Here is a 288,358-nt window from a genome sequence, read left to right as displayed (position 1 = left end):
AATCATTTTGGAGTATAACAAATTTATTGAATTCTTGGTTAAAAATATGAAATACTCTTAGACAAATGCAGACTATCCATAAAGTTCAAAGACCCCCTAGTGGTAGACAGCACATGTTCTCTGATTCTCAGGGCTGGCTTAGATTTGCTAAGCAAAACAAGCCTCTTTGTAGTAATCAGCTAAAATTGGAGAAGGTGCAGATTATTTTTGAAAAATATGGAGTGAAAACAGGTTTCTGATCACACACCTCTTTGGGGTTTTCATTTCATCCTTGAGATTGCATTTCTGCCCCCAAAACAATTAAATATGGTGGTAAAGTTCATCTTGTGAAGGACCAAGCTTTGAAATACTTCATCCCCCCCTCCACAATTTCTTCTTTAAGTGTTGTCTCTCATTGAAACTTTCATTTTCACTGGTTTTTTGAAGTGCATTTTTATATTTGAAACAGTTTAAGACAGTTTTCTGTCCCCCACCCCATACCACCCACTTTACTCCCATATTCTTCTTTTATTCTCTTGTCCTTTTCATATTCTATAACACCTGTTATTCAGTTAAGGGTCGAATTGAAGCATCAGAGAAGGACTCTAGGCATATCAATATTTTGAGGCTGCTTGTCACTCAACTATTTTTTTCTTTGCTCTGCCATGCTTCAGCTAACATTTGACATCAATCAATGACCAAGTTCTAAAATGAAAATATCCTTGAAGTCAAAACTAACAGGTTCTTCTGGCTCTGATGCCATATTTTAGCTCTACTCTCTCTAATGCATGGTTTCTCAACAGTGCCATTTTGGACCTGTTAATTCTTTGTTGTGGAGGGCTGTCCTGTGCATTAGAGGATGTTTACCAGCGTCCTGGGCCTCAACACATTAAATGCTACTAGCACCCTGTTCCAGTGACAATGAAAGGTCTATTCCGTTTATGGCCATACCACCCTAAACATGTCCAATCTTGTGTAATCTCAGAAGCTTAGCAGGGTTGAACCTGGTTAATACTTGGATGGGAAAAGTCTATCCAGACATTGCTAATCGTCACCACAGGAGTTGAAATTGTCCCTACTTGAGAATCACTGCTATAATGAACCAGAGCCTAGGGAACACACCTGCATGTGGCATATCAGGGCAAGACAGATAGTCATTCTTTTTTCTTTTAACCAGTCTTCATTATTTTTGCATTATAGTTAATAACACACAGACTAGCTCAATCCTGGGAAAAAGAGAAAAATTCTATCACTTAAGCTTTTCAGACTTGTTTCAGAAAATGAGATCTTTAAGAGAATGCAAAAATGAAGCCTTCCTGCTTTATTATATGTAGGGATGTATTATATTTTCATAAATCTAGCCAGTAGACATACCCCAGGCAGAGGGAAAGTAATAATATGCTTATGATTTTAGATATTATCAGTGCTTCATTTGTGCCATTTTTACCTGTCTGGCAGTAAACTATAGTCCTTATCTCTCAGAATTCACTGCCAGAACTTCTCCAGGCTTTTAACTCCTCTTTCCCATCAAAACTGAAGCTGCAAAGAAGAGTGGGAGCTGGCTCATTAACTGGGAATGTCGCCCAAGTGGAAGGGGAGGGGAGAGGCACTGGTACACATGTGTGTCTGACATGTATCTACATGACCATGTCAGACTAGCAGGGACAGAAGAGATGGCTCCAGATGCCAAGGAAGCAGTCTTGCGTCAGAAGGCCAGGCTTTAAAGGATTGGCTACTGTTACTTGAGCTCCTGCAAATGCATACCTCCCTGCAGAGGTTACAGTTGAATTGCCATGTTTTAAAGTCAACCATATTCCTTGAGCAGGTATGTATCCCACACCTTCCTGGCATAGAGGTTCAGGAATGGGTGGAGAAAAGGAGGGAAGAAATATAACTAATTGAGCACTGATCTGTAATAAATCAATTACCTATTTGATGAAAGAACGAATGAAGGAACAGATGAATGAATGAGGCTTTAGGAAAAAGAAGAACAACATTAACTCTGATGCTAAGTATAATGCTGACAGGACAAAGCACTGTCACTTTAGCTGAGAAGATTGTCATAACTGCCCTAACTTGTGAAGTTTTAGCCTCATGCTGGGCCACTTACAGTCATGCAGTGGGTTTGAGGAGTTGATTGATGGTCTTTCAGCCATGCTTGGCTGTCTGCTTCTCTAAAAGTAGCTAATAATCAGTGGTGGACTTATGTGTGGAGGCCCACTACTCCACCAGAAGCACAAATGAGCCCCGCTCAGCCCAGGCAAGAACGCAGGCCCTGTTCTTGGCACTGGTCCTGGAGACGCAGAACAGGCTTCTTTATTCCCGTCTCCAGGCTTCTGGCTAGCGAGGAACACTGCCCAGCTATGAAGCGGTTTATAGGATTATAATGGGTTGTGCCAAAGGCAAGTTCTGAAAGGCACTTTGTGCTGTTGCGTTGAGTGAAGCTGTTAGAGCAGCGCTATTCCTAAACCCATAAACACGCACACACACAGTCAGGATGGGGAATGCTGGGCTCCTGGGACCCACTCAGCTGGGCAGCATTGCAGAGCTGGGCCAACTTCCCTCAACTGTGACACCAGCCTCAGGAGTGTTCTTGGAAACCCTTCTATAGAGCAGCCTGACAGTCTTTGGTCACAGATACCCCAGGTTGGAATCTTTGGCAGATTGCCCAAACTCCAAATCTGCTAATTTGAGAGCAGCATATCACACATTAGGAAGATTCTGAAGGCAGAGCAAAAGGTGGAAGTTGCATAAGGTTAAAAATAGCCTAGAAAATTCTTTAACTGTCTCAAGGACCACATTCATGGTTTGTGTGTACCTAAAACTGCCAGCTTTGGTTTATAGGCCTTATTGTACAAAAAATATATGAGTACATGTCTTTAAATGCCAGCATTCTGTCCATGTGCTCTGAGAAGCTTGGAAGCCTCAGATCTTCCAAGGAGACTCCAGATTCCCATCTTTCCTTTCACACTCGTTTTGGGGCTTATGTTTGTTTTGTTTTTGTTTTTTGGGTTTTTTTGCAGCACTATTTAAATTTTTACTGGCCATTAGCTATAGATCAATCTCTCTCCCTCCCTCCCTCTCTCTCTCTTGTTGTTCTCCCTCTCCCCCTTTTCCTTCTCCCCTTCTCTTCCCACCTTCCTCCCTAGCACGTATAGTGGAAAAGATGTAATTTTGCACATATGTTGTGTGGTCATGCATATTGATTGATTTTTATGGGTTCAAATCTTTTAAGGAGTGGCAAATGGAAAATGTATAAGAGAAAGTGTATTTGGAAGCATTTTCATCAAACAATATGACTATTCTTTGCTCTATAATACAGTGTGTCCGTAAAGTCATGGTGCACTTTTGACCAGTCACAGGAAAGCAACAAAAGACGATAGAAATGTGAAATCTGCACCAAATAAAAGGAAAACCTTCCCAGTTTCTGTAGGATGATGTGGCAGCATGTGCACATGCACAGATGATGATGTAGCACCGTATATACAGCGGAGCAGCCCACGGCCATGCCAGTCGAGATGTGGATGGTACAGAGGAAAGTTCAGTGTGTTCTGTGGCTTGCTAAATTCGAATCCATGACCAAAGTGCAACATGAATATCGGCGCGTTTATAACGAAGCGCCACCATATAGGAATAACATTACTTGGTGGGCTAAGCAGTTGAAGGAAACTGGCAGTTTGGTGGAGAAACTGATAAGCTATCAGTCAGTGATGAGTCTGTAGAGGCTATTCGGGATAGCTACCTAAGAAGCCCTAAAAAAATCTATGCGTGTGTGTGCTCGACAATTACACCTAAGCAAGACTACACAGTTCATAAGGTATTAGAGAAACGTCTCTGTTTTACGGGGTACAAATTGCAGCTGTTACACGCTATCAAACTGGTGGATAGACTCACACAATGCACGTTTGCTACAGATATGCTTCATGAGATCAACAGTGATGCAAGATTTTTGCAGAAGATTGTGTTTAGCAATGAGGTGACCTTCCATATCTGTGGACATATTCATCGGCATAACGTCCGAATATGGGCTGCTGAACATCCTCATGCCTACGTTGAGTACGAACATAACACCCCTAAAGTGAACCTGTGGTGTGGCCTAATGCATGATAAGGTGATAGGCTCGTTTTTTTTTCGCGGAGCAGTCTGTGATGGCAAAGTCCTATCTTGACATGTTGGAATTGTATGCAGTGCCACAATTTCCAGAGGTGTCATCTTTCAACAGGACAACACTCCTCCACACTACGCCACCATTGTTCGTGATTTCTGGATAGAACATTCCTTCGGTGGTGGATAGGCAGGGGTTCTGTCAAACCATGGCCACCATGATCCCCAGATCTGACGCCCTTAAACTTTTACTTTTGGGGTTATGTTAAGCAACATGTGTACATTGAACGTATCAACGACATTAATCACTTAAAACAGAGAATCACAGACGTTATTCACTCTGTTATACCAGACGTCCTTACCTGTGTGTGGCAAGAACTTCACTATCATTTGGATGTGTGTAGGGCAACAAATGGAGCCCACATCAAACTGCACTGAATAGGTATGAAACTGGGAGAGTTTTCCTTTTATTTGGTGCAAATTTCACATTTCTATTGTCTTTTGTTGCTTTCCTGTGACCGGTCAAAAGTGCACCATGACTTTATGGACACACTGTAATTGTACTTAAACTTGAGGTTAAAGTGCCCTCCTTCCTTAGGATTAATTTATTACTACACTGGCCTTACAGTGTGCCAAACTTCCTGTTTGGCCCTGAGGATCCTGCAGTGAGTAGTCCAGCCCCAGGGCTGTCATAGTTTGCTAGGTCACTCTTCTTCACCATGTTCTGGAAACACACCTCCCAACTGGAGGACAAGGCCCAGCAAGCTGCACCAGGGATCAAAGCCCAACTCTGAGAGGTTGTGGCCAGCAGAGTCCTGTAGTTGGGATACTGGGTCTGTGAAAGCCAGAGAGCAGGGAGGGAATGAGGAGCAGTTGCAGGTGCTGCAGGTCTTATCCTTGGCAGCTAGAGCAGCATTAAGTAAGGCATCTTCTCTCTTCTGGCCCTGCTTTGGCTGCAGAATTAACCAGGGGCTGCTTTGATTGGATGTCCTTGGAGATAGGGTTCCCCTCACTCTCCCACCAAGCTTGTGGGGAGCACCTGTGTAAGCACGCATCAGCACAGCTCAGGGTAAAAGGATAAAGTTGTGTTCGACAATACAAGTAGGAAAAAATCAGTGATCCTGAGGCACTCTTTCCCACCCAAACCTCTTCTTTGACCACTTCCTTATCAATACTTTATGGTCCATGTTTGAGAGAAAAAATTCAGGTGCTCTCTTCAATCTCAGTTGGAACCCACTCACTTAGGAGCCTTCTTCACATCTGTGGCAATAGTGAGGCTGGCAAAACGGGGACAGATTCTCCCTGCTTCTGAAGGTAGTTTGTCTACATTAGTCGGGAAGGGAAGTGGGTGAATTTAGTGCTAGGGCGTGGATTTGGTACTTGAGATGAAAGAGTTGTGCATCATGAGGTTTCCTGTCTGGAAGGTGGGAATGGCTGCACTCTGGCCTCAGCTAGAAGCCAGGAACACTGAGAAGAGACTGGATATTGCCATCCCCACTACCTCCTGCACACCGAAGCGGCCAATACAACAGACACCGTCTCCCCAAACCACCACCTGCTGTGGCCATGATTTTGATAAGGAGGGTGAAAAGTTCAACAGTGTAGTCTACAAAATAACTTTTGAAGGAATGCTCATTTTACTATTTTAAAAACTAATTTCTAATTTCCCAAGTAAAATGTTCTTGTAAAAAAAATTTAAGAGCATGAACTGTAAATGTAAACTCTTCTTTGTCTGTTACCTTTAATCTTGTAATGCCAGGTCCCCTCTAATACTGATTGCCTCCCCCTTAACCCCCCGGAACTCATAAGTTTGTTATGGATCCTTCTGGATGGTTTTCAATGATATTTACCTACATGTCTCTATAGAAAATATATGGTATTCTTTTGTAGATGTGTTTTTAATACATATGGTATTATATGGTGCTTACTCTGTAATTAATTTTTAACTGAGCCTCATACATTGGAGATCTTTCCATTCCAGACCCATAGACCCGTCTTCTTTTTTACTGCTGCTGAGCAGTGTTCCATAATGAACAGAATTTATTTGTGTTGTTCCCTGTTGATAGATACTACCTGTGTCCAGTTGCTGTTTGGTTTTTAGTGCCCAGAGGGGGCTGCAGCAAATGATGTAATTGCCTAATGGGCATTTGCAATGTGTTTTTTCCAGTAAGGTGAGGTAGAGCCGGGTCATTGACTGCCCTGAGTAGCAGGCAGCCTCCTCCCGGGCTGTTATTTTAAAATGGCTGCAGAGGAAAGGGCTTGGGGAACTCTGAAAGTGGTGCAAATGTTTTGCGTCCTGATCGTCGGGGTGATTACAAGTGTTAACATTTGTCAACACACAACTTAATTGTACACTTAAAATGGGTGCATTTTACGGTTTGTAAATTTTGTTCTAAATGGCGTTCATGAAAAAAAAAATGCGTGTATGGTGGGGGAGACTAGCTGGGAATAAGAAAGGTATAGGCTTTTAAAACGCTTGCTTTCCCCCAGGCCTTTTCCTCCGCCCGGCTTTTTCCCGGGCCTCCTGCCTACCCGCTGCCTCTTCCACCCAGCGGCCAGCAGAAGGGCCCCTAGCGCTTCACCGCCCTAAGGGGTTTCCACTCGGCAGCACCTGGGCGCTTTGGAGACACGCTTCCCGCCCCGCCCAGGTGGGCGGGCCCATCTGTGGCCCCGCCCCTCTCAGCCTTTGCGCCGAAGTTGGGTGCCTTCAGGCTAGAAGCCGGCTGTCAGTCTTCGTGTTGCCGCTGCCGCCAGGCACCGTGGAGCTGGGGCCCCCTTTCGCTTGGGCGTTTTGTGGTCGCATCGGGTCAGCAGTGACATCCCAAAGGGCAGGCCCGGCAGCTGCCATGGTGGCCAAGGATTATCCCTTCTACCTCACAGTCAAGAGGGCGAACTGCAGCCTGGAGGTACCCCCGGCCAGCAGTCTGGCCAAGGACGCTGAGGTAGGGACCTCTGCTGGGACTTCTTCGGATCTGTGTCACTGCCCCTGTTTCCACCTCTCACCCTGTATGTTCTCGCCTTCTCTCCGTCTCACACATACTCCCCGTGTCTGTCTCCATCTCTCACTCTGTCTCTGGAGATCAAGAATGAGTCACCTTCTCTCTGTCCCTATCTCTTTCTCCTGGCCAGGGAGCGACAGCCTCTTGCCCTGCCCCACCCCCCACCCCCGCCCACCTTGCATCCTGCAAGGCTCTCACTCAGACTGTCAATCTTCTGTCTAGACCCGGCAGAGGGACTTTCTACTGTATCAGCAGGCTCAGTCATCAGGAAAGAACTGCCCTTTAATGTCCCTTTCCTTTTGCCTGGGTTGAGGGAGCAGAAGGGGCTTTGGGGGATCCTTCGGGGTATCTCATCTGTCAGACTTGGCCTTGCAGCTGTTTGGTGACAAAGGCCACGGCACTTCTGCTTGTCACCTGTGGCTGGTGGGGTTATTCAGCTAGTGGTCTGGGGGCTAAATGATAATTTGAGTGCCTCCCGCATGAATTCTGAAAATGAATTAAACTCCCGGAGCAGTGGAAAGCTGTCTGGGAACATTGGAAATACATCTCTTTCTGGGAACTTTCCGTCTTGAGGGTGCTTTGAGGGAGTCCTCCTGGCTTGTGTTCAGTCAGCCTTTCCACTTGTGTTACACAATAGCTCTGGCAAAGAGCTCACAGGGTTGGGTTCAGCTGGAGGAGAAAGTGCCCCTCTCTTTTTTTGAGGGTTGTAAGGAATACGGTTGCTTTCATTAGACTGCAGCTTTGCTGTGGCCAAGCTATAGTGGAACACACGGAACCCAGCTCATCATTGTTACTCGTGTGTCCGCAAGATCGCCAGTCTCCCCAGCCTCAGACTGGGGAAAGTATGGTGTGCACCAGCCTTGTGGCAGCATACTTGGGGGTTCCGCCCACCCGGCACCCTTGAGTCTGCACTTAGCTCACTGAATTATGTATATTCAGGAGGACAGCATCAGAGATTCATTACCTCTAACAAGAATTTCCCCAAGCTGACAGGATTCCAGTCTCCAGTTGTAATCAGGGTTCTTTCTGTAAGCTGAGTGCAAACTAACTTCTCACCCCCACCCCACACCCCACCTCAGTTCTATATCTTAACAAAGAGTTTTTTGTTCCCAGCAGCTATGGAAGTGTTATGGCCCTGGTGGTGTTTGGACTCTTAAGTTTTGACAGGATAGCACCTGCATAGGATTCAGGTTGCCCAGGTTTGGAATGTATATAATGGTTTTTCAATGAGAACATCATAATTTAATGAATGTAGGAGCAATGAAGCTAGTGCCCCTCAAACTCCTTTTGGAAGTAAACAAAGTACAACTAAGTTTAAGTAATAAATTGAACTGGATAAAAAAATATATAATAGTGAAAATAGCTCTGGGCTCTCACTAGTCCTTTCTTGCTATCACTTAGACCTGTGTTTTTGAGTGGTTTGTCGAAAGACTTAGATAAAACTTATCTGCTTATTCTTTTCTTATTCTCATACTTAGAATATAAATATAACTATGTATCACAAATGTGATGAAAGAAGTATATCACCAAATGTCAAATATTAATTTCTTCATGGTAGCTAGACCCAGATTATATAATGTAACTTACTTTCATTTTATGATGTCTTAGTGTGGGAGTAAGAATGAGGGAGGAACTTTTATTTCTAAAATAGCTGGCAAATATTTTTCAAGTATCACCAATGAGGACATTTTTTGTGTTTAAATCCGAATGGAAGTGTCTTGTGCTGTGTACACCTTGAGACAGGTGTCCAGTCCAGTATATCTCTAAGCTTCATTGATCTGGTATATCACTTCCTGATAATAGCAATAAGCAAAGTGGGAAAAAGAAACCTTTGGGGGACTAGTTTTCTGGTTTCATTATCAGTGAAAAATACAGCTAACCCCTCTAGGGCTCACTTCTCTATAAGCAGTTAACTAAAATATATTTTCTACCAGCAGGTGTCATCAGTCTTTGTGTATAAAAAACCAGCATATACTAGTCGGCCTTTTGAAAACATGATTATACACTTGTTTATAAACTGGGCATTGACTGCTAGTTCTATGAACGTAATTTTTTAAGATTGATTATTCTCTTTGCAGAATGTGATTATTAAAAAAATTAAAACTGGCCTATCCAAAATCGATTTGGACCTTCAGAGGCAGTAACAGCAAAACACCTGTGGCCTTTAGACGTATAATGGTTGTTCCCTCAGCCTTTGTTATTGGGAAGACAGTGGGCACAAGGCTGTATGGGCAAGTGCCTTCTAGTGTTTGTTTTTGTCGTTGCAGCCAGTGTGCAAGGGAAAGGCTTGTGGGGAAGGGGCAGGTTTCATTGATGTGTATTTGATACCATACTTCTGAATAAAAACATCCAACAATAAGCGTTCTTTTAAAAGCAAATCATTAACAAATTTCTACTCAAGATTTAGGTGCTTTGTAACTTTTTTTATTTCAATTATGGTTTCTAGTGAAAGAAAAAATAATATATTTAAAAATTTTATTTCCTTTAAAATATCTATTTTAAACAAATATTTTACATGAATTATTATATTATTATAATACTGCTTTTTAACCTAGTATTTCTTATGACATGGGTTTATGAGTTGGGTTGCAAATGTTCAATTTTAATACCCATAACCACCAGCTAGATCCTTCTGGCTCTAATCATTAACCGTCAAATTTAAGGAGCTTAGTTCGTGGCTGTAAACTTTCACAGAGAAACGTCGTCATCACGTGAGCATCGCTAAGCTTATTTCTTCTGATCATTGATGAAGCTTTGCTCAATTGATCTCTGTTTTTATATTTATTGGGTGCTCCTCATGCCAGGAGGGACTGATTCTTCTAGCATGTTAGATGCTCTGAACACCTGATCAAGTCACTAAAAGGAAACCTGTTAGCGTTCATGAACTGTACTAATTGTGAGTTAAAAGTCACTGTTTATTTGCTCTTAAAGAAAGAAGTTTTAAATGAGTGGATGTGTTGGCTAAGGATGCTGGAGCCTTGTGTAAGGTCTAAGTGTTTGGGGGTTCATTTCATTTTTAATGAAATTACAGAGAGGTATTTCTGTTTTTTTCTTTCTAAGACTATATCTGACAATTTCATGGACAGCTTACTTTTGGTTTTAACATTCACTATCTCATATGTTGGTCAGGATTAAGCCACATTTAGTTAGTAATGTTTGTAGCCATTGCCTTTATCTCTTATATGTTCTGATTTTGACTCCGCATGCACCCAGACAGGGACCTACCCAGCAACCCCTGACTAGGGCTGATGCTTGAATCACCCAAGCTATCCTCAGCACCTGGGGTCTATGCTCGAAACAATTGAGCCACTGGCTGTGAGAGGGAAAGAGAGAGAAAAGGGGAACAGGGAAGGGAAGAGAAATAGATGGTCGCTTCTCATTTGTGCCATGACTGGGGATGAGATCCAAGACATCCACACACTGGACGGACACTCTATCCACTGTGCAAACCAGCCAGGGCCTAGTCCTTTACTAAGTACCTAACCATGTTGTAAGGTTCATATAAATCACATGTTATTCTCTCTGTGAATAAAGATGCTGAGGGGACATGACTTGCAGAGAATCACAAAGAAAATCAGCAGCTGAATCAATCCAACACCTGGTTTCCTGATGGATTGAGCCCAGTATTTAACACCCATGTACTTAGTGGCATCTAAGGGTGTTTATCTTAGTGAAGAAAAAAAAGTGGGTCCTAGCCTGTTGACTCAGTGGTAGAGTGTCCACCCAGCATGTGGAAGTCCTGAGTTTGATTCCCAGTCAGGGCACACAGGAGAAGCACCCATCTGCTTCTCCACCTTCACCCTCGCTTCTCTCTCTCTCCCTCCCTCTTTCTATCTCTTTCTCTTCCTCCCCTCCTGCAGCCATGGCTCAATTAGAGCGAGATGGCAATAGGTGCTGAGGATGGCTCCATGGCTTCCACCTCAGGTGCTAAAAAAGACTCTGGTTGCAACAGAGCAACAGCCCCAGATAGGCAGAGCATCGCCCCCTAGGGGCCTGCCTGGTAGATCCCAGTCGGGGAGCATGTGGGAGTCTGTCTCTGCCTCCCCTCTTCTCACTAAAAAATATAAATAAATAAATAAATAAATAAATAAATAGGGAAGGGATATAAAACTGGACAGACGTAAAATGCTTTCAAATATTTTCTTTTAAATATGTAACTGAGAAGTTACCCTTAAGCTTTACCTTTAAAGAGCAAAATGAACCCTATGCCTGTTCCATGATTTATGCCTCAGTCAGTCCGCACGTGTATTTGAACATTATATGCACCTGGGGCTGTATTCTGTGCATGCCAGCTGGTGAGCTGAAAGGGTCAACTGGTTTCTAGGAATTTATACATTTCTTGGAATCTGTATCGTGTAGTGTTGAACTTATGGTATGTATAGCCATTTGCATGGAAATAGTTCCAAGCAGTTATTGCACTTAGAATCCTAAGATTTCTTCAAATGACTACATAAATAGATTCCATGGATCATATGACCTCAGATCTTGCTGGGTGAGGGGTCACATGGAGTTACCCAGGTAGAGGCCATCCCTTGCTGATAGGATCTGGTTCTGGTCATCCAGCTATGATTCTAAGTCTTGTTCAGGTGGAAAAATATCTTGGACCTTTAGGATGCACATGAACTAGAAATAGGTTTATTAGAGGAAAATATGTTGACTTTACACATGTAAATTTGAGGTTGTTCAGGGCATCTACTCTGGAATAAGACTACCTGGGTCCCAAAGCCATCTCTGCCTCTTGCTAGTGGTGTGCCTTGCCAGGTTACTGTGCCTCTCTAAGCTCCTGTTTCCTCAGTGAAAATTGGATAAAATAGTTTTTCTTACTAGGACTAGAGCGAGGTTTAGTGATTCATGTACAGGGCTTAGCACAGTGCTCGACACATAGTAGGTGCTCAATAAATATGATCATCAAGATTTCTGCTCCTCAAAAAGATTCCTAAAACAATTTTAAGACACATGATCACCATCTCAGTTTCCTGATGCTGTTTCAAGCACAGCAGTGCATTAGGGGCCCTATTGTAGGTCTTCTAAATTGTCCTCACAATTCTCTGAGGTTAGTATAATTACCCCTTTTTGTAGAAGAATCTTAGGTTCAGAGCTGTATAAGTGGCCTTTCTAGGGTGGCTGAGCTAGTAGGTGGGGAAACCAATACTCACACCCTAGTCTGACACTGAAGTCTGTACTTTCCCAACCATAGCACGTGACTTCTAAATGACTAAATCACTGGTCTCCTCACTGCATAACACATGAAGGATGAACCCTCCTGCTGGACCAAATTGCCTCACAGTCAGAGGCCCATTTTTTCCTGGGTGTCTGCATGGGAGACCTCACCATATTAGTCAGTGCTTCTGGCTGGAACCCACAGGAGTGGGGTTTGCAAGCCTCTGTTGGGGAGGGTTTTGGTAATTTCCGTTTCATATTTCTCAAGAGCAGGGAGCTGGTCTTTGGCAAAATTCCGCATGCTCAGCTCTGTGAAAGTGACGCAGTTAGTTCTGCAATTACTCATTTTGCTTATCTACATTAACCACTAGCCTTCCAAGTAAACCAATAACTGGAAGGCCCTGACTGCCATCTGGATATTTGCAAATTGTGTCATTTTCTCAAGACACTCCAAGAGTGCCTGTAAAATCCTGGACCAGTGCCACTGTTTTCATAACAACTGAATGAAAATAAATTACTGATCATATCCTAATTTCACAAAACCCGGTGCACATATAATAGTTACTAATGGCATGTGTGTATCTGAAAGGGCGATTTCACTTGTGATGTATGCATGCAGTTGCCTTCCATAATTTGTCAGTGCTGGTAAGAGGTGCAGGTCACACACAAAATGAGGAAATTGCTGCAATTGCACTGCTGCTTATTCTTGTCATGTTTGCTGATGGACCATGAGGAGTGAAGGTCAGTGATTTCTAATGCCTTCCATTTTTTATGAATCGACATCAGTTATTAGCTTAGAAGAGGCTATGTCATAAATTAAGAAAGGCTTCTGAACCTTTTGCTGGAATAGGAGTGGGTCTTTTTAAGTCTAGAAACACTTGTGACTGGACTTTCTGTGTTTAGTCCTTTTGCAAGAAGGCAGCTCAATTATTAGTAAAGATCCATACATTGAAGCCAAACCAGAAACTTTACGGTAAACTTACTGGATTCTTTTCTTTCTGGCCCTTAAGATGAGGAGGAAAGGAGTAACAAAACTGGCCTTTTTTTCCGGGGATTTATGAAACAAGCAAACAAAACTAGACTCCAGGAAATGACCCAGGGTCATTGCATTAGAGAACCTCAGAGTGGTAAGTCCTATTGAGAATATGAGCCCACTTCTTAACCGCTACTGGATCCACTCAATCTCTGCTTAAACACCTGCAGGGACAGAGAGCTCATTACCTCCTAAGGCTATTCATTCTGTGTTTGTTCAGTGTGGATCATGAGAAAATTCTTTTAGTTATAAGTTTTAATGTTGCTTTCTGGAGCTGAATATTATAGTTCCACTTTCTCAGGAGTTATCCCCTTAAATATTTGAAAACTTCCATCCCTTTGTGTGCTTTTTGGCCCCTTCACAAGGCCAGGGCAAGCTCCCTACTCAAGTATGTTATTTCATATTGAAATGCTAAAATTTCATAATCCCCACCTGATGTAGGCATGTCAAGAACAACCCCAAGCACATACAGAGAGGGTAATTAAAGGTCACTGGTGAATACTATTCTTATTTTTTACTTCACACTGATGGGGGAAGGGTGTGGGTGGCTCATCAATATCCTGTTAGGTGTTGGCAGTCATGGTTCATTTTCACACACCTCTTCAGCTGTCCTCCTTGCTGATTGGTAATTGCCTTGGGTGCTTCTTGCAGGAGGGGCCTGAAACTGCTGTGAAGAAGGAAATAGACTGAAGAGGAAAAAATTGATGATAGCTTAACTGTCAACCACAGACAAGTGGTGAAGAGCCACCTCCTACCTCAGCTATTTCATGGTGCCTTGTTAGAGAGTTCTGAAGTAGAGAGCATCATTAAGGACACCCGGTTTTTTCTTGCTAGTCTCTGAATGCTTTATGAGTCCAGGCTTTAGAGTCTAGGAGAGTGAGCTTTGTTCTGGCTCAACATCGAATGATGAGAGCTCACTTGGAGGATTCTTAAATGCTCATCTAAGTTTCTTTAGCTGCATTTATTTCTAAGCTGGTTTGTATGATATAAGAGTTTCCCTACAGAGCAAATAGGCTCAGCTTCTTGGAACCTCAGAGTCTTTGTTTCTGAAATGAGTGACTAGGTTATATCATTGTTTCCTAGTGTAATGCCGGTGGCCAAGGCCAGGCAGGTCCACACTGGATTCCGGCAGACGGTAGAAAAATTGCAGAGCTGGAAAGCGTTGGGCCATTACTGTTGAATAAAGTCTAGCGATGGCAGATGAGCAAACAGGCAGGGGGAAACCTCTTCTCAGGCAAATAAACAGGAAAAACGACCCCTCACAGTGGCGGGCAGGCAGCCCGCAATCTGCCACCCTTCAGGCAAGCACCTGTAGCCTTACATAGGCTATGTACGTGTGCCTCTGCCATGTGCTCACACGCTAAACAAGCAAAGTACAAGCAAGCAAGCCTAACAGCTGTTTCCCAACACCCTGAAAGTGGACTTCATACCACTTGTAATATAGTTCAAATGATACAGGACAAGGTGATGCAGAGACAAGAAACAAAATGATTTTGAATCACTTGTTCTTTCCAATTCTATACCGGTCCTTCTGATTTTGTCAAAGAGACAGTCTTCAGTTTGTGGCTACCGTATCTTTAACACCTCTCCATCACTTGCTTATTTCCTTTTAAAGCATAGGCTTCAGGCTCCAAAGCTTCAGGAAGATAGAAGTACTTGCTAGGAAAACAGCTGTATTAGGCTTGCTTGCTTATACTTTGCCTGATCAATGCGTGAGCATGAGGCAGCACCTCATTTGTGTAGTCTGTGAGAGACTACGGGTGCTTGCCCTCAGGGCAGATTGTGAATTGCCTGCCCGCCACTGTGAGAGGCTGTTTTTTTGTTTATTCACCTGCTGCCATGAGAAGACGTTTTGCCCTGCTTGTTTGCTCATCCGCCATTGCACAACTATATTACATGGGAATGACCCAGTGCTTTCTGGCTTCTCAGTTTCTCTGCCATATGCCCAAATCCAATGTGAACCTGCCTGGCCTCAGCCACCAGCATTACAGTACCTAACAAGAATTTAACAATTAAAAACAATTTTAATAATAGGGTTCATTTTTAAAAGTTGGTTTTGGCTCTGGCCGGTTGGCTCAGTGGTAGAGCATCAGCCCGGTGTGTGGAAGTCCTGGGTTCGATTCCCAGTCAGGGCACACAGTGACCATCTGCTTCTCCACTTCTCCCCTTTTTCTCTTCTTTCTCTCTCTCTTCCCCTCCTGTTGTCATGGCTCAAATGGTTAGAGCAAATTGGCCCTGGGTGCTGAGGATAGCTCCATGGCCTCGCCTCAGGCACTTAAAATACTCGGTTGCTAGCAATGGATCACTGGCCCCAGATGGACTGAGCATTGCCCTGTAGGGGGCTTGCCAGATGGATCCCAGCCAGGGCGCATGCAGGAGTCTATCTCTCAGCCTCCCCACCTCTCACTTAATAAAAACAAACAAACAAATAAATAAATGTTAGTTTCTATTTATAACAAGTATAATAATTTTCCTTTTATGATAGTGATATTGTTTATCTTTACAATAAGTTTACTTAAGTATGAGTAATTTAAGAAAACAGTAAGCACATAATAGTTCAGGTGATATATACATTTTGCAAAAAATTGACATGATGATACCAAGAGTTTAAAAACAGTGTCTTAAGAGTGTTTTGAGGCCATTCTAGGATTAGAACTCTGCAACAATCCCTGGCCGGTTAGCTCAGTTGGTTAGAGTATTGTCCTGGTACATCAGGATTGTGGGTTCAATCCCTGGTCAAGACACATGCAAGACTCAACCAATGAATGCTTAAATAAGTGGAATAACAAATTGATGCTTCTCTTTCTCCCCTACTCTTGCTCTCTAAAATCAATTTTTAAAAAAGCCTCTGCAACAATAAGTTCCCAGGTTTGGGAATAGCCACTTACAGACTAAACTTGAAATTTGGACTTTGAGCATAGGACCCAGATTCAAATAAAATAAAGATTTTATTTTTATTTTTTTATTTTAGCAAGAGAGACAGACAGGCGGCAGATAGGAAGGGAGAGAGATGAGAAGCATCAATTCGTAGTTATGACACTTGAGTTATTCATTGCTTCTTTCTCAAATGTGCCTTGACCAGGTAGCTCCAGCCAAGCCACTGATCCCTTGCTCAAGCCAGCAACCTTGAACTCCCAGCAACCATAGGATCATGTCGATGATCCTACACTCAAGCCTGATTAGCCCACCCTCAAGTCAGGCCAGTGACCTCAGGGTTTTGAACCTAGGACTTCAGCATCCCAGGTCAACGCTCTATCCACTGCACCTCCACTGGTCAGGCCAAATAATAAATATTTTTAAATGGGCTTAATATTGTAGAAAATTATTCAGGACTAAATGTTGGCCAATTAAAAATAAGTAAAACTAGATTTCTGTTCTAAAAACAAAAATTTCTTTTTTTTTCAATGCTTCTTAGTTCCAAAGTTCCAGCTAAAATCATTTAACCCAGGGATTGGGAACGTTTTTGGCTGAGAGAGCCATGAACACATATTTTAAAATGTAATTCTGTGAGAGCCATACAATGACCCGTGTATGTTATGCATTATCCAATAAAAATTTGGTGTTGTACCGGAGGACAGCTGTGATTGGCTCCAGCCACCCGCAACCATGAACATGAGTAGTAGAAAATGAATGGATTGTAATACATGAGAATGTTTTAATATTTTTAACATTATTTTTTTTTTGTTAAAGATTTGTCTGCGAGCCAGATGCAGCTATCAAAAGAGCCACATCTGGCTCACGAGCCATAGGTTCCCAACCCCTGATTTAACTCATCTTCTTTCTTTTGCCCTTTACCCTGAAGAAAGGATTGAGCAATATTGCACTAATTTGGGGGCATCATTGAGTGTAATGGTTAGGAACTTAGATTTGAGGGTCAGGCTGGCTGTCTTTGAATCCCAGTTTGGTCACTTGTGAGCCAGGAGACCTTGGGCCAGTGACTCATCCTCTAAGCCTCTACCTTCTGAGGGAATCCTGGGGACAAAATGGGCATGCAGAGGGCTCCCACAGAGCAAGTGCTCCAAGCTCATGAGCAGCAGCAGCATCTATTTTGCATGTATACCAGTTGAGTGGAGGGCTGCTGGGAGGTCCCTCTTTCCTTTTAGGAAACACTCACCCTGTTTCCCAGGGATTTGAATTGGCACTGGGCATGTTTTTAAAAGAACAAAAGATGTTCCAAGCACACTGGTACACTTCACGTTCACTCCTGCCAGGTAGGACAAAAAACATCTAGTGTGGTATGCTACTGTTCTCATGATGACTTTCACACGGGGTGGGGCTTGGACTCTGGGTAGAAAGGCATCCTGGTCACAGGAGATAAGGAGCAGGCCATCTGTCCTCAAGGCCAGCTCCCACCTGAAAGGCTTCATCAGGGAATCTTAACCAAGTTCCTACCTAGGACACAGACCCAGGGAAGGTGGGGAGGATTATGTTGCTTTGGGAGTTCTTCTTGCCTTGTTGATTAGCAAGGCATTTTAATTATAAATAGATCCTTTGTTAGAAATGTGGGGAGCCCTGGCTGGAAAGCTCAGTTGGTTAGAGCATAATCCTGTAGCGCAGAGGTTACCAGTTCCATCCCTGGTCAGGATACATACAAGGAGAGACTGATGTTCCTGTCTTTCTCTCCCTTCTTCTCTCTCTAAAGTCAATAAAATAAACATTTTTTTTTAAAAAAAGAAAGAAATGTGGGCAAACTCCATAGTGTGATGGATATGAGTTGGTGAAGTAAAGTTAGACCCTAAAGATGACCCTAATGCTCTTTGATTGTCAGTAAGTATTTATTGAGACTAGACTCCAGTTAGCATTTTTCCCCCTTGGGTTTAAAAAAAAAAAAAAAAGAGAAAGGCATGTAAGAAACTTCTAATTGAGTTTAACTAAGTCATTTACAATCCTAACATACAGGCAGTGATTGTCAATCAGAAGAAAGGGGCGCAGGGAAGCAGGCCATCTCATTGGGGAGTTTGGCAGACTGGGAGGAGGCTAGTACTGGGAGGTGGTCATCCAATGAGCCCCTGATGCTGCATGATAACACACCATTCCCCAGTTGTGCCTGTAACAGAGAGCTTTGACTGCTGGCGGCACCTGTGCACTTGGTTGGCTACTTGAAGATGCTGGGGGAGCAGACAAGAGGGGCTGTGGATTCCAGAGTGACAGGGCTTGAATGTTGAAAGAACAGCGTCTATTTTTCCACACCCTGTCTCAGTCTCCATTGTCCTTTGCCTCTACAGTCTGTTTCCTTTGGGGTTCCAACCTGGCTTAGGAAATGAGCAGTGGTGTGGTTAAGAATGGAGGCCTTGCTGAGTAGCAGCCTTGGACTCAGTCCTGGCTCTGCCACTCACTGTACTGGCTGTATGACCTTAGGCAAGGTTCTTGACCCCTCTGAGCCTCAGTTACCTGCTTTGTGAAATGGGTATATTAATAGTACTAACTTAAGAGAAGTCAGGGAAATCAGGCACAGAAAGCACTTTGGCACAGCCTGGCATGAAGTCATCCTCAGCATTATTGCTATTATGTTATTTATGTTATAAAAGGAAGTTGTATATCCTGGGAAGCCAGTGTGGGGGTGGTGGGGAGGGCTTTCAATTCAGGTAGCTTTGAATTTGAATTTCAGCTCTGTCAATTAATTACTGGGTATGACTTGGCACAATCGCTTCACTTCTCTAAACATCTGCTTCCTTTTCTATAAGATGGGGTACAGGGGTTCCTGTATGAAACAGATGAATGGGTGAGAGTGTGTGTGTGTATTTTCCCACTGTGTGTGCATGTGCCAGCACCTGGTATGGGTAACTCCATGGCTCCTGGTGCTTCCTCCTTCACACCCAGTGGTTCCCGTTGTCTCAGAGCACTTCCTTCTCTACTTGTCAGGCAGAGTCAGAAGTCACACCTGTGACAGATGTGGGACGACATCTGTTTCTAGAAAATTGCTAGAATCTGTGAGTAGGAAGGGGCCCTGGAAGCATGTAATTTATTGAGTAGCAATTCAGGAGGCTTTGCAGGCTCAGGCAGCCTCTGGTACTCCACTTCACAGCCTGCTCTGTGAATTCAGGAGCAGCCTCGAGCCTGACTTCTAAGTGGTGGAGCAGAAGGAAGTGCCTGCCAGGTAAATGAGTCTTTCCCTCCATCCCTGGGGTCCTTAGGAAACCTTTTCCAGGGAAATCTTTGCCAAATTAGACCCCTCTATAGTCTCCTAAAGGAACCCTCTCTATAGACGGCCTGTGCTAGAAAACCCATGGGGACTCTGCCCCTTTCCACCCCCAGAGTTCCTTACTCCAGGAATAAATAACATTTTTCTTTTACCACAAAACTGCCTTTGTTGCTTCTGGAAACTTTTATTGGCACCCCTTAGCACTGACTCTCCAATGGCTAAACCAACATTTTTTACAAAACAAAGCAGTGAAATCAGAGGTTTGTATTTCTTTTAAGTCAAGGTCCATTGTCGATTCATTTTCTCTCTCTGTCTTTGTAATTGAAATGAGCTGCAAGTGAAGGGAAGAGCAGAGTTGGGTCTCTGAAGCTTCTGCCTTCAAATTCACAGGTTTCTGAATTTTAATAGACTATAAATCAGTGGTAGTCAACCTGGTCCCTACTGCCCACTAGTGGGCATTCCAGCTTTCATGGTGGGCAGTAACGGAGCAACCAGAGTATAAATAAAAAGATAGATTTAACTATAGTAAGTTGTTTTATAAAGATATATTCTGCCAAACTTAGCGAAAATCCGATATAAAGTACTTGGTAAGTAATTATTATTATATCCTTTAACTTGCTGTAACTGTTTTATAAATTTTATAAAGTAAAGTTATCTTATAAATCACCATTACTGTGGAACCAGTGGGCAGTTAGAAAATTTTACTACTAACAGAGATACAAAAGTGGGCGGTAGGTATAAAAAGGTTGACTACCCCTGCTAGAGATAATGATACAAATGGTTGCATATTAATTGCTGAGATTTAGAAATAACACGTAATCACTGTTTCAAGGTTGCAAATGCACAGCGCTGAGAGCCAGTGTTTGTTATGAGCCTTTGGAAAAATCCATTTTTAGTGGGCAGTTTTTAATTCCTGTGATTAAAAATGTGCTACGGAATGAAAACTGTCTCAACTAAAGTCAATGTTGTGTTCTGCATGTGTTCAGTTTCCTGCACAGCATGCTTTGTACCTTGTTTTTCTACATACTGTTGTTCAGTGGGTGGTAAGATAGCAGCTGAAATCTGAAAACAGGATAGTTAAGATTTTTTCTTTTATTCCCAATTCCATCAATCCCTTGTGGCTGTGTGATTTTCATTTTGAATCAATCAGTTTCGTTCTCAGCTGAGCGCAGACTGATCTAAAACACCCAGTGCGGTGTTCTGGGTTCTAAGTGCAGACATGTGCTGCTGGGGATGCACGGGGACCAAATGATCTGCAGGAATAAGTGGTGCCGAGAGAGACAGCGGGGGTTACCAAGGAGCATGGCAAATACATTTTCTGTTTCATCTCTGCAAGGCGTGTCTGCTCAAGGTCATAGTTCTCAAAAACAGAAGCTGACCGGGCAACCCAGGATGGAATCGACACCTCCTGCCACAGAGCCAGTGCTCTTGGTCAGTTGTCCCCGATGGTTTTACCCAGCAGCTGAATGTGGGGTCCTTGGTCCTATCCTAGTCCTCAGTCAGGTGGCACACCTGGCTGTCAGCTTTGCTTGCCTGAGATGTGTTTGATCACACCAGATTCAGCTGGAATGGTCTGTCCTTCTTTTGGGACATTGAGATTAAAAGCTAGGCATCCTTTTTCATCTCTGTACTCCCTGCCCCCCTTCTGGGAAGTTAAGATAATGCTGAACTTCAAGGGATGACAAGTAGATGAGAGAGAGAGAACATGTCAGTGGATCTGTGTGGTCCTTTCTGGAAGCTGAAGATTACATGTTATTTGGGGGAGAAATTCCACCTTGAATATCTGACATGGGTTGTATGCCTACCATTGAGTCAAATCAGCATCAATGAATTCCTGACATTGCATAATCCCAGATAGTAATGGGATCTGGCAAGACTGGAGACCAATTTTTCTAGCCCATTATTCAGTAATGTGGATACAGTGGGAAGGGTTGGAAGCAGACCTCAAGATCCACCTACTTGGGTTCCTTTCCCCCACTCGGGTTCTTATCCTAGGATTTCAAGGCTGAAGTTTTTATTTTCTCAGGACATAGCCTTGGATCCTGCCAAACCACTCCCAGTTTTGCTCTATTTAGTCAGAGCTTGACTAAACAGATGATAAAGGTACAAGAAGAAATGGAAGGCAGGAATGTGAACTCAAAATACTGGTCTCATAGCCACTGAGGCCTCAGTGTCTTTGAGCATATTTTTAGTGACAGGTGACAGGTGTCATGGAGCTCCAGCTTTGTTCCTGGGAGGCCCAGGGAAAAATCCAGTGCAGAATGGACAAGGGCAGGAGAGAAGGCTGGGAGCAACTTATGGGGCAGGTTTAAACCAAGCACATTACAGACATGATTTCATCGTCCAACAACATTGTGAGGGAGTAAGAGAGTTACCCCCACTTCACAGGGCAGACAAAGTCTGTGGAGGTTACATTGTTAGCCCAAAGTCACAGGGTATTGAAATGACAGGGTATTGTGCTCAGAAAGGTTGTTATCCTTAGGCCCTTTGCAAAGAATCAACATTCATTGAGCCAGAGTAATAAGAACTTTGTCACTTGTTCCAGAGGCTTGTCTTATTCCTAAACTCTAGTGAATCCTCAGCAAATGTGCTTAAGGTATCCTTGGTGTCTGTACACAGTTCCCAAAACCTGAGCAGCGGTGGAGTCCCTAGGGACGTTGTTCTCTCCCTTCCCCTCCAACTCAGCTCAAGGGGAAGGCAGGGAATACCTTTTACCAAGATAAACAAGTACAGCCTGACTAGGTGGTGGCGCAGTGGATAGAGCATCGGGCTGGGATGCGGAGGACCCAGGTTCGAGACCCCAAGCTTGAGCGCGGGCTCATCTGGTTTGAGCAAAGCTCACCAGCTTGGACCCAAGGTCGCTGACTTGAGCAAGGAGTTACTTGGTCTGCTGAAGGCCCACGGTCAAGGCACATATGAGAGAACAATCAATGAACAACTAAGGTTTCGCAACGAAAAACTAATGATTGATGCTTCTTATCTCTCTCCATTCCTGTCTGTCTGTCCCTCTCTCTGACTCTCTCTCTGTCTCTGTATTAAAAAAAAAAAAAAAAGAAAGATAAACAAGTACAGAATATATCCCACCTAATGGTTTCCAAGAAGTCAGTAGGAAATGACCAACTGTGAAACCCCAGAACCACAGAGGCCTTCCTCTGGGCCCTGTGGCTGTGATTGGGCCACCACTGCCACCTCCAGGTGCCTTGTTGGCATCCTCCAATCAGGAATGTGCAGCTTTGACCCCATTTTCCAGACCTGGGGATGGTTGTGGCATAGTGGGCACATCACTTTTGTGGCATTCTTGCCAAAAATGAATAACCTCAATCTAACCATGAGAAAACATCTGTGCCCAACTTTGGCCTTCCTGTAAGGGCCACAGAGGCACCACTCTGCTGGCAGCCCTCACGCTTCTCAGGAGGTATTTCAAGTATTCTCTTGAAATACTTCAGCTCTGATCATCTGGCTCTTGCTGCCTTGACAGAGTAAGAGCTTTGCTTGACTTTCAGGAGCTGATGTGAAGCCAGGGACCAGAGAAAGAGCTAAATATTTGCCTGCCTTTTTCTCTGAAGGTCTGTAGTGCCATGTCTGGGCATGACCGAAATGAGTTTCAGGCAGTGGGCTGGCTTTTGCTAAAAGGAACTTGTTGGGGTGTGGGTGTGCATTTCTCTTTCTGCCCAAAGTTAAGTAATAGTAACATCCTGTGTAAGAGAACCTGAATGTGGTTTTCTACTAAACTCCAGTATTTTAGGGCTATTTATTAGATGTGTTTAATCTTGGGCCAATTTAACCAGTAGCAGACTAATAAAATAACACATTTGGGCTAGCTGCCAGGACAAATGTTGACTTACCCTTATAATGTTGACTGAAACAAGTAACTTCGAAAGTAATTGAGGAGTGAAACCTTAGCCAAAAATAGTGTCTGAAACAGTGGTTCTGTTTTATTTTACTGGCAGTGCTGAGAGGTATGGTCCGTGAGCGAGGCTGCTCCTGCTGCCTGCCTCAGCTCTCAGAGATCCCTACATTTTACTGAATTATTTCCCAAGGTTCCTTTTTCTTCCCAACCCATAAACCATCATTCAGCAAAAACGAATTTCCTTGTGGCAGACAAGTAGAACAGGTTACTTTTCCTTTTTTTTTTCCTTCTTCTTTTTCCAAATGAGAGGAGGGGAGATAGACAGATTCCCACATGCGCCCTACCAGGATACACCTGGCAGCCCCCATCTGGGCTGATGCTCTACCCATCTGGGGCCATGCTCACAACCGAGCTACAGTATTTTTAGCACCTGAGGCAGAGGCTCCACAGAGCCATCCTCAATGCTCAGGCTGATGCGCTCTAACCAATTAAGCCATAGTTGTGGGAGGAGAAGAAAGAGAGAAGGGAGAAGGAAGGAGGAGGGGTAGAGAAGCAAATGGTCACTTCTTTGATGTGCACTGACTGGGAATTGAACCCTGGGACATCCACATGCTGAGCTAATGCTCTACCACTGAGCCAACAGCCAGCGCCAACAGTATACTTTTCTAATGGGGGGGGGGGGGAATTCAATGATAATGAGAAGAATAAAGATAATAAGTTGCTTGATGTCTTCCCTCAGAAACAAAAATGGTGTGACTCTCAGGGTTTGTAGTAAAATTAATTGCTTCTCCAAGGTATGTATCCTGGATGAAATCCGTCTCGCTCACTTCACAGCCCGCCTTTCCTCCATTTTGCCGTCCAGTCTGTATGAACATCAGAGAGCTATGATGTTTTGCTAGCATGTTTTGTACTTGAAGGAAGCAGGGAAGGCCTGGGGGAATTGAAGCCAGAATGACCCCAGGAGTTGTCATAAAGAGTGATTTCTTTCAGTCTTCATTTTTTATTTGCACTATATGGGAAGCTGTATTTGGGGCAGGGACTGAGCAAGTTTTCATCGGCTCGTGCCGGCATTGAGTTCAGTCAGATATCCCCCTGATGTCTCTCCCTTAACCAATGCTACCCTAAAAACAACCACCACACAGACTGACCTCGGCCAGATGTTATAGATGCTAACTGGACTTGGGTGCTGACTGACAGGCTCAAAGACAAACTTGATATGCAGAGAATAAATATAACTTCTCCAACCTTCATGTGTTCAGTGGTATGGCCCTGTGAATGGATGGTTTGATTTGTGGATTTGCCCAGACCATCTTGTGATGTCTCCATCAAATGCTTTTTAGCATTTCCATGGGGGGTGGGGGGGCGGTAATGGGGGATGGGACTAGAGAAATTGTTGAATCTTCAGCATAGCAATCTGACAACACCCTGTCTATGGCATGGCCATGAGAATGAACTAATTCAGACTGTTCTGTGGATTTTATTTATTCAGGCTCTCTTTATACCTCATTGGCAAAAAAAAAAAAAAAAAAATTCCCCAACCCCAAAAGAAAAAAATACCCAGCACTTTTTTTTTTCTTTTCTTTTAAAGAAGGAAATTGGGATATTTTCCTCATGGCTTCTGATAGGACAGAGGTGAGCCATTTTATCAGAGGAAATTAGATCTCCCTTGGATGCTGGTGTGAGGCAACCTGACTCTTGGAGAAAATAAAGAGGGTGTGGCCTTCATCTTTGAGTGTAGCTAAGACAAAGGTATCAGGCTCCCTCCCAGAGCTGTACCTGGTGGTTTAACAAAGTCCACAAAGCCTGTAGTCCCTTTGTTGAAATCACTGATAAGCATCTCTAGGGGAAAATTATAGTTCTGAGTTTGAAGATCATTAGTTCAATTTACCAGTTAGAAACCAATAATCCTGAAATGCATTTGGCCTAATCAATGAAGCCAGGTTTCTGTTGAAATTTGGGCCTCATTATATGCCTTTTTATTTTTGGTAACAGATGACACTAGGTCAATTAGCTTTATACCAGAGAAAAGAGAATAGGAAAAATATTTTCAATGGAAATTTTGGAGTTAGAAACCATTATTTCATTATTGTCTTTTTCTGTTTCCAAAAATAAGGTGAAGAATAACTTTCAGACTCCAAAGACACCCCCCTTCCTGTGTCTGCAGCCCCATTCCTCCCGCTCAGAGCTCCTCCTTGCTGCCTCCATCCTGCAGCCACCTGTGATGCCCTGCATGCTGCCACCTGCCCCACTCCCTGCCCGCTCTGCCTCGGCCAACACCGACTCTCTTAGGCACTCCACCTAGTCAAGCTTCTGGTTTTCCCTGTTCAGCTAGGAGATATTCCTCCTCAGGTGACACCTGTACCTGTCAGTGAAGCCCACTTTGCAGGCGCTGGATAAACACAGAATTGGATTTAAAAGGATGCACATAATCACAAAATATCTCTTCCAATACATGTATTAATTACAAAGGGAGTGAAGCCCCCCACACACACACACATCCATCCAAGGTTTTGCTTTCTGTAATATCAGTTACCTGCTATCTACCATAGTCCAAAATATTGAATGGAAAATTTCAGAAATAAACAGTTCATAAGTTTTAAATTGCACACTGTTCTGACTAGCTTAATGAAATCTTGTGCTGTCCTGCTCCATCCTGCCCAGGGCATGAATCATCCCTTTGTCTAACAAATCCATGCTGTACACACTCCCTGCCCATTAGTCAATTAGTAGCATCTCAGTTATCAAATCAGCCGTCGTGGTATTGCAGTGCTTATGTTCAAGTCACCCTTATTGTACTTAATAATGGCCTCAAAGCACAAAAATAGTGATACTGGCAATTCGGATTCAACAAAGAGAAGCAATAAAATGCTTCCTTTAAGTGAAGAGGTGAAAGAAAATAATTATATGCTGAGAATGCTAAGCTCTATAGTAAGAATAAATCTGTGAAATCGTGAAGAAGGAAAAGGAAATAAAAAAGACATTTGTGCTAGTTTTGCTATTGTACCACAAACTGCAAAAGTTATGACCATAGTACATGGTAAGTACTTAGTTAAGATGGAAAAAGCATAAAACTTTATCACAGTTATGCATGTATGGGGGGTGGAAAGCATATATATGTTGTTCAGTACAGTCCATTTCAGGTACCCACTGGAGATCTTGGAACATATCCCTTGCAGATAAGGGGAGGACTAGATAAGGGGAGGACTAGCAGCTTCCTCAGGCTGCTTGCTGGCTTAGAATAACAGAAATATATTTCTCACTGCTCAGGGGACTGGAAGTCCAAAATTAAAATCTCGGCATAGCCATGATTCCTTTGAAACCTGTAGGAGGATCCTTTCTTGCCATTTCTTAGCTTCTGGTGTTTGCTGTCAATCTTTGCTATTCTTTGTGTTATAGATAATTCACTCCAGGTGCTGTCTTTGTCATCACATGGCATTCTCCCTATGTGTCTGTGTCTAATTTTCCCTTCTTGTAAGGGCACCAGGGATTGGATATAAGTCCCAGAATAATCTAGTATGACCCCATTCTAACTTGATTACCTCTGCAAAGACCCTATTTCCATATAAGGTTACATTTACAGGTTCAGGGGTAGAACTTTAGCATATCTTTTTGGGAGGACACTGTTCAGCCCATAACGCCACCTTATCCAACAGGTCAAAGTTAACATCAGCAGTAATAAGATACAGTGACATACTATACCCCCAATATGATGTATCAAGAAGGGCATATCTCTTCTGTTGTATTCTTGCCAAAAGTGCATTATCTGAATCTAATCGTGAGAAAACATCCAACAAATCTAAATTGAGAGATATTCTACAAAAAACAGACCAGTACTCTTCAAAAGCATCAATGTCATGAAAGACAAACTGATCCTGAAACAGAATATGAACATTAGTGGGATAACTGATGGATTCCTCTAAGAAATTCAGTTAAAAATTTTTTAGCAATGTTAATATCTTAGTTTTGATAAATGTACCATGGTTACGTAAGATTTTAACATTAGAGCAAATGAGGTAAAGAGTGCATCCAGAAGTACTCTGTATGCAACTCTTCTGAAAATCAAATTTTTAATAACAAAGAATGCATACATTGAGTAATGAGACAAATTCACTTGTTCTTAGAGGCAAAGAGGAAGAGGAAGAGAAATAATCTAGTGAAAACATACCAACTTTGTGTCCCATTTTAGGCTCTGTTAATTGAGAGCTTGCTTTTCACAAAGCATGGTGCTATGTGTTCATTGTATCTCTTGGGCAAAATAGTTTAGCCGAGGTGTATGGTCCAGTGTGCGATCCAATGTCTTGCCTCTGTAACTTGAGATATGTGACCTGTGTAAGTACTTATGCTGTTTGAACCTTGGCTTCCTCATCTATAAAATGGGGCTCTCTCATAGAATGATCTGATGATGCCATAAGCAAACCCATGGAAAATTCTTAGCCCAGTGCCTGGCACAGATTAAAGGTCCCAATAATAGCTCTGGCCCACAGAATTCTCACTACTGCATTATGGGAGGATTATTTACCCATTTTTAAATTGAAGAAACTGTAGACAAGTAACTTGTCCAAGATCATCCAGCTAGTAAGTATGAAAGCCAGACTGATATAGTTAGATTGATAGATAGAAAGATGGATAGGATAGATAGAGACAGATGATTATATAGATATATATTATATATATAAATATTACATATATAAATATATATTTCTCCATCATTAAGTTAGAGGAGCCATTAACCAGGAAGGAGAGTCTGCAGGACTTCTTTGAGGGGCAAGACAGAAAACAAGCTGTCAAATCCCCTAAAATGTCAGGAGTGGGGTCATTTGGAGTAAAGCTTATGGCTTGGAAGGATGCAGAGGCAGCAGTAGAAGAATTGGCCATTGAGTCAGTAAAAGACCATGAAAGGGTGGGAAGGCTTTGGCAATAGGAGGTGTCAAAGGAAGTGAAAACACCAGAATATTTGTGTTGACCTAGGAGTTTTGAAGGGTGAGAATCTTGGGCATAAATTGTAAAACAATATGAACTGCCCTTTGGCACTGAGGAAGAGGGTGGTAATATTGAGGTCATTGTAATGAGCTTTACATTATTTGACTGGAGAGAGGCAGAGCAGGAGTGAGGATCTGGCAAGGACGGATGGCTTAGCTTTCTTAGTAGAAGGTGGTGCTGTTTTGGGAATGGAGAGACAGGCTTGAATTTGGGAGGCATTCGTGGAGAAAGCAAAGCACGTTGACAAATTAAATACAGCAGAACAGGTCTGCTATCTATGCACAATCCAAACTTGAGTGGCCCCTGTTTTCTCTATATGTTTCTAAAATAAATTAGAGTTGAATTCCACCAGATTGGTGTATGTTGTGGAGTTCAGTGATTGGGAGCCTGTTATTAGGTTTCTTAATGAAAACAAATTTTTTAAAAAAGAAAAACAAGTCAGTAGACTAAAGCAGACTGCTGGGAGCCAGGTGGCAGGTGAGGCCTCTCCCTGGGGATGCCCATCTTCAAGTTTAAATGTTTCAAGGTAACTCCTAGCTTTTGATTTTCCAGCTACATGGACCTTTCCCTATTTTTGTCTGTGTTAGTTGAGAATTACTGAAATTCAGTAGTAAGATTTCTTTTTCATTTTACCAGGTTTCTTCTAATTACATTCAGTATCTGTCTCCTAGTACCCTTTCTTACTAGGCCCTTAAAAACAACTGACGTAAAGATTTGTCAAAACTAATCTCAGCTTGCCCCTGTCTGCTCCAGTTCAGCCTTCACTGGTACATTTGGGAAAAACAGTTTTCTGCTCATTACAATAGGTCTTTTTATTATGGAGAATTTGACTACATACCATAGGCAGAACTACAAACTGAGTCCCTGTGCCCCCAACTTTATCATCCTGTGATTGATCCTGCTTCCTACCCATCCCCTTTCTCCAATCTCAAGTTATTTTTTTCTATTTTATTTATTTATTGTGTTTACATAGATTCTAGTGGCTCCCCGAATACATCCCCCCTCCCCCATATTCCCCTCAACATATCCCTTCTCCCCCTCCCAACAGCTCCCTCCCCCCTTTCCTTCAGGTTTAATTGCATTCCTCAGTTCACTTTGTTCCTTGGATTCCTCAAATGAATGAGGTCATATGATATTTTTCTTTCTCTGCCTGGCTTATTTCACTTAACATAATAGTTTCCATGTCCATCCATGTTGTTGGAAAAGGTAATATTTCCTTCTTTTTCATGGCCCCATAGTATTCCATAGTATATATGTACCAAAGCTTTTTTTTTTTAATTTTTATTTATTTATTTTAGGGGGGGGAGAGAGAGAGAAAGAGAGAGAGAGAGAAGGGGGAGGAGCAGGAAGCACCAACTCCCATATGTGCCTTGACCAGGCAAGCCAGGGTTTTGAACCGGCAACCTCAGTGTTTCCAGGTTGATGCTTTATCCACTGTGCCACCACAGGTCAGGCTATGTACCAAAGCTTTTTAATCCACTTGTCCACTGACGAACACTTGGGCTGTTTCCAGATCTTCGCTATTGTGAACAATGCTGCCATAAACATGGGGGTGCATTTCTTTTTTTGAGTCAGTGATATGGTGTTCTTGGGATATATTACTAAAAGTGGGATGGCTGGGGCAAAAGGAAGTTCCATTTTTAATTTATTGAGGAATCTCCATACTGTTTTCCACAGTGGCTGCACCAGTCTGCATTCCCACCAGCTTTGCAGGAGGGTTCCCCTTTCTCCACATCCTCGCCAGCACTTATTATGTGTTGTTTTGTTGATGAGCACCATTCTGACTGGTGTGAGGTGGTATCTCATAGTGATTTTAATTTGCATTTCTCTAATGATTAGTGATGTTGAACATTTTTTCATATGCCTATTGGCCATCTGTATGTCCTCTTTGGAGAAGTGTCTATTCATTTCTTTTGCCCATTTTTTGATTGGATTGTTTGTCTTCCTGTTGTTGAGTTTTACAAGTTCTTTGTAAATTTTGGTTATTAACTCCTTATCGGATGTATTGTCGAATATGTTCTCCCATTGTGTGGTTTGTCTTTTTATTCTGTTCTTGTTGTCTTTAGCTGTACAAAAGCTTTTTAGTTTGATATAGTCCCATTTGTTTATCCTGTCTTTTATTTCACTTCCCCATGGAGATAAATCAGCAAATATATTGCTGCGAGAAATATCGGTGAGCTTATTGCCTATGTTTTCTTTTAAGATGTTTATCGTTTCACGGCTTATATTTAAGTCTTTTATCCATTTTGAGTTTATTTTTGTGAACGGTATAAGTTGGTGGTCTAGTTTCATTTTTTTGCAGGTAGCTGTCCAATTTTTCCAACACCATTTGTTAAAGAGACTGTCTTTACTCCATTGTATGCTCTTATCTCCTTTGTCAAATATCAGTTGTCCATAAAGGTGTGGGTTTATTTCTGAGTTCTCTGTGCTTTTCCATTGATCTATTGTATATGCCTCTTATGCCAGTACCAAGCTGTTTTGAGTACAATGGCCTTGTAATATAACTTGATATCACGAAGTGTAATACCTCCCACTTTATTCTTCTTTTTTAAGATTGCTGAGGCTATTCATGTTCTTTTTGATTCCATATAAATTTTTGAAATTTGTGTTCTGTAACTTTGAAATATGTCATTGGTATTTTAATTAGTACTGCATTGAATTTATATATTTGCTTTGGGTATTATAGACATTTTAATGATGTTTATTCTTCCTAACCATGAGCACGGTATATGCTTCCACTTGTTTGTATCTTCCTTGATTTCTTTTATCAGTGTTTTATAATTTTCCAAGTACAAGTCTTTAACCTCCTTGGTTAAATTTACTCCTAGGTACTTAATTTTTTTGGTTGCAATAGTGAAGGTGATTGTTTCCTTAATTTCTCTTTCTGACAGTTCATTGTTGTTGTATAAAAATGCCTCTGATTTCTGTGTATTAATTTTGTACTCTGCCACCTTGCTGAATTCATTTATCAGGTCCAGTAGTTTTTTGACTGAGATTTTAGGGTTTTCTATATACAGTATCATATCATCTGCAAGTAATGATAGTTTTACTTCTTTTCCAATTTGGATGCCTTTTATTTCTTCTTCTTGTCAGATTGCTGTAGCTAGGACTTCCAGGACTATGTTGAATAAGAGTGGTGAAAGGAGGCACCCCTGCCTTGTTCCTGATCTTAAGGAGATTGCTTTTAATTTTTGCCCATTGAGTATGATGTTGGCTATGGGCTTGTCATAGATGGCTTTTATCATGTTGAGGTATGTTCCCTGTATTCCCACTTTGCTGAGTGTTTTGATCATAAATGGGTGCTGGGTTTTATCAAATGGTTTTTCTGCATCTATTGAAATTATCGTGTGGTTTTTCTCCTTCCTTTTGTTTATGTGATGAATCACATTGATTGATTTACAAATATTGTACCATCCTTGCCTCCCCAGAATAAATCCCACTTGATCATGATGTATGATTTTTTTTATGTATTGCTGGATCCTGTTTGCAAATATTTTGTTGAGGATTTCAGCATCTAAATTCTTCAGGGATAATTTTTTTTCTTTGTGTTGTCTTTGCCTGGTTTTGGAATCAGAATTATGCTCGCCTCATAAAAGGAGCTTGGAAGTCTTCCTTCCTCTTGAATTTTTTGAAATACAGTGTGTTTGTCAAGTCATGGTGCACTTTTGACCGGTCACAGGAAAACAGCAAAAGATAATAGATATATGAAATCTGCACCAAATAAAAGGAAAACCCTCCCAGTTTCTGTAGGATGATATAGCATGTGCGCATGCACAGATGATGATGTAACACCATGTATAGAGTGGAGCAGCCCACAGACATGCCAGTCGAGATGTGGATGGTACATAGGAAAGTTCAGTGTGTTCTGTGGCTCGTTAAATTCGAATCCGTAACCCAAGTGCAGCGTGAATATCGGCGCGTTTATAACGAAGCGCCACCACATAGGAATAACATTACTCGGTGGGATAAGCAGTTGAAGGAAACCGGCAGTTTGGTGGAGAAACCCCGTTCTGGTAGGTCATCAGTCAGTGACAAGTCTGTAGAGGCTATACAGGATAGCTACCTAAGGAGCCCTAAAAAATCTGTGTGTGAGCCCTGGCCAGTTGGCTCAGCAGTAGAGTATTGGCCTGGCGTGCGGGGGGACCCGGGTTCAATTCCTGGCCAGGGCACATAGGAGAAGCGCCCATTTGCTTCTCCACCCCCCACCCCCGCTCCTTCCTCTCTGTCTCTCTCTTCCCCTCCCTCAGCCAAGGCTCCATTGGAGCAAGGATGGCCCGGGCGCTGGGGATGGCTCCTTGGCCTCTGCCCCAGGCGCTAGAGTGGCTCTGGTCGCAGCAGAGCGATGCCCCAGAGGGAGAGAGCATCGCCCCCTGGTGGGCAGAGCGTTGCCCCTGGTGGGCGCGCCGGGTGGATCCTGGTCGGGCGCATGCGGGAGTCTGTCTGTCTCTCCCCGTTTCCAGCTTCAGAAAAATACAAAAAAAAATAAAAAATAAAAAAAAAATCTGTGTGTGAGCCCACATCAAACTGTACTGAATAGGTATGAAACTGGGAGAGTTTTCCTTTTATTTAGTGCAGATTTCACATTTCTATTGTCTTTTGTTGATTTCCCCTGTGACCGGTCAAAAGTGCACCATGACTTTACGGACACACTGTAGCTTGAGAAGGATAGGAGTTAGTTCTTCTTTGAGTATTTGGTAGAATTCACCAGTGAAACTATCTGGCCCAGGGCTTTTGTTTGTTGGGAGTTTTTTGATAACTGTTTCGATCTCATTTATTGTAATCAGTCTGTTTAGATTTTCTGATTCTTCCAGATTGATTTTTGGAAGATTATATGTTTCAAGGAATTTGTCCATTTCACCTAGGTTGTTTAATTTTTTGACATATAGGTCTTCATAGTATTGTCTTACAATATTTTGTATTTCTGTTGTGTCGGTTGTTATTTCTCCACTCTCATTTTAAATTTTATTTATTTGAGTCCTCTCTTTTTTTCTTGGTAAGTCTGGTTAAAGGTTCATCAATCTTGTTTACCCTTTCAAATAACCATCTCTTGGTTTCATGAATCCTCTGTATTGTTTTTTTAGCCTCTATGTCATTTATTTCTGCTCTAATCTTTATTATTTTCTTCTTCTACTACCTCTGTGGGCTTTACTTGATGTTCTTTTTCTGGTTCTTTTAGATGCAGGGTTAGGTTGTTTTTTGAGCTTTTTCAAGCTTCTTAAGGTGTGCCTGTAGTGTTAGGAACTTCCCTCTCAATACTGCTTTTGCTGTGTCCCATAAATTTTGAGTTGTTATATGCTCATTATCATTCGTTTCTAGGAATTTTTTATTTCTTCTTTGATCTCATTGTTAACCCATTCATTATTTAATAACATGCCATTTAGTTTCCATGTGTTTGAGTATTTTTTAGTTTTTCTGTTGTGGTTGATTTCTAGTTTCATGCCATTGTGATCAGAGAAAATGCTTGATATGATTTCAAGCTTCTTAAATTTGTTGAGACCGCTTTTGTGCCCTAACATGTGGTCTATCCTAGAGAATGTACCATGAGCACTTGAAAAGAATGTATATTCTGCTGCTTTAGGGTAAAAGGTTCTGAAGATATCTATTAAATCGAGTTGATCTAGTATGTTCTTTAAGTCTGCTGTTTCTTTGTTAATTTTCTTTCTTGAGGTTCTATCTAGTGATGTTAGTGGGGTATTGAAATCCCTTACTATTATAGTATTGCTGTTGATCTCGCCCTTTATATCCATCAAAGTCTGCTTTATATATTTAGGTGCTTCTATATTAGGTGCGTAGATATTTATAATGGTTATCTCTTCCTGTTGGATTGCTCCCTTTATCATTTTGTAGTGACCTTCTTTATCTCTTACTATAGCCTTTGTTTTAAAGTCCATTTTGTCTCATATAAGTATTGCTACTCCAGCTTTTTTTCATTTCCATTTGCATGAAATATTTTTTTCCATTCTTTTACCTTTAGTCTATGTGTATCTTTTGTTTTCAAGTGTGTCTCTTATAGACAGCATATGTATGGGTCCTGTTTTCTTATCCATGCAGCTACCCTATGTCCTTTGATTGGATTATTTAAGCCATTTACATTTAAGGTTATTATTGATATGTAGTTGTTTATTGCCATTTTATTCTTTAAAGCTATATTCCTCTTTTACTATATTCTTTTCCCCCTTCGTTCTGTTTACAACAGGCCCCTTAACATTTCTTGCAGCATTGGTTTGATTGTAATGAATTCCTTGAGTTTTTTTGGGTTTTTTTAATCTGGGAAGCTTTTTATTTTTCCTTCAATTTAAACAATAGCCTTGCTGGATAAAGTAGTCTTGGTTGTAGGCATTACTTTGAATATTTCTTGCCATTCCCTTCTGGCCTCAAGTGTTTCTGTTGAGAAGTCAGATGTCATCCTTATGGGGGCTCCTTTGTAGGTGATCACCTTTTTTCCTCTAGTAGCTTTTAATATTTTCTCTTTATCTCTTAGCTTTGGTATTTTAATTATAATGTGTCTTGTTGTGGATTTCTTTGGTTTTCTCTTTAATAAAATTCTCTGTGCTTCTTGAACCTGTGTGACTTTTTCCTGCATTAATTTAGGGAAGTTTTCAGCTATGATTTGATTGAACAAGGTCTCTATTCCTTGTTCTTTCTCTTCTTCTTCAGGAACTCCTATGATGCGGATGTTGTTTCTCTTTAGGTTGTCACAGAGCTCTCTCAGAGTTTCTTCAGATTTTTTCAGTCTCTTTTCTTTTTGCTGCTCCGCTTCCATGTTTTTGTTTATCTTATCTTCTAAATAGTTGATTCGATCCTTTGCTTCATCCAGCCTGCTTGTAATTGCTTCTAGTGTAGTCTTCATTTCTGATATTGTATTTGTCATTTCTGACTGGTTCTTCTTTATTATTTCAATGTCCTCTTTTTTTTTTTTTTTTGTATTTTTTTGAAGCTGGAAACGGGGAGAGACAGTCAGACAGACTCCCGCATGCGCCCGACCAGGATCCACCCGGCATGCCCACCAGGGGCGACGCTCTGCCCACCAGGGGGCGATGCTCTGCCCCTCCGGGGTGTCACTCTGCCGCGACCAGAGCCACTCTAGCGCCTGGGGCAGAGGCCAAGGAGCCATCCCCAGTGCCCGGGCCATCTTTGCTCCAGTGGAGCCTTGGCTGCGGGAGGGGAAGAGAGAGACAGAGAGGAAGGAGGGGGTGGGGGTGGAGAAGCAAATGGGCGCTTCTTCTATGTGACCTGGCCGGGAATCGAACCCGGGTCCCCCGCACTCCAGGCCGATGCTCTACCGCTGAGCTAACCGGCCAGAGCCAATGTCCTTTTTTATGCTTGTTATCTCTTTATTTATATGCTCACTGTGACCATCTATTGTTGTTCTAAGATCTTTCAGCATTCTAATCATCATTATTTTAAACTCTGCATCCGGTAGTTTGCTTATTTCCATCTCACTCAGTTCATTTTCAGGGGTTTCTCTTGTTGATTCATTTGGATTACATTTCTTTGTCTTCCTATTTTGTCTGTGTTGCCCTGGACTTCCCTGGCCGGGACCTGGTGCAGATCAGTGGGGGTCACTGCCTATGACTGGTTGTTATCCACCTTTTGGGAGCTGCAGGTTATCCAGGTCTTGTGGCTGCCTCTGCTGGGTCCAGGTGCTGTTGTAAATATCAGCTGCACTCCTAGGCTTGCTTTTATCTACTCTTGGCCTGGGAGAAGTTCTTTTTTTTTTGTATTTTTCTGAAGCTGGAAACGGGGAGAGACCGTCAGATAGACTCTTGCATGCGCCCGACCGGGATCCACCCGGCATGCCCACCAGGGGCGACGCTCTGCCCACCAGGGGGCAATGCTCTGCCCCTCTGGGGCCTCGCTCTGCCGCGACCAGAGCCACTCTAGCGCATGGGGCAGAGGCCAAGGAGCCATCCCCAGCGCCTGGGCCATCTTTGCTCCAATGGAGCCTTGGCTGCGGGAGGGGAAGAGAGAGACAGAGAGGAAGGAGGGGGGGGTAGAGAAGCAAATGGGCGCTTCTCCTATGTGCCCTGGCCGGGAATCGAACCCGGGTCCCCCGCACGCCAGGCCGACGCTCTACCGCTGAGCCAACTGGCCAGGGCCGGGAGAAGTTCTTTTAAAAGTTCAAGGTCCCCTAATATCTGCTTTCTGTTGCCTCATTGCTGGCTACTTGTTGGTCTCAGTACTGTAATTCAGTGATTAGGTACAATATTAGATGTGGCCGGCTCCTTAGTCTCAGGTGTCATTCTATCCAGACATTTTATTTACATATTTTATTTTTTTGTTCTTTTTCAGCACTCAGTGGGGTGTAGTTTCACAGGTCCCGTTAGTGTGGCTCCTGTACTCCCGTTGTTTGGTCTGTCTACCAGACCGCCTCTGCTGTTGCTGCCTTGGGCTTTTTGGCTCTAGTGTTGCTGGCTCTAGCCCGCCTCTGTGACTAAGGCTGCCCTGGTCTGCCACACGCCCGTTTGGACTGCTTCCAGGGCTGCCTTCTTCAGCTCAGATCTCAGCAGCCCCGTGGGGTGGGGGCTCCTCGTGCCCTCTCAGATCTCCGCAATATCGTCAATGCTTTCGCTGCCACTGAGGGCCCGCCTGCACCCCAAGCAGGTTTGTGCGCCAGCCGGGATCCCTGTAGCAGCTGGGCAACTTCCGCCATAGCTGGTGGGCTCCCACACACCTGCGCGTTCCCCCTCTGTTGACTCTTGGGCCTCCACACCCACCAGGGGGGAGCCACTCAGCGAGCAGGACTGTGTGTGCACCCGGGCTTCCCCAGCGGCAGTTCCCAGCTCCACTGGCGGGCTTGCGCATGCTCGCTCAAACCTCTGCTGCCGCACCCTGCTGCCTTTAGCCTGCCTGCCCCAAGCACTCAGCATTGCGGAGGGTGGTGTAGCTTAGCCCTCTGCACTCCCTAGTTGTGTCCCTAACATAGCGCCTGGCTTTAAGCACCTTCGTTGTAGCTAGGGTAGTGGAGTGCATCGGTGGATGGGGCACTTTCTTTCCTTTGCTGTTGATGCTGTTCCCAGGAAAAATGTTTACTTTAAATTTGGGGAGTGACTCAGCCCAGGGGTTAGGGCAGGCATGGCCAACATACAGCCCGTGGGCCAGATCCGGCCCAAGTGATGAGTTTATGCGGCCGCAATTAAATTTTTAATATTCTCCGCACAACACACTGTGGAAATGAAATAAGTGGTACTTTTAAATCGTTATACATAAACTACAATATCTTCAATAATCTTCAACTCAACCTATATTTGTGAACAAACTTTTTCTTTAATGAATCTAAATAAAAGTACAAGATCAAGATTGAATGATTTACATTTAGAGGCTGTGTTAAGTATAGAGCCAGATATTAAAAAAAAATAGGCCATGCAAAGCGCCTCAACATGTCACATTAGTTTTTTTGTTAATTTGTTGTACTAAGTTACTTACATTTATTCATAAACAAATTATATAATAAAATTTTACTTAAATAAATCATTTTTGTATTTAACATTTTTTCATTTTAATATTTCGTCCGGCCTGTGAAAAAAGTTTTCTTTCTAATCTGGCCCGAGGGCAAAAACTGTGGCCACAGCTGGGTTAAGGTGACCTCCTGGAGCTCTGGGAAAGTGGCTATGAGGGAGGCTCTCTGTGCAGTTCCTTTAATAGGGAGCCTGGGTCTGAGAGTCCTGCCTCCTTCTCTCAAACCGGGTCTACGCTTTTTTCTCAGCCAAATATAGTCCGTAAACCCCTTCTGGGCTCCAGGGCTCTAGGCTATTCTGGTTTTTGGGATAGGGACCTACCACTCGCTGGATAGCCTTCCCCATCAGGAAAGTCCCTCCTGGGCGCGGCTTGCTCCCGGGAGCGAGCAGCCTTTCCCGCGTCTCCGCCTTTCCTACGAGACTCAGTGTGGGTTCTTTGATGGTCCTTGGCTGTAGAATTCTCTTAGTTTAGTCCAAAGTTCGTCTTTCACATGAGTGTACTCAGATTTAAGTTGTAATCCACCTTGGTTCTAGGAAGTGGGAGTTGGAGCATCTGCTTACTCTGTGGCCATCTTGGATCTCAATTAAAACTTAAAAAAAAAAGATCCAACTTCAAGTTATTTTGAAGCAGATCCTAGGAATCATACTTTTTATGTCCCTTATTTGTGCATATTATGGTCAAGGAAAGTTTGTGTTCCCTTTTGGCTGATTTGTTTGGAAAGTTAAGAGAGTGAAATGCAGGAGAATGGGGTTACTCCCATAAAGGGTAAATCAGATACATCTCTGGCTCACCAACGGGGGACCAGCATGTCTGGCTGCAGGGAGAAGATATGAATCCAGCCAGTGCTTTCTGCTGGGACTGGAGGCTGTCTGAGTGTGCTTGTGGGAGGGTGCCATGCCTGCAAGTGTCGGCTATGGGTGTATTATAGCAGAAAGCTGAGGCTGATGACCTCCATTGCAGGAGATGATTCCTGTGCTGCCAACAGCAGTATATGGAAGAGTGGTTAGCAAACTATGACCCGTCTGCCAAATATAGCCCACTTCCTTCGGCCTACAAGCTAAAAATTGTTTCTATATGTTTTTAATGATTGAGAAAAGCAAAAGAATAATATTTTGTGACATGTGAAAATTCTATGAAATTTGAATTTTAGTGTCTAAAAATAAAGTTTTAATGGGATATAACTGCACTAATTTATTTACTTACTGTTTATAGGTGATGGGGGAAATGAGTAGGCCTGACAGAAACTGAATGGTCCACAAAGCCTAAAATATTTACCATCTTGCCCCTTGCAGAAAATGTTAGCCAAGCCCTGGTGTAGGGCGTGGGCTATGGAGCTAGCCTGTCTAGTTTGAAATTCTGGCTACCTTTTTGAGCTGAGTGACTTTATGCAAGTTGCTCAGTTTGTGCCTCAGTTTCCCCATCTTTATTTTTATTTATTCTTTAAAGATATTATTTATTGATTTTAGAAAGAGGAGAGAGAGAGAAGGGGGGAGAACGGGAAGCATCAGCTCATAGTAGTTGCTTCTTGTATGTGCTTTGATGGACAAGCCCGGGGTTTCGTACTGGCAAGCTCAGCATTCCAGGTTGGCTCGCTGTCGACTGCGCCACCACAGGTCAGGAGTTCGTTTCCCCATCTTTAACCTTTGAGTAGTGAGTCTTTCTCATGCTCACTGACCCCCAGGAATGAAGTGATTTTTTTCAAAAATGAAATTAGTTCCAGTTACTCTGGATGGTCAGGAGGCATGAGGACGTACATGAACGTTTGTATTACTCAAAGGTTAAAATGAGGATTATAATAGTAGCTGCCTTGCAGGGATGTTCAGAAGAATAAATTAGTAAATATCTATAAAGCGCTAAAAATCCCTACAAGAAATGTGAGCTCATTATTATTTAATAATGCTAGAACTTCTGAATCACTCTGAGATTGTAATTTCCTTTTTAACGTGAAGATGATGAGAAAAGCATCCTAGAGGGTTACTGGGTGGGTGAAACCTGACCCTTAGGTGCGCAGTGCCCAGCACATCTTCCATTACACAGATGGAGTGCTGCAGATCACTTCCATAATGTTCCCAAGCATTGGTAAGACATGTTTTATGACTCCAGCAACTCATGGGCAAAAGTATCGGCTGGCACAATTGAGTCTCCTCTCCCTTCTGGCCAGGTGTAGAGCAGCCAGGAGTGGTGCTTGCCCCTATAGCTTTGTTTCTAGCCCCTCCTGGGGCTCAGTGAAATAGGAAACCTAGTTCCTGGGGTTAGCCCCTCCTGGGGCTCAGTGAAGGTAGTCTCTGCAGCTACGCACATGATATGGAAGACCCCCCTACTGCTCCCAACCCCACTCTGGCTGCAAAAGTGAAGTACAGGGAGAAAGAGAGGTTTCCTTATTTTTGAAGGAATAAAAAATTGAACTAGCTCATGTTGCTATGATAAGCAGTTTCTAACATTGCATATAATCTGCTTTGGTTTGTATCTCTTGGGAGGAAGAATGAGAAGAAGATAAAAATTACTGTATCCCCTAGGAAAGGAATATTAAAATCTATTTAATTAAAGCCCACATTAAAAATAAAATTGCATGAAGTGCTTTATTCCCCTTTGTAATTCATGCACAAGAGATATTTTAAATTGCTAAATCAATTCCTTTATGAAAAAATATGATCTCTATGCCTTTCTTCATTCTCACCTTCCTCTCATCTCTCCTTTTTCTTTCCTTTTCTCCCCTTTTTCCTCCCTTCCTTGTCCACTGAAAAGATGAAGAAAAACATTTGATAAAAGTTAATCCTGATTCATGATAAAAATTCACAGCAAACTTAGCATACAAGGGGACTTTCTCTACTTGAAAAAAGGTATCTTGTTCATGCGCTCAAGAAACATAATACTTACGGATGAAAACTTCATAATAATCACTTTAGATTCAGGAATTAGAGTAGTGTACCCATTATCACAGTTTATAATCAACAATGTACAGGTGGTCCTAGCTAGCACAATAAGACAAAAAACAAAACAAAACTGTAAGCCCTGGAAAAGATGCATTCAGAATATGCTGCCTACACAGAACATACAATGCCTTTTACTTTTCTTTTTTTAACTTCTTTAGTGAGATTCCCTCATGCTCTGTCTTAAAATTGCATGGTAGGAGTGGGTCTGTACTTGAAATAGGACACCTTGTTCCTGGGTTTAGCATTGACCTTGCCCAGCCTGGTCTGGCAGCTGAGTTGTTAGAGTAGGAAGCATCTGAAGGTTGTCTAGTGTCATCTCTGTAAAGCCCAGAAGCAACCCTGGTATTGCATTTGCTAGTTGTGGGTATAGCTATTTAACTAGAATCTGGAAACATTTTCTCTGAGGGCTCTTTTTAGACAGCAGTAAAATGTAGCTGGAGACATGCTGAGTAAATGGAAAAGAAAAATCAAATTAGGCTAAAAATTTTTTTTAATCTCATTCTCACTGAAGCCTCAAGGAGAACACTGTAATTCATACTTCACTCATGTGGGTCAGGCATAAAACCTCCTCCATATATCCAGTAACCTGTAAATGTTCTGGTTTTGAAATTGCACCTGCCTGCTTTGCTGGATCACAGCACAAAATCATGCAACACTAGTTTCTGATTCAATTTTTTGTTATTTGGAAATATCAGGTTGCCAGAGAGAAGCCTGATGTTTACTTCCAAATGGTCAATGCCTTGGGAAAGAAATTTTTTGTTTGTTTGTTTTTTGTTTTTTTAAATTAAGTGAGAGGCAGGGAGGCAGAGACAGACTCCTGCATGCGCCGTGACCGGGATCCACCCAGCAAGCCCCCTCCCAGGCCATGCTCTGCCCATCTGGGGCCGCTGTTCCATTGCTTACCAACCAAGCTATTTTAGTGCTTGAGGCAAGGCCAGGGAGCCATCTTCAGTGCCCGGGGCCAATGTGCTTGAACTATTCAAGCCATGGCTGTAGGAGGGAGAGAGAGAGAGAGAGAGAGAGAGAAAGAGGAGGGGTGGAGAAGCAGATGATTGCTTTTACTGTGTGCCCTGACTGGGAATCGAACCTGAGACTTCCACATGCCGAGCTGACTCTACTGCTGAGTCAACTGGCCAGGGCCAGAAAGTAGTTTTAATTATGATCTCATGTAGCAGCACTGCACAACCTGCAGAGGAGCTGGCGTTAGCATCATGCATATATTTTGTAGCTGTGCAGAAAGCGCCCATCTGACTGGGTCAATGGACAGCAAAGTCAGCAGAACCTTAGAAAAGATGACACAGCAGGTGGAACAGAACTGATAGGTGAATCTTCTCCTATCCTACTAAGTATGCAATTCTTCCTGCCTCTTTTTAGAGCAAGAGAACTCATTTGGCATTTGCTCTTCAATCTCCCCACTCTGATGCAGACTCTGTGACCTAGCAGCTGTACTCATTAAAGAAATAGAGATTCAGGAGTGTCTAGGTTCTGAGGTGTGTGAAGGATTATCTAAGACTATGTCCTGCCCTCCCCCCAGAAATCTCATATCTCATTTGCTGCAGTGCAGTTAGTTCATGCTATCAAAGATGATGAAATCATATGCTAGAATTTCCATCCCAAGGCAGGAATCATTTAGAGAAATTTAGGGGATGTTCAAGAGTGTGTGTGTGTACTCATTATGACAGTGATGCAATGCTGACGTAAAACATATTTTTAAAATCCTCCTGTGGGGACAGATTCTCAGGAGCCAGGAATTGGACAGAGAGCATCCTGAAGGGCACTGTCACCTGGAGGCAGCAGGACTATTGGATCTTTCTCTCAGGCACTTGAAGAATTAGAATGTGATGCCTCTCATGTTGAGAGATTCATCCAGTGCGTTTTGGAACTGAGCCTTCCCAGTGTTTAGAGTTTTCCTGCTGTCTGTTCAGCTCAGCAAGCCGAGATGCTGGAGAGGTAGCCGGCAGCCTGGATTCATTCTCTGTCTTGGGGAAGATATTTTACGCTTAGAGAAATCATAACTCACTCCTGGCCACATTGTGGAATTGTTTTTACACTTTTTTATTTTTTAATTTTTTTTTAGTCTTTAAATCTTTCTAATTAAATGCCAGAAACATTGGGTCTATTTCAAAGAAAGCTTCTGATTTCTGGGGCTGGCAAGGACATAAAATGACATGAGAGTGTCTTGGCAGAATTCCAAATCCAAGCAAGATTTTCCCAAGTACCTACTATGCTCAGAACATCCTGCAAGGTTGTTCCAGAGGATCTGAAGTTCTGGCTTAACCCTTGAAACTCTGAAAGAAAGCAATGGCTGAAAAGGAAAGATGAGCATCTTGAGACTCCCTCTGGAAATGATTGAGATTTGCCACAACATTTGTCACATTTGGCTTTATCCATTAAAATTGGGTGTCTTCATGTGCTGTCCAGCATCTGCGGCAGGTCAGATGGAGCTTAGGAAGACAAGGGTAATGTTCTCTTTGTCCTTGTAAGACGTTTTGTCTGTCATCTCTGTCTTTCAGCCTGTTGTTTTATTTATGTAATTCTTGACTGCAAAGTCACTGGAATGGATAGCCTCCCTCTCACCCTTCAGCTTGGTTTGGGGTAACTGGCAAATTTGCAAATATTTTCTGTGGAGGTGATTTTCAAAACTTGTGGCTATATGTATTACAAAAACCAATGCCCATGGTAAGCTTTTCTCTTGATGCATTTTCTTTTGCTGTCTGGTTGTTCTTTATAAGTATTTTTTTTTCTTTTTCTTTTTCTTTTTTCTTTATAAGTATTAATATGTACATTTCAAATATACTGAAATGCAAATAGTTTTCTTAAGAGTTCAGTAGTAGAACTTCTTTAAATTTTTTTTAATTTAGTTAGCAAAGTTTTCTTGTGTTTTAAAAAATCCATTGCATAAAAGAAATTTGGAGGATGGCTTTAGGCAATGTAGAGAAAAGGTTTTTCAAAAGAAGAATTCAGAATTTTCAAAGACAGCTACCTGACAATGTCATTGCATGGGAAATCTGAGGCAGATTTTCTCTACAGGAGGCGTTGGGGAGAATGATCTTACTGAGTGGAAGCTTCTGAGTTAAAAGCAGGCAGGTGTTGGGAGTGAGAGTAGGGAGTAGATCTGGCCCATTTGCTGGGTGCTCAGAGCTGCTTCTGTTGACATTTCCCTGCCATTTCTCCTTCCCTGGCTCCTAAGCCAGGTCATCTCCGCGCAGCTGGAGTGAGATAGGGCACTGTTTACATTTCCCAGGTCGGTGTGCAGCCAGCAGCTCATGAAGTGGGGCACGACTTTGTGGTAGAGTTATGTTGTCTTTGTAACTGCCCTTGACATTTTCCTTTCTCTTTTTTTAATCTTACAGGAGCCTAGTAATAAACGGGTCAAACCCCTTTCCAGAGTCACATCACTAGCAAACCTCATCCCGCCTGTGAAGGCTACACCATTAAAGCGCTTCAGCCAAACCCTGCAGGTAAGAAGGGCATGGTGGCTCCTGTTTACAAAAAACCATGTTGTGCAGGAGGAGACATTTGTGTTTTACTGAGAATCTGCCCTGGTTTTAGATTGACCCGAATCAAGGTTTATTTCAATAGAAGGGAGCAAGGGAGGGGACTGAAAGAAAGAAAGAGGTATTTTCAAGTTGTAAACTGGGGTCAGGCAGTGTCCTTTGAGAAAAGTAACTTGAGTCATCTCTGTCTGGTCAGCCCTCACAATTGTATTTCCAAATTGTGTGTCCCATTCAGACACACTCTTACAAGTTTTGTGTTAAAATGTCCAATGGGCCTTCTAAGGAAACCAGCACACGATGTGAGCCAGAGGGCAAGAGCCTTGGGACTTAGATTGGGACCTGCAAATTATAGCTCATGGAAAAAAATTTAGCCCACCTTATGTCTTCTTATGGCTCATGAGCTAGGAATGATTTTTACTTTTTTGAATGGCTCTGAAAAAATAAAAAAAGGAATGATGGTCCACATATGAAAATTATATGAAACTCATATTTCAGTGTCCATAAATAAAGTTTATTGGAACACAGGCATGCCCAAATGTTTATGGGTTGTCTAATGGCTGCTTTTGTATTATAGTGACAAAGTCGAATAGTTGTTACAAAGACCATATTGCCCCCAAGGCCAAAAATATGTACTATCTTGTCCTTTGCAGAAAGTGTTTGCTGACCCCTGGCTTAGAACAGAGGCCCTGGAAATGAAGTATCTCAGTTCTGACCTCAGCTCTGTCACTCAAAGACTTTGTCACCTTGGGCAGATGACTTAACATCTCTAGGTCTTGCTTTTATTCCTAATAGGTAAACTGGGGGTTATGCCACCAGCTCCTTTATAGAATCATTAAAGATTTACAAGGTAGTGCATTTAAAGGACTTAGTATATAGTGCTTTGATCCTTAATTAGCAATCACTAGTCTACTAATTAGTTAGCTAAGTAGTAAATACTATTATCTACTGTAGTAATTAGTAAGTGATGGTTGTTGTTCTTGTTCTTAAACTCCTGATAAAGTTTATCTTTTAAAGTAGAAGTTGAGATTTGCCCAAGGTCTGTACCCAGTTTGATAATCATGAAAGTCCTCTTGTAAACTGAAGGCCACAGAAGTCATGCCATGAAAAGCTCACCTTGTTTGGCTGAGAAGTAGACTTGCATCTGCCATTTCTCACTTACCCTGAATACTTTTCTTTGTAATATTTATATCTTGACTTTGTGAGTCATTAAGAAAGCTGTGGACTAGAACCCAAGGCTTGTCTTACGCTATGACAATCTATGACTTGAGAACTGTTTTAGTCTCCCTCATCCCCTCCTGTTGTTGCTTGCTTCTACACCATTCAGTCGATGTGCTGTGACTCTGCTTAGCCCAAGCTGTTCTTGCCTCTTTCCTGTAGATGCCAACCCTCTCCAGTGCTTACTGCCTGCCCTGCCATTCCTCTGTTAACTCTACTAACAGTTTCTTTTGAATGAATACCTCATCACATAATTAGCTGTAGGTTTGACTCTTTCTCTTGGTACTTGGGCCTCTGGGACCTTCAGTATCCCCTGATAACCTTTGTGAGAGAACAGGAGAAAAAAAATAAGGTTGTCTGGGGGAGCCAGATGAAGGACTTTGAAGCTAGTAGATAAAAATGTGTTTACCTTCTCCCTCCTGTGACCAGTCCTGCAGACCTCTGGCCAAGTTCATTGCAGGCTTACTCTGGAAGATTCATCACCTCTCTAGTCATGAACATCTGGTCTTTTGCTGAGTTCTGCTTTTTGAAAATTCTTTAACCCGTATACTGCTATTTCACCCTTTCCTTTCCATCCCAGTGACTGTGGCTCAAGTTCATGCCCTCTGTAGTTATTTCCCCCCTTGATTATAAGACCTTCATGTTGCCAGCCATCTCTTCCCATTGTCTGTCCTAGGACAGTCCACCCTCTGCCCCAGGAAGGGCTTTACTCATCCCACAAGTATTGAGTGGGCCTTCTTCGTGCACCAGGCTTTATGTCCTGCCCTCATGTTGCTTTCATTCTAGAGCAGCGGTTCTCAACCTGTGGGTCGCGACCCCGGCGGGGGTCGAACGACCAAAACACAGGGGTCGCCTAAAGTCATCGGAAAATACATATTTATTATACAATACATTTTAAAATAAAATATGTATTTCCAATGGCTTTAGGCGACCCCTGTGTTTTGGTCGTTCGACCCCCGCCTGCGTCACGACCCACAGGTTGAGAATCGCAGTTCTAGATAGAGTTGCTTTCTGGAAACTTTATGGCCACATCTGGCTCTCAAGTTGTGTTTTTTTTGGCTGCACAGTATTTTGAGTTAATGTTTAAAAATCAAAACAGTCTATATAAGAATGAGGAAGTGGAATGCCGGGTGGTGCTGGGCCTCTGTTCCCCTGTGGCAGTAATGAGCTGGACCTGAGTAACCAGCCAGCTGTCACCTACAAATGCCCCCATTGTCATACCTTCAAAATCTTTTCTTTGGCTTCCCAAGCAACCTTTATTTCTTTTCTCCTGTTTCTTTCCTACACAGATCTTACACAGGAAACACTGCAGGAAATATTTGTCCACCTTGAAAATTTACATTGACCTAGAGAACGAGGGCAGAAAGAAATCAAGCTATGTCTGAAATCCAGCAGACTGAGGCCAAGCAAGAGTGAGAAAGCCAGACCCGAGGGAGGAATCTGACATGTAGAGATTAGTTTCTAAAACCTCAAAGATTTTTTTGTAGCATAATAATTTTTTATTTACTTTTTTCAAATGCCATGATAACTAGCTAACTATAGGCTCCATTTATGGACAGAAACAACCCAGGCAGTTATTCATAATAGTTGTGCACGTAGACAAAGAGAGAACTTGAGCAATGTGCTTATGTTGTGAGTCTGTCCTTGGGTGGGGTGGGGGGTGGTCAGCAAATGGAATTATGCCCCTGTGGTTGTATGCAGAGTTAGACAGCCATGTTTACAGGGGATCTACAAAACATGAAAAATGCCCCCCACCCTCGCTGATATTTCCAACAGTCACCTTGGTGCATGCAGTGTAAGTTCTGCAGAATTACTCCGGTTAGCATCTCAATACCAATCTCATGACCTGATTGCTTCCCTCACTAGCTAGAATGGGACAAGATGCTGATGTAGCCTGAGGAGCAGGGAGGCTGAGGGGTAAGGGGCAATCCCAAAGGGGTACTCAGTTTGCCAGCCTAACCTCCTTTCCCATTTTGTGTACTGTGCTGAGCCCTTTCTGGAAGGAGAGGAACAGAACAAGGAGCGAGGGGTGCAGCATGCCCCTCAGCATTAATTTCTTACCCGTATTTTTATATATTTATACCTTTTCTACTTCCAAAAACACTCAAGGCTCTGACTTAGCAGCCTAGCTATCTGCTGCCATCCCCATTTCCTTGGCTTCTGACACCTTAGAGTCATATATGTCCCTTTGGATATCTAGTGTGTTTCTCAGGTTGGGCTGCTTTTATTATAGGAGAGGAATGACTGAGGCCCAAACCCCCAAACCCGATGCTTTAATCAATAACGGAGCACTTAGCAGTCCTTCCTCTGGCTCCTCAGGAGGATATCAGGAGAGTGCGATGCTGGCAGCCTCTTCCAAAAAGGTCAAAAACTCAGTCACAGATGGAGTGGTGCTCGCAGCAGCTCAGCTGGCCACTGCAGGACTTGCTCTCTCTTGCCTCCCTTGTGCCCCATATGGACGAGGGCCCAGGCCTCAGCACAAAGGTGGCATTTGTGGAAGTCAGAGAGGGACAGCCTTCTGCATGGCTCTTCGTCTGCTTCTGTCCAGGGAAGTTAGCGTTGCAGGTGGATGGAGCACAGATGTCTGGGTCCCTCTGGACCCATAAATCCCTCCCACAGCCCGCCCCCGCTTGCCTGCTCTGGAGGAAAATCAGCCCAGCTCTGAGAGAGGTCTGCATGCACTCCTCCTGTGGAACGAGGAAGGCAGGCTCGCCTTCCGCCCATTGGCCAGGCACCTCCCGTCACAGTTGTGCGCGCCTGGCGCACCCATCTGCATCCAGTGCATGCTGTGGAATGCTGTGTTCATTACACTGTGATTGAGCCCACCCTCCTCTTTGAACATGAACTTAATTTTTTTCCTTTGTTAAAGTGTATGTTCAAGGTGGAAAAATACAGAAAAGGAAAAAGAGGAAACAACATGTATCACCTTCCACTGTGAAACAACCCCTGTTAATATTTTAATAATTCCCTTCCAATGTTGTTCTAAGTATAACTACATACAGTACACACTCTGAGACTAATTTGGGGTTACTCTCAGTCTGTCCAGACTTATCTTTGTGTGATCTGTTCCCTTTTGGATGAAACCTCCCACGATGATCAGTTTCTCTTTTGCCTCTCTTGGTCTTGGCCTCACATATTTTCAATCTCTGCAGTTATGTATGTAAAGGTTCCATTTCATCATTGTTGTAACCTACTGGGGGAATTGTACCTTTTGTTAAAGTTAAATAATTTTCTTTATTTCTCTTTGTTCCTTTTGGTTTTATTTATTTACTTATTTTGCATTTTGCCTGATCTGCTTTGTTTCATCTTTCATTTTTATTTTCCCGTTATCATTTAGCTGCATTGAGAATTTTGTTACGGTGTAAGGGATGGGGTAAAAAAAGGGTGGAAGGATTTGTGCTAGGCCTGGAACCTTGGCGTATCAGGACAATGTCTAACCACCTGACATACCTGGCCAGGGTGCTTTGGTCTTAACAATATAAAATAACCTTATAGTTTGAGAACATATTTTTATGTCATTAAATATTTTTCACAGACTCTATCCTTAATGGATATATATAATGTTTGATCAAAAGAATATACCAATTTATTTAATCATTCTTCTAGTAATGAATATTTAAGTTGTTTCCACTCTTCCATCATGATAGATGACACTGCTTCAAACATCCTGATCACAAGTCGTGTGTGTCTGTATTTCTATCCTTCCTTAGATTATGTTCCCAGAAGTGGAATTCTGGTCAAAGGGTGCAAATACTAAAGACATTTGATAGCGTGAGAGCTCCAAGAGATGTCGGAGAGCTTACTGCCTATGTTTTCTTCTAAGATGCTTATGGTTTCACGGCCTACATTTAAGTCTTTTATCCATTTTGAGTTTATTTTTGTGATCTAGTTTCATTTTTTTGCAGGTAGCTGTCCAATTTTCCCAACACCATTTGTTAAAGAGGCTGTCTTTACTCCATTGTATTTCCTTACCACCTTTGTCAAATATCAGTTGTCCATAGAGCTATGGGTTTATTTCTGGGTTCTCTGTTCTGTTCCATTGATCTATATGCCTTTTCTTATGCCAGTACCAGGCTGTTTTGAGTACAATGGCCTTGTAGTATAACCTGATATCAGGAAGTGTGATACCTCCCACTTTATTCTTCTTTTTTAAGATTGCTGAGGCTATTTCTGTTCTTTTTTGGTTCCATATAAATTTTTGTAATATGTGATCTATATCTTTGAAGTATGTCATTGGTATTTTAATTGATATTGTGTTGAATTTATAGATTGCTTTGGGTAATATAGACATTTTAATGATGTTTATTCTTCCTAACCATGTGCACGGTATATGCTTCCACTTGTTTGTATCTTCCTTGATTTCTTTTATCAATGCTTTGTAATTTTCTGAGTACAAGTCTTTAGTCTCCTTGGTTAAGTTTACTCCAAGGTACTTTATTTTTTTGGTTGTAATAGTGAAGGGGATTGTTTCCTTAATTTCTCTTTCTGACTGTTCATTGTTGGCGTATAAAAATGCCTCTGATTTCTGAGTATTGATTTTATATCCTGCCACTTTGCTGAATTCATTTATCAGGTCCTGTAGTTTTTTGACTGAGACTTTAGGGTTTTCTATATACAATATCATATCATCTGCAAATAATGATAGTTTTACTTCTTCTTTTCCAACTTGAATACCTTTTATTTCTTCTTCTTGTCTGATTGCTGTGGCTAGGACTTTCAGGACTATGTTAAATAAGAGTGGTGAAAGGGGGCACCCCTGCCTTGTTCCTGATCTTAATGGGATTGCTTTTAACTTTTGCCCATTGAGTATGATGTTGGCTGTGGGTTTGTCATAGATGGCTTTTATCATGTTGAGGTATGATCCCTGTATTCCCACCTTGCTGAGAGTTTTGATTATGAATGGGTGCTGGATTTTATCAAATGCTTTTTCTGCATCTATTGAAATTATCATATGGTTTTTCTCCTTCTTTTTGTTTATGTGATGAATCACATTGATTGATTTACGAATATTGTACCATCCTTGCCTCCCCAGAATAAATCCCACTTGATCATGGTGTATGATTTTTTTCATATATTGTTGGATCCGGTTTGCTAATATTTTGTTGAGGATTTTAGCATCTATATTCATCAGAGATATTGGCCTATAATTTTCTTTCTTTGTGTTGTCTTTGCCTGGTTTTGGAATCAGAATTATGCTCGCCTCATAAAAGGAGCTTGGAAGTCTTCCTTCCTCTTGAATTTTTTGAAATAGTTTGAGAAGGATAGGAGTTAATTCTTCTTTGAATATTTGGTAGAATTCAGTTGTGAAGCCATCAGGCCCCTGACTTTTCTTTGTTGGGAGTTTTTTGATAACTGTTTCGATATCATTTGGTGTAATTGGTCTGTTTAGGTTTTCTGATTCTTCCAAATTGATTTTTGGAAGATTATATGTTTCAAGGAATTTGTCCATTTCATCTAGGTTGTCTAGTTTTTTGGCATACAGTTCTTCATAGTATTTTTTTTATAATATTTTGTATTTATGTTGTGTCAGTTGTTATTTCTCCACTCTCATTTCTAATTTTATTTATTTGAGTCCTCTCTCTCTTTTCTTGAGTCTAGTTAAAGGTTCATCAATCTTGTTTACCTTTTCAAAGAACCAGCTCCTAGTTTCATTGATTCTGTGTATTGTTTCTTTAGCCTCTATGTCATTTATTTCTGCTCTGATCTTTATTATTTCCTTCTTTCTACTACATTTGGGCTTTACTTGCTGTTCTTTTTCTAGTTCTTTTAGGTGCAGGGTTAGGTTGTTTATTTGAGCTTTTTCTAGCTTCTTAAAGTGTGCCTGTAGTGCTATGAACTTCCCTCTCAGTACTGCTTTTGCTGTGTCCCATAAATTTTGAGTTGTATGCTCATTGTCATTCGTTTCTAGGAATTTTTTTATTTCTTCTTTGATCTCATTCTTAATCCATTCGTTATTTAACAACCTGCTATTTAGTTACCATGTGTTTGAGAATTTTTGAGCTTTTCTGTTGTGGTTCATTTCTAGTTTCATGCCGTTGTGATTAGAGAAAGTGCTTGATATGATTTCAATCTTCTTAAATTTGTTGAGACCACTTTTGTGCCCTAACATGTGGTCTATCCTAGAGAATGTACCATGAGCACTTGAAAAGAATGTATATTCTGCTGCTTTAGGGTGAAAGGTTCTGAAGATATCTATTAAATCAAATTGATCTAGTGTGTCCAATAAAGTCTGCTGTTTCTTTAATTTTATTTCTTGAGGATCTATCTAGTGATGTTAGTGGGGTATTGAAATCCCTTACTATTATAGTATTGCTGTTGATCTCGCCCTTTAAATCCATCAAAGTCTGCTTTATATATTTAGGTGCTCCTATATTAGGTGCATAGATATTTATAATAGTTATATCTTCCTGTTGGATTACTCCCTTTATCATTATGTAGTGACCTTCTTTATCTCTTACTATATCCTTTGTTTTAAAGTCCAATTTGTCTGATATAAGTATTGCTACCCCAGGTTTTTTTTTCATTTCCATTTGCATGAAATGTTTTTTCCATCCTTTTACCTTCAATCTATGTGTATCTTTTGTTTTAAGGTGTGTCTCTTGTAGACAGCATATGTATGGGTCCTGTTTTCTTATCCATGCAGCTACCCTATGTCTTTTGATTGGGTCATTTAATCCATTTACATTTAAGGTTATTATTGATATGTAGTTGTTTATTGCCATTTTATTCTTTAAAGCTGTATTCCTTTTTTGCTATATTTTTTCCCACTTTGATCTCTTTACAACAGGCCCCTTAACATTTCCTGCAGCATTGGTTTGGTTGTAATGAATTCCTTGAGTTGTTTTTTGTCTAGGAAGCTTTTTATTTCTCCTTCAATTTTAAACGATAGCCTTGCTGGATTAAGTAGTCTTGGTTGTAGGTTCTTGTTCTGCATTACTTTGAATATTTCTTGCCATTCCCTTCTGGCCTCAAGTGTTTCTGTTGAGAAGTCGGATGTCATCCTTATGGGGGCTCTTTTGTAGGTAATAGCTTTTTTTTCTCTTGCAGCTTTTAATATTTTCTCTTTATCACTTAGCTTTGGTATTTTAATTATGATGTGTCTTGGTGTAGGTTTCTTTGGGTTTCTCTTTAATGGAGTCCTCTGTGCTTCTTGAACTTGTGTGAGAGTTTCTCCTGCATTAATTTAGGGAAGTTTTCAGCTATGATATGATTGAACAAAGTCTCTATCCCTTGTTCTTTTTCTTCTTCTTCAGGAACCCCTATGATGCGGATGTTATTTTTACTCTTCATGTTGTCACAGAGCTCTCTAAGAGTTTCCTCAGACTTTTTGAGTCTCTTTTCTTTTTTCTTCTCTGCTTTCATGCCTTCATTCCAATTGTCTTCCAACTCGCTGATTCAATCCTCAGCTCTATCTATCCTGTTTTTAATTCCTTCCATTGTGGTCTTTATTTCTGATATTGTATTTGTCATGTCCGACTCATTCTTTTTTATACTTGCTATTTCTTTAGGTGTTCATAATGACCATCCATTGTTGTTCTAAGATCCCTAAGCATCCTTACAATCATTATTTTGAACTCTGCATCTGGAAGTTTGATTATTTCCATATCACTCAGTTCATCTCCTGAAGGTTTCATTTGGATTGCACCTTTTTGTCTTCTCATTGTCTGTGTTTTGTTTGTAGAGTTGGTTGAGTCTAGGCTTGGTGTTGTTTGCCTCCAGTTTTCAGTTGTGTTATTTCTAGGTCTTCTTGGGTTGGTATCAGCTATTATTTGTAATCCACTTTCGGATTTGGGCAGCTTTGAAGTCTTGATTTGTTTATTTTCTTAACAGGTGATAGTCTTGTTTACTGATCTCAGCAGGGGGCTTCCTTGAAACTGTATCCAGGAATGTGGTGGGTGTCACCTGAGACTCTGAAGGCCTCTTCCACCAACTAATCTCTCTGGGGCAGGGTGTTTTCTCAGCTTCAGTAGGGGGAGGTATATCTCAGATCTCCATGGAGACCTGAGTTACTGCCCCTCCTCCCCACTTCTTGTTTTCAGCTGTGTCTTGTTGCACTGATTGGAGCTGGAGAGATGTCTGGAGATCTCTGATCCGGAAGCAATTCAGTACTGTTTTGTGGGGAAGGATCAGTCCCTCCCCCAGCTATGGCCTCCTCCAGCACGGATGAGTCAGCTTTTTTTTAGATTGTCTCTTGCATTACTTAGCCCCTCACAGTCTGTCCCTCTCTTTCCTTACCACTTGGGAGATAAGCTGGTCTTTTCAACACACCTTGCTCCCTGGTCGCCAGGCAAGTGGCTGTGAGCAGTATTTTCTGCTCTTTTCCCTGGAGTGAGATCCCCTCTGGGCTCTCAGCCTCACCCCCCCGCCGTTCCGTTCCTGTAAGCAGGGGAGATTCAGTCGCTCCCTACCAGGTTTGTTGTGGCTTCTTCTTTGCTCCTTGGTTTTTGAGAGCTGTTCTTATAGTCCAGAGTTGGTTTTTCCTGCTGATTTTTTCTAAATTGATTTGTATTCCAGTTTGGTGGTGAGAGCTGGGTGTCTGTGCGTCCACCTACTCCGCTGCCATCTTCAGGTCTGTAAAAAGATATGTTATTAAGTGAAAGAAAAATCCCAGGAAGTTCAAAACTATTTTATCTCAATTAATCATACACACCTATAATATATATAGGAAAAACCATCATCAAATTTTTGATACTGGTTATCTCTTGGGAATACCACTATAGGAGATTTTTACAGTTCTTTTGTTTTCTATCTTGTGTTGTCCTCCTTTTCCCCCATTACATAGAATGACTAGTAGAGAGTGAATAAAAAGGCTGAGACTATTTGCTTTTGATTTTTGTGTTATGTATTTCTGTCATGCTTGAATTTTTAAAATACAGAATGAGGCAAAAGTTATAGGTTTACAGTTGTGAGAACATGAAACAGTTTATTCTTGTGTTTATTAATTATTGTATTATTTTCATATAAGTAACTGTAAATCTACTTTGCCCCACCCTGTAATTATATATTACCTTTGCAACTTGGTAAAAATGTGTAAGATATGAAAATCTTATATGATAAATATGGGAGAGGGGACACTTAGTAGTGACCTAGGAACAGAGATTAAAGGAAAGGTGGAAGGATTTATTTTGGGCCTAGAATGGCTCAGAGCTGATGGGAAAGAAGGGGAGAGAGGGCATATCAGAATTGAGGAAGGAGAGAAGATGATAGCATCTAGACATGGGCATTAAGTAGGAAAGTACTCAAACATATTTGTTTAATTTCCATGAGCTGAAATGACGACTTTCTTCTCTAGGAACCATACACTTAGTCCCTTGGTCCAAGGCGATGTCATACACTTTCTTTCTTTCTTTTTTCTTTGTCTTTTTCTTTTCTTTTTTTTTTTTTTTTTTTTTTTTAGACATACAAACAGACAGGAAGGGAGAGAGATGAGAAGCATCAACTCATACCTGTAACACTTTAGTTGTTCATTGATTGCTTCTCATACGTGCCTTGACCGGGGAAGCTCAAACTGAGCCAGTGACCCCTTGCTCAAGTCAGCGACCTTGGGATTGTGTTGATTATCCCACACTCAAGCCATTGAGCCTGTGCTCAAGCCAGATGAGCCTGTGCTCATGCTGGTGACCTCAGGGTTTTGAACCTGGGACCTCAGTATCCCAGGTCAAAGCTCTATCCACTGCACCACCAACCAGTCAGGCAAGGTCATACAGTTTCTATACCTGACAAAAATCTTTGGTCCAAGTTATTTGGCAAATGCAGAAACAAGGGTTTGTGTGTGTGTTGCGACCACACAAACCACACTGCCTTGCCATCTGGAAGGTATGGATATAGCTGAGAAACAACTTATATTCCATGTCAAGAGGAACTCCTGACTTTCTGCCAATCTTTACTATTCCTGAAAATATTTGTTAAACCATTGTAACAGTTGACTATTACAATTGAAAACTTGTCAATTTTTATTTAGTAATAACAACTTCATTAGTTGAGTATTTACAACGAGCCAGGTTCCATGTACAGTATTATCTTCACAGCTTCATTTCCTCTCCTCCATAACAATGCAAGGTAGGATTCTTCACCACTCAATAGGGGAGAAACCTGAAGGTTGAAAAATGTGCCCAAAATCACATAGCCAATAAGTGTAGGAGCTGGGATTCTGCAGAGTTTTCACAGTGCCTCTCCTGCAGTAGGCTTTTGCAGAAAGTCAGTTTGGTCATAAGAAAGCCTGCAGTTAGCCAGAATCTAAAAATAATGGCCAGACTTTTAGTCTGGGTCATCCCACTTCACTGTTGATTCTCCCTCTCTATTTCCCTGTGTGCTGGGGACAGTCATCATTGCCATTTTAGCTCTTGGAATATTTTATCATTAATATTATTGTGCAAAAGCCATTTACTGGTGACCAATGAAAAGGTTGGACTAGTTCCCCAGGCCTCTGAAGGGCATCCTATTTTTTGGCTTGCAGTAAGCAAATTATAAAATACTTTCTTCAGCTTTTCATTCATCTACTCAGAATCTCTCCCAACTACAGAAAGGTTTCTCCTTGCAGTGTGTCTGTGGAGTTTGACATTTATTGATTTTGAATTGGTCAGGTGTCTTTTTACCATGTTGTTAATGTGTATTAATCTGAACCAGGTTCTATATATGTGATTTTATGTGTTTATAGCATCATTTCAAACTTAGTGTTCATGGTCTTGCTGGTTTTGTCTACCGGTTTTGATTTTTCTTAGTTAATATCTCTTCATTATGGAAAATCTTGAAAACACAGCATGGGGCAAAAGTAGGCTTACAGTTGTAGTGCAATAATTCTTACATTATTATTTATTAATTATTGTATTATTTCCCATATAAACAACTATAAACCTATGTATGCCCCACCCTATAAATGTAGAGAAGTATGAAGATGAAAATAAAAATCGCCAATCATCCCACCATCTGGGTGCCACCTATTAACATTTTGTACTTAAACAGGGATCTTCCTTCTCTTAACTCTGCATGCGAGGCCTTCCCATCCATTATCATTACATTTTTCTCTAAAAGAATGTCTTTAACAACTATATAATGTTCCATTTTACGGCTACACTGTAATTTATTTCACCCCTATTGTTGGTCATTTTAGGCTATTTCCAGAGCTTTTGCCTTTATCAGCAACACTGTGCTGCTGAAGGGTTTTCTCCTCCTGTTAAGTTATCCTAGTGAAGGTCTCTCAAGTTGCTGTTTGGTCCAAGTAGTTCAGAGCTGCATCTGCTGTTTGCTAATGAATGGAAACATGTATACATAAGCACTAATGATGGTAGGGCAGTCAGTGGTGTAATAACAATGATAGGGAACACCCATTTCCTACTGACCAAGTACCAGGCACTTGGCTAAACCCTTGACGTACTTTTTCTTATCCTCACTATAACTCTGTGAGATACTTTTTACCATGCCCCTTTTACACAGAAGGAAACTGAGACCCAAAGCGATTCATTTTTCTAAGGTCCCTCAGCTATTGAGTTGACTTGAAGCCATGTCTGTTTTACTCCATGGCCTGTTTTCTTAACCTAAATCCACTGGGCTCAGTTCCTGTTCCAACACTTAACCTTGTGCCAGTCACATCAGTCCCCTGATGCTTGGATTTCTCATCTATTGAAATGGGGCAAAATACAAGAACCTGCCCAGTGCCTCTCCCAGGATTAGCATGAAGGTCAAGTGTGATGGAGGCCACACAGCTGAGATGTGTTGTCAATTTAAGTTAATTGCTCTAATCAAGCTCTACATGATAGACTCCTCTAGTGTGCTGTTGGAGAACATTTCCTGATCCCAGCTGTAGCCACTGTACATTTTGTTGTAACCCATTGTAGCAATATAGGAATGTGCTTTCCTCTGACAGCCCCACCCTGACTTGCAATCCATTTAATAATAAACCATCTGTCACAAAATAGCAATGGTAAGCATAAAGAATTTCCCTGGCTGGAACTCTTTTTTGTAGGATGTTCTCTTTGGCTGGAGAGACCTTCTGTTTCTTTTGGAAAAGGATGAGGGAGCACCCTGCTGAACAGGCAGTGTGAACAAACCAAATCTGTTCCATCATGCCTAAGCTCTGGGTGTACATTTCCTCTGACACATGTAAGGGACCTGACAGTCCCCTTTGCACCTGCAGCATCTTTTCCACGTCCCAACCCAGGCATAAGCATGAGCACCCATTTCCTAAATCTGCACTATCAGGGCTTGCTATGGCCATTGTTATTTTAGCTGCCAGTACTCATGAGCTTTGGGGTTTTGATTCATTTGCTATGCCACATTTACTCATGGAAACTCTTGCTTGTCCTGGAACATTTTTCATTTCAATCCCAGAACTGTCCCTCCCTGCCATACTCCCTACTCACAGGGCATCTGTGTTTGTATTTCTATTTTGCGTGCAATTCTTCTCAAGGCTGGGACCATCACTTTGTGGTGAGCCTCTCCTGGTCACCATGGAGCAGTGTCTCTCACCCCAGAGGACATTCAGCAACGTCTAGAGATGTTCAGGTTGTCATAGCCAGGGTGGAGCACTACTGTCCTCTACCAGTTAGAGGTAAGGATACTGGAGAACATCGAAAGATGCACAGGGCAGCTCCTCACAAGAAATAAATTTCTGGTCCAAAATGTTAGTGGTAGCAAGACAGAGAATTCCTGCCGTGAACTGAGAAGTAGCCTGAAACTCCTTTATTTGGCACACTTGAACCTTGCCTTAGGGAAAGCAGGGTAGGATATTGGTTAAAAACTGGTAGTGGGGAGGGGGTCGGGGGATGGACTGAACTAGACCAGACCTGCATGTCATTCTGAGTACACCATTGACTTGATTGAAATTCTTGAGCACTATTCATTGGCTGCATGACTTTGAGCAAATGTCACACTCTCTGAGACTCAAGTTTCCCATCTGTAAAATGGGTAGAAATCCTTACCTCGTGGGTATAGCAGGGCTCTAAAGCTTGCCTCACAGTACCAGCACATACAGCATGCCATTCATTCATTAGGCAGGCTGGGGAGGTCCTACCTTGCCCATTGCTGATGAATCCATTGGTGAACGGAACAGATAGATATCCTTGTCTTCATGGTGCTTACCTTCTATTGGGAGGAAACAGATATACCAGAAACAAACAGTAAGTGATATCATATGTTACATAGTAGAAAATAAAGAGAAAAATAGCATAGAAAAGGGGAGGATGGGAAGTGTCAGGGACACTGAAAGAACATGACTTTTCTCTAGCAGTAGTCAAATGTTCCTCCCCCAGTTTCAATCCTCTTGTCTAATTGTGCCTAGTTATATTAATGACTGATAGGGGTGTAGGTTGTGGTGTGTGGTCAGTGGCTTAGTGGCTGTGAGCTGTCCCCAGGACCAGCCAGCTGTTGACCACATACCTGACCAACATTCTTTATTTCTTCTTTGGGATTCTTCCCCTTTCTAAGTGGAATTTAAAAAAGACAAAACCTTTTAACCCAGCCTAACTAAAAGTGTGAATCTGAAGTTTGATTGGTCAAAGAGCCACTCAGTCATTATTCCTACAACAAATGAACAAATGCATTTCCTCTTCTTAACTAGATTTAAACTCCTAGAAGGCTGGGTCCCATGTCACTGAAACTTCCCCACAATGCATGTAAACAGCCCCCACAGTAGAAAGAGCTGAGGTTGGATCCAAACAGGTCTGGTTTTGAATCCTGCCTGGACACGTACCTTAGCCTCTCTAAGCTTCAGTTTCCTCATCATAAAATGGGAGTAAACTCCTGCGTTGCAGGGTGGTTGTGAAGATTGGAGAGAACTCGTCAGAAGTGCTAAGCTTGGTCAGGCATATAATGGCCCCTCTGTGACATCCCCCATCCCTTCCCCTGTGCTACCCAAGCCCAGCAATCACTAAGGAAACATAAAACAAGGAATTCTTAGAAATAGAATAGAGCTCATGTGGTATAGCTCATGCCCCTTTATTTGCCTCAGACTGCAACAGAAGAAAATTTCCAACTCTCTGGGAAACTTTTCAATAAATACATGAAAATATTCTCAATCTTACATTCAGAACATGAAATTGAAATTAAGGAATTATAGTTGTTTTTCCTATTAGGTTGATAGTAATATCCTGTTGATGAGAGTCTTGAACAAGTGTACTTACTAACATGCCATATAGCTTTCTGGGGACAGACTGTTTGGAGGTCAAGTACAAAGGAAATGTTAAAATGTTAATACTTCTTAGACCAAGGACTTCTACTTAAGAAATCTGTCTTACAGAAATACCATCACAAATACATAAAAAGGATGTTCACTGAGGCAGTTTTTGTAATAGCCAGACACTGGAAACGATTTCAATGTCCATCATTTGAAGTCTGATTGAATCCATATGGTCCACATAGACCATGGAATGCTAACTCTGCAGCCATTAAGAGGAATAAGTGTCTTTGGGTGATGGAAATGGTTTGGAACTAGATAAAGGTGATGGTTTTACAACATTGTGAGTCTACTAAAGGCAACTGAATTGTTCACTTGAAAAATGGTTAATTTTATGTTATGTAAATTTCACCTCAATAAGTTAGTTTTTAAAGAGTGAATCTTATATACTAACATGGAAAGACATATTGTTGAATGAAAAGAGAAAACATTGTGTTTTCTGTGACTGTTAACAAATGTATAGAAAAGGTTTGACAAGATCTAGAACAAACTCAATAGCATTTATTTCTGGGATGTGGACTTGGAAAAAATGAGGGGATTTGTACTTAATTTTATATAGTTTTGTAATGTATGAAAATTTAAAGTTAGCATACATTACTTACAAACTGGTGGTAGGGAAGGAGAGAGGTGTTTGAAGTTGGTCAGGCACTGAAACTAACAGGTGGAAGGTTCATTGTCTCAAGTGAAAGTGGAAAATGTCTTTCATTCTGAATCTTTTTTGTGTGTGCCTCTCTCTGTGCTTTAATTCTCCCCTTCAACCCCTCCCCCATTCTCCCCACTCAGGCTGGCATCAGAACCACTAACTGAGATGCATGAGTTATTTGATGACTCACTTTGCTTGTTTTGACCTTTCTGTGCCTGTGGCTAATTGCTTCTGAGTGCTGGGGATCTGTTAGCATTAGTCTGATCCCTATTTTATAAGGGCCTGTTTTCAAGCGATCACAAGGATTTGCAAGGTACTAATTGTGAATTGCACATTTGGAGCATGCACTTTCTTGACCAGCCCATGGATGGTCCAGCAATCATGAGCTCATGCATGAGCCCAGGAGCTCATGGGTGCCTGAACCAGCCTGAGACACTATGTTGCTACTTGCCAGCAGATATAACTCCCTGCTGGTAATACCTTGTGTCCCTGGGAATTTTCCTTTTATATTTTTCACTTACCCATTTTTCTTGCATTATGAAAATTTGTAAACTAGAATAAAAATCACCCAAAATGTGATCAGGCAAAATGGTAGAATTTGGTGGCATTTCCTTTATATCTTTGCTTGTGTGCATTTTTCATAAACAGTGTTCATATAGTATTTTAATAAGCACAGCAGATGGCAAAGCATGATGCATTTGGGGAATGGCAGATAGCCTAGCAGGCTAGATTGTTTAGTAGGGCTAGAGATAACCTAGTAGGGTTAGAAATGGGTAAGTGGCAGAAAGTGATCCTCGATATTATATACTGTGGTCAGATTATAAGAGGCATTATGTATCAAACTGAAGAGCTGGAACTTCACACTGATGGCACAGACATGTAGCCACAGTCATGGCAGAGAGCACTTGCTAAATAAGAATGTGGTTTTTGAGCATAGCAACACCTCATTGCTTTAGCAGTTTCCAGTAAGTGTTGAAGGCTGAATAGGATGCCCTTAGCTTTCTTCTTGATCATTTGGATTTGTCAAGAGAAAACAGTGTGGTAGCCTATTTCAGCCACAAGGGTGCACTTTCTGTGGTTAGCCCACCCCAAAATTTACTGAGACCTCTTTGGAAAATTAAAAAATAACTCAGGGACAGGCATCATTTGCTTGGTATTTAGTATGTATATTAGATGGTGCTTTTCAAGTTGACAAAACCTCAACTGAGATTAATGTAAACAGAAAGGGGAATGTACAGTGTGTCCGTAAAGTCATGGTGCACTTTTGACCGGTCACAGGAAAGCAACAAAAGACAATAGAAATGTGAAATCTGCACCAAATAAAAGGAAAACCCTCCCAGTTTCTGTAGGATGATGTGGCAGCATGTGCGCATGTGCAGATGATGATGTAACACCGGGTATACAGCGGAGCAGCCCACAGCCATGCCAGTCAAGATGTGGACAGTACAGAGGAAAGTTTAGTGTGTTCTGTGGCTCGCTAAATTTGAATCCATGACCAAAGTGCAACGTGAATATCGGCGCATTTATAACGGAGCGCCACCACATAGGAATAACATTACTCGGTGGGATAAGCAGTTGAAGGAGACCAGCAGTTTGGTGGAGAAACCCCGTTCTGGTAGGTCATCAGTCAGAGACGAGTCTGTAGAGGCTATAGGGATAGCTACCTAAGGAGCCCTAAAAAATCTGCGTGAGCCCACATCGAACTGCACTGAATAGGTATGAAACTGGGAGAGTTTTCCTTTTATTTGATGCAGATTTCACATTTCTATTGTCTTTTGTTGCTTTCCTGTGACCGGTCAAAAGTGCACCATGACTTTACGGACACACTGTATTAGCCCCTTAGTCTAAGAATGGCTCTTCCTGGCTTTAAGAACAGTGGGATCCCAGGACTCAAAACAGTGTAGACTAAACTTGTTCCCTCTCTTCATCCCTCCATCAGTGTCTCTGACCATCCTTCATTCTGTGTATCCCTTTATTCTCTCCTATATCAGACAGACTCTTCTTTGTGACCAGAGAAAGTTGCTGCAGGAAACTTCTGCTCATGTTAACTCTTGAGTTCACAATCCCAAAAGAATCAAGAGTCCTTCCATCTTTCTCCTATGACTCATGTAACACATTTCAGGGAATCAGGTGCCCCTCCCAGAACCTGGGTAGAGAAGTGCTCTGATTGGTCAGGTCAGGGGGACTCCAACCAAACTGAGTCAGGCCCGGGATATGCAAGGATAGTGGGATTCTGTTCCTAGAAGGAGGAAGACAGCAGGAGTACTGGCCAGAATTTTTTTAAAGAACATCCATTACTGTTAATCGTTGTTCTTCTGAGGAGTGGAAATGTTTAACGGAAAAAAAGTAGAGCCATCATTTGTCTGAGTGCTGCCTTTGTGCATGTTTTGTGCTTTCTCCAGGTCATGGATACTCCCAGCCCATGTATAAAGTGGCCCTTGCCCAATTTTCCTTAGCACATAGGCTCAAGACAATGCCCTCCTCCCCCAAAGGCCTGGTGGCGTTGTCCTCTCTTTCTTGCTGATGTCTGATTTATGTTCTGTCAGGGACAGGAAGCTGTTCAAATGGTCCACCCCATCCTGCTGCTGCCCCGTGACAGTTTGTTTTTCTTATCGTTCAGCGTTCCATTAGCTTCCGCAGTGAGAGCCGGCCTGACATCCTCGCCCCCCGGCCCTGGTCCAGAAATGCCGCTTCCTCGAGCACCAAGCGGCGAGACAGCAAGCTGTGGAGTGAGACCTTCGATGTGTGCGTCAATCAGATGCTTACTTCCAAGGAAATCAAACGTCAGGAGGTAGGCTTGGGACCCACGGAGTTTGCTGTGTGTCTAGAGGCAGATGCACTGCAGGCAAGAGTCAGGCTGGGGTCTACACCACATCCCCGCATCAGTGCCCCATAGCGTTTGTTGTCAAAGGACAAATGGGGAGTGTCAGAACTTTTAAGGAACTGAGAAACCAGCATGCAGCTGGGTGGGTGTGGCCCCCACTTTAAAAAGAAACTGATGTGAAATCTGAATTTACAAAGATGATTTGGTAAGTGTCTATTTTGAATCATAGAGTTCACACAATCATTTGTTATATTTTGAGAGCAACTTTTAGAATATTTTAAAATATTCAGTTAATGAAACTTTGGTTCAGTTTTATGGGACACCTTTTTAGGGAATGAAATTTTCTGTATCAATATCCCTAATTGGCTATGATCATACTACCCTGTATAGAGAATTTGTCACATAAGAATGTGATGGTGCCCTGGCTGGTTGGCTCAGCGGTAGAGCGTCGGCCTAGCGTGCGGAGGACCTGGGTTCGATTCCCGGCCAGGGCCCACAGGAGAAGCGCCCATTTGCTTCTCCACCCCTCCGCCGCGCTTTCCTCTCTGTCTCTCTCTTCCCCTCCCGTAGCCAAGGCTCCATTGGAGCAAAGATGGCCCGGGCGCTGGGGATGGCTCTGTGGCCTCTGCCTCAGGCGCTAGAGTGGCTCTGGTCGCAACATGGCGACGCCCAGGATGGGCAGAGCATCGCCCCCTGGTGGGCAGAGCATCGCCCCTGGTGGGCGTGCCGGGTGGATCCCGGTCGGGCGCATGCGGGAGTCTGTCTGACTGTCTCTCCCTGTTTCCAGCTTCAGAAAAATGGGAAAAAAAAAAAAAAAAAGAAAACCAGATAGAAGGTGACGGAAGACAATTTGACTTTGGGTGAGGGGTATGCAACATAATCAAATGTCAGAATAATCTGGAGATGTTTTCTCTGAACATATGTACCCTGATTTATCAATGTCACTGCATTAAAATTAATAAAAATAAGATTAAAAAAAGAATTTGTCACACACCAGGCTATGCTAAGCACTTAAAGTGTGCATCATATAGTGAAATCCTTGTAATATCTATTTTTGTGGAGAACTTAACATTGGAAGAGGGAGTATTTGAAAACTTTCTAGGTTTATTTATTTATTTATTTTGTATTTTTCTGAAGTTGGAAACTGGGAGGCAGTCAGACAGACTCCTGCATGCGCCCTACCGGGATCCACCCGGCATGCCCACCAGGGGGCGATGCTCTGCCCATCTGAGGTGTCGCTCTGTTGCAACCAGAGCCATTCTAGCGCCTGAGGCAGAGGCCACAGAGCCATCCTCAGTGCCTGGGCCAACTTTGCTCCAATGGAGCCTTGGCTGAGGGAGGGGAAGAGAGAGACAGAGAGGAAGGAGAGGGGGAAGGGGGAAGAAGCAGATGGGCACATCTCCTGTGTGCCCTGGCTGGGAATCGAACCCGGGACTCCTGCACGCCAGGCCGACACTCTACCACTGAGCCAACCGGCCAGGGCCCTTTCTAGGTTTTGACTCAGCAATTCTCTTCTAGGAATCTACTGCTAGGCACACTTAAATACAGATGGAAAATGTATGTGTAAGCTTATTCATCACAGGGACGTTTATAGTACTGCCTGAAAGAGCCTGCACATCTATTACCAGGGACTGGTTAAATAATTATGTCCATACATGGAATACTATGTAGCTGTAGAAACACAAAAAAGCACTTATATGTATGAGTGGCCAAGTTGATAAAGCAAGGCACAAGATAGGGTATGGAGTATGCTACCATTTATGTAAAAGAAGGAAAAATTAATGTATGTGTGGTGTACTTGCTTGTAAAACAATAAAACATTTCTGGAAGGACACATAGGAACTAGTAGCATTGTTTCCTCCTTGAAGGGGAACTGGGTGGTTGGAAGAAGGAAGTGAGAGGGAAAGTTATCACCAAGTATTTATTTGTGCACTGTAAATTTTGAACCATGTCAATGTATTATCTATTAAAAATAAATACATACATAAATAAATAAAGCATTTATTTGCACTGAAAAATTCTATGAGGAAATATGGCAGAATCTTAATAATAATTAACAATATGGTATTACGGGTATTTAAATTTTTTTCTCTTTATACTTTTCTGTGTTTTCCAAGTGTTAATAGTGTGCATAGATTACTTGCACAATCTGAGAGAGGGAAAGAAGGGTAAGACTGATTCTGCAATGAGGGAATTAGCCAGACACCATGAGCACAAGGTCACCCACCTGGAAAGTTACAAAGCCAGCTCTAGAACCCAGGTCCTGTCCTTCTCCAAAGACTTTGGTCTTCATGGTGACACTGTGTTGCCTACCACAGATAACTGACTGTGGCATCTCCTGGTGTGGAGTTCTGTGATTTTGCTCTTCTGGGGGTCACATTTGGTCAGTCAGACAGTATGTGAGCTCTAGTAAAACAGGTGTACAAGGGAATCTGAGGAAGAGTGAAGCAAACAAAGGCTAGTTGATTATATTGTGCCAATTCACTTCCTGGTTTTGACACTGCTCTGAAGTTATATAAGATGCCACTGTAGGGAGAAGCTGAGTAATCCATGTACAGGACCTCTCTGTACTATTTTCGTAACTTGTCATGTGAGTGTATAATTATTTCAAAATAAAAGGTTAAATGAAATAGAGTATCAGGAGGGCATGGTGTGGAGGCTTCACTGGGCCTCAGGAGGGGCACCATGCCCCGGCCCAGTGAGTGTTCTGGCCCCACCTGCTTTGCTAAAGAGCACCCCACCCACCCCAAGAATGGAGGCTGCTCTCCACTCTGCTCACTTTCTAACTGAATTCTAAAAGAAATGTGGCAGTCCCTGAACTACACTGCTCACAAAAATTTGGGGATGTTTTATAGCTTCATATTCATTTTAAATATGTACCACACACATAGTCTTTTTTTTTTTTTTTTTTACAGGCAGAGAGAGAATCAGAGAGAAGGATGGATAGGGACAAACAGACAGGAAGGGAGAGAGATGAGAAGCATTAATTCTTTGTTGCGGCACCTTAGTTGTTCATTTGTTACTATCTCATATGTGCCTTGATTGGGGTGCGGGGGTGCTACAGCAGAGTGAGTGACCCTTGCTCAAGCCAGCAACCTTGGGCTGAAGCCAGCAACCTTGGGCTTCAAGCCAGCAACCTTTGGGCTCAAGCCAGCGACCATAGGGTCATGCCTATGATCCCACGCTTAAGCCAGCAACCCTGCGCTCAAGCTGGTAGGCCCATGCTCAAGCCGGCAACCTCAGGGTCGCAAGCCTGGGTCCTTCGCATCCCAGTCCGATGCTCTATCCACTGCGCCATCACCTGGTCAGGCTATAGTCTTTTTATAATGTAATATTTGCCAACAGTTTAGACTTCCAGAGGAGAGTGAAAGAGTGTTCTGCACATCATAGCTCTTATAAAATTATAATGACTTAATAGAACCAAATTAGAAATAGTCCCTTTACATACCTTTGGACATAGCTGGTTCTTTCTTTTTTTTTTTTTTTTTTTTTTTTTTTTATAGAGACAGAGAGAGAGAGTCAGAAAGAGGGATAGATAGGGACAGACAGACAGGAACAAAGAGAGATGAGAAGCATCAATCAATTTTTCGTTGCGACATCTTAGTTGTTCATTGATTGCTTTCTCATATGTGCCTTGACCGTGGGCCTTCAGCAAACCGAGTAACTCCTTGCTCAAGCCAGCGACCTTGGGTCTAAGCTGGTGAGCTTTGCTCAAACCAGATGAGCCCGCGCTCAAGTGGGCAACCTCGGGGTCTCGAACCTGGATCCTCCGCATCCCAATCCGACGCTCTATCCACTGCGCCACCACCTGGTCAGGCCATAGCTGGCTCTTACCATTTTATTTATTGTACCATGTAGGGTTGAGAAGTAAGTTAGAATGAATTCACTTCACCAGACACTTGGAATGATAAAATGTTAGATTCTTCCTACAATTCCAATCTCATGACAAGTATCTGATAGGAATAAAGCTTTATATTGAGATTCACCTTATGTTGAGTAGAAGGAAGACAAATTGGATGACCCAATTAATAATACTACCATGTCCAACACTGAAAACAGACCCTGAATCATTTATTATAATTGCTACTCACGTCAACGTGTATCCATGGTTCAAACTGTAATTATTTTACCTAAAATAATTCCTTATTTGGTTGCATCAGAGTTCTATAACATGAAGGATGACTTATTGGATTGGAAACATATGTGGAACTTCATCATCTCATAACAGATGAGCACATTATCCAGAAATTTTACAACCTTTCCTTTGTAGGTTTTACCCACAAGATGCATTTGCTGCGGGTTGTTTTTTTTTTTTAAGAATCCTTTAAAAATACTTAAGAGATATGTAGATTTGGAGCTTTGGGCACGGGAACCAGCGCTGTTTGAACTGGCTCTCATAAATGAAAGGTCAGTGGATGTGTTTTATCTTTTCTTGCAGGCGATCTTTGAGCTTTCCCAAGGAGAAGCGGACTTGATAGAGGACTTGAAATTGGCAAAAAAGGTAAATTGAAATCCAGTGGTCATCTGAGTCCTCGTATTTTATTTCCCTGAATAATTTCACAATTACGAGATTGTGCTTTAGGAGCTCTCTTTTTTTATGACTAAGCTCATCCAAAATGGAGAAGAACCTGCACAAACCAAGCACTGGGGAAAATGGCTCAAAACAGGAAGGCTCTCTGGATCTGGCCGCATAAGGGATTCTTCTCTGCATGTGTCTAATGCACCTCAAGGAAGACTTCATTTTAATCAGAAAGTATTCATGGAGGCCTGGCTTTACAGTATATTCTGCTGTCCTAGAAGTTTCATGTGCAGGGAGGGCCTACTCATCCATGGGAGAGAATGTGTGGATGGTCTGAAACTAGAGCTGTGTCTTAGAAATAAAGTCACTGGACTTTCATAAGTGGATAATATATGTATAGTTAAGTGAGTCAACTGCATACTATTATGTAAATTAGGGTCTTTTATATAGAAATTTATTTTTTAATCACATTGCGTGTGAGAAGATGGATGAAACCCAAGCCTTGTGTCCTGTATATCGCCTTGACAACAAACCTTTCTCAAAAACTTTTCCAGAGAGAGGCCATGTGGAGGAGGCCAGGAAAAACAGACAAAAAAAAAAAAAACTTTTCCATTCCAGCGACCCCACCCCCACCCCCAAAGGAGGCTAAAATCTAGACTCCTTCATCTGATATTCACAGCCTCCTCAAAGAATCACCAGGGTTGAAGGATGCCTTCCTCTAGTTCAACTTTCTGCTCACATGAAGTCCCATCTATAACATTCCTGAGGGATGGCCAAGAAACTGAGTTTTAGGCAAGGTGGGAAGAGGAAGAAGACAGGAAGGACATTTAACTCTCGGAGACATCTTGCTGGTTGTAGGTGCAGCTCCATCCTGCAGCAACATTTCCTGAATCCAGTGCCTTAAGATGTTTCACTGCCATCCTTTTGCTTACGGTAGCCTACCTTCCTAGAAACCCTACCCTTTTCTCTCAGCCATCCATATCTAGTCACCCTTCAGGAACGAGCTCAAGTCTCAGTTTATTCTTCAACAATATTTACTGCCTCCTTCTCTGTGCCAAGAAGCTCCTCTTCAAAATCTCCCCTGACCACTTCAGCTTTAATTCTCTGACCCTCGAGAACAACAGTTTTTAATCTTTTTCATCCTATGGCACACTTAAACTAATTACTAAAATTTTGCAGCATGCTAAAAAATATATTCTATTTTTTGCTGATCTGACAAAAAAAAAAAGTATAATTTTGATTCATTCATACTGGATGGCTGTTGTTGTGTTGGCTGTTGCCATTTTTTGATTGTTGTCTTTTTTTAATTTGACAGTTTAAGGGAAAATAAATTAGTGCTCTTGACTAAATAGTTGCATGTTTTAAAAATTCTTGTGGCACACCAGTTGAAAATCGCTGCTCTAAAACAGTTATGATTTGATAAATTTTTGCTGCCATGTGACATCTATTTTTAATCTTAAACTTTTTTAAACATATATTTAATTTCCCACATGTTTTATTTATTGTCCCAATTAGCTGTATAAATCTCCTTGAAGACAGGGACTGTGCCACCTGAGTCTTTGTATTCTATTACAGTGCCTTGGGAATAACTGTGCTCTTGTTTAATTATCATTAATAAGAGGTAGTAATAAAGATAATTTTTAAAATATACAGTCAAATCCACTCTATATTTAGGATTTGTGCCTTTTCCTAGATGTATGATATACTGTACTAGAATATAAAAAGTTTTGTAAAAATCTATTTTGGTTAATCATCAACCACAAAAGTCTCATGGCAATTCTGAGTTTCCACTGCTCCAGCCACACCCATCTGCTGTTTCTGCAGCATTATGGGAGAAGTTGTTGGAGAAAGCCAAATATTTTCTTATTCTGTAGGGCCTTTTAGAAGCCATTAACATTAACAACTTACTTCCTCTGATTTTAAATGTTTGCTTCCATCTCTGTGGTTCTTGTGCAGGCCTATCACGATCCCATGCTGAAACTCTCCATAATGACAGAACAGGAGTTGAATCAAATTTTTGGAACACTGGACTCTCTAATTCCTCTGCATGAAGGTATAATTTTGTTCCCAGAATGAGCTGTGACTTGTAGCCGTAATTGAGTTGTCTTACACAAGTCATGATTATGTAATGATGTGAGTAACCGAGAATCTACTTCCAGCCTTGTCCATATATGAATGCCTAACTTCAGATGCATTCTGTTTGTTTACCAGACCTTCTTAGTCAGCTTCGAGATGTTCGGAAGCCTGATGGGTCAACTGAACACGTCGGTCCCATCCTCGTGGGCTGGGTAAGAAAAGCTCTCTGGACTTGATTGAAGATAAATTTCAGTATCTTAAATGGAGTTTCATTTTAACTAGACTTTTTTTTTATTAGCAAACACTGGTTTCACATTAGGAAAAAAATAGCAGATTTCTAGTAAAATTTATTATAATTAGGCTTTATCTCATCAAAGCATGGAAACTATTTTCTTACTACAAATTTACTACACTTAAAGATAACTTTTTTTTTCAATAAAATAAAAATTAGTTAATGTTCAATTCAGGCTAATTACTAACATAATTATTATGAGCTCTATTCAAGTAAAAATTTAGGGACCTATTCGTAATTAAAGAATCAGCTGAGGCCCTGGCCGGTTGGCTCAGCGGTAGAGCATTAGCCCAGTGTGTGGAAGTCCCAGGTTCGATTCCCGTCCAGGGCACACAGGAGAAGCGCTCATCTGCTTCTCCACCCTTCTCCCTCTCCTTCCTCTTTATATCTCTCTTCCCCTCCCGCAGCCAAGGCTCCACTGGAACAAAGTTTGCCCGGGCCCTGGGATGGCTGCATGGCCTGCACCTCAGGCGTTAGAATGGCTCCTGCCGAAACAGAGCCATGCCCCAGATGGGCAGAGCATCGCCCCCTGGTGGGCATTACGAGTGGATTCCTGTCGGGCGCATGCGGAAGTCTGACTACCTCCATGCTTCTAACTTTGGAAAAATACAAAAAAAAAAAAAATCAGTTGAGATTTTAGGATTTTAGATTAGGGGTTCTAACTTTATGGTCCTGGGATGCATTTGTGTTTTACTGGGTACATAACGTGGTTGTTCATTTGTTTGATTGATTTTAGAGCAGGTATGGACTCTATTTTGTGGCCATCCTCAGCACTTCCGTGCTATACTTCTGTTTCCTTCTATGAGTGCCTAAGTACTCAACCCCAGTTTCAGGTTTTTTCCATTTGTTATGAAGCAGATTACTTTGATGACTTCTTCCAGGCAAAATTAGGTCTCTCATCGTTCTGATTCACACAGTGATCTAGAAAAATAGGCCAAAACAGTGTTAGAGTCATTCCACAATTTGGAGAGTGTTGTAAAGATTATAAATTCTACTCTCACCATATGAGTTCTCTTAATCCAGTTCCATTTGTATTTATATTTTAACCTTTCTAAAGCCTTCTAGTTCCTAAGTTTCTACATTTCTCTCTTAGTTAAATAATGCTTCTCAATTACTGTCTTCATCCAGAAACTTTGAGGGTTTTATGACTTAGCTAGCTTTTAGTTCGGGAGTCAATTTTAGCAGTGAGGCTGAAATATCCCAAGGGTATCTGTCTGAAAGGCAAGTAATGTTCTAAAATGAATAATTTAGAAAATGTGCTTTAATATTTCAGGAGAGGTCATTCATCTTATATTTTTGACTTTCACTTTTAGCCTTAGTAGATGTTTTAACTTCTTTCGCCCACAAAAAAATTTCTCTAAAGAGAGCTAGACAGCTGGAGACAGAGAAGGTATATTGAGAAGAGAGGGTGTGCCTCACTATGCTTTAACTGCTGTGGACTACTTTGATGGGAGCAAAGGGGCCAGTGAGACCACACTCCAGAATTAGCATGGTAATGCTTCGTTTCTGTTGAGTTGGCAATATAGAAATACACGGTTTCCTTAGACACTAATATACAAATTGTCATTTTGTACCAAACTTAAAGAAAAGTTTGTCATTTTTATTAGAAAATTGGTTTGATTTGAGGATAGCTTTTGCAGTCTTTTTCTGTACGTATCAAAGGAAGTGAGACCATGCTGGCCCATTACTATCTGGATCCTTCAAATGTCTAGTATGGACCTGCAGCTTGAGGAGCAGCCTAAAATTAAACAACTAGTCCGTTGTTACCAGACCTCATGAGAAATGATACTTATTTATCAGGCCTGATGAGCTGTTAAATGTTTTCCCTCTTTTAACTGCAGATGTGTCCATGCGAGTGGGAACTGTAAACCAAGGGGTACATCTGTTTTGAGTCCTGGTGTTTTTAACAGAACAAAATAAACATCTTAGTGGACTTTGATTTTTTTTTTTTATTATTATTATTCATTTTTAGAGAGGAGAGAGAGAGGGAGAGAGACGGGGGGAGGAGCTGGAAGCATCAACTCCCATATGTGCCTTGACCAGGCAAGCCCAGGGTTTTGAACCGGCGACCTCAGCATTTCCAGGTCGATGCTTTATCCACTGCGCCACCACAGGTCAGGCCTTAGTGGACTTTGAATGAGAAAAGTCAGAGCCCGTTTGACCCATGAAAAATTGATTTATTTCCCCCCAAAGGAAAAAGTGGAAAAAAAATATTTTTAAACAAGTAAGCCTCCCAAGTGGGTTAGCCTTGGCCAGTCCTTTTGACCTTGGAATGAATCAATTACTTTTACTTTGAAGACCTTAAACAGAGTGGTGGTTTTTTTCCAGGGAACCATCCTGGTTCCTGAGCTCAGCTCAGTCTCCCAGATGGGTAAGCCAGCTCTCATAGGCTCCCCTGTAATGATGAAAAAACTTCCCAAATGAATTATCTTCATGCTAATAATGTTTCAGGTTTTTGTGGGGTTATTTTCAGTAGTAAAATAATTTATAAGCTCTCCAAGGTGGCAAGTTCTCATGTTAATTTGGGTTCTAATTAAAATTTAACTCCAAAGAGGGAAGCACTGTACACGGATGCAAAAATATAGATCTGTTCTGTCCCCTTTCACAATGTTAAGGAGATAGAAAGAATTTCTAAAAAATAATAATAATAATAATACATGAGATTTTCCCTTATACATTTTTTCTTGATAGTCTATTTAAAGAAATGGTGAGTTCAGCCCTGGCCGGTTGGCTCAGCGGTAGAGCGTTGGCCTAGCGTGCGGAGGACCCGGGTTCGATTCCCGGCCAGGGCACACAGGAGAAGCGCCCATTTGCTTCTCCACCCCTCCGCCGCGCTTTCCTCTCTGTCTCTCTCTTCCCCTCCCGCAGCCAAGGCTCCATTGGAGCAAAGATGGCCCGGGCGCTGGGGATGGCTCTGTGGCCTCTGCCTCAGGCGCTAGAGTGGCTCTGGTCGCAACATGGCGACGCCCAGGATGGGCAGAGCATCGCCCCCTGGTGGGCAGAGCATCGCCCCTGGTGGGCGTGCCGGGTGGATCCCGGTCAGGCGCATGCGGGAGTCTGTCTGACTGTCTCTCCCTGTTTCCAGCTTCAGAAAAATGAAAAAAAAAAAAAAAAAAAAAGAAATGGTGAGTTCAGAACTTTGGGTGGTGAGATGAGGAGAAAACACACTTCAGGCTGGTTGTTTTGTCTTCCAACTGAACAGTAGTTCTGCTTCTCTAAACCACAGTTTCCTCACTAAAAATATTCTAGGGATAAATACAATAATAGCCCTGTCCAGGTAGCTCAGTTGATTAGAGTGTTGTCCAAAAAGACTAAGGTTGTGGGTCCAATCCCCAGTCAGGGGACATACAAGAATCAACCAATGAATGCATAAATAAGTGGAATGACAAATTGATGTTTCTCTCTTTCAAATCAATAAAAATATTTATTAAAATAATAATAACAGCTAGTACTTACTGATTCTTAACCAAGAGCCAAGCTTGTGCTGCACTTTTTATCTGCCTACCTCATTAAAGGAAAGGATGACATTAGTACATGCATTTTGTAAGTGGAGAAACTGAAGTTCAGAAGGGCTTTGCGACTAGTTAGGCTCTGAGTGAGGCGTGAGACATGATCCTCCCTGGTTCCAGAGTCTGTCCTCTTAACCACTGTATTTTCTGTCACCTCTCACGTTTCATGTAAGTACATGTGTATGTCGTTGGGAACCAGGCTGTGTACTCTGTCCATTACCTATTTAGCATGAGATCACTTGTGGCCTTTTCTAGTCAGTGGGCTGAACCGGATAGCCTTTTAGGTCATGCCCTGGAAATGAGCACCCTGTCAGGTGTGAACACAGGACCCAAGCTGGACTGGGTTGCCATGGCAGCAGAGGCGGCAGGATCACAGAGAGTAATGGCCCTTTGGACAGCAGTGTCTTTGGGGATTCCTCACTAGTTTACCTCCTATGGTTACTGCTGATTTGTTTCTCTATAATGAAAATGTTGGGCATTTCCAGGTCTCTTTAAAGGGAAGGAAGTGGAAATGCATTTCAGAAGGCCTGAGGCTCCTTTTAATTAACTCTGAAAATCTAAGTTACAAGCCACAATACCACACCTGGGAGGTTTGTGTACCAATTGTCCTTACTTTCAAACACAAGATTGAGGAAAGAATTTCTACAGCTCTTTTTTTTTTATTTAGACAATTAAATATAACAAGGTGACATTGGTCAACCAGAGTACATAGATTTAAAGAAGACATCTCCACATCATTTGGACAGTCAATCATGCTGTGTACCCATCACCCAAAGTCAAATCATCCTCCGTCACCCTATATTTTGTTTCTCTTTATGCCCCTCCCCCTCTTCCCACTTCCCTCTTTCTCCTCCCTTTCCTTCCCCCTGGAAACCACTGCACTTTTATCTGTGTCCGTGAGTCTCAGTTTTGTGTCCCACCTATGTATGGAATTATACAGTTCTTAGCTTTTTCTGGTTTACTTATTTCACTCAGTATAATGTTATCAAGGTCCATCTATGTTGTTGTAAATCAGGGGTCCCCAAACTTTTTACACAGGGGGCCAGTTCACTGTCCCTCAGACCATTGGAGGGCCGGACTATAAAAAAAAACTATGAACAAATCCCTATGCACACTGCACATATTTTATTTTAAAGTAAAAAAAAAAAAAAAAGGGAACAAATAATAATATTTAAAATAAAGAACAAGTAAATTTAAATCAACAAACTGACCAGTATTTCAATGGGAACTATGGGCCTGCTTTTGGCTAATGAGATGGTCAATGTGCTCCTCTCACTGACTACCAATGAAAGAGGTGCCCCTTCCGGAAGTGCAGCGGGGGCCGGATAAATGGCCTCAGGGGGCCACATGCGGCCCGCGGGCTGTAGTTTGGGGACCCCTGTTGTAAATGATCCAATGTCATAATTTCTTATGGCTGAGTAGTATTCCATTGTATATATGTACCACATCTTCTTTATCCAACCCTCTATTGAAGGGAATTTTGGTTGTTTCCATGTCTTAGCCACCATGAACAATGCTGTGATGAACTTGGGGCTGCATGTGTCTTTATGTACCCATGTTTTTGAGTTTTGGGGTTATATATTCAGTAGAGGGATTGCTGGGTCATGTGGTAGTTCTATTCTTAATTTTTTGAGGAACCACCATACTTTCTTCCATAATGGTTATACTACTTTACATTCTCAACAACAGTGAATGAGTGGTTCCTTTTCTCCACAGCCTTTCTAGCACTTGCTATTACCTGTCTTGTTGATAATAGCTAATCTAACAGGTGTGAGGTGGAATCTCATTGTAGTTTTGATTTGCATTTCTCTAATAGCGAGTGAAGATGAGCATCTTTTCATATATCTATTGTTCATTTATCTTTCTTCTTTGGAGAAGTGTCTGTTCATGTCCTCTTCCTATTTTTTCATTGGATTGTTTTCTGCAGCTCTTTTTAACACAAATAGAGGTTTCTTATAACATGTGCGGAAGGTAGACATTTCCAAGGAACGTGAAACTCAACAGTGAGCTTTTTAAACATTGCTTCCTTGGTACCTTTTTCTTGGTTTAAGTCACTGAGAAAATAATTTCAATAAGAGGTGTAAAAGAAGCAGCAGAATATTTAAACTGTGGCCTATTGTTCAGATGCTCCCACAATATATTTTTAAACTGTGTTCCCAAACCATCAAATATTGCCTAATCTGGTAATCCAGTAAACAGTCGTTTCTTTGTGCATTCAGAATACAAACTGTGCTGAATAGTAGACCCAGTGCAAAGTACTAAGGATGCAGAAAGGAAAGACCCTCTTGCCACTGTCTTGCACTGAGTCCCCCCACTACAGAGCAGGTGTCGTAGTGAATCTGGCTTCATAATCTGAGGGAGAGCAGCACAGAGCAGGGCCTTTGGCTGCATTTTATTGCCTCTGGTAACTTTCTGGAAGCTGACAGCCTGTGCATTAGGATGAATGGTCTTGGGTTCCACTAAGAGAGAGGATTGGAAAAGGGAGATGAGCAGCCCTTTCTCTGACTCTGTGTTTGCATGATTTGACTGATGGGACATGTCAGAGAAATTAGTATTTTGCTCGAAGGAGATAGTGGAGTTGAAGCCTTCGAAAGTCTTTAAGTTTAAATTGCTCTTTACGTGGTATTGTGATGTTAACCATTGGGTAGAGCCAAGAATGATTTCTGGCCTGTGAGAACTAATTTAAAAGATTTTGCTAAGTACTTCTTGCATCTAATTTTTTTACTAATTATACTTTTGCTGCAACTTTTTAGAGTTCTTGATAATTGCTCCATCTTAGAATCAGTTAACTTTTAATATCGAGATGCTTACACTGAGCTGTACCCAGGGCTGGGCTATGGAGTCTGACTCCTTGCTTTCTTTTTTTTTTTTTTTTGTATTTTTCTGAAGCTGGAAATGGGGAGAGACAGTCAGACAGACTCCTGCATGCGCCCGACCGGGATCCACCTGGCACGCCCACCAGGGGGCGAAGCTCTGCCCACCAGGGGGCGATGCTCTGCCCCTCTGGGGCATCGCTCTGTTGCGACCAGAGCCACTCTAGCACCTGGGGCAGAGGCCAAGGAGCCATCCCCAGCGCCCGGGCCATCTTTGCTCCAATGGAGCCTCGGCTACAGGAGGGGAAGAGAGAGACAGAGAGGAAGGAGAGGGGGAGGGGTGGAGAAGCAGATGGGTGCTTCTCCTGTGTGCCCTGGCTGGGAATCGAACCCGGGACTCCTGCACGCCAGGCCGACGCTCTACCACTGAGCCAGCCGGCCAGGGCCTCCTTGCTTTCTTTTTATGCCATTCAGTCTTTTAGATATGTTTCTTATAAATAATTTGAAAAGAAATTTTTTGTTTTTTAATAGGAGGCTTTTCCATCACCAGATACTTTTGGAAGTTTAAGAATATTATTAACTATTTGCATATGCAATAGTTTTAGTTCTTAGTTTCTAGCTTAGGTGGACAGAAATACAAACAAATTAAGAAATTAAACATGCACCTAAGGCGATTACTTTGTACAAGCTAACCAGAGAGAGCCTTAAAAACTGTCTATTACCTGCCATTTTGAAGATTCCATTGGTCTGTGTCCTCCAGCCTTGCAGATAACGGAATGTCAGCCAGGCTTGAAAATCAGTTAGGTTTCGTTCAGCCTCAACAAGTGATGTGAGCCTATAGCATCTGTTCTTTTAATACTCCAACCCTCTTCTGATGTTCCTTTCTTAGCTGCCTTGTCTCAGCTCCTACGACAGCTACTGCAGCAATCAAGTAGCCGCCAAAGCTCTGCTGGACCATAAAAAACAAGATCACCGAGTCCAGGATTTCCTTCAGCGATGTTTAGAGTCCCCCTTTAGCCGCAAACTAGATCTCTGGAATTTCCTCGATATTCCAAGAAGCCGCCTGGTAAAATACCCTCTGCTTCTTCGAGAAATCCTCAGGCACACACCAAATGATAATCCAGATCAGCAGCACCTGGAAGAAGCTGTGAGTTTGTTTCCTCCTCTCTTTCCTTGCTACTTTCCCCAGGGAATGGGAGAGAATGGGGTAAATGGGTGAATGAGGGGTCTCTGGGTATACGGGATTTGGGGATCGTGGGCTCCAGGCTTGGCTCTGCCATCAACCATGTTTTGATTTTGCAAGTCACTTCTTTCTCTGTCTCAGTTTCCTAATCTATACAATGTAGCGTTTACATGAAATACCCTCTAAGGTCCCTTTGATTTTAAAATTTTTTATTATGTAATCTGTTCATTATCATTGCTAGGAGAGTTAATGTCTCTGGAGATTTTAAATTGAGTGTCTTTGCTTAGTTAGAAAATCGGAGTTGCCTTTACCTTAGCCCCAAAAGCCCATTTTTCATCAATACCCACTCAAGAGTCAGCTCTCTTCAACCTCCGATTGCAGTGGGGGCCTTGTCCTGCTCATCAGTAAATGTTTACTGAGATGAGGAAGTAGGGGATCTTCCCGAGTACAAGAGAAGACCAGGAAAAACGGGGGCTGCATCATGAGAATATTACAGACTGAGCATTCTGCCCAGAGAGCTCGGTTCTGACTGGGGTGCTCTGTGGAACAGGCAGAGGACGTGGCAAGCCAGGAGGAGCGAGAGGCCTGAGCAACAGTGTGAAGAAATGACGGGACAGGTCCTGCCTGAGGAATACCGTGGATTGGTCAGCTGAGGTTAAGAATAGTCTGAGGAAACAGTGGGAGAAAAGACAGAGGATGGGGGTTAATATCTGATTATAGAAGGCTTTATATATTAATTTGAGACATTTTTTTTGTTGTTGTGTTTTCTAAATAGCTGGGAGTCAGGGTTCAAATCCCAGCCCTATCGCTGACAGCCTGTAACCTTGGACACGTTACTCTCTTCGTCTGTAGGACAGGGGACAGAGAAGGAAAAGACTAGGGACAGAGAGGCGAGTTGGCATGCCTCCATCCAGATATGCAGTCATGGCAACCTGCTCAAGCCGCGGCAGTGGGGTGGAGGCTAAGATCAACTCACAGGCCTCATTCCCTGACTGGCTCTGGGACCATAACAGGAAGAGGAGACACATAGATGATTTGAAAACCAGAAGCCTTAAGCCTGCTGAGCAAACCGCCTATCTCCTCCCAAAGAGGGGTTAATGACAAGTAGTAACAGTAGTAATACCTGCTGACTTGAACACCTAGTAGGTCAGCTTTATATAATTGCCTTAGAGGTTTGTGTCTTTTATAATCCTCATAGCAACTTATGAGAAAACTGTTCTTGTTAGGACCATTTTCTAGGAGAGGCTTGGAGGGATAAAGTAACTTGCTGGGACCAGAGCCAGCAAGTGATGGACTTGCTGTCTGAATCTGTCGGTGTAGACTGCAGTGTCTGTGCCTTTTCTACCTGTTTGTGATCCTTTACCTAGCCACTTTGAGCCCCGTTGCCTTTGGAATTACGGAAAGCGGTGTGGCCACCAGGCTTTGTGGAGAGGCCTCACTGCTGGGCCAGGTGCCTCCAGATAGAGACAGAGGAGGAGGAAAGACTCTCCTGATTCATGAGGTGTCTGGCAGTCCCGACGCACACAGACCAGGCTCCCAGTCCAGCGCGCCAGAGGATGCAGGCACCAGGGATGAGGCCCATCTCACTTCAGCATGTCTGTTTTTATTGCCGGAAAGACGGCAATAGAGTTGCCTCCTCTCCGTGTTTCATCCCAGACAGTGTGTGGTCTGCAGGAATGAAAACAGGGAGCTCACACTAGTCTAAATAATTACTTTTTAAAGCACACAAGCCTGCCTGGAGTTTTATTGTAAAGATTTCTTCTTTTTAACATGCAGCATGAAAGAATAATACTCTGTGTAAAAAACAAACAACAAAAAACAAAACACCCAGTGAGCTAAAGTATGAATTTAAAAACGGACATAAGAATATGTTGTTTGCGGTATGAAAGGTGCACCAGAGCATAAAATGTGATACTGTTTTCAGAAGTTGACTTTGCAACTGGTAATGCAGGCAGATTTGTGCACGGAGCATGGTATACCTGTATTTGAAAATGTCTGCAAAGCAAGTCTTCTAAATGGCCATTTATACAACATAGGCACAGCATTTTTAAAATCTTTTCATAATCCTCATGGCATTACCCCAGATGAGCAGAAATATTTAACCCTGTACTCTTGGGTGCATCATGGATGTTTGATCAACGTAAAACTCACAGTACCAGTATAGCTTGACTTACATATTCCCTGAATAAATTTTCCACCTATGAAAATTAAAAAGCAGAAAATTCTGAAAGTAAATTGCTTTTATACCAAGCATTCAGTCCTATGATTTTGATCTAAAGAAAGGTCTTGCTTTTGATGTAATTAATACCTAAACTCCCACAGCATTATTAGAATTTCTTCATAGCATTTTGGAGAATTAATAGGAATTTCCTCCAAAAGACAACTTCTTAAAATAGGGCTTTGGATATTCAGATATTCCAGGGAGCTGGTTGTTTAACATTTTTAATTCTCAGAATTGTTTCAGCCAGAAAATGATCCTGCAACCATCTCTCCCCTCTGCCCACCATTGTTCCTCAACTCCTTTAAAAAAAAATCACTGGAATCAATGGGAAGAACAGTTCTACTTTTGTTGCAACAGCGGTGAAGGCAGCTATTCTTGGTACATGTCAGGACCCTGCAGGTAGATGATGTTACCACACAAGGTACTAGACAGGTCTTTCAGATTCTACCTGGAGGATGATGACTCCAGCATCTGTGGGCCTAATGCCTGTTCTGTTACCAGGTATCTTCATCTCCCTCTACCAGTCCCTTTCCGTCTGTTTGAACCCTGATGAGAGATACAACAATAAATTTAATTTAAATGTACAACTACCGTGACTATGTGCTATTGGCAATCTGCTATATTTACCTTTGTTCCTCGCTGAAATTCTGCCACATAAATTCCTCTTAGGACCAGTGCAGAGAAATTAGACTCTCATGTTATACAGGTGGATATAAATACAAAATAATATTTTAAATAAAGCAGACCCAGTTCTATGTATACATGTATTCCATAGAACATGGAATAACACTGAGGGTTTTCACTGTTTTGTCTCTTTATACTTTTTCAAATACCAGAGAAAGAAATACCATTTAAAAGTAGTCATAGCTGCCTATGAAACCACTGTGGTGTTTGAGTTTATTAATCATGCATCATGCCAGCTCTTCAGTTCCTGAGTTAAACTGGGAAATGAACATATCTTCATGACTATAGTACATCTCCTTTCTTGTTTCCTGGATCCTTACAGGAAGCTTAGAAATCTGACTCAAGTATTGGTTAATTTCAGCTGCCCAGGAATACCTACTAATAATTAACTTTATAAGATGAGTCATAGAAATTAATGTTAAGAAAAGCAAGGAAAAATATAGATTCTGCAACATATTAAAGATGTAGTAAAGTAAAATGATAAGGTAGACATGAGGCAGTTGCTCATATACCTCCCATATGGTTTAAGCTTCTGAAGGTTAGAGATCCTCTCATTACTTTGAATGCCACAACCTTGTTTAACAATGAACAGATGCTCAGCAAACATTAGTTTAATTAAGTTCAAGGATGAGTTATAGCTTTAGCATATTTTGTGCAGTTTCTTTATTGTTTGTTTTTTAAAGTAACAGTAATAATCAGTCATTTTTGAAAACCAAGAGGGGAAAACAAGAAACAGAAAGTTTGCATACAAAAGTGTTCTATTATTATTTGTTTTGTGTTAATAGAACTCAAATTACAGAAGATGTATTATAGATTGTATACCTGAAACCTATATAATTATATTAACTAATGTCACCCAAATAAATTCAATAAAATTTTTTTAATTTATTTATTCATTTTATAGAGGAGAGGGAGAGACAGAGGAGAGACAGAGAGAGAAGGGGGGAGGAGCTGGAAGCATCAACTCCCATATGTGCCTTGACCAGGCAAGCCCAGGGTTTCGAACCAGTGACCTCAGCATTTCCAGGTTGACGCTTTATCCACTGCGCCACCACAGGTCAGGCTCAATAAAAAATTTTAAAAAGTTAAAAACTCAGATTGATTTCACAGAATTTATATTTAATATTAGGTTGATATCAAAGGCCCAAAAGATTTTTTTATGACATAATGAGCCTGGTTTTTTAAAAATAGTGTGTTTTTTGATTATCAAAGTAGTGCTACAACCAAATTGAGAAGTAGAGAAAAGAATTAATAAATAATCTTTGAAACTCATAATAGCTGCGAAACTGCACAGAGCATGCGTCTGTTGGTAGGATCCCCTCAGCAGACTCACGTCAGAGCTGTAAGATCCTGTCAGACTTAGGTGGGAGTTCTGAAGTTACAACTGGTGGAAGTTTTCATCCAGTTACTTCGAGCAGAAGATTAGTTCACTAGCATGTGAAAAATAATCACTGAACAATCTTAGAGACAATTCACTATCACTTTAACATAAGACCTGGTGCCCTGGCCGGTTGGCTCAGCGGTAGAGCGTCGGCCTGGCGTGCGGGGGAACCGGATTCGATACCCGGCCAGGGCACATAGGAGAAGTGCCCATTTGCTTCTCCACCCCCCCCCTCCTTCCTCTCTGTCTCTCTCTTCCCCTCCCGTAGCCAAGGCTCCATTGGAGCAAAGATGGCCCAGGCGCTGGGGATGGCTCCTTGGCCTCTGCCCCATGCGCTAGAGTGGCTCTGGTCGCGGCAGAGCGACGCCCCGGAGGGGCAGAGCATCGCCCCCTGGTGGGCAGAGCGTCGCCCCCTGGTGGGCATGCCGGGTGGATCCCGGTCGGGCGCATGCGGGAGTCTGTCTGACTGTCTCTCCCCGTTTCCAGCTTCAGAAAAATACAAAAAATAAAAAATAAAAAAATAAGACCTGGTAACTTTTTGCTGAGTAAAATTCTCTTCTAAAACCTTGCTTTTTAGAGATTGGTTGGTTTTTCCATTAAGTAATTGTGACCAGGAAGTGGACTTCATTTCTCATCTGTTAAGTTCTACATTTCTCATCTGTTAAGTTCTTCTCAATGAAAACCACCACAAGGAAGATGGGACTTTGGTCTTTCACTTTTCGGGGGCAAAGCACCCTGCTGAGGAAGTCATTACTTTGCCTTTGCTTGGTGTCTTAGAGGTTTTACTCACTGATTTCTTGTTCCTTTGTTTTCTAGTAGTATCTACCTTTAGATGTACCTGTGTGATAGAACAACATATCAGAACAAATGCCCACTGGCTCTGTCTTAGTGCCATATTCTTTTTATGTTTTTTGTTTTGCTTCGCTTTGTTTTGTACTAATAACATTGCATCCACCATTGCTTTGTATCCCCTAATTTGTTCACATGTGCTATAGGCATGGGCATGAGTGTATATAGTTTTAAGAACTGTACAATGTGGAGCTCAATAGCTGTGAGTCCTGCACATCGAAAGCGATACCTGGTACTTCCTCCTCTCAGATAAAATTACTCATTAACATTAGTTATATATATGATATAAATATCTGTATGTCTGTACAAATAAATATATTTGTACATGTGTATATCTAGATGATTATGTGCATAGTAGATAGATAGATAGATAGATAGATAAATGAGGTGTATTAAAAGCCTTTATTTTTCCCTTTCCCCAAAGCAGCAACTTATATAACACAATCTCAAATTAGAGCCACGTGTATCTCAGTGACCTTCTAGGCTGAGCCCCCGGGACTTGTTGGTGTGTGTGGTTTGCTTACATTCCCATACTTTCTTCTTTGTTTCCATAGATAAACATTATTCAGGGAATTGTAGCAGAAATCAACACCAAGACTGGGGAATCTGAATGCCGTTATTATAAAGAACGACTTCTTTACTTGGAAGAAGGCCAGAAAGACTCCCTGATCGAAAGCTCAAGAGTTCTGTGTTGTCATGGCGAACTGAAGAACAACAGGGGTGTGGTGAGTGATTACTCCTTTTCAGTGGTCTCATCCTGGGCCTCCCCCAATACTTAATCCACTTGATGCTGACCCTTCTGTTACCAAGCCTTCCCTATCAAGTGTCACATAGTTAGCACAAAAATGACTTTTCCAGGCCCTGGCCAGGTAGTTCAGTTGGCTAGCACATCATCTGACACACCAAGGTTGCAGGTTCAATCCCCAGACATGGCACATATAAGAAACAACCAATGAATGCACAACTAAGTGGAACAATAAATCAACATTTTTCTTTCTCTCTTTTATTTCTCTTCCTTGCCCCCTCTTTGTTTCTCTCTCTCTCTCTCTCTCTAAAATCAATACATTCTTTTTTTTTTAAAGATTTTATTTATTGATTTTTAGAGAGAGAGGGAGAAAGGGATTGGAGGAGCAGGAAACACAAGCTCATAGTAGTTGCTTCCAGTATGTGCCTTGACCAGGCAAGCTCGGGGTTTCAAACCAGCAACCTCAGCCCTTCAGTTCAACGTTCTATCCACTGTACCACCACAGGTCAGGTTAAAATCAATATATTTTTTTAAAATGGCTTTTGCCTGACCAGGTGGTAACACAGTGGATAGAGCGTCAGACAGGGACACGGAGGACCCAGTTTCGAAACCCCGAACTCACCAGTTTGAGCACAGGCTTATCTGGCTTACGCGAGGTTCACCAACTTGAGTGCAAGGTTGCTGGCTTGAGCAAGGGGTCACTCAGTCTGCTGTAGCCCCCAGTCAAGGCACATATGAGAAAGCAATCAATGAGAAACTAAGGTGCCGCAATAAAGAATTAATGCTTCTCATCTTTCTCCCTTCCTATCTGTCTATCCCTCTTTCTGTCTCTCTCTGGGTCTGTCACTAAATAAATAAGTAAATAAATAAAAATGGCTTTCCCAGTGTCTTTTATATTAGAAAATCCCATGTATGTGGCTATGTATAATTATATGCATTTTATATACATTTATATATTATATAGTTATAATTTATAAGTAATATACATGTGTATGTTTATAATTTATGTAAAATATATATTCTTTTATATATTAAATAAAGTATATATATTTTTTAATTTTATGATTAGTGCATAGTCAAAAAGAATTTTGGAAACCAACATAGAGTTGCCAACTTTTTATTTTTTTGATCATGACCTTCAAAAACAAACAGGACAGTTACCTGCTGCCACTTTGATATCAAGAAACAATGGGTGATCTCAGCTCTTAAATTGAATTCATTTGGCTTTGTGAGAAACTTTTGTTTTTTATGGATTAGTACCCATCCACAGATTGACATTTTGAGACTAGTGTTTTATTTTTTTTAAATAATAACCTACTCTCCATTAGCTATTTATCTACCCTTGTCAATACCCCATTTCCTGAGTAGATATTGAAATTGTTCTTCCTCTCCTATAATAGCAACTTGGACAGATCTCCCCTGGAGTGCTTACTACAGTGAGTTGTAATTCTCTATCACTCTCTCTGTCAGTTATCTTCCATTATACCATGATCTTCTAGAGTGGAAACTGTGTCTTCTCAATCCCCCACACCTGTTATGGGGACCTGGCACATACCAAAGTGAATGAGTGAGTGAATGAATGAGTGAACACCTATATAAAGAAAAGGTGGATGTGAATTACATGAGTTCAAAATTTATTGGACTCAGGCTATTTTTTAGGTATAGCCAGAAGAAATTAATGCTTATATACATTCTGTATTATAACTTTTCATATTATAATGTAAAATATGTTTTTATATAATACATGAATTTTATTATAAATATATACTTAAATTCAGTGTTGAGAAAGAGTCTCCACTTTTATTGTATTTTATCTTCAATTTCTCAGAATAAAAGCCAAAACTATGTTGAAGGGTTCTTAATAAATCTGTGATGATTCACAGGGGACACCCATTTGACCTGGACTGTGAAGTGGCATTTAGGAGCAGGCTTGGAATTGTTACTTGAAATCATGAAGTGCATGTTATAACACCATTATTAGTGCTGCTGGAGCCAACCAGCTTACGGCACAATGGAGCTAATGAGACCTGTTGCAGGTCACTGCTTGAAAGCTGATAATCAGCTCTGTGGTTGAAGGAACGTGTTTCTCTTGGACTGGGAGGGACTGATATGCTAGAAAATGGCATTCCGCTTCTTGCTGATTTTGGAAAGCACTGGTAGACTTCTAATGGTAGATGCTCTGGCTCCTTGAACATTGTTTCTTGGATGCCCTGTGGGAAATAGTTGGGAGATGCATTGCTCCATGGGATGAGAACCTATTCTCTTTCTGTCCGTCCAGGACTGAGACTCTAGTTGTGAGTATAGGACATTAAAGGTGAACTCTAGTTTATATAGCAAGCAGACAGATTTTTTAGAACAATGATAGTAATTGAGGTGGGAGGTTTTAGTTATTTTTTTCCCAGTAGAATTGTAAATGTCATAAAATCTTCTATCAAGAAAACAGCTTAATAGTTTGAGGGCAAAAAGAAACAGAAAGTAAGAACAGGAATCCTTAGTGAACATTCTTAAGAGATCATAAACCTTTTTAAAGATTTCCTGGATAATCTGAGTTCAAACTGCCTGTCTGGCTAGAGGATTGATTGAAGCTGAAATAGTGTAAATATCTCTGATAATGTTTAGAGTGTACAACAATGACCAACCCCTTCTCTGCCTTGCCCCCGAAAGTTTTAACACATTTCTTGTACCATCTCTCCCCTTAAAAAGCCCTTAACTTAGTTAGCTTGTGCTTTACTGTGTTTTTTCAACTATTTTAAATATATATTTAATCATTTTGATAAAAATAAAGTCTCACTCCTCAACTCCCACTTTCCCCAGTACTGAATCATCATCTGTGTTTCCACCAGCCAGCATTTGGTTGAGCTTTAGTTTCTGCAGTTTTTGTTGTGTGTGTGCATGTGTCTGTCTATCTGTCTGTGGTGGGGTGGGAGTGAGTCTCATCTCTCCCAAATAAAAATTATCTGATAATACTGAATGTGCTCCCCATGCCCCAAATCAAGATTCTAGATGGGTGAAAAAGGTGAACAGGAATAACATCATTATCAATTAATTAAGTCATCATATGTAATGTGCAGCACAGAGTATATAGTTATTAATATAATAATTTTGTATGGTTACTAGATTTACTGTAGTACCCTAAATCACTATGTTGTACACCTAAACCTAGTGTAATATTGTGTCAACTATACCTTAATAAAAAAGAAAGTAAGAGCCTGACCAGGCGGTGGCGCAGTGGATGGAGCGTCGGATTGGGATGCGGAGGACCCAGGTTCGAGACCCCGAGGTCGCCAGCTTGAGCACGGGCTCATCTGGTTTGAGCAAAAGCTCACCAGCTTGGACCGAAGGTCGCTGGCTCAAGTGAGGGGTTAGTAGGTCTGCTGAAGGCCTGCAGTCAGGGCACATATGAGAAAGCAATCAATGAACAACTAAGGAGTCGCAATGTGCAACGAAAAACTAATGATTGATGCTTCTCATCTCTCTGTTCCTGTCTGTCTGTCCCTGTCTATCCCTCTCTCTGACTCTGTCTCCGTAAAAAAAAGAAAAGAAAAAAGAAATAAGTTTATGCCAATTAATTTGAAAATTTATTTGAAAAACTGACTCAAAAAGTAAAAGAAAAATACACACTATTCTTTAACCCCCCCCAAAAAAATTTCCAGTGTAAGTTTGTACCACTATTTCTCTGGTGTCTTCTTTGAGACCCCTGAGTTGACAATCCCAAATATTTCCACTAGAAAACCCAAATATTTCCACTAGCAAAGCTATGGATCTTTTCACCTCAATTCCTCAGCATTTCCAAACAGCGAGAAGAGTCTGGCGCACAGAATTAAATGGAGCCAATTTATCCCAGCTCTACCCAGCAAAATTGCTCTCATGATGTGGTTTGACACAAGCCTTTATTTTGGAGATTTTCTTTTTGCCCACAACACACACATCAGTCATCAACCTTTTAAGCACAACCTCTTCAGAGAGTTGAGGTTCTGATGAATTTAACTGAGGACAGCTTCTTTGGTAGTTTCTTTGTGGCTGCAGCAGCGTGCCCTGGTTTCCTCAGGAATGGGCAGTGTTCAGAGTTGTAGTGCCTGGATGAAGCTGATAATCAGCTCTGTGGTTGAAGGAACAAGTGTTTTGTTTTTGTTTTTGTTTGGTTTGTTTTTTAGTTTGGGAAGCAAAGATTAATATTAGGCTTTGATATACCAGTCTCATTTTCTGTAGACTGTTGTTCATTGTGATATCTTAGAATTATATTGGGTAATATAAACCAAAGCCAGGGAGGTACTTTCCCCCCCCCCCCCTCATTACCCCCTTAATTCTATTCCCCTTTTTCATGTTTTCTTATGGGAGCTGGAGCTCTGTGTATCTGTACAGGTTCTGAATTGCATTGTAAAGGCAGTCCAGGCTGCAGGTGTCTGTAGGCAGAAAGGCCTTTCTTACAGGGAGGCGCTCCTTCAAGAAAGGCAGTGGGCCCTGGCCGGGTAGTTCAGTTGGCTAGCATCATCATTGTGATATACCAAAGTTGTGGGTTCGATCTCCAATCAGGGCACTGAAAAGAATCAACCAATGAATGTATAAAATAAGTGGAACAACAAATTGATGTGTGTGTGTGTGTCTCTCTCTCCCTCTCTCCCTTCCTCCTCCCCTTCCCCTCTCTCTAAAATCAATATTTTTTTTTAATTAAAAAGAAAAAAAAAGGCAATGGATGCATCTAGAAATGCTTGAGAACTGCCTGACTTCTGTTTGCCTGGGGGTAGATTTGAGCCTGTAAACCAGTGTGAACTTGATACCTGCGGACCTCTTAGTCCAGTAATCAACTACTCATTAGATTGTTGCTTAGGGAAGTCCTATCAATTCTTCTCTTCTAGAAACTGCATGTTTTCCTGTTCCAAGAAGTGCTTGTGATCACTCGAGCCGTCACCCACAATGAACAACTCTGCTACCAGCTGTACCGACAGCCAATCCCCGTGAAGGACCTCCTTCTGGAAGACCTGCAGGACGGAGAAGTGAGGCTGGGTGGCTCCCTGCGGGGGGCCTTCAGCAACAATGAGAGAAGTATGGATGACAGTTTGTTTTGACCGGTTGAATATTTTGTGGCAGTGGTGGTTTAGAGGGAGTGGCTGGCTGGTGAAAGAGAGAGCCATGACCTTGAAATTGCACTGCCTCCCAGAGCTATCTCATCTCTTGCTGATCAGATAGCTCTGTTCAGTCTCTCTGACCCTGTTTTTCATCTGCTAAGTGGGGATGCATACATACCTACCCATTATAAGGATTAAGTAAGATACTGCAAGTGAACCTGTTTGCACATAATTGGTGCTTCTTAAGCTCCCTTTCTCTGTATCTGTTGGATAAAAGCATGCTTAATACCAGATAGGCCCTATGTATTGTAGATACCAGCTGCACAACAGTGCCTTTTATAGTTGGACTGGCAGACTTGTCTCTAAAGAGACTTAAGAATGGCCTGACCAGGCGGTGGCACAGTGGATAGAGCGTCAGACTGGGATGCGGAGGACCCAGGTTCAAGACTCCGAGGTCACCAGCTTGAGCACAGGCTCAACTGGTTTGAGCAAAGCTCACCAGTTTGGACCCAAGGTCGCTGGCTCGAGCAAGGGGTTACTCGGTCTGCTGAAGGCCCGAGGTCAAGGGACATATGAGAAAGCAATCAATGAACAACTAAGGTGTCACAACAACAACGAAAAACTAATGATTGATGCTTCTTATCTCTCTCCGTTCCTGTCTGTCTGTCCCTATCTATTCCTCTCTCTGACTCTATCTCTGTCTCTGTAAAAAAAAAAAAAAAAGAGAGAGAGAGAGAGACTTAAGAATGATTGATTGGGCAGACCAGGCAATGGCGCAGTGGACAGAGCCTGGGATGCAGAGGATCCAGGTTCAAAACCCCAAGGTTACTGGCTTGAGTGCAGGGTCACTGGCTTGAGCATGGGATCATAGACATGACCCCATGATTGCTGGCTTGAGCCCAAAGGTTGCTGGCTTGAAGCCCAAGGTTGCTGGCTTGAGCAAGGGGTCACTCGCTCTGCTGGAGCCCCCGGTCAAGGCACATATGAGAAAGCAATCAGTGAACATCTAAGGTGTCACAACGAAGAATTGATGCTTCTCATCTCTCTCCTTTCCTGCCTGTCTGTCTCTATTGGTCCCTCTCTCTATCTCTGTCACACACACACACACACACACACAAAAAGAAGGATTGATTGGGTGACGGGTTTGTCTGTACTTACTCGAATGGTCTTCTGTAACTTGAGACTGAAGAAACGAGTTAAACGAGAAGCTAAGATAGCAGTGTCTATCGAGTATCTTCTATGTGTCAAGCACTGTTCTAGGCATTAGTACACACCAGTAAACTGAACAGTGCAATTCCTTGCCTCTACGGAGCTTACGTTGTGATGGAGGAAATAGATGAGAAACAGATCGATATTCTGGGTGCTGTTAAGAACAGTACAACCGCCCTGGCCGGTTGGCTCAGCGGTAGAGCGTCGGCCTAGCGTGCGGAGGACCCGGGTTCGATTCCCGGCCAGGGCACACAGGAGAAGCGCTCATTTGCTTCTCCACCCCTCCGCCGCGCTTTCCTCTCTGTCTCTCTCTTCCCCTCCCGCAGCTGAGGCTCCACTGGAGCAAAGATGGCCCGGGCGCTGGGGATGGCTCTGTGGCCTCTGCCCCAGGCGCTAGAGTGGCTCTGGTCGCAACATGGCGACGCCCAGGATGGGCAGAGCATCGCCCCCTGGTGGGCAGAGCGTCGCCCCTGGTGGGCGTGCCGGGTGGATCCCGGTCGGGCGCATGCGGGAGTCTGTCTGACTGTCTCTCCCTGTTTCCAGCTTCAGAAAAAATGAAAAGAAAAAAAAAAAAAAAAAAGAACAGTACAACCAAGCAAGGAGATAGCTGGGGATAGCTACCAGTAGGAGATCTGTTTCAGAAGGAATGGTCAGGGAAGTCTTCTTTGAGAAAGTGAAATGTGAGCCTTTTGTGTTAACATTGGCATCATGTGGTCAAAGTAATTAATGTGTACTACCTCTTACCTACTTATCAGCCCCTCCACCATAGTGATGGTAGTAGAAGTAGTAACTTATATTTCTTGAATACTGGATCTGTGCCAGGCATTGTGTAAGGACTTACATGAATTATCACATATATCCCACATAATAACCTTATAAAGCAGGTTCCCTTTGTTTTCCCCAATTTTACGAATTAAGGAAACTGAGACATAGAGCAGTTATGATGCTTGCCCACCAAGAGCAAAGAATGGAGCCTGAATTTATCCGAAGTGGTGGTCCCTAGTCTTGACTACAGGGATAATGCAAGGGGACTGACTGAGCATAGATGCTTCTGTGAACCAAGTGCTGCACATGACACATGGGGCCTATTAAATGCCAGTTGTTCTCACACTAAATAAAGTGTCTTCCATATTGTGCACTACTGTTTCTTAAATGCACATAATGCCTGTTGATGTCATTAAAATGTAATTATATTTTTATATGAAACTGAATTTATGACAGCTCTGTGTCATTACAGATCTTCTCAATCACTAGAGACAAAATGAAAAGGTCCCATTGTGTGGAGGGTTGGAGGCAGGTTCTGGTGTTATGAAGAGTTACTTACACTTGAAAAAAATCTCTAGCTTGAGGAAACTTGAAATTACAGACTATCAAGCACACTGTAGATCTGTTGAATCCAAAATACAGGGCTCAGGCATTTAGATTTTTAATAAGCTCCCCAGGCATCTGGATGTGGAGCCCAGTACCCTGGGGTTCCTTGACACTTAGTATTTCCAGGCTGATATGGATTTGCTAGCTTTGGGGGGCAAATAAGAGCTAGACCTGCATCAGCTCTGGTTGCTTGATGGTGGCTGTCAGATATTGTTGAGCCATGTCCTGGATCAGTGGAACACATTTTGTAATCAGTGAGGTCAATCATCATGGGTACTTGGGGTTAGTGTCACTACATGTGTTATCTTTGGCCTGGGGGAATATCTGTTCATTGACCTTTTTTTCATGTGTTTTTCATTTCTAGTTAAAAACTTCTTTAGAGTAAGTTTCAAAAATGGATCCCAAAGTCAGACCCACTCACTACAAGCCAACGACACCTTCAACAAACAGCAGTGGGTCAACTGTATTCGTCAAGCCAAAGAAACAGTTCTGTGTGCTGCTGGGCAGGTTGGGGTGCTTGACTCCGAGGGGCCATTCCTAAATCCTGCCACCAGGAGCAGAGAGCCGCAGGGAGAAACAAAACTTGAACAGATGGACCAGTCAGGCAGTGAATCAGACTGTAGTATGGATACAAGCGAGATCAGCCTCGACTGTGAGCACATGGAACAGACAGACTCTTCCTGTGGGAACAGCAGGCATGTTGAAAGCAACGTCTAACAGAAGCGTGCACTTCCTGGAAGTAGCCCTGTGTCTTACCTGTACAGTATTTGCATTCCACACATGGAACAGTTTGGAGAAGCACTTTTTAATACTTTTGTGACCATCTTGACTCAGTCTCTTGTATCTGTACCTTTGTCCCTAGTACTGTAACTGCCGATCTGTCTGTGTAAGCTGGAATCTGTGGCAACTGTTCTGAGTTGTGTTTCACAAGTGTCTGGATGGATGAAGAGGTACTTGAACAAGTTATTTTCAAATGTCCTGCTGGATTTTAAAAAAATAGAAAAAAAAAGTCTCTAAACTACTGTTACATGTAGATCCTTAAAGAGTCCTTCTGTGTTTCTTTAGTGCTTTTCTAGCTGTTTGAGGTGGTAGCAGAAGTCACAGAATTTAGGGGGCCTTGCAAACACAGGGCATGGAGGAGTCACTGTGTATCATGATGGGGTTTGAAGGAAAGCCAGGAAAGGTCAATCCTTGTAGTGAACTTGATTCAATGTTATACAACCAGAAAGCATGTAAACATCCCTGGGGGTTCTGGAGGCTTAATTTTGCAAAAGAAAAAGCCCCTTCTTGACCTTGTAATGGCATCCAGTGCAAATTTGATGCAATAATCTAAATAGAGTCTGACCTTAAGAGGACCAGCACTAAATAACTACCAGCTCTAAATCTTGAACTGAAATGAACATTGCACCTGGAGTCTCTGTCATCCTTGTTGGCTTACTTTAGAGAGCCGTTCCTAGCCTATACTGTCAGAAAAAACTCAAAGGGTCTGGGAAGACCTGGCAGAATAACAAGAAAGCCCACCTTCATTATGTTTTGTCTGCTGAGGCCTGTTCATTCTTTAGAGCATGAATGTGAAGAGATGGGAAAAAAGACTGAAACTGAGTCAGTGACTCAATTTATAGAAATATGTGAGAGGAAAAATTTGGAAGAAGTACTTCATCATGACTTTATGTGAGAAACATTAAAAAACAAAAATAAGGTTCAGTGCCCTTCCGGAAACAGCAAGAGCCTTGGGTTTTCCTGCTGTACTTTCCTGAGTATGCTGTCTCTGGCTCTGTGCTCGGATCAAAATCAATTACATTCTCCAGAGGCCATCTTATTAACTCCATGATTAATTAGGGCCAGCTAGCCAAACTAGTATCTCTTTGTCCAGCCTTGATTTACAATGCAGAGTGGGTCGTAGACCTTAACAAAAGTGAACTGAACACACAGAAAAGCTCCCCGTGTGTGTAAATATTATGGATGCGCTGTGCAAAACTATACCCATACCAGCACTAGTAGTAATGATACTAAATTATTGCCAAAAGAGTTTTTAAATCTTCTGTGTCTTTCAAGTTTACAGAAAAGAAAGCAGTAAATACTATGTTTTCATTTTATTATGTGCATCTATCATGTGCATTCAGAGAAGATGTGTGACAAGATTTATCAATATAAAAACAAGGTATATTACTTATTTTTCAAAAACAAGAAATATTGTGGTTAATTTTACCCTGTAAAAATATTTCTGTATTTATAGATTTTAAACATGGTGATTTTTTTTTCTATCACAAGTTTATTTAAAACTGCTTTGTTTCTCAAGTTGTTACTGAGTCAGTGAATGAGCCTGTGCAGACAGAAGCAGAGAAAAGTTGTTTGATGGTGGGGAAAAGAATGAATCATTCTTTGCAGGCGCCATCGGCCACTTTGGCCACGTGTTGAGAAAAGAGGTCTGTTTAGTACTGGCCTATGGGAAAATCAATGACTATTTTGATGAATGTTTTTTGTATAATGGCCTTAACTTTTCTGGAAGCATTTCAAATAAATTACATTAAAATGTTGTCTTCTTTGTGTACAGTCTTTGTCCTACCAATTGTCAAATTTCAACTACCTTCCTGGGAGGTTCTTCCCAAAATTTTTGCTTGTGCCCAAATGCAAACTTTACAATAGGGTGTGAGGCCCTGGCCGGATAGCTCAGTTTGGTTAGAGCATCATACCACTATGCCAAGATTGCAGGTTCAATCCCTGGTCAGGGCACATACGAGAGTCAACAATCAATGTGTGTTTTCCCCCTCTGTCTAAAATCAATAAAATAAGAATAAATAAAAAAATAGAATAGGGTATGGGTTGAAATGAATATTTTGCTTTGATCTATCAAAGCAAATTCTGACTTTTGTAGAACTCAGTATTTCTAAGATCATCCTCTACTTATTTATTCATTTTTAACAACTGTATCTTGAATCTATACTATGTATCAAGTGATAAGTCAAAATTGTTATAGAAAAGAAGTGTTCAGCCTGACCATTGTTGGTGCAGTGGATAAAGCATCAACCCTGAGCACTGAGGTCCCTAGTTTGAAACCTCAAGACCATAAGCTTGAGCATGGGGTCGTCAACATGATCCCAAGGCCACTGGCTCAGCTTGAGCCCCCTGGCCAAGGCATGTATGAGAAGCAGTCAATGAACAACTAAAGTGACACAACTACAAGTTGATGCTTCTCATTTCTCTCCTCCTCCCTTCCTGTCTCTCAAGAAAAATTTTTTTTATTTTGAAGTTTTGAATCTCACTATTAGTACAGGTGTCTGTTGAAGAACTTAAGGCTAAACAATGGAAGGCAAGTTTCACTTTGAAATTCTTACTGAGGCCTGGCTGATTGGCTCAGCAGTAGAGTGTGGGCCTGGTGTGTTGAAGTCCCGGGTTTATTCCTGATCAGGGCACACAGGAGAAGCAACCTTCTGCTTCTCCACCCTTCCCCTTCTCTCTCTTTCTCTCTCTCTCATTCCCTCCTGCAGCCATGGCTCGAATGATTCAAGCTAAGTTGGCCCTGGACCCTGAGGGTGGCTCCATGGCCTCGCCTCAGGCACTAAAATAGCTCAGTTGCCAAGCAATGGAGCAGCAGCCCCAGATGGGCAGAGAATCATCCAGTAGGGGGCTTGCCTGGTGGATCCCAGAGCGCATGCGGGAACCTGTCTGTCTGCCCTCCTGCCTCTCACTTAATATGAAAAAAAAATTATGCTGAAATTTCAGTCCACTTTAACTAAAATGGTTAGTTTTATTCCCCCAAAGAGTAGTTTTAAGATGTAAAGGCTAAACAGTTTTAAGCTATTGGTAGCCAATTTTCAGTAGCATATTGGCCCAATAAGTCTTTTATCTTTATAATGAACTCTCACCATTTTCTTTAACATACTGTTAATTCCAAGATTAATCAAGATATTCACACAAATCTAAGTCCAGAGTTTTCCCCAAATGAGAACTCACCCTCCTTATTGTCTTTTTCCTCCTCCCACCTTTTCAGCCTTCTTGTCCTTCTTCAGAACCACTTTGGCTATTCCACTTCTTACTCCCATGACTGTATTGAACTTGATACTAGAGAGTATATCTCGACTGGTATGTTAGAAAACATTTGTACTGACAATACATGGGTTAGTACAAATAACTGAGGGCAAAATGGTTTTCTTCAGTCTACTTTCAAGATGTTATTTGACACACAACTAATGTAATCCTTGCAGTCTAAATTAAAAGTCACAAGCAAAGAGCCACAACTAGCAATTTTGTGCAAAATTAGAGTGTGGTTTTAGTTTCTCGGTTGTGGTCATCACCACTGACTGCTCGTTTCCATTCCTAGCACAGATCGCAACAGCTGAGACTGCAGAACTCTTCCTAACAACAGTCCTGTTTTAACAACATCTCTATGCTTACAGGAAACTGCAACCCTCCATCTTGGTGAACTAGCTGTTCAATGTTTCGCTTACATTCTGTCCACATCCACTTTCTACCAATTCTCCACAAGCCTGAGGGCTCTTTGGAAGATTTGATAAAGAAAACGTCTGACCACACAGTTTCACTTGGGCAGTTTCCCCCATTTAGCTCCCCTCAATGTTGTGGAAAAAGCTACTGAACACCCCTCTTCTTTGATGCAGTTGACTTATTTAATTCAAGCTATCCTGTTTATTGACAATTATAGAATTACAGTATTGGAAGGGAATTTAAAGAGGGTCACTCAAGCCCAAACCCACCAGAAAGAATATAAAGATGATGGAGATTTAAAACATCACCCAGGTGAACAAAATGAGAAACAGTACCTCAAGGGTACTTATGCAAACAAGTTTGCAAAACAATCACTGCTCTTCATACCACATCTCCTTCTCCCAGACTTGGTTGGCACATAAGTTATCTCCTTACCTCTACCCAAAGGAAGCAGTTGATTAATTGACCTGGGAGACATTCAATATCATTAGTTTAAGGTATACAATATAGTATTTTGACATTTATATTGTATGGCAACTATTTTAATTAAAACAAAAATAAAACTACAGACTAGAAATTGATCACAATTACCAAAGCAAAAATTATTTTCTTGCAAAGAAAAATTAATTTGGAAATAGCTTTTAAAAAATTGACCTAGTGTATTAGAATAGAATTAAAAACCATGCTCTGTATCTTTGAGAGCTAATAATCTAGGTCAGGATGCTAGATACACGTTCCAAATAACTTGTCCACGTATACATGTTCAGACACAAACACACCTAAATATTAATGAACGGTGTTATCTCATCTGTGTAGGTTTGAGAAATGTCATTCTAGCCCTGGCCAGTTCACTCAGTGGATAGAGCGTTGGCCTGGCATGCAGACATCTTGGGTTCAATCCCCGGTCAGGGCACACATGAGAAGTGACCATCTGCTTCTCTTCCCCTCCCTCTCCCTCTTCTCTCCCTCTTCCTTTCTCACAGCCAGTGGCTCAATTAGTTCAAGTGTTCTAGCATTGGCCCCAGACCGGTTGCCAGGTGGATCCCAGCTGGGGCACATATGGGAGTCTGTCTCTTATCTACCCTCCTCTCACTTAAAAAAAAGAAAAGAGGCCCTGGCCGGTTGGCTCAGTGGTAGAGCGTTGGCCTGGCGTGCAGGAGTCCCGGGTTCGATTCCCGGCCAGGGCACACAGAAGAAGTGCCCATCTGCTTCTCCACCCCTCCCCCTCTCCTTCCTCTCTGTCTCTCTCTTCCCCTCCCGCAGCCAAGGCTCCATTGGAGCAAAGATGGCCCGGGCGCTGGGGATGGCTCCTTGGCCTCTGCCTCAGGCACTAGAATGGCTCTGGTGCAACAAAGCGATGCCCCAGAGGGGCAGAGCATCGCCCCCTGGTGGGCGTGCCAGGTGGATCCCGGTCAGGTTCATGTGGGAGTCTGTCTGACTGCCTCCCTGTTTCCAGCTGGGGGGGGGGGGGAGAAAAGAAAAGTAAAGAAAGATAAATGTCCTAGGTTTTCTATTCAGTGTATCTATTGATCCCATGTCTGTGATACTGGGATAGTGTAAACCCTTAGGCTATTTAAAAAATGAGATAGTGTATGTGAAATAATGTTCAGAACTAGTATTAAAAGCTTATTTTTTTGTTGTTGTTTATTTTTTGGTTTTTAGAGAGAGGAGGGGAGAAAGGGTGAGAGAGAAACATCAATTTATTATTCTACCTATTTGTGCTTTCATTGATTAATTTTTGTATGTGCCCTGACTGGGGATCAAACATCAACCTTGATATGTCGGGATGATGCTCTAACCAACTGAGTACTTGGCCACGGCCAAGAGTTTATAGTTTTCGTTGGGCTGGCTGCATCTCTTGACATGAAGTCACAGCTCTGTTCTGAATTCTAGTAATCCTTTCAGCCTAGGAAAGGATTTAATAATTTAATAATTACTTTTAAATTTGCACGTGGTGCTATGAAATTTCTCAAAACATGGCCTTGGCTTGAATCTTTTCATTCATTGTGCTAGGGAGTCTGAGTTCAGAGAATCAGGAATATTTTCCTGTGTTTTTGGTATTTTTCCTCCCATAATTTTCTGTTTTCTCTTTCAGGAACTCCAGAAAGAGAGATGCTGAACCTCCTTGATGTGGCTTCTTACCTTCTGGATTGATTTTCTTATTGACAATATTATTATCTCTTTAGTCCTATTTTTTATTTTTATATATTTTATTCTCTCTTGGGGAGATTTCCTCATCTTTATCTTCTAACCCTTCTATTAATTTGTGGAGATGACTATCAATTTTTATTGCTAAAGTTTTTCCTGTTTTCTATCATTACTTCTTACCGCGTCACTGTACTTATTTAGTGAAGGCAATATCTTCTCTAAACTCAGAATATCATAGTTTCATTGTATTTTCCTTCTTCTTGCATTGTTGGTTTATCTGGGGATAGTAATAGTAACTTATAGGATTGTTAGGAAGCTTAAAGGAGAAAACATATCTAATTTGTCTAAAGGGGCTGTAACAGATATTTTTGTTTATCTCTCCAAATCTACTCACTACCCTGCTCCATCCCTTTATGGGCCTATGTGATTTGTATGTATTTATCAAGGGGCTCTCTTGATACAGCATCTGGGGTTTTTTTGAGTTTTGTTTTTTTATTTGACCAAATGGAAATCTTTGTATGTGATCAGGGAGAAGGAAAAGAGAGAAATTGGAGTATATTCCCTCAGTTCTCTCCCAAAGAAGTGCCTCGGGCTGGCTGCATCTCCTGACATCAAGTCACAGCTTCACTCTTAAATTCCAGTACTTGTTAAAGCATAGGATGAGAATAGCCCTACTGTCCCAGCCCAGGATGCTTCATTGTCCCTACATCCTGCCCCCAACTTTGCATGAAGTCCTTTTATTAAATTCTCTTTGAAGTAAGCTAATTTGAATATGCCACTGAGCCTCTGATAGATATTTGTGCCTGATGTTATAAGCGTTTATATGTGCTATCATCATCATCATCACTGGTATCACTTCACCATCTGCTTTTTATTTTTCCATGTTGTGGTTCAAGGATACAGAGATCTTTTGGAATTATCCAAGATGGATTTTTTGTTTGTATTTCTTGTTCTGATGGATTATTATCTAGGAGAATCATGAAAATATCTTTCAAATAAAGACTTTTTCAGGCATAAAAAAAAGCTAAAAGAGTTAATTACCAGCAGACCAATACTACAAGAAATGTTAGAGGACCTTCTTCTAATAGAAAATGACTTCTAAATAGATGTAAGAATGGGTCCACACAACAGAATAAAAAGCACTAAAAATGCAACTGTTTAGAAAAACAGAATAGACTTTTATTATTTAAATCTCTTTAGGGTCCCAGCCAGGTAGGTCAATTGGTTAGAGCTTCATTTCTATATGCCAAGGTTACAGGTTCAGTCTCTAGTCAGAGCACATACAAGAATCAACCAATGAATGTATGGATAAGTGGAATAACAAATTGATATTTCTCTCCCTTCCTGTTCCTCTCTAAAATCAATGTTTAAAAATTTAAATGTCTTTAAAAGCAGTGAGTTCTAACTATGATGAAATAACAAGGACTAGATTTACCTCCACCCCTCCAGTTTATAGCCTTGAGAGGGTTTTCAGGCAGCAGTGCAGGGAGGGGAAAACTAACAGAGTCCAGTGAACTCCTCGAGTGGAAGAGATGTAGCTAAGAGTTCAGAGAGATGAAGACAGCTACGACTTAGATGACAGAGGAGAGCATGGCTTGGATCTCCAGAGGGGACCCCCTCCAGGTACTCAGCTAAGTAGTGATCAGTGCACACATGTGAGAAACTACCCAAGGATGAAGAAACTACACAAAAGGATTAGAGAGAACTCTGCTGGGAATAGTGCCTCTTCCCACAAACCACACTGGAAGAATATCATAATTGGATAAAATATTCAGAAGGGCCTGCTTTCAGTAGTGGGGAATAATTAGCTCTCTAGTAAACAGTACCGTGGTTCCACCTCACAAGTCTAAAAAAAAACAAGTCCAAAAAAGATCAACTGTTTCCAAGTAACTTAACTGCGTCCCAAAACAAAGCTCAAGAATTTTTATAGGAATACAAAACTATCCAGCACCTAACGGAGTAAAATTCACAGTGCCATCCAATCTAAGACTACAAGGCATGCAAAGAAGCAGGAAAACAGCCCATCATGAGGAGAGAAATAGGAAAAACAATTGAAACCCACCCAGAACTGACACAGATATTAGTATGAGCAGACAAGAACATTAAATGTTACTCTGTGTTTTGCATTTTTGATGTTAAGTGGAGAAATGTAAAATATGGACAAAAAAGTCCGAAATCTAACTTCTATAGGTGAAAATTAACACGTGAGATAAAAGACACATCAGATGAGATTAACAGAAGATTATACATCACAGAAGAAAAGATTAACAAGATATAATAACATAATCTATTCAAAATTAAAAATATATATATTTTCTTTTCATGAAAAGAGCATCATTGAGCTCTTTTAAATTGGGGACACTTTAAAGTGCCCCAATATGCTTGTAATTGGAGTCTCAAAGGAATGGAGAGAGGAAGAAAACAGAAAAAATATTTGAATAAATGATTGCAGCCTTGCCTGTGGTGGCACAGCGGATCAAGTGTCAGCCTGGAACACTGAAGTCACCGGTTCAAAACCCTGGGCTTGCCTGGTCAAGGTACATATTACAAGAAACTAAAGAACAAATAAAGTTAAGCAACTATGAGTTCATACTTCTCGTTCCCCCCTCCTCTCCCTGTAAAATCAATAAATAAAATCTTTTAAAAAACAATAATTGCAAAAATTTTTCCAAACTTTATGTAAACTATGCACCCACCCACAGACCCAAGAAGCTCAATGAACCTCAAACACAACAAATCTACACCAAGGCATATCATAATCAAATTGTTCAAAACCAGTGATAAAGAGAAAAATCTTCAAAATCTACGGATGACAGAAGATTTCACCCTGGTAACAAAGCAAACAAGAAGCAGTTACTCCAGCCCTGGCCGGTTGGCTCAGTGGTAGAGCATCGACCGGGCGTGCAGGAGTCCCGGGTTTGATTCCCGGCCAGGGCACACAGGAGAAGTGCCCATCTGCTTCTCCACCCCTCCCCCTCTCCTTCCTCTTTGTCTCTCTCTTCCCCTCCCGCAGCCTAGGCTCCACTGGAGCAAAGTTTGCCCGGGCGCTGAGGATGGCTCTGTGGCCTCTTCCTCAGGCGCTAGAATGGCTCTGATTGTGGCAGAGCGACGCCCCAAGCTGGGCAGAGCATCGCCCCCTGGTGGGCATGCAGGGTGGATCCCGGTCAGGCGCATGCGGGAGTCTGTCTGACTGCCTCTCCATTTCCAGCTTCGGAAAAATACAAAAAAAAAAAAAAAGAAAAAAGCAGTTACTCCACATGATGTTTGAAAACACTTAAATTATGTGGCTGTCTTTCTTCTCTCTCTCTTTCTCACACGCAGATGAACACACACAAGTTCTCTCATGATTTTGGTTACTGTGTAATCATATCTCATAGAGCTTTTAACTGTATTTCCCTGATTACTAAGAATATTGAGGTTTTCCTTAATGTATCTTATCTGCCATCCCATGTTTATTTTGCAGTGTGTATGTTTACATATTTTGCCAATTTTTATAAAGTTTTTCTCATTATTGAGTTTTAAGAGTTCTTTATATATTCTAGATGCAATTCCTTTATCCAGTTTTGCTTTGAAAATATTTTCTCTCACTCTATCTTTTTGTTCTCTTAACAGTGCCTTTGGAAGTGAAGTTTTAAATTTTAATGAAATCTAATTTATCATTTTTTTCTTTAATGTATGCTATGTAAGAAATCTTTGCCTACCCCCAAGATGATGAAGATTTTTGTGTATGTCATATAGTAAGAGTCAAGATTCTTTTTTTCCATATGGATATGCAATTTTCAGGACCATTTGTTCAAAAGCCTATCCCCTCCCCACCACTGCCTTACCTTGAAAATCAAGTGACCACTTGATCACTTGATAGTCTATTTCTAGACCTTTGGTTTTATTTCACTGCTCTACATGTCTATCCCTACACCAATACTACAGTCTTTATTAGTGTAGCTTTATAACAACATTTCTTGAAATAAGGTAGTGTAAACATTACTTTTTTTTCATGATTATTTTGGCTAAGTCCTCTGTTTTTTCCAAATAATTTTAGAGTAAGCTAGTCAATATTTACAAAAAAAAAAGGCCTGCTGATATTTACTTTTTAGGTCAATTTGGGGATAATTGGTATTTTAATAGTGGTACCTTTCTTTTTTCATTGACTTTTAGATAGAGAGGAAAAGAGAGAGAGGCAGAGAGAAACATCAACTCGTTATTCCACTTATTCATGCTATCATTGGTCGATTCTTGTGTGTGCCCTGACTGTATCTAACCCACAACCTTGGCATGTTGGGGTGATGCTCTCTAACCAACTGAGCCACCTGGCCAGGGCCTTAATGATAGAATCTTTTAATGAATGGATGTGCTATTTCTCTCCATACATTTTTTCTTTTTTTGACAGAGACAGAAAGAGAGAGACAGAAAGAGGGACAGACAGACAGGAAGGGAGAGAGATGAGAAGCATCAATTCTTCCTTGCAGCGCCTTGGCTGTTCAGTGATTGTTTTCTCATATGTGCCTTGACTAGGGGGGCTACAATAGAGATAGTGACCCTTTGCTCAAGCCAGCAACCTTGGGCTTCAAGCCAGCAACCTTTGAGCTTAAGCCAGTGACCATGTGGTCATACCTATGATCCCATGCTCAAGCCAGCAACCCTGCACTGAAGCTGGTGAGCCTTGCTTAAGCCAGATGAGCCTGCGCTCAAGCCAGTGACCTTGGGGTTTCAAACCTGGGTCCTCTGTGTCTCAATCCGATGCTTTATCCACTGCGCCACCGCCTGGTCAGGCTTCTCTCCATACATTTATATCTTTGTAAATAGTAAATTCTCTCTGCTCAAAATTTGCTGAGAGGTTTTTTTTGTTTTAAAATTGAATTTAATAGGGTGACATTGATCAATAAGAGTACATAGATTTCAGGTGAACATCTCTATAACATTTAAACTGTTGATTGCTTTGTGTGCCTATCACCTAGAGTCAAATTATTTTTTGTCACTGGAAAGGTTTTTTTACTTTTATCATGAATGAATGTTAAATTTTCTCAAAAAAAATTATTGATATGATCATCTGGTTTTCCCCTTTATGCTAAATTATATTGATTTTCTAATACTAAACCAACTTTGCTTTCCTAATATATATATTACTTGATCATAAAGTATCCTTTTTTAATCCTTTTAAATCTTGTTTTATATCCCAGTATGTGGCTTATTTTGGGGTATGTTTTATGTATATTTGAAATGGCTGTGTATTCTGGTATTGTTGGGTGGGATGTCAGTTAGGCAAAGTTAGTTTTATAGTATTGTTTAAATCTTATACACTGCTGCTGATTTCCTGTCTATCTTTTATATCAATTAAAGAAAAATATTAAATTTTCCAACTCTCATTTTTTATTTTTATATTTTTAATTCAATTTTAGAGTATGTATTTTGAAACTTTGATATTGGGTGTAAGTACATTTAAGACTATTATATCTTCTTGGTGAATTTACTTTTATCATTATGAAATGCCCTTCCTTTATTTCTGATATTAGTCCTCATTCTAAAGTCTCTTTCTAATATTAATTAATGTAACCACTCCTGCTTTCTTTGGATTGATGTGTATATGGTATATCTTTTGTCATCTTGTCATTTTATATCTTTTTTTTTTATTTTTTTAAAATTTTTTATTCATTTTAGAAAGGAGAGAGAGAGAGGAGAGAGAGAGAGAGAGAAGGGGGGAGGAGCAGGAAGCATCAACTCCCATATGTGCCTTGACCAGGCAAGCCCAGGGTTTCGAACCGGCGACCTCAGCATTTCCAGGTCGGCGCTTTATCCACTGCGCCACCACAGGTCAGGCCTCATTTTATATCTCTTAATGTATCTGTCTTTATATTTAAATAGCTATTTTGAAGGTGGCATATATAGCTTTTAAAAAAATATAGCCTGACAATCCCTGTTTTAATCAGAGAATTGATACCCTCTGTATTTAATGGAATTAACAATATAATTCATTACAAGTCTACTATCTTGCTATTTTGTGTGTGTGTCCCATTTGTTCTTGGTTTCTTTTTTCCACATTCTTTAAATTTAGTATTTTTTAATATTTCATTTTATCTTCCATATAGGTTTGTTATTCTCTCTTTTTTAAAAGATTTTATTTATTGATTTTAGAGAAAGAGGGAGAGAGAAAGCAGGTTGGAGTGGGAAGCATCAATTCATAGTAGTTGCTTCTTGTATGTGCTTTGACTGGGCAAGCCTGGGGCTTTAAACTGGCAACCTCACTCAGCATTCCAGGTTGTCGCTTTATCCACTGTGCCACCACAGGTCAGGTCTGTTTTTCTCTTTTTTTAGTGGTTGTTATCACAGTCTTCCCTTCAGTCTTATTTATCATAGTCTAACCTTCAAATAATATTATACGGTTTCATGCATAATGTTAGAACCTCATACCAGTATACTTTCTCTTTCCCATCCTTTGTGCTACTGTTGATATATATTTGCTTCCTTATATTATAAACCCCACAATGCATTAAAAAATATTTTACTTATTGATTTTAGAAAAAGAAGAAGGGAGAGAGAGAAACATCAATTCATTGTTCTACTTTATTTATGCATGTATTGGTTGTTTCTTGTGTGTGCCCTGACCAGGGATGGAACCCTACAACCTTGGTGTATCCGGACAGCGCTCTAACCAACTGCGCTACCTGGCCAGGGCTCCCACCCCACAATATTTACATGGTTATAATGGCTGTTTAAATATTTTTATGTTAGTTCCATCATTCCTATCATTTCTGTGTCTTTTTCTTGATTGTTTTTTTTCCTCTTAGTGATGAGTCAACATTTTCCTGATTCTTGGAATGTTTAGTAATATTTTTTTGTATACTGGCCATTATGAGTATCTGAAAATTGTTTACTTTAAAGCAGGGGTCTCAAACTCGCGGCCCGCAGACTAATCCACGAAGTTCAAAATATTTTGGATAAAATTAAGTAAGCCTAGGGGCCTACTTGTATTTTTCATTTCTCTAGCATCTTGCTCTGCGGCTCACATGCTGAGTTGAGTTTGAGACCCCTGCTTTAAAGAATGTTAAGCGGCCCTGGCCGGTTGGCTCAGGGGTAGAGCATCGGCCTGGCGTGCGGGGGACCCGGGTTCGATTCCCGGCCAGGGCACATAGGAGAAGCACCCATTTGCTTCTCCACCCCCCCTCCCGCAGCCAAGGCTCCATTGGAGCAAAGATGGCCCGGGCGCTGGGGATGGCTCCTTGGCCTCTGCCCCAGGCACTAGAGTGGCTCTGGTTGCAGCAGATCGACGCCCCAGAGGGGCAGAGCATCGCCCCCTGGTGGGCAGAGCTGCACCCCTGGTGGGCGTGCCGGGTGGATCCCGGTTGGGTGCGCCGGGTGGATCCCGGTTGGGTGCATGCGGGAGTCTGTCTGACTGTCTCTCCCTGTTTCCAGCTTCAGAAAAAAAAAAAAAAAAAAAAGTTAAGCTTTGTTCTGGTAAGCAAGTAAGTTAATTACAGTACAATTTGATCCTTTCAAGGACTATTTTAGTTTTTGCTACAATAGATGTAAATTAGTCTTTATTCTGGGGGTTGATCAGTCTTAGACTACTAAGTTATGACCCCTGTCAGTGTCTTTTGAGTGGCTCAGTTGATTACTGTGTACTTTCCATTGGCTACTGAGGACTTTCGCTTACAGAAGTTTCTACATTTCTCTACCCAGTATGAGCTCTGAATATTATTCAGTTTATAACTACCCAGTCTTTCTTTGTCCTGGCTCAAGAAGATTCACCTGTACAGGCATGGCCAAGAAGACCTTCTATTCAGATATCTGGGTCTCTTTTTCTGCATAGCTCCCAATTCTCTAAAATTCTGCCTGACAACTTTCAGCCATCTTGGCTTCCCAGATTCTCAATTCAGACAGGTTGCTGGGCTCTGCCTCCATTACCCTTCCTGCATTCACAGGCTGGGATTTGCCTCTAGCCAAAAATCTGGGGTGGTTGTGAAGCTTACCTTTTTGTTTTCTTCTCTGAGGAATTCTGATCCCTATTGTCTATTGTCTAATATCTGAAAATGATTGTTTTTATATATTTTGGCTAGTTATTTTGTTTATATTGGGAGAATAATTCTGATCTTTATTATTCCACTCTGACTGAAAGCAGTAGTCCCAAAATTATTTTTTAAATTCCTGTTTTAGAATATACTAGCTATATATACATACAATGAAATATTAGCCTTAAAAAGAAAGGAAATTCTGATATATGCTACACTACAACATGGATAAACCTTGAGTATGTTACTCTAAGTAAATAAGGCAATCACAAAAAGACATGCTGTATGATTCCAGTAATATGAGGTGCCTGAATAGGCAAAATTAGAGACAGAAAGTAGAAAGGTGGTTACCATGGACTAATAGAGAGGGAATTGAGAAATTTACATTTAATGGATTACAGAGTTTCAGTTATGCAAGATGAAAAGAATTCTATTTTTTTTTTATTTTTTTTCCTTTTTTCAGTGAGAGGAAGGGAGACAGAGACAGACTCCTGCATGTGCCCCAACCAGGATCCACCCAGCAAGCCCACTACTGCCCATCTGGGGTGTTGCTCCATTGCTCCACAACTGAGCTCTTTTTAGCGCCTAAGGTGGAGGTCATGGAGCCATCCTCAGTGCCTGGGGCCAACTTGCTCCAGTAAGCCATGGCTGCAGGAGAGGGTGAGAGAAAGAGAGAGAGAGAAAGAGAAGTGAGAAGGGGAGGGGTGGAGAAGCAGATGGGCACTTCTCTTGTGTGCCCTGACTGGGAATCGAACCCGGACATCCACACGCCGGGCCAATGCTCTACAACTGAGCCAACTGGCCAGGAGCTGAAAAGAGTTCTGAGTATTGGTTACACATAACGTGAGTATAGTTTACTGAACTATATATACTTTAAAATGATTAAGATGGTAAATTTTTTATGTATGTTTGCCATAATAAAAAAATTAAAACAATACTTAGTGTTCAACTCACTTTACATTTAATCTGCAAAACAGCCCCTTGTGATATAGGATTATCTCCATTTTACAGATGAGGAAACTCAGGTGCCTTGTTAGAAAATATTTTTTAAAAGAATCCCATGCACTTTAAACCACAATTCTTGTAAACGAGTTGGCAAATCACCAGCAGATGACCCCATTAAGCTGGGAAGACACTGCGGTCCACCTTTGTTCCTTCTTGCTATTGCGTCAGGTTCTACCCATCAGAGAACCTTCAGCAGTCTCAGAATTCTGGCGAGAATTTTGTTTTGCTTAAACATAACACTACAATTTCATGAGTACTAAAAGTAAACTAATCCATACACATACATATGAATATCTATAAACAAAATGTTCGTATATAATAATTATTCTGCTGAATAATATTTTAATAACTATGCATGGTGCCAGGTGGGTATTAGGGTTATTGTGGTGATCATTTTGTAAGGAATATAAATGTCTAATCACTATGTTCTATACCTGAAACTAATATAAAATTCTGTATCAAATATAATTTTAAAACAAACTATTGTTAGGCAATATAGAAGAACTGCTGTGGCTTAAAACTGGTTAAGTGAAGTTTTGCTGCCCTCTGCAGGACTGTTTGTGTTGCTCCTGAGGGTCTGGTTTTTGGCAAAAAGGGGATTATAAAATGTAAAATTTAGTATTCATTAATCAAGTGTTAGATTATCTTCTTAGAACCTTGAATTTCAAGGAGGTATCTTGGATATTCTGCATGTGTCTGATTCAATTTTTATCTTCTAAACACATTTTAACTATTTTTTATAATAAAAACAATACTGTGCATTTTGACACACCAGAAACTGCCTGGATTTAGTTTTGGAATGTAAAAAGAAAATCCTAAACCATTTACTGTGATAACAGACAGGAAATGATGGATTACAATGTACTTTAGAGGGATTCACTATTGACTTCTTGGCTATAACAAATCACAAAGTTAGAAAAGGTCAGAAGTGACCATGAAGTTTGGAGTCTACCTGATTATTGTCTCTTTCACAAAGGAAAGAACCAAAGCAGAAGGGAAGTTGTTGGTTGAGTGAAGTGATGAGAGGATTAAGTTTTGTTACCTTTTCTTCTTAATAATGCTCAGCTGGCAATACATGCTAAAGGCCAACATACCCCCAAAATATACTGAGTTCATATATCTTTGCTAAATGGGATGTTTATAAACAATAAACTGCATACATACAAGAACTGCAGGATTCCATACATTGGTGGGACATAAAAACGAGACTAAGAGACATGAACAAGAGTGTGGTGGTTACGGGGGGCGGGGGGAGGGAAGGAGGGAGAGGGGGAGGGGGAGGGGCACAAATAAAACTAGATAGAAGGTGATGGAGGACAATCTGACTTTGGGTGATGGGTATGCAACAGAATTGAATGACAAGATAACCTGGACATGTTTTCTTTGAATATATGTACCCTGATTTATTGATGTCACCCCATTAAAATTAATAAAAATTTATTTGTTAAAATTAATTAATTAATTAATTAAAAACCAAACTGCTTACATATTCAAATGCAAATAGTTAATTTCACTGGGATTTAGTTTATTGTTAATCAATAAATCAGTAAGTAAAGAATAAAAAGAAAATTATCTTAAACCATTTAGTCTTCTCATTATCTGCTCTTATATTTTGTGCTCCACCATTCCATCTCAAATGCTGTGGTCTTCTGTTAAACCATTCCAATAGGAAAAATACAATGTTTTACAGGGGATCATATTGCAAGCTTGAAAATTGTAAACTATTGTAAGTCTTCTGCATCTAAATTATGATTTGGAATGTTTTCATTCTTTATATGGCTTCTTTTAAAACACCTGACAACATCATAATATGGTTTACTAGTTGGTCCTTTCAGAGAATTCTAAATTACCAACCAATTAAAAACAGAAATGTGACAGTAAGAACAACAATAGCTTTCTTTAGTAGCTATTATCGATTTCTTCAATCTCTTTCCTTCTTCCCTTTGAAATTCTCTCATGCTGTAATACAACCTTGGTTTGTATCTAGGCTGACAATGAGCAAGAATGGTGAGCCCTAAGCCATCTTGAATGGTGAGCCCTAAGCCATCTCTTGCCTAGATTTTTGCAAGTTTCCTAACTGATCTTCTTGCCTCATTGTTGTATCCTTAAAACCCACCTTCTACAACAGAAACCAGAATGATCTGTCTAAAATACTTATCTGATTGAGTCAGCTTCTAACTAATGTCTTTATTTTTACTTCTTTTGTTTTGGTAACAAGGAAATATTTATTTAATATTTTGTTACTCTTGTTCATACTTCTTTAGAGTGTCATGTTTGCAATAACATGAGTGTTACTATAAAGTCAAGATAACATGTGAGATATTGATCTAATATCCACCATCACATGTGTAAATGGAACCATTGGAAACAGTTGCTGGGAACAGATGATGTGGCACTGTTTGTAAATGTCTGCGCCCCTTAGTTTATTTGGGCATTACCTAAGAGATCTGATTTTGTTATTACTTATATTCTGACCGTGTCCCTAGAAAAGGAAGCCACTCAACTGTTAAATTTTTAAGTCTGTTTTTCACCTTTTATGCCTTAGAAAAACGTGTTCTCTCCTGATGCAGCCTCTTAGGGGTAAGGCTGGAAAATGAAAGTATAAGATTTTTGGCAGACATTTCACCTTAAAATTTTTATTAAAGCCTGAACTTCTTGGAAAGAGAAAGGTGACTTTAGTTCCCTGATTTTAAAAACTGGGTGACATGGGCCCTTAAACACCTCCAGAACCTTTTATTTGCCTTTGGTTTTTCTTGACTCATAAAAGGAAATGAAGTGGAAAAAAGCCAGACATGTTCTGAGGCCTGATTTTTCCCACTGTTTGAGTGTAGGAGTCCAGAACCTCCTGTGCCATCTGGTTTTCAAACAGGAAGACTTACTTCCTTAGTATCAAGACATTCCCTATTCTGTTAGGAATTTTATTTGTAAGGGGTATGTGCATTCCGTCTCTGATCTGTGTTCTCCTCACACACAACACTGCAGTAAGACTCTGCCCTGAGGTTGCAATTTAATAAACAGACTGAAGGGAGTGCCTCACTGCTGTGCTGGAGTGGGTCATGCAGACTTATCCTAAAGACATGGAGGAGGTGTAGCCCTGGCCGTGGTGCAGTGGATAGAGTGTTGGCCTGGGGTCATCAGCACAAGTCCGGGTCAGGGCACATATAAGAAACAATCAGTGGCACAACTAATAGAACGAGTTGATGCTTCTCTTTCTGTGCCTTCCCCCTTCTTCTCTCTATTAAAAAACAAATAAATGAAAGTAAAAAATTAAAAAAGACATGGAAGAGGAGAAGACCATATTGATGTTGACCATGCTGTTGATCAAAAAGGTGGCTGACACACACCATCCTTGCTCCATGATGCTATTCGCACAACAGTGAATTTTGTTAACCAGAACCTACTCATCTGTGTGAGAAACTAAGTCAGAAATGAGATGGACTGAATGGATAGGTGACTGCAAAAGCGTGTCTGATTAAAACTTGATATGGTGACAGTAGTTAGCTGCCTCCAGTGGAGATGAAGCCATGACAATTTAAAGTTCTTTGAGAAGATAGGCACAAAATAATAGCTATTTCTTTCTCACTATTTGAAAGGTGATGTTTTAAGCTAGTGACCGATTTAGAAATCTCTACATTAATATAATTGATTAAAAATGCCAATTTGCACATATTTGAACAAGCTTCCTCCTATCTTCTAAATCAATCTATACATTGTGCTTTATCTTATTCAGCTATATATTATAGATCCCAATTTAAAAATTAAAGTTAAAGGCAGATTATAAGGCAGAAGAAAAAAAAACCACTTAATGTTTTTTGTTGTTGATGTTGTTAAAACAACAACAACTCTACCTAAAGTCTTTAAATTCTTGTCGCTGGCCTTCAGGATTAGTTCTTAGTCCTTACTGTGACATATGAGGGTCTACGAGCCTGCCTCTTGACTTCCTGCCTCACCCTGTATACCACAGGACCAACTGTACTTCCCTGCTGCTTATAGCTTTTTGCTTCTCATAGTGGTATCTTTATTCCTTTTCTCCCTCATTGTCCTCTCTACCTAGATTCCTATCATGCTCTCTGCCACTTCAACTTCCTATTTCTGACCTTTGCTAACTCAGTGAGTCTCTACTGGATGGTCACTTTGCTTAATTGCCTTTTCAAGCAGAAAATATGTCTATGTTTAATCCCCTGCATCCAATACAGTTCCTGGCAAGCACAAGTTGATCAATAACTATTGCCAATTAATCACGCTTAGTAACAACAGTGTGGTAATCTTCAAGTTATCAGTGTGAGGACATGAGGCATTCTCCTGTCTTGTAAATTTCCTAGGTTATGTAGATAGGCTGTGGAGATTGGAGGTTGCTTGAGGCATTGAGACAGGCTTGTATGTTATTATGTGGGGTTTTTTTTAAATATTTGCAATTTGAATCTATTTCAGACCCTTTTAGGTAGGAAATAGAGATATGGATTACGCTTGAATTTCTGTAACTTAAATATTTGGGACAACATCTCTTATGTGCAATTCTGCAAGAATCTAAGTTCTAATACATTTTCATAGAAACTGCATCTTCATACTTATTTAGACTATGAAATATTTGGAAAAATTTGACAAAATTAAATGTCTTATATTGCTTATTATATTTACAGGAAACAAACTCAACTAAGGGTCATAGCACCTATGATTGCAGACTGATTAGAAGAGAGAAAAGTAAATTCATATTTAAAGAAAGAAGTAGCACACAATGGTGAGTGTAACTAATCAACGTCTCTGTTAGGGATGTGGGTAAACATCTTCTAAAGGAATTATGGAGTTATATTATTTAAATACTATTTTTATTAAAGAAATTCATGAGTAGTCATATTTAATATATAATGAGTTTTTGCAAAGTAAAGCAAAACTGAATTTTTTAATATTATTAGCATATTCTGTCCCCAGAGAATATGATTTTCAAGAGAATGGTGCAAACCACATGTACAATTCCTTCAGATGCGTAACTGAACAGCATAGTTTCTTCAATTAGATAAATGTCTGGTGTTATGCTTCTATAAGCTTCTATAATTTATGTAAATTGCAATTATAGACCTACCAATTACCCTATTTAAACTTGGCTGGTTCCCCAAAGACTTCTTAGAAGAAAACATATAATAATAATTAGTTGCCTATCTTTTGAGAGCCACAGAGAGGGTACTAATAGTATAGGTTGTAATTTTTGTAAGGATCTATTTTTGCATATCTCTCCTAGGCAGGGATATTTTTACATTGAATGGAAAGTAATTGAGGAAAACATGTTTTTGTGTGTGTTTGGGAATATTATAGGAAAGGAATTTGAAATAGATATTTAAAGCCAAATAATAATCTATTTTTTTAAAATAGTTAAAATGCAACTTTGGGGGGAAGGATTTGGAATGTTTTATATTATAAATTCATTAAGCTTTCTGTTTAATGTTCTTTTTTTCAAGGGAGTTACTATTAGTTAACTAAAATAAAATATTTAAAATATGAAAATCAAGAAAAGACACAGTGAGTGCTTTGGTTAGTTACATATGAACATTTTGTAATGGCTGAACATAAACATGGACAGGGTGTAAATATCCATTGCTGCTGCTTTAATTGACCCAGGCTATACCTTGTCTATATTTGCATTATGCTGCTGCTGTATTGGCAGAGTCCCAGGTTTTCATTGTTTTTCTTTCTTTTCTTTTTTTTTGAAGAAAAAGAATATAAAAAAGTATATATTCAGTTATTTCTACACATTCAACAAAAATTTAGGCACTGGTTGCAGGTCCCCCAAGTTATTAGTGGAACACTATATCAATTTCCTTTTTTCAAAAAGTTTTATTGAAATAATTTACATACCACACAATTATTAAAGGCTCTAATTCAATGAAATGGTCTTTAGTATAATCACAGAGTTGTGCAACAATCATCACAATTAATTTTAGAACATTTTCATCACTCTAAAAAGAAACCCATACCCTAAATTTATCTTTCACCTTAAATCTACCCATTCCTCTAGCTTTATACAACTACTACTTTCTGTTTCTGTAGATTTCTCTATTCCAGACATTTCATATAAATTAAATTGTACCATTTGGCCTTTTGTACTGGTTTCTGTTTTTCTTTTCTATATTGATTTGAGAAAGAAGAAGAGAGAGAGTGACATTGATTAGTTTTCCACTTATTTATGCATTTATTGGTTGCTCCTTATATGTGCCCTGACGGGGGATTGAAACCACAACCATGGTGTATCAAGACAATGCTCTAACCAGCTGAGCTACTTGGCCAGGGCTGTGCTGGTTTCTTTTACTTAGCATAGTTTTCAAGGTTCATCCATGTTGTAGCCTGCCTCAGTACTTTATTCCTATGGTAATGTTGGCATTACCATAACTATATAATGTCACATTTTGTTCATCCACTTGGTGGAACATTTGCTAATTTTTATCCTTTTAAAAATCAGTATTTACTATGAAGCAAAAGGTCATGCCAAATATGTCTTTTATTATTGGGTTTTTATGCAGTGGGGAGAAAGTGTCCAAAGTTAAAGTCTGAGTACTTTTCTGGTATGATGAAGCACCAAATAATAAAGCGATAACATGAGCCATGTGATGTAAAAGGAAAGTAGATACTCAGTTCAGTTGTTAGTCAAGAAAACTGATGACTGATTTGCTTCTGTCTGTCCAGAAATCACCTACATATCATTATGTGTCATTAGGAAAAAGTAAAAGTGAAGAAACCTGTGTTTATAAGGGAATTGGTGGGGAGTTTTCTATTCACTGAGAAGAATAGAAAGAGAAAACAGGAGAGGAGAAATGATACATAGAGAGTGATTGAAATGCATACTGCTGCAACTTCATAATTTACTTTTATTTCTCTTGAGAGCCTTGATTAACAAACTAGCAATCCCAGAGGCCTACGAGTAAATAGAATTTCATGTAGTTGCAAGAGCCTGAAATTGGAGTAAGGAGATGCAAATTTGAGACCTGCTCCATCACTTATTGGTGGTGTTTTCTTCAGTAAAACAGTTAAGCCACCATTTCCTCCTCTGTCAAAAGTGGCAATGTCTCTCTGACAACTACTGGGAAGATTAAATCAGGTAGCGGAAAGCACCAGACTGTAAACCAAGGGTCAGGATGGACCTATTTATTTTTAGTTGTATCCCCAGAGGCCTAGCCTAGGGCCTGGTAGCACAGCCCAAGAAATATTTGTTAAGAAAATAAATAAAGTATTTGGTAAATTTTAAGGAGTTATTAAAATGTTCTTTCTGTATTATTACTTCTTTTCCTCCAATTTATTCAGTCTTCCCAAATGAGTGGTGAGGTTTATTATTTTTCTGAAAACATGAATTCCTGTACAACTTTCATTTGCCCTCCTTTATTATAAAAACATAAAACCTGACACTTTTTTTTTTTTTTTTTTTGTATTTTTCTGAAGCTGGAAACAGGGAGAGACAGTCAGACAGACTCCCGCATGCGCCCGACCAGGATCCACCCGGCACGCCCACCAGGGGCGAAGCTCTGCCCACCAGGGGGTGATGCTCTGCCCCTCCGGGGGCGCCGCTCTGCCGCAACCAGAGCCACTCCAGCGCCGGGGGCAGAGGCCAAGGAGCCATCCCCAGCGCCCGGGCCATCCTCGCTCCAATGGAGCCTTGGCTGCGGGAGGGGAAGAGAGAGACAGAGAGGAAGGAGGGGGTGGGGGCGGAGAAGCAAATGGGCGCCTCTCCCATGTGCCCTGGCCGGGAATCGAACCCGGGTCCCCTGCACGCCAGGCCGACGCTCTACCGCTGAGCCAACCGGCCAGGGCCTAATTTGATCTTTTTCACATATTTTACCACTGTTTGTACTTTTGTAGTGTACCACTTCCTCTTGATCATTTTTTTTCCCTCTTTGTGCACCATCCTGCTTCTTAGAAAACTCCACAAACCACAATATAAAGTTAGTATAAACCTGAATCTTTCTTTAGATGAATATAGTAGTGGTATAAATAACCTTGTAACTAGGTCTATACTGGTTAGCCAGCTGATACAACACAATAATCACTTTAAATTGTTAAATCGTTTTGACTTCAACAAGTGTTGGATATAGCAAATTAAATTCACTTGTCTTTTCAAACGCAGTAAAAAGCACTTTGAATTGTATAAACCATTTATATTTTGGGTAAATCCAGATTCCCATATAATGGATCTGGTTTGCTTGAAGTGAGATACACCAATAAATAATGGGATAAACCCAAATCAGGTTGTATGAGATAAATTATTTTCTTGCCAGAAAATACCAGATAGCCACTGCATTGCCCTCAGCAGTCAAAACATATTTAGTAAATGCCTACTGTGTTCCAGGCACTGTGTCAGGCCCTGGGAATACCATGGTAAATAAACTCAGACATTACCTATCAACCCATGAACTGGAGCATAGGATCTAGTGCAGGGGTCAGGAACCTATGGCTCACAGCCAGATGTGGATCTTTTGATGGCTGCATCTGGCTCGCAGACAAATCTTTAATAAAAAAAAAAATAACGTTAAAAATATAAAACATCCTCATGTATTACAATCCATTCATTTCCTACCGCTCATGTTCATGGTTGTGGGTGGCTGGAGCCAATCACAGCTGTCCTCCAGGACAACACTAAATTTTTACTGGATAATGCGTAATGTGCACGGGTTGTTGTATGGCTCTCACGAAATTACATTTTAAAATATGTGGCGTTCATGGCTCTTTCAGCCAAAAAGTTTCCTGACCCCTGGTCTAGTGGGAGAGATAGATTTAATTAAATAACCCTACAAATAAGAGACTAACTACAGATTGAGGGAAGTGGTAAGTAAAAGTCTGAGTGAAAGGAACAGTTTCATGAGAACACCAAAGAGGGAAACCCAACCTAGAAAGGAAGGGGGGTGATCAAGGAGGTTTACAAAAGGAAGTGAAACTTAAGCCAAAGGAAGTGCAGGAGCTAATGAGGGAGAGGATGGTGAGAAAATCAAAGCACACTGGGGAAATAGCTTGTGCTAATGTTGACCATGTGGCCAGGGGAGTTTGGCAAGTGTGACAGAGGAAGTATCGAAGAGGAGTTTAGGGAAGAGTGGACACAGAAAGGTAGACAAGGGTCAGAATCAGCAGGGCTTTGAAGGCCACAAAAAGAATTCTTATCTTTATTATCCCTTTAAATTCAATGGTTTTCAGTCTTTTTACACTTGGGGACTGATGAAAATAGAAAAATTATTTTGGAGAACACTAAGGCAGAAATCACCCTGAGCATGACAAATTTGACTAAGATCATTGGGTCTATAATCTTTATACATCAGGGTGGTTAACTCTTTCGTGGACTGGTATGAAATTTCTGTCAGACTGGTCCGCAGACTGGTGGTTGAAAAACACTGCGGGAACCTGCAGAAAAGTTTTGTTTCATTTTGTTTTTGTTGTTTAATTCAAGAATAACATGATGCAGTAAAATGCACATCTCTTAAGTGTACAGTTCAATAAGAATTATGTATGTATACACTGTCTGTGTAACTATCACCTAGATCAAGATATAAACATTTCTGTCATTTCAGAAAGTTCTTTCATGTTCCCTTTGAGTCAATACACCCTCCCACCACTCCTTCCCCCAGCTCTCAAAAAGAAAACACTATTTTTTTAAATTAAAGATTTTTCTGCCTGACCAGGCGGTGGCACAGTGGATAGAGCATCAGACTGGGATGCAGAGGACCCAGGTTCGAGACCCCGAGGTCTCCGGCTTGAGCTCGGGCTCATCTGGTTTGAACAAAAAGCCCACTAGCTTGAACCCAAGGTCGCTGGCTCCAGCAAGGGGTTACTCAGTCTGCTGAAGGCCCACGGTCAAGGCACATATGAGAAAGCAATCAATGAACAACTAAGGTGTTGCAACGTGCAATGAAAAACTAATGATTGATGCTTCTCATCTCTCTCCGTTCCTGTCTGTCTGTCCCTGTCTATCCCTCTCTCTGACTCACTCTCTGTCTCTGTAAAAAAAAATAAAAAATAAATAAATAAAAAGATTTTTATTTATTGCTTTTACAGAGAGAGGAGAGGGAGAGGGAAGAACAAGAAGTATCAACTCATAGTTGCTTCACTTTAGTTGTTCATTGATTGCTTGTCATATGTGCCTTGACTGGGCAAGCCCAGAATTTTGAACCAGTGACCTCAGCATTTCAGGTTGATGCTCTATCCACTGCACCACCACAGGCCAGGTGCACTATTTCTTAATTACCATTGGTTATTTCTGTCCTTGAACTTATATAAATGGGATCATACAGTATATACTCTTGTGTCTGACTTATTTAGCACTATGCCTGTGAGATTTATCTATGGTATTACATGTAACAGAAGCCTTACAAGGGTTTGACTCAAAAATGAAACAAAAATGTAAACCTTAATAATAGCTCTTCACTTTGAATTTGTTGAGATTTGTGGTTCTCAGAATCATCTGTGTAGTTTAAGTACTTGCATACTTGCTCATTTCTAACTATATTCTTACTTTCAACTAAGCATTACTTTCATTCCTTCTCTGCATTGCATGGAAAGACTTCCAGACATCAACCATGAGTGAACTTCAACCCAGTTTGTGGCAAAATAAGAGTCTTTCTTGTACTTCCTTGAGACAAACCCAAGATATATCTGCTCAGAGAGTAACAGGATAAGCTCTTTGGGGAAAGAAAATGACTCCATGGAAGTAGAATTATTGTCTTAGCTCAAGCATAATGGAAGAAATAGCAATTTAATATTTTTTAATGCATCTGAATAGGTTGTGGAGTTGTGGGTTTGTAATACTGTCTTTATGCACAAAATGAATGGATCAGACTAATTAATCTCTAAGATCCTTAAAGTTCTGTAAACTGGTAGTTTTGTTGTTTGGCCTTTATTATATGTTTCCTTAATGCTGGATTTCAATGGAAATGTCAAAAAAAAAATTTTAAGCCTTGGCAGGTGGTACAGTGGTTAGAGCTTCATCTTAAGAGTACTAAGGTCATCAGCTTGATCCCACGGTTGCTTGAACCTGAATTCACTGGTTCAATCCTGAGGGTGCCAGCTTGTCCTACCCTGCCCAGGTCGCTTGTTAGAGCCCCTGTCAGGGCACATATGAGAAGCAATCAATGGCACAACTAAGTAGAACGAGTTGATACTTCTGTCTCTCAAAAAAGAGAAGCTTCCTAGCTGTGTGACCTTGAAGGTTTGAAGGTTCAAGGTATGTGTGAGCATCAGATGACAATTTATCTAAAAATAAAAAACCCCACACGAAGTTGTTAAGGGTTATTGTTACTACCAAATCTTATTAGTGACTTCATTTACTTCAAAAGTACATTATTATTTTTTAAGTCTTCCTGAGGAAGTCCTATTGTTTTGTTGATTTTAGAAAGAGAAAGAGGGACATTAACTTGTTGTTCCGCTTAGTTGTTTCATTTAGTTGTGCACTCATTGATTGCTTCTCTTACATGCCCTGACTGGGAATCAAACCAGTGACCTCAGTGTGCTGGGATGATGCTTTAGGCATTGAGTGACACAGACAGGGCCAAAAATACATTAATGCTTTTGTTTTACTGTATGAATCCTTTAACTCTGATTATATATTTACCTACTTGCTTTGATTAGCATGTGAAAGTCTATAATTCCTCTATACTGGAACATAGGGACCCTTGTAAAATCTCTGTATTGGCTTTCTGGATGATTATTATGTTACTGTTTCTCTCTTGTATGAGCATGCTTTTTAAAAATCTTGTGCTCTCATGTATAAAAGGATATAAAGTAGGCCCTGGCCAGTTGGCTCAGTGGTAGAGCGTCAGCCTGGCGTGCAGGAGTCCCGGGTTCGATTCCCGGCCAGGGCACACAGGAGAAGCACCCATCTGCTTCTCCACCCCTCCCCCTCTCCTTCCTCTCTGTCTTTCTCCCCCCTCCCACCCCCCACAGCCAAGGCTCCATTGGAGCAAAGTTGGCCCCGGCACTGAGGATGGCTCTGTGGCCTCTGCCTCAGGCGCTAGAATGGCTCTGGTTGCAACAGAGCGACGCCCCAGATGGGCAGAGCATCGCCCCCTGGTGGGCATGCCGGGTGGATGCTGGTCGGGTGCATGTGGGAGTCTGATTGCCTCCCCGTTTCCAACTTCAGGAAAATACAAAAAAAAAAAAAGGATATAAAGTGAAGTCTCTCCCGCCACTGTCTTCCAGCCCATTCCCTTTCCATAGGCAAGCAATATTGTTAGTTACTTATGTAGCTTTCCACAAAAATTTTATGCAAATAGGTGTATGTACTTAACTGTATTTCCCCCTTTTGGGGGCACAGATGCTAACATTCCACTATCCTGTTTTGGTTTTTTTTTAAAGCACATAATGAGCTTCTTTGTCAGAAAAAAATTGGAACAAGTACCTACTTCAGAGAGTTCTTGTGAAAATTAAATAAAATTAGCATATGTAAAGCACTTAGAAAAATGCCAGGCATGTTGTAACCTCTATATTAGTATTTTATTGTGCATAACAAATTACCAGAAGTTAGTGGCTTAAAACATTATCCATGTATTATCTTACAGTTTCTGTAGGTCAGAGTATAGGCATGGCTTCGCTGGTTTCTGTGCTGGGGTATCACAATATTTAAATCATGGTGTGAGCAGGGCTGCATTCTCACTGGGACACTCATTAGGAAAGAATTTTCTTCTAAGTGCTCTCAGATTGTTGGCAGCTGTAGAATTCATGGCAGTTTGACTCTTCAAAGCTGATGGGACAGAGTCTGCTGCTTGGAGTATCTGTCTTCAGGGAATGTCCTGTTGTTGTTTTTTAAATTGAGATATAACTCATATATCATAAAATCTATCATTTTAAAGTGGTTTTAGTATAGTCAAAAAGAAATCCTATCCTCATTAGCAATGTTCTCATTCTCTGCTCTCCCCCAACCCTGGTAACCACCAGTCTTGTTTTTATACATTTGCCTAAACTTTCATCTGAATGGAATCATACAATTTGTGACTTTTAGTGTCTGGTTTCTTTCACTTAACATAATCTTTTCAAGGTGCATCCATGTGGCAGCAAGTATCAGTACCTCATTCCTTTTTATGGCTGCATAGTATTCCATTGTATGGGTATACCCTATGATACCACTGAGCCAACTGGCCAGGGCATGACAAGTAACACTCTTATACCAGGGCCTAACACATAGAAAGCGTTTGATGAAATTTAATTCTATTGATTTGCTATGTGATCTTGGGCTACTGTCCTTTCCTAATTTTAAAATGAGGAATTGAACTGGATTATTTTTATGTTTCCGAATTTAAAAAGATGGTTGTGGTCCCTGGGTATTTAATTATATATTGTCTCATATTGTTCTCTGATGTTCCTTGTGTTTTTGAGGGTTAGGAACAGCATAAGTTTTATACTTATAACCTTTGGTAGATGTCCCAGAACCATGTACATCTGAGGTAGCTTGTCCTCTTGTACCCCACCCCATATATACTGGATATCTATACACATACATTTATAAACATATGTATCTTGGTTTTAGTTTTCCTGATAGGTAGGATTTAGCAAATGTATGTATGCCCTCTATCCCTCTCCTGCACCTGACTCTTCATTTAACCTTTAGGTCTCCATTTAGCCATGATCATTGATTCTAGTTTTAGTTATATTCCCCACTGAACCATTAATTCAAAGGAGGTAATCATGTCCACTTACTTCAGTTACATCCTCAGCACACAGCAGCACTTAGCACCTAATAAACTACCAAAAAATATTATAATACTGAATATTGGTAATTGGTAATATCCAGCTGACCCTGAATATTTTTGCTATCTATAATAATTGAATATATAGTTAAAATTATGTTAGAGCTTCCTAACCTTCTTATACCTTATAATACTGATACAGTAAAATCTTTTTTAAATAAATAATTTGGAATGGAAAACATTTTTATCCTCACATAATTTGAGATTCACTTTCTGTGGAAGGTTAATAGTTCTCTGGCCTTAGCTTAGGTACTCTTTACCACCAGCTAGTGTGTTTGCCTTATGTACAGCTTAGGACTTCTATTTTCCATGCAAAGTTGGCCATTGCTGAACAAATGAGGATAGCCTTAGTTGAGTCGTGTTACCGGCAATTAGTTCCTATTTATCTTTTAACCTGATATAAATTAGTTTTTAGGGAACTTTTTAACAAACTAACAAAAATGAAAGTTACCATTTGGAGACCTGAATGTGTTTCTGATCTTCTGTAGCCTCTTTTAGTATCAAGTAAAATGCTTCTTCTCCCAAATTTAAAAGGTTCCTCTTAACTTAAAATAATGATCATTGTGTCTCAACATTACCCAAAATATTTCATCAGTATTTTTAAATGTTTTTACGTGAACTGTTTACTGAAGAGTAATTTTTTTACATTCACCATCTTTCCATTTACTCAGCTGATTCAAATAGGTTGAACAAACCATGATTGACTTTCCTATATGGGCTGTTAAACAGGGATATTTTTCTTTTTCTTTTCCAAGTGAGAGAAGGGGAGATAGATTCCCTCATACACCCCAACTGGGCTCCAGCTGGCAACCGCAGTCTGGGGCTCATGTTCTGCCCATTTGGGGCCATGCTGGCAATCAAGCCATTTTTAGGCCTGAGGTGGAGGCTCCAGAGCCCCATGATGTGCTGGAACCAAGCCATGGCTGTGGGGGGCGGGGGGAGGCAGAGAGTTGGAGAAGCAGTTGATTGTTTCTCCTATGTGCCCTTACCAGGAATGGAACCTGGGACATCTACACACAGGGCCCATGATCTACTGCTGAGCCAACTGGCTAGGGCCAGGGATATTTATCACAGGAACTAAGAATCCAACATTAATGTTGCCCTTGGGGATGTTCTTTATGTAGCAGTCACAGGCAAAGCCTAGAGTTTTCTTATAAGTATAGGTTTGGTAAGGCAACTCATTGGGAAACACTGGAATTTGAGAATAGAGATTTGGGTTCCAATTCTGATCCTACCGCCAGGAGTCTGAGGTAGATGTCAATCCTCATTTCTTCATCCATAATGCATAAAGTTGCAGGGCTGCTGTGAAGATTAGGTCTTGGAGAAGCAGTCAACTGCAGGTATTTTATAATGGAGTTAAATAAACCTGACTTCAAGTTCTGATTTTGTTAACTTCATATGTTCAGTGTCTTGAAATACTTATTTTAAAATGTGCATAATACAGGCATAGCTCAGAGATATGGCAGGTTTGGTTCCAGACTACTGCAATAAAGCCAGTTGTAATCTTTCTGCTGGTGGAGGGTCTGGCCTTCAATTTGTATAAAACACAACATCTGTGAAGCTCAATCAAACACAGTGAAGCACAGTAAAACAAGGTATATGTTAGATTCAGGGAGTACTGACATGCTGGGGCTGCCAAGAGTGTACAAGGTCCCTGTGACACTGAGAACAAAGAGTTCAGCAACATCCTGCATTGAGTCAGAGACCCTTATCAGAAGTTTATGTTTGAAATTCTCCACTGAGTAATACCCCCCCTAACTGCGCACGACCTCCCTAGCCAATGACTAACAGCCACATCAGCTTCTGTATGATGCTTGCTCATCCTAGATAGCCACCCTATAAAAAGGAGCCATTTTAGAAGCTCGTGGCTGCAGTGCTCCAGTCTCTTCGGAGGCGTGGGTTGCCTGCAGTCCCTGCGCAGTTTGTTGGCTGCGCAGGTTTGGTTGGCTGCAGTGCTCCAGTCTCTTCGGAGGCGTGGGTTGCCTGCAGTCCCTGCGCAGGTTTGGGGGGCTGCAGTGTTCCCCTGTGTGGGTTGCCTGCAGTCCCTGCGCAGGTTTGGGGGGCTTCAGTGCTCCCTTGCATGGGTTGCCTGCAGTCCCTGTGCAGGTCTGCAATAAAACTTATAAAATTCACTTTGTGTCTGCTGTGGCCTGTCTCCGGGATGTAACAGATGGAGGCTCCAGTGAGATTGGCCGTGTAAGACCCCTCCTCACTGAGTGGGCTGCAGCAGACTTTGGTAGCTGGCCAGCCTCCGGCAGTTGCCGTTTGGAAACTGAATTTGGCTGATTTGAAACATTTGGAGTCTTGAGACTGTTTGGTAAGGAAGCTTCCTCTTTGAATATTTGGAAACAGAGCTCTGGTTAGAAAAGGGTGTAGTGGAGCAGGCGGGACGCCACCTGATTTCTCCCCACCTGGTCGGGGAACGCAGGACGCTGCCTTCTCCCTTTGGTTTTGGTTTAGAAGTTTTGTTTGTTTTGTGTGCATATTTGGTTTGTTTTTCTGCTACTAGAATGGCCAACTTAAGAGCAGACTGGCTAAACCAAGGATTTCTAGACCCATAGAAAACATAGAGAGTCTAGCGTACTATCACCAGCACCCACCCGCAGGCAGGTGGCACGGTCAGTATGCAGCCCAGTATGGCAGCAGAGGTAGAGAAAGAAAAGGCAGCCCTAGGCTGCAGCTGGCTGCAGGAGAAGTGGCAGGCTCCCCTCACAGTTTCAGGCACTTGCCCCTCCTCCTTGGGCACCAGCTCAAGGGCTGAGCCACTGCTTAGTCAGGCAAAAGATAACAGTGCAGTAAGCTAGAGGCTATCATCACCTTGCTACAGCCCCCTGCCCTCCTCTGCTTTGGCTCCAGGGAATCCCCACCTCCTATCTGGAGCCAGACCCGAGGAGAAGATTTAGGGAATACGGCCCCTTCTAAACCCACTGCTTTAGGCTTCTTTAAATACAGGATACCCAGTTTTGCTCTCTTAGTCAAGCCCCTCAGTGAGATCTTCTGAGCATGGCTTTTAAGGTCTATAATGACCAAGGAAGTAACAGAAAAGGCAAATAAGGCCCAAAAGAAGTCAGGAAATACCAACTTTTGGCTCCAGCGCCCTAAGGCGCTTCATAGCATGTCATCAAGGCCCTGCTCCAGAGTGGAAAGAAAGGTCATTGAACTGAAGCCTGCCAGGCTTCCCGGCCCCATCAAGGGACACACCTGTGCTGTAAAAAGAGGGACATGAGAAGGTAAGCTGCCCCCTTGCTCCATGGAGGGAGGGTTCAGTCTCTTCTAGCCCTGCTCCAGCTACCTGTGACCTGACCTTGCCCAGCGTGCTGGGAATTGCCACTGAAGGCCTAAGGACATCGTTCAGGAGCCTAAGGTATTTCTTCCAAGTAGCAGATAAGCTAATAACACAAGGGCCATCTACTATGCCTTGCCTGAATATTTGAGTTTTATTTAGCCCTCAAAGATCTCTACTGTGGGTATTGACAGTCTGGTTTTATTGCTTTATGTTTAGTGTATCCTTTATTTCTCTTATCTCAATGCCCCATGCCTATTATAGGCTGGGACCTGCTGCTAATTCCAGCTAGAAGCAGTAGTCACTAGGATTAAACTCTAACTGCAAAGGTGTAGAAGAATGTAACACCCTTTCCCTAAGTACTTACAGGTTTTATAGGTTACTCAGAAAACTGTTCAAAGACTGTCCAAGAGGCACTTCTAGCAGTACATCACCCAAGGACTGACTCCCACGTAGACGGGTCCAGACACAATGATCCCGACAACTCCCACTACTGCCAAGGTAGAAGGCATACCCGCCTGGGTCCACCGCAGCCAGCTGAAGCTTGCAGTCCCAGCAGAGACACCTTTGTGGACAGCAAAGACTGACCCCGCCAACCCTTGTAAACTGACCCTGAGAAGGACAGCATGCCCTGCTTCAGCCACAAACCAGAAGTTAACTGGTCCATGCATGGAAACTTTGGGGAGGGAAGGAAACTAAGGTAAAGGAAAGCCAAGTAAGTCATCTTAAGGTTTGATGCATGTACTGCTATGAGTCATACAGAAAGGGAGTGTAAGTCCTTTGGCTGAAAGAGAAGCTACAAGGTAAATGAAAGTTATGTATGTGCTCATAGCTACCACTATAGAATAATCTGTGAATATTGGTCATGTGTCCAATAGGCTACTTAGAAAAGGACACCTCCAAAAGCAATCTTTAAAAGAGGATTACTTAGTACTAACTTAGTCCTTGCTGAAGGTTAAGGTTTTTAGGAAAATAAGAGTTTGATAGAAAGGAATTGTATGGTTTTGATAATAGATGGTATAAGGTGTAGAGGTACTTTTGAAAAGAAAAGGAAAAGCAAGTTGTTATGAAGGCCAGTTATTCCTGGATAAGAAAGTGCATAAAAGTTGAAGGTTTGTGTAAGTTGCAGAAGGTTTGTGTAAGTTGCAGAAGGTTTGTGCAAGTTGTAAGAAGTTAGTACAGAGAAGAAAAATGCAAGGCAGAAAGAAATTAGTCCGTAAAACTTGTAGTACTAAGGGCACACTATCAGCATGCCAGCACATACTAGGGAGGACCCCTGACCCAATTAGCTTATAGCTACAGCTAAAGTAGAAAATTCTCATGAGCCCCAGCCTTATACCATTCTCCCCACTGATGAAGAATCAAGGATTTGATTTATGCCCAAAAGAGATGGGGGGAATGTTAGATTCAGGGAGTACTGACATGCTGGGGCTGCCAAGAGTGTACAAGGTCCCTGTGACACTGAGAAACAAAGAGTTCAGCAACATCCTGCATTGAGTCAAGAGACCCTTATCAGAAGTCTATGTTTGAAATTCTCACTGAGTAATACCCCCCCCCCCTGTAACTGCTGCAACGACCTCCCTAGCCAATGACTAACAGCCACATCAGCTTCTGTATGATGCTTGCTCTTCCTAGATAGCCACCCTATAAAAAGGAGCCATTTTAGAAGCTCGTGGCTGCAGTGCTACAGTCTCTTCGGAGGTGTGGGTTGCCTGCAGTCCCTGCGCAGTTGGGGGGCTGCAGTGTTCCTGTGTGGGTTACCTGCAGTCCCTGCGCAGGTTTGGGGGGCTGCAGTGCTCCCTTGCATGGGTTGCCTGCAGTCCCTGTGCAGGTCTGCAATAAAACTTATAAAATTCACTTTGTGTCTGCTGTGGCCTATCTCGCCAGGATGTAACAGTATACCTGTGGTATCTCTCTGATATTTGCTGTAGTGAGGATTAAATGAATACAACGTATATAACTTGCTTTAAGTGCCTGGCTTATAGAAAGCACCCATGATAGTGGCTTCAACTTAGCATAGACTACTCAAAAGGGCTTCCAGTTGACTATTTTAAAGTATCCCTTGCTTTATATCTTTAAAATGGCTGCAAACGTTTCTATTTTTCTTTAATATACACTCAGTAAAGGAGACCGAAGACGCCAAAGGAAAAAACTTTTGTCAGCAGTCCCCTCCCCTCAAGCTCACCAGAACAAAAATCCTGTAAACTCTAGGCTGTTGAGTAATATCAAAAAGATCCCAGATACTGACTGCTTCTGGAGGCGGACCACTGGTTCTAATTCTTTAAGAGGCGGACAGGTGGGAGTAATCTATCGTCCAGATAGATGCAAAGTCCAGTGGAAACTGCACCTCACCTCCCTGAGTGAGGTTTTGTCGGAGGCTTTCAGGCTCTCACGCTAAACCCATTCTCTTTTCTCCTCCACAGGCTTTTCTGTGCAAGCATGCATCTCACAATGCCTGGATCATTTCGCACCCACCGCTTGAGGCCGGTTTTGGCTGGTATAACTCGTGCGCTGACAAGGTAGTTGATGTTGTTCCGAAATAGGCGACGCCCGCTCTACCCGACCGTGTCCGGACGCGCCTCCCTCGCCTGCGGCGCTAGCCACCAGCGGTACGGGAATCGGCCCCTCAGCCCGGGGCCCATCCACCCCGCAGCCGGCCGTGGCGTCGAGGTACTGGCAGGGTGTTGCAGTCGCCCCTTTTGGCGGGCTCGAGCACCCCGAGGCTCCGCCCTCCGGCGCACTCTTATCCGCACCCGCGGCGGTGGGCGCCGCGCCCCCATTGGCGGAGCGGCCCGTGGTGGCCCCGCCCCCTCCCGGCTCAGACGCGAGCACGTTGAGTGGCGGGGGCCGACAGAAGAACTGCACGAGCGAGGGGTGGCTCCGAGGGCCGGGTGGCACGGTTGGGGCGCCCGTTTAGGGCCCTCGGGAGGCTGCCGGGTTGGGAGTGCGGCCCACAGAGACGGGGGGACGGGGGTGGGTGGGCTGAGAGCAGCTAGGCGGTGAGGCCAGCCCGCCGCCCCTTCCCCCCACCCCCGTCGACCTTGTTGGCAGAAGCTTCCCGGGTCTCCTCACGCCGGCGCGATGGCGACTGCTGTGGAGACGGAAGCCTCTCCGCCGACGGACGCGAGCTGCGAAGGTGGCGGCGGCGGAGACGAGGAGATGAAGCAGGCGCTTCCGGAGCTTGACTCTTACCCACAAAATGGCGGCGGCGGCGGCGGTAGCGGCGGCCTCAGCATCGCGGAGCCCGGCGCCGCCGAGCCCAAGGAGACCGCGGCGGCCGAGGCCACCGCGAGCGTCAGCCAAGAGCAGCCTCAGGACTCCCCCGAGGCGGGCGCGGCCGCTCTGCTCAAAGGCCCCGAAGAGCCCGAAAGACCCGTTAGGAGGAGTTTTCAGATCCCCAGGAAGAGCAGAGAAAAGAAAGGTGGTGCTTCCCCCCTTCCCCAGCCCCTCTTTCTCTCTCTCCTCCATTTTTTCATTAGAATCTCTGTCTCCTCTTCCCACACCCATCCGAGACACGTAAACACGCATGCAGCGCCCGCCGCCTCCGCGCACTGCCACGGCCGCCAGCTGCTGCGCTTGGGGCGAGAGGAAAGCGGGGACCCACGCTCCTCTGCTCCCCTCTCCCCGTGAAGTCGGAAGTAGCTCAGGTTTGAAGCTTGTCCGTCAGGCTGCAGCTCCCAGAGAGGAAAGATGGTGCTCGGCGCCCCTCCCTCCCAGCCCCTGAAGGCAGAGAAGCTGATGTGTCCTCCCTAAGGATGCTTCTGCGAAGTCTCACTGAGAAAATAGCCCGTGGCCATGGATTCTGGAGCTTTCTCCAAGGCCATTGTTCAGAGGACCACAAGTGCTCCTCCCTGTGGAAATTCTTCGTACATCTACTTGAAATTTGCTCGATGCCAGCGTCTTCCCTTGTTTAGAAATCTTCATTAGATGTGATCCATGCACACTGCTGTTTTCCATCACACTTCATTTCCATGTAGATTTTTTTCTTGTTTTTGAAGCGTTTGATTGAGTAGGCCTCTCTCTCTTTAAATCCAAACTTTAGTTTATTTTTAAATTGTATTTGAGAAGAATGGGAAGGTAGGTTCTTGGTGCAGTAATTTTCCCTATGGAAGAAAAATGGAGAGGTTAGTTTACGCCCAAGAGGCACCAATTTGATATTGTAGAAGAGGACTTCGGATTAGAAAAAAAGGTCCAGTCTAATTTTTGGAGCCAATATGGGAACAGTTACACGAACTACATTTACCTTTTTTAAACTTAATGACATACTGTGACACATTTTAATGGAGAGCAACATTATTATTGTTTTCTATTATACTATTTTTGACTATCCAGTGATTTGGATATTCTGGATTTAGTCCATTGAAAGCTTTTCTTTTTTGATTTACTGCGTGGTTCAGTTTGCCATGATTTATTTTGGAGAAGAACGGGAATATTCTTATTTGCAGAAAACTTCTTTTTGTAATTTTATTCTTATTAAAGATAGGCTGTGGAATGAAGTATGTTGCTTCTTTCCTTGTGTATAATCAGCTCCATTCCCACAGTTGAAATGGTTAGAGCCTTTTTTAAGTTAGATACACGGAAAGCCAAACTGTTAGTTTCTATTTGAATGACAAAGCCAAGGAAATCCTTGTGGAAAACCATGGTGACAAAGGTGTTTGTCCACCAGCATGAGGAATGTTTCTAGAAATATCTTTTAATTGAGTTAATATATTTTAGGGTTCAAGAGGTTGCTTGTCAGTTCTTTGGTTTAGATGTATGGTATACTATATATGAGAAAAAGATGCTAGCTTAAATTATCAGTTGGTAGTTGGTTGGAAGTGCATTCAGATGGGCTCTGGTTATGAGGTAGATTGAACTTTATTTTTTCAGCTTGATAAAATTTTGAAGTCCATTTATTTTAGGTTTTAAGTGCCCAAAATAAGGTTTATCGTACATCATAAACCGTGGTGTACAACCTTTTACCTTTTGATAGGATCAGAAAATTGGCCTACAAACCCTCAGTTTGGTTTGAAATGAGAGAAGACACTAGGTAATGTTGAAAGGCAATGTGCTTTGTGTATCTTTTTTAATAAGGTAAATAGCAAGGGTTCTGTATTTGATCACACTAAAAGTGGATATAATTGAGGAATTAGGAAATAGGAAGCTTGTTTTCTCTCCTGAATCTAATGCTTCTTGGGGAAAATATATGTCTTTCATTTTCAAATAGAGATGAAAGGTTGTTACTTTTCTCTTGTTAGGAAGGTTGTGGATAAGGAAAATAAGACAGACTGGATTTTTTTCATGTTTAGTGAAAATGAGTAATTTTTAACTTGTCTAAATATTTATACACTATGTAGCAGCTATCCAAATAGTGCCATAACAATTTAAATAGAGCCTTTAAAAATCAAATAAACAGCTATTTTACCACCGTGGACTTTATCCTGTTTAAGCTGAGTATAGTTGGTGCTTGGTGATAGAATTTAATAAAAAAATTAAACTTTTCACTTTTTTAAAATGCTTTATCACAAACAGTGCTGTAGGTACTGCTAGTTTCACAATTCATTTCAAAATCATCTCTTGGAATTCATGAAAGGTATTAAGATTTGGCTAGGTATTAGTTGTGGACAGCTAAGTCTACTGATCATGAATAGTAGGTAACTGCTTGAACTTTTCAGTATCAAAGATTCTGTTTCATTCATATTTTAATATGGCAAACCTATTCTTGTGGCTATACTTTTCCAGTGAAATTTAAGATTAAGACTTGAATATTTTTGATACCTTCAAGGTAAATACTATGTGAATATAATGTGTTGACTCAGTTCTTTTCTTGGTCTTGACAATAGCATAACATCCAAAATACTGCCATTCTAATTAAGTAATATCGGCATATACTTTATAGTGCTTAATAAGTTGTAGGCGTTATTCTAAAACGGTTATATGTATTAACTCTCAATAACAATACTATGTGGTAGGTACTGTTCCCATTTTATAGACGAGGAAAATGAAGTACTGAGAAGTTAAATAACTTGCCCAAGGTCATAAAGCTAGTAAATGGTTGAGTTGAAATATGAACCTATGATGAGAGTACCTGCCATTACTGAAGTTAGCAAGACTTGTTTTTTATGAGATTTATTTAGCTTAACTGTAGAATTGCATTTTGTCAGTAGACATTTCACTGTTGCCTTCTTTTAAGTCATTAGAAGTAAAAATGGTAATTGTATTTGATACAGTTTTTCCCTCCAGAGTTTTTGGAAAATCCCTTCCTGTAAAATGTTTTATGACACAGATTAACTGCTCATATATCTGTCTCATTCATGTATATCACACATGAACTGCTCTTTCTTATACACCTGCATCCATACTGGTCTAGTCTATGACTAATTCTCCCCAACTTTCATCTTTTTACACAAAATTTGCAGTTGTCTTTTTGAAGACTTTGGAGCAATCTCCTCAAGGAAATTTGCATGGTGTTTTAGTAGTTATATATATGAATGACTGGGTTCTAAGTACCATAGATTTCCCTACATAGAAGTAAATCTGAGAAGGAAAGTAGAGGCAGAATCCAGTTATCCACATAAAACGTTTGATAGATTCATGTAAATACTAGGTAATGGAAGTAAATTTTTCTTTGACCTAATCCCTAGTCAAAAAACTTTTATTTGTAATTGTCTCTATAGATCTCTGTCAGCATCTTCATTCCTAATTCTGTAGTATTTTCAACCTTGATTTAGAGTTGAAACACCATTCCTGAAGTATTATGTATGTAGCAGTTTTATTAGGATGAAGAAAAGTGATTTTTAAAGTAACTTATACAGAACAAATAGATATTTATTGTATTTTACACATCATTAATAATAGTAGACTTAGAGGTGGATTCAGAGAGAATTACATGTGGTTCCCCCGCCTCTTTGTTACTTCCTTTTCTTCTATGAATGTTACTTTAAATTGAAATGTTTATTTCATATTATCTAGTATGTTTTGATAAGTGGTCTATCTTAAAAGTTTAGCTTGTTTTTATGTATATGTATATATTTTTTACATATACACAAATATCAGCATTGACACTAAACTAAATAAAATGGTAAAGGTAATTGAGGAAAAATGTTCCTTTGACTAAGGAACTATTTGATGACCTAAATTTTATGTCTTTTGCAACTGCTTAAATATAACATTAAATTCTTGATTGTATTTTGTATGCTATCAGTGATGAAAAATATTTAATGATAGTATAGACAGTCAGGAGACCTGGATTCTAGTTCTGATTCTGTGATAACAGTGTTTTCTCATCTGAGTTATAAATCTCCAAATGCCTTTGTATATGTTCTTCAATTGTATAAAACACACTTATAATCAGTTTTGTCAGTAGGGAAACCTCATGAATTATGATTGGAAATCAACTCATTAGTCATTATTCTGACATGCATTTGACGGGAGTCCTGTAAATAAGTAAAATTAAAATTGTTTATTTTTATTTTTTATTTTTTTACAGGGACAGAGAGAGGGATAGATAGGAACAGACAGGAACGGAGAGAGATGAGAAGCATCAATCAGTTTTTCGTTGGGACACCTTAGTTGTTCATTGATTGCTTTCTCATAAGTGCCTTGACTGCGGGCCTTCAGCAGACCGAGTAACCCCTTGCTCGAGCCAGCGACCTTGGTTCCAAGGTGGTGAGCTTTTGCTCAAACCAGATGAGCGCATGCTCAAGCTGGCGACCTCGGGGTCTCGAACCTGGGTCTTCCGCATCCCAGTCCGATGCTCTATCCACTGCGCCACCACCTGGTCAGGCATAAAATTATGTTTCTTAATGTGTGGAAGAACAGTTACTGCTGTTAACCTTTATAAACCAAAAAAGGGTTTTACAGCTTTTTGCCTTGTTAAATGAGTTAAAATGAGAAATAGTTAAAGAAAGATTTGAGAGAAGACACATAAGAGAAGATAAATAGCATAATCCTAGGCATCAAAATCTTTGTTTTATAGATTGTCTAAGTGTTCTATATGATTTCCTGTTCTAAAATGAAAATTATTTTTCTAATTTTTGAAATACCAGTTGAGCTCTTACACACAACATCATATTTTTTCTTTCTTTAACTTAGAGTTCAGGATACAAGTTTTAGAGCTCTGGGAAGCCTGAATTTGAATCCCAGCTGCACTGTTTATTTACTGTATAACCTTGAGCAGGTTAACTTTAGCTGTTTCAGTTTCATTTGTGAAATGGACATAATGAACTAAATAGGGTGGTTTTGATGGTTAGATGAGGTAATGCATGTAAAGCTATTAGTGTAGTATCTGAAAAGTATAATGACCCACTAATTATTAGACTCAATAATTGTTGGAATCCAGAGAACAATGTATTGGATTCTGACTTCCTTAAGTGAAATGAATGATTAATACATAAAATGTTCTGTTTCCTATTTAGATAGTCACAGGGTTGTTTATTATTGCCTCAAAAAAATGGCCCATAATTAAGACCATGATGTATATATGTTTTCTGTAAAGGATGTGATAAGATCAAGTTGATCAGGGTATATCTAGTGTTGAGAGTATTAAGGACAAAGTAGACCACCAGGGAATGCACATTCACAACAAAATGGTTAAATTTCTAACCTATTGTTACTGACACATTGACTTGAACCCTTAAAAATAGTTACAGCATAATTTTACTTTTTTAGGAGTGATAATTGGGAAGGAAAAGTAGAAATTCTAGTAAAGCCAACTGAGTCATTTGAAATGTAAAATACCCAAGACATGGTTTATTGTTAGACCTAAAATCTTGTACCTTTTTCTATATTTTCATTCACAAGAATTTTTTTCTCTTGGCAGTCTACTTGAGTACAAATTTGACTCTTTAGGACATTAGTTTGGAGGTGAAACAGAAATATTAAGTACTTTTTTGGGAATAACTTGAATGTTAATTGCTATTAAATATGGCACAATTTTTCATTTATGATTTGATTGATAGTGGAAATAGTGTTGAGGCTGCTTAATTAACTAAATTAGAAAATTTCTTGTATGTAGCCTTGTAAAATTTCTTAAAAATTTAAAGCCATATGATACTCTGGCATATTTTAGATATCTGAAGTCACTTTGTTAGTTTAGAAACATACAGATCAATCATGCACGAACTCGAGTTTTTGGCTTATTTTATTTTTGTATTGCTTGCTTTTAGAGAGACAAAGGGAGGGATAGAGAGTGAGGGAAGCATTCATTTTAATTGTGCATTCATTGGTTGCTTCCTGTATGTGCCCTGACCTGGATCGAACCCGCAACCTTGGTTTTTTGGGATGACGCTCTTAACCAACTGAGTTAACCAGCAAGGGCCAGGTTTTAAAAAAAGTTTTGTTGAATTTATTGAGGTGACATTGGTTAATAAAATTATGTAGTTTCAAGTATACAATTCTATACTACATTGTCTGTATATTGTATTGTGTATTCACCAGCCCAAGTCAAATCTTCCATCACCATTTTGTCCCCCCTTTACTGGAGGGATAAGGGGGTTGGGAGAGGTAGAAGAGGGTAATCACTGTACTGTTGTTTATGCCTATGAGATTTTCTTAATCCCTTCAACTTTTCTGCCCCGTCTCTCAACCCCCTTTTCCCTCTGACAGCTATTAGTCTGTTCTCTGTATCTCATCTGTTCCTGTTTTGTTTTTTATTTTTTTAATTTTGTTCAGTAGAGTCCACATATAAGTGAAATCATATGGTAGTTTTAAATCATGCTTGGCCCATTTTGGAAGTGAAAGCCTTGACAAACTTTTCCACATGCTGTTTTTCTTGCCAAGATTTTCTCTATTTAGTTGGGGACAGTCAAAAGAAAAAATCTTTTTTTTCCTATCATATCTTATAGAATAGATTTGAATTTCGAGAATGTATTCAATTTGTAGTAAAAATTAGGGTTTTTTTTTTTTTCTTGAGCTCTCTCCCCTTCTTACTCCCAGTCAAGTGTTTTTATTGCATTATAACTATATTGGTGTTACCCCTTTAGAGTGTGATCCCACAGTATTGGTAACCATTTGTTCAATACTCATTCTGTCATTGAAAGCTACATTTTTCCAAGTACTTTTGCGGTGTGTGTGACACATACATGCATATATTTAAACACACATATACATAGTATATATACATATATGTGATTTATATATATGACTTGGTAAATTAATGGATGAATGGATATATCATTTGACATGTTCTTAATAACCATAGGAAATACAGTAAAAACAGCTTAATGGCTGCTGTCTAGTACCTTGAAGAGTATGTATAAGAGAACACTGTTTTTATAAGTATTTTGATTGTGACATTTATTGTCTCTATAAGTAGTGATTTGAAAGAATGGTAATAAAGTATAACAAGTTACGGTGAAAAATAAGTTTTTCATTCTTGGTTTGGGGAAAAGTTATATGTACATATACTTGATCCTTGAAATCTATTAGTAAGTTCAACTGGTTCGTGTCAAAAGTGAAAATTTAAGGTTATCAGACCAGTAATCCACTGGTTCAAGAATGATTTTGACTTAAGGATTAAGAATTAAATGGGATGTAGAATAGTTGGAGGAGTGAGGAATAAAAACTCTGTGTCTTTGCATAAGATGCTGTGTTTAGTTTTTTCCATGTGTTGTCTCATGTGGCATGTGGCATACAGGTATATTTTTCTGTTCTACAGATGAAAGAACTGAGCTTATGTTTGGTTAAGTAATTGATTTACCCAGGATCTCCATAAAGCCAGAAAATTCTAGATAGGATATTTGCATTCAAGTATGACTCTAAAGTTCCACATCTTTTCACTAAAAATATCCTGCCACTTTATGTTGGTAATGCCAGATACCAGTGGATGCAGCATATCGAACTTTAGTACTAAACACCAAATAGAATAATTTTATAAACACCAAAGTAGCTTTAAATTAGAGTTTTTATGCTTTATCATTTAGGATATAAGCATTTAATTTGGTGAAATAAGCAGTCCACTACTTCAGTGTAATATAAAATAGGAGTTGATATAAGTACATGAACAGGTTTTTATGAGAGTCTTAAAGCCATTTAGGTTGCCTATTGTAGCACCCTAGGTTTGCAAAACTATAACATGTCTGCATGTGTAATGCCAGATGCTCATCGCTGAAGAAACTGGTCAACTTGGATACCTGATTTTAATGTTTTTTTTTCAGTGAACCATTAAGTGTCTCTTTTGCCTATTACAAAGTAAGATAAATCTTTTTAAACTTTATTTAAAAGCCCACAAAAATGTAAGAAACTAAATTTAAGGTGGAAAAATCTTTAAAAAAAAAAATTTTTTTTTTTTTTTTTTTTTAGCACTTTTTCAGCCATTAACTCCAGGATCTCGTGAATTTGAGGATGTTTTAAATATTCTCCATTCATCTTATCTTGAGCCAACCTCAGTAACAAATTTTAACTACAAACGTGCTTGCTTGGTACATAACGAGCTTTTGGAAAAGGAGGTATGTTTTAAATTGTGATTATTGTCAGATTCTACAGAATTGGTAGCCTAGAATTTGTTTTACTTTTCTCTAAAAATGCTAAAGTTTTTAGGAAAGCCAAATTACAAAAGGGAAAATAAGTTTTAAATGACATCTTTTTCCCCTAAACATTATTGATATATCATTACATTGATCTGCTGTTAATGTGTGATTATGTAAAATAACTTTTACTAAAAATCTTAAGCATAGGAATAACATTATAAATTCATAGCAAGGATTTTTGCTATTTCAAGCACAATTAAATTTAATTAAATGGAATCTAATTGTATCGTATGTCTAAATTGGAAGATAATAAAATCAAGGGTGTATATTTCTTTTTTAGATATGCTTTATTTTTTTCAACAGTTGTTGCCTGATGATTGAATTATCTTATTACCGTACTTGAAATTCTTGGTGAAAAAGTGCAAACAAAGGGAAACAGTTAAGCATGTTAGATAGTGAATTTATATTTCATATACGTATTAGACTATTCTTTGAATTTTGATTTAGGAAAAGCCAATGTGTAATTCTGAAGTAATACAAATATGGTGTTTATAAATATTTGATGTATATGTTGCTTTCTAATATACATGAAATACTATTAATTTTGTACTTTTACAAGTTGGTTAACCCAGTGCTACCAGAATTTAACTTTGAAAGGATCATTTGTTCCCAGAGAAAATGAAAACCTTGGTAGTTGGAAGTGGTTTTATGGTATGATAGCAATTACTTGCTAGTTTTATATGAAAATTTAGTCTATAGACTCTTTGATTATATTATTGAAGATCATTAATGACCTGGATACTACATATAAACCTATTATATTTGGGCTCTGTATTTTGAATGTATATCTATCTTGTATCTAAAAGCAAAAGCTGGCGGGTTAGGGTGATTTTGAATTCAACAGTTGAAATGTACTTAGACTGAGTCACTCTTTTATCCTGGAAATATGTTTGGAGCATGGAGCGTGTTTTATCTACTTGCATTAAGAATAATACTCTTTTTTTTTTTTTTTTTGTATTTTTCTGAAGCTGGAAACGGGGAGAGACAGTCAGACAGACTCCCGCATGCGCCCGACCGGGATCCACCCGGTATGCCCACCAGGGGCAACGCTCTGCCCACCAGGGGGCGATGCTCTGCCCCTCCGGGGCGTTGCTCTGCCGCGACCAGAGCCACTCTAGCGCCTGGGGCAGAGGCCAAGGAGCCATCCCCAGCACCTGGGCCATCTTTGCTCCAATGGAGCCTTGGCTGCGGGAGGGGAAGAGAGAGACAGAGAGGAAGGGAGGGTGGGTGGAGAAGCAAATGGGCGTTTCTCCTATATGCCCTGGCCGGGAATCGAACCCGGGTCCCCCGCACGCCAGGCCGACGCTCTACCGCTGAGCCAACCGGCCAGGGCCAAGAATAATACTCTTATAAAGAAATAAAACATTTTTTTATTTTCCTAATTGAGTTTATAGTCTACAAGTTGGTCATTCAGCAGAGATTTACTGAACTATTTAACTCACATAGTGTACCATTTTAAATAAGAGATGCAAAAATAATTGAAACGTGAACTTAAAAATCTATGAGAGACTTGGAGTGGTAAAATTGTAACAAATTAAAATTGATAAATACTTGATGCTTCTTTGACTGTGTTGTAAAAGTAAAGAGTCAATTAAAACAGGGAAAAATGGATGCACAGAAATTACAGGGAGAGAAAAGATAATTTCTATTTTGGTAGGTTTGGAATTTTTTAGAAATAAAAATCCTAAAACTCTTAGATTGAAAAATTTAATCACATGCTACAGAGTTGTAATAGATTTAATCTCATTTAGTTTACAGAAAAGCGAAGAGAACTGAAGTTTGATTGCCGTTTAGATAAAGAACTTTCAGAATCCTATGCATTTCTGATGGTTGATCGATATCAGGTGAGTGATCCCATTTTATAAAAAGAAATTTGAGGATGTTTCCATTGTAGGGTACTAATTTTTCAGTTATTCAGCAGTACACTTGACTTGGGGTGGTGAGCACACAATACAGGATACGAATGATATATTATAGAATTGAATACCTGAAACCTATGTACATAATTTTATTAACCAGTGTTATCCCAATAAATTTATTAAAAAACAAAAATTGATAATTATAAATAAAATTTCCTTGATGTACAAGTAGAAGCAATGATTTTAAGGGAGAAGTATTTCATTATTTTGCGGTTTTTCAGCTGTTCTCATTTTTTTCCTTACCAAACCTATTTTCTTCCTTAGAATATGTTTAATAATGAATAATTTTCTCTTTGTTAAAATAGATTATCTTCTATATTCTTGATTACATGTGCTGGGAACTATTTTCTCCTTTAATTGAAGATTTTTATGTGGAGTTACTTTTTAATTATTTTGATAGTTCTAGTTTGCTCTAAAAGGGGATGTTTATGAGTCACATGAATTCTGAGTATCTATCACACCTAGCATAAACAAAAATGGATTCCTACTAGGGTTACGCTGAAAGTATAACCCGGTTTCACGTTGATATTTAATTATAAACCGGCATATGTATAAAATTTATGTATTGTAGAAAATACATAGTTCAGAAGCTTAGATTTAAAACAAGTTTACAAATTAACTTTACACACTTTTAATGTATTATGATTGCAAGATGAGGTGTTGTTTTTTTTTATAGGTTCAAAGCATGTGCGAAAAAGGATTACAGGTGGGCCACTCCAAAATATCAATTCTTGGCAGTCCTTCCATGGGTAATCTTTTTTTATTTACCTACTATTTTCATTTAAAAATCATCTAATTTTGCTATAGTCCTTATAATTAAATTTATGCATGTATTGTCATGTTCCCAGAAGAGGAGACTAATTTTAGGTTCTGTGATGTAGAACCAGTTTTAATCTTTGTTTCTGGTTTAAAAAAATTTTTTTTAATTTACTAATTTTAGAGAGAGAAGAATGGAAAGGGTAGAGATTTGTTGTTCCATTTATTTATGCATTCATTGGTTGATTTTTTTTTTTTTTTTTTTTTTTTTTGACGGAAACAGAGAAAGGAACAGAGATGGACAGACCAACAGGAAGGGGAGAGATGAGAAACATCAGTTCTTTGTTGTAGTTCCTTAGTTGTTTGGTCACTGACTGCTTTCTCATACTGTATGCCTTGCCCAGGGGCTACAGCAGACCGAGTGACCCCTTGCTCAAGCCAGAGACCTTGGGCTTTAAGCCAGCAATATTTGGGCTCAAGCCAGCAACCATGGGATCATGTCTAGGATCCTGTGCTCAAGCCAGTGACCCCTCGCTCAAGCTGGCGACCTCGGCTTTCGAACCTGGGTCTTCTGTGTCCCAGTCCAACGCTCTATCCCAGGGGTCCTTAAACTTTTTACACAGGGGGCCAGTTCACTGTCCCTCAGACTGTTGGAGGGCCGGACTATAAAAAAAAAAAACCTGAACAAATCCCTATGCACACTGCACATATCTTATTTTAAAGTAAAAAAACAAAACAGGAACAAATACAATATTTAAAATAAAGAACAAGTAAATTTAAATCAACAAACTGACCAGTATTTCAGTGGAAACTATGGGCCTGCTTTTGGCTAATGAGATGGTCAATGTGCTCCTCTCACTGACCACCAATGAAAGAGGTGCCCCTTCTAGAAGTGCGACGGGGGCTGGATAAATGGCCTCAGGGGGCCGCATGTGGCTCTATCCACTGTGCCACCACCTGGTCAGGCTCATTTGTTGATTTTTGTGTGTTCCCTAATGGGGAATTGAACCTGCAATCTTGGCATTTTGGGACAATGCTCTAACCAGTTGAGCTATTGTTTATGATTTTTGCATACTCCAAATTGAGAAAAAGAATGTATCTTTTTTTATGTCTTAGTTTAGACATAATTTGAAAAATTTGATTAGTTTCATGTTTTCTTCTGGTTTTATTTTTGCTGTGGTTAAATACCAGCTATCTTTACTGTCATTACATATTTTTAAAAGGTATCAGTCATATCATTTATCTCTTATAATCAGATTAAATATTTAGATTTTTTGTATTCGTGTTTTTATTCAAATTCAAATTTAAAAATTTTTTCCTCTTTACTAGGTGTCTATCTTTCTAGGTATGCTGATTTATTACAAGCTAATCCTTTGGAAGCTGGGGCAGTAGGTGATGTTGTTATATTTAAAATAATGAAGGTAATTTCAACTTTTACATTTCATATATTAAAGACAATATTTGATACGGATTTAATTGACCTAGTCTTTAGGAGTTTCATTAAATTAAAAAACTGTTTGCATGTGTTTGATATATAAAAATAGTTTAAAAAAAATTTTTTTTTTCTGAAGCTGGAAACGGGGAGAGACAGTCAGACAGACTCCCGCATGCGCCCGACCGGGATCTACCCGGCACGCCCACCAGGGGGCGATGCTCTGCCCACCAGGGGGCGATGCTCTGCCCCTCCAGGACGTCGCTCTGTTGCGACCAGAGCCATTCTAGCGCCCGGGCCATCTTTGCTCCAGTGGAGCCTCGGCTGCGGGAGGGGAAGAGAGAGACAGAGAGGAAGGAGAGGGGGAGGGGTGGAGAAGCAGATGGGCGCTTCTCCTGTGTGCCCTGGTCGGGAATCGAACCCGGGACTTCTGCACGCCCAGGCCGACGCTCTACCACTGAGCCAACCGGCCAGGGCCTAAAAAATTTTTTTTAGTTTTTATTTTTAAAAGTTATTGATTTTAGAAAGAGAGGACAGGTGGGGGGGGGGGGGGGAGACAAACAGACATCCATCTGTTGCTTTACTTTATTTATGCATTTATTGGTTGAATCTTGTATGTGCCCTGACCAGGAATCAAACCCTCAACCTTGATGTATCAGGATGATGCTTTAACAAACTGGGCTACCCAGCAAGGCCAAAAGATACTTTTGAGAGTAGTTTGCCATCTTTGATGTAAGCTTGCTGTGCTTTAGAATTTGTTTTTCTTTCTGAAGAATAGAATGAAGAAAGGAGGAAACTATGTTGGTAATGTCATTAGGCTAGTGAAGAGTGTTGTAAATAAAATTTTTATTTCTTTGTCATGAAATTCAAACATGTATTTTCATGGTTAACTTTTATTCCTGCTTCAGTACTGGCAAAAAGTGTTGGATATTACTTTATTACCTGGCATTAAAGGGAAAAAAAACTGTTGTTAGTGATTTATATTCAAAGTTTTTTTTAATAGTAATTTCATTAGTCAGTAATTAAGTTTGGGTGGACTTAACAGATTTTCTCTATTTTAGGGTAAAATAAAAAGTATCTATGACCCCATGGGTGTAAAAAGTTTGGAATCTGCATTAAATAAAAGTGCTTTGGACCCAACACCAAAGCATGAATGTCACATGTCGAAGAATGCCAATCGAATTACATCACTTTTGGCTTACCGAGCCTATGAGCTTACTCAGGTAGGTACTTGAATCCATTTAGTCTGATACCTGTTTGTCACCAAATCCTTTAAAATGTCTTGCTTTTAGTTCTCTCTGCCACCACATCAGTCCGGACTCTGGTTTCCACATATTACTGCAGACTTCAGTGTCTCCTCATTGGTGTGGGTTCACTGTTCCCAAGACAGTTCAGAAACGTTGACTTAAAAATAATACTCAGATTCCTTAGCCTAGCTCACCCTGCCTGTAGACTGTTACTTCCATCCTGGTTTTTTTTTTGTTGTTGTTGTTGTTGTTTTTTGTATGATCTAATTTTATTTTGAAGCCTTGGATTTTCCTCACAAAGAAAGACCTCCTGCCTAATACAATTCATTCTTCCAAGTAGAGTTGAAGCCCCTTGAAATGTCTTAATTCATATTATTTTTTACTATTGATTTGATATTTTTTACTTTTAACATTTATCTAAGAAACAAACTTAGTAATTTTTAAGCTTTATTCAGATGAAATTGATACAGAGTAACTACACATACTTAACAGTTCTTTTGATGAATTTTAGTTATGTTTTTATATGATGTTTGACTATAAAGTAATGTTACTATTTTTTATAAACATGTAAAATATATGTATCCAAATAGATTGTATGTAAAAATTAGTAGATTGTATGTGAAAGATAGTGATGCTAACCTCCCTGGAAAGGTTTTTAAATTTATTCACATTAGAAAAAAAATTTCTTTAATTTTTTACTTTAGTTACATAAAATAGAATTTATTTCTTGCTCCTTTTTTTATGAAGAATCTCAATGGGCAAGACGTGTTGTTGGGGGCTTTTAGCAGCAGTTTTTTTCACTGAAGTCATCTGGACTGACTCATTTGATTATCTTCCCAGATGATAGTAGCATTAGTAGATATGAGATATAACTATAAAGTAATTATTGGCTTTTCTAGCAGAACTTGTAAACTGGCTTGATATTTCTAAAAATTTTCTAGTCATTTTTAGAGTAACAACATTATTGAAATCAGTATTATCCCAAGGGAATGGACTTTGAAGGACAGTGCCTTGTTTATAAATTGGGTCACTATTTCTAAGAAAACCACTAGTCTGCAAATCACAAAATCCTGATCTAATGATGAATGTTGTGAATAGGTGTCGGGGAGAAACATATGGGTAATAGGAAGAGGGTCAGCTATCTTTCTCACCTATATTTATGATCTCTTCCACCTCCATTTTGCTGCTTCGTCTATAGTTAAAGCCAAGAATATGTTTTTCTATTGACATGATGAAAAGCATGATAGATTTGGTTGAAGTTGTGTCATTAGAATTTTACTTTTTGTACCAAATCGATTTTTCTGGGCTGATGTGGAAGCCTCATTAGTAACATTTTTGTGAGGAAAATTGTTGACCTCATTCCCAGTGGTCAGCTCTTAAGAACTAAACTTTTGGAATACCTATTAGTGTCCTGGCATCTGATATATACAGAAACAGAATATTTTATGCCATAAAATGAATATAAAGTACAAATTATTTTAGATACATCAACAAGCAGGGCTTAAAGATACTTTCTCTTTGAAGTACATTTAAGTGTTATGTTCTCAAAAATCATGCAGATAAATACAAGATTTCCACTCTACTTTTTGCCTTCTTAAGTTAATTTTGCATTTTCTTATTTTTAGTATTATTTTTATGAGTATAGCTTTGATGAGCTAAGGCGAAGACCAAGACATGTGTGTCCATATGCAGTTGTGTCTTTTACTTATAAAGATGATATACAACCTCCAAAGTTTGTACCTTCATCAAGGTAAGGTTTAGGAGTTTCGGACATCATTTAAAAATGGTATTTATTACATATTCTGAACTGCCTTGTTAGAAGGAATACTTTGGGTTTTTTTCTATTTTTTTCTTATTTAAATTAATTAGCTACATAAATATTCATGGTGATTTAAAAGGTCAATGTGAAGGACAGATATTTAAATTATATGAAACTACAAACTAAAATTTACTTGAATCTCACTAGTTAACTTTTTTTTCCCTTGATATTGAAGGCTTGTATAATTGAGTGAACGCAGTTTTTTAAAAGTGAAATTTTGTGCATTAGCTCTCCTGGAAATGAGGAGCTTCTAGTAAAGCTACCCTGGCCCCACCTCCAACCAGTTATATCAAATATGTACTTGGGCATTGGTAATTTTTTAAAGATTCCAGATGTTTCTGATTTTTAGTCACGAGTTGAGTACTGTTGATGATTTCTTATAAGCTCTAATATAGGGTGACCAAATACAAAGCAGTTTCCCCCTTTTTATTCCCATATGGTTATTCCAAAAAATGTTTTGGCAAAATTAAATAGTAAACTTACAGGGATATAGGTGAAATAGTCAAATGTCTACTTATTTTTACCTTGAGTACTCATGTGCAAAGTCATGTATATATTTATTAATTTAGAAATACTGCTGTTTTAAAAGCCACTTTTCATAAAACATACGATACATTTTTGAGGTTGACCTCTTGATCAGTTTCCAGATCAAATGGTCTTGTCTTCATTTTAGCTATTTGAGATCCAGCACATTTTTCATATCAGTGAATAGTACTGGAAACCATCAACAGCCACAAGTACAGATTCATGTAATATCCAGACAGTGCATTTTTCTTTTTGTGTGTGTATATGTCTCTCTATATTTATGATCTTCATGATGCATTTACTGTAGTGCCTTTCAGCAGTGATCTTCAAAAGGTATACAACACTTAATGATTATGAGGTCATTCTTCTAGGAATAATAACTATCCATTAATTTTCTTTGCATCCTGTTTGATTCCATCTGTTGAACTTCGTAGCATTTAAAACAAGCTTTGATTGAACATTCTTGTTGTATCTTGAATGCCACCATGGATGCTCTTTCCTCAGGGCCTCTGCATTTGTGTTCCCTCTTTCCCCAATTAGCTGCATAATTTACTCCTACACTTCCTTCAGATCTCTCTTTAAAGGTGACATTATTAATGAGGTCTTATGTGATTTTTTTTTAATCCCTGTGCTCTTAGTGTCTTTCTTTGTACTCCTAAGAACTTAAAAACATCATCATCTGGTGAATTATATATATTCTTACCTTTCTGATTGTTGCCTGTCTGTTCATGAGATTATAAGCTTTATAAAGGCTTATTCATCCCTGTAGTCCTGTTACTTAAAATATTAGAAAATATTTATTGAATGATGAAAGACTATATTTAAGTATATATTGAGGCCGCCTGACCAGGTGGTGTCATAGTGGATAGAGCATCAGACTTGGACACAGAGGACCCAGGTTCAAAACCCCAAGGTCGCTGGCTTGAGCATGGGATCATAGACAGGACCTCATGATTGCTGGCTTGAGCCCAAAGGTCGCTGGCTTGGAGCCAAAGGTTGCTGGCTTGAGCAGGGACCACTCAGTCTGCTGTAGCCCCCCGGTCAAGGCACATATGAGAAAGCAATCAGTGAACAACTAAGGAACTGCAACAAAGAATTGATGCTTCTCATCTCTGAGCTCTCCCTTCTGCCTGTCTGCCCCTATCTATCCCTTTCTCTGTCTCTCTGTCACAAAGTAAATATATAAATATATATCGAGGTCATTTCTTTGACTCTTGTCACCAAAATAAAGTAATTGACAGAGGCTTTAATGAACTGTTTTTCTGGTGAATATTTTTGGGGAAACAGTCCTTTAATTTTGGGCAAATATGGTAATTCAAGTCAAGTAATTTTTTTCCTCCACGTAGACTTGGATTTATTCAGTGTTATAGTAATTACCTGGTTCCTCCTACTTGGAGGGAGGATTTAATTCTCGTATGTAGTATGCCATTAAAATAGCACTTATATCAAGGTCCTGAATGTTAACTTGATATTAGCAATTAGTAATTTTTTTTTTAATTTATTTGTAGATCTAACAGCTTTAATGCAGATAGAAACACAGGTAAGATTCTTTCCTTTAGTTTTCTAAATCAAAAGAGTAAGTGCTCTTAGTAAAAAATAAGTTAAGGCCTGGGCGATTGGCTCAGTGGTAGAGCGTCGGCCCAGCGTGTGGATGTCCTGGGTTCAGTTCCCAGCCAGGGCACACAGGAGAAGTGCCCATCTGCTTTTCCACCCTTCCCCCTCCCTTTTCTTTCTCTCTCTTCCCCTCCTGCAGCCAAGGCTCCATTGGAGCAAAGTTGCCCCAGGTGCTGAGGATGGCTCCATGGCCTCTGCCTCAGGCGCTAGAATGGCTCTGGTAGCAATGGAGCAACACCCTAGATGGGCAGAGCATCACCCCATAGTGGGCATGCCGGGTGGGTCCCGAGCACATGAGGGAGTCTATCTCTCTGCCTCCCCACTTTTCACTTCAGAAAAACAAAAAGAAAGAAAAATAAATAAATGTTTTGTTTTATTTTTATAATGAATGAGAGTCTGCAAAGTATGTAGAGGGTGAGGCCATTATTAGATGTAGCATCAACATAGGGTCATCCACGCTTAAGGTTTCCTTTGAGAAGCAGCTTCTGCAGTGAATAGACCAAAAGTGATAATAGTAAAAAATAAAACACGTTTCACAACTCAGCATGTTAAAAGTATTAAATTCAGTATTAAAAAGTATTAAAGAGATTTAGGTCAGGTTTCTACACAATGAAAAGAGATTGAGTAGAAGATGTGAGATATTGTAGGGATTTCTGTAGTTAACTAGATTTAAAATAGTTTCCTTTGGGAGAAAAATGAGGCCAGTAACTATATTTTATTTGCTATTCAGCTTTCTGATGTGAAGACATTTAGACAAATTTGTTATTCTTTGCAGCTGAAATGATAGCTTAAAAAGTCTAATTTTTGAACTCTCCTTTGAATAGAAATGTCAAGTATTTTGTGTTGTTGTTCTATAAAACCTTGTTTCTAGATACTTTCCCCCTTATTTCTGGTAAATGTATGTTCTTTTGGGCTGCCAAGAATTGTCTTTCTCTTTTTTTTTTTTTTTTTTAAGATAAATTTAACTACACCTTGTGGAAAGGACAGCTTTTAAATAAAGGAAAGCTTTTGTGCTATATTTCTCTGAGGTCAGCCACTCGTGCTTTTTTGCCTATCAAACTGTAAGTATGCTGTATTATAAGAAAACAGCAATTTTGCTATTTTGCTTTTTTTATATTTTTATTTTACTTTGGTCCATAAGAACTTAGATATAAACACTGGTTTGTTTTAAAAATGATTGATTTGTCCCTGGCTGGTTGGCTCAGTAGTAGAGTGTCGGGCCTGGCATGTGGAAGTCCTGGGTTCGATTTCCAGTTAGGGCACACAGGAGAAGCATCCATCTGCTTCTCTCCCCCCCCCCCCCATTTCCTCTTATCTCTCTCTTCTCCTGCAGCAAAGAATCCATTGGAGCAAAGTTGGCCTGGGCGCTAAGGACAGCTCCATGGCCTCTGTCTCAGGTGCTAGAATGGCTCTGGCCACAAGGGAGCAATGCCCCAGAGGGACAGAGCATCGCCCCCTGGTGGGCATGCTGGGTGGATCCTGGTTGGGTGCATGCGGAAGTCTGTCTGACTGCCTCCCTGCTTCTAACTTGAGAAAAATACAAAAAAAAAAAAAAAAAAAAAAAAGATTGACTTGATATCTTTAGAAACTTAATTGTCAAAATGTACCCTCCACTTTTCTGTCTTAATTTGAGGATGGGCTAAAAAGTCATACATATTTATGGCATAAAACTTTTTAGAGAATTTAAATGTTAAAAGTGATTTTTAAAAGTTTTATCCTAATTAGATACATTTTTTACTTAGCAATTTGAATATGATAGGCTTAAAAGCTATCAGTTCTTTGTTGGAAATGGTTTTGATGTGGTAGGTTAAGTTAAAATATATAAACTTTGCAGTATTATGCATCATATTTAGAAAGGTCTAAAGTGATCCTTTACTACCACCATAGTAAATATTATTAGCCTTCATAAATGTTTTAAGATTATGTTAACAGTATATACTTGAATTGTCTTTAATAAAATGACAACCATATATCCTTAGTAGTTAGTAATATTGGTATATAAAATTAGCTCCTGCCTTAAGTTTGGCAGGTTGGTAATATTACCAGCCTATCTGTTTACCTGTATGTCTGGACTTCCCATATCAAACCCTTTTTAGAAAAAAAGTATGGTATTAATAAATATGCTTATTGTTTTCCAGCAAGATGTGTGTGTGTGTGTGTGTGTGTGCGTGTGTATGTATATATAAAAGAGAGAAAGAGAGAGATATATACCATTGCTGGAGTTAAAAATACAGTGAAAGAAATATGCCTTTTCAATTTTCTTTCAGTCCTGAGAAATTAGATGTTGAAACAGTTATGAGTATTGATCAGCTGAAACAGAAAATTCCTCCAGCGCTGTTTTACAAGGAAGCATACTTTGGTTCAAATGAAGGTAAAGTAATTTAATTTTACTGAAAAATAAAAAGCAGACTTGAATTTGAATATTGATTATTTATTTTTTCTTATGTCAGTTTTGAAGAGTGGAATGTATTGCAGTCTTTATGAAGTTGTAGAAAAGACAAGAATTGGAAGTAACATGGAGAGTTTGCTGCAAAAACTAGAGAGAGAAAAGCTTGTGAGTTAAATTTAAAATGTTCTTTCTCCCTTAGAAACTTTCATATTAATGTGATCATATTAATATTTCAATTTATTTTATTTTTGCTTCTGAAAATACCACAAGGTTTCTGTCTTTTTTTTTTTTTTTCATTTTTCTGAAGCTGGAAACAGGGAGAGACAGTCAGACAGACTCCCGCATGCGCCCGACCGGGATCCACCTGGCTCGCCCACCAGGGGCGACGCTCTGCCCACCAGAGGGCGATGCTCTGCCCATCCTGGGCGTCACCATGTTGCGACCAGAGCCACTCTAGCGCCTGAGGCAGAGGCCACAGAGCCATCCCCAGCGCCCGGGCCATCTTTGCTCCAATGGAGCCTTGGCTGCGGGAGGGGAAGAGAGAGACAGAGAGGAAAGCGCAGCGGAGGGGTGGAGAAGCAAATGGACGCTTCTCCTGTGTGCCCTGGCCGGGAATCGAACCCGGGTCCTCCGCACGCTAGGCCGACGCTCTACCGCTGAGCCAACCGGCCAGGGCAAGGTTTCTGTCTTATTGCTGCCATTTAGTTAACAGCGTTTTACTGTGGCCTTTGGTACCCTACTTTATAGCCATGGCACCTAGACCTACTATAGACCAGTCTTCTCATGAAGTGTCTTTATTGTATTTTGTGACTGTGATATTCAAACAGTATTTCTTGAATATCATATTTATGCAGGTTACATAGTTCGGTAAAACTGAGACAAAGAGACTCTTCTGCTGAACTGCACAGAATGATAAATGGAATTACTCAGATGTGGTTTGTTCCAGTAGAGATAGGCATATTTGAAGATTTACAAAGAAGGTGCTTTGTGAGGTTGAAGAAATAAAAGAATACTATAGTAGTTGGGAGAAAGTTGTAGAACATTAGGCTGGGAAATTATGTAAGAGGCTAGCTATGTTCTGCAGCATCATACGAGCAGTGTTCAAAGTTTCAAAGTTTGGACTTAATCCTAAGAGCAATGGTTTTTAAAGTAAATGGGATGAGGTTTTGATTATGTGTACAATATGATCAAACCTATGTTTCACGCTTACCTTATAATGAAGGGGGGAGAGAGAGAGATGAGGTAATGATTATATTAGAGGGTGATGGAGGGAAGGTTGGATAAGAAAGGTATGGATGATGATGTAAGAAGAGACTGATTTAAGAACTGTTTAATCAGTAGTATAGAGTTTAATAGATACTGAGTATGTAGAGTTTAGGTAGAGAGATTAGGTGAGGCATCAGATTGTGATGGGTTTAGGAATGAGTGGAAAAGGAATTTATGATAATATGTACAGATTAGCTGAAGGAGACGGGGTGGTTGCAGAGAAGGGAGTGGCTATTTCAAGGTTCCTGTTAACATGAGATAGGTGAGCTTGTGTTTAAATGCTGATAGGATGTCCCATTAGAGAGAAGTTTCTTGTGCAGGTTTGCCATTTAATATGGGTTATTCAGCAGCTGACTTCTTTTTACTCCTCACTTTATTGAGGCTCAGTTTCCAGTTAGTCAAATGGAGATTTGTCTCACTGATTTTCAGAACTAGCAAGTTCATTTATATTATCTACCTAGAATTTTTTTTTTATTACTTGGGGAAGAGTCTCTCATTTATTTACTTTTATTAATTTATTGTGTTTACATAGATTCTAGTGTCCCCCTGAATACATCCCCCCCATGTTCTCTGGTACATCCCTCTTGTCGCCCTCCTGCCGCAGACCAGCGCGGCTCCTAATAATGGTGCAGAATTAAGGAAACACACTTATTAAGAAAAAATGGGACTGGGAGGACTCTTCAAATGCTGATGGCAATATCCGAGTGCCCCATAGCCCCAGTTTGCTTTATTATATAGCCATATGCAAATCAAGAAAGTCCTTGATACAAAGTTACACATCCAAGGCTAAAACAGGAACTCTCCCAAGGCATAAACAGGAATCTTCCTACCCTGCCTAAGTGAAGTCAACCAACATCTGAACAAAGAGTAAGAGGAAGGGCATGTAAATTGCTTCCAGCAACTTAAGCAAGTAAAGTGGGTGCAAATACTCAGCATCATAGCCAATATGGAGGTGAAGGGAGGAGAACTTAGCCTTTTGCTAAGCCTTGAATCTACAATGGCTTTTTTGCTGTTTATGGTCCACAACATGTCCCCTTTTCTTTTTTATTTTTAATTTGTGTGCTGAGATTTGCACTCATCTGATTTCCTAGTTTCCCTGATTATAATTTGGAGGCAGACTGAAAAAATACAGAACAAACACAAAATTAGTATAGCCAATACTAACAGATACTCAAACAAGTATTTTTTTTTTTTTTTTAAATATATTTTTTAATTTATTCATTTTAGAGAGGAGAGGGAGAGAGAGGGAGAGAGAGAGAGGAGAGACAGAGAGAAAGAAGGGGGGAGGAGCTGGAAGCATCAACTCTCATATGTGCCTTGACCAGGCAAGCCAGGGTTTTGAACCAGGGACCTCAGCATTTCCAGGTCGATGCTTTATCCCACTGCACCACCACAGGTCAGGCTCAAACAAGTATTCTAATACATTACAGTGATTAAAACCTTTAAGCAAATTCTTAGCCAGTATAACAAGAATCTATAAAAAGAGTAATGTCTTTAACGTGTTCACCAAGTCTGAGTTGGCACCAACACCATTCCAAATCCCTGCAGATGCAACCCAACCCCAGTTCAGTCCATTAGAAGCTGTCATAAGGAGCAGGACAGGAAAAGTCTGCATGGCACAGGAATTGCTGTCATATTTCTATACTTTGCAGCTCACGTCCAAGTCCCAATGACCGCTGCTTCCAGCTGGTAATGATTCAGGTAGACTGGAAAAGCCATCTGTAGCATGTGTGGAGATGGAGCTTCTGTTCTCCTCTGCCTGGAGAGATGAGACCAGGGTGCTTTTCCCTGGAGCTCTGCAACCATGACGTAGTGAAGAGAACCTTGGGATACACTAAGCTGGGTGGCAAAGGTAAATTCGCAATAGAGGTTGGCAAAAAGGAGAAAAAGAGCTCTAAATTAGAAGTAGGTCCCAGCCTAAAATATGAATGGGACATTGAAGCAGGAGGAATAAAGGAAACACTATATATTAAACAAAGCAGCAGAAAATAGGATTATCAACACCCACAATAGAGATCTTTGAGGGATGAGTAAAAACCCGAATATTCAGGCAAGACATAGTTAAGTGGCCCTTGTGTCCATAAGAAATGAGATCAGTTTACCTGCTACTTGGAAGAAATACCCTAGGCTTGTTCACAGTGACATAGATGGGGCCAACGGCCCTGGGCACTTTTAGCCTTCAATGGCAAACCCCAGCTTTCTGGGCAAGGTTAAGTCACAGGTGGCTGGAGCAGGACTGGAAGAGACTGAACCCTCCCTTAGAGGAGCAAGGGGGAAGCCTACCTTCCAGTGTCCCTTTTTCCTCACAGCGAAGGCATGTAAGTCTGGCAGGCTTTAGCTCAATGACCTTCCTTTCCACTATTGAAGCAGGGCCCAGATGGAGTCCTATGAGATCCCTTTGGGGCGTTGGAGCCTTTAAGGGCATATCCTAAAAGCTGGTAGTTCACCTGATCTCTGTTGGGCTTTTTCTGCCTCTAAGTATCTTAAAAGCCATGCTCAGAAGATCTCACTGAGGGGATTGAGGATCCCCATCCGCCTATATAAACCTTTTCTGTATATCTGGAGCTATTTGGAAAAGGACAAAACAGTGTTATTAGCTGTTATTAGGGTAGAAGTTTGCAGGAGAAAAGGATTTGGCATCTCCTGTTCATCAGCATTCAAAAGAAAAATTTTAAAGTAAAAAGCATGATAAGATAGACCCGCAGGAGTTCCAGAATATGACTCCCCCTTTTATATTTTTTAAAATTGACCTTAAATATTTGCTGGGTACACTTTAATAATACCTTAACTTTAAAGATTGTTAAGAAATACCTGTAATTTGAAAGGTTTTACAAAATATAGTAAATGCTTTTCCTACATATGTAGGAGTATTGTCAGTTTTAATCAGTTTAGGAAATCCAATAATAGAAAATGCATTCAGACAATGAGCTATAACATGGTTAGCAGCCTCTTCTGTTCTGGCAGAGGTTACTATAAATCCAGAATAAGTATCCATTGTAACGTGGACAAAGGACTGTTTGCCAAATAAAGGTATATGAGTAACATCCATTTGCCAAAGTTGTCCTGGTAGGAGTCCTTGAGTGTTAACTCCAAATGAAGGGTCAGGTTATAGTATAGGACACCTTGGACAGGATTTAACAATCTGCCATGCTGCTTCCTGAGAATGTTGAAACTGTTTATGCAGGGCTGCAGCGTTCTGGTGATGAATAATATGAGACTGAATTGCTCGATCTGTCATGGTTGCTCCAATAATTTTCTTTTGGGTAGTTTGATCAACAAGGGCATTCCTTTGTGCTAAAGCTCCAGGGAGCATGGACTGAGCTCGAATATATCCTATAAAACATGGAGCTCTATGTTGACGTACAAGTCTTGGAAGAAGGAGAAACTGCTGAAATAGTTCCTCATCAGCAGTTGTCTCTAAGACAACAGTCTCTATAGTGGAAACAACCATAAGTAAATATTTGTTGTCTGTATAGAGATTAAAGGAGGCAAATGCTGAAAAGCCATGATAATGACATGTAATTCTACTCTTTGAGCTGTTTTTTTTTTTTTGTATTTTTCTGAAACTGGAAACGGGGAGGCAGTCAGACAGACTCCCGCATGCGCCCGACCAGGATCCATCCAGCACGCCCACCAGGGGGCAATGCTCTGCCCATCCGGGGCGTTGCTCTGTTGCGACCAGAGCCACTCTAGCGCCTGGGGCAGAGGCCATGGAGCCATCCCCAGCGCCCAGACCATCTTTTGCTCCAATGGAGCCTCGGCTGTGGGAGGGGAAGAGAGAGACAGAGAGGAAGGAGAGGGGAAGGGGTGGAGAAGCAGATGGGCACCCCTCCTGTGTGCCCTGGCCAGGAATCGAACCCGGGACTTCCACACGCCAGGCCGATGCTCTTTGAGCTGATTTTAAGGTGACTGTTTCAGTATAAACTTGTCCATTGAATATTAAGCCTGCTATTCTTGAGCTGGATCCATCAGTAAAGATTGTAGGTGCTTCAGGAATGGGCTCATTAACAACTGTTTTAGGAAATAAAAATGTAATTAATGAAAATTAAACTATTTTATTAGCTGGGTAGTGAGAATTAATTTGGCCTGTAAAATTTGCAAAAGTGATTCGCCATTTAGTGGAAGTTTCCCAGAGCCATTGTTGTTGATCCTTTGAAAAAAGAAACAACAATAATTTGAGGCTCAAAACCTATAAACTGTAAGACGCCTACATCCCTTGATAATCAAGGAGGCGACAAGATCAAAATATGGAGATAAAACTTTCTTAGGAGTAACAGCTAAATGAATCTATTCAATAGGACCTGAAGCTTGCCACAATAGTCCCGTTGGAGTGTAACTCAAGGGACAAATTAGTAAGGCAATTGATTCTTCAGGATTTATGCATTTTAGTTGTGCTTGTTGCAAGGATTTTTCTAAAAGCTTTAAAGCTGCTTGTCCCGCAGCTGTAAATAGCCGAGGAGAAACTGGTTTATCAGAATATTAAAATTGTGGCTCTAGGCCCTGGCCGGTTGGCTCAGTGGTAGAGCGTCGGCCTGGCGTGCGGGGGACCCGGGTTCGATTCCCGGCCAGGGCACATAGGAGAAGCGCCCATTTGCTTCTCCACCCCCCCCTCCTTCCTTTCTGTCTCTCTCTTCCCCTCCCGCAGCCGAGGCTCCATTGGAGCAAAGATGGCCCGGGCGCTGGGGATGGCTCCTTGGCCTCTGCCCCAGGCGGTGGAGTGGCTCTGGTCGCGGCAGAGCGACGCCCCGGAGGGGCAGAGCATCGCCCCCTGGTGGACAGAGCGTCGCCCCTGGTGGGCGTGCCGGGTGGATCCCGGTCGGGCGCATGCGGGAGTCTGTCAGACTGTCTCTCCCCATTTCCAGCTTCAGAAAAATACAAAAAAAAAAAAAAAAAAAAAAAAAAAAAAAAATTTAAAAGTGTGGCTCTAAGAATATTAAAAAGTGGCTTCGGTTTTCCGGTAGTTAATTTCAAGGAAGGTCTTTTAAGCCAATTAATATCTCAATAATTTCTGGAAATTGTTTAAAATTTACAAATGATCTGTTCTGATTTCTAGTTTTTGTGGACGAATTTGTTGTCCCTCAATAATTTGTCATAAATAAGAAAAAGGTAAAGATTGCTGTACTTTTTCAGGAGCTATATAAAGTTCCAATTCTTTCAGAGAATATTCTAGTTGTTGCAAAATAATCAACACAATGTCTTGATCTGGATGAGCAATAAGAATATCATCCATATAATGAATTATGTATGCCTTAGGGTGCTGCCTTCCTACTGGAGAGATAGCTTGAGCAACATATTTTTGGCACAAAGTAGGACTGTTAGCCATACCTTGAGGCAAAACTCTCCACTGGTATGCTCCATGGGAGCCTGGAAATTAAGTGAAGGAACACGGAATGCAATCATGAGGGCTTAAATCAGCGGTTCTCAACCTGTGGGTCGCGACCCCAGCAGGGGGTTGAATGACCAAAACACAGGGATCGCGACCCACAGGTTGAGAACCACTGGCTTAAAGGAATAGTAAAAAAGCAATCCTTCAAGTCAATAATTACAAGGTGATAATTTCATGGAATGGTAGTAGAAGGGAGTCCCAGCTGGAGAGGAGCCATAATTTCCATAGTCTTACTTACTGCTCTCAAATCTTGTAATAGTCTCCAGTTTCCTGATTTCTTTTTAGTGACAAATATAGGCGTATTCCATGGACTATTAGATGGTTCAGTGTGCCCAAGCTGTAACTGCTCTTGTACCAGTCGAGCAGCTGCCTTAAGTTTCTCCTGAGGAAGGTGCCATTGGTCTACCCATACAGGATTATCTGATTTCCAAGTAATTGGGTCTGCACAATGCATTATTGGGGTAGCAGGAGCTACCAAGGCCCCTATGCTAAATTTTGATACTCTAATCCACACCTTCTGGTATTGGGTGCACTTCTGTTGGGGTGAGAATTCCCCGCTCTTCTTTCCCTAGTCCCTTAGTAGGCAAAAATCCCTGATCAAGCAGTTGAGTGCTGACTAAACTATTAGGACTGACAAGCAATGCTCTCATATTTTTCAAACCATCTCTACCCCACAAATTAACTGGCAATCCAGGGAGCACATAAGGCTGAAAAAATCCAGAGTGACCTTCTTTATCTTCCCATTGTAAAAAAACTAGAACTTTGTTGAGGGGATTTACTCTACCCTATGCCTTGTAATTCTGTGGCTGCTGCATGAGTGGGCCAGGAAGGAGGCCAATATAGCTTAGCAATAACAGATACATCAGCTCCAGTATCTAAAAGTCCTTTAAATTTATGCTCATGTATTGTTAGTTCCATTTCAGGGCGTTTCTGACCTATTTTTGGAATCCAGTAGGCAGCATCAGTGGAGCCAAATCTTTGATTCTCTCAGGGTCCCTTTTGCAGGGTTTGGCCTTGTCTTAAAAGAGGTAAAAGGATTAATTGAGCAATTTTCATGTCAGAGGAGATAGTGACTATATTCCTCAGAGTGTGAGCCATTACTTTAATTTCCCCTGTATAATCCGAGTCTGTTATTCCAGGAAGAACAAAAAATTCTCTCATAGTTAAACTACTTCTGTCTAATAAGAGTCCCACTGTGTTACTGGGAAGTGGCCCAAAAATTCCAGTGGGTATAGCTTGAGGTCCCATCTCTGGAGTTAATACGAGTTGGGAGGTGGGACTGAGGTCCAGTCCTGCACTGCCTGTTGTTGCCCGGGATAGTTGGGCAATGTTTGGCCTGCTGGAATCAGAGTTTGCTGAGGAAACACTGACATCGCCCCTATTGTTTGATAGGGCCGGAGAGGCGGCCCCATTGTTTGTTTCCCTGCCCTCCGGTAGTATATTTAATCCTACACTTATTCGCCCAATGTTTCTCCTTTCTACAAAATGGACAGAGGTCCAGAGCCTTAAGGGCTGGCTCTCCTTGAGGGAGAGGCCAAGACTGATATCTGGGGGAGCAGGGCAGTTTCTAGCAAAATGCCCCAAACCCCTGCATTGGAAATAGTATCCATGGGCAGAAGTACTTCCCTGACCTTCCTTCTTTCGCTTGTTCTGCCCTTTATCAAAGTATCGTCTTGGAAATCTTGCCTTAATGTCTGTAGCAAAAGCAAGACCTTGCATGTATGAAGGCCCAACATCTGCGCATATTCTGATATATTCCTCTATATCTTCCCTCTTGCGGTGAGGCCGAAGTTTAGTCTGACAAGCAGAATTAGCATTTTCATAGACTAATTGTTTTATTAAAATCTTTCCTACATTTTTATTCTCTACTATTTTTTCAACCGCTGGCATTAGCCGTGAGACAAATTCTTGAAATGACTTATTAGGGTCCTGCTTAATTTTGCTCAATTCCTTTGTTTTGCTTGAGTATAACCTTACACATAAAAAAGACAATTTATGCTCAAAAAACACAAGTATAACATATAACTTTGATCAATCCTAATACTTAAATTGCTATTTGGTTCCTAACTCTGAACACACCTCACAGTGCACTAACCAAATCAGTAAGTCTTAAGGATCTACATTCTATTCTATTTAAATTTAAATGAGTGCACCTTACAAGTTCTTTTTTTTATTTTTCTTTTTCTCCCCTCTTACTAGCTGGTTTACTGTGGGAAAGTTATTTAACTTTTCTGAGCCTCAGTTTCCTCATCTGTAAAATAGAAATTCAGTGAAGCCTTTTGGTGACTGCCCTATTTAATATTACCAATGTATCACCCTTTGCATTTTCTGTTTTTCTTCCTTGTCTTTTATTTTATAATTTAACCTATCTGGTTAAGTAATTTCTTTTCTTTTTTTTTCTTTTTTATATTTTTCTGAAAATGAGAAGTAGGGAGGCAGAAAGACTCCTGCATGCACCCAACCAGGATCCACCTTGCATGCCCACTAGGGGGCAATACTTTGCCATGGGACAGTTGCTCTGTTGCAACGGGAGCCATTCTAACACCTGAGGCGGAGGCCATGAAGCCATCCTCCGCACATGGGCCAACTTTGCTCCAATAGAGCCTTGGCTGTGGGAGGGGAAGAAAGAGATAGAAAGAAGAGGGGGAAGGGTGGAGAGCAGGTGGGCGCTTCTCCTATGTGCCCTGACTAGGAATTGAACCCGGGGCTTCCACATGCTGGACCGATGCTCTACCACAGAGCCAACTGGCCAGGGTCCTGAAGTCATTTCTTTATTATGAATTCTTCTCCTCCTGCCAGAATGTAACTTTCATGAAGGCAGTAATTTTTCTGTTTTATTTATTGTCTGGCTTGTAGTAGGCACTCAGTAAATATTTGTCTAATGAATAAACAAATTTCCTTTAGGGTAATTGTGAAGATTGAGTGAGAACTTTTGTTGAATAAGAACTTATTGTGGCTCTTGGCACATAACTAGGCATTTAGAAAATAGGACCAATTAGGAAGTTTTCCTTGGCCCTAAGGAAGATAATAGAGGTCATATTTATATGACTGATTAGTATATAAAGTGCTACATATTTTTGAAGAATGAACTTAAGTCAGTGCAAGGTATGAATTATGTCAGATTGCAAGGTATGAATATTAGATGATTATAACTGAATGTCATTTTTTTGACATTTGAAGCAGGGTTTATTAATTTTGTTTGCCTCTTTTAACAATTTCATAACATACTAGAATTCTCACATGAGACATTGCTTTCTGTTGTGCAACTCATCTTAGTTTTCTCCCCTGGTTTTTGTAGTAATTTTTATTTTTTTAAGGTTTTATTTTATTTTATTTTTTATTATTATTAATGTTAATGGGGTGACATTGATAAATCAGGGTACATATGTTCAGAGAAAACATCTCTAGGTTATTTTGACATTTGATTATGCTGCATTTCCATCACCCAAAGTCCAATTGTCTTCGGTCACCTTCTAACTGATTTTCTTTGTGCCCCTTCCCTCCCCCAACCTCCTCCTTCTCCTCCCCCACCCCTTGTAATGACCACTTGTCCATGTCTCTGAGTCTCATTTTTATGTCCCACCTATGTATGCAATCATATAGTTCTTAGTTTTTTCTGATTTACTTATTTCACTCAGTATATTGTTATCAAGGTCCATCCATGTTGTTGTAAATGATCCAATGTCATCATTTCTTATGGTTGAGTAGTATTCCATAGTATATATATACCAAAGCTTTTTAATACACTCGTCCACTGACGGACACTTGGGCTGTTTCCAGATCTTCGCTATTGTGAACAATGCTGCCATAAACATGGGGGTGCATTTCTCCTTTAGAAACAGTGCTATGGTGTTCTTGGGGTATATTCCTAAAAGTGGTATAGCTGGATCAAAAGGCAGTTTGATTTTTAATTTTTTGAGGAATCTCTATACTGTTTTCCACAGTGGCTGCACCAGTTTGCATTTCTACCAGCAGTGCAGGAGGGTTCCCTTTTCTCCACATCCTCGCCAGCACTTATTCTGTGTTGTTTTGTTGATGAGCGCCATTCTGACTGGTGTGAGGTGATATCTCATTGTGGTTTTAATTTGCATTTCTCTAATGATTAATGATGTGGAGCATTTTTTCATATGCCTATTGGCCATCTCTATGTCCTCTTTGGAGAAGTGTCTATTCATTTCTTTCACCTTTTTTTATTTTTATTTTTTTTATTTTTCTGAAGTTGGAAACGGTGAGGCAGTCAGACAGACTCTCACATGTGCCCAACCGGGATCCACCTGGCATGCCCACCAGGGGGCGATGCTCTGCCCATCTGGGGCGATGCTCTGTTGCAATCAGAGCCAGTCTAGCGCCTGAGGCAGAGGCCATAGAGCCATCCCCAGCGCCCGGGCCAACTTTGCTCCAGTGGAGCTCTGGCTGCGGGAGGGGAAGAGAGAGACAGAGAGGAAGAAGAGGGGGAGGGGTAGAGAAGCAGATGGGTGCCTCTCCTGTGTGCCCTGGCCGGGAATTGAACCCGGGACTCCTGCACGCCAGGCCGACGCTCTACCACTGAGCCAACCAGCCAGTCGCCCATTTTTTTTTTTTTTTTTTTTTTTTTTTTTTTTTTTTTTTTTTTTTTTTTTTTAATTTTTTTTTTAAATAATTTTTTTTTCATTTTTCTGAAGCTGGAAACAGGGAGAGACAGCCAGACAGACTCCCGCATGCGCCCGACCGGGATCCACCCGGCACGCCCACCAGGGGGCGACGCTCTGCCCACCAGGGGGCGATGCTCTGCCCATCCTGGGCGTCGCCATATTGCGACCAGAGCCACTCTAGCGCCTGGGGCAGAGGCCACAGAGCCATCCCCAGCGCCCGGGCCATCTTTGCTCCAATGGAGCCTCGGCTGCGGGAGGGGAAGAGAGAGACAGAGAGGAAAGCGCGGCGGAGGGGTGGAGAAGCAAATGGGCGCTTCTCCTGTGTGCCCTGGCCGGGAATCGAACCCGGGTCCTCCGCACGCTAGGCCGACGCTCTACCGCTGAGCCAACCGGCCAGCAGTCGCCCATTTTTTGATTGGATTGTTTGTCTTCCTGGTGTTGAGTTTTACCAGTTCTTTATAAATTTTGGTTATTAACCCCTTATCAGATGTAATGTCGAGTATGTTCTCCCATTGTGTAGTTTGTCTTTTTATTCTGTTCTTACTGTCTCTAGCTGTACAAAAGCTTTTTAGTTTGATACAGTCCCATTTGTTTATATTGTCTTTTATTTCACTTGCCTGTGGAAGTAAATCGGCAAATATATTGCTGCAAGAAATGTCAGAGAGCTTACTGCCTATTTTTTCTTCTAAGATGCTTATGATTTTATGGCTTACATTTAAGTCTTTTATCCATTTTTAGTTTATTTTTGTGAATGGTGTAAGTTGGTTGTCTAGTTTCCTTACAAGTTCTAAAATCATTCTATTTTTTTCTAAATATTAGAGCCAGCATTTCCCTTTTTTGCATGCAAAAAAGAGAACTTAATTTAGGCCTTAAAAACAGACACATTTTAGACAACATTAAACAAAGACTAAACAGAAATAAGAATTAGATGAACCAGACAAACCAGAGAGAAACCCGGGATTTCAGAGCACGACCAGATTAGAAAGATGCCTGCCTGATTTTAGTCAGGGCATTTTCTGACAGAGGGACTGAAGGATGGGATTAAACAAAATCTCCCCAAGAAAATTTGCTCTCCGCAGCTGCTGGGATATTTTCTATAGTCAGATCCAACACAGGTCCCCTGCCTCAATTTCCAGGCAAAGAATAAGAAAGAAACAAAATGAGAGTTCAGAAGATTGTAGTTAAAACATTAAAGAAAATCAGACCATAACAGGAAAAGATGTAACTTTCCTAATACCTGAGTCTCCTATCCATTCTCAAGAAAGTCCAACTTCCACAGCAAATAATCACCCCCAGAGAGACAAGCACAAGCAATCACCTTCCAGTCATTTGGAGGAAGAGCCTTTGCACTAATAGTGTCTAATAAACCAAGTGAAAAAGGGGCAGTAGGCCCATACTGAACACAAGCAGGTTTAAGTTCTTTCAGAGTTCTAAAAGGTACAGGTTCATGTTCTCGCACTAGTCTCCCTGTATCATCCTGTATTTCTACAACAGGAAAACGGGTAAAGCCATTTATTGTTTCCCCTGTATTTCAAGCCTGGTCTATAGATTGTTGGAGGGAGATTTCCCAGATTTTGAGCTATAGACTCCAGAATCAGCCCGATAAGGGAACGGAAGATCAGAGGGTTGAATGTAGGAAGAAACCGAGGGCGGCGGAGGCCCCGTGGCTAAGGCAGCCATAGCCACGGATTTTTTTATCCCCCGAATCATCCTCAGACTCCAAGTTGTCCTCTATTCACATCCCTCTGTTTCCAGCTCACCCTGATGCTCTTCAGACAACGATTTGTCCTCATACGGAAACATTTCTACAAAAAGGTCCCTTATTTTTTACCCTATCTGTCCCATAATCTTTTACTCCCACTTATACTTTCCCCAAAAACTTTCTTGACTCACTGTGTGCACTTCACTTTGGGGCGTTCCATCACCTGCCTTCAGTTTTAGTTTCCTTGTACTCAAGTCTTCTGTTGGGGCGCCATTTGCTGCGGACCAGCGCGGCTCCTAATAAGGGTGCGGAATTAAGGAAACACACTTACTAAGAAAAAATGGGACTGGGAGGACTCTTCAAATGCTGATGGCAATATCCGAGTGCCCCATAGCCCCAGTTTGCTTTATTATATAGCCAAATGCAAATCAAGAAAGATCTTGATACAAAGTTACACATCCAAGGCATAAACAGAAATCCCCCTACCTGCATAAGTGAAATCAACCAACATCTGAACAAAGAGTAAGAGGAAGGGCATGTAAATTGCTTCCAGCAACTTAAGCAAGCAAGTGAAGTAGGTGCAAATACTCAGCATCATAGCCAATATGGAGGTGAAGGGGGGAGAACTTAGCCTTTTGCTAAGCCTGGAATCTATAATGGCTTTTTGCCATTTGCAGTCCACAACACCCTTCCCCTTCCCTACAGGATTTGCCTTTCTGCTCTTATCCCATCCTATCACCCTGTCTTCCCTTTTCCCTCTGTCCGCTTTCCTTTTGGATCCTTTGATCCTGCCTCTGTCTCTGTTCCGCTCCTCAGTTCATATTGTTCGTTGGATTTCTCAAATGAGTGAGGTCATATGATATTTTTCTTTCTCTGCCTGGCTTATTTCACTTAACATAATAGTTTCCAGGTCCATCCATGTTGTCGTAAAAAGTAATATTTCCTTCTTTTTCATGGCCCCATAGTATTCCATTGTGTACCACTGCTTTTTAATCCATTCGTCTACTGATGGACACTTGGGCTGTTTCCAGATCTTCGCTATTGTGAACAATGCTGCCATAAACATGGGGGTGCATTTCTCCTTTTGAATCATTGATGTGGTGTTCTTGGGATATATTCCTAAAAGTGGGATAGCTGGGTCAAAAGGCAGTTCGATTTTTAATTTTTTGAGGAATCTCCATACTGTTTTCCACAGTGGCTGCACCAGTCTGCATTCCCACCAGCAGTGCAGGAGGGTTCGCTTTTCTCCACACCCTCGCCAGCACTAATTCTGTGTTGTTTTGTTGATGAGCGCCATTCTGATTTGTGTCTACGTAGAATTTTTATTGTGTGCATATAGTAGATTTTCTTCACCAACCAATTGTTTATATATAGGAGTGTCAAATTATATACAAACATATAGTTAGAATTAATACACTTAGGAATTGGTGGACATCCAGCAATAATTCTTTGACCAACTATTTAGACACCTTTGGATTAAACATCTTAGAACACAGCACATACATGCACATTCAATACATATGAACATATTTACATACATATTTTGTTTTCCTCTGAAAGCCTGTCTATAATATAAGTATTCCTCATGATGAAAAATCTGTTTAATTCTTGAGTTCAGAAAATGAAAGTGAAGGTTTGCATAGTAGGTTTGGATGTGGTGAATTATCCAAATCCTTTTAGTTTTTACATTTCAGAGAATGAGTACTGAGAGTCTGGACAATAAAGACCTTATCAGAAAATTATAATACCTGCTTAGTTCCTAATCGTGAGATCAGCATAGGAAGAATACTGGCATCATTTTTTCATCTGAGCAAGGTTCGTGGAGGAATGGGTCTTCCCAGAATCAAGAAGTAAAGAAAAGTATACAACATATATAACAAATGCTGTGGAGATATTTACCTGAAATTTATGTACTTTTATTGATGAATATTACCCTGTGGGATAAGGTTTTGATTATGTATGCAATGTGATCAAACCTGTGTTTCATGCTTACCTGACTTAATTTGGTAAGTAAGTAAATCTTTTTAGGAGCCAGCTCTCTTGGTTCCAATGACATCTCCCAAGTTCCTCGGACTGATTCCTGCTTGAAATGTAAATAGGTGATACTCTCAGTTTTCTGGCATCTTGGGACTAAAGAACAGGAGGCAGCCATCTCCCTTCCCTCCTGAAAAGGCCTCTGAAAATGTTAATGAATATTAAGTCCAAAGCCTTCTTGTGTACCCACTTGGCAGTCTTGGAGGAACAAGAGAGATTTAATTATCCTTTGGATCAGAGCAGTTAACTCTAGATAATTGAATGCTGATCTAATTATTAAGGTATGTTAAAAGCAAACTATTTCTGGGTAAAATGAAAGCAAATACTCTATATAATAGACATTTCTGAGTACCAGAAGGTGAGGGCCTTTTGCAGAAGCATTGAGAAGTCTGGGAAAGTTTCGTTTTCCCACAGGGAGATTTATATGCTAAGTAAAATTATATTGAGTTCTCTTGGTTAGTGGTAAGTCAAGTTAATTTTAAGTTGACTTTAATATTAAAAAACTTGAGGGATGTTCCTAAATTTAATATTGTTTCTGATATGAGTATTCTTTTTCTTTTTTCTCTTTCCAAGTGTGAGAGGAGGGGAGATAGACAAACTCCCGCATGCACCCTGACCAGGATCCACCTGGCAACCCTGTCTGGGACTGATGCTCTCTGCCCATTGGGGCCATGTTTGCAACCAGCCTATTTTTAGCGCCTGAGTTGGAGGCTCCATGGAGCCATCCTCAGCATTCAGGGCCAATGCCCTCGAACCATTCGAGCCATGGCTGCGAGAGTGGAGATGGAGAGGCAGGGGGGAGAGTTGGAAAAGCAGATGGTCACTTCTCCTGTATACCTTGACCCAGAATCAAACCAGGGACAGCCACAATCTGGGCCATGCTCTACTCCTAAGCCAAGTGGCCAGAGCCGATCATTCTTCATAGATACCTTTATCAGTTTTGTTTTGTTTTTTTAATTTTTTTTAGTGAAAGAGAGAGAGGGACAGACAGATAGGAAGGGAGAGAGATAAGAACCATCAACTCATAGTTGTGGCACTTCAGTAGTTCATTGATTGCTTTCTCATATATGCCTTGACTAGGGAGCTCCAGCTGAGCCAGTGACCTTTGGGCTCAAGCCAGCAACCATGAGGTCATTTTTGCGATCCTGCGCTCAAGTCAGATGAGCCCCATGCTCAAGCTGGTTTCAAACCTGGGTCCTCCGCATCCCAGGTTGACTGTCTTGTCTATTGTGCCGTGACCTGGTCAGGCAAAATGTGTTTTTTAACCATCAGTGGATTTTGAATTTTATTTGTTTTCTTAAATTTTTTAAAATGTTTATTTTATTGATTTAAGAGAGAGAGAGACAGGAACATTGATCTGTTCCTGTATGTGCCCTAAAGAGGGTTTGAACCATCAGCCTCTGTGCTTTGGGACAATACTCTAACCAATCTGGGCAATTTTGAATTTTATTTAATGCCTTTTTTTTTTCCATTTATCAAGAGAGTTACATGGAACATTTAACACACTTTTTTTTCTATCAAGAGAGTTACATGAAACATTTAACACCTTTTTTTTCCTTCCATTTATCAAGAGAGTTAACATGGTATATTAGTCAGGTTTTTTAAGCAAAACCACACACACACACACACACACACACACACACACACACACACACTACACACAGCACACACACACATAGTTAGAGAGGGTAAAATGTCCCCAACACACACACATAGTTAGAAAGGGTAAAATGTCCCCAAAAATGCATTTAGCAAGTTGTAGAGACCTAGGATAGCTGGTTCCAGTCTGAGTTTGAGTGTCAGAGATCCAGGAGAGCTGATATTTCAGTTTGAGTCCAAAGACGGGGAGAAAAAAACCTGATATCCTAACTCAAAGGCAAGTAGGCAGGAGAATTTCTCTTTACTCCAGGAGAGTCAACCTTTTATTTTATTCATACCTTCATTTGATTACATGAGACTCACCAACAGTAGGGAGGGCAGTCTGCTTTACTCAGTCTATCCATGTATATGTTAAACTCATCCAAAAATACTCTCACAAACTCCCAGACTAAAATTTGACCCTGTGGCCCAGTCAAGTTGGCACATAAAATTAACCATCACTCATAGTATTAAAAAAAGAAAAAGGCAAACATATTACTGGACTCCTGGAGTTGAAAAATATATGTGTATGAGTCTAAGAAATTTTATTTCAAAGCTCAGAACATTTATTAAGCAACATCCTGACACCCCACCCCAATATTCTGTTGTACTTTTTTTTTTTTTAATTAAGTGAGAGACAGAGGCACAGAGACAGACATGCGCCCCGACTGGGGATCCACCTGGCAAGCCCCTTGTAGGGCAATGCTCTGCCCATCTGGGGCTGCTGCTCTGTTGATGGGCAACCAAGCTGTTTCAGCGCCTGAGGCCAACTCTCTCCAGTTGAGCCATGGCTGTGGGAGAGAAAGAGAGAGAGAGAAAGGGTGGGGTAGAGGTGGAGAAATAGATGGTCATCCTTTGTGCCCTGACCAGGAATCGAACCCGGGACTTCCACACGCCAGGCCAGTGCTCTACTGCTGAGCCAACTGGCCAGGGCCTATGTTGTACTTTCTGATTATAAAAATGAAAGAAATGTAAAGGGACAACAGGTCCCATTACTAGGATAAAAGCTGAGCATATTTTAATTTTCTCACATTAACCTAAGCTAGTTCAGAAATTTGATGTGCTAGGGAAGGAATTGCCAAGTATTTTCTGTAAAGGACCAGATAGTAAATATTTTAGGCTTGGGCCGTAGAGTTTCTGCCCCAAATCTGCCATTATAGTGTGAAAGCAGCTGTATATACACATAAATGAATAGGCATGGCTGTATTCTAGTATAACTTTCTTTACAAAAAAACAGAAAACAGGATTGGCTTTCAGGTTGTAGTTTGCAGAACCCTCATGCTAGAAGAAAGGACACCGTGTGGCTATCTTGATAAATGCAGGGGGAGAAAAACATTAAATAAAATTCAAAACCCACTGTGGTTAAAAAAATTAAAATTTTTAAACTGATAAAGGTATCTATGAAAAACCTACTGCAAACTTAATGGGCAATGTTAGAAGTGTTCTTTTGAAAATCAAGAAGACAATGTTTACAATCACCACTTTCATTCAGCATTGTACTACAGCTCATAAATTACACAGTAATACAAGAAAAAGAAATAAAAAGCATGAAGACTAGTGAGAAAACACCAAAAGAGTATTGTTCCCAGGTAATGAAATCTATATAGCAGTCCTAAAGAATGTACAAAAATTAACAAATCATTCAAATTTCATATATAAACCTGACAAAATTGATGTATATACATCAGTTACGTTTCTATATACGCAATGGAAAGTGTACTGAAATGTAAAATACTGTTTTCAAAAGTATCAAAAATATAAGGTACCTTGTGATAGAGAAACCTAACAAAAAATAAACAAGTATATTGTAATTCAGAAAATTATAAAATTCTATCCTAAGAATACTGTAAAGAAGTAAAGAGATAATCTTGTTTATGGTTAAAACAGTATTATGAAGATGATAATTCTCTGAGATTTGATCTACAGATTTAATACAATTCCAATTTTTAAAAATTCCAATAGGGTGTGGGGTTTTTTTGTTTGATTGCAGGACATTCCACTCAAAATGTTTTAATATGTAGACTTTTCATTATCATTTGATTCTAAGTATTTTTTTGAGAGGTATGCTTAGTGTAATTATTGTTCCTTTATAGAATCTTTTTTTTTCCTCCAGTTGCTTTTTAAAACTTTGTCTATAGTGTTTTTCAGTTACAATAAATATATTTAGGTGTAAATTTCTTATTTATTCAGGTTGATATATGTATATTTTTTCATATCTCTCGATTTATATTCTCATTTTTAGAATAATAGTCATTATCTCTGATTATACTTCTACATCATTTATTTAGACTGCCTTTCTAAGACCAAACCATCATATGTCAGGCCTGCCTTTTCTTTATGTTCTTCATGTCTGTTAACTTCTCTTGTGTTTTCCATCAACTTATTTCTCTGTGTTGCATTCTTTTTTTAAGTGAGAGGAGAAGAGGATAGATAGAGTCCAGCATGTGCCCTGACTTGTATCCACCCAGCAACCCCTATCTGGGGCCGATGTTTGAATCAACAAAGCTGTCCTCAGCACTCAGGACTGACACTCAAATCAGTCAAGCCACTGGCTACTAGAGGGGAAGTGTGAGAGAAGGGGGAGGCGGAGTGGAAAAGAAGCATGATTGCTTCTACTGTGTGTCCTGACTGGGATCGAACCCAAGACTTTGCACGCCAAACTGACACTCTGTCCAGTGAGCCAACAGGCCAGAGCCCTGTGTTGCATTCTGAGTAATTTCATCGTAGCTGCCTTAGTTTACAAATTTTGTCTAGCTATGTCAAGTTTGCTATTTAAGCCATTCATTAGAGTTTCTGATTTCACAGAGAATATATTTGATTTCTAGAAGTTATATTTGATTCTCTTTTTAGATCTGATTTTTTTTAAGCAGGATTTTTGTTAATCCTTTCAGATTGCAGGTTCAATCCTCAGTCAGGGCACACGTGGGAAGCAACCTATAAATACACACACAGCTAAGTGGGATTACAAGTGAATAGTTCCCTTTCCCCTCCCCTCTCTTTCTCCCTTCCTTTCTCTTTCTCTCTAAAAATCAATCAGTAAATAAAATTGAGTCCTGGATGGATAGCTTGGTTGGTTGGAGCATCTTGGTTGTTCTGGAAGCACATGTTGCCAGTTTGATCCCTGGTCAGGGCACATACAGGAACAGCTTAATGTTCAGTCTCTCTCTTAAACAAACAAACATATTGGGTACCTATTATATGCCAGGCACTGTTCTAGGAGGTGAAGATTATATTCTGATATTTCTTGCTATTATTTTTATCAAAATAAGATTCACTATTTTAGCCACTTAATTTAATTAATTTTGTTAGCGAGAGAGAGAAAGGGAGATGAGAAGCATCAACTCGTAATTGTGGTGCTTTAGTTGTTCATTGATTGCTTCTTATATGTGCCTTAACAGGGATGGGGGCTCCAGCCTAGCCAGTGACCCCTTGCTCAAAGAAGCCACCATTGGGCTCAGTCTAGTGACACCACGCTCAAGCTGGCTACCTGTGGGTTTCGACTTGGGACCTCAGCATCCCAGGTCAATGCTGTATCCATTGTGCTGCCACCAGTCAGGCTTAGCCATTTTAAAGTGTACAATTCTGTGATTTTTAGTGTTGTGCAGCCATTACCACTAATTCTAGAGTGTTTTCATCACCCCAGAAAGAAGCCACATACCCATTAAGTATTTATTCTGCATTCCTTTATTCCTCCAGTCCCTAGAAATCATTAATCTACTTGTGTCTTTATGGATTTTCTGTTCTGGACATCTTACATTAGTGGACTCGTGTATTAGGTGTCCTGTAGTGCCTGGCTGCTTTACTTAGCATAATACTTTTTAGGGTCATCCATGTTGCCTGACCAGTGGTGGTACAGTGGATAGAGCATTGACCTGTGATGCTGAGGTCCCAAGTTCGAAACCCCGAGGTCATTGGCTTGTGTGTGAGAGCAACATGTCCCATGGTCGCTGGCTTAAGCCCACGGTCACTACTTTGAACAAGGAGTCACTAGTTCAGCTGAAGCCCCCCTGGTCAAGTCATGTATGAGAAGCAATCAATGAACAATTGAAGTGCCACAACTATGAGTTGATGCTTCTCATCTCTCTCCCTAAAAAAAAAAAAAAAAAAAGAAAGGGTCACCCATGTTGTAGCATGTTATCAGCACTTCATTCCTTTTTATGGCTGGCTCATATTTCATTGAATGGATAATGACACATTTTGTTTATTCATCAGTTGTTTTCATGTTTTGGCTATTACAAATATTACTTCTCTGAACATTTGTATACCAGTTTTTGTGTGAACATGTTTTCAATTATGCCAGTTGTTTTGTTTATTTCTTTGACTTTTTCATACCTGTTGTTTTATACATTACATCCGATCATTCCAATTTGAATCCCTTGGGTGTTTGACTCTGTAGTTTCTGTTGAATCTTAGAGTAGCTTATTTTATCTAAACTAAGGTTGGTCATTTAAGATTGTGAGTTTAGCATGACTAGTGGTGGCACAGTGGATAGAGCATCAACCTGGGACACTGAGGTCCCAGCTTCGAAATCCTGAGGTCGCTTTCCTGAACGTGGGGTCGTTGACTTGAACATGGAATCATTGAAATGATCCCATGGTTACTGACTTGAGCCCAAAGGTCACTGGCTTGAGCAAGGGTGTCACTGGCTTGACTAGAGCAGCCTCCCACCCCCAGTCAAGGCACATATTAGAAAGCAATGAGTGAACAACTAAGGTGCCACAACTATGAGTTGATATTTCTCACCTCTCTCCCTTTCTGTCTCAAGAAAAAAAAAAAAAAAAAAAAGAAAAGAAAAAAAAAGAGATTGTGAGCTTAATATTTTACATTTTATTACATTTTTGTAACATTATTGAAAAGTCAAAATAGTAAAATGAAGTAATAAAAATCCACAGATCTGGTTAATGCTATTTTCTGAAGGGGAAGGAAACAGTAAGGTGTAGTAAATAGAGGCAGCGGGAGTGTGGAGTTCACAGGTGTTTGTTTCCTTTCCTAGAGGGCTAAAACTGTGTATTTGAGCTAAAGCCACAGATACTACTTCTGAGGCCTCTGTCTGAGTGTTTTGGGGTTTTGATTCCCTTAGAATTTAGGCTCTTTCGAGGACACTAAGCCAGTGTGGTATTTTACAAACCTAGTATTTGGAGTGGATAAAAAGTTAAAAGAATCTCATTGTTTTTCCTTAATGACCACAAAACATGAAAGTCTTATTTGTGTTTTCCAACTTTCTGTTTTGACAACCAGGAGTTGGGAAAAATGTTAAAAGGGATATGATATATAAAACATTTTAGAAGATTTTGAGTCTGAAACATTTTCAGGTACATTGTCCTCTTTTTGACTGTTCAAACGATGTTTTAAATGTAAATTGGTAACACAGTCACTTTTGACCTTTTTTTTTAATTCAGTGAGAGGAGGGGAGGCAGAGACAGACTCCCTCACATGCGCCCCAACCGAGATCCACCTGGCAAGCCTGCTAGGGGGCAATGCTCTGCCCATCTGGGGTGTTGCTCCATATCTCAGCAACCAAGCTCTTCTTAGCGCCTAAGGCAGAGGCCATGCAGCAGTCCTCAGTGCCCAGGGCCAACTTGCTCCAATCAAGCCATGGCTGCTGAAAGGGAAGAGAGAGAGAGAAGCGAGAGAGGGAGGGATGGAGAAGCAGATGGGTGCTTCTCCTCTGTGCCCTGACCGGAAATTGAACCTGGAACATCTGCATGCTGGGCCAACATTCTACCACTGAGCCAACTGGCCAGGGACACTTTTAGATCTTTAAGTTATTGGTTCTTACACAAACTTTGTTTATTGGAATTATTATTATATTATTATTCTTTTAAGTGAGAGGAGGGAAGATAGACTCCCATATGCACCCTGACTGGGATCCACCTGGCGACCCCTTTCTGGAGCCAATACTCGAACCAGTCTAGCCATTGTCTGCAAGAGGGGAAAAGAAGTAGGTGGTTGCTTCTCATGAGTGCCCTGACCATAGATCGAACCTAGGACGTCTGCATACCGAGCTGACACTCTATCCACTGAGCCAACTGGCCAGGCCTGTTGGAATTTTTTAATAGGAATTTGTAGCACAATTTTATTTCACAACCCAGATAGCCTTTTGTGTTCGACTGCCATGCTCAGTTCTTCCTTTATTTACCCTTTCATTAATCAAAAGAAATGCTGTGAACTATTGCAGTAGGAGCCTCTTAACTGAGTTTTAGGAGCCTCTTCTCCTTCGTCACAGTGCTGTTAAGATTTTTATGGGGTTTTCTTTAGGGGAACATTCTATTTCAGTTCAAAAGGTATACTCTCCTGTGCATTCCTGGCTAACCTGGCATTCTTGTCTTTTTATAGTCTAGCCCAGTATCTTTCTTTGTAGACTTGTCTTATACATTTGTCCTAGTCTGTACTTAACATTTTGCCCTTTATAAGTACTCTAATGCCTGCAAACTGTCTATCATATTATAACTCAGTCTTTGCTTATGATGTTACCTCTATTAAAATTTCCTTTCCACAACGTCAGGCTCTTGGCCAATGTACCCATTCTTCAAAATTCACCTCCAGTACACGTTCAGTATCTTTTGTGATCATAAATGAACTGTTTTTTCTCTTCATGTTGCTTTGTAAAAAGTTTTAAGAATTTATGTCTTATCTAATTATTGATATTTTCTGTGTTACTCTGTACAACTAATTATAAATTATTCATGATCAAATATCTTGTGTTGCTTATTTTTGAAGTTATCTCTGGCAAGGCAGATTGCTTTACATGTGAAAGATGTTCATTAACTATGTGAAGAATTAAGATTTTAGCAACACATTTCATTTGAGATTAGCCTGAACTTTTTTTTTTAAAGATTTTATTTATTGATTTTACAGAGTGGAGGGTGGTGGTATCAATTTATTTTTGTTTTATTTTAGTTGATCATTGATTGATTGATTGTTGCTTGTGTCTTGACCAGGCAAGCCCAGGATTTCAAACGGGTGACCTCAGCATTCCAAGTCAATGCTTTATACACAGTGCCACCACAGGTCAGGCATAGCCTGAATCCTTAAAGGCAGCATTTGTGTCATACTTGTTTTATATTTCCAACATCCAGCACACTGCCTTCACAATTAATATGTCTGTTGAATTGCTGAGGAAAATATATGAAGTCTTTAGTTTGGTCTTTGTGCTTTAGCTTCAAGGAAAAATCAACAAGTTGGTTTCACAATAAATTGGGGGAGTTTTCTCATTTAAATTGTGAAAACTAAGGAATTTTTTATTTTATTAGAATTCTGTTAATCAGCAGAGTTGGAAAAGAGTTTTTAACAAATAGTAATATTTTTCTTAAAGATGATCAAGAATTTTTTTTAATAGCAGAAACTGCTATGTCTGCCTATGGTTAGTAATAATAAGCAGATTCAACTTCTCTCTTCTAAAAATGCAGGTTCTTGTTAAACCTTTGGGAGATCGAGGATACCTTTTTCTTCTCTCTCCTTATCAAATGGTTTCTCCTTATGGTAGGTAATCTCTTTAATTTTTATAATTCTTTTTAAATTTTTTAGTTAAAACACATTGAGGAACGGAACAGAGGCAGAGGCAGGATCAAAGGGACCAGAGGGAAAGTGGAAAAGAAGATGGGATCAGAGAAGGGAAAGAGATTAATGAAATTATATATACGTAACAGCGTTATAGAGAATAGGACAGCAAATCTGGAGGGACGGGAGGAAAGTGTTGAGGGGGAGGGGGCAAAGGGAAGGCTGGGGGGAACATGAGGGTGGGGGGGATATATTCGGTGGGACACTTGAATCTATGTAAACACAATAAATTAAAATCATAAATAAAAAAAACAAAAACACATTGCTAATTCTTTTGGCTTCTGTTTTTGTTTAGAACATCAAACTAAGTCTCGAGTCCTGAATGCTTTGTTTCTATTTCAAGAATCTAGAAGCATATTTACCTGTAAGTTCTCTATCTAAATACAGTTTTATAGATATCTATCTATCTACATTGAAAATTTACTGATAACTCCCTAAGCATTTTATCTTTCTTACATCATGTTTTGGGAAATACTGGAGATATTAAGAGCTATTAACAGTATAAAACACAAATTATATGATTTTTTTTTTTTACTATGAAACATTTGGGTTTTAATCAGTGTTTTCACTAAATTAATGTTGATTGTAATTGTTATACAATAGCTTTTTGGGGGGTTTTATTATGGTATAATTTTTTAGCTTAGTTCATTTTTACATTCAAATTTTAGCAACTATAAATATAGTACTTCGTGTGCTAGGTTGAAAAAAATTCAAAATTACTAAGAATTTTTGACACAGATGGTAGAAAAAATTTACTATTCACCATTTCTTAAGAACGAATTTTAATGCTATATTAAAGGAAAGTGCCCACTCATGGATTTTATTGTTAGATTGAAAATGAGGTTCTCAATTCTAGCACTCAGTACTTGCATATCTCCTTATATGGATAGAGAATTTATGTAAAGTTGTTATAAAAGGAAGGAATGCCGTTTTTATCCTTTGTAAGACTGTCTTGCTAGGAGCCTCAGATCTTGCCCTTCTTCTTTATTTCTCCATTTATTTTGTTTGCCGTAAGTTAAAAGGCTTAGGAATAGTAGAAAGTGATATCATCAATGAGTGGGTATTTTTCTCTTTAAAAACCTGTTTTATAATTTCCTTTGTTTTAGTTTCTCATTGGCTTATTTTAGTCCCCTGGACTTAGAAATATGTGATTCATGTATTTCTATGTTACATTATATATTAGGGTAAATTCTAGTTTGGTTTTTCACTGTTGTGAGAATTTTGTTACATTTCTTTGACAATATGTAGATCTGTATTTGATTAGTTTCTTGATTGCTAACATGGTTATTTTTTTTTACAGCACAAAAAGGATCAACCAATGTAACACCACAGGAGAGACATGAGAGCATGCCAGATGTATTAAAAATAACTCAATTTTTACAATTTTCTTTGATTCGGTGTCGAAAGGAATTCAAAAATATAAATACTGTAAATTTTCATTGTGGTGTTGAAAAGTATGTAAGTGAATTTTTTAAGCGAGGTTTTGGTTCAGGTAAACGAGAGTTTTTTATGTTTCCATATGATTCACGATTAGATGATAAAAAATTCTTATATCCAGCTCCAAAAAATAAATCCCATATTGATGATTGTTTGCATACCTATATTTTTCGGCCTGAAATGTATCAGTTACCTATTTGTAAGTTAAAAGAACTATTTGAAGACAATAGAAAGCTTCAACAGCTCAGTCAACTTTCAGATTATGAAGGCCATGAAGAAATGAATGGTACAAAAAAGAAATTTGGAAAACGAAATAACTCAAGGGGTGAGACTATTAAATCTGGCAAGCAAAAGTCATCTCACTCTTTGGATTATGAAAAGGATAGATTCAAAGAATTGATTAATTTGATTCAGTGTAGGAAAAAAAATGTGGGTGGGGACTCAGACTCAGAAGATATGAGAAGCAAAACTGTCTTGAAGAGGAAGCTTGAAGATCTACCTGAAAATATGAGAAAGCTCGCCAAAACCAGCAATTTATCTGAAAATTGCCATCTGTATGAAGGTAATATATCAGATTGCTTTTATGGAGTATATAAACAACCAAAAATATAGTAAACTAGTTTTGTCCTTTCTTATAGTATGGAGGTCTACAAATAACAACCTGAAAGCCAATCCAACCTGTTTTTTGTTTTTGTAAAGAAAGTTGTACTGGAATACAGCCATGCCTGTTTATTTATGTGTATGTATAGCTACTTTCACACTATAATGGCAGAGTTGGGACAAAGACTCTATGGCCCATGAAGCCTAAAGCATTTACTGTCTGGCCCTTCACAGAAAATATTTCGCAACTCCTGCCCTAGCACATCAGATTTCTGAATTGTGTAGCTTAGGCTAATGTGAGGAAATAAAATATGCTCAGCTTTTATCCTACTAATTGGACCTGCTGTCCCTTTATACTCCTTTTGTTTTTATAATCAGAAAAGAACAACATAGCATATTGGGGGGTTGCTTAATGAAAGGAAGCTTCTGAGCTTTAAAATAAAAACTTTTAGACACATGTACACAATTTTCCACCCCAGGAGTCCAGTAATACGTTTGCCTTTTTCTTGTTTTCTTTGCTTTTATTTTAGTTAACATGAAAAGAAATGGAAGGCCTTTCTTTTAAATTGGGGTCAGTATGACAAATAAAATACTTTTTAATCTAGATTTTTAAGGTTTGTTGGGTTTTTTTTTTTTTTTGTATTTTTTTGAAGTGAGAAGCAGGGAGGCAGAGAGACAGACTCCCATATTGTGCCTGACCAGGATCCACTCAGCATAACCACTATGGGGTGACGCTCTGCCCATCTGGGGCAATGGTCCTTTACATCAGGAGCCATTCTAACGCCTGAGGCAGAGTCCATGGAGCCATCCTCAGTGCCCGGGCCAACTTTGCTCCAATGGAGCCTCAGCTGTGGGAGGGGAAGAGAAAGAGAGAAAGGAGAGGGGGAAGGAAGTGTGGAGAAGTAGGTGGGCACTCCTCCTGTGTGCCCTGGCCAGGAATCGAACTCGGGACTTCCACACGCTGGGCTGACACTCTACCACTGAGCCAACTGGCCAGGGCCTAGATTTTTAAGATTTTGACCCTGTTAGTCCATAGCATGAAACATGTTTCTTTACATTCAGGGACTTTTGATGTAATGATCTACATTTTGTGCCATTGCTGCTGTCCTTAATTAGATCTTAAATAACATGTGGCTGGCAAATGGCTGCCATATTAGATAGTGCAGGAAGTTTAAATTAATAAATATGAAACAAAAATTTATTTCCTGTGTTATACCACCTATACCACTGTGTTGAGCAGCACAGGTAGAGAACATGTGTATCATTGCAGAAAGTTTTATTTGACAGTACTATTTTCAGTAACTTTTCAGGGATTTTTTTTCCCCAACATTTTCATCTTTGTGTTCTTATCACTTGGGTAGCCTTGCTGGCTTCTATCACTTCAGTAACATTTTACCAATATTGCTGTGCTAATCTGCTATTAATCTCAGTTTCTGTATTCATTTTCAAGGCTTTGTTATTGAATGGCCATGTCTAGCCTTAGTAGCTAGATTTCCCATTCTTCCTTCACATGCTTCTTGGTGAAGGCTCTTGTCTCTCAGCATATGTCATGATTAGTTCCTTACCTCTCTTTTTTCTTCAAGCATCTTTAATTTCTCTCAAGCTTCATATCTTTGTAATTCATATCCCCCAGAAGAGATTTCTGGTTGTTCTGATCCTTGAGCTTATGCCGGATTTCTGTTGTGTAGTGAACCAGATGACTTTTTCAGATTCATACTGTTGACATGGGTCTTGAGAATTATGGACTTACTATGTGCTAGGTGTTTCACATGTATGGACTTATTTAGTTCTTGAATGCTAGACATTATTATACTTATTTTACAGATGAAAAAATCATCTCGGAGAAGTTAAATAACTTTATCTAAAGCTAGTAGTTTATAAATCATGATTGAACTCAGTTCTGACAGACTCCAAAGCATTGTTCCTAAACTTGGCTGTATTTTCTAGCACTGAAAATCAGGTTTATCAATAATTAAAATGAGGCCTGACCTGTGGTGGTGCAGCAGATAAAGCGTCGACCTGGAACTCTGATGTCGCCAGTTCAAAACCCTGCACTTGTCAAGGCACATGTAGGAATTGATGCTTCCTGCTCCTCCCCCCTTTCTCACTCTTTCTCTATCTCTCCTTTCTGAAATGAATAAATTTTTAAAAATTTTAAAAATAAAATGATAGGGAAGCCATGCTAATTATAATAGACCAAAGAAGAAATGGAGTGGGGGCAAAGGGGTCAATAAATTAAACTAGAACTACGATGAACAGATTTGCATTTCTATGGGCTTCTCTTTTTTATAGTCATTTTTGCACACTACTTTTGATTTCTGAAAGGAGAGATTTAAAGGTTGTATTCTAACTTCTAAAATACTCTGATACTGATTTAATGGGGAATCTGCTTTTTTTTTCCCATTGATTTGAGACATGGTGAGAAGAGCAAGCTGGGTGGAAGGGAGAGAGAAGAAGAGAAACATAAACTCATTGTTCCACTTAGTTGTTCCGTTTGGTTTTGCACTCATTGATTGCTTCTCATATGTACCCTGACCGGAGATTGAACCTGTGACTTTGTGTGCCAGGATGATGCTTTAACTTCTGAGACACCCAGCCAGGGCTGAACCTACTCATTTTATAAGAGGCACCCTCCTATCCTCCCTACCCCCTTTAACATCAACTTTTTTGAGATTGATTATGCAGTGTGCCCATTTTAAGTGCACTGGTTTGGGAGTTTTGAAGCTACGTTACCACCACTCCAAAATGTAAACATTATTATGTCCATAAGTTGCTTTGTACTCATTTGTAGCTAATCACATCCCACTACTAATCTGGTTTCTGTCTCTATTGATTAGTTCTGCCTGCTCTATCGTATGTGTAATTTAGAATCATACCATTTGTACTCTGTTCCTTTATGTTTTGTTTTTGCTGTGGTACCTACCTAAATTTTAAATCCTGATAGCTACCCAGGTATTACCCTCCTTCGGGATTAAAACACATGACTTTTTGAATGTCTACATCCTTTACAAGCTTTTATTTTTATTTATTTATTTTTAGTGACAGGGAGAGAAAGAGTGAGAGAGAGGGATAGAAAGTGACAGGCAGACAGGAAGGGAGAGAGATGAGAAGCATCAGCTTGTAGTTGCAGTAGTTTAGTTGTTCATTGATTGCTTTCTCATACATGCCTTGACCTGGAGGCTCCAGCTGAGTCAGTGAACCCTTGCTCAGGCCAGTGACTTTTGGGCTCAAGCCAGCAACCATGTCTATGATTCCACACTCATGCTGGCTGGCTATCCTGCACTCAAGCCGGATGAGCCCATGCTCAGGCTGGTGACTTTGGGGTTTCGAACCTGGGTCCTCAGTATCCCAGGTTGACGCTCTATCCACTGCGCCACTGCCTAGTCAGGCTGCAAGTTTTAAAATATATTGTGGAGATTACCTAGATATATGCCTGCTTTGAACCATGTCTTAGTATATTTCCTTTACAGTGCTTTCTGTCCTTAGGGGCAAGGTTAGTGATTTCTTCAGGATGGTGTTATATCTCTAAATTCCAAGCTTTGTTATGAAGTTCAGTAATCTAAGCAGTTGAGATAAGGCATAGATGATAAGAATGTCAGACAGTATCTTAAGAATAAATCGTAATAACTATAAAGGAGATAGAATTCAAATTGTCATATGTTCTTTTTATTTTTAGTAGATTTTAATATAATCTGCATATCTTCTCAATATTTTGCAAAATAACAGATATTTTATCTGTTGTCAAGCACCTGGTTGAATTTGGGATTTTGGTGGTAGATTTTAAGGTAATGATTAAAGTTATAAATATATATATATATATATATATATATATATATATATATATAATCATCGATGTTACCAACTTGATGTTTGAGCTCATTTCTCCTTTAATAGATTTTTCAAATTGTATAAATAAATTCTCATTTAATGGGAATTTTGACTTGTGTGCAAAGGTTCAGAACCAGTCACTTATAAAGTAAGTGATAGATGTCCATGTAAAATCTAAGCCAGTGGTGTGATTGAGTTCCTGCCCATAAATGTTTTATGATAATTTTTAGTTATATTTGATGTTTAAATTTTTATGCTAGCCTTCCAAACTCAACTTTAAGAGATGACTTCTTTCTTTTCCCTTCAGAGTCTCCAAAGCCTGCCGGACATGATGCTGATTTGAGACAGCAACAGCAGGACACCTCTAACTCTAGGGTTGCTGACATCCATAGGCTGTTTAATTGGCTATCAGAAACACTAGCAAATGCACGCCATTCTGATGCATCCTTGACAGACACAGTCAACAAGGCCTTAGGATTGAGCAGTGATGATGCCTATGAAGAGCTGAGGCAAAAGCATGAATATGAATTGAACTCTGACCTGGATAAGAAAAAATATGAGCAGCCTACTTGTGCAAAAATTGAAAATGCACATTTTAGGGATACTCGGAGCCCATTGTCAGAAGCTGATTCATCATCTGTAAAGTATTCTGTTGATCTTTCTACCAGTGAAGTAGGCACTGACCATAAACTACATTTGAAGGAAGTAAGCATATATCTTTTGTTTGCTTTTGTGAATGTATGTGTAAAAGAGGGGATGTGCTTCAATGAGTTTTTTTTCTTTTAAAAAGAAATAAAATACGCATTTCAGCAAAAGCTTCCAGGATAGTATTTCTTCTTTTTTTTTTCTTAATCTTTTTTTGCAGGAGAGAGGGACAATTAGGGACAGACAGACAGACAGGAAGGGAGAAAGATGAGAAAGAAGCATCAATTCTTTATTGTGCCGGCCCTGGCTGGTTGGCTCAGTGGTGGAGCATCGGCCTGGCGTGCAGAAGTCCCGGGTTCGATTCCCGGCCAGGGCAGACAGGAGAGGCACCCATCTGCTTCTCCACCCCTCCCCCTCTCCTTCCTCTCTGTCTCTCTCTTCCCCTCCCGCAGCCGAGGCTCCATTGGAGCAAAGATGGCCCGGGCACTGGGGATGGCTCCTTGGCCTCTGCCCCAGGCACTAGAGTGGCTCTGGTCGCAACAGAGCGACGCCCTGGAGGGGCAGAGCATCGCTCCCTGGTGGGCAGAGCGTCGCCCCCTGGTGGGCGTGCCGGGTGGATCCCGGTCGGGCGCATGCGGGAGTCTGTCTGTCTCCCCGTTTCCAGCTTCAGAAAAATACAAAAAATAAATAAATAAAAGTAAAATTCTTTATTGTGGCACCTTATTTGTTCATTGATTGTTTTCTCATATGTCCCTTGGACTGGAGGCTCCAGCAGAGCAAGTGACCCCTTGCTCAAGGCAGTGACCTTGGGCTTTAAGCCAGTAACCTTTGGGCTCAAGCCAGCAACCATGGGGTCATGTCTATGATCCCATGCTCAAGCCAGCGACCTTTTAATTTTTTTTTTTTCTTTCTTTTTTTTTTTTTTTTTTTTTTGCATTTTTCTGAAGCTAGAAACAGGGAGAGACAGTCAGACAGACTCCCGCATGCGCCGACCGGGATCCACCCGGCACACCCACTAGAGGCACACCCACCAGAGGCGATGCTCTGCCCACCAGGGGGCGATGCTCTGCCCATCCTGGGCGTCGCCATGTTGCGACCAGAGCCACTCTAGCGCCTGAGGCAGAGGCCAAGGAGCCATCCCCAGCGCCCGGGCCATCTTTGCTCCAATGGAGCCTTGGCTGCGGGAGGGGAAGAGAGAGACAGAGAGGAAGGCGCGGCGGAGGGGTGGAGAAGCAAAATGGGCGCTTCTCCTGTGTGCCCTGGCCGGGAATCGAACCCGGGTCCTCTGCACGCTAGGCCGACGCTCTACCGCTGAGCCAACCGGCCAGGGCGCGACCTTTTAATTAAGCTGGTGAGCCTGCGCTCAAGCTGCTGAGTCTGCGCTCAAGCTGCTGAACCCATGCTTGGGCCAAGGACCTCAAATTTTCGAACTTGGGTCCTCTATGTCCCAGGCTGATGTGCTATCCACTGCCCCACCTCTTGGTCACGCTCCAGGATAGTATTTCTAAGTTACTCCTTTTTACAAAGAGATAAGTATAGAAGTAATTGTTTTTCTTCCTGCTTAATAGGTTTATGATTTACCCGTTGTGATAAAATTAAGGCTAGACAATCTGTTTTTCAGAAATGGCTTATTGGGAGTTAATTTGCCCACTTGTTATCATTTCATAATAAGATAGAATTCTCAAAACACTGGCTTTCTGCTGGACGTTTCATAACCCACAGGTGAAGGAGATAAGGTGACTAATGTCTGTAATACTGTTAGAAACAAGGTTAGGTATGTGCTTTGTATTTCTCATACAAATAGGAATGGAAAGTGCTCGGCCTTTAGAATTACCACTGAAGTGACACTCAGTCTTGTTTGACAGGGTGTCCTGTTTGTTTATGATATGTTTAGAGTACTGATCTGGGTAGCTGAGAAGTAGCTTTCTTTATCTTCCACCAAGAAGTGGCTGCAATATCAGGATGGCAGTGTGTTCCTAAGGGCTTATTTTGTATTTACTCTTTCTTTTATTTTCTCTTCCCTGCCTTTGAATAAAAGTTATATACATGTCCCCAGGTTTTGTCCATGTAGTTTTTGAATATTTACTTTAGGGGGAGGATGATGGCAAGAGGCTCACTGGGGAAGGCATGTAAAGTAGGCACTGTTCTCAGTGCTTTATGTTATTAACATTTTCTAACATATTTAATGATCTAAATTGGGTTGATGGGTGCATAGGCCAAACCCAGCCCACTGCCTGTGTTTGTAATTAAAGTTTTATTGGAATCCAGGCATGCCCATTTGCTTAGGTATTGCTGATGGCTCCTTTTACACTACAGCGACAGAGCTGAATATCTGAGTATGTGGCTCGCAAATCCTAAAATACTTGGTGCTTTACCAAAAAAGATTATCAGCCTCTGCGTTAAATCAATGTCAAATTATGTTTTGAAGGAAAATATTATGATTTGAGGATTGTGTGTTACAACTCTGCCATGTTGATTTTACTAAGTTTTAATGTTTAGATTGAAGCTTGTGAATTTGCTGTGAAAAAAATAGTTGTTTGTTCTTGACATTAAAAATTAATGAAAAGAAAAGAAAAGAAAGCTGTTGACTATGTCCTCTAATTTTTAGGATACAAATTTAATCAGCATGAATAATTTTGAAGATTGCAGTTTATGTCCCACTGTACCCATTGAACATGGATTCCATAAACAGTCCAAGTCAAATAATATTGAAGAGACTGAAATACATTGGAAACTGATTCCAATTACAGGTAAGAACAAGTGTCCTGGAAATTAGGTTTGCTTGATTTTAGGGACCAGTTTCCTGAAAGGTTTCATCTTTTCTGGAGTCCACTCTGGGGTCAATAGGTGCTTTATCTTACTTGGCTCGGACATCTTTAGTGTCTTATTTTGAGCAGTAATAATGTTCACATTGAGTGTTGCTGTTTTTGCTCAGCTTCAGCAACTATCTGCAAAAAACCCTAAAAATCAGAATTTAAAACATTCTCTATGGAGTTTAGCATGCAAACTTCCCAATGAAAATTGTTGGCAGAAATTTGAGATTCTAATGAGGTGTGGTGGCCACAGAGATGAAATGATGGTCTTTGGACAGCCAGTAAATACTATCTGCTTAAGTTATAAGCTTTATTATAACAAGCATCTAAGAAGTGGTCATATTGAAGCTCACTTATTTGGAAGAAATTTGATTGCTTAATATTGGATTATCTTAGAGAAATTGGATTATTGTGGAGAATGTCCTGAAATGATCAAATGCAAACGTCCTAGAAAAATTATTGAACCATGGGGTTAGAATAGTTAGCAATTTTGAAAGATCATTTTTTTAGTATTTGATTTCTCTGTGTAAATACATATATACACATATACACACTTTTAATATTTTAAGTTCTTATTCATCTTTGTTAGCTAAGCATTTTTGGAAAGATTTCTAAGGCACATCTTTTTCATTTCTAGACTTTTATTTAACCTTTAAAAAGAAAAAACAACTTTTTCCTAAAAAAGTAGACTTGTGACCTAGAAGCTATTGAGACCTCTGAGGTGAAGAATTTCCATGGTCTTCAGCACCATTCTCTACTTAGTATCTTATCAGAGAGGGAAAGAGGCCTAGATGTGATAGTGTAGAGCAGGGGTTGGGAAGCTATGGCTCGTGAGCCAGATGTGGCTCTTTTGATAGTTGCATCTGGCTCGCAGACAAATCTTGAATAAAAAAAACATTAAAAATATAAAACATTCTCATGTATTATAATCTATTCATTTCCTACCGCTCATGTTCATGGTTGCGGGTGGCTGGAGCTAATCACAGCTGTCCTCCAGGACAACACCAAATTTTTATTGGATAACATGTAACGTACACGGGTCGTTGTATGGCTCTCACAGAATTACATTTTAAAATATGTGGCATTCATGGCTCTCTCAGCCAAAAAGTTGCCCCGACCCCTGTGTAGAGAATCTGGTTTTCCCTCAGGAGCTGTAGATGTCAGCTTGAGTTTGGAGAAATAGAATAAGGAAGTAATTAGTACAAGATGATTATCCTAACCATTCCTTATTTAAATACCTTCATAGTTGATGTTCAGAGCCATTTGAAGACACAGCATCGAGGTGTTGATATCACCTGAATAGAAAGGGAAGCAACTTCCCATTTCTGAATGACCCTTAGGATTATTTTAGGCAAAAGAAGGAATACTTGGATTTGTTAGCATTTGGGGTTGTCTGAAAGGTGCTTAATAGGTATCACCAATCTCTAAAAAGTCTACCAATCTAATGGATGCTTTCCATCAGGAGGGAATGCAAGAAGTCCAGAAGACCAGCTGGGGAAACATGGTGAGAAAGAAACACCAGGTGAGAAGGCTTGCTTTTCTTTTGCTCCCACTGTGCCCTTCAGAATTTGTACTTGCCATTCTGGCCTTCTATCAGTAGGGCATCAGTTTAAGTTCTGTTACAGAAAATTTGGATAATACATTTGTATTTTATATCATTAAGTAATTGATATAAAATATTATATAAAGAATATATTAAAAGAGTCACTGTATTCATAGAGATTATGTTTTCTTTGCCTACTGTCAGTTCTGTCTGATATGATAACTTGGGGAGACCAGAATATTTTTCTTAATCTATTTCTATAGGATATTCTAGATATTCTATGTGAAGTAGTCTTCAAGTTTCTCTTAAATTTAAAGAAATACTTGAAGATGAGGCCATTTACCTTTTAGGTACATTATTCCTAATCTTGAATTTTTTTTTTACCCAATTCTACTTCTAATTGTAATGCTAATTTCTGCAGATTATGTAAATCAGAGACTAGGAAACATTTATAGATCCTAATGATTAGCTAGGTGCAGTGGGTGCCTGATAGAGAGTCTTTTGTCTGAGCTTAATCAGTTCAGCATCCCTGCATGGTCCTAGACATTGTTTTCTTGTTTAGAGTTTGGTGGTGAGCCATTTGTTAATCTTACTCTTTCAGAAATCTTTTGGGGTTTTTTGTTTGTTTTTAAGGGAACAGTATAAATGACTTGAATTTTAGTAGGTCTTTACAGTTATCCTTCTCTTTTAGAAATTAAAAAGACTTAAAGATTTTCTTGAAAAAGCTATTGTCTCCTAGGAGATGATGAATTTTTAAAGCAAGGAGCAGTGATGTAGAGAAAGTGCACAAATCTCTAATGTACAGCTTAAAGAATTCTTACATATGTACACATTTATGGGACACCAACCAAATCCACATGTAGAACATTCCCAGCACCCAAGGTTTCTTCTGCATCTTGCTAGTCAGTAATCTCCCTACCTCTGATAGTAGCCACTGAATCTGCTTTTTTCACCATAGATCACTTTTACCTGTTTTTGAATTTAAGATAAATGGAACCTACATGTCCTCTTGTTTTTGGATCTTTCACTCAACATTACGTCTCGGATACACCTGTGTTTTGCAGCTATCAGTAATTCTTTCTCATTATGAGCAGCAGATATCTTGTTTATATTTCAAAATGCTCCATCAACATTTAGAGTCCTCCTATTTGTCCTACCATTTTCATATTTTGTGATTGAAAGTACAGATATTTGAATGATGTTGCCTTTAGAAAACTCATTACTCCTTTTCATGTAAAAGTACTCCAGTGCTTGAATGGCAGTAGAAAACATGCATTATGGGTATCGACATGTATTTCTTGTAAATCATTTATCATTGAAGACATTTTTTAAATAATAAAGTCAGTCTACTAATAAAAATCATAGTGAAGGCCCTGGCCAGTTGGCTCAGCGGTAGAGCGTCAGCCTGGCGTGCGGGGGACCCGGGTTCAATTCCCGGCCAGGGCACATAGGAGAAGCGCCCATCTGCTTCTCCACCCCCCCCCCCTTCCTCTCTGTCTCTCTCTTCCCCTCCCACAGCCAAGGCTCCATTGGAGCAAAGATGGCCCGGGCGCTGGGGATGGCTCCTTGGCCTCTGCCCCAGGCGCTAGAGTGACTCTGGTTGCAGCAGAGCAACGCCCCGGAGGGGCAGAGCATCACCCCCTGGTGGGCAGAGCATCGCCCTTGGTGGGCGTGCCAGGTGGATCCCGGTCAGGCGCATGCGGGAGTCTGTCTGACTGTCTCTCCCAGTTTCCAGCTTCAGAAAAAATACAAAAAAAAAAAAATCATAGTGAAATTTGTGCAAAATAATTAGGTAGTGATCATGTGCATTTTAAAAATGTATTTAGTTTAGTTTTTTATTATAAAGAGTTCCTCAAGTGGATTTAAGTTATATTCCATCTTTTAAAAATTTCCTTTATTCATAGCACTTCAGGAATAAATTTACTGGTCTGAACTATACCTAAAAATTTGGGGAGCAAGTATTTCATTTAAAATAATAAATGACTCAGAAGTTTTTAAATTACAGGTGGCCATCCTCAACCCAGTTGTTTTGAGATACAATGTAAAATATTTTTTATTTAAACAAATCAGACATTTGACATGGTATATAATTCAAGAAGTATAAAAATACTTCAAAAAGTCTTCTGCTCTTAGCCCAAACATTTTATATGTGTACTAAACCCCATATTGAAATTTAAGAAGGGTATTCAGTATTCCTGAATTATTTTATGGAACTTTACTTTTCTGATTTATCAGTTCATACACTTGTAATTTTTACCATGGTGGATATTCTGCTCCCCTTCTCTTCCACCTACAGACCTGCTGTGGTCTTCTGCTGACTGGTACCTCTGCGGTACTTAATGGTTACAGTGGTTCATGGTAACCACTAGGGCTGGTAGAGAAGTGTCACAAGCTGACTGCTGCTGAGGCTAAACATTTAGAAAGTGTGAGTGTGGGGAAAATCAAAACAATTTTGTGAAAAAGCACGCATGTTGCTATAGCTGGGCGAATAGGGAATCTACAATATCTTTAAAGTACTGTAGTTTTAAAAACTAATACCTGGACTTTCTGATTTAGAGGTACCATTTCATATACTAGAATAGCAATTTGTGATGGAATGTTGCTATAAGAAAAATTACTAATTTTTTAAAGGATAAGATTGTGTAATATTGATCTAGGCAAAGATCACAAATTTTAAGCATATTTTCCCCCTTTTTTTGTTTTTTTTTTTTAATTTTTTTATTTATTTTTATTTACTTTTTTTTACAGAGACAGAGAGAGAGAGTCAGTGAGAGGGATAGACAGGGACAGACAGACAGGAACGGAGAGATGAGAAGCATCAATCATTAGTTTTTCTTTGCGCATTGCGACACTTTAGTTGTTCATTGAATGCTTTCTCATATGTGCCTTGACCGTGAGGCTACAGCAGACTGAGTAACCTCTTGCTCAAGCCAGCGACCTTGGGTCCAAGCTGGTGAGCTTTTGCTCTAACCAGATGAGCCTGCGCTCAAGTTGGAGACCTCAGGGTCTCGAACCCGGGTCCTCCGCATCACAGTCTGACACTCTATCCACTATACCACCGCCTGGTCAGGCTCCCTTGTTGTTTTTATTTAAAAGGTATTTAAGGTACCTATTTTGGAATGTAATTTCAAAACTATTGTATTTAAATTTAGTATATGTGGATAGGGAAGGAATTATCTTATGGATTGAACTAATTGTCAAGAGTCAAAAGTTAAATAGTTCTGTTAGCATCAACTAGCAGAATGACCTCTTTTACTCAAATGGGGTATTGGCTATTGTGATCTCTCTTGGAATTGTTTTGAAACAAAATAAAAATACTTAGGAAAGCACTGTCAAAAATGTTATTCTTAATGTAGCTTTGAAATATGTTCTTTCCTGTATTATTGAGCCTTTTTTTCCCCTGATAAATTGAAATCCCTAACATTGTAGGAAATCCTCTAAGCAATGCCATATATGTGAGTCAGTCTGAAAACAGATACAATTAATTATCCTACATGGTGAATGCAGCTCTTAACTTGGCAATTATTCCCATGTCATTTCAGTTTGGTGTTCTTCCAGTTACCTTACACTCAAAATTTTCATAAGGCTGTATTACTATAGAAGACATTACTTGGCAAAGAATATAGGGGTTAAGCAAGTTGTTGCAACTGACTATTGTGATTAAAATGTATGTTAAAGTCAGAAAAGTAGGGAAGCAGAAATAAACAAATTACTTAATTTGTATTGATGCCAAACTGGTCTTGTTCACATTATTTGAGATTTTTTTCTACCTTCTAATGCATAATTAGTTCTAAAGACATACTTGATCTGATGTTTTTTTCTTATTTATAAATTTCTTTTCAAATGTTATTTTCTTTTAGTTGCTCTTATAATAATAAACTCTTCCTATATAGGTATGAAATCACCAGAAGAACAACTGGTGTATCTGCCAACGCAGGACGCCTTTCCTAACGACCCCCGGGTAATAAGTAGACAGAGAAGTTCTGATTACCAGTTTCCATCCTCTCCATTTACAGACACACTAAAGGTCACCACTGAGGATGACATGTTGACAGGTCAGGTGGTGACAGTGGAGGAGCAGTGTGTGCCAGCAGCAGAACCGCCTGCAGTGAGCGACACCACAGAGAGGACAGTGTTAGGAGAATACAACCTCTTTTCTAGGAAGATAGAAGAGATTTTGAAGCAAAAGAACGTTTCATATGTCAGTAGAATTTCCACGCCTATCTTTTCAACACAAGAGAAGATGAAACGACTTTCTGAGTTTATATATTCTAAGACTTCCAAAGCTGGCATACAGGAGTTTGTAGATGGCTTGCATGAGAAACTAAATACTATTATTATCAAAGCATCAGCCAAGGGTGGGGATTTGCCACCAGTCAGTCCTAATGGTGGTTCTGGTACTAAAATAACATTGAACCCTCTAGGAAGACATGTCATACCAGATTCCTCGAGTGACTTCAACAGTAAACACCTCCTTGAACCCCTTTGTTGTGATACTTTGAAAGACACCAACTCTAATGAGCAGCATTCTTCAACTTTGGGTTTAACTGAAGTAGATGTGAACCAGACACACTATGCCATGGAGCTAATGGTGACTTCTGATCATACTGTACCTGATGATACTGCTCAGGAACCAGAAGAAAAAGAAACAACAAAATCACCCAGTGATGTAAACATTTCTGCCCAACCAGCTCTTTCAAATTTTATAAGCAAGTTAGAACCTGAAGTATTTAACAGTTTGGTTAAAATCATGAAAGATGTCCAGAAAAATACTGTGAAATTTTATATTCATGAAGAAGAAGAGAGTGTGCTCTGTAAAGAAATAAAGGTAATTAAATGAGAAGGTATTAGTCATGCTGTATAAACTTGGGTTGGGTCTGACCTCTATAAAAATATTTTTTATTTTTAAATATATTTTCATAATTTAATGCAGAGTAGAATAAAAGACTGAGTTCGACTAATTTGAAAATCTGTCATGTAAATATCTTAGAATTTAGAATCTTGTTTTATAGTTTTGTTTTTAAAGACCATTGTTACATTCTGCAGATACCTTTAAACTGTTGATTCAGAGATTTAAAATGTCTTATACTTGGGTTTTTAATGGAGTGGGGGAGGGAAAGATTCAGAGGAATAAAGGAAGTTGTCAGTGTTTACCTCATGGGTTTATTAATCAAGTAGAAAAATAAAACTATCCAGGAATAACCTAGTGATAATATATTTTGGTGTTTCTAGACACCTGGTCATGTCAGGTTTCCCTAGAGTCTTTACTGATTAAAAAAAATTATGTGATCCTGAAAGACTCCCCCCAATCATGAAAGATTCTTCACTGCTGAAACTACAGAGTAGACAGTGTTTTTGGTTAAAAAAGAAAAATATGAGCCCTGGCTATTTGGCTTACTGGCAGAGTATTGGCCTGGAATGTGGAAGTCCTGGATTCCATTCCTGGTCAGGGCACACAGAAGTGACCATCTGCTTCTCCACCCTTCCCCTCTCTCTCTCTCTTTCTCTCTCTCTCTCTCTCTCTCTCTCTTTCTCTTTCTCTTTCTCTCCTCTCTCTCTCTCTCTCTCTCTTTCCATCCGCAGCCATGTTTCAAACGGTTTGAGCAAGTTGGCCCCCAGCACTAAGGATGGCTCTGTGGCCTTGCCTCAGGCGCCAAAATAACTCAGTTGCCAAGCAACAGAGCAGTGGCCCCAGATAGGGAGAGCATTGCCCAGTAGGGGGCTTGCCGGTTGGGGCGCATGCAGGAGTTTGTCTTGGCCTCCCCACTTCTCATTAAAAAACCAAAACAACACCATGTATTTGTATGTGTATATAGGTATAGACAGATCTACAAAATTTATAGTAGGTATATAAATTATTATAATACATCCAAACAGTTTTATGGGTTTAATATTAACCAATTAGTATTCACTAAATTAGGATTTTAATTCCTTAAAGGGAATGTCTTAGCTTTAAAAATAAATGCTGCTTAGGCCCTGGCCGGTTGGCTCAGCGGCAGAGTGTTGGCCCAGTGTGTGGAAGTCCTGGGTTCGATTCCCAGTCAGGGCACACAGGAGAAGCGCCCATCTGCTTCTCCACCCTTCCCCCTCTCCTTCCTCTCTCTCTCTTTCCCTCCCACAGCCAAGGCTCCATTGGAGCAAGGTTGACCCGGGCACTGAGGATGGCTCCATGGCCTCCACCTCAGGCACTAGAGTGGCTCTGGTTGCAGTGGAGCAATGCCCCAGATGGCAGAGTATCGCCCCCTGGTGGGCATGAGGAGTGGATCCTGGTCAGGCGCATGTGGGAGTCTGACTGCCTCACCTCTTCTAACTTCAGAAAAATAAAATTAAAAAATAAAAATAAATGCCTGTTCCCACTTATGTAATTAACATGGTAAGTTTCTGATTTTTTTGTAAGAGGAAGCAGAAGAAACTATAAGTAGCTTATAAGCCCAGAGTGGTCCAGAAACTCCATGCTGCTAGTGGGTCCTGAGCCTTTGTCAGTTTGGGGATCTCTTGTTGATGTCCGCATGTTTCATGTGATGTGCCTGTGAGAACAGATGAGCATGGAAATGAAGGAGGCAGAGTGCTCAGTGTACCTTTTAATTCCCTGTGGTTTCTTAGGAATTCTCTGGTTGCATTTTGCCTTGTATGATTGAACATAGAGCTTCTCGATTTTTTCCAACCTCCCAGCAATATGTGTACTCTGGGGCATTGCTGCATGTTGGGCTAGGTGTGAAAATAGGTTGGGCACAGGTCCCAGTGTGCTCAGCATTACTCCACCTCCCACCACCACATTTTTTAACTTATAGATTATAACATATAGGAAATACATTTACTTATTAACAGTGCTTTTAATTCATTCTGGCATAAAACCATGTTTCTATTGTTTAGAAAAAATGCTCTGTATTTTACAAATCTGATAGGAAGTCAGATCAAAACTTTAATTCTTTTAATCAATATCATTGGAAGATTTCTAGCAAAAATGTTTCAAAGAATAAAAACTTGAATAAAATCTTAAGCTTTCTAAATATTTTTGGAGTCAAACTGATTTGTTATTGTATGAGTTAAACTGTCTTATTTAAAATGAACTCCTAAAGTTTCTTAATGTAAAAAGACAAATTATAAGCAGGCCTGACAAAACAGTAATTTACCTTTTCATTACATGACTGTAAGCTATTCTGAGATTAGCCCAGGAGCTTTACAGTTAGATCAAAACGAAACGATATAGTAGGTGCTGCTTTAGTTTGGGGCTACACAGAAACAGCCTCTTTGGGTGTGACACTGTAGGCAGCTCTGAAAGATCAGTGGAGTGGACTGTAAGGCAAGCTGGGTTTAGATTGATGCTTATCTAACCAGCTGTGCCAACCTTGAGAAAATCTCCTCCTGTGTCTGTGAAATGATGAACATGATCTCCAGGATCCTGCAGTTTGCTTCAGAGTTCAGGATTCCACCAGCAACAACGGGAGCTCTGCCTAGACTCCTACCTTGTGTCCTTTGAAAGGTAGTACAATGTCATCAGCATGGAGGGAGGTATTAGATGGGAGAATCTATTTTGCTTGAAGGTGTAAACAGGTGTGGCTAATCATAGAATGTGAATCATTGTACATACTGAAGCTCCTTGTGAATGATTTTGGGGCTGTTGTGAATTAAATGAGTTACAGTGGTCCAAAAAGTGGTTTGTAACTCTGAAGGGGTAACATTGCTGCAAATAACAAAGGAGTCTGCTTTGAAAGAAAAGAAAAATGGGAGTGAGGAAATGGTTAGTGACTGGGCCCTGGGTTGTCCAGAATAAGCAGTGGAGCTGGGTAAAGAACTGGGGCTAATCCGTTCTTCTGGTTCTTTTACCCCACACTGGCACTTACTTGTCTTTGATTGCATAGCACTGTAACATTCATGGATGTGGCCATTTAAGCTCTGAGCTTTAGATTCAATAAAAAGACTTGATCCCTGAGATCCCTAGATCAAGTTTAAGCTATGTTTATTAGTTTATTGTGCATTTCTAGTGTTAAATGGATGTTTGCCAAATAAAAGCTTTTTAATGTTAATTTAGTGTTTTTTTTTCTTTAACAGGAATATCTTATCAAATTAGGCAATACAGAATGCCATCCAGAACAGTTTTTGGAAAGAAGATCAAAATTAGATAAACTATTAATTATTATTCAAAATGAAGACATTGCAGGTTTTATTCACAAGGTAGCCTATTAAGTCAAGTTTACTACTTATTTTGGTTATAAAAACACCCTTATTAAAGGCCCTGGCTGGTTGGCTCTGTGGATAAGAGTGTCGGCCCATCATGCAGACGTTCTGGGTTCAATCCCCAGTCAGGACACACAAGACATGACCATCTGCTTCTCTTCCCCATCCTCTTCCTCCATCCTCACCCCCTTCTATATCTCTTCCCCTCCTGCAGCCAGTGACTTGATTGGTTCAAGCATTGGCCCTGGGCACTTAGGATAGCTCAGTTGGCCTGAGCATTGGCCCCAGACTGGGGGTGGTGGTGGTGGCCGGGTAGATCTCAGAGTGTGTGTGTGAGTCTGTTTATCTCCCCTCCTTTCACTTAAAAACGAAAACAGAAACCACCTTATTATAAAAGCTTACTGTCTTTGAGACTAAAGCTGTTAGTTTATTTTAAAAATATCCTCATAAGCTTTAAAGGTGATAAAACTTCCAAGGTTTGGAGGTTTAGGACTTGAGACCTAAACAACCCTACTGTAAATCAGCTTGTAAGTTTCAAGTTTGTAACCGTGCAAAATTCTAAATGGCAGCACATCACAGACTTTCTGTATCAGTCAAATAGTCAAGGCTAAGAATTCTGACTCCTTGAATGCCAATGGGTCTGCTAACTCTATGTTGTCATCATCTTCGTTTGTATGTCCCAGGTAAAATCTATTTTTACTCCCTTTGCCAAAGCAGTTCTGCTTTTCCTTGGATTTGGAGGTACCCCACTCAGTCTTATGAGCCCTACCTCAAGTCCTACTGCCCTTTGAAGCCTTTCCTGACTGGTCAATACGTAGGTTCTTGCCATCTGAATTCTAACTGACCTCCTGGGGCTGGAAAGGTTAGCATTTTTCATTCTGTTTCCAGGTCTAGTGTGCCTTTTCCTTAGTGTTATATTCATGGTAGGTACCCATTACATAAATATTGGTTTATATATTTGGAAATAATGTTGAAAGTATAATTTTGTGCCTGGCTTTCCATAGGCAACACACTGATAAAGGTTAGCCATAGTGCATTTTGTTAGACTTGAGTCAGTTTGTTCCCTTATCTGTCTTTATTTTTGTTTTTATTTTGGTATTTAAATAGGTACCTGGCTTGGTGGCGTTAAAGAAGCTCCCCTGTGTTAGTTTTGCTGGTGTTGATAGTCTGGATGATGTTAAAAATCATACATACAATGAATTATTTGTATCTGGAGGTTTTATTGTGTCTGATGAATCCATTCTAAATCCAGAAGTTATCACAATTGGTAAGATTTATGCATTCTTTTGAGCATGTAACTTATGTCTTTTCTAGGTTTTTCTCAATAATGGCGTACTTTTTAATATATTGTCCATTCAGCCAATCACAGATAACTAGAACATTTCCATCATTTTCTTGAGCTTTTTACCACAAATTTCCCATTCTTAGTCTTTACAAATAATTTCCTCTAAGTTTGGTGCACTTGGGTCACTTCTGGTTATTAACATGTTATTTTTTATAATGTATAGATATGATATTAGATCTAAAACTATAGATGTCTCCTTTAAGGGGGGGAGAGAAAGAAAATACTACATAGGAATGTAGGTGCTTCTATACAGCGTAATCATATGCTTCTTCCATAATTAAGTTTGGGTGATTGTTATTTATTGAATTTAAAATAAATTTCCATTATCTCTTAACAGAGAACCTTAAAATTTTTTTGACATTCCTCGAAGAACTTAGTACTCCAGAAGGAAAATGGCAATGGAAAGTTCACTGTAAATTTCAGAAAAAACTAAAGGAACTGGGCAGGTAAGATTTAAAAAACAACTACAGTCGTCCCTCACCATACCATGGTTCACTTTTTGTGGTCTCACTGTATTGCAGATTTTATAATGTATATATCTAATTTTTTACTGCAGATTTTGCAGTATATAGGTATAGTGGTACCTTGAGATACGAACAGAGCAACATACGAATTTTTTTTTTTTTTTTTGATACGAGCTACGACTCACTCCGTATTTTTGTTCGAGATCTGCGTAAAATTCCAAGATAGGAGTCGTGACTCGGGAAGCTGCCACTAGTTGGTGCGTTGGCGCAGGGGTCCAGTATTGGCAGTTTGAATTGACTGACTTATGAACTCGGTTACAGAATGAATTAAATTTGTATCTCAAGGTACCACTGTATTTTTATATATTATTTTAATTATTTTTGCAGTAAAATAAGTGTGGGAAACATTTATAAGAGTGTGAGGAGGGTTTATAAAGCCTTAAAACATATATAAGTAATAAAATAGGCCCTGGCTGGTTGGCTCAGTGGTAGACCGTCGGCCTGGTGTGCAGGAGTCCCGGGTTCGATTCCTGGCCAGGGCACACAGGAGAGGCGCCCATCTGCTTCTCCACCCCTCCCCCTCTTCTTCCTCTCTGTCTCTCTCTTCCCCTCCCGCAGCCAGGGCTCCATTGGAGCAAAGTTGGCCTAGGTGCTGGGGGTGGCTCTGTGGCCTCTGCCTCAGGCACTGGAATGGCTCTGGTTGCAACAGAGCAATGCGGTCAGAGCATCGCCCCCTGGTGGGCATGCCGGGTGGATCCCAGTCAGGCGTATGCGGGAGTCCGTCTGATTGCCTCCCTGTTTAAAAAAAAAAAAAAAAAAATATATATATATATATATATATATATGTAATAAAATAAATATAAATAAATCCGCTACTTCACGGATTTTCTCCTATTGCGGGGAGTTCTGGAACCTAACCCCCGCGATAGATGAGGGACCACTGTATATAGTTGCAGTTGTTGATTTAACATTTTTTTGTGTGCTCACAAAATTTCCTCAGTTTTCATAGATGTCCTTAGCCAGCCATAAGGGAATTTGATACAAAATTATTCTAGCCTGTTTGCAAGTGATATTCTTGTCTAGGTAGAAGTTTGCTGAAGTTCTAGTTGTGTATATAGAAAAACTGGTTTAATATTTGCTACTTGGGGGGTTAAAATAATAATATAAATAGGGTAATCATTTTTTTTTTTTTTTGTATTTTTTCTGAAGCTGGAAACGGGGAGAGACAGTCAGACAGACTCCCGCATGTGCCCGACTGGGATCCACCCGGCATGCCTACCAGGGGCGAGGCTCTGCCCACCAGGGGGCGATGCTCTGTCCCTCCGGGGCGTCGCTCTGTTGCGACCAGAGCCACTCTAGCGCCTGGGGCAGAGGCCAAGGAGTCATCCTCAGCGCCCAGGCCATCTTTGCTCCAATGGAGCCTCGGCTGCAGGAGGGGAAGAGAGAGACAGAGAGGAAGGAGAGGGGGAGGGGTGGAGAAGCAGATGGGCGCTTCTCCTATGTGCCCTGGCCGGGAATCGAACCCGGGACTCCTGCACGCCAGGCCGACGCTCTACCACTGAGCCAACCGGCCAGGGCCCATCATCATTATTTTTTGACTGAACCGTTTATGTCAACTAGATCAGGCTCTCCCAGTTGAGGGCTACCTCAAGCAGCTAATTTAATAACAGTACACTTGTTGAGACAAGAATTAATCTCTTGCCCTGGCCGGATAGCTCGTTTGGTTAGAGCTTCACTCCAAAGCACAGAGGTTGCTGGTTCGATCTCTGGTCAGGGCACATCCAGGAACAGACCTGTGTTTCTGTCTCTCTTTCTCCCTTCCTCTCTCTCTAAAATCAATAAATAAAATTAATTAAAAAAATTAATTTCAAGGAGATTTGTGATTGGGGACATTCATATAAATAGGTAATTTCTAACATGCCGAGATGTCACTTCTCAAAGTGTGAACCTTAGAGCAGCAATCACTTGGAGAGGCTCCAAAAATATGTAATCAGAGTTTGGGATACTATATCTTACTGTATCTATTGGAGTCCATATACAATGTATTCACACATTTAAGGATCTGAGAAACTCTGTAGTTAAGAATTCTGTTTTACATTTTGTCAACCAGCATTTCCTTAAACTTGGACCACAAAACATTTCTTCCAATACCTATTGACATTCCATGGTACACACTTAAGAAATTCACGCTTAAATGTAGTAATTTTAAAGTATTTAACTTTTGGTAGTAGTTCACTATTTAAAAACTTGTTTTATCTTCAGATCTTATCCTTATATAACAGATAACAGGACTGAGGCCCAAAGGTCTAACTTGTACAAAATTAGTACCCTCATCTTCCTGATAATAGTAATTTCTACGTGTTGCCTTGTGCCAGGAGGTATAGAAATAGCTTAGCCCTGGCCGGTTTGCTCAGTGGTAGAGTGTTGGCTCGGCGTGTGGATTATCCGGGTTCAATTTCTGGTCAGGGCACATAGGAGAAGCACCAGCTGCTTCTCCAACCCTCCCTCTCTTGCTTCTCTCTCTCTTCCCCTACGGCAGCCATGGCTCAATTGGTTCCAGCAAGTTGGCCTTGGGGCACCAAGGATGGCTTGTGGTCTCTGCCTCAGGTGCTAATGAAATGTCTCCGTTGCTGAGCAATGGAGCAATGGCCCCAGATGGGCAGAGCATCGTCCCCTAGTGGGCTTGCTGGGTGGTTCCTGGTCGGGGTGCATGTCGGAGTCTGTCTCTTTGCATCCCCTCCTCTCACTAAAATAAAATAATTAAAAGAAATAAAATAGAAATAGCTTAAAGCCATGTATTATTTGAAGGGAGGATTTTTACTTTTTTGTTCACTTATGCCCTTCATTAATGTTCCAAATTAGGGAGCTAAAGAGAACTGGAATTTGTTACTTAGTAAATATATAAATGACTGGTTAAAATTTTAGTCTACACTGAGTAGCCAGCCCTCAAGCTTTGCACCCAGAGAAAGCCCTTGGACTTAGATATGGGTTGCACAATTCCAGCTATGCCTTGTCTCCCTAAGAAGTCCCCTTACATCAGGCAGTAGGCTAAGCAATAAAGTTGTCATTAGTTGCCACAAGTTAGAAATTATGGTTTTAATATGAAGCAGAAACTTCCATAGTCAATTTTAGAAATGTAGAACCAGATACTGAACTACTTTATTTCACAGATTGAATGCTAAAGCTCTAAGTCTGTTGACGCTTCTGAATGTCTATCAGAAGAAACATCTGGTTGAAATTTTGTCATACCACAATTGTGATTCACAAACTCGAAATGCTCCAGAATTGGATTGCCTTATCAGACTTCAGGCTCAAAACATACAGCAACGACACATAGTCTTTTTAACAGGTAAGCAGTAATCTTAAATTTCCTACCATGAATATAGGAATGTGGAGGAAAGGATTTTGTGGGCTGTAGTGGTGTGTATTGACTATTAAGCTGTGATTCTCAAAAGGTGGTGGAAAGAGCTTTGTGAGGGTTGAGGGCTGGCATCACCATTTGTCTATGTACATTTTTAAGTATTTCATACTCGAAACTTTTTCCTTTTATTTTAGAAAAGAATATCCAGATGCTCTCCAGTTATACAGATAATGGAATAGTAGTTGCATCTGCTGAAGCCTTTATGCAAAACTTTAAAAATCTTGTGGGCTATCACAGCTCAGTCACAGAAGAAAACCTTCCACTGCTCGGTGCTAATGAGAATCTTGAGTCGCAGTCAGGTAACTTTTTAGTAGTTTTTATTTTCTTTAAGGCAGACAGAAAAAGAAGAGTGGTTTTGCTGTTTTCATATAATGAGGTACCTTTTGTGAAACTACTTGCCTTGGTGTGAACAGTTTCAAGGGAAGTGTTTTAAGGAATTTGTCATTTTTTACACTTTGCATGTACAAAAGCTGCTCATTTATTATACTGTAGACAAATACAAGCTATTAAGAGTTTCTGTGGACTGCATACGATACAGTAGGCATATTCTCTTTGAGGGTATTGCAAGCTTTACTGGCTGCTGTTGTCAGGCAAAGGGGTTATATTTCTTTTTAAAGGATACCAGATATGGGGATTTGGCATTGGAGTACTCAGTCTCCGCAGATGTGCAAAGTAATTTAATAGGAAGAAGTAGGGATATCCATAGTTTTCGTCTTTTCAGAGGTGGCCTCTGCTTTGGCTCCAGGTTTTATGTAAACAGAAGATGTATTATTGTTTTTGATGAAAAGCGGAGATTGAACATTTGATAGACTTACCCAGTTTAGTAGTAATCCAGTGAAGCTAGATGTCAGAATTTTAATTTTGTATTTGTCTTGTCAAATACTGAATTACCGTATAACTTTAGATGCTGTTTTGACATTAACCCCTTTGGAGCTGGGAGTTGGGATTTCCCAACATTAAACGTGAACACATTTCGCAGAAGCTTTTAGCATCGGATTATCTGGACATTCACACCTAGTGTGAGTGTTGTGACTAAGTGAACTTGTGGCAGAAGACCAAGCTTTAAGGGATTGTGGACTTGCAGACCCTGACGCATTATATTGTGTGAGTAGTATATAATTTTAAAACTTAAACAAATTGTGTATTTCAATAGAGGAGGACTTTTTGTTTTTTTAAATGTAGCTCTTTTAGAAAACGATGAAAAGGATGAAGAGGATATGTCTCTGGATTCAGGGGATGAAATCTCACAAATAGAAGTATACAGCAATTTTCATTCAGAAATATTGGCGAAAGAGACCAAAGGATCACGTGGAACAGATCAAAAAAGGAATATTCAAATTGATTTTCAGTCATCTCTTGACATGCAAAAAAATTTATTAGAAGATAAGACTTATATTGATTCTGAAGAGAGAGCTTCTATTGATGTAAGCTCTGAAGGACAGAACAACAGTTCAGCTGAACAAGATTCATATAGCAACTTTCAGGTTTATCAAAGTCAATTAAATATGTCCCATCAGTGTAGTCATTTTAATGTTCTCACTCACCAGACATTTTTGGGAACACCATATGCCCTTTCATCAAGTCAGTCTCAAGAAAGTGAAAATTACTTTTTATCTGCTTATACTGAAAGCTTGGGGGAAAAGTGATTTTCTGGACCCTATTCAAAAGAGAAATAATTATAGTTACCTTTTTTTTTTTTTTAAATATAGGTTGTTACGGACTTTTTCTGTTTCTTAAAAGTGAATTAACAATTTATATATTTTATTCTCTAAATAAAAGTTTTCTGTTCTTAAATTTTTTTCTCTTATTTAAATCATGATGGCCTGTAACAGTTGAAACATGAAAACTGAAATAAATATATATATTTTTAACATATATTGTACTTGAATTATCTCATGTTGGCACTTTTTAAGTTTAACATTTGTATGTCACCTGTACTTTGGCTTCAAATTGAAGTCTATATAGAATATATAAAACTAGATGTTGCAAAAGGATAGTAAAGGATGGCTTTACTTTTCTTCCTCTAACGTTAGATGATACCAACTACTTTTGCTGAAATGACATATCAGCTATTGTATTTATTTTCATTTAAGGTTTTGTATAGTGTTTTTACACAGGTATAAGCCAGTGATATTAATAAATACAGGATTTTGGCTTAATACCTCAAGATTTATCTAACAATACAGTTTCATCTAAATAATAAACTGTGTACGTAGGACTTAGGCCTTAATATCAGGCAGCATTATTTTTTTATGTCCAGGCTTAGCCAAGTTGCTAAATTTGTGGTCAACCGAATATGTGAAAATACTTGGTAATTATGATTTTCAGCGCTTGGGTGTCCCTTGACATACTCAAAATTTAATTTCATGTTTTCAAAGATAGGTTTATTAAAGGCATTGGACAATTGTGAACAAACCCTTTGCTATCAATTTTTAAATTGGTAGTCTTAGAAAAGAAGTATATTTTTGAAGTGGTAAGTACTTAAATACTAGACTAACAATAACTTTTTAAATTCACAGAGTATGTTGTGGAGCTCAATTTTGAACATATCTATTGCCGATAACTGCCTCTCCATTACCAATGAAAATTTTAAAATGTTTTTTAATAATAATTGCAGTTCCTACATTAAAAGTCATAAAAACAGGATTTGGAGGAAAAAAGTACCATGTGAGCTAAACTGAATCTGGATTATTTTAATAAAAGTTGGGATATAGTAAATCAGACTTTCCTTAAGAACCTCATAGAACTTGGAAGCACTCTACCGTTTTAAGTCGTCTTATAGAGCAAAATATGTAAGTGGTATTTCAATTAATAAGCTATAAAGAAAAAGGTGTGGAAGAACATTGTTAACAGATCAGAAACTCCAGACTGTGTTAAGGTAAGTAGGAAAGTGTTTTTATAGGATTTAAATACCCAGATTGTGACAGCAGAAAAGTTTTTTTTTTAACTACTAAACTTTTACAAAACTGTATTTTATTAAAAAATTATTTATATATTATATATACATATACACACACAGCATTTTACTACATAATGTATACATTTTAAACATTTAAAAATCTAGTCTATTTGAAAAAATACAATTAAGCAACAAGGACATTTTATAATTTGGAAAACAAATGTGAAGGATTTGATTTTCTACATTTAAAACGAAGAACTAAAATTCTCTTCTTGATTGGCAGCTAACGGCATGAGATTAGTTTCCAACTCCCTTTGCTTCTGTAGAAGGCCCTGAAATCACATTGATATGTTAGTAAGGTGTGCAGCAGACTTGCAAATTATTCCTATTTAACATTTTTATCCTTTTAATCCAGAATTGTATTTACTTTGTAGCCAAGTATCTGAGCTTAATGTTTTTCAGTTTAAGCTTTCTGTCACGTTAAATTTTAGTAAGTCGAAAAAACACTTCAGTAATGCTCACACAGACTTTCACACTTGGATATTGTATAGCTGTTACATATTTGTAAGATTATATTTTTAGCATAGAAACCAATAGGGATGACTTTTTTTAAAACCAAGTCTATATAACTATGGGGCTGAGATTCCCCTCCTTCCTGTCCACCAAATGGTCTAGTATTGATGTTGCATGTACTAACGTTATTGGCTAATACAAGACCTTACTGAAATAATAATGTGGGTGAATGTGTACATCATATTGCTTCCTCTTGACCTTGTCTCAATAAAGCTACAAGTTTTAGGTGTAAAAAAAACCTGTAGTGTATAAATTACCAGGCTTGAGTAACAAATTTATTTGTAACCAAACCTACTATTTCAAAAACCAAGGACATGTTTTCTTAATACTAGGTCAGTGAAGGGTGTTTAGCTCTACAAAAAGAATTGGTAAGCAATATTTGAATCACCAATTTAAAATGCAAGCTTAATAGGTAACTGAACATGAGAAAAGACACTCCTAAAATAGCAGTGTATTTTTCCCAAATACAAAAAAGCACACTGTGAATCAAAACTACAGAAAAAATTTAGTAAGCTACTCTTTTTTTTTTAAGCCCACATGTAGCTTTTTAAAAACTAGGTGATGGAGAAAACTTATAGCCTTAAATAGTGAATTTTATTTTTAAACAAGATGAGAAGTCACAATAATTGGTCTGTGATAAAAAGTAGTCTGGTGAGTTCAAGTTATTTATACATATAATTTCACACTGAACTATATTATTCTTTGGGACTTGTGTCACTCTTCTGTTCTAAACACTGCCAGCATTCATTTTAAAAAAGCATGAACTGTATTACTAAGAATCTATAGCATAATTGTATTATTTTCTGCCCTTGGTTTTAGGGCCTTATTGATCATGTTTTACTGTTCAAATGTATGCATTTTTCATTCAATAAAATTATCTTAATATTTGAACTGTCTCATGATTTCACAGTGGAAATTCTGAAAGATGGTAAGGTAAAGCAAACTGAAGGAAAGTCCTATTTTATTTCCACTCAATATATAGCCCTGTTCAGGTACCTCAATTAGAGCATTATTCCCATACCCAAGGGTCAGGGCACCTACTAGAATCAACCAGTGAATGCATAAAATAAGTGGACCAACAAGTCAACGTTTCTTCATCTCTCTCTCTCTCTCATAAAAATCAAGCCTGACCTGTGATAGTGCAGTGGATAAAGCGTCAACCTGGAAATGCTGAGGTCGCCGGTTTGAAACCCTGGGCTTGCCTGGTCAAGGCACATATGGGAGTTGATGCTTCCAGCTCCTCCCCACCTTCTCTCTCTGTCTCTCTCTCCTCTCTCTCTCCCACTCTGTCTCTCTGTTTCTCTATCTCTCCCTTTCTCTCTCCTCTCTAAAAATGAATTTAAAAAAAATTAAAAGAAAATTAAAAAAACTAATGTTGATTTTTTTTTTTTTTAAACTGTGATGTAGTCAAGTCACATAAATCACATAACCAACTAGGCACTTAGTAAACAGCCATTCCAACACACAACCATATACAGAAAATGGTCACATCTTCACAGTAAAAAAAAAAGAAAAAAAGTTCACACCTGTCTTAGTTCTGATAGTCCCTTTAGGATTGCTTGCTGTTGATCCCTGTTTTTCACCAAGTTAGGATTAAGAAGTGGGTCTTTGACATAGCCTGAGTCAAACAGCTGTCGTTCTTGGTCAAAGTCTAAAGCCAGATGAAAATGACAAATCAAATACATTACTACCAGTATGATATAGCTCTATGCTATAGTATATTCTAAGGATTCATTAATAAATATATCCTACTAAAGCACTAAGAAAAATTTAATATTCAATTAAAAATTTAGTAATGGGCCCCCAAAACTTGGGGCAAACCTTGTTATGACACTTTCAAGTATAGGACAGAAATGGTAATTTGGATTTTGAATTTACAATTAGAGGGGAGAATACTTATATTTACTTACTATATGGATTTTGGTACTGAGGATCCTGGGGTAGAGAGTTAGATAATGGTGCATCTGGATCAAGGTAATAGATCTCATTGGTTCGAACATAGGGAATAAAATGAGATGGTTCAGAAATCCTAGGTGATAATTCTGTTTGATTGCCTCCTGAGATCAGATTCTCTCTTTCATTATTCCTCATTTTTAGTGTCTGAGTTTGTTGTGTTCTGTTTTTTACCACAGAAACTGGTGGTGATTGAGACCTGTATTTTTTTAAAAAGCACAAGTAGAGACTAATGTAAAATTGTGTATTTTAGATTAAGCATATCTATTCTTTAATCACATTTCAATTTATCCCAAATGTAATACCTTTAAAAAGAATGGGATTAATTTGAGTTTTTGCTAGTACTTGCTAAAGATACATACATTACTGAGGGTTGCAAAAGGGGGTTAAACTACTAGATCCCTAGCCAAGTTAAATTTAAGCCTAATGTTTCTCAATTCATCATAAAGTAATATACTTACCATCTGACCTAAACTTGTTAGAGCTTCATTCTGAGACAAGTGAACCAGCTACTTCATGCACAATGACAAAATAAAAATTCTAACAGTTTTCAATCTCTCATTGGTTGAGTTTCTCAGTATCCATACCAGTCATTTCTTCCCTCCCTCCCCCAACCCTACCCCCACAATTCAAGTAGAGTGTTTTAGATTGACCCTGTTGACATACCTGGAAGATCAAAATTGATTAAGTCTGAAGATTTTTGCCTAGAATGCCTAATGTCCAACTTAGTCTTCAAAATCAAGGTCATTTTCAATACCAGTCACCCTTTCTCTTTAACCTCTACTCCTCACCTGGAAATCACACACTTTCCTGTTCTGTCTTCATATGCACATACATGCTTGATCTCACCTATATTCTGAGCAAATATTTTGCATCCGTACCACACAAAATCCAAGGTAGCTATGGAATCTGTCTATCCATAACATACCTTTCCTTGTTGAAAGAATTAATTTTCAGAGGTTCTTCTTCCTAGAAGATGGATAGATAAATGCAGAATGGAGCAAGAGTATTTCCATATGTCCTCACAGATACTTTTTAGTGGTTATTTGTTGAGAAATCTGAGGATAATATTTGAGTAAAAGATACTAGATAATGGGATAGACTCTATTTCCAGAGTCAGAACTAATCTATTCCTAATCTATATTATTCTCTATATGGATCATAAACAAGTTCTGAGCTGGCCAGTGGTGGCACAGTGGATAGAGTGTCGACCTGGAATGCTGAGGTCACTGGTTCTAAACCCTGGGCTTGCCTGGTCAAAGCACATAAGCAAGCAATGGACAACTAAAGTGAAGCAACTATTAGTTTATATTGTACTTCTCTCTTCTCATGCCCTCCTCTCTCTGTAAAGTCAATAAATAATATATTTTTTAAAAATTTCGGAATGGCTATTTGAATAAAGAATAGCATTAATACAGTGTGTCCGTGAAGTCATGGTGCCCTTTTGACCGGTCACAGGAAAGCAACAAAAGAGGACAGAAATGTGAAATCTGCACCAAATAAAAGAAAAACTCTCCCAGTTTCATACCTATTCAGTGCAGTTTGATGTGGGCTCATGCACAGATTTTTTAGGGCTCCTTAGGTAGCTACCCCGTATAGCCTCTACAGACTCGTCACTGACTGATGGCCTACCAGAACGGGGTTTCTCCACCAAACTGCCGGCTTCCTTCAACTGCTTATCCCACCGAGTAGTTATTCCTATGTGGTGGCGCTTCGTTATAAACGCGCCGATATTCACGTTGCACTTTGGTCATGGATTTGAATTAAGCAAGCCACAGAACACACTGAACGTTCCTCTGTACCGTCCACATCTCGACTGGCATGGCCATGGGCTGCTCCGCTGTATACACGGTGTTACGTCGTCATCTGCGCATGCGCACATGCTACTACATCATCCTACAGAAACTGGGAGGGTTTTCCTTTTACTTGGTGCAGATTTCACATTTCTATCATCTTGTTGCTTTCCTGTGACCGGTCAAAAGTGCACCATGACTTCATGGACACACTGTACATACAAGGTTTAAGGGTAAGCATTTTCTATAAAGGAACAGATAGTAAACACTTGGCTTTGTGGTCCATGTGGTCTCTGCTGCAAGTACTATAAACTCAGCAGCTGTTGTGTGAAGCCAGCCAAAGAGAACACATACAAGAAAGAGCATGGTTGTGTACTTGTGAAACTATTTAGAAAAGAAGGCAGCAGGATGGATTTACCCACAGGCCATTGTAGTTTGCCAACTTCTCTTATAAACTGAAGCAGACTTCTAGAACCTCTTCAGACCCAGAATAGCCTTGTAAAAACATGTACATGTGTTTTCAATCTAGAGACATAAATATATGTCTTAAAAATGCATTTTTAAGAAAGAACTTTACCTTTTTGATTAGATGCCACCTGAACTTTGGCTCAGTTTCTTGATGAGATGAATGAAGAACTGGTGAAGTGCCTCTATTTTGAGAAAGGTGTGCAGGATTATTTCTTTCTGCTAAATGAAGCAGTTCCATTTGCCTTCTTACTTTTTTTTCTTCTCTCTGCTTTTGAAGCTGCTTAGGGTATTTTTCTGATGCTGGAATATACCCTTTAAGTGGCTTATTTATATTCCAATCAGGCCTTTTAGGACATTTCTTCATATGTTTTGTTTGTTTCTCTTTTCTTGTGAACTGATTACACTGGTCATTATACCAACTGTTTTCTTTTTCTAAGTTGGCTCCTTTATCCTGACTTAGTTCTTGTTTGTTTTTCTTAGTGTTAAACTGTTCATTAAATTCTGCAGGAATCTCGGGAGATGAACAATTTATAATTTCCCTCTGTATTACTGATCCACAGTGTGATTCTGCACTAGTGAATATTGCACCACTTAAGTCATCTAAAAAATAATAATTAAAAAAAGCTTCAGATAATTTATAAAATTGTGGTTAAAATATACCTGATAAACTTTACTATTTTAACCATTTTCAGAAATAATTCTTTTATTAGTTACTGCCCTCTACAACATTTTTTCCTTAAAACTTTCAAAACAAATTCTATACCCATTAAACATCTCCCCATTCCTCCCTCCCCCCAAGCCCATGGCAGCCCACCAGTCTCCTTTGTTGCTATAAATTTGACTTCTCTAAGTGCCTCATATGATTAAAATTTTAAATTCAGAATTAATGAAGGAGGAGGTCTGGGTTGCACATTAAAAAAAGAAAAAGCCTGGTTATTGCTCTCTTATCTTGGATTTTCATTAGGTGCGTTACTCTAGGTTGGAGCTGCTCCAGGACTAATCCTAGTAAGGTTGCTCAGCTTGCATCGTTCTCAAACTGGGTACCTTCTTTTCCTGTTCTAGACACACTTAACATCTTTCTCTATCCTGTTCTGACTTGGCAGGGTGACTGGTATGAACCATATCAATGGGTTCCTGGGTCCCCTGGTTTTTGTCAAGAGGGTTCAGAGGCAGATTAAAGGCAGGAAAAAAATTGAATATTTATTCCACTGGCTCCTTCCCTGTGACTTCACCTCAGGCTGACTCCGACCCTTTACCAAATGTCCCTTTCTAGTAAGCCATCTTGAATTATTCGATTTTGGAACCCTGGCTGATTATTTAGAGCTCTGCTCGGTGTTAATATAATTGTACCTTCTTAAAGAATTAGTTTCACTTTCCCTTAACTGGTGTGAAAATTTAGGTAATTTTGTTATTTATGTGGACATGGGGAAGGGAGTGAACCGAATTCTTCAAACTTAATAGCCAACAATAAAAATACACCAAGCTCTCATAAGCAGAATAATTCCAGATAAACAAGCAGTTTGTACAGGCAGACTGCTTTTCCCAACAACCCTTTCAAGGTTCCTTTCTACTTTCCTGTCAAATAATGTGGGTAATTTGGTATTGTTTCAAAGTAAAGTCTAAAGTAGCAGAAAATAGTGCAGTGTTAGTTCACAGAATTCCTTTAAGACATTTTGGGCTTGGGGCTCCATACTGTGCAACTCCAGAGTGGTGTTTTGATATTTATAGAATAATATCATTTTCTAACTAAGACCGGTCAAATGATTGTTGTCTCTTTAAGTTAGACAGAAACCTTAAGACCACAAATACTGACAGGAGGCTATAATGGTACTTAATTGAAATGTGAAGCTTTTCAGTTCAAGATGGCAATTTAGTAAGATCCTAAACTTTCCTCCATGGACACACTGGAATCTAAAGCTACATACAAAACAATTTCCTCTGAAAAAAACCTAAAAACTGGTCCAGTGACTCCTACATATCAGGCAAGTGAGAAAGAGACCACATTGAGACCAATGAGAGAGGGTGAGACACAATCAAGCCATAAACCCTACCCAAGAGCATGGTAATTCACCAATCAGGAGGGAACTCAAAACCTAGAGCTTTTACCTGAGGAGCAAAGGGATTGAAACCCACATAGTACTTTTAAGACCTGTACTTGAGAGATGAACCCCCAAAACATCTAGCTCCGAAAATTAACAGGGCTCACAAACATGAAACCCAGATGGGTTCGTGTCAGAATGCAACTGCTCCAGGGCCCAGTCCAGAGGCAGCCAATTATGTCCAGACTTTATGTGGAAGAGGCTCATATTTATTTTATTTAAAAATTTTAAAAATTTCTTGATTTTAGAGAGAAAAAGACATTGATTTATTGTTCCACTATTTATGCACTCATTGGTTGATTCTACATACTCTGACCAGGTATTGGGATGATGCTCTAACGGTCTAACCAACTGAACTACCCAACCAGGGCTCATTTACTTTTATTAAAATGGCCTGAGGGTTAGGCATCTAACTTAACATACACCTAGGGGCCTGCTGGGACACCTTCCAGAGGACTGAGGCTGGTGAGTGACATTTTTTCTTTTTAACTCTAGGATGGTCCACCCTGCCCCAGGCAAGTGCCATCTTTTCACTGTTCTTCTGCCTCATACCAGCTGGCATGTGCCATTTTCATACTCTCCCTATGCCCTGTTCCAGAGTACCAGTACTTCCTGGTGCCCATTTTTTGCAGCTGTTGCCAGGGAAAAGCCCCTTGATGACCTGGCTCTGGAAGCTATGAGGGCTTGTATTCCTGGGTCCCATAGGACTGTAACAATTGGAGAGACAGTTCTTAGCAGGATACCACCCCCAAGAAACTGTGTGAAGGGCAGACTAAAACATCTAAAACATACCCCCTGAGTTTCTGAGAAAGAGGCCTATTTGCTTGTCCAGGAGATCTGGCCTGAGGGTCAGGCTTCTACTTTGGCATACATCTAGGATCCTGCACAGGTGTTCTCAAGAAACAGAGGCCAGTATACTCAATTTTCACATTCTCTCTGCCTTGCTAGATAAAACTAGCTAGTATCTCCCAGAAAGGGGCTTATACACTCATCTGGAACCCTGATTTTTGCAACTACCATGCAAGGGACACCTACAGATCACCTGGCTCTCATGGCCAACAAGGCAATAGCTTCCAGGGCCCACAGGACTATATATATTTATTTCCTTTAAAAGATGCTGATTGAGAGTCTGGTTTCCAATCAGCCCGAATCTAGGTGCTGACTAAAATCCTCTGATTTTGGACGATGACAGGTTTTTGCACACCTACTGGGAACTATTAAAATAGGATAAAGTAGGCTGCTTGTTCAATCACACAGTTTTGAGAGACAACCAAGAGCAAAGGATAGGCTTGAATAATAAGGTTCACCTTTTAAGGCTGCACCTTCAAGATGAGAGGTGGCTGTTAAATTTAATGCATAAAAACCAACAGAGGTCAAGCAAAGTGAAGAAACATAGGAATATGTTCTAAACAAAAGAACAAGATAAAAGAGAAAGACCTTAATACAATGGAAATAAGTAATTTACCTGATAAACATTTCAGAGTACTGGTCATTAAGATACTCCAAACTGAGAAGACTGAATGAACACAATGAAAAGTTCAACAAAGAGGAAATACAAGAAAGTACCAAAAAAAGTCACAGAATGAAGAATACAATAACTGAAGTAAAAAAATATATCCTAGATGGATTCAACAGGAGACTAGAAGAATCAAAAGAAAGGATCAGTAAATTCAGTTAGGGCAGAGGAACTTATTCAAACAGAGCAGAAAAAAAAAAAAAAGTGAAGATAGCTTAAGGGATTTATGGAAAACATCCATCAGAGTAACAGTCACATAGTAAGGAGCCCATAATGAGAAAAAGGCAGAAATATTATTTGAAGAAATAATGACTGAATAGGTTCCTAACCTGGGGAAGGAAACTAACTCTTAGATCTGAAAAGCCCAGAGTTTCAATAAGAGGAACCCAAAAAGACTCACACAAATGTGCAATTAAAAGGTCAAAAGTTAAATACAAGGAGAGTATCTTAAAAACAACAAGAGAAGGCCCTGGCCGGTTGGCTCAGTGGTAGAGCATCGGCATGGTGTGTGGGAGTCCCGGGTTTGATTCCCGGCCAGGGCACACAGGAGAGGCACCCATCTGCTTCTCCACCCCTCTCCCTCTCCTTCCTCTCTGTCTCTCTCTTCCCCTCCCGCAGCCAAGGCTCCACTGGAGCAAAGTTTCCCCGGGCGCTGAGGATGGCTCTGTGGCCTCTGCCTCAGGCTCTAGAATGGCTCTGATTGCGGAAGAGCGATGCCCCAAGATGGGCAGAGCATCGCCCCCTGGTGGGCATGCCAGGTGGATCCCGGTTGGACGCATGTGGGAGTCTGTCTGACTGCCTCCCCGTTTCCAGCTCCAGAAAAGTACAAAAAAGAAAAAAAAAAGAAAAGAGAAGAAAAGAAAAAAACAGCAAGAGAAAACAACTTGTTACATATAAGGAAACTTTCATAAGACCAAGACTTTTCAGCAGAAACTGCAGGTCAGATCTGACCAGATAGCTCAGCTGATTAGAGGGTCATCCTGATACACAAAGGTTGTGGATTCAATTCCTGGTCAGGGCACAGAAATAGGTCAACGGTTCTCTCTCTCGAGCTCTCTAAAAATCAATGTTTTATTTAATTTTAAAAAAAGAAAAATTCCAAAACAGAAGGCAGTCAACATGCTGAAAGAACAAAACTTCCAACCTTGAATAATACTCTTTCCAGCAAAGTTATTCAGAAATGGAGAAAGTTTTTTTCAGATAAACAAAAAAGAAGTAGTTCATCACCACTAAACATGTCTTATAAGGAATGTTAAAGGGAATTTTTAAGATAAAAAGGATGCTGGTTAGCAACAAGAAAACATAAAAGTATAAATCAAAATAGTAAAGGTTAATATATATAGTAAAGGTAGTGGATTAATAATTTGTAAAAAACTACTATAAAGTTTAAAAGAAAAAAGTAAAAAATAACTACAATAATTAGATGAGATACAGAATAAAAAGATATAAAATGTGACATCAAAAACATAAAATGTGATTCACGCACAGAAGTAGGGTAGTTACTTAGAGATTTGGAGACACATTTGTTGCTGGGACAGTGCACCAACCACAAAGAATGACATTTCACAGACAAGTTAAATTAGCATTCAAGAGCAAGGCTCCTAACTTTGAGTTCAAAATGGTGGAATAAGAAGTACCTAAGCTCACCTCTCACTGATATCAAAACTATAACTACATAGGCCCTAGCCAGGTAGCTCAGTTGGTTAGACTGTCATCCCAATATGCCCAAGTTGCAGGTTTGTGCCAATCAGAATAGACTGCACATACAAGAATCAACCAATGAACGTATAAATATGTGAAACAAAAATCGAAGTGTTTTCTCTCTAAAATCAATAAATGTATTAAAATATATATATATATATATATTTTCATTTTTCTGAAGCTGGAAACAGGGAGAGACAGTCAGACAGACTCCCGCATGCGTCCAACCCGGATCCACCCGGCACGCCCACCATGGGGTGACGCTCTGCCCACCAGGGGGCGATGCTCTGCCCATCCTGGGCGTCGCCATATTGCGACCAGAGCCACTCTAGCGCCTGAGGCAGAGGCCACAGAGCCATCCCCAGCGCCCGGGCCATCTTTGCTCCAATGGAGCCTTGGCTGCGGGAGGGGAAGAGAGAGACAGAGAGGAAAGCGCGGCAGAGGGGTGGAGAAGCAAATGGGCGCTTCTCCTGTGCGCCCTGGCCGGGAATCGAACCCGGGTCCTCCGCACGCTAGGCCGACGCTCTACCACTGAGCCAACCGACCAGGGCCAATGTATTAAAATATTTTAAAAAGCAATTCCATATAAAATACCAATTTCTGAGAACGATGTCAAGGCTAGCAGAACAGATTTTCTTCAACATCCGATATAAACAAAAAGCCACAATGAAATGGGTTGGAGAGGCAGACTCAGCCTAGTCAGGATCCATCCTACCCCCACCCCCACTCACAGAGTGGTTACCCAGAAGTGGGAGAGATATCACAATCATGGAGGTCCCCACCTGAAGAGAGGGAAGTTAGAGCCCAGCCTCAGGGACAGGTACCAGGAAGAGGAGCCCCTATAATATCTGGCTTAGAAAACCAGCATGGCTTACATCTGGGACAGCCAAAGGGCTATAGAAACCAAGCTATGCTCTTTCCAGGCTATGCTTTTTCAGAGGCAGCAGTTTGAAAGTGCCTGGATCATACATGAAGGTGACATATTGGCTAATTTTAGGGTGTGTGCTAAAGGGAGAGGGACCTGTTGGAACTTTCTCCAGGGACAGAAGTGCTGGTGAGCACCATTTTTTCCCCTTCTTAAAAATCTCCTTCAAAGTAGCTGGTGCTACTTCTGACACTCTTCATTAATCTTGCTAATACTATTCACTCCACCTTGGTGTTTCCCTGAGGACCCAGTCCACTACCACCCCTGCCACACCTTGTGGTGGCCTCAGTCAGCACCAGCACATAGCGTGTGTCTTCAACAGTCAGGCCTGGGCCTCACAGCCAGCCACACTGAAGGCCTGCCCTGAATACCAGCGCATGCTCAATAGTTGCAACCAGGCCTCACAGCCAGCCATGCCAGGCACCACCTTGCCTGCCAGTGTGTCCTCAGTAGCTGTGCCTAACCACAACAGGAGGCCACACAGGGAACATCTCTGGAGCGCACAGCTCTGGTGACAAGGTGGGGATTCTATCACTGGGCACCGTGGGACACCTTCTAAATGAGGCCACTTTTTAAGACCATGAGATGTAGCTGATCTACCCAATACATATAAAAAAACAAGCAAAATGAGGAGAGAAAAGAATATATTCCACATAAAACACAAGACAAAAGCTCTGAAAAAGAACTAAATAAAATGGAGAGGAGCTGTCTATTAGATTAAGAATTCAAAGTAATAGTCATAAAGATGCTCACCAAACTCTGGAGACAAATTGAGAACTTCAACAAAGAGATAAAACTATTAAAAAAAAACCTGCCTGATTGATGGTGGCACAGTGGATAGAGCATCCACCTGGGATGCTGAGGTCCCTGGTTCAAATCCTGAGGTCACCTGCTTGAGCTCAGGATCATCGACAGGAGCACAGGCTTGCCAGCTTGAGCATGGAATCAGCAAGGATTCCAAGGTTGCTGCCTTGAGCCCAAGGTCTCTAGCTTGAACAAGGGGTCAATGGCTAGGCTTGAGCCCCAGTGAAGGCACATATTAGAAGCAATCAATGAACAACTAGAGTAAAAAGCAACTGAAGAATATAACTAGAATAAAATATATGCTAGAGAGAACAGCAGGTCAGATGACACAGCAGAATGGATCAGTGATCAGAAAGACAGGATAGTGGAAATCACCAAATTGTAAAATAAGAAAGAAAAAATAATTAAAAAGAACGAGGACAGCATAAGTGACCTCTGGGACAACAAGTACTGACATTTACCGTATTTTTCACTCCATAAAATGCTCCTGACCATAATATGCAACTAGGGGATTAAGGAGGAAAATAAGAAAAAAAATATTCTGAACCAAATGATGTGTTAAAATACTTAATAAAATATACCACAATAATTATTATTTCAACAATGTAGACTCAATAGCAGTACAGTGGTACCTTAAGATACGAACATACCGACACACGAAATTTTTAAGATACAAGCTGTGACTCAGTCCATATTTTTATTCGAGAACCGAGTGAAAATCCGAGATACGAGTTGTGATTCGGAAAGCTGCCGCTAGTTGGCGCACTGGTCCAGTATCGGCAGTTTGATATACGAGTTGACTGACTTATGAGCTCGGTTACAGATGAATTAAATTCATATCTCAAGGTACCACTGTATTAACAACCATTAGCACTGTTATTAACAAATGAGAAGAAACTTTAATGTTCAAATACTCTCCTAGTTGTCTGGGAACCCGCAGTAGCTAAAAAAAAAAAAAGAACATTTGCTCCATAAGATGCATGGGTATTTTCCCCTCCACTTTTGGGGAAAAAAAAGTGCATCTTAAGGAGTGAAAAATACGGTATATCACGGGTCCCATAAGAAGGAAAGAGAGAAAGGGACAGAAAACCTATTTGAAGGAAACAATCCAAATCCAGGAAGTACAGAGAGTTCTAAACAAGATGAACACAAAGAGGCTCACACCAAGACACATCATAATTAAAATGTTAGAAATGAAAGAAAAACAGAGAATCTTAAAAGTAGCGAGAGAAAAACAACTAGTTACATACAAGGAAATGCATGTACAACTATGAGCTGACTTTTCAACAAATTTTGCAGGCCAGAAGGGAGAGGCACATATAGTGACATGATGAAAGGCAAAACCCCACAATCAAGAATATTCCACTTGAGATTATCTTTCAGTACTGAAGGAGATAGTTTGCCAGACAAGCAAAAGCTAAAGGAGTTCATCACCACTAAACTGACTTTACAAGAAATGTCAAAAGGAATTATTTAAGCTGAAAGACCAAAACTAGAAATAAGAAAATACATGAAAGAAAATCTCCCTAGTAAAAGCAAATATATAGTAGAGGTAGTAGACTAACCACTTACAAAGCTAGTATGAAAACAAAATGGCAATAAATACATACCTATCAATAATTATCTTTATTATATGCGGCTTAAGTGTCTGTCGCCAATAGCTTATTGGTTGCTTGCGTAACTGTACTAGCCAATGGGGTGAAGTTGCCACGGCATTCAAATAGTCCCGCCTTCTGGCATGCCACCTCACAAATTGAGGTTAAAGATTGGAGCAATTATTATGCTGTTAAGAAATCTTAACACCAGAAGGGGTCTTTGCAATGGTACAAGACTAGAGGTTCTCCAATTGAAAAATAATGTCATAATAGCTAAGTCTTTGACTGGCTCCTCTAAAGGTGAAATACATGTCATTCCAAGAATTGATTTGGCTCCATCTCAAAGAGGGTTGCCGTTTCAATTGAGACGTAGACAATTTCCTGTAAAACTTGCCTTTGCTATGACCATCAATAAGTCTCAGGGCCAAACGCTTAAGCGTGTTGGCATTTTTTTACCTGAGCCTGCATTTGGACACGGTCAACTTTATGTTGCCTGTTCAAGAGTTTGTGAAAGAACGGAAGTAAAATTAAAAATAATTGATGGTCCTCTGCAAGGTGAGCTTAAAAATGATAGAAAGATCTACACAAGAAATGTTGTGTACAAAGAGATCTTTGACATGTGAATTAACATTTTATTATTTAAATCACCTTTATTTATTGAGCTAGCAGTGGCTCTTAAGAAATGTACCGCCAGTGGTTTCCTTCATTGCACTCCACTTTAAGCAATTAAGCAAGTAGAAGGGGAAAACCCTGTGGGGCAGTAAGCAAAGGGGCGTCCTCACCGCCTGCCCTGGGTAATTCAGTTTGAATTAGCAGACACCTTTGCACAAATCATTTTAATTACAATTTATAATATCTAGAACAGCGGTCATTTCGTATGACCACCGGGCTTTCTAGTTTAAATATAAATGGACTAAGTGCTCCATTCAAAAGACATAGAATGATAAATGGTATGACAGAATAATAAACAGATATCTAACAAGAGAATATCACACTTGTAAACATCTATGCAACCAAAATTAGAACACCAAAATACAAATAGCAAATAGTAACAGATATAAAGAAAGAGATTGAAAATGATACAGTAATAGTAGGGGACTTAAACACCCCAGCTACATCAATATATAATCCACACAAAATCAACAAGGAAATATTGGCCTTAAGTGATATATTAGACTAGATAGATAGACTTGATATGTACAGAATATTCCATCCCCAAACAGTAGACTACACATTCTTTTTAAGCACATGAACATTCTCCAGGATAGATCACATGTTGGGTACAAAACAAGTCAATAAATTTAAGAAGACAAATCATGTCAAGCATCTTTTCCAACCACAACGGTATGAAACTAGAAATTAATTATAAAAAGAAAACTGGAAAAGGCACACATGTGGAAGCTGAACAACATGCTACCAAACAACCAATGGGTCAATAAAAAATTTAAAGAGGAAATGAAAAAATACTGAGATAAATGAAAATGGAAATGTTAAAAAATCTATAGGATGAAGAAAAAACCATCCTAAGGGGAAAGTTTATAACAATACAGGCATACTTCAAGAAACAAGAAAAATCTCAAATAATATAAACTTACACCTAAAGAATGTAGTAAAAGAAGAATAAACAAAGCCTAAATTAGTGTAGAAGGAAAGAAGTAATAAAGATGAGAGCAGAAGTAAATGAAACTGAAGTTGGAGACATATTGCCCTGATTTCAAACTATACTACAAAGCTACAGTAATCAAACAGTATGGTACTGGCACAAAAATAGACACACTGGTCAATGGAACAGAATAAAGAGTCCAAAAATAAACCCATTTTTATATAGTCAATTAAATTTACAACAAAGGAGACAAGAATAAACAATGGAGAAAAGTCTTTAATAAATGGTGTTGGAAATACTGGACATGTACATGGAAAAATAAATGAGACCACTTTCTTACACCATATGAAAGTTAAAATCAAGTCTAAACTGGCATTTTCAGAACACTAAACTGGCAATTCAGTCAATTGAATTTAATGAAACCATGTAAAGTGAACCTGCGGATAAAGGAGGGCTACAAGAGACTCACATGATGTAAGACACAAACTAAAAGTAAAGGATGATAAAAGAAGGATATTATATAATGACAGAGAGGTCAATCCAACAACAGGATGTAACATTTGTAAATATTTATGCACCCAACATAATAGCATCTAAATATAAGGAACAAATATTAACACATATAAAAAAGCAATTGCTAAATAACATTAGATTTTAATATCCCACTTACATCAATGGATAGATCATCCAAACGGAAAATCAATCAGAAAACACTGACCTTACAACATGAAATGTTAAACCAGATGTAATCCCCTAGTTTGAAACCCAGGGTTTGCCCAATTAAGGCATATATGGGAAGCAACTGCAAGTTAATGTTTCCTGCTCCCCCTTCTCTCTTTCTCTTCTAAAATCAGTAAAATCTTAAAAAAGAAAGAAAAAAGCACAATAATGTACATTTTTCTCAAGTGCACACAGAACACAGTATCCAGACTAGATCACATGTGAGGTCATAAAATGTCTTTATAAATTTATGAAGATTGAAATCATACAAAACACTTTTTCCAGCCACAATGATATAAAACTAGAAATTACAAGACAACTGGAATATTTGCAAATATATGGATATTAAACAATATGCTACTCAACAATCAATGGGTCAAAGAAGAAATCAAGAATTTCAAAAAATACTCTGAGATAAATTAAAATGGAAATACAACATACCTGCCTGACCTGTGGTGGCGCAGTGGATGAAGCGTCGACCTGGAAATGCTGAGGTCGCCGGTTTGAAACCCTGGGCTTGCCTGGTCAAGGCACATATGGGAGTTGATGCTTCCTGCTCCTCCCCCCTTCTCTCTCTCTGTCTCTCCTCTCTCTCTCTGTCTCTCACCCTCTCTCTCTCCTCTCTAAAAATGAATAAATAAATAAATGAATAAAACTGTGTGTGTCAACTATTAAAAAAAAAGAAATACAACATACCAAAACTTAAAATGCAGTGAAAGCAGTTCTAAGAGGGAAGTTCATCAAATGCCTACATCAAGAAACAAGAAGCCTGCCCTGGCCGGTTGACTCAGCAGTAGAGCGTCGGCCTAGCGTGCGGAGGACCCGGGTTCGATTCCCGGCCAGGGCACACAGGAGAAGCGCCCATTTGCTTCTCCACCCCTCCGCCGCGCTTTCCTCTCTGTCTCTCTCTTCCCCTCCCGCAGCCAAGGCTCCATTGGAGCAAAGATGGCCCAGGCGCTGGGGATGGCTCTGTGGCCTCTGCCTCAGGCGCTAGAGTGGCTCTGGTCGCAACATGGCGACGCCCAGGATGGGCAGAGCATCGCCCCCTGGTTGGCAGAGCATTGCCCCATGGTGGGTGTGCCGGGTGGATCCCGGTCGGGCGCATGCGGGAGTCTGTCTGACTGTCTCTCCCTGTTTCCAGCTTCAGAAAAATGAAAAAAAAAAAAAAAAAAAGAAACAAGAAGCCTGACCAGGCGGTGGTACAGTGAATAGAGCATCAGACTGGGAGGCAGAGAATCCAGGTTCGGAACCTGAGGGTCGCCAGCTTGAATGCGGGCTCATCCGGCTTGAGCACAGCTCACCAGTTTGAACCCAAGGTCGCTGGCTTGAGCAAGGGGTCCCTCAATCTGCTGTAGCCCCTCCCCCCGTCAAGGCACATATGAGAAAGCAATCAATGAACAACTAAGGTGCCACAATGAAGAATTGATGCTTCTCATCTCTCTCCCTTCCTGCCTGTCTGTGCCTATCTATCCCTTTCTCTGCCTCTCTCTCTGTCACACACACACACACACACACACACACACACACACAAAAAAAAAAAAAAAAAAAAAAAAAAGAAAGAAACAAGAAGTCCTGGCCAGATAGCTCAGTTGGTTAGAACATTGTCCCAAAGTACAGAGGTTGCTGGTTTGCTCTCCAGTGAAGGGATATGCAGGAACAGATCAACGATCCTGTCTCTCTTGCTCTCTCTTCATCTCTCACTAACACCAATAAATAAAAATTTAAAAAGAAACAAGAAAAACCTCAAATGAGCAAACTAAAGACATCTCAAGGAACTAGAAAAAGAATAAAGGAAGACCAAAGTTAGTAGAAGTAAGGAAATAACAAAGTTCGCAGCAGAAATAAACAAAATAGAGACTAAAAAGACAATAGAAAAGATCAATGAAACTAAGAGAGCTGGTTCTTTGAAAAGATAAACAAAATCGACAAACCTTTAGCTAGACTCACCAAGAAAAAAAAGGAAGTAACAAAATCAGAAATTAAAGAGATGTTACAACCAATACCACAGAAATGTGAAGGAGCATAAGAGACTATTATAAACTATTATACACCAACAAATTTGAGAACCTATAAAAAATGAATAAATTCCTAGAAACATACAACCTATCGAGACTGAATCATGAAGAAACAAAAAATGTAAACAGACCTATTACTAGTAAGGGGAGCAAGTAATCAAAAACTTCCCAACAATCAAAAGTCCATAAACAGATGACTTCACTACAAATTCTACCAAACATTCAAAAAAGAATTATTACTAATCCTTTTACAAAAAATTAGAAGAGTAATAAATGCTTATAAACTAATTTTATGAGGTAATTTTATGAAGTCAGCATTACCTTGATACCAAAACCAGACAAATATGCCACAAGTAAAATTACAACCCAATATCCCTGGATAACACACATGCAAAAATCCCCAACAAAATACTAGAGCGAATTCAACAATACATTGTAAGTATTATATACTACAATCAAGTGTAATTTATTTCAGGGATGCAAGGATGGTGCAATACACACAAATTAATCACTGAGATATATACCACATTAAAAAACAAAGAATAAAGGTCATATGTTCATCCAATAGATGCAGAAAAGCATTTGACAAAGTCCAACATCCATTTATGATAAAAACTCTCAACAGAGTGGGTATAGAGGGAACATACCTCAACATAATAAAGGCCACATATGACAAGCCCATAGCTAACATACTCAACAGTGAAAAGTTGAAAGCTTTTTCTAAGATCAGGAACAAGACAAGGATGCCCATTCTCACCATTTTTATTCAACATAGTAATGGAAGTCCTAGCCAGAGCAACTAGGCAAGAAGGATAAATAAAAGGCATCAAAATTAGTAAGGAAAAAGTAAAACTGTCACTATTTGCAGGTGACATTATTATATATAGAAAACCCTAAAGACTCCACCAAAAACAAACACAAAAAGCTGTTACAGCAAATGATTTCAGTAAAGTTGCAGGATACAAAATCAATATACCAAAACTCTGTTGCAGTTCTAGCCACTAAACAAGAAACTATTAGAAAAAGACTTTAAGAAAACAATCCCATTTACAAGTGTATCAAACTCCTGTGTAATTGAAAATCCACATATAAGAGAAGTTGGCCCTCTACATTCACAGACTCCCAACCATGGACTGACCCTTGAACAACACAAGTTTGAACTGCATGAGTCAACTAAACTGAACTGGTCAATGGAAAAAACCCCACATAGAAATGGACCAGTGCAGTTCATACCCGTGTTGTTCAAGGGTCAACTGTATTAATTAATAATATTGTATTGAATACTTGAAAGCTGCTAAAAGAGTAAATCTTAAAAGTTCTCATCAAAAGAAAAATATATAATTGTATGATAAGAAACGTTAACTAGATTATCATTTTGAAATATTTACAAATATTAAATCATAATGTTGTACACCTGCATGTAAATTATACCTCAATTCAAAATAAAATGAAAGGTAAAGAGATCTCTTGGAACTTACTTAAAAAAACAAAATTCCCAGACAGATATATGGAGGCCCCCCAAAATTCATAGTAAGCATGTAGTCCTATGATAATGGTACCCAACATGGTTATTACCTTACTTATGTAAAAGTTTAAAAAGACCATGTGAAAATATGCTCAATATTATCAGTCATTAGGGAAATGCAAATCAAAACCACAATGAGAAACCATTTTACAACCATGAGAATAATAATTGTGAATGAGGATAAAGAGTAACTAGCACCCTCATACACTGCAGGGAAATATACTACTATAAAAAATGGTACAGCTGCTTTGGAAAACAGTGGTAGTTCCTCAAAATGTTAAACATACAGTTACTATATGGCTGAGCAATGCTACTCATCGCTCCCAAGAGACCTGAAAATTTGTCTACACAATAACTTTCACATGAATGTTCATAGCAGCATACTCATAACAGTGAAAAAGTAGAAGTAACCCACATGCCCATCAACTGACGAAGGAATAAATAAATAGTGGTATAACCTTAAAATGAACACTATTCAGTAATAAAAAGGAATGGAGTACTAATACATGTTACAACATGGATGAACCTGAAAACATTATTTATTCTAAGTGAAAAAAATTCAGACACAAGAGACCACTCATTAGGTATGATTTCAATTATATGAAACGTCTAGAATAGGCAAATCTAAAGACAAAAAGATTAGTGGTTGCCTTGGAATGGCAAAGAGGAAGGAAATGGAATTACTGCTGATGGGTATGAGGTTTCTTTTTGGAATGATAAAAATGTTCTAAAATTCACTGTGATGATGTATGTACAACTCAATATAAAAACTAAACTGTTACTTAAAAAAACACTACATTGTAAAAAAAGGGTTAATTTTATACTTAAAAGTGTTAACTTTATACTACTATGTGAACTGTCTCTCAATAAAGTTGTTATAAAGAATTGAAAAAACCAAGAGATCCTGTTACTTTAACTTACTGAAAACTTTTCATTCCTTTAATTTTTAAACTTCAAATTAACTGAACTTAATTGCAATTGTGACTTTAATTTTAAGTAAATTTTAAACCAAGTAACAATTTCTAAACAAATACCTGTTTGCACACCAGTATCCTTCCTTGAAGAGTTTGTAGAATTGATACATGTATTCAGTTTATCACTAACTTCATCCAACTCATGTCTTAAATTTGAAATGTTGTTAGTAGATTCATTAAATTCCACTTGTATTGCACCAACTGACAAGAGACAGAAATTACCTGATAACAGTTCAGGAATATTAGAAATTACAAGTAGCAGCAACTAAACATGCAAAACTCTGTTTAATTCATCAATATGAACAATGCAAAAAATTTTTTAGAAGGGCTAGCTTAACATTTCTCAGAAAAAGTTACCTGTACTTTTTTTTTTTTTTTTAGCAAAAGAAAGGGCAGGCAGGCAGACAGGGAGGGAGAGAAATGAAAAGTATCAACTCATAGTTGTGTAACTTTAGTTGGTCACTGATTGCTTCTCATAGGTATCTTGATGGGGGAGGGCCTCTAGCTGAGCCAGTGACCTTTGGGCTCAACCAGCGTCCATGGGATCCTGTTGATTCCACACTCAAGCTGGCGACCCTGGCAACCTCGGGGTTTCGAACCTGACTTCAGCATCCTAGGTTGACAATCAATCATTGTGCCACCATCAGGCTACCTGCATTCTTACACCTTATTGAATACAGGGAGACTACTTAATAGATGTCTCCATAAAAATGGGTACAAAAGTAATCATTTTATCTATTGTGAGCAAAATAATTTATTTGAAAAGTTAACATCATTTTGTTGTACTCTTAAGGCAATTTCCCAAATAAAATATGTATTATAAAGGTACATTATTAGTTCAAGGTCTAAAATTTATTTTAAAATATTTAGTTCATAGGTGTGTCAAAGGTTATTAAAAATAGTCAATTACTTACAATCAACTTCAAAATATTATAAATAAAATTCTAGTTAAGTGCTTACCATCAAGATTTTTAATCAGTCTAGAAGTGTCATGTCCCTTTTGAGCCAATTCTCGGATTCTCTGTTCTTGTTTTAGTCTCTGTGCCAGCTTCTGCGCTTTCTGCATTGTCTGGAAGAGTTCATTTGTCTTGAGAGTTATAATTTCCTATCAATAGTAAAGTGCAAAAACTTATTGAATGAATTATCAAAAACATACAAACTTGACTATTCTCTCAGTAGATATTTTCTAAGCTTCTATTGTGTGCCAGGCAGTAATCAAGATACTGGAAGTTGAACAGTCAACAGTGCAAATTCCTTCCCTTTTGAAACTTACATTTTAGTATCTTTTGTTTCTTTTAAAGCAGAGTGAGTCTTTCATTTTTAGCTACTCTAGTGGGCATAAAATGGTACTTCATTGTGGTTTTAATTTACATTTCACTGATGACTAATGAGATTAAGCTTCCTTTTAAATATTCATTGTCTGTTTATTGATTGATCGCTTTTTAGGGAAATAGGAACAGGAGGAGAGGGAGAGAAACATCAATTTGTTCTACTTATTTATGCATTCATTGGTTGATTCTTGTATGTGCCCTGACCTGTATCAAACCCACAACCTTGCCATATTGGGATGATGCTCTACCCAACTGAACTACCTAGCCTGGATTATTTTTCTTTTGTAAAGTTGTAAAGTACCTATTCCAGGGTATTGCTTATTCTTTTATGAGTTTCTGTCTTTTTGTTGTTGATTTATAGGACTTTTTAATTTTTTACTTTTCAATTATAGTAGACATACATTAGTTTCAAGTATACAACCTAGTGATTAGACATTTATATAATTTACAAAGTTATCATTCCACTAAGTCTAGTACCCATACGACATCACATATAGTTATTACAATATTATTGACAATATTCCTTATGCTGTACTACACATCTCTGTGACTGTTTCTATAACTGGCAATTTGCCCATCTTAATCTCCTCCCCCTCCCCTTTTTTTTTGTATTTTTCTGAAGATAGAAGCGGGGAGGCAGTCAGAGAGACTCCTACATGTGCCCGACTGGGATCCACCCAGCATGCCCACCAGAGGGTGATGCTCTGACCATCTGTACATTGCTCCGTTGCAGCCAGAGCCATTTTAGTGCCTGAGGCCGAGGCCATAGAGCCGTCCTCAGCGCCCAGGACAACTTTGCTCCAATGGAGCCTTGGCTGCAGGAGGGGGAAGAGACAGAGAAGAAGGAGAGGGGGAAGGGTGGAAAAGCAGATGGGCAATTCTCCTGTGTGCCCTAATTGGGAATCAAACCTGGAACTTCCACATGCTGGGCCGATGCTCTACCACTGAGCCAACTGGCCAGGACCCTCTTCCCTTTTTTCACCCAATCCTCCCCCCATCTGACAAACCATCAAAATGTTCTCTGTATCTATGAGTCTGCTTGTTCATTTATTTTGATTTTTAGACTCAATTGTGATAGATAGATATATTTTTTGCCATTTTCTTGTTATTTTTTTTTATCTTTTCTTTCCTTCTTGAAGAATATCCTTTAACATTTTATGTAAGACTGGTTTGGTGGTGATGAACTCTTTTAGCTTTTTCTTGTCTGGGAAACTCTTTATATGTCCTGTAATTCTAAATAACAGCTTTGCTGGGTAAAGTAATCTTGGTTGTAGTCTTTGCTTTTCATCACTTTGAATATTTTGTACTAATCTCTTCTGGCCTGCAAAGTTTCTGTTGAAAAATCAGCTGACAGTCTTTTGGGAGCTCCCTTGTAGGTAACTAACTGATTTTCTCTTATTGCTTCTAAGATACTCTTTGTCATTAACCTTTGGCATTTTATTTACGGTGTGTCTTGGTGTGGGCCCATTTCGGTTTATCTTGTTTCAGACTCTCTGTGATCCAGGGCTTGTCTTTATCCTTAAATAGGTTATAGAAGTTTTCCATCATTATTTCTTTGAATAGGTTTTGAAATGGAGCTTGAGACTTGTTTGGAGGTTCTAGCAGGAGAGCACAGCTACTCGTATACCCTTGACTGAAGAACGGTCCTCTCCTCTATCGGGGAAGGTTGTCCTCTTCAACTGAGCGCACAGCTTTGGGAGAGATGCACATGGAGCGGTGAGGGAGGAAGGGGACACCTGCCTAGCCAGCCAGATTAGCTAAATCAAACCTGGCAATCAATGGGGTGACAGATGTCATAGCCAGATCACCCTCACATCCTGAATAGGTTTTCAATTCCTTGCTTTCTCTCTTCTTCTTTTGGTATCCCCTATCATGTGAATGTTAATATACTCGATATTGTCCCAAAGGCCTCTTAAACTAGCCTTATTTTTTGGTTTCTTTTTTCTTTTTGCTCTCTGACCGGGTGTTTCTGCTACCTTGTCTTTCAAATTGCAGATTTAATTCTCTTTTTCATCTAATCTGTTGATTCTCATATATGTTCTTCATTTCAGTTACTGTATTCTTCACCTTGACTAGTTCTTCCTCTTAAATAGTGTTTTGAGCTCTGCATCTGGTAGATTGTGCATGCCATCATTTTGTTTAGCTTTTTTTCTAGAGTTTTGTTCTGTTCTTCATTTCTTTGTATTCTCATTTTGGCCGCCTCCCTTTGTTTCTATAAATTAGGTAGAGCTGCTATGTCTCTCAGTCTTGGTAGAGTGGCCTTATGTAGTAGGTGTCCTATAGGGCCCAGTGTCTCAATCTACCTAGTCATCTGAGCCAGGTGCTCCAGGTGTGTCCCTTGTGTGGGCTGTATGTGCCTTCCTGGTGTAGTTGATCCTTCAATGCTGTTGGCTCATCAACTGGTGAGATTAACCCTCAGGCTGAGTGGTTTTAAGGACTAACCATGTCTATAACAGAGAACTGTTATGCAAGGGTTGTCCTCTGGAGCAGGATTCACTTTAGTGGGATTCTAGTGCCTGCAGAGTCTGTCATTTCGGTGTGTCATTTGTGAAGGTGGTTGGGTAGTGCTATGATGTCTAAAGTTGGCCACCAGGTATGTTTGTTCTGGGACCTCTTGGGAGGGGCTCTGGTGCAGGCCAAGGTCAACTGCTGCCTGTGCCCTGCCCGGGGTTACTTGGTATAAGAAACAAAGTGACCTGAAGGTGGCTGCCATTGTACTGGGCTTGGAGGTGCGTGGGAGAGGCTAAGCTTTGAACTGAAGCAGTCTGCCCCTAGAGCTGGGCTGGGGCTACCTAGCAAGAGGTACAGAACATATCAAAGCCAGATACTGCTTGTCTGAAGTTTGTGAACCCTTGTGAGATTTAGGATAGTCTGCAGCATGAGCCATAACAGGAAGCTTATATTGAAAAGCCACTGGAAGCAAACTAGGTAGGCCCAAAATTTGGGTGAGGCAGGGTCTAAGGGAATCACCAGGATGGGTGAATGGTGTTAGCCAGGTTGATGGAAATTCAAATCTGACATCAACTTAAGCCTGTAGACTGGGTATGGGCTGGACACAACAAAAAGACAATGGCTTCTGCCAGCACTTCGTCTGGGAAAAAGCTGCCCCTCCAGCCCTTGCACTAAAGCCAGACAATTCAGGTCTACCCCATGTCCCTGGTGCTTTTCAAGCTGCTGCCCTTAAGCTGGAGATAAGTGTGAATCAGCCCGTCAGCAAGTATGTCTGTGCACAGGCCCTGGTCCAGCAGACCTCCATCTCACTCCATCTCTAGACAACAATTTCTACTGTTTTTCAGTTGAATTAATGGGGACTTCTCATCCCCGCAATAGAACCCAGGGCTGGGAGCCTGTTGTGCAGCTGGGACCCTTCATCCTCAGGGATTTTTAACCACCATATGTGGGTGTGGGAGCAGCCTGTTCCACATCTCTGCCCCTCCTACCAGTCTCCAACTGGCTTCTTCTGTGTATCCTTACTTATAGAACTTCTGTTCAACTAGACTTACGGTGGTTATCAATGATGACTGTTCTATAGCTGAGTTATAATTTGGATGTAGTTGTGGGAGGAAACAAGCACAGCATTTACCTACTTCAACACCTTAACTGGAAGTCTAATCTTTTTCTACAGCTCCATTAGACCACAAGTATAAGAACATTTTTACATTCAAATTTATTCTAATAAAGCTTTCAAAGTTTCTAAACCAATGTCAATTTCATCAGAATTCCACTATGATTAAAAATAGATTAAGAGGTAAAACACAGAGCATTTGCCCCACGTGTGGAAGTCCCAGGTTCAATTCCCAGTCAGGGCACACAGGAGAAGCCCCTATCTGCTTCTCTACCCCTCCTCCTCTTACTTCTCTCTCTCTTCTCTTCCCCTTCTGCAGTCAAGGCTCCATTAGAAAGAGGTTGGTCCTGAGGATGGCTCCATGGCTTCTGTCTAAGGCACTAAAATGGCTCCAGTAAAACGGAGGAAAGGGCCCCAGAGGGGCAGAGCATCACCCTTTAGTGGGCTTTGCTGGGTGGATCCTGGTTGAGGCATATGTCTCCCATCCCCTCACTAAAATAAACAAACAAACAAATAAATAAATAGGTAAAACACAAGGTTTATTGCCATTTATTGCAATTTAAGCAAATGATACTTTGGGGTTTTTTTTTGTGTAGACAGTTATTTCATAGGAGTAATTGGCTCAGCCTATTCAACATAATGAAATCAGAACCCAGACCATGTGTCTCTTTATCAGCTAATTTTAGAATGAAGACTGCAAGTGGAAAGGCAAGAAATGCAGGCTCACAGCCCCACCTCTCAACTCCAGGAAAAGTTCTCTATATTCTTAGTTGTGTAAATATCAAAAATCTTTGGCAACTGATGTCACTGTGTGAGCTGATATTTGTCAGTTCAGCACTTATACTTCCTACACCACTTAATATAAGGATTCTTCTAGCTAACCAGATATCTACACTTTTTAAAAGAGCCTTATTTAGTACAGAGAAGACCTCTAATACAACAACAAATGGTATCATCAATCCCAGACAATCACTCTGCAAATACATGCTCCTATTCACAAAAGAATACAGACAGAAAGGCCAATCGTTTTTCTTAACATTTCTAGAACATTTATTAATAATTATTGCTTAGAAAACATTTCAAAATCAAGCACAGGGATAATTATTGTGCTGTAATAGCTCATCTTGACATTTATTTATTTTATTTATTTTGAGAGAGAGAGAGAGAGAGAGACGGAGAGAGAGAGTAGAGTGGGGGAAGGGGAGAGAGAGAAGCATCAACTTGTTCCACTTAGTTGTGCCATTGATTGCTTCTCATATGTGCCCTGACCAGAGCTGAAACCTGTGACCTCAGGTATCAAGCTGGCACCTTTGGAATAACGACAGCAACCTTGGGATTGAGCCACAAACCCCAGGATCAAACCAGTACCTCAGTGCTCTGGGATGATACTATTTACTGCACCACTGGCCATGGCACTTAAATTCCTTCTTAGCAGAGAAAAAAACACAACAAGCAATATAGCATTTATGAATTCATCTGAATTAAAACCTTCTCCAGAGTCTTCCTTAACTTTCATAACCCTTATGCAAAGCTTTAATATTTCCACATATAGCTTTACAATTTCAAAAGACACAAAACTGTTCAATTTGGGGGTATTTATCCTTTAAGAACACATCCATATTTACTCTAAAATATTATAGTTAAGAATATAAATACCTACTTCTTTTTGTTTTTGCTTAAGTATGTCTTCTTCATACTGTTTCTGTATCTCTTCTCGTTCCCGTGCTAAGCGAAGTTCCTCTTCTTGCTCTTCCTTCTTTCTTTGTTCTTCTTGCAGCTGTCTCTTTCTACGCTTCTCTTCTACCTGAGCAGTGATCGCTTTCTAGTCATAAGAAATATCACATAAATCGCTGATACAAAAAACAAATAAAAAAACAAGATGTACCTGTTTTGGTGTTTCTAAACTAACTTCATATGTATACAGAAAGTAATTCTCATCCTGTCAGAATTCAGAACTACAATAATGAAAAAAGTATCCAATACTAACTTAAGATTCAGTGCCACTTCATGTATATAACCTATATATTTTGGAAGGCAGGTGGCTATACTATATAATACTCAGTTATATGAGTATAACTCTACTATAAGTCAGTTAGAGTAGGAATTAGATTCATCAAAGGATTGGACAGTGCCTATGCTGTAAGTTTTTACTGAAATTTTAATTTCTACTTACTTAGTTATCTATTGGCCATAAATAAGGCAAAGAACAATACTTTACAAGATAATACCTGATGTTCTAACTGTTTTTGTCGCCGCCTGTCTCGTTCCTCAATCTGAACGGGGTCCAAGAGGGCAGTCATAGAACGAAGAAAGCTGGCAAGACAGATAAATTAGCTATTTAAAACAACCAAAATATGGGTTTTAACAAGTTCTAAATCATTTTTGTGTGGGTTATATCTAATAATCATTTCTACTTTAAAGAAAAATACCAAACCTGAAATCAATTAAGATATATTACAAATATAATAACAGTCCTAATAAACCACATGGACATTTAAACATCAATAAATACAAAAGAATGAACTTACTTTGTTTTTTGACTGTTTCCCATTGCCACACCTCTAACAGGTTTTGCTATATGCTCTTCTGAAGGTTTGACCTGGCTTCCAGTTGTAGGTGTATAAACATGGCTACTATCGGCTAGCTCCTGAGTGTCCGGAGAGACACAGAAGTACTCTGGTTGTTTATTTGTTGACTGAGAGGACAGTTGAGACTGAGAACCAGGACAGCTTTTTAATGAATCAAAATGCATTGCCCATCTGTCATGTTCCTCACCCTAATCATGATAAATAAGAATTGCTAAGAATTTTTCCAATTGTTCTCACATATAAAACCTTAAATGATAATCAAATATGATTTCTAAGTCACAATATAGCAGAATAAGCATCATAAAAATAAACAATACTGCATTCTGTATTGATTTCATATACACCAATACTATCTTGGGAAATATGAGACAATTAGAAGAATTGAGAAATTTCTAAAAAGTTAACTTCCAAGAAATTATGCAAAATCACACTTATTGAATGCATTCAATGAAAGGTTCACAAACGTAAATGTGGAATAACTGGAATACTCCAGTCTTGTCAAATAGTTTCAGAATACCCATAAGATTAAAAACTTTGAACTTCACATCTGGCAGAATGGCTATCATCAATAAATCAACAAACAAATGTTGGTGAAGGTGTGGGAAAAGGGAACCCTTGAGGGAATAAAAGGTACTACTGGTGGGATTGCAAACTGGTGCAGCCACGATGGCAAAGTATGAAGGTCCCTCAAAAAATTAAGAACAGAACTATGTAATAACCCAGCAATTCCACTTTTGGGTATTTATACAAAAAAATCCAAAGGACTAATTCAAAAAGATATATGCACCCTATGTTTATTAATACATTATTTAAAACAGCCAAGGTATGGAAGCAATCTAAATGTCCATCAATAGACAACTGGATAATGAAGATGTGGTACACATATATAATACATGTAGAATATTACTCAGCCATAAAAACATATATAATACATGTAGAATATTACTCAGCCATAAAAGGAATGAAATCTTACTATCTGTGACAACATGGATGAACCTAGAGGGTATTATGCTAAGTAAAATAAGTCAGGCAGAGAAATAGAAGTACCACATGAATCCACTTACATGTGCCATTTAAAAAAAATAAAGAAAATAGAAACAGACTCACAGATACAAAGAACAGCCTGAACTACGGTGGTACAGTGGCTAAAGCATCAACCTGGAGCATTGAGGATGCCGGTTAGAACCCCTGGGCTTGCCTGGTCAAGGCACATACGAAAAGCAACTATTAGCTGATGCTTCTCACTCCTCCTCCTTTTCTCCATCTCTCCTCCCTCTCTAAAATCAACAAATAAAATCTTTAAATAAACCATCAGGGAACTGATGGTTACCAGATAGAAGGGAATTTAGAGGACTGGTTGAAAAAGGTAGAAACTAGTAAGTACAAATTGGCAGGTATAAAATAGCTACAGGGATGTCAAGTACAGCATAGGGCAGGGGTCGAGAACCTATGGCTCACGAGCCAGATGTGGCTCTTTTGATGGCTGCATCTGGCTTGCAGACAAATCTTTAATAAAAAATATAATAATGTTAAAAATATAAAACATTCTCATGTATTACAATCCATTCATTTCCTACCGCTCATGTTCATGGTTGCGGGTGGCTGGAGCCAATCACAGCTATCCTCCGGGACAACATCAAATTTTTATTGGATAATGCATAACGTACAAGGGTTGTTGTGAGGTCAGGAAGTAAACTTTCCTCCTTTTAATTAAGTAGTCAGATAGCTAATTGCAGAAACCCTTTTGATGAAGAAGATGGCTAAAAGAAAAAAAGATGAGGAGTATTGTACTTCTCAGCAGGAATGGACAGAGGAATTCACCTTTGTGGAGAAAGCAGGTTCTGCAGTGTGTCTAATATGCAATGATAAAATTGCGTAGATGAAACGATCAAATATAAAGCATCACTTCGACACACACCATACTACATTTGAATTGAAATATCCAGCAGGGGACAGCAGGAAGAAAGCATGTCAAGAGCTACTGTGCAGAGTGCAAGCTAGTTAGCTGCAACTCTGTGTTTGGACCCAACAAGGTGACTGGAATTCGGCTAGCTTTGCTGGTGCTTTAGCAATTGTGAGAAATAGAAAGCCATTCATAGATGGGGAATATGCCAAAACATTCATGCTTGATGTTGCCAATGAACTTTTTGACAACTTTTCGGATAAAGACAAGATAATCAAATGAATAAAAGACATGCCTCTGTCGGCAAGAACTGTTCACAATCGTACCACCATGATGGCAAACCAAATTGAGGCAACACAAGTGAAGGGCATAAATGCAGCACCATTCTTTTCTCTCGCTTTGAATGAGTCAACAGACGTAAGCCATTTATCCCAGTTCAGCGTGATTGTAAGGTATGCTGTTGGTGACACACTACATGAGGAAAGTCTTGCCTATGAAAGAGACAACAAGAGGGGAGGATTTATTCAAGTCTTTCTCTGAGTTCGCTAAAGAAAAAAAATCTAGCAATGGATAAACTTATTTGGTGTGTACTGATGGTGCTCCAAGCATGGTGGGGAAAAACAGAGGATTCATAGTGCTTCTTCATGAACATGAAAAGAGACCCATCCTAAGTTTTCACTGCATCCTACATCAGGAGGCGTTTTCTGCTCAGATGTGTGGCGAGTAGCTTGGTGAGGTGATGTTGCTGGTCATTCGGGTGGTCAACTTTATTGTTGCCCGAGCTTTAAATGATTGCCAGTTTAAAACACTGCTGGATGAAGTTGGGAATAATTATCCTGGTCTGCTTCTGCACAGCAATGTGCGTTGGTTGTCAAGAGGGATGGCGCTCAGCCGTTTTGCGGCTTGTCTGAGTGAAATTCGGACTTTTCTTGAAATGAAAAACGTCGAGCATCCTGAGTTAGCTAACACTGAGTGGCTCCTGAAGTTCTACTATCTCGTGGACATGACTGAACAGCTGAACCAGCTCAGTGTGAAAATGCAAGGTGTTGGAAATACAGTCTTATCCCTTCAACAAGCAATGTTTGCATTTGAAAACAAGCTGGAACTCTTCATCGCTGACATTGAAACAGGTCGTTTACTACACTTTGAAAAACTGGAAAAGTTTAAAGATGCATGCACAGCAAGTGACCCTGCTCAACATCTTGATCTCCAGCAGCTAGCAGGCTTCACATCTAATCTCCTGCAGTCATTCAAAGAGTACTTTGGAGAATTTCGTGAGCGCACTCGTCTTAAGTTCATCACCCGTCCACATGAGTGTGCAGTGGACAGTGCCGACCTGAGTTACATCCCTGGTGTCTCCATCAGAGATTTTGAGCTACGAGCTGCTGACCTGAAGGCCTCAGACATATGGGTGAATAAATTCAAGTCACTGAATGAAGATTTGGAAAGACTTGCACGACAGCCAGCAGAGTTGGCGAGCAAACAGAAGTGGGGAGAAATGAAAAAACTTCAACCTGCAGACCAGCTGATTGTCAAAACTTGGAACGTGCTTCCCATCACATACCATACACTGCAGCGTAAGTACTGCTGTACTAACAATGTTTGGCTCTATGTATGCATGTGAGCAGTCTTTTTCACATCTAAAGAACGTTAAGACCAACCTATGATCATGTTTAACGAATGGAAGTCTCAACACCTGCATGAAGCTTAACCTCACCACGTATCAACCAGACTACAAAGCCATCAGCAAAACCATGCAGCACCAAAAATCGCATTAATGGTAAGAAGTACTTTATTCATCATTGGTTAGCAACAGCATAACAACATCATTAAAAAGAATTCAGAGATTTATTGTACTTTAAAAGTGTTGGTCTTACATAAAATGCATACGTTTACTTGTATTTAGTTAAACATAATGTATGGCTCTCACGGAATTACATTTTAAAATATGTAGCGTTCATGGCTCTCTCAGCCAAAAAGGTTCCCGACCCCTGGCATAGGGAACATAGTCAATATTATAATGATGTATGATGCGTGGGTACTAGATTTATGAACTAGCAAATTATTCTCCATTTCCAGTTCTTTTGATTTCTCATTATAGTAATGATAATGTGAGCACTTTATCTCATTTTTTATTTTAAATGGAATACTTCTAAAATTTCTCATTTACAATATTTGTTTTAGGATTTTTTTTTTTTTTTTTTGGTTTTAATATTCAATTGGTAATCCCTTCTAGTCTAATTTCCAGGGACATTTTCCTTAATGAACTGGTGTTAAATTTTATCAAATGCCTTCTTGGCATCTATAGAAATATTTTTTATTGTGTTATAAGGTAAGTTACACTTGTGAATTTTTAAATTTTCCTTAATTACCACATGAACCTATCTTACTCAAGAGCTACATTACTACTGAATCTTACTAATATTTTCATTGAAATTTTTGGGTGTGTATTTATGAAAGAAATAAACCTAATTTTGCTTTTCTGTTATTTTTCTGGTTTTAATATCAAGTTTATACCACCCTTTTAAAATTAATTGCGGGCTAGTCCCTATTTGTACTACTTGGTAATCTAAATAAATTTGGGATTTATTCCTTTAAAGTTTGGAAGAAATTGTCAGTAAAACCAATGCAGCATTTTGTTTCCCTTGTGGGAAAACTTTTTAAACCAGATCTACATTTACTTTAAAAGCTATAAGACTATTTACATTTTTAAGACAGTTCCTCTAGTTATAATTTTTACAGTACTTTATTTTGTAAGTTTTATTATTGTTACATATTAATTTACTAATGATTTACCTTCTATCTACAATTGCTTTTTCACTGTCAATTTTGTCTTCTTGATCATTCCTGACAGATTACTTCTTTAAAAAGACACAACTTTCAGCTCTGAATGTTATATATTTTATTCATTGGTGCTCCCATTTTCATGAACTATTTCTTCCAATTTTAATTTATTTTAACTTAAAATGGGCACCTGGTATGTCAACTTAAAGGTTTTCTTCTTTATGTAATTTCCCTTGAATCTTAATCATGTGTGTAGCCACTATTATTCTGTTCCAAAAATTTATTATTTTCATTATTTTTTCAATTATCAAATTATTTAGTATGATTTTTAATTTCCAAACATGTAGTAATTTAAAAAAATTTTTGTTAGTAACTTCTAAGTTACTTGTTTTGTAGTTAGAAATCATTGTCTACAATAGCTACTTAAAACTTTACCAAGTCTTTATGGCTTAACACAGCATCATTTGTTGAGAAAAAGTATTTTCTAATTGTTGGACGTAGAATCTGACAAACATTCATTAGAAACAACTTGCTATCTTGCTGATTTCTATGTTGAAATATACCTTTAAATAGAGAATGTATAAATTTCTCTGAAGTTTTTACCAATTTCTCAATTCATATAGTTAAGGCTTCATTTATTTGCTTCATATATTTTACTAGGTGCATGCATGTTAAAAATTCCTATACCTTCTTGGTGTCAAGTCTTCTATTAATATTTATAACTCTGTCCCCAATACTTTTATTTTTATTACTGTAATACCAACTTTATTTTGGTTAGCATTTTTTATCCTATTCTTTTTTAATTCATTTTTTATTATTCAATTATATTGATATACATGTTTCAGGTGTCCACCCCTGTGATTAGACATTACATAACTTAGTATTCATCCCGATAAATCTCATACCCATCTGACACCATACACAGTTATTAAAATTTTGACTATATTCCCTATGCTGTACTTTACATCCCCATGAGTATTCTGTAATAACCCATTTGTACTACTTAATCCCTTCACCTTTTTCACCCATTGCCTGCAAGCCATCTGGCACCCTTCAAAATGTTCTCTGTATCTGTATGAGTTAGCTTGTTCATTTATTTTGGTATTTAGACTCAATTGTGATAGATATGTATTTAGTGCCATTTTCTTGTTTATTTTCTTATTTCGTTTTTTTTTTAGTGACGAGAGACAGGGACAGACAGGAAGGGAGAGAGATGAAAAGCATCAACTCATAGTTCTGGTGCCCTAGTTGTTCATTGATTGCTTTCTCATATGTACCTTGATTTAGGGGGTGGGGGGCTCCAGCCAAGCCAGTGACCCCTTGCTCAAGCCAGAAACCATTTTTGGGCTCAAGCCAGAGACCATGGGGTCATGTCTATAATCCCATGCTCAAGCTGGTGAGTCCGTGCTCAAGCCAGTGACCTCAGGGTTTCATTGTTCTTATTTATCTTTTCTTTCCTTATTCTTAAAGAACACCCTTTAACATTTTATGTAATACTGGTTTGGTGGTGATGAACTCTTTTAGCTTTTTGTCTGGGAAGATCTTTATATCTCTTGTGGTTCTCAATGATAGCTTTGCTGGGTACGGTAATCTTGGTTATAGGTCCTTGCTTTTTATCACTATCCTTACTTTTTATCATTGAGTATTTCGTGCCACTTCCTTCTGGCCTGCAAAGGTTCTCTTGAAAAATCTGCTGAGAGTTTTATGGGAGTTCCCTTGTAGGTAACTGATTTTCTCTTATTGCGTTATTTTGTGTGTGACAGAGATAGAGAGAGACAGAGAGAGGGACAGATATGGACAGGCAGGAAGGGAGAGAGATGAGAAGCACCAATTCTTCATTGCGGCACCTTAGTTGTTTATTGACCGCTCTCTCATATGTGCCTTGACGGGGCGGGGGTTTACAGCAGACTGAGTGACCCTTGCTCAAGCCTCAAGCCAGCAACCCTGGGCTCAAGCTGGCAACCTTGGGATTTCAAACGCGGGTCCTCTGTGTCCCAGTATGATGCTCTATCCACTGCGCCACTACCCAGCCAGGCTCTTATTGTTTTTAAGGTTCTCTGTCATTAACCTTTGGCATTTTAATTATGATATGTCTTGGTGTGGGCCCCTTTGGGTTCATCTTGTTTGAGACTCTCTTGCTTCCTGGACTTTTCCTGCACCAGTTTAAGAAAGTTTTCTGTAATCATCTTTTCAAAAAGGTTTTCAACTTCTTGCCCTCTTCTCCTATCCCGCACCCCCATGAAGTGAATGTTAGTACACTTTTTATTGTCCCAGAGGCTCCTTACACCATCTTCATTTTTATGTTGGTAGATATTCTGTTTATACTTATAGTAGTAGTTCCTATGTTTTCTACATTCTTAAACCTTTATCTGCTTTTCAAAATATTTGCTCTGTCTTTACAGAAAGATCACGCAACACATTAATAACCTGCAGAATATTCTAGCAAAATTAAAGCAAAAAAATGAAACTGGAAAGTTTCCCTTTGTTTCTACTACTCTTCACCACAATTAGACAATGCCAACAATCTGTTGTTTTTTCACCTATGTATTCATTATGCTGGTCTTTCAGGTTTTTTTCTTTAAATATAGATATGGTTATATCAGCAATTTACCTTTTTTGTTTTGCAATGTCTTGGAGACAATGTCACCTATATATTCTTTAAGCTATAAATTAGTTTCAATTTTGATTCACTTTTCTAACACAAAATAATCTGTAAAAACTTTTCCTTAAACAAACAAAAATAAATCAGGGAAAGATCCTTGGGAGGAGTATTTTTATAAATTCTTGCAGATCTTTATGTTCCTTTTATAAGTAAACATGTTTAGGCATTAAATTTTTTAGTCCTAGTCTTTATTTTATAATATATATATATAATTTTTTAATTGAAAGGCAGGGAGGCAGACAGACTCTCGCATGCACCCCAACCAGGATACACCCAGCAAGCCCCCTACAGAGGAATGATCTGCCCATTTGGGGCCACTGCTCAACTGCTCAAGCAAATGAGCTCTTCTAGCATCTGAGGCAAGGCCATGGAGCCATCCTCAGTGTCTGGGGCCAATTTGCTCAAACCATTCAAGCCACGGCTGTGGAAAAAGAGAGAAAAAAGGGGGGGAGTAGGGGAGAAGCAGATGATTGCTTCTCTTGTGCGCCCTGACCGGGAATTGAACCCGGAACTTCCACATGCCAGGCTGACACTCTACTGCTGAGCAAACCAGCCAGGGCCATAATATTTCTTTATAAATACTGCTCTATCACCTATAGAGAAGAAATCTAAGGCTAACTTATTTGTTCCTTGCCTTCTTATATTTAAAAGCTTTAAGAAGTCTATAAATCTTGAAATTTGAACACTTAGGATCTATCTTCAAATTAGCTTCTTTTGAACCCTTTGGCTTAATTTTTCTCTTTGGTCCAGAAAGTATTTTCTCTGATATCTGTTATTAGTATTCTTATTTGCTGTTTTCTTCTTTGGAAAACTCAATCACTCAAACTTTTATCTTCATTAGCTATTCATTCATAGTATCTTTTGTCAGACTTTACATCTCTTTTTAAAATTCTTCCTATATTCAGTGGAGTGTCCCCACAGTGATTTTTTTCCTCTTGCTTACTGTGATTTCAATTTATTCTTGGTTTTATTCTACTCTCTTATCTTGGGCTTATTCTTTTTTTTTTTTTTTTTTTTAAAGAGACAGAAAGATCAGAGAGAGGAACAGATACGGAGAGACGGATAGGAAGAGAGAGAGATGAGAAGCATCAATTTTTTCTTGCAGCACCTTAGTTGTTCAATGATTGCTTTCTCATATGTGCCTTGACAGGGAACTCCAGCAGAGCGAGTGAATCCTTGCTCAAGCCAGCAATCTTGGGCTTCAAATCAGTGACCTTTGACTCAAGCCAGTGACCATGGGGTTTCAAACCTGGGTCCTCTGCGTCACAGTCCAACACTCTATCCACTGTGCCACCACCTGGTCAGGCAGGCTTATTCTTGTACAAGGATTTCCTGACCATTTCAAGTCCTTTGTGGAATAAGATAGAAATAAATAAAAATGAAGTCAGCATTTTCTTTTAAAAATTTCCTGCTTCACAAAATAGGATATATTTCTTATGAGAGATATTCCTGAGTACATAGCTGATAACCCCTTTCTAGTGCTGAATAATTTTCATAGTCTCCATTTTTTCCCATTTCCCATTCCTTAAACAGAGATTTATCGAGATCGAATGTTATGGGTAGTTAAGGTGTACAAGTTACTCTTGGTGCTCTCCCACACCTGCATTCTTATTCTAAAACCAGAGGCACAAGTATGTGAAATGCCAAATATACTTCTTGACTAAGAGGCCTTCAAACAATTCCATTTCCTTAATTCTATTTCTGGTAAGGCAAAGAGATCTACCCAGTTTTCATTAATAGAGTTCATTTTGGAGGACTAAGATAGAGTTCCCCTGATTCCAAGACTGCCCAGTATAGAGAGGCAAAAGGAAGGTTTGGCCAGGAGTGGCTCATTTTGTTCAGGCTGCTGTTATTTGTTTCTTCTGAAATGAGGCCATCAGTAGAATTTTAGGCAGGATAGTAAAAAGGTAGAGAAATTCCTTGACAAGTGGAGTAAGGGAAACTGAGACAAACTAATTAAACAAGGCCCAACAATTTTAGCAATTTACAGCCAGCTAATGAATCACAAGGTTTTACCTTCCTTAACCAAAGACACTTAAAAATAAATGGTTTACAAATTCCAGACTGTCTCAGGTCCCAGTCCCTCTTTAATAACATTTTAAAAAATTAATCAGAAAATAACCCTGACACCTCTTTATACATATTTTAATAAACCAACATATGGAAAGACACACCTGAAAGCTAATAAATATTCTGTTAAGACCCTCCCAGGATCTCCCCTAGAATTCCCTGCAGCTAAAGATAAAAAGCTTAAAGATAAAGACAAAGAACCCAGCAGCAAACTCCCTCTAGGGCACGCCCATCCCTTTCTCTCTTACTTTAAGGGCCCCCACAAAGACTTGCGACCAGGGGAGTAGTGGGCAGTGGCAGCTCGTCCCAGGCTTACCCCTTGAACCTGCCTCCAAGGCTTCCTTTTCCTCTGACTTTCCAGAGAGCCAAAGGAGCCCACACAGGCTCTCTCCTGTTGCTTCTATCCTAAACCCTTCCTTTATTTTCCCCAGCTTTAATAAATGTACTCTCAGAATCACCTGGGCTCATGCTGTGAAATCTTTCCTTCATGAAGTCAGGAACCCACCCACTACTGGGTAGCCTGAGGCAGACCCACTCTAGGTCCAGTCCCCAGGTAGGAACAAAATGGGACTAGATTACAACTTAGTCACATTCCAGTTCTTCTGTGGGAAGGGCCACATAATCCATAAACACTATTCCCAGGATTCTAAAGTAATCTGACAACAGGAATATAAAAGTTCCAGATATTCCATTTTTATTCTACTGGATTTTATGACCTATTTTTAAAACTCTTATCCCATTAGTGATATAAATCCACAGAAATTCTTGCTGAATCTGAACTATATGACATAATGGGCTCCTTCTGGTTCATGACATGATAGAAAAGTGTTTTTATATCGTCCTTTACATCCTTTTGCATGTTAGAAATATTACATTATATTTTTAAAGTTAAAAAGTCAAAAAAAGAAAAGATATATATGCTTCAGTCATGATTACACATATAGGAATGTTTTGTTCATTAATGCATATCAGTATTTCTGTATCTACTCATTAATAAAACAATCTGAAGGATTTACATCAAGCTCATGTGATATACAATGACTACCACTCACAAGATTATACACACACATATACAAACACACAAAAACCTGTTAGAATAAACAAATTAAGCAAAGTTGCAGTATACAAAACCAACACAGAAATATAAGTCACATATTTGGGAAAAGGAAATAAGAAAACAAACCCATGTATACTAGCATCAAAAAGAACAAAATATTTAGGAATAAGTAGGCAAAATACGTGTATCTTGAAAACAACAAACCATTGCTGATGGAAATTAAAGACACAAATGCATGGAAAAATATTTTGTGTTCACAAACTGGAATACTTAATGTTGTCAAGATTACCTAAAAGCAATCTGTATTCTCAATGCAACCCTTAAGAAAATCTTGAAGCTTTTTTGTAGAAACAGCTATCTATCCTTAAAATTTACATGGTATCTCAAGAGACCCTCAATTGCTAAAACAATATTAAAAAAGAACAAAATTGGAGGACTCACACTTCCTTCTTTCAAAACAAAGATATGGTAAAACAAACAAAAAAACAGTAAGTAGGATAAAAAACAGGTATACAGAACAATGAAACAGAATCGAGAGCCCAGAAATAAATTCTCACATATGTATGTAGTCAAATGATTTTCAACAAGGGTGTCAAGTCTATTTAATGGGGAAAGCACAGTTTTTTCAACAAATGGTACTGGGAAAACTGGACATCTACATAAAGAAATGGAGTGGTATAGACAAAAATTAAAATGGATCAAAGACTTAAACATAAGAACTAAAACTATAAAATTCTAACAAGAAAATAAATGGGAAAAACCCCGATATCAGATTTGACAATGATTTCTTAGATATGAAACCAAAAGCACAGGCAACAGAAAAAAGTAGAAAAAGAGTATCTGCAAACATATCTGATAAGGGATTAATATCCAGAATATATAAAGAATTCCTACAACTCAACAACAAAACCCAACTCAAAAATATGCAAAGTATTTACTGACATTTCTTCTAAGAAAATATAGACAGCCCCAAAATACAAATGAAAAAAAATGCTGAATATCACTAATCATTAGGGAAAGGCAAATCAAAACTACAATAATAGGCCCTGGCCAGTAGGCTCAGTGGTAGAGAGTCGGCCTGGCGTGCAGGAGTCCCAGGTTTGATTTCCGGCCAGGGCACACAGGAGAGGCACCCATTTGCTTCTCCACCCCCCCTCCCCCCACAGCCAAGGCTCCATTGGAGCAAAGTTGGCCCAGGTGCTGAGGATGGCTCTATGGCCTCTGCCTCAGGTGCTAGAATGGCTATGGTTGCAACAGAGTGACACCCCAGATGGGCAGAACATTGCCCCCTGATGGGCATGCCAGGTAGATCCCGGTTGGGTGCATGTGGGAGTCTGTCTGACTACCTCCCCGTTTTCAACTTCAGAAAAAATACCAAAAAACCCCCCAAAAAACCCAAACTACAATAAGATACCACTTTCCATCTATTAGTAGGGCAGTTCTCAAAAGAAAAAAGAAAAGTGTTGGTGAGGATGTGGAGAAATTAGACCCTTGTGAACTGTTGTTGGGAATGTACAATGGTGCAGCAGCTGCGGAAAACAGTAACATAAAACCATCAAATTAAAACTGGTAAGAATTTAACATAAAAAAATTAAACATAAAATTACCACATGTACACTAATGTTCACATCAGCATTATTCCTAATAGCTGAAAAGAGGTAACAACTCAAATGTCTGCCAACATTTGGATGAACAAAATGTAGTTTTGTACATACAATGGAATATCATTTAGCCTTAAACAGAAATATAATTCTAATGTATACTACAACTTGGACAAACCCTAAAAACATTATGCTAATTAAAATGTACCAGACAAAAAAATATTGTGTGATTCCAACTAAAGGTACCTAGAATAGTCAACTTCATACAAACAAAAAGTAGAATGGTGATCACCTGAGGCTAGGCAGAGAGAAATGGGGAGTTATGGGGAGTTTCAATCTGGAATGATTAAAACATTGGGACAGTGGTAATGGTTGCATGACAATGTAAATATATAATGCCAATGAACTTTAATCATTACAATGATTAAAATGATAAGAAATGTTACATGTTTTACACAATAAAAGGTAAACAATAAAAAGAAAAAAAATCAAGTGGAATTTTTTGTTGGTCAACTAAAGAACTATGGTTTGGTGGTAGCAAGAAGAATCTAGTAGAATGACAGCTTCATATTATCTTAGAGAGTACATTAGAATATTCTCCCTGCACTTAAAGGACTTCTCAGGGAGAAGTAGTCATTAGGGTAAGACAAGTTTTAAGAAGGTAAAGATCTCAAAAAGGCTGAAGCTGTAAGCAAATTTCTTAGAAACATAAAGGAGTTTTAAGCTGCAAAGTATAAAGGTATGTTTGGGCTGAACAATATAGAGATGAGAATATAGGGCCATTCAACAGGTGTAGGGAGACTGAGAATCAAGAAGAGAGGAAAGGAACCTATTAACCCTCTGATTATCCCCTCAAAGCCTCCTGTATACAGACCACCTGACATCTACTATCCCAATCACGAGATGTGGTCAGACTTCTTGGTGCCCATTCTCCATGCTACCAAGACTACCTAATAGCTGACCAATAACTGTTCTGGACCAATATTAGAGCTAAGAATGCAGAATTGATTATTCTCAAGAATGTACTTTAACTATAAGAACTCTCTTTTTAGATAATCTATTTATCAGAATCTTTGTAGAGTAAAAATTGCTTTTAACTGGAACACTTGGGTATTTTAAAAAAAATCCTAATGTTCAGCTTCTACCCCAGATGTGTTAATATGGAGTACCAATAAATATCAGGATTTTTTAAAGCTTCTGGAACTGATTGTAATGTGCAGCCAGATATGGAAACCAATGGGCTACATATCTAGTGAGGAAGAAAGTTGGTTGGGGTAAGCATAGTACTTCCTGTACAACTTGATCATATACCTTAAAATGCAGTACGTACTGACAGTGGGACTCAGTTATGTGATGGAAGAGAAATTTTAGCTAGCCTGAAAGGAGAAAAAAAGAGTTGGATGTCTTTCTGGAAAATAGGGTCCCGAGAGTTTGAAGGTAGTGGTGATTTTTGACATTTTGTGCTCCTTAAGTAGAAGGGTAAAGAGATAAACAGAAAAAGATCAATAGGAAATACAGAAAAGTTGCTTACATTCTTTAAAAAGTGAATAGTAGCTATCTTTTACAGTATGTGTTAGCTTAACTGCCAAGCCTGAATGGGTTAGCACATAATGGAGATAAAGAAATACTTCACGCCCTGGACAGATAGCTCAGTGGGTTCGAGTAGTGTCCCGAAGACAGAGGTTGCCGGTTCAATCTCCAGTCAGGGTACATACAGGAACAGACTGTTTCTGTCTCTCTCTCACTCTTCCCCACTTTCTAAAATCAATAAAATAGCCTGACCAGGTGGTGGCAAGAGCATCAGACTGGGATGCGGAGGACCGGGTTCAAGACCTCGAGGTTGCCAGCTTGAGTGCAGGTTCATCTGGTTGGAGCAAAGCTCACCAGCTTGAGCCCAAGGTCACTAGCTTGAGCAAGGGGTTACTCACTCTGTTGTAGGCCCCCGGTCAAGGCACATATGAGAAAGTAATCAATGAACAACTAAGGTGCTGCAACAAAAAATTGATACTTCTCATCTCTCTCCCTTCCTGTCTGTTCCTATTTGTCCGTCTCTGTGATACTCTGTCTCTGTCAAAAAATAATAATAATAATATAATAAACATTAAAAAATACTTTATGTTATTACTGAAGAGCAGACATAGCTTTTGAAGCAGTTGAACAATTATGGGATAAACTGGTGCAAATTCTTTGCCTTCTCTACTTATTGATTGAACATAAGCTTCCAGAGCTCCCCTAATAAGGAATACATTTGTTAAAATTTAAATACCCACGAGGAAGAAGGATTTATATGTGTAAAAAAGAAATAGTTAATAACCTTTTTAAACTTAAGGAGTACAACGTACTCAGTAAAAATTAACTGTTAATTAAAAATAAGAGTACTTAGACCCATTCCTTCAAGGAAAATAAGTTACTAGTGATCAAATACTAAAAATCGTATATATCCCAGGTAATGACTCTTAGGATTTACCTCTAAAATCTGACTAGCTCTAGATAGTGAGTTCCCATCAGCCTAGACTACAGCTACCTGACTGGAAGGCTGTGACAGAATGCTGGAACACTAGCAAAAGTCTAAAAACAAATAAAAAACAAGGGCACATTTTCTTCATCTTATCTAACACATGGGCAAAATTTAAATGTCACCAAAGCAAGACCTGAGGGGCACCTGGTACGTACTTATGTTTGATTCGATAACCCTATGATGGATACCACATGGTCAATAGTAGAATTTTATGGCCATCTAAAAAATTGTCAAATTATTTTATAGGAGCCTGAAGATGATGCCTGGGGTCTCTACACTCACCTATTGACAGAGTGAGACAATTCATAGAATGCAAACAGAGACTCGTTGAGGAAATAATTAAATTCAAAATAACACTGTTTTCAAATATATGAAAAGCATTTTAAAATATATATATGCTTTAAAAATAAGCTTTATGATATGAACATGGCTTAACATTTAAAAACTGCAATTAAAATGTCTCACATTCCATAAATGCCTGATTTTGATACTCTTACCTTCGACTGGTCAAGAATTTGAAGTTCTTCCCATACTATTTTATTACTTTCAGATTTTTTCCAAGGATTATTCCGTTTTTCTGGACCTTCTTTTTCTTTCTTCTTTAGAGCAACCTGTTCATCTGTAAATAATGTCCTTTTTTAAAAAATGTACAAAACTGTAAAAAAATTATGTAAACAAATCATGACCTTCTTAAAGAGTGCAGATTCCAATAGAGATTAAAACTGTTTTGTAGGGAAGAGATTAACTCACAAGACAGAGAAGAATTTTAAGGCATATGGAATAAAAACAAAACAAAACATTTAATCAGAACCAAAATTAAGTATGGCACAAATGGATGTAAAAGTGTTTATTTTATTACAATTATCAATAAAAACAAATTTTCTGGCCCTGGCCGGTTGGCTCAGTGGTCGAGTGTCGGCCTGGTGTGCAGGAGTCCCGGGTTCGATTCCCAGCCAGGGCACACAGGAGGAGCGCCCATCTGCTTCTCCACCCCTCCCCCTCTCCTTCCTCTCTGTCTCTCTCTCTTCCCCTCCCGCAGCCAAGGCTCCATTGGAGCAAAGTTGGCCCGGGCGCTGAGGATGGCTCCATGGCCTCTGCCTCAGGCGCTAGAATGGTCCTGGTTGCAATAGAGCAACGCCCCAGATGGGCAGAGCATCGCCCCCTGGTAGGCATGCCAGGTGGATTGGGGTCGGGCGCATGCAGGAGTCTGTCTACCTCCCCGTTTCCAACTTCAGAAAAATACAAACAAACAAACAAACAAATTTTCTCAGAACATATTTTATATTATACTAATATAATATAATTTTCCTATAATGTTTGTTTAATTATTAAGAGACTTAAAACCTAGAACTCTGGCCTGCCCAGTGGTGGCACAGCGGATAGAGCATCAACCTGGGATGCTGATGTCCCAGTTTCGAAACCACAAGGTCGTTGGCTTGAGGGTGGGATCATGTCAATGATCATGTCAAAGTTACCAGCTGGAAGCCCAAAGATGCTGGCTTGAGCAAGGGGTCCCTGGCTTGGCTTGAGTTGGCTTGAGCCCGTCAGCCAAAGCACTTATGAGAAGCAATCAATGAGCGACTAAAGTGATACAACTATGAGTTAATGCCTCTTTCTTCTCTCCCTTCCTGTCTGTCTGCATCTCTAAAAAAAAACAACCCAAAAAACAAACAAAGAACAGCTGAATTCTGGATTCAAAGAATCATGGGAAGTCAAATCCAAGTTCAATGTTTACCTCTCTAAACCTATTTGTTCTTCTGTAAAAAGAGTAATAAATGTGCTAATTTCAGTATATGGACTAGCACAAAATATTTGATAAATGTCAGCCATAACAGAGGAAAAGTAAAAACAAAATCTTATGTCTAGCCCTGGCCAGTTGGCTCAGTGGTAGAGCGTCGGTCTGGTGTGCAGGAGTCCCAGGTTCGATTCCCGGCCAGGGCACACAGGAGAAGTGCCCATCTGCTTCTCCACCCCTCCCCCTCTCCTTCCTCTCTGTCTCTCACTTCCCCTCCCGCAACCAAGGCTCCACTGGAGCAAAGTTGGCCCAGGCGCTGAGAATGGCTCCATGGCCTCTGCCTCAGGCGCTAGAGTGGCTCTGGTCACAACAGAGCAACGCCCCAGATGGGCAGAGCATCGCCCCCTGGTGGGCGTGCCAGGTGGATCCCGGTCGGCACATGTGGGAGTCTGTCTGACTGCCTCCCCGTTTTCAACTTCAGAAAAATACAAAAAAAAAAAATCTTATGTCTAACAGACCAATATAAACAAACTAGGTCCAAATCAGTAGTTCCTAAAACTTCAGAGATACAGCATATAAATTTAAATTCCAAGAAAATTAATGAAGCATAGCTTTAACAAAGAAAGATGCGTTTTACGGTTTTTTTTGAGAGAGAGGCAGGGAGAGAGACAGGAACATCAAGCTCCTCCTGTATGTGCCCTGACCTGGGAAATGAACTGGCAACCTTCGTCCTCTAGGATGATGCTCCAACTAACTGACCAACCCAGCCAGGTCTAATTTTGGGTTTTTTTATTCATACTAGAGACAGAGAAAGGGAGAGGGGAGGGGAAGGGAAGCATCCATTTGTTATTCCACTCAGTCATATATTCATTAATTGCTTCCTGTTTATATCCTGACTGAGGATTGAATCTGCAACCTTGTCATTTCAAGACAATGCTCTTAACCAACTGAGCTAACTGGCCAGGACCAAGATATGTTTTTCTAACAGTATCAAGTAAAAGAAAGTAAATTGCATTTTTAAGATAGTAATTAAAATATAAAATATTTCAGTCATTTCCAGGCAGTTCCATATTACCTCAGAAGTATTGTACTTTAATTTGATAAGCTAAATTTGTATTGAAGAAAAGTTTTAGAATTAAAATCATGCTATAAACACTTATTAGATCTCTGTATCTTGACTCTGCTACCATACATTTAATTTCTTCATTCTTCTGTTACCTTCGCTTCCCTATTTCTTCTGCTTAGCTATTTTTGTAGATCACCTGTCCTGTCCCAGCATGACTGCCTCACAAGAGGGTGAAACCCATGTTCATGCTCTTAGTACAGCTATTCCTAAGAGGTATAACTGTTACTTCATATATATATATATATATTTTGTATTTTTCTGAAGCTGGAAACGGGGAGAGACAGTCAGACAGACTCCCGCATGCGCCCGACCGGGATCCACCCGGCACGCCCACCAGGGGCGACGCTCTGCCCCTCCGGGGCGTCGCTTGCGGCGACCAGAGCCACTTTAGCGCCTGGGGCAGAGGCCAAGGCAGAAATCACCTTGAATACAAGCAAATTTGACTAAGATCACTGGGTTAATAATCTTCATATATCAGGGTGATGAACTTCTTTGTGATCAGGCAGGAAATTTCTGGCAGACTGGTCTGCAGAATGGTGGCTGAAATATACTGCTCTAGGTGGCAAATGTTGTAAAACAAGATTTTTGATATTATACTGAAAGATATATTTCATCCTCAATATATGTTCTGTAAGCCAACCAAACTATAATAAAAAGTGTAATAATTACCTACCAAGCTCCTTCCTCCACTGGGCTTTTTTTGCTTCCAACAAACTTCTATCACGTTCTCTTTCCCCTAGAGTACTGAATATGTCAGCTGGTTTCCATACATTCTCTCTGAGACAAAACACACAAAAAACAACAGAAACCTTATTATACGTTTCTACACAACATACACTATAAATATTAAGTAATAAACTTTTACCTAGCTCTTAGTTTTCAGAATAAATATTTCATAAGAAAGTCAAAGAAAAGCAAAACCGTATTTGCAATGACTCCACAATAACAGATAGAGTTACATACATGGCCATTTTCTCCTCAGACAGCTTAGATGTCTCCTGATTTTTATTTAAAACAGATTTATTTTCATCTTGCACATATGAAACAGCCTCAGGATTTTGGAATAGTCCCATCAAGTTCCCATCCTTTGGCTGACTAGGAATACTGGTTAAATGTAGACTGTACTGACCTAGAAGGTAAAATGCATACTTTAAAATTAACACTAAAATTAGGTTTATTACAATATCTTATTTTGGTATACTGCTATACAGTTTAGAAAACAGTGCCTTACACATTATCTAATTAATTACTTATCACAGAAATCCTTGCAGTGGGTATTATGGCTCCCTTTTTGTCAAAAAAGGAAACTGGGCCCCACAGGTTAAATGGTACAGAGATATAGCCACAGCCATACAAATTCCTGTATTAAATAACAAGCAACAACAAAAAAATAAAGCTCTATTTACTCCTGCCAACAACACTTTTACAAATATAAATGAAAACATCATTCATAACTTTAAAATAAATAAAAGCAACCAGCTTTATGAAAAACTTATTACCATGTCCTTTTCTAATTTAGCTGGGAAATCAATGAAAAACTTGACCATGGACCATTCTATGCCCAGCTATAATATCTCTTCCAAATATTTTATACAGGACTCATTTGCTTGGCTCAAAAATAATTTGAATTGCTCCTTAATGAGCTAGTTCTACTACTAGTGAAGAGAAAGCATTATCTGATATGCAGGTCATTATATGATTAGGTAAAATGTACTTTTAACTTTGTTGATATTCTCTCTCATTATCCCTACTAAGTTTTTATTTTTTGTTCACTGAGCTAGAATTGTAGACTTAAAGACAAAAATCTATCTCCTTCATTTTATAAAGAATAATTCCAAACCAAGAAAAAGTAAAATTCCATCGGCACCTTGGATCGGTATACGAGCTACCTGGTCTCCAAACCAGTTATAGAGCCTTTTCCTGGTAACTGTTAATTTATTTTTATTTATTTAACTATTGCCTCACAAACTTTTAATATTTCTCCTCATATTCACAATCCTTTAGCCCAAAGATGAAATAAAAAGGCTTTTAAAAACATAATTATGACTAGTGAAACAGAAAACATTCTACTATTCCTTCCAAGTCTGTGTTTTATTTTATTTTATTCTTTTTGTGGCACAGTCAGAGGGAGGGACAGATAGGGAAAGACAGACAGGAAGGGAGAGAGCTGAGAAACATAATTCTTCGTTGAGGTTCCTTAGTTGTTCATTGATTGGATTCTCATATGTGCCCTGACCAGGGGGCTACAGTAGACCAAGTGACCCCTTGCTCGAGCCAGCGACCTTGGGCTCAAGCTGGCAACCTTGGGGTCTCGAACCTGGGTCCTCCACATCCCAGTCCGATGCTCTATCCTCTGCGCCACTGCCTGGTCAGGCCCAAGTCTGTGTTTTAAATGATAGTGCTGACAATCCTTAGCATGGATTGAGTTAGGAAAAGCAAAATGTGGGGGCCAGGAAAATCAACATTTTCAGCAATCAAGTCAAATCTTCATAGTGAAGGTTTCCTCAATTTTTGCTAGAAATACTGTAGTAGTTTTTTAGAATACTTTATATAATTATTTTTCATGTAAGTAAAGCCTCCTACATTCTAAAATAAGTACCATAGTGTCTTGTAGTAACATCTTTTCTAGAGTATACAGACAACTAGGTTTCTTAAGGTTATGGTACATGATAATAATAGTCTGGGCATTAACATTAAAATATGGCATATTATAACTATAAAAATAATTCTGCATATGAATGTTCTTTTTTAAAAGAATTTTTAAAAATTATTATGTTAATAGAGAATTTAAGAGGCACAGTTACGTAAAATCCAATGAACCTGAAACTTTTTAATTGAATTTACTGGGGTGACATGGATTAATAAAATCCTTAAAATAATATATATATTGGTTTCAGATGTAGAATTCTATAATACATCGTCTACATATTATATTGTATGTTCATCAATGAACCTTAATTCTAAAACACTTTATATCAATAAAATTAATATCAATTAAAACTTTAGAAAGTCTTACTTGTTTCCTCCTCCTTTCCATTCTCAGTCAGGAAAACAAATCTATTTCCTTGGTTTACAGTCATCAAAATCTGTTGTAGTTGGTCTTGTGTCAGACACACCAAACTACTCTTCATATTTTCACCTGTGATGTGTTTTTTGGAAGGTTGCTGTTTGCCTACTACAGAGGTATTTATGGTGTTTCTAATCTTCTGTACATTAGGGCTTGCAGGTGAAATCTCTTTTTGGATATGAAGACAGTCTTTATATTCACATTGCTTGCATAAATCCTTAGTGAATAAAAAAGCCATACTATTTTTTTCACCTTTTGGCAGTGAAGTTTCTGAACCACTCCTCTTCTTTTGCAAAAGTTTTTCACTCCTGATACAAGTATTTTGTGTTGTTTTTACAATGTATCTGGTTTGTTTTGTTCTTAGAGGACATTTCCCAATCTTGGTCTTATTACCCATCTGTTAAGACACAAATGTTTACTCTTTATAATAGCCCATGAAAAATCAATTAATTATCTTTATATAATCTGTGATAAATTAGGCCTCTAAACTTTTTCCCACTTTGCTAATATATATCCATAAGAAACTAACATTTAAACTTTTTAAATCTTCACCTCAATGCTTTATCAACTGGGAATTTTATTTTATTCAGGATAATAAATAATATAGAACTTTTATTCTAGTTGTTATAGGACATCTCCATTCTATTTCAGCACTGAATCTCATGTTATGATTGTATCACCCACACTGCCTCTCTTCTTTGTAGGAATTTACAGACCTATAGGTTACTAGACCTCATGGGTCATCGCCCCTCTAACATAACTCCTGTCTTAATCATTGGTGCTTTCATATCCACATAGATCATTCCTCCAATACCCGGGGGTTTCTCATTTCCTTGAACTCTGCTCCTATATTCTTCTCCTTCATGCTACCTCAGTTACTCTTTCCCAGTGGTATCTTACTCTGACCTTGTAACGACTCCTAACTGTAATTCCACAATAATCTCAATTTCAAACACTGCACATGACCACAACCCCCTATTTTTTTCAGTTTACCTTCTCACATATCCCAACAAATCTCTAACTCTGCTGGATCTGTAATCTTTTGATGATGATCCTACTACCTTCTTCTTGTCCTTGCTTTCCTACTTACCAATCTTAAATTCTACAATCAATCAAAATTATCACTGTCTTCCATTGTCAACTCCTCTACTCTGTCATGTGCCTTGGCAAATCCCAAATCTGGTAAAAATCTAATTTTTTACCTACTTTGTGCCTGCATCCAAAGAGAAAAACACAGTCACAATATCTGGTTTCATCTTAAAGATATATCCAAGAATAACAAATTGTGTGTGCGTCTGTGTGTGACAGAGACACAGAGAGAGAGACAGAAGAGAGATGAGAAGCATCAACTCGTAGTTGTGTCACTTTAGTTGTTCATCGATTCCTTCTCATATATGCCTTGACTGGGGGACTCAAGCCAAGCCAGTGGCCATGGATCATGTTGATGATCCCATGCTCAAGCCGGCTACCTCAGCTTTCCAAGTCAACACTCTATCCACTACTGTACCACCATGTCAGGCAAATGGTCTCTCTCTCTCTCTTTTTTTTTTTTTTTGTATTTTTCTGAAGTTGGAAACGGGGAGGCAGTCCCGCATGTGCCTGACCGGGATCCATCTGGCATGCCCACCAGGGGGCAATGCTCTGCCCATTTGGGGTGTCCCTCTGTTGCAACCAGAGCCATTCTAGCACCTGAGGCAGAGGCCATAGAGCCATCCTCAGCACCTGGGCCAACTTTGTTCCAATGGAGCCTTGGCTGTGGGAGGGGAAGAGAGAGACAGAGAGGAAGAAGAGGGGGAGGGGTGGAGAAGCAGACGGGCACTTCTCCTGTGTGCCCTGGCCGGGAATCGAACCCGGGACTTCTGCACGCCAGGCCGATGCTCTACCACTGAGCCAACCGGCCAGGGCCAAATGGTCTCTTCATGCTACCTGGCAGTCACACATTTCCACAGTTCATTTACTCTCACTCTTTTAGCAACAACCTCAACTTTTTCCTAGCCTCTAACACTTTCATACTCATTCTCAGCTGAATACCTTAACATGTCACTGAAAATCTTACAAGGAAGCATTTAAAAAAACCGTCAAGTTTCTACCACCAAATCTATATCAGCATCTGTACTTACAAACTGCTTGCCCTTCTCTTACTTGTACACATTCCCATAACCCCCTTTCTCAAGGATCTCTGTACCATTCCTTTGGTTTGTCTTGAGTCACCACCACTTCTTTTTCTGTTGCTTTGTTGTTACCATCTTAAAAAATCCTTGATCCAGCCCTGGCTGGTTGGCTCAGTAGTAGTAGAGTGTCAGCTTGGTGTGTGGATGTCCCAGGTTCAATTCCCAGTCAGGGCACATAGGAGAAGTGACCATCTGCTTCTCCACTCTTCCCCCTCTCCCTTCTCTCTATCTTTGTCTTCCCCTCCCGCAGCCAAGGCTCCACTGGAGCAAGCTGGCCCAGGTGCTGAGAATGGCACCATGGCCTCGCCTCAGGCGCAAATATGGCTCCAGTCACAACAGAGTAATGGCCTCAGACAGGCAGAGCATCTGGGATCCCGGTCGGGCGCATGCAGGAGTCTGTCTGCCTCTCCACTTCTCACTTAATACAAAAATTTTTTTAAATTCCTTGATCCCACTTTCTCCTCTCACCTCTTATAATCCCATTCCAACCAAGCTTTCACCCAACCACCCCACCAAAATTGCTCATCAAGGTCACTAATAATTTGCACATTGCTAAATTCAATGACCAAGTCTCAAATCCTCATCTTACTACACCTACTAGCAGCATCTGACACAGTTGATTATTCCTTCCATTTTGAAAGTCTCTACTTCACTTCTAGAACTCTACAATGCCAGTTCTTCTTACTGCTCCTTCTCAGTCTTTAGTGGATCCTCCTTTTCTCCCAGACCTCTTAAAGTTGGAGTGCCTAGGGCTCAGACCCAAGATCTCTTCTTTCAATTCTCTCATTCACTTGGTAATTTCATTTACTCTTGTGGCTCTATATACAATACAAATATTATCCATACGATGATGACTCCCAAACTTGTCTCCAGGCTGAGTATCTCCCCTAAATTCAGGTTCCACCTGCCTACACAGTATTTCCTTTGGGTTTCTAATAGACACTTCAAAATCAACATGTCCAAAACTGAACTCCTGATCTTCCCTTGCCCCTAAATATATAAATTTCTCCCTTCAGTCTTTTCTCTTAGTTCTGACTAACTGGCCAAAGCCAAATGTTGCTTTTTATGTGCTCATCACTGAGCAAAAAGTGTTGGAGGTATATAGTAATACAATACTCTTGCCGTCAAGGAGTGAAATAGATGCCACATGGCTTTCATCTAGCTTATCACATCCCAACCTTCCTTGTCTTTCAATAAATCTTTATTATATGCGGCTTAAGTGTCTGTTTGTCACCGATAGCTTACTGGTTGCTTGTGTAACTGTACTAGCCAATGGGGTGAAGTTGCCACGGCATTCAAATAGTCCCACCTTCTGGCATGCCACCTCACAAATTGAGGTTAAAGATTGGAGCAATTATTATGCTGTTAAGAAATCTTAACACCAGAAGGGGTCTTTGCAATGGTACAAGACTAGAGGTTCTCCAATTGAAAAATAATGTCATAATAGCTAAGTCTTTGACTGGCTCCTCTAAAGGTGAAATACATGTCATTCCAAGAATTGATTTGGCTCCATCTCAAACAGGGTTGCCGTTTCAATTGAGACATAGACAATTTCCTGTAAAACTTGCCTTTGCTATGACCATCAATAAGTCTCAGGGCCAAACGCTTAAGCGTGTTGGCATTTTTTTACCTGAGCCTGCATTTGGACACAGTCAACTTTATGTTGCCTGTTCAAGAGTTCGTGAAGAACGGATGTAAAATTAAAAATAACTGATGGTCCTCTGCAAGGTGAGCTTAAAAATGATAGAAAGATCTACACAAGAAATGTTGTGTACAAAGAGATCTTTGACATGTGAATTAACATTTTATTATTTAAATCACCTTTATTTATTGAGCTAGTGGTGGCTCTTAAGAAATGTACCGCCAGTGGTTTCCTTCACTGCACTCTACTTTAAGCAATTAAGCAAGTAGAAGGGGGAAACCCCGTGGGGCACTAAGCAAAGGGGCGTCCTCGCCGCCTGCCCTGGGTAATTCAGTTTGAATTAGCAGATACCTTTGTACAAATCATTTTAATTACAATTTATAATATCTAGAACAGTGGTCATTTCGTATGACCGCCGGGCTTTCTAATTATATAATACACAACCATACTTTGACCAATTTGCCAATCCCATTTGCCCTACTTTTCAAAATATACCTGTAGAATCAGCCAGAAGATGCCCTTATGATCCTATTCAACTCACCTACACCCTACTTGTTCCTGGCTTTAAGCTTTTGATAATACTAATACCACAATCTAAAATGCCTTTTTACCCTCCCATCCTTGTGTCTATTTTAATATAACTAATTCTATAAATGAGAAGTAGAAAACTCAAATACCTACTATATTTTAGGCTGGATGGGAACTAGGATAAATTGAAGAGCACCTTGCTACCTAAAGAAGGCAGACACTACTTAGAACCAAACTACACTAATAAAAAGAAATGAGTCTACTTGCTAGATCATCCAATATTTTAAGAGAACCAAAAATGCCAGATTTTACTTGAAAATTTACTTGAAATTTTCCAATTTTTAGATATTGGCAATTCATTCTGATGTTGAAAACCATTGTGTTGATTAAGCAAATTATCAGTCAGCTGCACACAGCTTATACAGCTGAGCCCTAACACTTCAGTTAGTCTCCAACTACTAGAGTTCCTACTAATCTCAAATCTCACCCTACTTTGACTTATACTGGCCTTTTGTTGAGTCATTAGCAGTTGAGTATTTCATTTCTCTAATCAGTCTCACTTGAACTGCTAAGAAGTGCAGCGCATTCCCTTCACATATCTTGAAAGTCTTTCATTTCTGTCCCTTTCTTTCCATTCCACTAGTCACCATACAAGTTCAGGGCCTCAAAAGACTCTCCCTTTAACTGATTAACCTTTAACTTGATCTCCTTGTTATGATAATCTGTCCCTCAATCACAGAGTTGCCTGAAGCCCTGCAACACAAATTAAATCAAATCTATCTCACTTTTCAAAAAATTCTTTAATGCTCCCTACATGCAAATCAAATGAGTTAAAACTGAGTATTCATTAAAACTCTTCATGACTGGCCCTAGCCGGATAGCTCAGTTGATTAGAGAGTTGTCTCTATGTGCCAGAGTTGAGGGTTTGATACCTGGTCAGGGCACATACAAGAATCAATCAATTAAAGCAGAAATAAGTGGAATAACAAATCTATACCTCTCTCCTCCCCCCCCCCACCCTTTCTCGCTCTAAAAATTAAAAAAAAAAAATTTAATAAAATAAACTCTTTATTGCTGTAACCCTGTTAAGCTTTATGTTCTACACTTTCCTGTGGAACACACTATTCCCAAAATGCAAATTATGTCTTGTATCTCAGTATTTTGCCTACCATTTTCTGTGAGCTTAGAATACACTTCTCTACTTCTTGGACTATAATTATCTCCCTCTTCCTTTAAGTTCTAATTAAAATGTCACCTCATATATGAAAAATTCCCTGGTCTTTTCAAACAAAAAGCTCTTCTTCCAATGTTTTCTCCTTCTTATAACCCTATTATGGCACACATTTTGTTCTTCTTGTATTATACAGTTATTTATCTAATACTCCCACTGCCAGGAAACAGGGAGAAGGTTTAACTCCTTTATTTTCTCTCTCTCTCTCTCTCTCTCTCTCTGTCAGAGAACAAATAAAGCCAAAGCCTAGAATAGAGTTTTAAACACATACTGGAAATTTACAGTTGCAGTAAATCCTCGTTAAACAAAACCCACTAACTGGAGCTCTAATTTAACTAGAATTATTTTGCCACATTCCAATTATATATCAGAAATAATATACAGAAAAGATATTAAAAAATATTTAGTTAATAAAGAGGGTGGTAAACCTGGCACAAGGTCACTATACCTTCAGCTCAACTGTGAGTACTTTTGTAGCTTAAGCATAGAGAACAATGAAAAGAGGCAGTAAAAAATCGTAATCTGGCCCTGGCCGGTTGGCTCAGCGGTAGAGCGTCGGCCTAGCGTGCGGAGGACCCGGGTTCGATTCCCGGCCAGGGCACACAGGAGAAGCGCCCATTTGCTTCTCCACCCCTCCGCCGCACTTTCCTCTCTGTCTCTCTCTTCCCCTCCCGCAGCCAAGGCTCCATTGGAGCAAAGATGGCCCGGGCGCTGGGGATGGCTCTGTGGCCTCTGCCCCAGGCACTAGAGTGGCTCTGGTCGCAATATGGCGACGCCCAGGATGGGCAGAGCATCGCCCCCTGGTGGGCAGAGCGTCGCCCCATGGTGGGCGTGCCGGGTGGATCCCGGTCGGGCGCATGCGGGAGTCTGTCTGACTGTCTCTCCCCGTTTCCAGCTTCAGAAAAATGAAAAAAAAAAAAATAAATAAAAAAAAAATAAAATAAAATAAAAAATAAAAAAAATCGTAATCTGCCAAATAAATATTCAATTATGTTCAAGTTACTTAATAAGAAAAAGAAATTTAGCCCAAATCGTTTCCCAAGTGTTTATGGGATAAGATGAATTTTAACAGATCAAACAGGAGGGTCTTGAGGTGATAAACATTTTTATGTAGCATGTTGCTTTTACCTGGTTTTAATTCCACCAATATTTCTCCTAATGTAAAGACAGCATCCAATACAGTTGTTTAATGCCTGATTTCATAATTTATGAAGCCAAGTTCATTAAAGACAACAATGGGAGAGGGAACAAATGAGAGAGTAGAGGCTGGGGAAGATAGAAAATAACTATTACAGGTGGCTTTTTATCTAGAAGCTTGAAAAGGGGCACTGTACCTGTTAATCTGACTCGAATAAAAATAGGTGCAATATTTTAACAGGGCAGGGCCAGAAAAAAAATATAGTCTGTTGTCTATCATTAAAGGAACACACAACATATGTAACTATATACCATATAAAGAAAAAAATAATTTTTATAGGTAGCTTATGGAATTACTCTGATCACCACCCATTTATCAAGTAATTGATATGCTGGATACTAAAGCAACTTCTCCTCCTTGATTAAACCTGGAAGAAATAGCAAAAACATTAAGGGGTCAGAGTTGAAAAGTCCCACATCATCCATAGGGTTCTATTCAAAGTCATGCAAGAAAAACTTAAAGATGCTGCAAAGATAAAGGAGAAAAGAGTTACAGTAAGTTATAAAAGAGCAGAGTAGAGATTTCTGCTGATATTAATCTAAAACTATAAAAAAACAGGGTCCAAGAAAAGTAGTGGTATCAAACATTTTTTTAAAGTGATAATGTAGCCTGACCAGGCGGTGGCGCAGTGGATAGAGCGTAGGATTGGGATGCAGAGGACACACCCAGGTTCGAGACCCCGAGGGCGCCAACTTGAGCGCGGGCTCATCTGGTTTAAGTGAAAGCCCACCAGCTTGAACCCAAGGTCGCTGGCTCCAGCAAGGGGTTACTTGGTCTGCTGAAAGCCCGTGGTCAAGGCACATATGAGAAAGCAATCAATGAACAACTAAGGTGTTGCAACACGCAACAAAAAACTATTGATTGATGCTTCTCATCTTTCTCCGTTCCTGTCTGTCTGTCCCTGTCTATCCCTCTCTCTGACTCACTCTCTGTCTCTGTAAATAAATAAATAAAAAAGTTTAAAGTGATAATGTAATTTTATAGAAAAAGGCACAATGGGTTCCTGATAAAAAAAAAATAATTTAAAAGGAAAATCATCATTAAACTGAAGTGTGATCTCTTAAAAAGGAAAGCTAATGCATAGAACAATGTGTGAATCAAATATACCCTTTTGGTGTGGAAAAACGGCATGAGCATGGCAATGTAAAGAACAGCATAAAGAACATAGCCAATTATGTATGCTGACGGGGGAGGGCTGAAAATATCAGGAGGAACATTTTGTAAAGTTTATGACTCTCTAATTACTATATTGTACCCCTGAAACTAATATAAAATAATGCTGAATGTCAACTATAATTAAAAAATAAAATTTTAGCCTGACCAGGCGGTGGCACAGTGGAGAGCGTCGGCCTGGGATGCAGAGGACCCGGGTTCAAAACCTAAGATTGCCAGCCTAAGCGCGGGCTCATACGGCTTGAGCGTGGGGTCGCTGGCTTGAGCCCAAAGGTTGCTGGCTTGAAGCCCAAGGTCACTGGTTTGAGCAAGGGGTCACTCACTCTGCTGTAGACCCTCGGTCAAGGCACATATGAAAAAGCAATCAGTGAACAACTAAGGTGCTGCAATGAATGGATGTGTCTCATTTCTCTCAATTCCTATTTGTCCCTATCTGTCCCCCCTCTCTGTCTCTCTCACAAAATAAATAAAATTTTAAAAGTGAAATGAGTATGAAAAGAAAAATATTTTTAAAATATGTATTTTTAAACATCTTGAGAACAGTACTATCCAGTAGAGTAGCTATTAAATGTAAGTTTTATATTAAAAATTCACTTCCTTAATCAAACTTGCCACATTTTAAGTGCTTAATAACCACCCATGACGAGTGGCTAGCTACCATACTGGACAACACTAATTTTAGAACATCCCATCAATGTAGAAAGCTTTATTATGTAGCAGTGGCCTAGAGAAAAGGGTTCTAAAAGACTTTTTACAGTGGAAAAATTATGATTCCATTTTTGTGAGAGGACCAGCCTAAAAATAAGGAAACAATAACCTCTCACAATTTTTAACCCCTTATGATATTTTGACACAAATTATTTTCAAACCTGTGTAAAGAAAATCACATTTTACATTTGAAAACAGGTCAGGTTAAAGTCATTTATTTGGCTTACCTTAACAGAAATTTTTGATTTATGTTCTACAAAAGAAAAAAAAAATTACTAAACTATCAACCGAAAACATACTAAGGCAGTTACAAAAAAAATATTTTTAATTAACATTGTTTTAAGACATTAAGTAGAAATATTAACCCCAAAAGCATTGACTTTAGGTCCTGCCTGAATGTTGTTTTAGAGTGTAGTTCAAGTATTTCTATTTTTTTTTCCCCAAGGTAAAACTATAAACAAATCAGGGAAAAAAAATTAATGTGAATGAGAAGACTACCAAAGTATACTCTGAGTTTTAAAACTAATACTTAAGCCTGATTAGGTGGTGGTGTAGTGGATACAGCATCGGCCTGGGATGCAGAGGACCCAAGGTTCAAAACCTCAAGGTCGCCAGCTTGAGCATAGGCTCATCTGGCTTGGGCATGGGAGTCACTGGCTTGAGTGTAGGATCTTAGACATGAGCCCCTGGTTGCTGGCTTGAGCAAGGGGTCATTGGCTTGGCTGTAGCCCCCTAGTCAAGGTACATATGAGAAAGCAATCAATGAACAACAAAAGTGCTACAACGAAGAATTTATGCTTCTCATCTCTCTCCCTTCCTGTCTGTCCATCCCTATCAGTCCTTTTTTTCTCTCTTTGACTCTCTCGCTAAAAAAACAAACAAAAACTAATACTTAAAATGACTTTAGCAATTTTGTTCTCAAACAATATATTCTTTACATGCACAGAACATCATTACATTTTCACCCTGGTTATTCATTAGGCCAGTGGTTGGCAAACCACGGCTCATGAGCCACATGTGGCTTTTTGGCCCCTTCAGTGTGAATCTTCCACAAAATACCACGTGTGGGCGCTACCTCAATAAGAAATGTACCTACCTATATAGTTTAAAAAATTTGGCTCTCAAAAGAAATTTCAATCGTTGTACTGTTGATCTTTGGCTCTGTTGACTAATGAGTTTGCCGACCACACTGCATTAGGCAATAAGGATATGTGCTATATGCAAATATAATGAAGAAATATATAACACATGAAATGTATTAGAACATTAAGTTTTTATGAATACTGACAGTGGTAAACAGTGATGTAATCTGACTTGGCTAAAAATAAATTTGAGGAAATTAGGATAACAGCTTTGTTCAAAGTAGTACTTAAACATCACTCTATCACAAGCAAAAAGTCTGTTAAACTAGTATAAATTTTATGTAGGAATTTAAAAGGTTAGCATTTTAGATTTCAGTAACACAGCATACCATAAGGAGACAATATTAGCTTGGTTTTTCCATCCAAAAACTCAGTTTTGAGCTTTAAACCATCTCTGAAAAATAAAAGAAAGTTGTATGTAAGAAAGAGGAACACTTTAAATAGCCAAAACCGCTTGCTCGTTTGAATCTAGAAAGTAAATCTGTTCTTTTGAAATGACACAGAAATGTTGTAAATATTGAACCATTATTTTAATTAAAAACCTTTTTTTTTAGGCCCTGGCCGGTTGGCTCAGTGGTAGAGCGTCGGCTTGGCGTGCAGGAGCCCCCGGTTCGATTCCCGGCCAGGGCACACAGGAGAAGCGCCCATCTGCTTCTCCACCCCTCCCCTCTCCTTCCTCTCTGTCTCTCTCTTCCCCTCCCGCAGCCAAGGCTCCATTGGAGCAAAGATGGCCCGGGCGCTGGGGATGGCTCCATGGCCTCTGCCTCAGGCGCTAGAACGGCTCTGGTGGCAACAGAGCAACGCCCCCTGGTGGACATGCCGGCTGGATCCCGGTTGGGCGCATGCGGGAGTCTGTCTGACTGTCTCCCCATTTCCAGCTTCAGAAAAATACAAAAACAAACAAACACCTTTTCAACCCAAGATAAAGCTAAAAACTAGAGGGAGAACATTCTTGAAACTTTTCAATAATACAAAGAATTTGTTCTCTTTAACCTGAAACTTCACGTTGTTACCGGTAAGCAACAAATAAATTCAGTTATCACACTATCATTTAACTCTTATAATTCTAGACTGAAAAAAATAATGCTATTACCAAAACTCCTCACTTAAGTTAAAGATGCAAAACATATCTACCATTTATCAGTTTCACGGTGATTTTATGATTAACACAATGCTAGAGCACTCTTGAAAATGAGCTATAGACCCTGGCCGGTTAGCTCAGCGGTAGAGCGTCGGTCTGGCGTGCGGGGGACCCAGGTTCGATTCCCGGCCAGGGCACATAGGAGAAGCGCCCATTTGCTTCTCCACCCCCCCCCCCCTTCCTCTCTGTCTCTCTCTTCCCCTCCCGCAGCCAAGGCTCCATTGGAGCAAAGATGGCCCTGGCGCTGGGGATGGCTCCTTGGCCTCTGCCCCAGGTGCTAGAGTGGCTCTGGTCGTGGCAGAGCGACGCCCCGGAGGGGCAGAGCATCGCCCCCTGGTGGGCGTGCCGGGTGGATCCCGGTCCGGCGCATGCGGGAGTCTGTCTGACTGGCTCTCCCCGTTTCCAGCTTCAGAAAAATACAAAAAAAAAAGAAAATGAGCTATAACATTGCCACCGAGGTTATTCACTGCTTGTTGAGCACACAGTTCCACTCTATTTTGAAAATTTTAACTAACACACATTCACATTTACTGCCACTTTTGTTACTATCACAACAGTAATAAACTGTGGCTATGTTTTATTTGTGTCAAATCAAAGATCACAAAGTAACAGTAAGCACTGCCAATAAACTTGTACACCTGTTAAAGCCCTAATAAAAACTCCTTTAAAAAACAGAAGTTCACAAAGTTAATTTATTGTTTCAAATTAAAAAAAAAAAAAAAGCTAAAAAATAAAGTGGGACAAAAGTGACTCCCAAGAGACAAAATCAAGTTGAGCGGGCCACAGGAGAAGCTGGGAAAGGTCTGATTAGGATCACGAAATATGAGGTGTGGCTGCGGTACGGGAAATCCAATTACCTCAATGTATTGAGATAAATATTTATTAAGATAAAACACGGGGGAATGGGCTTTAAAAGGCTTCCCTGTGCAAGGATACGAAGAGTTCGTGTTTACGTTGATGAAACAAAAAGACCTTGAATGTAGAAAGTATTTGTTTAGCAATACCGCACGGTAAATTTCTTCAGGGGCCGACTGTCCTGTTTATTTTTCTATCCCCAAATTCTGGAGCAAAATGTTTATTTGCTAAATGGCACGCAGTAGTCTGAGTTTGGTGACTTTTCATCTGGAGGGCCTCCGCGTGCCGGCCCCGCACGATCTGCAGACTCCAAAGGCAGGGCCGCAAAGAGCCGGAGCCAGAACCGGGCCTTCTCCCGGACCGCACAGCGTCCTCTCCCTCCGGCCTCCCCATTTCCGGCTACTCCGCCACGCCTCCCCCTCCACCCTGAGGCCGAGGAGGGGGCTGGAAAGGAGGTCTCGACAGTTTTTAATTCAATTAGGAAGTGGAAAAGAGAGGGCTGCGCACGGGGTGGGGGGTGATAAAGGCCGAACCGGCTCCTTGCGCCCTTCACCTCAGGGAGGCCGGCACTGCCACTTCGAGGACCGCAGGCCCGGAAAGTTCTCGGCCAAGGACCCCCACGGCCGACCCGGCCTCACCCCCTCGCTGGTGATGCCCACCTTTCTCGCCGCAGCTTACCCCAAATTCATGGCCTGACCTCTCGCTTTCTCCACAGAACGCTCAAGATGCTTGTGTACGTCGTTGCCGCGGCGGATCAACAAACCCTACGCGGATTGGATACAGAGAGCCCGGCCGCTGGGAGAGAGGGCCCATCAGGGCTGGCTTTGCTGACGGGTGTGCTCATTGTGGGCAAAGCTGCCGGAGTGACGGGCTTCCTTGGCCAGGCCCGCCTGGGGCTTCTGGTCCAAACACTGGGATGATGGAGACCTTCGTTCCTCGGAATTGTATCGCGCCTCAGAGTTCAAGCCTCAGAGAAGTGCCTCGGCCCAGGTGGAGGTAGCAAAAATAGGGAGAAACAAAAAGCAAAAACGGTTTTCTGTGTTTTGTATTCAGAAGCTTGTTTAAGTACAATATATAATGTCAGAGGGGTTCTGGGAAGAAGCTACTAGGGCGGGTACAGGGTATGTCACATTGTAGCAATAATTACAAATGCTCAATAAATTTGGCTCTTACGTGCCAGACATGGAATCTAAGTGCCTTAAGTCTATTACTTAAGCTTTACAACATTACCTTGAGGCACAGAGAAGTTCAGCAACTTGTCCAGGGTCACTGACTATCAAGCATTTTAACCCCAGAGTATATGATCCAGTTTAGTGTTATATGAATCTAACTCCTAAATCCTTCAAGTCTTAATTTAAACTCATCTAGAATGCATTAGCGGGTAAATTAGGAACCCTTTCTCTGAACTCCGCAAACGCCGCCCTTTGAATCAGGATATTAATTCACTTCAGAGCCTGTATCAGAGTGACCCTCACAGGGTCAGACAGTTGGTGTCATACACCTCTGTAGCTACAGCACCTGGCGCTGAGCAATACAGGCAGTAAATATTTCTTAAATGAACGAACAGCAAAAACAAAAAATGCCAACAACTTAATAAAATTCGACTGCCCCTAGAGTATAATGCAGTTACTAAAAGTTCACAGTATTTTTCATCTATCTTCTCTTAAGTGATTTTTACAACTTGTAATTGTAATAAATTAGGCACATTGAATTCTCTTGGTCCATTCAGTGAAAACCCAGAGATATGTTGATATTCACTATATACCTGGACTCTGGAGGATATACTTAAACATTTGCTAACTTACTTGACTGAATAAATGAAGAGGTGCCAATGTACATTTGATTCCATGTTGGGTTTTTTGTTTTGTTTTGTTGTGTTTTTCTTTTTTTTTTTGAGGGATACTTAACTATGCATAGAAAAAAAGGTTAAAAGAATTTAAAGCAACATATTAACAGTATATTCTGGGAGGTAGAATGGTATGACTTTAAGTTTTTTATTTTGTTTCTAACTTACTATTAAAATGTTTAAATAAACAAAAAATAACAGAATGGTATAATAAACATCTACATATCCTCTACCTAGATTTGACAATTGTTAATGTTTTGCTACATTTGCTTTCTCTTTCTCTCTCTCTCTCTCTACACAGGAGCAGGCAGGCAAACCTATATAACACCCCCCCCCCACACACACACACACACTCAAACACACAATCTTTTTTTGCATCACTATTTACAAGTAAGTTGCAGACATTGTAACACTTCATCCTTTAACATTAAAGCATGTATCTCCTAAGAATGAGACATTCTCCTGTATAACTACAGCATCAGTGGTGGGATTCAGCAGGTTTGCACCAGTTGGACAAAACCAATACCTAATATTTTGTTGAGTTCAGTGAACTGGTTGTTAAAATGGCACTTGTAATCAGGGTTCTCTTTAAGATGGGTGCCCGGGCAGCAGCCCAATGTGGAAATCACAAATTTACATTCCTTACTCTTTTTTAACATTCATCTGTGCGATAGCGTATTCTAAGCTAACATAGTAATGTTCATTTCGTCCATAGGTGAAAAAAATTACAAGTGAGGACACCAAGAACAGTTTTATTGTTTTTTGTCAGGTATTATTTAATATTTTTTCATTAATATTTTAAAACTCTTATAATCTAGTTTTGTGCACCTCTTTTATTCTTATTTAAGTATTAAGTGCATAAGATAATAAACTACCTTTCAGTATATCTTTTTTTATACTTAAAGGGTCATTAGAGTAGAGACCAGTTGTTAAACTATTTGAACCCCACCACTGCATGGCATTATTATTACACCTAAGAAAGTTCACAATGTCATGATAACATCAAACATTCTGTCCCTATTTATATTCCATCTCTGTTTAACTTTCCCACTTGTCCTAATAATATCGTATAGCCTTTTATTTAGGAAGCAAGAGCCAATGAAAACATAATATATTTATTAATAAAAGCTTATCCTTTACAATTTTTTTACTCTAGAAATATCTATAACAAAGTTTCCCACTTAAACCATTTTTAACTGTACAATTCACTGGCACAATGTTGTGCAACTATCATCAGTATTTATTTCTAAAACTTTTTCATTACCTCAAATAGAAACTCTATACTCATTAAGCAATAACTCTAAACCTCCATTCCCGCAACCCCCTGATAACTTCTAATCTCATTTCTGTCTCTTTGTGAATTAGTATATTCTAGAAATTTTATGTAAGTGGAAGCATATAATATTTGTCCTTTTGTGTTTGGTTTCTTTCACTTAGCATAATACTCAAGGTTGATCTGTGTTGTAGTGTATATCAGAACTTCATTCCTTTTTATGGCCAAATAGTATTTCATTGCATATATATATATACCACATTTATTTATCTATTCTTCTGTTGATGGGCACTTGGGTTATTTCCACATTTTAGCTATTGTGAATAATGCTGCAGTGAATATTAGTGAACAAGTATTTGAATACCTATGTATTTGTCAGGGTTCTCCAGTGAAACAGAACCAATAGTGTGTGTTGTGTGTGTCGGGGGGGGGGGGAGATTTTAAAAAGAAATGCTTTCTTTAAAATAACAGTAGGTTTTGAACATTTTTTACTGAACAAGGGAAGAGAGCTGTAACTCATTTGGTTGTCTGTGATTCCCTGGACTTTAACTTTCAATTATGTCAAATTTAAGGGCAATGCAAAACCTTCCTAAGATAATAAATGTATGTTTTGCTCATCACAAAGTAAACTAACATATGCCACTGCTGCCACACACACACACAAAATAAACAAACATAGTTATGATTATTTGAACTATTTATATCAGTAAGAAAGCATAAGAAAAATATCTTCATAGGCTTTTATTTTTCTTAGCCATCTAAAACCCAGATGTGTAAATCATTTTCTTCTTTAAATTCTGTGTGTATTTTATCTCTATATGAGTAAACCTGTTTTGTCATGGAAACTGCTGCCTTTACCAAGTCTCCAATAAGGTAGCTTTAAGTTAAAATCATGTTTTTATTTTGCTTCCAAGGGTTTCTATCAGACTGGGTCCAATCGGGAGAGAAGTCACACCATAACTTGAACAGGGAAAGTTTAATATAAGAATTATTAACCATCACAGGGGATTGATGTAATGAGAGAGTAGCTAGTAAAAAATAAAGAGAACTCTAAAAAACACAGGAATAACATATACAAGAAGAAGATTAGATAGCGCACTCAAGGGTTAACCCCCCTGCTCCCCAAGACTGAGATCCAGACCTTACTGAAGGCTTGTTCCTCTCCAAGGTACTGGAAGAATCTCTTCAAGGAGGTGTCTCATCAGGGACACTCCACTACAAAACTTGCTGGGGAAACTGCTGGTGACTGTGTGCTGTTGGTCACTATGCTCTACATAAGTTGAGTACTGAGGAAGCCTTGTGTGCTGGAGACTGGCCACTGGGAAGGCTGCCCATGCTGTAGAAGCTGGGGACTGGGGAAGCCTCACTGACTGTGTGGAGCTGGATTCTAAGGAGCCTGGCTAGTAAACGCACTAGACTCAGGAACAGAAGGACTCTTTCTTCCTGCAGTCTCTCCAGCCCTCTACTGAGAAAGCTTGACATCCTGTTGGCTACAAAGGAAAAATACTTAAAGGGTCCAGATCTATTTTTATGGAGTAGACATAAAGTATAAGTTTGAAGCTGAGTCAAAAAATTGATTTTGATCTACCATGGCTTTCATTAATACCATGAATTTAATACAAATAAAATCATTTCTTAACCAAGAGCTATATAATAGTTAGGTTCATTCCATGATCTGATGGACATTGAATACTAATTGATTTACAGGTATGAATACAGCATGTTCTTCTTGAAAGAATTATATATTTCAGGTGTTTTTGTTGTTGTTTGTTGTTTTAAGTGAGAAGAGGAAAGATAGTAAGACAGATTCCTGCATGTGCCCTGACCAGGATCCACTGGGCAAGCCCCATCTGGGAGTGATGCTGGAATCATCCATTTTTAAGGACCTGAGGATGATGCTCAGACCAACAAGCTATTTTCAGCACCTGGGGCTGATGCTTAAACCACTCAAGCCACGGGCTGCAAAAGAAGAAGAGGGAGAGAAGGGGTGAGAAAGAAGGAGAGAAGCAGATGCCCACTTCTCCTGTGTGCCCTCACCAGGAATTGAACCCAGGACATTTATAACCCATGTTGATGCTCTAACTGCTGGGCCAACCAGCCAAGGCCTATTTCAGGTATTTTTACAGATTGCTGTCCCTTTGTTTAACAGCACTCTCCATATTATATGCTATTTATATAATCAATTTATATTCTTAATAAAAATTGACTTTAAAAATTACATATAGTAAAATGCACAGATCTTAAGCATAAAATTTAAAAAGTTTTGGTAAATTTATACACCCATTTAAATGTCACCTCAATCACAGTATAGAACATTTCTGTGAACCTACACTCCCCCCCCCGAAGTTCTCTCAGAATCCTTTCTATGAATCCCCACCCCTGTCTCTAGGTAATCACTGTTCCAAATTCTATCACCACAGATTTGTTTAGCCTTGTTCTAAAATGTCACATAAATGGAACCATGCAAGGGATAGTCTTTTGAGTCTGTTCTCTTTCACTTAGCATAATCTCTGTAAGTCACCATGTTGTGTAAGTATGGAAGTTTATTATGACTTGTTACTGAGTAGTGTTCCATTATATGAATATATGACAACCTGTTGACTATTTGGATCATTTCTAGTTTAGGTTTGTTGTGAAAAAAAGCTTCTCTAAACACTTCTGCACAAGTCTTTTTGTAGACATACGTTTTCCTTTTTCATGGCCAAATACTTGATAGGAATTGCTGACTTACAGGGCAGATGTTTTAAATTTTTTATTAGAAACTACCAGACTGTTTCCCAGAAAAGTTTTATTTCAGAGTCCCAATGTATGAGGATGGGGTCCTAGTAGCTTCACATCTTTACTAACATTTGATATTGTTGGTTTTTATTGTTTTTTGTTGTTGTTTGTTTGTTTTTTTTAAGTGAGAGGAAGGAAGATAGAGAGACAGACTCCTGCCTGTGCCCTGACTGGGATCTACCCAGCAACCCTCATCTAGGGCCAATGCTTAAACCAACCAAGCCACTGGCTGTGAGACAGGAAGAGAGAGAGAAGGGTAGATGGAGGGTAAGAGAAACAGATGGTCGCTTCTTGTGTGTTCCCTGACCGGAGATCAAACCCGGGATGTTCACATGCCAGGCTGACATTCTATCCACTGAGTCAACTAGCCAGGGTCTTTATTTATTTATTTTTTAAAAAATCTTTTATTTATTAATTTTAGAGAGAAAGAGAGAGAAACATTGGTTTGTCATTCCACTTATTTATGCATTTATTAGTTGATTCTTATATGTGTTCTGATTGGGGACTGAACCCGCAACCTTGGCATATTGGGATGACACTCTGAGCTACCCAGCCGGGTGGTATTATCAATTTTTATTCTTATTTATTTTTTTAAATTTTTTAAAAAAATTTTATTTATTCATTTTAGAGAGGAGAGAGAAAGGGAGAGAGAGAGACAGAGAGGGAGAGAGAGAGACAGAGAGGGAGAGAGAGAGACAGAGAGGGAGAGAGAGGAGAGAGAGACAGAGAGAGAAGGTGGGGAGGAGCTGGAAGCATCAACTCCCATATGTGCCTTGACCAGGCAAGCCCAGGGTTTCGAACCGGTGACCTCAGCATTTCCAGGTTGACTGACGCTTAATCCACTGCGCCACCACAGGTCAGGCTATCAATTTTTAATTTTAGCCATTCTAGTGTATATGAAATGGCATCTCATTGTGATTTTAATCTGCATTTCCTTGATGACTAATAATTTTGAATGTATTCACTCAGTTTTTATAGAGTTTGCAAGGAGAGGCCCCAGTATTGAGACCTTTCTTACCCTTAGGTCTCCATGGGAGGTTCTGTTAAATTCACTTCTGGCAGGTGCACTCTTCCAGTTCATCAGGCATACTGAAACATTTCTGACTGACCGGAGGTGGCAGTGCACCACTCAGGCTGAACTTATACCAGAATAATAATATGTATATTGAGCACCTGCAGTTAGCCCAGGGTCGTCTTGATTAATGGTGAACTGTGTAGCTGTGAAGCCTGCTGCTGTCAGGACTACCTAGAACCCCTTTTCACAGTCAATGCCTAACACCCCCCAGCTGTTGACTTCTTTGGTTTTCTTTATAAGAAGACTTCAGCAAACTCACCTATATATTATACAAAATAACTAAAACCCTGACTTGGAAAGTTGTCTTCTAGGCTGTTTGCTATGGCTATCCTTGACACTGTTCAAAGACTTTTTTTAGAAATACGTAAAATTCCTGTATCCTACATTTGTGGACTTCACTTTTCCTTTTTACACACCATCACTGTTGAGCAGTGTTTGTGATTCATTTGTGAGCGCTGCTCTACAGAGCAAGTTAATTATCAGTCTTCTTTGTTGAGGAGCAGATGTTACAAACCAAAGGACTGATACATTAGACAAAAGAAAAAAAAAAATTATTATGCGAGAGGCAGGACACAGTGACAGAGAGATAGACTCCTGCATGCACCCCTGCCAGGATCCACCAGGCAAGTCCCTACCAGGCGATGCTGTACCCAGCTGGGCCAAAGCTCCGTTGCTCGGAAACAGATATTTTAGCACCTGAGGCTGAAGCCATGGAGCCATCCTCAGCACCCGGGGTCAACTTTGTTTGAACCAATTGAACCATGGCTGTGGGAGAAGAAGAGAGAGAGAGAGAGAGTAAGGAGAGGGGGTAGGGTGGAGAAGCAAATGGTTTTTTCTCCTGTGTGCCCTGACCAGGAATCAAACCCGGGACTTCCATATGTCAGGCCAACGCCCTACTGCTGAGCCAACTGGCCAGGGCCAACAAAAGCAAAATTAACTGGCCAGGGCCAACAAAAGCAAAATTAAATAATTTGTTCAGGTGTGAAAAGATGAAGGTCTTAATTGGGCAATTCCAAAAGAAATTCCAAAAGAGCAGAGGAAGAAGAGAAAGAAAACCACTACAGGATTAAGTCAATTAATGATCTCTGACCTCAGATTAGATGAACTGTCTAAGGTTACTTTCAGTTCATAAGTAGATGATTTTACCTTATCCTCAATCTCATAAGTAGATGATTTTACCTTATCCTCAATCTCTCTCCACGCTCACTGATAAATTCTAAAAAATACTTGTTGAAAGGAGATACATTAAAATTGCTACAAACCAATGACTGCCTGCTTGAAAAGGAATCGTATAAAATGAAATAATGCTACAACTAAATGTGTACAGAGTCTTATAGTTTATATATTATCTTAGACATACCAAAAAAAGGGTCCCACCGAAGGTAGGCTTCCCCCTCGTTCCTCTAAGGGAGGGTTCAGTCTCTTCCAGCCCTGCTCCAGCCACCTATGACCTAACCTTGCCCAGAATGCTGGGGTTTGCCACTGAAGGCTGAAGGTGCCCAGGGCTGTCAGCCCCATCTATGACTCTGGATGAGCCTAGGGTATTTCTTCCAAGAAGCAGGTAAACTGATCTCACTTGCACAAGGCCCACTTAACTGTCTTGCCTGAATAGTCAGGTTTTTTATTCTTCCCTTGAAGATCTCTGTTGTGGGTGTGGATAGTCCTATTTTCTGCTGCTTTGTTTAATATATAGTGTTTCCTTTATTCCTCCTACCTCAAGGCCCCACTCATATTTCAGGCTGGGACCTACTCCTAATTTAGAGCTCTCTTTCCCCCTTTTGCCAACTTCTATTATGAATTTACCTTTGCCACCCAGCTTAGTGTATCCCAAGGTTCTCTTTACCACGCCACAGTCACAGAGCTCCAGGAAAAAGCAACCTGGTCTCATCTCTCCAGGCAGAGAACAGAAGCTCCATCTCCACATATGCTGCAGATGACTTTTCTAGTCTACCTGAATCATTACCAGCTAGAAGCAGCGGTCATTGGGACTTGGACGTGAGATGCAAAGTATAGAATTGTGACAACAATTCCAGTGCCATGCGAACTTTTCCTGGATGTGGACTTTTCCTGGACTCCTGCTCCTAACGGACTGAGCTGGGTTGGGTTGCATTTGCAGGGATTTGGCATGGTGTTGGGGCCAACTTGGACTTGGTGAACATGTTAAGGACACTACTCTTTTATGGATTCTTGCTGTATTGGCCAAGTGTTTGCTTAAAGGCTTTAATCACTATAAAAAATAAATAAATAGAAGACTGGATAAAGAAGATGTGGCACATATACACTATGGTATACTACTCAGCCATAAGAAATGATGACATCAGATCATTTACAACAAAATGGTGGGATCTTGATAACATTATACGGAGTAAAATAAGTAAATCAGAAAAAAACAAGAACTGCATGATTCCATACATTGGTGGGACATAAAAACGAGACTAAGAGACATGGAAAAGAGCGTGGTGGTTTGGGGGGGGGGGGAGGAAAGGAGGGAGAGGGGGAGGGGCACAAAGAAAACTAGATAGAAGGTGACAGAGGACAATCTGACTTTGGGTGATGGGTATGCAACATAATTGAATGACAAGATAACCTGGACATGTTTTCTTTGAATATATGTACCCTGATTTATTGATGTCACCCCATTAAAATTAATAAAAATTTATTAAAAAAAAGGGGGGGCCCCACTATTATTAGTTTAATGTTTCACAGCAACAAAGGAGAGGTTAGCTGGGCAGCTCTGAGTCTTAAATTTTGGGGGAAATCTCTTTCGTAACAAGGTTATAATAATAGAGATCTCTCCACTCATTCCCCAAGATGAAGTTGATAGAATGGAGACTTCTTCAGCAGCCAATATATTTTTTTACCCAATACAAAAACATTTATTCCATAAAGGAAAAAAACCCAAAAACACAAAATGTGTGAAATTCCAATGTGCATCTTTATTGTTTCATTGTCTTTTTATTAAAGAAAATTTCCAAAATTCATAGCATATTAGGCAGAACACATGGTCAGATATTTTATCAAACACAGATATATCAAGTACACATCTGAGAAAAGGCTCATCATAAATTCGTAAAGAAAGAAGATCAAACAACAGTGAGGTAGCATGACAAATTTCCAAAAAAAGTTGAAATAAAGAACAGTTGAGCCCTGGTCAGGTAGCTCAGTTGGTTATAGCATTGTCCCAACATGCCAAGATTGTGGGTTTGATTCCCAGTCAGGACACAGAATTAATCAATGAATGTATAAATAAGTTGAATGACAAACCAATCTCTTTTCTCTCTCTCACTCTCGATCAAATCAATAAAAATGAAAAAACAAATAAAATCTGCTCTAGCATATGGAGAAATTGAATTCCTCGTACAGTGCTGGAAGAATGTAAATAGGTATAATCAGTTTAGATCATAACTTGCTAATTTCTTTAAGTTAAACATTCACCCAGCTCCAACTCAGATGTTGCTTTATAAGTTTTTTAAAAATTTTATTTATTTTTTTATAGAGAGAGAAAGGGAGGGGGAGAGAGAGAGATATTAATTTGTTGTTCAACTTATTTATGCATTCATTTTCACCAACCAATCTTAATAAAGCACACAGAAGTAAAATGTGAACACATTTACTTATGTGGAAATGAATTATGCCACCAATTAATTGTATTTATGACAGGTCATGCATGTGGAAGCACACTGTGGTAAGCAGAATGATGCCTCCTCCACACCCACCCCAAGGATGTCCTGATCTAATCCACAGAACCTGTGACTATGGAACCTTACATAGCACAGGGGAATTAAGGTTGTGGATGGAATTGAAGATCCTGAGCAGCTTGCCTTAAAATAGGGAGATTATCCTGGATAATCTGGGCTGGCCCAATGTAATCACAAGGGTCCTTAAAAGTTGAACTGGGGAGCAAAAGATAGAGAAAGATGTGTGACGGAAACAGGGTCACAGCGTTGCTATGTTGTCAGCTTTGAAGATGGAGGAAGGGAATGTGAGCCAAGGAATGTGGGAAGCCTCTAGTTGCTGGAAAAAGCAGAAAATGGATTCTCCCCTAGAGGCTCCAAAAGAAACACAAGTTTGCCAACACCCTGATTTTAACCCAGTGACACCTATATCTTTAGTGACACCTAAGACTTTTGACATTACACTTTTAACATAACTGTAAGATAATAAACTTGTGTTGTTTTAAACCACTAAGCATGTGGCAATTTGTTAAAGCAGTAATAAAAATAGTATGTATTCATTCTGGTCACATAACTTGGTTAGAGCACTGTCCAGATACACCTAGGTTGTGGATTCCATCTCTGGTCAGGGTACACACAAGAAGCAACCAATGAGTGCATAAATAAGTGGAAAAGCAACTCTATGTTCTTTTCTTTCTCTCTTCCTCTCTTCCTTCTCTTCTTCCCTCCCTCCCTCTTTCCTTCTCTCCCTCCCTTCTTTCCCCTCCCTTCTTCCCTCTCTCCCTTCTTTCCTTCTCCCTTCCCTTCCCTTCCCTTCCCCTTCCCCTTCCCCTTCCTTCCTTTCCTTTCCTTTCCTTTCCTTTCCTTCTCTCTCTCTCTCTCTCTTGTCAATTAAAGAAAAAAAACAAACTAGTATATATCTTTGTTCCATAAAGCACACCTCCTTTCTACTATAGCACCCAAAAAACGTTGAGCTCTGCAGATCTGATTGAGATTTCATCACTATTGTTATGAATTAATTGTAGAATTTGCTTTAGAGCTGTGAGTGGCTTGGGATCCCTTAGCTCTCCTTATCTCCCATTGTTCTCTCCCTCCTCCACCATAAAAACACAAAGACCCACCTGACTTAGAATGATATGGCCTGCCACAAATATGCCTAACATCCCTTCTTTGTAAAGCATCTGAAGAAATAATTTTCTCGTCATCATCTAGATTCCACCTCTGCTCTTTGGGGGTGGCTTCTGTTTTCCTTCTAGTCAGCCTGATAGTCATCTAAACTAGTTTATCTTACATAAAAGTGTTGAAGGAGGTGGGGAAAGGATTGCAGATGGTGTGAAGTGGGTTATTATCTTTCCTCCTGGGATTGCCTCTATTAGAAGGACATTTACAAACAAACAAAAAAGAAACTTCACTTATATAGCCAGCAACAGCAGTCAAGTGTTAGGAAGACTCGTAGGAAGAGTATTTTTATCATCTGTATCATGGTATACTGCAGTATTTCATTACTGATTCCTCCAGTTTTATTATCTAGTTCCTGTGGCCCTGCTTCTTTCCTAGATTCTTTGACTGCTCACCTTTCTCTCATCTTTTTCATGATCTCATCTCTGTAATGGTGGCTCTGAAGCCTCCAGTCTCTACTTTTCTCCTTAACTCAGAATCCCCAGTGACGAGCTGCCAGTTCTTTTCTGGCCGTGTGGAATCACCTTGAATGATTCTTGCACACCAGAGGCTGTGCAAGAAATCCCCTTTCCCCAACACGACTCTTGTTGGCTCAGTTGCCCTTCTTTTTGTTAAAGATACAGTAGCTTTCCCAGTCCCTTGTACTTGGGGTGCCAGTGTTAGGTTACATCCTCTCTATTTCCTCAATCTTCTTATGCTCCAGCTGCATAGTCTATTTCTTCCTTCCCAAATATGCTTTTTATTCTCTCTTATCTCTGTGCCTTTTCTTTAATGCTTCCCCTACCTAGAATGTCCTTCTCCCCACATGCACTGTAATGGGACAGCAAAAGTTCATAATTTATATATTATCTTAGACATACCAAAGAAAGGGAAGCACCATGATTGTATAAGGCCAAGAAGTTACCTGGGAAGCTCTGAGTCTTAAATTTGGGAAAAACAGTTTTTGGAGCACGAGTGTAAGAATAGAGCTCTTTCCACTAATTCCCCAGGACAAAGTGTAGTTAGCATGGAGATGTCTTCACTAGTAAACCTTGCTTAAGCATACAGAAATAAAAGGAGAACACATTTACCTATTCAGTGTACACATTTTCCTATTAAAACCTTTCCCAGGCCTGACCAGGTGATGGCACAGTGGATAGAACATCGGACTTGGACGGGGAGGACCCAGGTTCGAAACCCCAAGGTCGAACTCAGGGTCTCATCTGGTTTGAGCAAGGCTTACCAGCTTGAGCCCAAGATCACTGGCTTGAGCAAGGGGTCACTCGGTCTGCTGTAGCCCCCTGGTCAAGGCACATATGAGAAAGCAATCAATGAACAACTAGGGTGCCACAAAAAAGAATTGATGCTTCTCATCTCTCTCCCTTCCTGTCTGTCTATCCCTATCTGTCCCTCTCTCTGACTCTCTCTCTGTCTCTGTAAAAAAAAAAAAAAACTTTTCCAGGAATAAACAAATAAACACGACATTGGAGAGTGATTTCTTGGGGTGGGGGTGGGGGGGCATGAGAACAGTAGAGAATGGGACCAGGGGACAAACAGGGAGCATCAATGGCATTGATAATACAGTAGTTTCTCCTTTGTCCTTGATTTTGCTTTTTACAGTTTTGGTTGCTCATGGTCATCTGCAGTCCAAAAATATTAAATGGAAAATTCCAGGAATAAACCATTCATAAGTTTTAAGTTGTGCACCATGCTGAATAGCATGATGAAATCTCATACTGTCCAGCTCCATTCCACCACAGACATGAACCATTTCTTTGTACAGCGTATCCATGCTTCTATGTACACTGCTCCCTTACCTCCTCATCTATACCCACCTTGTTAGCTAGTTAGTAGCTGCCCCAGTCATCAGATGTTCTATTCTAGAGTTAGTTGCTATAGTTGCTAATCTCTTACTGTGTGTAATTTGTACATTAAACATTAACGTAGGTATGTGTGTGTAGGAAAAAACATTGTATATATAGTGTATATAGAGTTCAATAGTATCCACAGTTTCAAGCATCCACTACGGGTCTTGGAACAGATCCTCCATGGAGAAGGGGGGCTATTCATTTTTTAAATATAGGTGGTGTGGACACAAGTTTTGTTACACTATTCTCTATTTTCTTCATGTCATATGACACATACACAATCCCTCCTCATGCTTCTAATACAATTTGAAATATATAACTGTAAACATATATTTTACCCTGCCCTAATTGTCCATAAAGCAAAGTTATACAGGCTTTTCATTTGTGTATTTTGCATTCCTCAAGCCCCGTTTATGTGAGTTATTTTTCACCCAATCCTTACACAACAGATGGCAGTGTAGATCCAGTTTCTCATCCAATAACAATGTACAGCCATGTTCATAATAAAAATTTTAGCTGAAAAATTGTAGTTTTAAATAATTAGCAGAGAAAATGTAGTTATAGTGTCATGACTCTCCTTTTCCAAGAGATTTAGAGTCATATTTTCTAGTTACAGTAAACTCATTAAAAAATACTTCATTGAAAAAGTAAAAGCTAATTCTTAAGCAGAAATAGAAATCATCACCTGTAAGGACATACTAAGTAACCCTCATTCTCACACAATTAGAGTGATTGTCTGAACTAGTACTTTCAGTTTGATTTTGGCAAATATACCCCCCTTCCATAAAATGACTTAGCAATCTTCATGTTTTGTTACCATGGTATAAGATTACTCATTTTGCAAGACTTTTTTTTTAATATTAAACACAAAGAGGGTTAAATTAAATCAATTTTTATTTGAGAACAGCAGATGTGAGATCTGACTAGTACATCGTGTTTGCATTTCTCCCATTTCCCAGATTCTTTGGAATCTGCTGCTTTGCTCCCATTAGCAAGCACTAGAGAGGCAGTGCGGTAGGAGGAGGCAAGAAGGAGCTCTGATGGAACAGAACCAGTTTCACATTCCTGCTTTGCTGCTCTCTGCCTGTGAAGGGAAGTTAATGTGGCTCTGAGTCTGTTTCTTTCCCTGTAAAATGGAGATAATAATAGAATTTAGCACTTAGGGTTATTGTGATAATATGTTCACACTATTAGCACAGATGAGTGCTCTTGAGGAGTGCCCGGCTCCACTCTCCTATTACCCTCCTGCCAATTTTCTCTTTGTCTCCCCTTTCACAGTATGTCTAAAAACACCCATCGCCTGACACTGTTCTTCCCTGCCTTTGGAGCGATGTCTCTGATACACTGCCCTTCACTGGACCCTGCTTGCTTTTCTTTCCTTCTCCTCATCTCTCTTCTATTCTGAAACTCTACTTTTCTCTCATTTTGCTCACTAGTGTTTATTTCATTTGCTCCTAATTTCTGAAGAAATTAGTGACAGACCTTGTTTATTCCTTCCCTGCTGCTTTTCTGGTCCACCCACCTTTCTGGGGAAAGGCTCAGGAGAACCAAACCTCCTTGCTTCAGCTAGAAGGTTGACCAGATGGGCTTGCCTCCCAATGTTAGAGATATTTGAAAATGGGCCACTTTAGGAAAATAAATAATTGTAGAATTTTCATTCTGTTGGAGATATTTTTGTGATGATTTTATTTTGTATATATTTTTGAAAGCTTCATTAAATTTTCTAGAATGCAAAATGTATCACAGCATGAACTACCTAACTTTATTTCTCAGAGAATCACTGAATATGAACAAAAATTTTAACCATGATATTCTTCTTAAACACCAACAGCAAAACAATAATTGACTAATTTTTTCACTAGTAATTGAAATAAGCTCCTTTTTATTGAATATTTACTATATATTAGACATAGTACTATGTACCTTAAAACCTTTACCTTAATTTATTATTAAAAAACAAAACAAAACAACTCAGTTGTAGATATTAGAATTATCTCCATGTGACAGATGACAAAACTGAGGCTTAGGGAAATTGTATGACTTGAATAAGTTCAGAGAGTAGGTAAGAGTAAAGCCAAATTAGTCTAACTCTGGGACATAACCTAAATATTATTATTCTTTATTATTTTTGAGATGTAATTGATGTTAGTTTCTGGTGTATAACAATGATTCTATATATAGTGGTACCTTGAGATACAAGTTAAATTTGTTCTGTAACCAAGCTTGTAATAAGTCAGTCAACTCGTATATCAAACAAATTTCTCCTATTTAAAATAACTGAAATAGATTTAATTCATTCCAGCCCTGAGAAACATCCCCAAACCATCCTAAATTATGAAAAAAGACATGTTTTTAATTAAGAAACACACATGTATACTTTACGAATGCATAACTAAATATATGAAATAAAAGAAAAAAGTGTTATTTAGTACTGTATTCTTACCTTGGAGACAGATGAGTGCAGCTAACGGAGGTGAATGGCAGAGGAGGAGGGAGGAAGGGATGCAGGCACTGTAGACACGTAAACTAAAACTGCAATTTCTTAACATTAAATGTAAACTAAAACTGCATTTTCTTTAAACAAAACTAAAACTGCACTTTCTTTACTTAAAATGAAACCACAAAAACTTAATTGTAAAAAAATGCACTTTCTTAACTTAAACTTAACCTAAGCTTAACATTACATATTTTTCATTTAAGCATCACCTGTTTTTGCCTTTTTGGCTGCATTTTTGGCACTTTCACTTGCAGAACTTTTGAATAAAAATCTATCCAAAGAGGTTTGCTTTTGCCTGCCTTTTAAAATGTTATGGAAATATGACAAACAAGTGTCATTAAAAAATGCTGAAGCACGACCAGTTGAAACTTTTTCTGGGTGTTTCTTTCCAATGAAACTTGAAAGTTTCTCCCACATTGCCAGCATGTCTTTAATTTCACTTGTAGAAATCACTTCCTCCGACTCTACCTCCTCCTCACTACTAATCTCTTGCAGAAGCTCCGTATGTTGCATCATCTGTAGCTCCTTCAACTCCTCAGTTGAGAGTTCCTCCTCATGTTCCTTGATGAGCTCGTTTACATCACCCTCATCTACCTCCAGACCCATCGACTTTCCGAGGACACAATCTCCTCCAACGCTTCTACCTTGGTCTCTGGTTTGAATCCTTTGAAGTCCCTGTCTGCAACAACATCAGGCCATAACTTTTTCCATGCCAAGTTCTAGGTTCTTCTTGTAACCTCTTGCCATGCCAAGTCAATAATGCATAAACATATCATGATGTTGTAGTGATCTTTCCAAAACTCTTGAAGGGTTAGAATTGTATTTTCAGTCACCTCAAAGCAACGGCATTACAAGTGCTTTGTGTAAAGCCTTTTATAGTTGGAAATGACCTGCTGATCCACAGGTTGCAAGATTGAAGTTGTGTTGGGTGGGAGGTAGAGGACTTTCACAAATTTGAACTCATCGAGAATGTCATCTTCAAGACCAGGTGGGTGGGCTGGAGCATTATCAAGGATTAGTAATGCTTTCATTGGGAGTTTATTTTCTTGAAGATATTTCTTCACTGCAGGACCAAAGATGAGATTTACCCATTCAATAAAAAACTGCCGTGTAACCCATGCCCTAGCATTGGTGCACCGCATAACCTGCAGTTTTTCTTTAAGAATCTTGTGAGTCTTAAAGGCTCAAGGATTTTCAGAATGAGACACTAGCAGTGGCTTTACTTTACAGTCACCGCTAGCATTTGCACACCATGCAAGGGTCAGATGGTCCTTCATGGGTTTATGGCCTGGCAGCTTCTTCTCCTCTGCAGTGATGAAAGTCCTCCATGGTATTTTATTCCAAAACAATCCTGTTTCATCACAGTGGAACACTTGTTGGGGGATGTAGCCTTCCTTTGCGATAAGCGCAGCAAAACATGCGATGTACTCCTCAGCTGCCTTAACGTCAGCACTCACAGCTTCACCATGCTCACCACCGAGTGGATGCCAGATCTCTTCTTGAAATTTTCAAACCAGTCGTGACTTGCCTTAAACCTTAAATCTTTCGCCTCTTTTGAGGTTGATGGTTCTTTCTTGATGAGTCACCATAAATAATACATGCCTTTTTGCATACTACAGTCTCCATCACTGTATCTCCTGCCAGCTCTTTCTCTTTCACCCACACCAGCAGAAGCTTCTCCATTTCTTCATGGATATTTGTCCTTAATTGGGACAGAATTATAGTTCCTTTCACTGGATTTGCGCTTTTGATGGCACCCTTTTGTTTAAGGATGGTACAAATTGTAGATGTATTGTGGTCATACAGCCTTGCCAGTTCAATCACTCATACACCATGCTCATGTTTTTCTATTATTTCTTGCTTTACTTTTATCGACATTATTCTCTTCCTCTCACCACTGTCCTTTACACTCACTTTCTTTGGCCTCATGATAGCACACAAAAATGTTAGTAAGAAATGCAAAAATGATGCAAGAACAAGTACAGCACACAAGATTCAACTTGATTCTGTGGGTAACACGTGAGAAAGAACGAGATGCTGGTGTTGTGCTGCCGATACTGGATCCGTGCGCCAAGTCGCCAACTAGCGGCAGCTCCCCAAATCATGACTCATACCTCGGAATTTCGCTCAGATCTCAAACAAAAATATGGACCAAATCGCAGCTTGTATCTTAAAAAATTCGTATGTTGGTCTGTTCGTATCTCAAGGTGCCACTGTATGTATGTATGGCAAAATGATCACCACAATAAGTGTAGTTCACATCTGGCACCACATATAGTTATAAAATTTTTATGATGAGTAATTTTAAGATCTCTTCTAGCACCTTACAAATATGTGATACAGTGCTATTAACTATAATCACTATACTACACATTATATCTGCAGGACTTATTTATTTTATGACTGAAAGTTTGTACATTTTGACCACCTTCACCCATTTTGCTGAATGTTTATTATTCTCTGGTGACTAGTTTGTATAAGGCAAATATTCCTAGAATAATTAGCCAGTTGGCTTCTAAATCAAACCCATAGGTTCATCTTTTAAAAACTACTTTTTAACTGTCAAGGAGCTTCTTCATACATAAATTTATCTATAAATTTATACATAAATTTATAATATAAAAGTAATCTATAATATAAAAGTCATCTTTTTTCTTTTTCCCTTTTTGCCCCCTAGAAAGCCATGTACAGACCCCACTGACTTTACTACAGAAACGTATCTCAAGTGGATCCAGTCCTCTCCTCTTTCTGCTCCCTCACCCTGTTCCAAGCTAATATTATCTCTGTTCCCTGGGTGACTGTCACCACATTCTAACTTTTCTGTTCTGTAAATTTGTATACTTTTCTATACTTATTAACTGCTTCTTTCACCCCCAAGGACAATCCCTGAGTGCAAGAACTCTGTCTTGTTCAATGTTGAATCTCTAGGACATAGAACAGTGTCTGGACACGGTGGAGAGCTCGGGGAATAGTCGCTCATTAGATGAATTTAACACTAGGCATATAAAGAAAGTTCATTTTTTAAAAAGATTTTATTTACTGATTTTACAAAGAAGGAAAGAGAGCAAGAAATATCAACTCATAGTTGCTTCAATTTAGTTGCCCATTGCTTGCTTGTCATATGTGCCTTGACAAGACAAGTCCAGAGTTTTGAACTGGTGACCTCAGCATTCCAAGTCAAGGCTCTATCCACTGCACTGCCACAGGTCAGGCAAGAAAGTTCATTCTTTTTTTAAAAAATGTATTTATTAATTTAGAGAGAGAAGAAGGGAGAGACAGAAAGACAGAAACATCAGCCTGTTCCTGTGTGTCCTGACTGAACATTGTACCCACAACCTTTGCATATTGGGATGATGCTCTAACCAACTGCACTGTCTGGCCAGGGCTGAAAGTACATTTTTTACCCTCTTAGGATGTTCTATATATTAGTGGAAATAGATACATAAGCAAATGTATATAATACAGAGATCATAGAGGAACAATAAGACAGGAAAGAGATTGTGCTTGGTGAGAAAAGTTTGTATATGCTTAAAAAGATATTCTAGGTTAAAAAAGATAAGAAAGAATATTTCAGGCAGAAGAAACAATATGTGCAAAGACAGGGAGACAGGTGCTGGTAAGTGCTGATTAGTGGGATGGAGAGGACTATAAATATCTTGACTTGGGTAGAGCCAATGGAACATATGGGGAGATAGGGGGTGGGGTGGCAGAGGGATGGGGAGGGGCCACATCATGAAGGTATGAAATATGCCATGCTAAGCAGCTCAAACTTTATTCTATAAATAATTGGGGAGCTATAAAAGGGCTTGAAGCATGGGAATTAAAAAAGATTAATATTTTAGGAAAAATAAGACTCTGGTGAAGTGAGAAGAATGGATTGAAAATGTTTAAAATAAGTTGATCTGTTAGATTTCATTGCAAGACCTTTTCTGGTCAGTGTAGCATAGCAAGCCTGGTTTTACCCTCCTGCCTGAAACAACCATCAGCAATATATATAAAACAATGGCTTTCAAAACACTGGACAGCGGGCAACAAAGAACAGAGATCCCTGTGAAACAAGAAACACATGAGATGAACCCTATAATTGATTGTCCCAGCTTACTGCCTCGAAAAAGTTTCTAGACTGTGCTACAGTGAAGGGAAACTAGGTTGGGCTCAGCAATCTCCCTGACTTAGGAGACAGAGCTGAGATTCTGGTGAGGTTGGGTTAGCTGAGTTCATAGACAGGGCAGAGAGGAGAGAGCTAACATAGAGGGAGCCTGGCAACCTGTAGTGACGACTCCTCCAGTTTTCAATGAAGTACTCTCAGCACATGTGTGAGGCCAGGGAAGGAACCATTTTACAGGATCAGAGAGAACAGTAGTACCTGGTGCTCCCACAGAGCCCGGAGCAGTACTTATTCCTAGCAGCCACACTAGGAAAACCTGTAATTCATGGCATTGGGTGGATCAAACAGGAAGATTTTGTCTCAGTATTAGGGAATAATTATCCCGAGACTGAATATTGCCTAATCTATCAAAAAAGCTAGACTTGAAAGGATCAAACTGTTTCCGTGTTACTTAACTACATGCCAGAACAAAACTCAGGAAGACTTATAGAAATATAAAAACATTTACTGTGCAACAGATAAAATGCACAATGCCTGGCATCCAATTAAAGATGATCAGGCATACAAATAAGTAAGATACCATGGTCCATAATGGTCCACAATGGTCCATAATAAGAGAAATAATCAATCAATCAGTTATTATAACTATTACACATATTTAACAAGTAAAGTAGAGATACAGAAGATGTAAAAAAAAAAGACCCAAATTAAACTTCTACAGATGAAAAACACTATCTGAATTTTCTAACCATTGGATGAGCATGTGGGCACAGAAAGGTAGAGGGGGATTGGGTGACATACACTCCTTTAACAAGAACAAGGGATAAGGATGGAAAGATGTGAATGGGATAGGGAAAATTTGAGTTTGAGGTGCTTCATGATAGGTCTCTGAAGAAATTCAATATTTAAGGGGTCAATAGGAGGGAAAAAAAGGAACTTATCAAAGTGATTGAGAAGCTGTGGTCCTAGAAAGAAAGAGCAGGTGTAAGAGGCTTCCTGGAAACCAAGACAGCCCCAAATTCCAAGGAGGAAATGGTTGGCATGATGAGTACTGCAGAGATTCATTAAGTAGAAGAAAAGCTGAGAAGTGGCCAAAGTGGCCCCTAGACCTGGCAGGCAAGAGAGGATCTCACCTATGTGACGGCAGAAACCCTATCTGTTTTATTCATTGCTATATACCCAGAGCATATCTCACAGTTTCTGGGACAGATTGGGAGCTCAAAACCATCTGGTGAATAGATGAATGAATTCAGTAAAGAATTATGAGGTGCTCTGTGCATAGCAAAACCCCTTCATGATCAGAATTGAGGCACTTTGGTGGGATCAGAAGTGTGGAAGCTAGATTACAGTGGATTCAGTGAAAACTGGAAAGTGAAGAAAAAAGGCCACAGAAAGATGCAGAATCAAGAAAAACTTTTATTCTTGCCTAACTGGTGGTGGTGCAGTGGATAAGTCATCGACCAGAAACGTTGAGTAACCAGTTCGAAACCCTGAGGTCAAGGTCACTAGCTCTGAGCACAGGCTTATCAGCATGGGGTTGCTGGCTTGAGGTGGGGAGGGGATCATTCACATGATCCCAAAGCTTGCCAGATTGAGCCCAAAGGTCACTGCATGAAAAGCCCAAGGTTGCATGCTGGCTTGAGTAAGGGAATACTGGCATGACCCTGGTCAAGTTCTGTGCAAGAAGCTCAATGCACAACTAATGTGAAAGCAACTATGAGTTGATTCTTCTCACCCTCTCCCTCCCTTCCTGTCTCTGTGTCTGTCTGTCTGTCACTCAAACACACACACATAAATTTGTATTTTATTATATTGGGGGGGTGCTCATTTGAACAATGTTAAGAAAGTTAAAAAATATTGAGGCAGAAAAATATCAGTATTTCAGAGCATAAGCTCAGGAGTTAAATTGTCTGGGCCAAATGTTTACTGAACTTACTCAATTTAATTAACTTCTCTGAGCCTTATCTCCCTGATTTGCAATAATACATCCTACCTCACTGGGCTGTTGTCAGGATTTAATGAGTTAATTCTTTTTTTTTTTTTTTTTTTTTTTTTTTTTTTTCTGAAGCTGGAAACGGGGAGAGACAGTCTGACAGACTCCCGCATGCACCCGACCGGGATCCACCCGGCACGCCCACCAGGGGCGATGCTCTGCCCACCAGGGGGCGATGCTCTGCCCCTCCAGGGCATCGCTCTGTCGCGACCAGAGCCACTCTAGCGCCTGGGGCAGAGGCCAAGGAGCCATCCCCAGCGCCCGGGCCATCTCTGCTCCAATGGAGCCTCGGCTGCAGGAGGGGAAGAGAGAGACAGAGAGGAAGGAGGGGGGGTGGAGAAGCAAATGGGCGCTTCTCCTATGTGCCCTGGCCGGGAATCGAATCCGGGTCCCCCGCACGCCAGGCCGACGCTCTACCGCTGAGCCAACCGGCCAGGGCAGAGTTAATTCTTAAAGAGTGTTTGGAACTGTCCCTGGCTCAATGAATGCTAGCTGTGACAAATGAAAGGATAAGTCATAAGAGACAGACAAGTGGGAGTGGCAGGTGGCCTTGATGAGGAAAAAGTCTGTTATTCTAACAGGAGGGAAAGAGGAAGGATAAGGTGGAGGCAGGTAAGCTTGAGAGAAATGAGGGAGTTCATGGGACTCGAGTATTATATTTTAGAGATGTGGAGTTTAAAAAGTTGTTTGAATTTTGCTAAAGCATCATTGGATGTAAAAGGAAACCACACTTCACAGCTCAACAGAGAAAATGAAGAAGGATTGGGGAAGGTGTGCTAGAGATACACTAGGGGCGTGGCTAGAAAGGGGCATGGCCTGGGTAAATCCAAAGCAACAGGTGGAAGCAACCATTTAGTTTGGGCATTTCTATTGGTTAAATGTAGCACATTCCTTTAGCTGCAGTTCTGAAACTTAAAGCATTACTCCCTAGTCTTGAGAAGTACTGCAATGTAGAAGTCTTTACTTCTGGGTCTAGTAAAAGAGGTGGGAAAATGTAACAGGGTTCTTGGGCGATGTGCAAAAGAAATGAACTAGGGTTAAATTAAGCTAAAAAGTAAAAAATTTTGGAGTGGCTCACAAGAGTTAAAGAAAAGTTGAAGGACCATGTCCCAGAGAGCATAGACCCAAAGGCTGATCCAGGGCCCAATGGAACAAAAGCGGACAGCTCATCTCCACAGGGCCTCAGACATCTCAGATGACAGCCACACAGTGGTGGGACTCAAATAATTTAACAACTGGATCTCTGCCCTAATGACCATTTTAAGTATAAAAAAATGATATACCAAAAGGTAGTTTACTATTTCATGTATTTAATACTTAAATAAAAACAATAAAAGAGGTACACAAACCTAGATTATGTTATAAGAAAGTTTTATAATTTTAATGAAAAAATATTAAATAATACCTGACAAAACACAATAAAACTATTATTTAAGATATTTCCAATGGCAGCTTGTCACCCCCTGGTTGTTTGGCACTTTTTCTCTTTATGTTATATGTTTGTTTACTGAAGTAACAAATGTGAGGGAATTAAAATGTAATATTTCATCAGAGGTATACAGGGGGTCCTCAGGTTGAGACAGCTCAACATATGTCATTGTGAGTTTATGATGCTCACTCCCATAAAAACTTAAAACAGCAGTTCTCAACCTGTGGGTCGTGACTCAAAAGAAATTGAGATGTGAGTATTTCGGGTTACGCCATCAGTAACATCATAGTTATAGACTACATGGGCAAACTAGTTTGGTTAAAAGAAGTTATCAACCTTCCAGACTAGTCTAGAACAATTCTTTAAGAAGGTAGAGAGGCCTGCAACAGATTATGTATCCTCTACATCAGCTGCTTCTCGAGATGAAACACCTGTAGTGCAGGTAGAATCATCTCCAGCGTCTCCTGCATGTTCCTTAGGCAATCCTGATTCACCTGACCAGTGTCTCCAGCACCTTCTGCAGGTTCTCCTGCCTCTCCAGCTTCCTCCTCCCAATAGGTCACTCTCTCCCACCTTGCAATGCCCCTCCCAGTGTGCAAGCCAGCCACAGGAATAAAGGTAAGGAATTTATTTACACTTATTTTTTCTATTACTACAATACAGTGTACAGTACAGTATATTTATGTCCTTTTCCTTTTTCTGTGGCTTAGTTGTGTTTTTATGTTTTGATGATGATTTTACAACTGTTAGGATAGGTAAGTGACTTAGGCTAGGGTATATTTCAACATACACCAAAACTCAGCTTACATCACTGTTGTAGGAATGGAACTGTGTCATAACCCAAGGAGCCCCTGTAATGAATTTTATGAAATGAATAAATAAATATTACAAGCATAATTCCATCAAACTTTTTTCACCTATGGACAAAGTGAACATTACTACAGGCACTTAGAATACACTGTTGGGCAGATGAACGTTAAAAAAGAATAAGGAATGTAAATTTGTGATTTCCACATTGGACAGCTGCCCTGGCACCCACCTTAGAGAGACCCCTGATTACACATGCCATTTTAACAACCAGTTTACCAAACTCAACAAAAAAATAGTTATCAGTTCTCCTGAACTGGTGTAAACCAGTGCGAGCCAGTTGAATGCCACCATTGCAACAGCACCTGCAAGGGTGTGTCCTCCTGTGTAATCCGCAGAAGATTTAAGTTCCAGAACAAGTCTGATAGACTTGCCTTGAGATAAATGATCATAATCAAATGGCTTTCTGAATATGTAAATTTATTTTAAAATTTATAGCAGTAGTTAGTGTCCAACAGAAACCATTCCATCTGTTTTAAACAATATCTTGACTTCAAAACTTCTCTTACTGTTGGTGGATAGATAATGACATGAGACAGTCATTACCACCCTGGTAACAGTGCCCAGGAAATATCAGAGGAAAATTGCACATGGAATGGCTGGCTCTTGAGCAATCATGTCTCAGCTTATTCTTGAGTATGCTTTTTCTGTGAGTCTGGTGTGCTCTGGGGCACTGAATATGTAATTTTAATCACCTCATTTGTTCTTAGTAGACATGGTGGGACCTGAAGAAGAATGGCTTTAGGAAAATAATCTAGTGAGTTTTTTTCCTTTTTTCTTTCTTCACTGAGTACATTATATATCTGCTATGTGCCGGGTGCTCATTAGGAGAAAGAGAGAGACTCAATAAAGAGCAAAACCAGGCTGGGGCTCTGTTTCCCTGGAGAGTAGGACTGAGGGTAGGCCTGAGATGACCTGAAAATGATTCACTGTTCACTTGACCCGGAAATCCAGACACAGGCTCTGCTTCCCTGGAGGGTAGGACTGTGGTTTGCAATTGTATAATCATTTAACTTAATGATTATACAATTGAAAACCAAAAAAATGCTCTGAAGGAAATGAATGCCTCTAGGAGAGAGTACAACAAAGGAGTCTGGTCTGGCTTGGGAAAAGAGGAAAAATTTTCTACAGAAAGAGAATCCAGAACTGGGACCTGAGAGATTAATGAAGAGCATGGCTAAGAGGCAGTGTGTACAAAGGTCCTGTGGCTGGAGGGAACCTGTGTTATACCCTAATAGCAACTCATCCTGAAAATGGGACTTTTCTCTCAGCACCTGGCAAGTTTGACATAAGCAGAGGTTTAGAGATGATGCCACCTGTTCCTATTTGTGATATCAGTGTACCTCAATTAATGAAAGAAAATTTTAAATGTGGGTTAATGAGGTTGCCTACTTTTCAGAGGACACAAACGATTTTTTTTTTTATATTTTAGTGACACATACTTAGAGGTTGAATATAAATTTTTCAGTAAAAAGTAAGTCAAGTTTTGAGTTGTTTTCTATGGTAAGATATTAAAGATTATGTTATATAACTCACAATAAGGAAAAAAAGAACTTAAGCATTTTATTTTAGCTCTTCCCACAAGCAGCCTAATGATTTGCTATTCACTTGACCCCAATACCCCCACAAAACCATGCAAACCAGGAGGTTCAAATCTTCATGTTCACTTTAAGAACACTTGTGATACTGCCTAGATCATCAAGGGTATACATATTCAAAGAGCCACCAACTATCTGAAGGATGTCACTTTACAGAAGCAATGTGTGCCATTCAGTCATTACAATGGTGGAGTTGGTACACATGCCCAGGCCAAAAATTGCATCTGAATGTGGGATCAGTGATTCAAAAAGAGTGATTGTGTGTTTACTGCACATGCTTAAAAGGCAGAGTTTAGATGTGGATTCTCTAGACATTGAATACTTCCAGGTGAACAAAGCTCCCAAGATGTGGTGTGGAACTTACAGAGCTCATAAGCAGATTAACCCTTATATGAGCTCTCCCTGACACACTGAGATGATCCTTACTTAAAAAGAGCAGATTGTTCCTAAACCAGAAGAAGAAGTTGCACAGAAGAAAAAGATATCCCAGGCCTGACCTGTGGTGACGCAGTGGATAAAGCATTGACCTGGAATGCTGAGGTTGCCAGTTCAAAACCCTGGGCTTGCCTGGCTAAGGCACATATGGGAGTTGATGCTTCCTGACTCTCTCTCATCTCTCTCTCTCTCTCTCACTCTCTCTCTCTCTCCTCTTTAAAATGAATAAACTTATGACCCAGGAATAAAGTCAGTATAAAATAAATGCAAATAAAAGTAAACAAAGATAGACCCTGGCTGGTTGACTCAGGGGTAGAGCATCAGCCGGTGTATGGATGTCCCAGGTTCAATTCCCAGCCAGGGCACATAGAAGTGCCTCTCTGCTTCTCCACCCTTCCTCCTCTCTTTTCTCTGTCTCTCTCTTCCCCTCCCACAGCCAAGGCTCCATTGGAACAAAGTTGGCCCTGGCACTGAGGATGGCTCCATGGCCTCCACCTCAGGCACTAGAATTGGTCCAGTTGCAATGGAGGAATGGCCCAGATGGGCAGAGCATCGCCCCCTAGTGGGCTTGCTGGGTGGATCCCAGTTGGGTGCATGCGGGAGCCTGTCTCTCTACCTCCTGCTTCTCACTTCAGAAAAAAAAAAGAAAAAAAGAAAGAACTTTATTTCAAACAAGTTGTTCTCTGCAGAGAATAATGATATAAAATTTGCACAAACTGTAAGAGCCAAGGTGTAGATGTTTTTATATCTGAGCCTGTAATTATTAATTATATATGATACCTTAAAACTTGTCTAATAAGTAGAATTAAATGTTTATCATAGAAATATCATAGAATGCAAGATGGCCACAGAGTAGGCTGACACTCCAACTCCTACTTCCCAGAAGCACGATGAATGAAAGACAAACTTTGGACTAAACTAAGAGGATTCTACAGCCAAGGACTACCAAAGAACCCACACTGAATCTGTCTGGTAGGAAAGGCGGAGATGCAGGAAAGGCTGCCCCGGTCCCAGGAGCGAGTGGCACCCGGGAGGGACTTTCGTGATGGGGAAGGCTATCCAGCGAGTTGTAGGTCCCTATCCCCAAAACCAGAATCCCAGCCTAGAGCCCTGGAGCCCGGAAGGGGTTTACAGACTATATATGGCTGAGAAAAAAGCCTAGATACGGTTTGAGAGAAGAAGGCAGGACTCTCAGATCCAGGCTCCATATTAAAGGAAATGCACAGAGAGCCTCCCACACAACCACTTTCCCAGAGCTCCAGGACACCCTAACCCCTGGGCTGAGTCACTCCCCAAAATTAAAGTGAACGTTTTTTCTGGGAACAGCATCAACAACAGCAAAGAAAAGAAAGTGCCCCGTCTACCAGAGGCTCACCTACCCTAGCTAGAACAAAGGCGCTTAGAGCCAGGAGCCATGTTAGGGACACAAATAGGGAGTGCGGAGGGCTAAGCTACACCACCCTCTGCCCTGCTGAGTGCTCACCCCGGCAGGCAGGCCAGAGGCAGCGGGGCGCGGCTGCGGAAGTTCGAGCAAGCATGCACAAGCTGGTGCGCAAAACCGGGAGCAGCCCCTGCCGCTGGGGGAAGTCCCGGCTCACACACAGTCCTATTCACTGAGTAGGCATGCCCTTGGTTGGAGTAGAGGCCCGAGCATTGGAGGGGGGGTATGCGCGGGTGTGTACATGAGCCCACCAGCGGGGCTGCTGCGGCTGGGATCCGGGTTGGCGTACCATCAGTGGTGATCTTAGCAGGTGTGGATAGCCCCTGCATGGTGGATACCGAAGTCTGAGCTGATGCGCAGACCTCCAGAGACAAGGGAACCCAGGAAGTGGTCCGAAAGCGTGCACGGCCCCACCTACGGGGGTGAGGGCAGAGGCAGACACCCAAGCCCGTGAGCAGAGGTGTCCACAGTGCACACCGGCTCTCAGGGGCAGTGGAGACTAAGGTGGGCATAGAAGCAGTACAAATGGGCACGTGAGCATGTGCGAGCCGGATCATGGCAGCAGCGGTCACGAAGGCTGGCTGACTCCAGCAGCTCCTGAGCCCAAAAGCCCTGGACAGCAACAGAGGCTGTGGCCTGATAGACCACACAATAGGAGCACAGGGGTCCCACCCACTTGACCCCTGAGACTACACCATATTGAGTGCTACCATACCTAATCAATGAATTACACTACTGAGCCCAACAAGTAGCCAGCAATGAGGCAACAGAAAGAAGATTTTAGGGGAACTTGAACTTCTAAAGGAACTGCTCCCAGGCCAAGAGTAGGTAAAAGAAAGCCTAGGAGTGCAGCTGATATTTACAACACCTTGACTCAGCAGAGGCAGCCACAAGACCTGGATAACCTGTAGCTCCCAAAAAGTGGGTAAGAACCAGTCATAGGCCTGACCAGGCAGTGGCACAGTGGATAGAGCATCAAACTGGAATGCGGAAGTCCCAGGTTCGAGACCACCAGATTGCCAGCTTGAGCGTGGGCTCATCTGGTTTGAGCTAGGCTCACCAGCTTGGACCCAAGGTCGCTGGCTCAAGAAAAGTGTTATGCGGTCTGCTGAAGGCCCGCAGTCAAGGCACATAAGAGAAAGCAATCAATGAACAACTAAGGTGTCGCAATGAAAAACTAATGATTGATGCTTCTCATCTCTTTCCGCTCCCGTCTGTCTGTCCTTAACTATCCCTCTCTCTGCCTCTCTATCTGTCTCTGTAAAAAAAAAAAAAAAAAAAAAAAGAACCATTCATAGCCAGTGACTCTCACTGATCTGTGCCAGGCCATGGCCAGGGAAGTCCAGGACAACACAGACAAAATGAGAAGACAGAGAAGTGCAATCCAAATGAATCAACAAGAGAAACCCCCAGAAAATGAACTAAGTGACATGGAAATAAGCAAATTACCAGATGCAGAATTTAAAATAATGATTATTGGAATGCTGAAACATCTTAGAACAACAGTGGATTGACACAGTGAGCACATAAATAAAGAGATAAGCATCAAAAAGGACATTAAAATAATAAAGAAGAACCAGTCAGAAATGACAAATACAATATCAGAAATGAAGACTACACTAGAAGCAATTACAAGCAGGCTGGATGAAGCAAATTATTGAATCAACGATTTAGAAGCCAAGATAAACAAAAACACGGAAGTAGAGCAGCAAAAAGAAAAGAGACTGAAAAAAATCTGAAGAAACTCTGCGAGAGCTCTGTGACAACATGAGAGAAACAACATCCACATCATACGGGTTCCTGAAGAAGAAGAGAAAGAACAAGGAATAGAGACCTTGTTCAATCAAATCATAGCTGAAAACTTCCCTAAATTAATTCAGGAAAAAATCACACAAGTTCAAGAAGCACAGAGAATTCCATTAAAGAGAAACCCAAAGAAATCCACACAAAGACATATCATAATTAAAATACCAAAGCTAAGAGATAAAGAGAATATATTAAAAGTTACTAGAGAAAAAAAGGCGATCACCTACAAAGGAGCCCCCCATAATGATGACATCTGACTTCTCAACAGAAACACTTGAGGCCAGAAGGGAATGGCAAGAAATATTCAAAGTAATACAGAACAAGAGCCTACAACCAAGACTACTTTATCCAGCAAGGCTA

General features: G+C 40.0%; 3 protein-coding genes, 1 long non-coding RNA gene and 1 other non-coding gene across 22 annotated transcripts in view; 3 read left to right on the top strand and 2 right to left on the bottom strand.

Moving 5' to 3' along the window:
* The window catches only part of ARHGEF3 (Rho guanine nucleotide exchange factor 3), a 402,985-nt gene extending 309,543 nt beyond the window's left edge, over positions 1–93,442 (top strand). For 4 of the 6 annotated variants that reach the window (XM_066351719.1, XM_066351722.1, XM_066351720.1 and 1 more), the window contains 9 exons: positions 43,993–44,100; positions 62,785–62,955; positions 67,427–67,489; positions 69,464–69,560; positions 69,719–69,795; positions 77,087–77,344; positions 83,070–83,240; positions 88,117–88,303; positions 91,271–93,442. In XM_066351719.1, coding sequence (XP_066207816.1) covers positions 43,993–44,100; positions 62,785–62,955; positions 67,427–67,489; positions 69,464–69,560; positions 69,719–69,795; positions 77,087–77,344; positions 83,070–83,240; positions 88,117–88,303; positions 91,271–91,623 — 1,485 coding nt within the window. In that variant the 3' untranslated portion in view covers positions 91,624–93,442. Of the gene's footprint in view, positions 1–6,787; positions 7,026–42,975; positions 43,099–43,992; positions 44,101–62,784; positions 62,956–67,426; positions 67,490–69,463; positions 69,561–69,718; positions 69,796–77,086; positions 77,345–83,069; positions 83,241–88,116; positions 88,304–91,270 lie in introns of those variants that run through there. The other 2 variants (XM_066351723.1, XM_066351724.1) reach the window with 2 other exon arrangements.
* A 32,228-nt stretch (positions 93,443–125,670) lies between these two features.
* On the top strand, positions 125,671–198,257 carry TASOR (transcription activation suppressor). 4 transcript variants are annotated; one of them, XM_066351696.1, is made up of 24 exons: positions 125,671–126,915; positions 134,775–134,920; positions 136,753–136,845; positions 137,597–137,669; positions 139,006–139,097; positions 140,170–140,331; positions 141,981–142,105; positions 144,208–144,239; positions 145,269–145,374; positions 146,581–146,684; positions 146,764–146,867; positions 170,769–170,841; positions 171,215–171,283; positions 172,220–172,918; positions 177,092–177,489; positions 180,038–180,179; positions 181,705–181,764; positions 185,802–186,613; positions 189,838–189,960; positions 191,071–191,230; positions 191,646–191,754; positions 194,943–195,121; positions 195,328–195,492; positions 196,376–198,257. In XM_066351696.1, exons 1-24 carry the CDS (start codon positions 126,576–126,578, stop codon positions 196,837–196,839), a joined length of 4,830 nt encoding a protein of 1,609 aa, XP_066207793.1. In that variant the 5' UTR covers positions 125,671–126,575; the 3' UTR covers positions 196,840–198,257. The 4 variants fall into 4 exon arrangements, with proteins under 4 accessions (XP_066207793.1, XP_066207792.1, XP_066207795.1 ...); XM_066351695.1 differs by having other exon boundaries at positions 125,672–126,915; positions 185,679–186,613; XM_066351698.1 differs by having other exon boundaries at positions 125,672–126,915; positions 196,098–196,507.
* A 30-nt stretch (positions 198,258–198,287) lies between these two features.
* CCDC66 (coiled-coil domain containing 66) lies at positions 198,288–258,906 on the bottom strand. 10 transcript variants are annotated; one of them, XM_066351703.1, is made up of 18 exons: positions 258,831–258,906; positions 256,486–256,550; positions 255,242–255,267; positions 246,313–246,760; positions 244,260–244,425; positions 243,970–244,073; positions 240,933–241,054; positions 234,439–234,537; positions 225,781–226,028; positions 225,481–225,565; positions 224,913–225,074; positions 219,317–219,461; positions 218,417–218,578; positions 202,989–203,479; positions 201,547–201,587; positions 200,576–200,817; positions 200,192–200,316; positions 198,288–198,424 (listed from the first exon to the last, which is right to left on the bottom strand). In XM_066351703.1, the coding sequence occupies exons 1-18, from the start codon at positions 258,839–258,841 to the stop codon at positions 198,338–198,340; spliced, it is 2,829 nt and encodes a 942-aa protein (XP_066207800.1). In that variant the 5' UTR covers positions 258,842–258,906; the 3' UTR covers positions 198,288–198,337. The 10 variants fall into 10 exon arrangements, with proteins under 10 accessions (XP_066207800.1, XP_066207801.1, XP_066207802.1 ...); XM_066351704.1 differs by having other exon boundaries at positions 218,417–218,557; XM_066351705.1 differs by having other exon boundaries at positions 219,317–219,425.
* Positions 258,907–258,951: 45 nt separating this feature from the next.
* LOC136382456 (uncharacterized) lies at positions 258,952–266,976 on the top strand. Its single transcript, XR_010747234.1, has 3 exons — positions 258,952–259,148; positions 263,052–263,385; positions 266,554–266,976. It is a non-coding gene; the product is annotated as an uncharacterized lncRNA (long non-coding RNA).
* Positions 266,977–283,148: 16,172 nt separating this feature from the next.
* Positions 283,149–283,397, bottom strand: LOC136382690 (small Cajal body-specific RNA 13). The gene has a single exon (XR_010747312.1). It is a non-coding gene; the product is annotated as a small Cajal body-specific RNA 13 (non-coding RNA).
* Positions 283,398–288,358: the final 4,961 nt, after the last annotated feature.

Source organism: Saccopteryx leptura, chromosome 10 (assembly GCF_036850995.1).
Source record: "Saccopteryx leptura isolate mSacLep1 chromosome 10, mSacLep1_pri_phased_curated, whole genome shotgun sequence".
NCBI lineage: Eukaryota > Metazoa > Chordata > Mammalia > Chiroptera > Emballonuridae > Saccopteryx > Saccopteryx leptura.
Note: the sequence above shows the minus strand (reverse complement) of the source record. Positions and strands in the feature narration are given on the sequence as shown.

Excerpts from the sequence above, each read along its gene's own strand:
- TASOR (XM_066351695.1), top strand. The coding sequence starts at position 126,576 with ATGGCGACTGCTGTGGAGACGGAAGCCTCTCCGCCGACGGACGCGAGC. Across the intron at positions 134,921-136,752 it reads ACGAGCTTTTGGAAAAGGAG|TTTACAGAAAAGCGAAGAGA; the intron begins GTATGTTTTAAA and ends AATCTCATTTAG. Across the intron at positions 181,765-185,678 it reads TGGTGAGAAAGAAACACCAG|GTATGAAATCACCAGAAGAA; the intron begins GTGAGAAGGCTT and ends CTTCCTATATAG.
- CCDC66 (XM_066351703.1), bottom strand. Across the intron at positions 225,566-225,780 it reads GGAAACAGTCAAAAAACAAA|CTTTCTTCGTTCTATGACTG; the intron begins GTAAGTTCATTC and ends CTGTCTTGCCAG. Across the intron at positions 200,317-200,575 it reads TCAGTACCAAAATCCATATA|ACTTTGACCAAGAACGACAG; the intron begins GTAAGTAAATAT and ends ATCTGGCTTTAG.